General features: G+C 46.3%; 1 protein-coding gene and 1 long non-coding RNA gene across 2 annotated transcripts; one reads left to right on the forward strand and one right to left on the reverse strand.

Moving 5' to 3' along the window:
• The first annotated feature begins 266,399 nt into the window (after positions 1-266,399).
• Positions 266,400-269,606, forward strand: LOC125508995 (uncharacterized). The gene is made up of 2 exons (XR_007283901.2): positions 266,400-267,011; positions 267,189-269,606. It is a non-coding gene; the product is annotated as an uncharacterized LOC125508995 (long non-coding RNA).
• A 7,913-nt stretch (positions 269,607-277,519) lies between these two features.
• On the reverse strand, positions 277,520-280,569 carry LOC147971408 (uncharacterized). Its single transcript, XM_087522773.1, has 5 exons — positions 280,444-280,569; positions 279,838-280,020; positions 279,656-279,724; positions 279,176-279,253; positions 277,520-277,938 (listed from the first exon to the last, which is right to left on the reverse strand). The coding sequence occupies exons 1-5, from the start codon at positions 280,484-280,486 to the stop codon at positions 277,892-277,894; spliced, it is 420 nt and encodes a 139-aa protein (XP_087378899.1). The 5' UTR covers positions 280,487-280,569; the 3' UTR covers positions 277,520-277,891.
• Positions 280,570-288,358: the final 7,789 nt, after the last annotated feature.

Genomic DNA, 288,358 nt, shown 5'->3' on the forward strand with positions numbered 1-288,358 from the left:
ACGTGTTTTGGATTTACAAGAATTTTAAAACCAAGTTTCTCAATGTTCTCGGCCGAGCCACGATGCCCAGATGTTTTAATTTTATTCTCATTTCTTTCATGGGACCTAGAAATTCACCCGAGGACACAAATGTGATTTTTCAACCAACTTTGGTGCACGAGAGCATGTGCTTGTAGTTCAAATTTGACTTATGCACATTAAAGGACCAGAAACTATGACAAACGAACCCGGAATAATTCCAAAATTTAACAGGGCACTAATGTAGTTCTATGTTGCCTTTGTTAAGAAACTCAAGGGGGGGGCAGCGTATATCGTTTCACACTCAAAGGTGGCACGTTCCCTCTTAGAACCACGAGCTTCCAAATCGACCCAATTTTTTACCACAACATGTTAATGCCATGACATGACACCATGCCAAGTTTCGTGATTTCCAGGCGAGTTTTGGATTTACATGAATTTAAAATCAAAGTTTCTCGATGTTCTCGGCCGAGTCATGACGCCCAGATGTTTGAATTTCATTCATATTTCTTCCATGGGACCTAGAAATTCAACCAAGGACACACATGTGATTTTTCAACCCACTTTGGTGCACCGGAGCATGTGCATGCAATTCATATTTAGATTATGCACATTAAAAGTCCAGAAACTCAATTAATGTATAAAAAGGCCAAATGAACCCGAAATAATTCCAAAATTTAACAGGGCATTCATATAGTTCTATGTTGCCTCTGTAAATAAAATCAGCGGGGAGGCAGCGTATATCGTTTCGCACACAAAGGTGACACGTTCCCTCTCGGAACCACGAGGCTTGTTGAGAGAATCTCCGGTTTTGCAAGAGGCTTATACCAAAACTTGTCCCAATTCAGCCAAAAAATATACGTATGAAAACAGGGTTTAGATTATCCCAAACATCTCGCTACCTAGACCAATAATGTACTATGATTTGAATTCAACATAAAATGGATACAAATATTTGAATTGGAGAGCGTATGGTACATGTAGTTCATAGTGAAATATGATTACTGCTATATGTATGTTTTTTGTTATCAAGATAATATTTACATTATTGTATAACTTGAAAACAATCGTATTCAAATAGGGAAAATTGATTCAAATTTAGTCCATATGGTAGACGACAATATATATGATCACATGGTGGAGTAAAATGTTCATATATGATGGAAGATCAATATGTACGACTACATCATTTATAAACCGCAAGGTCACCTAACGATATATTCGAATTCAACATAACGTGGATTCAAAAATTGAAATTCGAGATCATGGCATCTGTAAACATATAAAAAGGGACATTACTCTTTCTTTGGTGGGAATTGATTTGTTTTTTGTTGTTGTTGAGGGAAGTGCGAATCGATTAGGTACTGTGCAGGGTAATCTTGTTCTCCCGATTTTTTTACATTTTTCTTGTAGTTTTTTCAATGGCATCTATAGCAATATAGTAAAAGGGGACATGACTCTCCTGTGTCTTGTATGAATTGTTTTTTTACACGTTAAGTTTGTTCTGCCGAACAAGGAATCCACACCTTGTTATCCCGAAATTTTCAAGCTTGAGTATCTTTTGTCTCACCTTCTTTGAAACTCCCGCTTCTTCAACCCGCGCTGCGCCTTGTTATCCCGAAATTTGGACGCGCGCGAGAACTCCCTCCTCATCCGAAATCGCTCCCGCAGCCCAGACACGTGAAATCCCTCTTCTACCCCTAAGCCGGAAATGAAGCTCCACATCACGGCGTCAAAACCGGTGGGGGTACGCAGGTAACTTACCCTATATTTCGGACAAGCGCGTCCCTAAGCTTGACTCCCCCTCCCCCTTCGCCCCCATTCGTACACCGAGGCCGCCAAAACCCGCGAAACCCCACGCTCCTCCGTCGGCCTCCGGACCGCCGCCCAGTCAGAGACTCTTCCCCGACTACGTCGTCCACCGCAACAGCTCGCCTTCCCTCATCCACCGCACCAGATGAGGATCCGTTATCGATCTCGTCGTCCCACCGGATCAGCCGCCCCGTCCTCCACCTCCAAGGATCTGCCCCGACGTTCGCCTCGTCTATTGCGCCACCTCAATCCCCACAGCACCGTCTTGACCTACCCCATCGGAACCGCATCACCCTCACCAATTCCTCCGATGAAGCCGAGGCCAACTCGGCGCCATCAAGGCGGTTCTGCACTCACCGCTGCATTTTATCTTTTATTCGATCTCACGGGGCTGCCAGTGCTCGATACCGAGCAGACATGGCGTGTCTCCATCGACGGCGCCGTCACTGGGCACATCATCCACGGCGCCTCTCCCCCATGTCGTTGCTTCCTCGGTGGCGACTTCCACAACGACACTAGTTGCAGCTGCTCCGGCTCTCGCTCGCGCTGCGGCTCTGTTCTTGCTGTCGGTCGCGCTGCTGCACTGCTCCTGCTTTCGTTCATGCTGCTCTGCTCTTGCTCTCGCTTGCGCTACTGCTGCTGCTGCACGACCTCCGGCAGCTACAGGAGTTGCTGCTTTAGCACTCGCTCGTGGTGCTACTTCACGACTTGCTCTCTGCTAGTGCGTTCCCTGCTCGAGCGTCTGCTGATTTAGATCACTGCTTCTCTGCTACTAGTGCTCGAATGCCCTAAACATCTATTGCAATGCTCTATTACTAGTTCAATCAGTTTCGACAGTAAAATTCAGTTTTGACTGTGAAGTTTATTTTCTTTAGTTAAGTTCAGAGTGAACAGTACTTACAGCATCTGTCGGAGCGGCCGTGGCGCGGCTGATGCGTTTTACATCTAGCACTTTTTGGTGATGTATTTTACATCATCTATTGGAGATGATATTAGGGTCCCACTTCAGATTAATGTTGTTTGTCCTGTCATGCTTCAGCCTCGTCGCCGTACACCTTAGCGGAGCTGCTCCAACGATGGAACCGTCCATCACAGCGGAGCAGTACCCTCGGCGCCGTTTCCAGAGACCTCAGATCTTCTTCCCCGCCTCCGACAGTCACACCAGCATCATCACCATCCTCCACGTCCAACCCAATGATGCTGAGGTCCACAAGGCTATGCCAAAGAGGTTGTACACTCGTCGCATCACTTTGTTTCTCCATTCCTCTGTTCTTCCAATTCATGTGAGCCAAACACCCAGGTTGACTGAAATCCTATGTTTCCAAATGCTCTGTTTTGCACGTGCATTCCTATCCTATTCCTGTGTTTTTCCTGTCCATGCGTTTATAGAATCATCCAATTCTAAGGAGCCCTTACAGATTTACTTTATTTTTAGATAGGAGTCAAAGAAAACTATGTGTGTTATGTCCTGCTCCTGTCGTGCCATCATCCACCCACCTGAGGTGCACCATCGACAGAAGCGTTCACTGCAGAAGAGATCCCCCTGCAGACTTCCTTTCGCCGCCTCAGATCATCTTCCCCATTGCCGGCAGCCACGCCAACTGCATTACCATCGTCGACTGAGTAGATGAACCTGAGGACTACACAGTTCCGGAGGAGAGGTCACAGTCTTTCATGTTTGCTTACGTTATACATCGGTTATTATTACCTGCTACTTTATCGTTCAATCTTGAGTTTTGAATTGCCCATGGGTCTCATATCGAGCCAACAACAAATAGTATCTGTCTACTATCTGGTTCATCTGGGGTCTTCTATGTGGTTCATGTTGGGTGGGCAACAAACAATACATGATCCATTGTCTATCTTTTTAAACTGAAGCTATAATCTACATGCTATCATTAGTTTTGGATCCATCCACTCGTTTGCTACCATCAATCTTGATTTTTGCATGCACCCCTTAGGCCTTAAAAAATCTAACTATTTTTTTATTATGCATGCCAGCTATTGTACACAATCGTACTGAACATGTAGAGAAAAAGAGAAGACCGCCGCATGCGAATATAATGTCATGCAGACGCCGCTCCATGGTGGGCGAAGTGCCCCCCCCCCTCCTTCATTTCCAGATTATATTCCAGAGGAAGATAACTGTTCAGATGGAGATTCAGAAGGAGCTAACCACGCCTGTTTACCACCTGAGGTGTTTGCTCTAACCTGGCATGCTGATGTTGGTCATATCATGCATATGGCGCCTTGCATTGCTTACATTATACATTTTATATGTCATCAGCTTAGTTTAGATTTGCTTTGTGTGAATGCCACCTGTTTGGTTTCTATATCATACTCCCACCATTCCTAAATATTTGTCCTTTTAGAGATTTCAACAAGTGACTACATACAGAACAAAATGAGTGAATCTACACTCTAAAATATGTCTATATACATCCGTATGTGGTAGTCCATTTGAAATATCTAAAAAGACAAATATTTAGGAACAGAGGGAGTATATGGGAATTATGCAATGCCATCTTGTTTAGCCATGCATCATATACGTGAATCATGCAATGCCATCCTGTTTAGCCAGTTATCGTATATGTCAATTGTATCGTGCCATATTTTTTTCCATAATGTATTCCATTTGTCAACAATGTTTATACATTCATCCACTCTTCCTGTGCATCAGCCATTTGAGTCGGTCATGGGAAAATCTGGAGTGAAAACAAGGTCTTTTGAGCAGTCATTGCTACCTGTCGATGCAGATTTCTTGCTGGTTACAGATAGCTCCTCAGAGGAGGATTCAGAGAGAGATGACCAGTCATATTCCCCCCCCCCCAGAGGTGCATGCTCTAACTTGGCTGGGTTATATTGCTCATATCATGCATATGGTGTCTTGCATTGCCATGCCATCTGCTTATATTATGCTTTGTGTGAATGCCTCATGTTTGCTTTCTATATCAGCTATGTGAATTATGTAATGCCATGTTTGCAGCCAGTTATCATATATGTGAATTATGCACTGCCATGGAGCAGGCATCATATATGTGAATTATCTCGTTCCATCTTTTTTTCATAACGTATTCCATTTGTCGACAATCTGTGTATATTGAACTACTCTTCATGTATATCAGCCATTTGAGCCGGTTATGGAAAAATCTGGAGTGAAAACAAGGTCTTCAGAGCAGGCAATGGTACCTGTTGAAGCATATATCTCGATGGTTACAGGGAGCTCCTCAGAGGAGGATTCAGAGACAGATGACCAGTCCTATATCCCACCTGAGGTGTATGCTCTAAGTTGCAATGTTTATATTTCTCATATGATGCATATGGTGTCTTGCATTGCTTAGTTTAGGCATCATATGCACAATATTGAATTCTATCTGCTTAGTTTAGAGATCATACATACGAGTGCCAGCTGCTTAGTATATGAATCAATTATGTCAATTATATCATGCCATCCTGTATACTTAGACAACATTTATGTGAATTATTTCATCCCAACCTATTTTAGAAATACATCATATAGTTTTGTCATGTCATCCTGTTTAGGTACTCATCATATGTTGAATTATGCCATTATATCATGTTAAGTTATCCATCATATATCTGAAACTGTGTCATGCTATACTATTTAGTTAGGCATCATATATGTGAAATTGTGTCATGCTGTCCTGTTTGGTTAGACAACATATATGTGAATTACCACATCTGTCTATCATACAATGTCTGTACGTTCAATTTCTTTTCTTGTTTATCAGCCATTTGAATTGGAGGGGGTATGGTAGTATCTAAGGGAGCAAAAACCCGTTCTTCACAAAAGAAAGTGCTACATGTCGATGCAGATAGAATCATGGTTGTACTGGCCCACAAACTAGCCCCACCACACATAATCGAGACTCTTCCAGATTGCACACTTACACCGTTAGGCAGAGAACCAGCTACAACCCATCTAACCGCAACCCCAGCGGATAGTAACCCACTTATAGTTGACAAAGCACCATGTCCACCATAGAGTACCCCCACACGAGCAGTTTGTAAAGCTACTGCAGTGCCCAAAGCATGAAGAGCACCACAGCTAACCCAAACTCCATGTTTAAAGCAGAAGAGCAACTGTTCTCAGGTCAGATTCCGTAGCTATGGTCCATACTCCTTTGCTGTTGCATCACTGTAGTTACTCATACCAACTACTTTCGAATTTGAAGGATCCAATTGAAACTCCAGTGGCGCAACAGGTATGTTTTAAACCTATTTCTCTAACTGGATTGTTGTTCTAACTTCTTGCTCTATGTTGATTTCAGTTTAAGTTGTATAAACAGTTATGTTCTCATGTGATGCACATTACAAGTGTTGCCAATGCTGTGTAGTTTCTCACACTTATATTCTGTCTATGCTGTTGTGTCTTAAAAATATATGAGTTGAATTGTCTCTATCTTGATTAGGGAACATAAACTAGAATGATATGGACAATACAGTGACCATAATACATAGATATATGTTTGTTTCATGCCGTTATCCTGTCCACCCTACTACTGAACCGGTTTACCAAAATGAGTTTCGTATACTACAAGCTAAACCTGTGATGTGTCTGCTTGTTTCTCTTGTAGTATGCAAACAGAATATTGGAGAAGAGCACCCCACTATGCAATGGTAGAGAAAGTAATGCAGATAAGGTTCAAGACAGTGAGACAACCCTGTTGGTCTCCAAGAAAGGTGATAAAAACGATCTTGTAGACAGTGAGAAAGCCCCACAGTCCTGCGCTGATGTAGTGTTCAAGTTACTGGCCAGTACCGCTGGCACAAGCTCTTCGAACTTGCTGCCTGAATCACTTTGGCTTCTTCAGTCTCAGCTACAAGCTGAAAGGCATCAGTCAGCTGTGCTACGCAAGAAGCCGAAGGACTGAGGAAGTCCCTGCAGAATTCAGATGCATACTTTCTTGTGCAACAGCAAGCGCTGGAGGATTTAAGCGCCAAACAAGAGAAAGTTAATAAGCTTGCTAAGCATCTTGCCAGCATTATGGGTACCCAGGATATTGTTTCTTGAACTCTTCTGAAGTGGTTTCAGTTCTGGACTTGTTTTGCTGCGGCGTTTATATGCTACTTTGTTCCCTATATTTGCACTGGTGGCGAACTTTGATGCCCAATGGATGTAATATGTGTAATAGCCGTTGTCGGTGTCAAAACTGGTGGATCTCGGGTAGGGGGTCCCGAACAGTGCGTCTAAGGCGGATGATAACATGAGGCTGGGGACACGATGTTTTACCCAGGTTCGGGCCCACTTGATGGAGGTAAAACCCTATGTCCTGCTTGATTATTCTTGATAATATGAGTAGTACAAGAGTTGATCTACCACGAGATCGGAGAGGCTAAACCCTAGAAGCTAGCCTATGGTATGATTGTATCTTGTCCTACGGACTAAAACCCTCCGGTTTATATAAACACCGGAGGGGGCTAGGGTTACACAAGGTTGGTTAGAAAGGAGGAGATATACATATCCGTATTGCCTAGCTTGCCTTCCACGCCAAGTAGAGTCCCATCCGGACACGGGACAAAGTCTTCAATCTTGTATCTTCATAGTCCAACAGTCCGGCCAAAGGATATAGTCTGGCTGTCCCGATACCCCCTAATCCAGGACTCCCTCAGTAGCCCCCGAAACAGGCTTCAATGACGATGAGTCCGGCGCGCAGTGTTGTCTTCGGCATTGCAAGGCGGGTTCTTCTCCAAATTTTGAACGTTTGTTAAGCAGTGTCCGGTCCCATAAATGTTGAACCTCTTGGCTTCCACGCCCAATAAGGGCTATATCCCACGCGTCGAATGAATGCGAGGCGCCAGGGCATTTTTACATTCGCCCCCCTAGCCAGATAAATAAATTGTCTATTAAAGGGATGGGGATTCTTAGATCCAATCCATACCATCCTCCCCTAGTGAGAATCCACTAGAGCGTGCTTCAGAAAAATCCACTCCAACATGGCCGACCTCCGCAGCTCCTCCTCCCGCCCTCGTTTCCCTAAGGTCGGTGATTGGGAGACGTGTTTAGTCCCACACAGTCGATTAGTCGAACTGCAGACCAAGGGATTTCTACCTCCGGCGTATATGATGCCCATCCAAGCCGGGCTCGCCACCTACAATGGCGGGGAGCAAGCGGAGAGCTTCCCAAGCCCCTCTACGGGGGAGCGGGTATGCCTTGTCCCTTATTTATTGAGGGGACTCGGATTTCCGATTCATCCGTTCCTCCGCGGGCTCCTGGAGTTTTACGGCCTCCAACTGCATAATTTCACCCCTGCTTCCATTTTACACATCACCGGCTATGTTTCCCTCTGTGAGTTATTCCTGGGCTGCGAGGCTCATTTCGAGTTGTTGAATATGTTATTTTGCCTCGTCCCTCGCACACAGAAGGCGTCACTTTATCAAGTGGGTGGAGCCGAAATATGGCGCATCGCCGAAACCGGGTATCTGTCCGGTACTCCGAAGAAGACGTCCGAAGACTGGCCTTCGGAATGGTTTTATATGGAGGACGTCCCCCTTCCGGATCCTATTCGGCGGGGTCTTCCTGAGTTCAGCAATGCTCCTCTGAAGAAACGCCGAAGTTGGTGCCCACGGAGCCCCCAGGAGGAAGACAACAGAGAAGCCCTTTACCTGATGAACCGGATTAAAGCACTGGCTCAATCGGGATTGACAGTAATCGAAGTTATGTCAATATGCATAATGCGGGGAGTGCAACCACTTCAATATCGAGGGCACCCCTTGTGGTGTTTTAACAGGGAAGATGACGCCACCCGTTGCGGGCATAAGGGTCCGGACAACGCTGCCTCTTTAGCAAAAATTATGTCCGAATTGTACAAGGGAGAGGAAGAGGAGTTTGTCCGCATCAAGCCACGGGATGGGTTCTCCATGTACAACCCCCCAAGCTGGGTGAGTTGTATCTCCTTACTCCCATTCTTCCCGCATTCTTTGTCGTAGGTACTCACCTTGCCATTTTGCGGCAGGAACTGTGAAAAGCCATAAGGGAGGTCGGCAGCCCATCTCCACAACCAGAGGACCCTGACCGGGCTCATGATGCCAGACTCGAAGAAGATCCGGTCATATTCGTGGAGGTGTTAGACCGGCAGTTCTATCAATTAAGCTGTGATGACGCCATGGTGGCCATTATGGCCGACTATCCCGGACTACTTCCTGTGTCGCATGTAAGAAAAACCAAAAATCCCAACTCCAAAAACTAGGATCCCCTTTTAGACACTTCACCTACCATATACATATGGTGTTTTTACAGGGAAGGCATTCGGGATGCCATGCCGAACCCGCAGCAACTCGCCAACAAGAGGCACCGAGGCCAGGCAGGCCAAAAAGGAAGGCGGTTAGGACGGAGACGCCAGCGCAGAGGTATGACAGAAACCCAGCTCCGTGGTTGTCATCTTTCTTGAAATGTAATGACGTCCATGTTTCTTTAAGATAAAAAACGCTCGTCGGAATATGTCCGGCAAGGCTGCCGATCATGCTTCCACCAGTTGGGCTCCAGGACCGGACATAGAAGCTGAAGCTGACAGCTATCCGCTACACATTCAGAAGTGGAAAGCGCCATGAATCATAGGCGTCATCGGGCGTACTCCGCGACACTTGCTTCTCACCAGAGGCACTTGATGCCTTCAATTCTGGAGAGGCGTACCTCCGTGCTGCTCAAAGTGGTCTAGCTAGAGCCATAGACCAGTACGTAAAGGATGTACGGGTAAGAAAATCTGACGATTATATGTATCAGTAGCCCCTGAGACTTGAAACAGTTAACAGAACTGATTGAAGGATCATCTTATTGTGCAGGTTCTTATAGAGAAGAATAGTCGACTGTCACATGAGCTGAAGGAATGCAAGACCCATCTTCGGGTTGCTGTTGCCGCATTGAAGGAACCTAAAAAGTCCCCAGATGGTAACATTTGTTTCAAAGAATGATAGGTACCATATAGCATGCGGCATGGCTGCAGATCTAATAGTAGATGTTGCAGATAAGTCCGGAGAGAATCCGGAGGAGCAGCACACCGTACGACAGCTAAAGGCTAGCGAACGCGTGCTGACTGAGGTCAGGTGGGAGAAAAACAATCTCCAAGATGCCAATACCAAGCTGAGCATGGAACTGAAGGACGTTCGAGCCCAGCTGGCAGACTCCGAGAAGGAGAATAAGCGGCTTCGACGTGGCATATTTAGTAAGTGCTTGAACGAACCCTTAATAAAGGGGACGGCGAAGAAGCTGGCTAACAGAGTTATGTCTGCAGGTATGCTGATGGGTCGTCCCGCGGAGGAGATGCCCGGGTCTGCGGGTGATCTTCTATCCGAGCTCTCACAACTGCACGAACAAGTTCGGCAGGTGATGCAAGGTATTGCCCAGGCCTTGTGGCCATCCGTCTCCCTGCCAGAAGGCGTTGGAGAGCTTGTGGAGAAGCTCAAGGGAGCACGGCGACGCTTTCGATTATGGAAGATATCTGCCTGCCATCAAGGTGCCAGGGAAGCCTGGGCCATGGTGAAGACGCGGTATACCAAAGCTGACCCAAATCACATGGCCGAGGTCGGACCTGCGGGGCCCGATGGGGAAGAGATCCCCGTTAGCTTAGTCTATGGGAAAGTAGAATTAGCCGCGAAGTATTCCCAACAGGATTGTAGGCTAGACCGCCTGTTGGATGGTATAGAAGAGGAATTTAGTCAGTCTACATGACTATGTAATTAAAATGACATGTATAATGCCTTCTAGCCGGATTGTAGATCATTTGTCATGGCGGACCTTTTCGCTTCAACCTCGGAACCCGATAGTCCGGAGTGTATCTGAATACCCGCTCAATTATATAAAAACCAGGGTATGCGTGGAGACCAGGCGTAGGGGTCATTAGTGCTTGAACAGACAAGTGCCCAACTAGTTATGTTATATTACATGGATAGTGATAAACATCTTCCAGGGAGAATAGTTCCGTTAAGGGTTCCTTTCCCTGGGTACGCATGCCCTAAAATGCATGTCCGGACTGCGAGAGGAAACGCAGGAAAAAACATCTAGGGGCACATATGGAAAATAAATAAATCAAAATCATCTTTTGTTCACCGATCGAATATCTTCTATTATATACTTAAAATAGAAGTAAAAGAAGCCGTCACATTTATCCACATAGATCAAATTATGTGCACCGTCAATATTTGATAACAACGGCTGAGATTTAAAGATATACAAAAGTTACATATAACTATTATGGGGTACAAATAGTTGCCTGACACGCCTGTCATCTAGCACGTCTCCAAACCTCAAAAAGAAAAATCTAGCACATCTCCATCAATGTGTCCGACACAACCACAAACTGGTGAGTGCAAATAAGGCAAGCAAAACTCGACACGGATTAATCAGCAAGGGCCCAGACGCCTGTCATCTAGCATGTCTCCAAACCTCAAAAAGAAAAATCTAGCCATCTCCATCAATGTGTCCGACACAACCACAAACTGGTGAGTGCAAATAAGGCAAGCAAAACTCCACACGGATTAATCAGCAAGGGCCATACGCCTCTGAAAAAAAATCCACATGAACTCTGCCAAGCCAATGACAAATATAAAGGCACTCGACCGGCCACATCCAGCACACGCAGGGCAGCCCAAGATGTAGGATCAATATTTTTTGGAAAATCGAAGTCAGCCGAATCTGCTATGAACCAATGCGCCACCAGCAAAATCGAAGTCTGGCGATTATCTGATGCATCCTGTGATTCAACGACGGAAAAACAAGAAAATTAGCCAAGCTTCAATGTCAGGTTCAGCACGAGTGCCGACAAAGTCAGGATCAACCTTCTGAGTTGTCTCTAACCTGAATCATCAAGGTTAGTAAATACTACTATTACTAAATTCACTTATCAACATAAAATCTTAATAGGTACTTTATCAGTTGTTTCCAACTCCTATTAAACCCCCAAAAATATGGCATACAAGAAGCTTAATTACTTAATGACAATTGTTGATGAGCTTATTATCCTCGATATAATTTTGATGGACAAAAAATGCATTACATGTTACAGATTTCTCTATTTTTTGGACAACAATCCCTAATTATATTTTATTGTTTTGACAGGCCCAACCGAGTTCATGCTACTATCTGTAGAGGTTAAATTATAATTATAATAATTGGTATGGATTAAGTACAATAACAGGTAGATAAAATAAACAATGCTCAGGTATGTCTATACTCTATACTCTATAGTTTGAAATAAGACTCTTATCTATTTAATCTTTCTAAATGTGAAGCAATTAATCTCCAAATTTATTGTGATTGGGTTAATCATCCAAATGAAGCATGTGGAATCAATAATAATAAAAAACTCTTTAGGGGTGATAAAAATAGGAGTTACGTTATGGACAAAGTTTACTTATTTTTTGAATCAGGATTTAATCCGCAGCTAAACTGTCCCTATTGTGACCTTGACGGTGCATAAGTTCAATCCAGTAATGTTACAAGATATTTTGTTATTTGCAGGGAAAATACCTAAGAAATTTACCATTGATTACCAATTCCACCAGAATTATATAGGTCTAGATATAATCGAAGCCCAGGAACTTCTTGGCAGGTATGGAAGAGTATCTTTTATCAGTTATTAGTTATCAACTAATGAATAGTGACTCTGTTTGTTAACCAATATTACTATACTTGACTAACTCCATATGTGTGCAGAAGAAACTTAACAAAAATGATCAAGATAGATAGAACTATGAAAGGAAAACTAGAAGAAGAAGAAAATGTTCTACAAAAGAAGAACATTACAAGAAATTACTAGAATGAGGCACAAAAATCAACCAAATCGGGTATTGTATCAGACTTCTAAGATATGATATGGCAATATCAGCTAGGATGGACCATATTTGATTTATTTACGTCTCTCAACTTCTTCATGTTACTAACTTTGAGTTTTGAGGTTGTTTTTTCAGGATTGCTAACTTTGAACTACCCACAATATATCTGTTACAAGAAGATGGTGGTATATGTCATGTGGTGATCTTGCAAAGCAGGTACAAAGGAAATTGACAAGAGTTGCGGTATATATATATATATAGAAATTGTAACACCTCGGTAAGCATATATTCTACTAATTTGAACAGTAACTTCCCGATTATGTTTACTTTGCAATGAAAAGATGCCAAATTAATTACCGTACAACTACTATAAGCTGCACTTGATTTTATGAGGAGACCGAAAAAAATCTTAATATGTCGGTGTCAAAATTGCAGAGCTCATTGGGTGGGAAGCACAAAAAATATACAAAATTATGTTGAAAGTAAGGCAAACTATTTATGTTTACTAAGATAATAGTAAGAATACTTGATATCCATTAATATAAGGAGGACACTTACCAGATAACAAAGGTCAAATGTTAGCACTATCAAAAACATATTACATTATAATTATTTTAAATACATTCGGACATGCACTTTTGGTGAATTTTATATTCTTGGTAACAACTATTCTAGCCTATGGCCTGTTTCGTTCAAGAAAACCGTGACCGTGAGGAAAAACTGCAATATTATAGGCATCGCCTACAGCATAGGCAAAAAATCCATTGCATGTCGATTAAGATATATGAACCAAATTTTAGTTAATACGTTTAATCCTTCTTGCTTTGTCCTAAATATACATAAAGGTAGTATAACTTGCTAATATATGTTATCAACAAAAAAAGAATACCATTAAACCACCTACAATGGGGAAACTTACATGTCAAGAATAAGCCACTCTCGACGAAGTAGAAATGATGCAAAGTTGTAGCAAATTAATGGGTGAAAGGCGATGGCACTGTTAAATTGTGATCCAAATTCTAGTACCGTGTTGGACTAGACGTAGTACAACTAGTGTGGGCCTTTTGCGTTGGTACCGACGCGTACGAGTACAACTCGTTTACTTGTCCTACAAGGACTCCTATGTGTCGCACCTCAGACGGTCTGTCGTCTCGTGCTTGTAACACTCCTCCTCATAGTGATTGCGCCTTTGTGCGTCCGTGGTTTTCTCCCGCAAGGGTTTCCACGTAAAAATCCATGTCTCTCGTGTCTCGTTTATTCTCGTTATTATCTAAGAAGTGGTATACAGAGCCAAGTTTACAGATACGAGATTTGAGACAAGAGAATTAGGGTTGCGGTCTGTCCGCCGCCCCTGCACGCGATCTGTCAATCCAAGGCAGATCGATTTCTGCTGCCGTTAAAACCGAGACCGACAGGAGTTCCTACGCGAAGCAATCGTCCGTTTCCAGATCAAGTTGAGATTGATCGGTGCAAGCTTCAAGTCCCGAGGCTCCAAAGCAAATCAGCAAGTCACCGAGTTCGGCTGCCTCTCCACGTACGGCTTCAAGTTCCGAGGAGATTACGCGTTGTTGCTGCTACTACTCACGCGTTTTTAATTAATCGCTGGTGCTCCCAGTACTTCCCACGATCGAAGCCAATTTTCATCTACAGAGTACGAGTTGGGTTCTCTTCACGTGAAGACAAGAGCCTGCTAGTTCGGGCTCCTGTGTTTCCAGCTCCAGTCGCTACATCTACACCAGAAAGCTACCAGGTGCTATTCTTCTGGTTCTTTGTCCCGCGAATTAATTCTATCTAGAATTTTTTACTTCCGACTTGTACTACTTTGTGCACAGTTTATCAACTCATGGCATCCATGAAGTACGATTTTCCGCTGCTGGATCGTGACACAAGGTTTACCCTATGGCAAGTCAAGATGCGGGCGTTGTTGGCACAGGCCGACTATGATGTAGCACTGGATAGTTTTGGGAAGAATCGAATTGAGGACTGGACTGCTGAGGAGAAAAGAATTGATTGTAAGGCTTTGTCACAAATTCAACTCCATTTGCATAATAATATTTTGTAGGAAGTTTTGAGCGAGAAAACTGCCGCCGCTCTATGGTTAAAGCTGGAAGGGATTTGCATGACTAAAGATCTCACCAGCAAGATGCATCTGAAGCAAAAATTATTCCTGCACAGGTTACCCGAGGGAGGTAATGTTTTGAATCATATTTCAGAATTTAAGGAGATTATATCCGATCTAGCTGCAATGGAGGTTAAGTATGAAGAGGAAGATACTGCTTTAATGCTACTTTGTTCACTGCCAAGTTCTTATACCAATTTTAGAGACACCATATTATACAGTCGTGATACTCTCACACTTAATGAAGTTTATGAAGATTTGAACTCTAAGGAGAAGATGCAATTAATGGTGCCTCATGATGGTTCGAGTTCATCCCAAGCCGAGGGATTATCTGTTCGTGGCAAGACGAAGGAAAAGAACTCCAATAATGGAAATAGAGGCAAAAGTAAGAACGGCTATAGGGGCCGATCGCAATCCAGAGACAAGAAATATTGCAGGTATTGCAAGAGAGACGGGCATGACATCTCTGAGTGTTTCAAGTTGCAGAACAAGGAAAAGAGGAAAGGTAACAAACAAGGTGAAAATTCTGCTAACATTGCTCATGATGATAGTTCCGATGATGCTCTTGTCGTTACTACTGGATGTGCTGAGACCAATGATGAGTGGGTACTTGACACTGCATGCACTTTTCATATGTGTCCACATAGAGATTGGTTTAATACTTTTGATTCCACTACTTCTGCTGGTTCCGTTTTGGGTTTTGATAATTCACCATGCAAGATTGAAGGCATAGGTTCTATTCGAATCAAGATGTTTGATGGCATAATCAGAACTTTGACAGATGTTCGGTATATTCCGAAGATGAAGAGAAATCTTATTTCTATGAGTGCCCTTGATGCAAAGGGGTACAAATATTCATGTGGAGATAGTGTTTTGAAGGTCACCAAAGGCTCCCTTATTGTGATGAAAGGTGATTTGAGTTCGACCAATGGTCTTTATTACCTTCGAGGTTCTACCGTTTCAGGTAATGCTACTCTAGTTATTTCAAAGAATTCTAATTGTGATGATGCTAACCTTTGGCATATGCGTCTTGGACATATGAGTGAACTTGGTTTAGCAGAGTTAAATAAGAGAGGTCTTCTTGATGGATATGAACCTGATAAATTGAAATTTTGTGAGCATTGTATATTCGGCAAGCACAAGAGGGTGAAGTTCAACACTTCGACTCATATAGCCGAAGATATTCTTGATTATGTGCATTCTGATTTATGGGGACCATCTCACAAGAAGTCATTAGGTGGTGCTAGTTACATGCTGACTATTATTGATGATTATTCAAGAAAAGTTTGGCCTTATTTCTTGAAGCATAAATATGAAGCATTCTCAGCATTTAAGGAGTGGAAGATTATGATTGAAAGACAAATTGAAAAGAAGGTAAAGATACTTCGCACTGATAATGGTATGGAATTCTGTTCTGAACAATTTAAGAATTATTGCAAGTCTGAAGGCATTGTCAGACATTACACCGTTCCTTATACTCCTCAACAAAACGGTGTTGCTGAGTGTATGAACAGGACCATTATTTCCAGAGCCTGTTGCATGTTGTCCAATGCAGGTTTGCATAGGCGTTTTTGGGCTGAGGCCGCTTCCACTGCTTGTTATCTCATTAACCGTTCACCATCTATTTCTCTTAATAAGAAAACTCCAATTGAGGTATGGTCTAGTTCACCTGCTGATTATTCATAGTTGAGAGTTTTTGGTTGCACTGCTTATGCTCATGTTGATAATGGAAAATTGGAGCCTAGGGCTGTTAAGTGCATCTTTCTTGGTTATAAGTCTGGTGTTAAAGGTTTTAAATTATGGAATCCTGAAACCAAGAAGGTTGTATTAGCAGAAATGTTATCTTTAATGAATTTTCTATGTTACATGATGTTTCATCTACTAATGTTCCTGTTGAGAGTGAACATCAGCCTCCTATTCAGTAGCCTACTGTTCAGGTGGAGCATGTTATTGATTCAGGTGATACATCTGGTAATGAAATTGTTGATGCACATGATGAACCCATCATTGATGATGATAATGTCACTCCCACTCCAAATCAGCCTATTGTTCCACCCAGTTGGAATCTCGCACGTGACAGAGTCAAGCAGGGTATTAATAAACCAGACAGGTTAATTGAAGAGTGCAATATTTTTCTTTTGCTTTATCTGTTGCAGAAGAAATTGAAGGTAATGCTGAGCCTTCTTCATATTCCGAGGCTATTATTTCTGGTGATAGTAATAAGTGGATGACTGCTATGCACGATGAGATGGAATCACTGGAAAAGAATGGCACTTGGGATTTAGTAAAATTGCCTAGAGAGAAGAAACCTATTCGTTGCAAGTGGGTTTCAAGAGGAAAGAAGGTGTTTCTCCTAATGATGAGACAAGATATAAAGCAAGGTTAGTTGCTAAAGGTTACAGTCAGATTCCAGGTATTGACTATAACAAAGTCTTTTCTCCTGTTGTGAAGCATATCTCTATTCGCACTTTACTTAGTATTGTTGCCATGCATGATCTTGAGCTTGAACAATTGGATGTTAAAACTGCATTTTTACATGGAGAATTAGAAGAGGATATTTATATGGAACAACCTGAAGGTTTTGTTATTCCTGAAAAAGAAAATCTTGTCTGTAAGTTAAAGAAATCTCTTTATGGATTGAAGCAATCCCCTAGACAGTGGTACAAGAGATTTGACACCTTTATGCTCTCTCAAGGTTTCAAAAGGTCTAACTATGATAGTTGTGTTTATTTGAAAACTGTCAAAGGTTCAACTATTTATTTCTTCCTTTATGTTGATGATATGCTAATTGCTGCAAAGAGTATGTCAGAGATTAATGAACTAAAGAAGCAATTGAGTAATGAATTTGAGATGAAGGATTTGGGTGCAGCAAAGAAAATACTTGGCATGGAAATATCCAGAGATAGACCGTCTGGAAAAGTATATCTAAGTCAGAAGGGATATGTTGATAAAGTTCTTCGTCGTTTTAATATGCATAATGCCAAGCCAGCAAGTACTTCGTTGGCTGCACACTTCAAATTATCATCAGCTTTATGTCCTAAGTCAGATGCAGATATTGAGTACATGTCTAGAGTTCCCTATTCGAGCGCAGTTGGTTCACTCATGTATGCCATGGTTTGTTCTTGTCCGGATTTATCATATGCATTGCGTGTTGTCAGTAGATACATGGCTAATCCTGGAAAAGAGCATTGGAAAGCAGTTCAGTGGATTTTCATATACCTGCGTGGTACTTCTAATGCTTATTTACAGTTTGGGAAAACTGGAGATGGACTTGTTGGTTTTGTTGATTCTGATTTTGCTGGTGATTTGGATAAGAGAAGATCACTCACAGGTTATGTTTTCACCATTGGTGGTTGTGCTGTGAGTTCGAGAGCAACTTTGCAGTCCATTGTGGCATGTTCCACTACTGATGCCGAGTATATGGCTATTTCTGAGGCATGCAAAGAAGCTATCTGGTTGAGAGGTTTGTATTCTGAGCTTTGTGGAGATTCATCTTACCCTACCGTATTTAGTGACAGTCAAAGTGCTATATATCTTACAAAGAATCCAATGTATCATGAGAGAACAAAGCACATTGATGTCAGATTTCATTATATTCGAGATGTTGTTGCTGAAGGCGATTTGAAGGTATGCAAGATAAGTACTCATGATAATCCAACTGATATGATGACAAAGCCAGTTCCGACCAATAAGTTTGAGCTTTGCTCAGGCTTAGTTGGTATTACTCACTAGTCCTATGGACTTTGACGCACAAGGTGTTTATGCTGATTTGGATGGAGTTATTCACTTTCTTCGACTACTGGAGGGAATTTGGCTCAAGGTGGAGATTGTTAAATTGTGATCCAAATTCTAGTACCGTGTTGGACTAGACGTAGTACAACTGGTGTGGGCCTTTTGCGTTGGTACCGACGCGTACGAGTACAACTCGTTTACTTGTCCTACAAGGACTCCTATGTGTTGCCCCTCTTATATACCCCATGTAGTCGCACCTCAGACGGTCTGTCGTCTCATGCTTGTAATAATCCTCCTCAAAGTGATTGCGCCTTCGTGCGTCCGTGGTTTTCTCCCGCAAGGGTTTCCACGTAAAAATCCGTGTCTCTCGTGTCTCGTTTATTCTCGTTATTATCTAACAGGCACCAGCAATGAGGAAGCCCAAAACCCGCCTTTGCCTACAGACTCTTTAACTGAAAAGAGACCAATCACTATATAAAAAATATACATCGGGGCTATACATAGTGGATGGATATAATTGACATACGCTTTGTTGTACGTGTTGGAAATATGCCCTAGAGGCAATAATAAAAGCATTTTAAATATATTTCCTTGTTCATGATAATTGTCTTTATTCATGCTATAATTGTGTTATCCGAAAATCGTAATACATGTGTGAATAACAGACACCAACATGTCCCTAGTAAGCCTCTAGTTGACAAGCTCATTGATCAACAGATAGTCATGGTTTCCTGACTATGGACATTGGATGTCATTGATAACGAGATCACATCATTAGGAGAATGATGTGATGGACAAGACCCAATCCTAAACATAGCTTAAAGATCATATAGTTCGTTTGCTAGAGTTTTTCCAATGTCAAAGTATCTTTTCCTTAGACCATGAGATCGTGTAACTCCCGGATACCGTAGGAGTGCTTTGGGTATACCAAACGTCACAACGTAACTGGGTGACCATAAAGGTAGACTACGGGTATCTCCGAAAGTGTCTGTTGGGTTGACACGGATCAAGACTGGGATTTGTCACTCCGTATGACGGAGAGGTATCACTGGGCCCACTCGGTAATGCATCATCATAATGAGCTCAAAGTGACCAGGTGTCTGGTCACGGGATCATGCATTATGGTACGAGTAAAGTGACTTGCCGGTAACGAGATTGAACGAGGTATTGGGATACCGACGATCGAATCTCGGGCAAGTAACATATCGATTGACAAAGGGAATTGTATACGGGGTTGCTTGAATCCTCGACATCGTGGTTCATCCGATGAGATCATCGTGGAGTATGTGGGAGCCAACATGGGTATCCAGATCCTGCTGTTGGTTATTGACCGGAGAGTCGTCTCGGTCATGTCTACATATCTCCCGAACCCGTAGGGTCTACACACTTAAGGTTCGGTGACGCTAGGGTTGTAGGGATATGTATATGCAGTAACCCGAATGTTGTTCGGAGTCCCGGATGAGATCCCGGACATCACGAGGAGTTCCGGAATGGTCCGGAGGTAAAGAATTATATATAGGAAGTGCTGTTTCAGCCATCGGGACAAGTTTCGGGGTCACCGGTATTGTACCGGGACCACCGAAAGGGTCCCGGGGGTCCACCGGGTGGGTCCACCTGCCCCGGGGGCCACATGGGCTGTAGGGGGGTGCGCCTTGGCCTACATGGGCCAAGGGCACCAGCCCCAAGGGGCCCATGCGCCTAGGGTTTCCAAAGGGGAAGAGTCCCACAAGTGGAAGGCACCCCTAGGTGCCTTGGGGGGGGGGAGGGAAACCTCCCTTGGCCGCCGCCACCCTAGGAGATTGGATCTCCTAGGGCCGGCGCCCCCCCTAGGCCCTCCTATATATAGTGGGGGAAGGAGGGCTTTTTCATCCATGCCTTTGGTTGCCTCCTTCTCCCTCTCCAACACCTCCTCCTCCTCCATAGCGCTTGGCGAAGCCCTGACAGAGTACTGCAGCTCCATCACCACCACGCCGTCGTGCTGCTGCTGGAGCCATCTTCCTCAACCTCTCCTTCCCTCTTGCTGGATCAAGAAGAAGGAGACGTTACGCTGACCGTACGTGTGTTGAACGCGGAGGTGCCGTCCGTTCGGTGCTAGGATCTCCGGTGATTTGGATCACGTCGTGTTCGACTACCTCATCCCCGTTCTTTGAACGCTTCCGCTCGCGATCTACAAAGGTATGTAGATGCATCCGATCACTCGTTGCTAGATGAACTCATAGATGGATCTTGGTGAAACCGTAGGAAAATTTTTGTTTTCTGCAACGTTCCCCAACAATATGAAGCTCCATATAATGGCTACAGATATGTTGAAGAGGCAATAATCAAAGTTGGATAGAATGTAAACTAAAAAATAATGTCAAGCCAAATATCTCTATAATGTATATCCTATTAATGACCGTTAGATGAACAACAAAACAAAGTATGAGGTCATCTCCCAAATTATAATTTAACAGAATAGGTAAATCAACCTTCCCTCTGACTTTATTTAACAGATCAACAAAGTAAATCCACTTACAAAAGTACATATATTGTGCCAAGCAAGAGAAGAATTAAGAGAATAACGGGAGAGTAGGGAGAGATTCATACCTGTCCTTACTGCTCCGCCTTAGACGTGGAATGCTACGGAGAAGATGGTCGTTCAACCCAATGACATGGCTCTCTTTCCCAGAGCCACGAACAGGAGAGCAGAACACTCTTGGAGAACCTAGCAGCAAGCAGCACCTGTCATAATCTCTGGTGGCCTACCCGGCAACCGATCTGCCTCTACAAAGTAGAAATAGTGAGATGCGGCCTTGCTGGTAGGCGACGCAAGATCTGCGGCTCAAACGCACACCTCTGTTACGCCAGACTTGACCTCCAAGAGCATCTCCTTCGTAGCTTTGGTGATGTAGGAGCGTGCCATTCGATTTGGTACAGCCAGCTTGAGGGACTATAATGATAGAGCAGAGAAAGGGGATCTGTTTCTCTTCTCACAAAAGAGATATGGAGACTTCTAGAGATGGAAAGAAAGTTGACCAATGGGCCTATTGTGACCTGGGAGGCGTGAGTGAAAGAAAAAAGGAAATATTGTACAGTACCTATTTTCTTGCAACTTGCATCTACGGTTTAAAAATTGTGTGTCTATTTTTTGAGAGCATGTGTCTGTTTAGTACTACTGAATTTTATAATGGGCTAATGGATTAGGGGCATGGAGTGGAGTAGTGGATGTTATTTTTAAGTATGGATTTGTGAACTTAGGAGTACGGAAACAAAAGATTTCTTTCGAAAATGAAATAACAAGTATATCATCTAGGACTAGGAGCGTAATTACGTAGGTACATCAACTATTGTCGATGATCAATGAAATATGAAAAAAACACGAGCACAAACAAAGAGAACAAACTTCCATTAGAGGGGCTGAGGGAGAGAATGTTTTTGAAACATAGCAGTAAATCAGATAAAATATGCAGCAATGCATTTTATTTATTGTAAAAAATTTAAGCTATTGCAAAACAAATTAGTCACTATTGGAAAGAATCATGAATGGCGTTGGCGTATGGTGATGATCCTCATTGTTTATTTTGACCCAGTGTATTATTTTTATGAGATTATTATGTTATTTGAGGGAATTTTTCTTCTAATAGGGTGCGGGGGTCTAGGAGTAATCTTCAAAAAAAACTAAATTTTGTAATGGAATTGTATATGAGGAAAAAAGGCTAACGTAAAGCTTGTGACTGGGAGTAAGACAACAATTTTTATTTCTCATGATTTGAGGCAATATTATTGATTCTGCATTACCATATATCCATCGTGATGCAAAATAGATATTTATAGGCATGTCACTGTACCAAATAAAACACAACTATAATAATATTATCCAGAAGGTGTATATATAAGAAAACACTAAGTTTATATTTAATATACTGATGAATGAATTTATAAGAAAATTAACACAGATTGATGGAGAGTAGAAGAGGGAAAGCTAGGGACCATTATGAACCATGATTTTACACAATCAATCGCCAACCGTTGAGACATGAAGTGTAATATATTTCAAATGATTGATAAAGCGGTGAATTATATTACAAAATCTTAATACAAATATAACATATAGAAAATCTAGCCGCGCAAATGCGCGGGTCACACTGCTAGTTCCCTCAAGAATGCTAGCTTTCGGCTTCACCCAGTCTGAGGTACACATCCGGCTGACCCGACAGTAACAATCGCAGAGGTGCTCCCCTCATGCCCTAGCCGAATTAACGGGAACGTAGGGCATAAATACAAGAGCCAGGCAACCCAACTTGGCCAAAACTTAAGTCATATCAATGCATATAATGGCGAAGAAAAGGTACATGTGAAAGAATAACACATGTGCTGAGCATGAAGCCCAGATGGATAATTAAGCTTCTGTGTAAGAAGCCCCTAGTTATAATGAGCGCGGTTAGCGCATCTCTAATGTGCAAACGAGGCACAAGCTGGCCCTTGAAGGTCGTGAGAAAGAATAAAAGAAAGAGAGAGAAAAAAGACAGATAATATATATTCAAAAATTGACAGAGGAAGGAGACAAACATAGAGTCCGGCACTAGGCGTAGAATCTTCGGAGCCTGGCCGCGTTCCATGGGTTCGGCTCAAGTCGATTATTCGATGCATCCCGCAGACGGTACTCTCCACCGGTCAGAACTTGGTCAATAATGAAGGGACCTTCCCATTTGGGCTCGATCTTGGACTTTTTCTTCTCCGGCAGGCGTAGAACTAATTCGCCAACGTTATAAGTTTTGGCCCGTACTTCTCTGCTTTGGTATCTGCGAGCCTGTTGTTGATAAAATGCGGAACGGGCTTTTGCCACGTCGCGCTCCTCCTCCAGGGTTTCCAGACTGTCCTGCCGATCGAGCTCGGCTTCTCTTTCTTCGTACATGCGCACACGAGGTGAGTCATGAATTATGTCGCAGGGCAGGACTGCCTCTGCGCCGAGAAGGGTGTATATCCGGTACTACGATTCGGCGTGGTCCGCAGCCCCCAGAGTACGGAGTCGAGCTCCTCTACCCAGTGCGTGTTAGACTCCGTTAAGGACCGCACTAATCTGGGTTTAATGCGGCTCATGATAAGACCATTTGCTCGCTCAACTTGGCCATTGGTTTGTGGGTGATAGACGGAAGCATAATCGAGCTTGATGCCCATGTTGCTGCACCAGAGTTTTACCTTGTCGGCCGTGAAATTCGTGCCGTTATCAGTGATGATGCTGTGAGGGACGCCATAATGGTGTATGACCCCGGATATGAAGTCTATCACGGGTCCGAATTCGGCTGTCTTAACAGGTTTGGCTTCTATCCATTTGGTGAATTTATCCACCATGACCAGTAAGTATTTTTTTTCTTATGGGTTCCCCCTTTAAGGGGTCCAACCATGTCAAGCCCCCAGACCATGAAAGGCGAGGTAATGGTGATTGTTTGGAGGGCGGTGGGTGGCATATGGCTTTGGTTTGCAAAAAGCTGGCAACCGGCGCAGCGTCGGACCAAGTCCTGTGCGTTTGCCCGGGCCGTCGGCCAATAAAAACTTATACGGAAGGCCTTGCTTAGAAGGGCCCGGGCTGCGGCATGGTGGCCGCCAAGTCCGGCGTGAATTTCTGCCAAAAGTTCCCGCCCTCCGGTAGTTCTTTTCTTATATAGCTCTCCCTCGTGGATCCTGTAGGCTTTAGATCGCCGCACTATGCAGCGTGCCTCATTTTGGTCCTCGGGAAGTTCCTGCCTAGTTAGGTAGGCCAAGAATGGTTCTGTCCACGGGGCGATGACGGCCATTATTACATGGGCTGAAGGTGTTATTTCGGTGGCAGAGCCTCCGATTATGTCAGAGTGTTCGGTATCGGGTGTTTTGGCCGGGTCCGGACTGTTGTTACCGGTGTCCCCTTTCCATACCAGCGATGGCTTAAACAACCTCTCCAAAAAGATGTTGGGGGGAACCGCGTCGTGTTTTGTGCCGATGCGGGCGAGGATATCCGCCGCCTGATTGTTTTCCCGAGCCACATGGTGAAATTAAAGCCCCTCGAACCGAGTTGACATATTTAGGGCAGCGTTTCGATAAGCCGCCATTTTTGGATCCTTGGCATCAAAGTCTCCATCTATTTGGGATATTGCGAGGTTTGAATCCCCACGCACCTCCAGCCGTTGAATGCCCATGGAGACTGCCATCCGAAGACCATGCAACAGAGCTTCGTATTCGGCTGCGTTGTTGGAGTCTGTATACAGTATTTGCAGTAAGTACTGAACGGTATGTCCGGTTGGGGACGTCAGGACGACGCCAGCCCCTAGACCAGCCAGCATTTTAGAACCGTCGAAGTGCATGATCCAATTGGAGTATGCGTCGTACTCTTTAGGGAGTTCGGCTTCCGTCCATTCGGCGACAAAGTCGGCCAATACTTGCGATTTAATGGCTCGCCGAGGTTTGTATGTTATGTCGAACGGGAGGAGCTCAATGGCCCATTTGGCAATCTGGCCCGTGGCGTCACGGTTGTTTATAATATCGTTAAGTGGCACTTCCAAGGCTACTGTAATCGAACACACTTGAAAGTAGTGTCGCAGCTTCCGGGATGCCATGAATACCGTATAGGCTATCTTTTGATAATGTGGGTACCGTGATTTGCATGGAGTGAGGATAGTGGATACATAGTATACCGGCTTTTGAAGAGGGAATTTATGTCCGTCAGCTTCTCGTTCGACGACGAGCACTATGCTTACAACTTGATGAGTTCCCACAATGTACAACAGCATTGGTTCACCGATGTTTGGCACAGCCAGGATTGGGTTGGTTGCCAGTATGGCTTTTATTTCTTCCAATCCGGCTGTGGCAGCGTCCGTCCACTCGAAGTGTTCGGTGCGCCGAAGGAGGCAATAAAGGGGTAATGCCTTTTCTCCTAAGCGGGAGATAAAGCGGCTTAGAGCCGCCACACATCCAGTTAGTTTCTGGATTTGTTTGAGGTCCGTTGGGATAGCCAACTGTGACAGAGCTCGGATTTTGGCCGGATTAGCTTCAATCCCTCTACTGGAGACAATGAAGCCCAGGAGCTTTCCTGCTGGTACGCCGAAAACGCATTTTTCTGGATTGAGCTTGATGTCGTATGTTCGGAGGTTGTCGAATGTGATCCTCAAGTCGTCTATCAGAGAGTCGACGTGTTTGGTTTTAACGACCACATCATCTACGTATGCCTCTACTGTTTTGCCGTTCTGTTTCTCCTGACATGTCTGGATCATGCGCTGATATGTTGCGCCGGTGTTTTTGAGCCCAAAAGGCATTGTGTTGAAACAGAAGGGGCCGTATGGTGTTATAAATGCCGTTGCGGCTTGGTTGGACTCCGCCATCTTGATTTGGTGGTAGCCGGAGTATGCGTCGAGGAAACACAATGACTCGTGTCCTGCGGTAGCATCAATAATTTGATCAATGCGGGGGAGGGGGAAGGGATCATTTGGGCAAGCCTTGTTGAGGTCCTTGAAATCGACACATAGGCACTAGGATTTGTCCTTCTTTGGTACCATCACCAGGTTTGCTAGCCAGTCCGGGTGTTTTATTTCTCTAATGAATCCGGCCTCCAATAACTTGGCTAGTTCCTCTCCCATGGCTTGTCTCTTAGGTTCAGAGAAACGCCAAAGAGCCTGCTTGGCCGGCTTGAATCCCTTTAGGATATTGAGGATGTGCTCGGCCAGCCAGCGTGGGATTCCTGGCATGTCTGAGGGGTGCCAGGCGAATATGTCCCAATTTTCACGCAGGAAATCTCGTAGTGCGACGTCCACGGCGGGGTTTAACTGTGCCCCGATGGAGGCTGTTTTGTAGGGTTCGTTGGGTGGACATGGAATTTGACTATTTCATCCGCTGGTTTAAAAGAGGTGGACTTGGATCTCTTGTCAAGTATTACGTCGTCCCTGTCCACCGTGGAGTGTAGCGCATTTAATTCCTCGGCCGAAAGGGCTTCGGATAATGCTTCGAGGGCCAATGCGGCTGTTTTGTTTTCGGCGCGGAGTGCTGTGTCCGGATCACTAGCGAGAGTGATGATTCCGTTGGGCCTGGGCATTTTGAGCTTCATGTACCCATAATGGGGTATGGCTTGCAAGATCGTGAACGCCTCCCATCCTAGAAGGGGGTGATATCCACTACTGAACGGGGCCACTTGGAATGTAATTTCTTTGAACCTATAGTTCTCCAGTGTGCCGAATACCACATCTAGTGTGATTTTCCCAGCACAGCGTGCTTCCCGACTGGGGATGATTCCTCTGAAGGTTGTGCTGCTTTGCTCAATGCGGTTCCAGTCTATTTCCATTTTTAAAGAGTTTCCTCGTAGATGAGGTTTAATCCGCTGCCGCCGTCCATGAGTACTTTGGTGAGTCGAAAGCCATCCACAATTGGACTGAGGACTAGTGCAGCTGGTGCTCGAGCAGTTTGGAATTTAGGTTCGTCACTGGCATTGAAGGTAATAGCCGTGTCACTCCATGGATTCATTGCTGCTACGTGGCAGATTTCGGCGAGGCTGCGGAGTGTTCGCTTGCGCCTATTATTTGATGCGAAGGTTTCAAAAACTGTTAATACCGTATTGTTATCCACGGGATGGTGTTCTGTGGTATTTGGGATGAGAAGATCCTCACCACTTTTGGCCACCTGCCGGAGTATCCAACATGCTCTGAGGCTGTGCGTTGGTATGGTATCCGCTGTGCTATGAATTTTGCAGGGTCCGTTAAGCCATCCCTCCAATACGATTCCATGCCCTGTAGAGGGTTTTGGCTTCTTTGTAATTAGCTCGGGTGTCTTATGATAGTGCACCATTTTACCTCGGACTGGGTGTATATTCGGAGTCAGATTATCCCAAAATTTCTTTTCGGTTTTCCAGGCACTTTCAATCGCACAGTACTTTCGTACTATGCACGCCAAGTCGGCGAAGCGTGATATGTCACGACGACTTACGGCGTTAGGGATTCCCTTGTCCGTGCAGTTATTGCAGAAAAGTGAGACTGCGTCTTCCTCGCGGCAGTCCTTAACCTTGTTCATCACAAGGATGAATCTGGCCCAATAATGATGTACTGTTTCATGGGGCTCTTGCCTGATGTGGGAAAGATCGTTTATGTCTGGGTGGGTGAGTGTTTTTGAGTCCAAACCCCTACCCGATCTGAGACCCAGGGGCTGAGGAGTTTCCGATCTTGGAAGTTCGGATTCCGGGATGTTGCCCGATGAGTCTAGCCCGCTTCCTGACTCTAGGTTTAGGGTTTGGGTGATGTCCTCCCGTAAACGGGTATCCGGCTCGGAGAGCTCAGGAATTCGGACATAGTTAGTCCTCAAGATAGAGGAAGAATCGCCGCATTGTTCCTCCACCACTGCAACATGATGGGTGACCGGTGGAGAGTTAATCTCCCTTTGATCGGGTTTAAGCCCAATGCGATCATAGTCCGTAGCGACTCCCAAGGCGGCGATGCGATCCAGGAGCTCGTTTAGGGAAGAGAGCTCCATTGGATCCATCTGCTCGGCGAATTCCGAGCCGACGTGGAGGTTGTTTTCGATGACCCGACAAGTCATCATCGGTGCAGTAGCCGAACAGGCGGTCATGACGAAACTGCATAGCCGGAGAGTTTGGCCGACAACCAGGGCTCCCCCGGTGGTAATGTTGTTTTTAACAACGAGATGAGGCATCCTTCCTTACGGCGACGTCAGAGAGGAACACTCAATAAAAGCACCAATGTCGGTGTCAAAACCGGCGGATCTCAGGTAGGGGGTCCCGAACTGTGTGTCTAAGGTGGATGATAACAGGGGGCTGGGGACACGATGTTTTACCCAGGTTCGGGCCATCTTGATGGAGGTAAAACCCTATGTCCTTCTTGATTATTCTTGATAATATGAGTAGTACAAGAGTTGATCTACCACGAGATCGGAGAGGCTAAACCCTAGAAGCTAGCCTATGGTATGATTGTATCTTGTCCTATGGACTAAAACCCTCCGGTTTATATAGACACCGCAGGGGGCTAGGGTTACACAAGGTCGGTTACAAAGGAGGAGATATACATATCCGTATTGCCTAGCTTGCCTTCCACGCCAAGTAGAGTCCCATCCGGACACGGGACGAAGTCTTCAATCTTGTATCTTCATAGTCCAACAGTCCGGCCAAAGGATATAGTCCGGCTGTCCGGATACCCCCTAATCCAGGACTCTCTCAGCCGTGATAGCCTAGCATAAGTTGCTTGCTTATTTATTTCCTTGTTGTCTTGTTTATTTGTTTGCTTGTAGTCAGTGCAGTTCTTTTTCCGCGATTTGCTAGTGGCTGCAATAACCTATTTTTTAAAACTAGGCCGCAATAAGCATGGGCTAATATTTACTGTAGTGACACTGGGCCTCCTACGGGCCGTAGAAACAGTGGGACTTCTACGGGCCGTAGAAACAGCAGGCCTTCTACGGGCTGTAGAAACAATGGGCCTTCTACGGGCCGTAGAAGCAATGGGCCTTCTACGGGCCGTATCATCAGTGGGTCTTATACGGGCCGTATGATCGATTGGCCAAACATGGGCCAATAATAGGCCGCATTTTGGCCGTAAACGGGCTAGAGTTGGAATCATCCGTTCATGGGCCGACCATAACGGGCCATCGTTAATAGGCTGTATTTGATGACGCTATGAAAACAGCCCAACGTATTAACGGACCACAAACGGGCCGACTATAACCATGGGCTGAATTTGGACCACAAGCAGAAAATGACAGTAACGGGCCGTAAGTAAACGAATGCTGGAAATGAGCCCAAGAATAAATGGGCTCTGAGAAGGCCGAAAGATAACATGGGCTGGAAACGGCCCAACGGAATAACATGCCGTTAATGGGTATAAAGTGATACACTGTTCATTACGGGCCAGTTTCACCACGGACCGTTAATGGGTGTAAAGTGATACACTGTTCATTACGGGCCAGTTTCACCACGGGCCGTTAATGGGCCAAGAGTTACATTGAGCCTCATATGGGCTGAAAGACGTCATGGGCCATACATGGGCCAGAAGTGAAAACGGGTTGGAATCATATTGGATGGCCCAGATGACGCTACTGGGCCTAATTCGTATAGGGCGTAACGGGCCTTGGGTTAGCGGGCTGTAAATGGGCTATATGCGAACATGCCGTTAACAGGCTTTCCATGGGCCGGCCGCCACATTTTGACCAAGTCAAACGGGCTGGCCTTTTCATAGGAATGGGCCTCTCTTGGGCCATGCCACATGTCGACGTATCATAGGCGCCTTTTGTCCAATGAGTGGATGACATCTGTCCCAACGATGAGCCGACACGTGTTTCCTCCAGCCAATGATGATTTTACACGTGGAAAATCCCCATTGGTCGGTGCTGTTAACGGGTTATCGGATCCAAAACCCGACCCGATAGCTTAACAGCGTTCCGTTACGGTGGATACTGATGACCCACAAGTATAGGGGATCTATCGTAGTCCTTTCGATAAGTAAGAGTGTCGAACCCAACGAGGAGCAGAAGGAAATGCTAAGAGGTTTTCAGCAAGGTATTCTCTGCAAGTACTGAAACAAGTGGTAACAAATAGTTTTGTGATAGGATAGATTGTAACGAGCAACAAGTAACAAAAGTAAGTAAAGTGCAGCAAGATGGCCCAATCCTTTTGTAGCAAAGGACAAGCTGGAACAAACTCTTATAATGGGAAAAGCGCTCCCGAGGACACATGGGAATATCGTCAAGCTAGTTTTCATCACGTTCATATGATTCACGTTCGATACTTTGATAATTTGATATGTGGGTGGACCGGTGCTTGGGTGCTGTTCTTACTTGAACAAGCATCCCACTTATGATTAACCTCTATTGCAAGCATCCGCAACTACAACAAAAGTATTAAGGTAAACCTAACCATAGCATGAAACATATGGATCCAAATCAGCCCCTTATGAAGCAACGCATAAACAAGGGTTTAAGCTCCTGTCACTCTAGCAACCCATCATCTACTTATTACTTCCCAATGCGTTCCTCTAGGCCCAAATAATGGTGAACTGTTATGTAGTCGATGTTCACATAACACCACTAGAGGCTAGACAACATACATCTTATCAAAATATCAAATGAATACCAAATTCACATGACTACTCATAGAAAGACTTCTCCCTTGTCCTCAGGAACGAATGTAATTACTCACAAAGCATATTCATGTTCATAATCAGAGGGGTAATAATATGCACATAGGATCTGAACATATGATCTTCCACCAAATAAACCAACTAGCATCAACTACAAGGAGTAATCAACACTACTAGCAACCTACTAGCACAAATCCCAGACTTTGAGACAAGAATTGGATACAAGAGATGAACTAGGGTTTGGAGATGAGATGGTGCTGGTGAAGATGTTGATGGAGATTGCCCTCTCCCGATGAGAGGAGCGTTGGTGATGACGATGGTGATGATTTCCCCGTCCCGGAGGGAAGTTTCCTCGGTAGAACAGCTCTGCCAGAGCTCTAGATTGGATCCGCCAAGGTTCCGCCTCGTGGCGGCGGAGTCTCGTCCCGAAAAGTTCCTCTTTATTTTTTCTCATCGAAAGACCTCATATAGGAGAAGATGGGCTTCGGAGATCCACCAGGGGGCCCACGAGGTAGGGGGCGCGCCCTAGGGGGGGCGCCCCCCACCCTCGTGAGAAGGGTGTGGGCCCCCTGGCCTTCATCTTTGGCGTGGACTTTTCTTTATTTCTTTTAAGATGTTTCGTGGAGTTTCAGGACTTTTGGAGTTGCGCAGAATAGGTCTCTAATATTTGCTCCTTTTCCAGACCAGAATTCTAGCTGTCGGCATTCTCCCTCTTTATGTAAACCATGTAAAATAAGAGAGAATAGCCATAAGTATTGTGATATAAAGTGAAATAACAGCCCACAATGCGATAAATATCGATATAAAAGCATGATGCAAAATGGATGTATCAGATACCACGTGTCGGTCACCCTTGACGAAAGCACTTCTGTGACACACGATTTATCGTCATGGAAGTGCACACTTCCGTGATGATAATTTTGGTAATGTCATGGAATGCTTCTACGACAGCACATGTATGACAATCATGATTCTGTCATAAAATCGTCATGGGTGTACATGCATGACAAAAAATGCGACCTACTGTGACAAACACGTATCATCACGGAAGTGTATTTTTTGTAGTGTTTAGAGATAGAGGTGTCGATAAAAATAAATTACGGACATCAGGGCATCATGATCATTCTTAGAACAACAACTTATATAATTCTTGTCATATGATTTCTTATGCTAGAGTAATAATTCAATCACAATTTTAAGTATGAATCGTAAACTTCATTGAAAACTAACAAACTATAATCTCAGTCATTGGAGCAATTGCAATTTATCATAACATAGGAAAGAGTCAATGTATAAGAGCTTTTCAGAAAGTCCACATACTCAACTATCATATAGTCTTTCACAATTGCTGACACTCACGCAATACTTACGGGTATGGAGTTTTAGTCGGACACAGAGAAAGATAGGGGCTTATGGTTTTGCCACCCAACGTTTTACCTCAAGGGTAGTGTCAACAATAATAGTTCATGAAAACTCACATCCAATTAGCCATATATACCAGGATCTTTCCAACATACTGTGCTTGCCAAGGATAAAATATAAAAGGATGGGTGAAGATCACCATGACTCGTATGCAATGTAGGAGGTTTTCATGCGCTTTTATGGTTGGATGCACAAAAATCTTAAGGCGAAAGAGCATCACTTTATATTGCCACTTGTGATATGGAACTTTATTATGCAGTCTGTCGCTTTTATTTATTCCATATCACATGATCGTATAAAGCTTATTTCTCCCACACTAATAAGTCATACATATTTAGAGAGCAATTTTTATTGCTTGCACCAATGAAAACTTACTTGGAGGATCTTACTCAATCCATAGGTAGGTATGGTGGACTCTCATGGCAAGACTGGTTTAAGGGTATTTGGAAGCACAAGTAGTATCTCTACTTGGTGTGATGAATTTGGCCAGCATGAGGGGGAATGGCAAGCTCAACCATGTTGGATGATCCATGACAATATAATTTATCTCAGATGTAAGAAAACATAACCCATTACGTTGTCTTCCTTGTCCAACGTCAACTCTTTAGCATGTCATATTTTAATGAGTGCTCACAATCATAAAAGATGTCCAAGATAGTATATTTATATGTGAAGACCTCTCTTTCTTTATTACTTCCTATTAATTGCAACGATGACCAAAACTATGTTTGTCAACTCTCAACAAATTTTATTCATCATACCTTTTCTATGTGAGCTCATTACTCTCCATAAGGTTCACATAATCTCCTTGTTTCTTTTTATTTCTTTCTCTTTTCTTTCTCTTAGGATCATGGAAAAATAATCAAGCCCTTGACTCAACACTAATCTTTATTATATAGCTCACAGACTCGATTACGTAGACGTATTATAAAGCAAAACTCACAACTATATCATACTAAGAACTTTTATTCTACTAGATCAAGATATTACCAAAAGAATCGAACTAAGGAAAACGGTAAAGATAAAAGTGATGGTGATACGATACCGGGGCAGTCCCCCAAGCTTGGCAGTTGCCAAGGGGAGTGCCCATACTAGATACTCAATTCTTCTTTGTTGGTGGAGACGGTGGTGATTTTGTTGATGGCGTAGGCTTGTCGTCCTTCTTCCAAGGCATAGGCTCACCATCATAGAAGGATGAACGATTCTCCGGGATCCTCAAATCTGCAGCTGTCGGTGTCAAAACCGGCGGATCTCGGGTAGGGGGTCCCGAACTGTGCGTCTAGGCCGAATGGTAACAGGAGGCAAGGGACATGACGTTTTACCCAGGTTCGGGCCCTCTCGGTGGAGGTAAAACCCTACGTCCTGCTTGATTAATATTGATGATATGGGTAGTACAAGAGTAGATCTACCACGAGATCTGAGAAGCTAAACCCTAGAAGCTAGCCTATGGTATGATTGTTGTTGTCTATGTTGTCCTACGTACTAAAACCCTCCGGTTTATATAGACACTGGAGAGGGTTAGGGTTACACAAAGTCGGTTACAATGGTAGGAGATCTGCATATCCGTATCGCCAAGCTTGCCTTCCACGCCAAGGAAAGTCCCTTCCGGACACGGGACGAAGTCTTCAATCTTGTATCTTCATAGTCTAGGAGTCCGGCTGAAGGTATAGTCCGGCCATCCGGACACCCCCTAATCCAGGACTCCCTCAGTAGCCCCTGAACCAGGCTTCAATGATGACGAGTCCGGCGCGCAGATTGTCTTCGGCATTGCAAGGCGGGTTCTTCCTCCAAGTACTTCATAGAAGATTTTGAACACAAAGATAGTGTCCGGCTCTGCAAAATAAGTTTCCACATATTGCCATAGAGAGAATAATATTTACACAAATTTAATCTGCTGACGTATTTGCAGTGTGACACACCACGGCCAAGCCTTTATCAGAGTCGTTTTATTATCCCACCTCAGCGCGTCATGCGAGGCGGTCTCCTTGGAACGTCTCGTCGAAGCAGAGATCGTGTCCCCTTATTCCGGGATTCTCATCAATACGGGCGTGGGTAACCCAACCACTTCTAGGACTCCTAGATTATAGGCAAGTCCAAACGAACACGGAGAGGACGCTTGATATTCACCCTCTTTATAAAGGGGACAAGGCTTTTATTTTTCCCTCCCGTGCTCAATCGAATCCTCCCCCCACCTCAAGCTCAAACGCCCGAACTTCAGGTCAGGTGCTCTGAACCTTTAGTCATTTTCGGATCTAGCCTTCAAGGCCGATGGGTGCCTTCCTCGTCATGAAAGAAGACATCAAAAAGTTGAGGGAGGCCAGATATCTGACCGCCGAGATTTTGCATCGGCTGCCTCCCCGAGGGCAGGCCATCCCCACCCCTGAACCCAACGAGAACGTCGTGTTTGTCTCCCACTTCCTCCGAGATCTAGGCCTTGCTCTGGATCCTTTCGTCAGGGGTTTGATGTTTTATTACGGGCTAGACTTCCATGATCTAGCTCCGGACTCCTTTCTTCATATCACGACATTTATTGTCGTGTGCGAGGCCTTCCTCCGGGTTACCCCTCACTTTGGCCTATGGCTCAAGACCTTTGAAGTGAAGCCGAAGATGATCGAGGGGCAACATGCAGCGTGTGGAGGTGCCTCAATACGCAAGATGACGGGAGCTCCGTGGCCCAAAGGTTCCATCCCAGAGGTGTCTGAATTGTGGCAACAGGAGTGGTTCTACATCACGGCTCCTAGAAGTGCCAAGTGGGCGGCCGCCCCTGTTTTCCGCTCGGGCCATCCACCACGACTGATGTCATGGATCAGCAGAGGTCTGAGCTGGGGTCCAGCCAAGGACGTGCCTATACTGCAAAGCCGCATTCGAGATCTCTTCAATGGAGATTTCAGTTTGGTTGTGGTAATACAAGTTATGCTGGTTCGTCAAGTCTAGCCTTGCAAATGCCAGCCTCTTCGCCTATGGGAGTTCAATCCCGAGGGATCGCGTGTCATTCAAAATTTTCTCGGCCTGACACACGAGGAGATGTACAAATCATTCTTCGGACCTCAGGTGGAGTGTCCGGAAATCACCGAGGACGTGGGCCTGAGTAGTAACCGCGCCGCCGAACAGGTAAGGCATCTTCCAGCCGAACATACTATCTCTCCTTTGTTACGAAGTTATTTATGAGAGTTCGCCTTTTGACCAGGATTGGCTAACAAGGGCGAAGTTGATTCGGTGTTCGGCCCCCCTCCCTGAGGGTTTGGAAAATACGGTATTGGAAAAGATGCTCCAGACCGCACCTTGCCCGGAGCCCTTGAAGGAAGATACTGTGGAGGATAATGCGGGCGGACGCGGGCCCCCAAGGCTGCCCATTCTAGCCGAGGGAGCGAGCGTCTCCATGAAGGAAGACGACCAGAAGAGGAAAAGGACTGCGCCCGGTGATTCGGAAGCCGAAGCTTCCAAACGGGAGAAGAAGTCTCCCACAGAGGGTCCTACCTTGGGGGGTGCCGTTGCCGCACAAAGTCCGCGGGGGGATCAATTCTCCCACGAGTCATAAGTGACCCGAAATATTTTAATAGTACAGATATGCCATCTTTTTCTTGAGAAGATAACCACCACATATATTTTTGCAGTTCGGGCCTTAGCCCCTCTCAAATGAGCTCGTCTTCGGGGGATCTTCTTGCAGAGATGATGGAGAGCGAAATGCCTCCTCCGGACTCCTCCACTCCAGAAGCGGGCGACCCTGAAGTGTCGTCGCGGAGGGCCTCTCCGAGTCCGGTGAGGCCAGAAGATAATCCCATTGACCCCTGAAGCTCCCAGTGTCCGGCTCCCGAAGAGAGCAGACAAAAGAGTCCGGCACCGTCTAGTGTGCGATCGGATGTTCTAAGGGAGTTGGTGGGGCGAGCGGCCATTTCAGATGAACACCGTGTGCTTTTGTGAGTCTACTGACAGGCTTTGAGGTACGTAAGAGAATGTATGATAGTCCTGCACATGCTAGGTGTGCCCTGTGTAGACAGTAGCCCCTGAGACTCTGGTTGTGGTCGGAAACAACGACGAACAGAGGATCATATTCCCAGGTAATAACCATACTGCCTCTATGTGCAGGTGATGGAAGCTCCGGTGGCTAGCCGGACTAGCGAATTTGCCCATTTAGAACGGCAGTTGGATGCGGCAGACGCCGACATCGAGCTTGTTAACAAAAGGCTTGACGAGGCATAGGGTAAGTGTCATTATCTGGTAAAGGCCACATAGGAAAAGCAACATGATGCCAGTATCTTTAATATGTTGTGACTGCAGATGGAGCTGCCACTGTTGAAGCCTTGCCGGCAGAACTTGCCCGAGCCAAGGAAGAAGCGAGGTTGGGTAATGCGGCTGCTTTGAAGGCGGCCGAAGAGTTGCAAGCCGAAAAGGCCGCGCATGGCGAGAGCCGAGACAAGATGGCCAAGATGGCCATAGAATTAAAAGCCGTCGTCGACCGTTGACGGGTTCTTGAAAAGGAAAACCAAGCGAAGGCATCGGACCTTGAGAAGGCTGCTGCGACGAGAAAGGACCTCCGTTCTGCTATGAGGGCAAAGAAGGAGGATCTGCGGGAAGCCGGGGATATTGTAGCTGGGAAATCCTTTATGTTGCGGAGGAAGTTCAGAGATCCACGGTATGCCCCTCTGGATCGGCTGTGGAGTTCGGAGGATGTATATATGGATTTGGCGGCGAGCGCTGCCGATGCGGCTAAGTATTTCCAGGGTCAGACGGACCGTGAAGTAGACCAGCTGTTTTGGAGACAATTCCATTCTCCCGAGCGTCCGCTTTCATTGACTGACCAATTAGCCGAATGGGCCGAACTAAATAGGTTGTCCGGACTCTCCATGAGGTCTGTTGTGGATCAGCTATGGCCGGAAAGGTCAGAACCGAACAACTATTTCAGCTTGGTGCAGCAGTTCCTTGACGTGGTGCCACGCATTAATGCAATGAAGAGGTCGGCGTGCATAGAGGGCGCACAGATGGCCTTTGCCCGTGTTAAAGCATACTGGGCGGAGATGGATGCTACCACTGTTGCAGCGCGGGATTCGGCCATAGGTCGAAAGGCTGCTGAGCACTACTTTGAAGAAGTTCTTGAGGGTTCTCGTTTGATAGAGACCCAGTGCTCAAAAAATATTATTTTTGAGTGATATGTAATCTCATTGTAAGCGAAATGCTTTTATAAATTTTTATAAGGCTATTTTTATACTTTTGCCTGAAAGTAATATGATGCCTCCTGGGCGGCCGTTTATGTATACATGTGTATAACCTAAAATATTGCAGCCATCGGCTTCAACCCTCACGCATATAGTGCGGAGGTGCTCGCAAAAACATGCGTTCACACTTAACCCAACGTCTTGGTCCTATTAAGGAGGTGATAGCAGAGCGAGCGAGGCAACCGGACTATAATGCTTTAGCACTTTCACTTAGCCATAGGAGTTTGACAGTGGGGCTACTAGATAGCCCCTGGTGGCTCCGCACTCTCCCGATTCCGGGGTGCGTACATGCCTGGCCGAAAAACGGCCCTTCGTTAAGGCGGAGGAATTCTAACATTCCCACAGGTCATCGAGTGGTTGACCAGTCTCACGCTATATCATGACAGTCAGTTTTCAGCTTTCTCTACTGAGGTGCTCATCCAGATGAACCAAGGCACAATCACAGTAGTTCTCCTGGTGCTACCTTAGCCGGTAAAGCGGAACGTAAGGCACCAAAACACAGGAGCCAGGCAAATCCAACATTTGACCAAAGACAATGATTCGGAGCTGCTGCATATAGGGCCAAACTCGCGACGCCGAACACTCCCTAAGGTATTCGGTCTTTTGTGGTATAAACCGGGCCTAAATAATGGCCTTTGTAAGAAGCCTCTTGTGTCCAGGTACGTGCATTGTTCTGGCATGGCCACATGCCAAGACGTCAGCATCCTTCTCAACGGTGGATATGTATCAACAAGAGACAGTAAAAAAGGTTTAGGCAGGGTCTTAATCTAAAAAGAATCCTTGGAGCGGGTCCCTGCTGCACGTCTGCGCCTGTGTCTCCGTTGTGCCGTATCCTGGACGGGTGTAGCACGATGATCGTCTGTAAAAGAGAGGAAGTTAAGTGAAAAAGTTGTCGTGCAAAAAGATATTTTTTAAAGAAACCATGTATAATTCAAGATGATAAGAAATTTCCACTTGTCTGTGCGCGTTGAGCCCCTTGTATTGACAAATAGGGGTGTGACCACTTATTCGGTATAAATAGCAGCGCCGGATTAGTTGTGTCTGAGGTCTTGACGACCTATTTGGATGCTTTCACTGGTCCGGGCGCCTTTAGTGTGCGGCTGCCAAGGCAGCCTCACTCTCTTTGGCGCGCAGAGATCGCTTGATATTTCCGTGCACTGTAATGATGCCACATGGACCGGGCATCTTGAGTGTGAGGGAGGCGTAGTGTGGTATTGCATTAAAGCGAGCGAAAGCTTTATGTCCGAGCAGTGCTTGATAGCCACTTTGAAATGGAGCGATGTGGAAAGTTAAATGCTCGCGACGGAAGTTATCGGGGGAGCCGAATATAACTTGTAGTAAGAGGGAGCCCGTACAACGAGCCCCTGGGCCTGGCGTTACTCCTTTAAAGGTAGTATTGCTATGGCAAATTTGTGTTGGGTCTAACCCCATCCCGCGGATTGTATCCTGATATATTAGGTTTAGGCTACTGCGGCCGTCCATCAAGACTCGTGTGAAGTGATATCCGCCAATTACTGGGTCTAATACCAGGGCAGCCCATCCTGTGTGTCGGATACTTGCTGAGTAATCGCGATGGTCGAAAGTGATCGGTTGAGACGACCAGTGGCAGGACTTCGCAGTGACAGGCACTTGGGTATATTTTCCTGGGAGTGCCATGTTGTTTTTTCCCTTGATCACGTGTAACACGTTTACTGTTTTGACTTGTGGTGGAAATTTCTTTTGTTCCCCCGTGTCTTGCTTGGGGGCTCATCCTCGTCTTCACTTGGTGTATCCTCCCCCTTGTGTACGGAGTTGAGCTTGCCGGACTGTTTGAAGACCCAACATTCTCTGTGGGTATGATTAGCGGGTTTACCAGGGGTACAATGGATCTGGCATACTTGGTCCAAAATTTTGTTGAGGCTGGACAGTTCATCCCTGGTGCCTTTAGGGGGCGGCTTTTGACCTGGCCGAGAGCTTTTGAATCTGGCATTTACTACCCTGCCCTTCGTGCTGTCTTCTTTATTCCGGCGTTTGTTATTGTTGTTGCGCCATGATTTCCCATTTCCATCTCTAACTTCAGATGTACTGGGGTCGCTGGTGCTGCATCTGGCTAGCCAGCTGTCCTCACCCGCGCAAAAGCGGGTCATGAGGTTTGTTAATGCGGCCATCGTTCTCGGCTTATTTTGGCCGAGGTGTCTGGCGAGCCATTCGTCACGGACGCTATGCTTGAAAGCTGCCAAGGCTTCGGCGTCCGGACAGTCGATGATCTAGTTCTTTTTAGTAAGAAACCTGTTCCAAAGCTTTCGGGCTGACTCTCCGGGCTGTTGAGTTATATGACTCAAATCATCCGCATCCGGAGGTCGGACATAAGTCCCTTGAAAATTTGCCCGAAAGGCGTCTTCGAGCTCTTCCCAACTTCCAATGGAGCTTTCGGGGAGGCCTTTGAGCCAGTGATGAGCTGGCCCTTTGAGCTTGAGGGGTAAGTACTTGATGGCGTGGAGATCATCTCCTTGAGCCATATGGATGTGGAGGATGTAGTCCTCAATCCAGACCCCAGGGTCTGTTGTTCCGTCATATGCCTCTATGTTTACGGGCTTGAATCCCTCTGGAAATTCATGGTCCAGCACCTCATCGGTGAAACATAGGGGGTGTGCGGCACCCTCTGTAGCTGGGTGTACCGCGTTGTTCGGATGTTTGTTGTGTTGCATTGTCTGCTGGGGCGCGCTTGCGTGGTCCATACATGGATCTTGTTGCACCGTCCTTTGGGTGCGAGCCCTCGCATGGGTCGCGTGTTGTATTGTGAGCGGCGTTGTATGCCGCTCTGTGTTGGTAGAGGGGTCGTCTATCCGACCAGGTGGCTGCTTTGATATTTGGTTGCGGGGGGTCTGAGGCCACCTCATCGAATTTTGGTAGCAGCTTCCGCTTTGGGTAGCTCTTGGAGGGGCGATTGTCGCCGTACCTTGCTGCTGTGTTGATTATTTTACTCCATCTGATGTGGAGTGTGTCTTGCGCAGCCTTGAGCCTTTGCTTCTGCTTTTTCAGACTCCTCGCGGTGGCAACAAGCCTTTTACGGGCAGTCTGCTGCTCCAGGTGCCTGTCCGGCGTTGCGTTGTCCGGACCATTATCCTTGATAGGATTTGTTTGTTCGGTTTGATTATCCGGATTGCCGTTGTCCGGTAGCGGTTCGCCCTGCTCCAGCGCTGGGTCTGTGTGATCGCTATTTCTGTCGAGGAGGGATTTGGAGCGGCGCTTGCGTCGCCGCTTTGACTGCTTTTCGAGGGAACAAGCCTTCGGTGCGTCCTTCCGCTCCTCGTCGTCATCTTTTGGTGCGTCCACCATGTATACGTCATATGACGAGGTGGCGTTCTAGGGCCCGATAGGCACTGGTTCTTTATCGTCTCCTTCATCGGCGTCCACACCATCGATGTCTTCGGAGTCGAAGTCGAGCATGTCGGTTAAATCGTCGACAATGGCTACAAAGTGGGTGGTGGGTGGGCTTTGAATTTCTTCATCGTCCGTATCCCAATCTCGCTGACCGTAGTCCGGCCAGGGCTCTCCTGATAAAGAGAGAGACTTTAGTGACTTCATAATATCGCCAAAGGGCGAGTGCTGAAAGGTGTCCGCGGTAGTAAACTCCATGATCGGCGCCCAATCGGATTCGATCGGCAGAGGCGCGAATGGTTCGGAGTCCAGAGAGGAGTCCGGCTCCTTGGAGTCACGAGTCTCGCAGAGTGCGGGGCTGGTGTTCGGCTCGATCGCCGTTGGGATCGCAGCCCCCGAGGCGGCGTCCAACCACCCATCCTCGATCGGCGCAGTTGGATCCGAATTAAGGGTCGAAGCCGATGCGGGTGCGGCCTCCAGGGCACTGTTCGGCGGCAGAGCAAGATCATGCTCGTCGTGACAGTGCGGCACGCTCGGCAGTGGCTCGAATCCATCGAAGATCAAGTCCTCGCGGATGTCAACCGTGTAGTTTAAATTTCCAAATCTGACCTGACGGCCAGGGGCATAGCTTTCGATCTGCTCCAGATGGCCAAGTAAATTGGCCCGCAGTGCGAAGCCACCGAAGACGAAGATCTGTCCGGAGAGGAAGGTCTCACCCTGGACTGCATCGCCATTGATGATCGTAGGAGCCATCAAGCTTGACGGCGACGACACAGAGGAACTCTCAATGAAAACACCAATGTCGGTGTCAAAACCGGCGGATCTCGGGTAGGGGGTCCCGAACTATGCGTCTAGGCCGGATGGTAACAGGAGGCAAGGGACACGAAGTTTTACCCAGGTTCGGGCCCTCTCGATGGAGGTAAAACCCTACATCCTGCTTGATTAATATTGATGATATGGGTAGTACAAGAGTATATCTACCATGAGATCGGAGAGGCTAAACCCTAGAAGCTAGCCTATGGTATGATTGTTGTTGTCTATGTTGTCCTACGGACTAAAACCCTCCGGTTTATATAGACACCGGAGAGGGTTAGGGTTACACAAAGTCGGTTACAATGGTAGGAGATCTACATATCCGTATCGCCAAGCTTGCCTTCCACGCCAAGGAAAGTCCCTTCCGGACACGGGACGAAGTCTTCAATCTTGTATCTTCATAGTCCAGGAGTCCGGCTGAAGGTATAGTCCGGCCATCCGAACACCCCCTAATCCAGGACTCCCTCAGCAGCCAAACTCATCCTTTTGAATCTATATTCATACTCATAGTTTTGGTTTTGCAGGTCATAGATTTGAGCTTGAAGGTGCTCGATTTTCTCGTGAAGCTTGAAGATGGTCTCCCCAATGTTGTCGGCATCCACCTTGTGTTTGTTGGTGAACTCCGCGATCATTATGTGGTTGGAGTTGAGTCCATGCTCCACCATCCCCTGACACTTGAAAATTTGTTGCTCCATTGCTTCGAGCCTCATCTCCATGCTTCCGGTCCCCTTTGGTCCCTCAGCATCATGGATGTGCAGCAACCCATCACGCATCTCAATGGTTTGAGGGTGTCGCTGCACCTCCGCGAGGTAAGGGTTGATGACCTTCTCGAAGAACTTGTCCTTGGGAGCACTTGGAGACGTCATGATAATCTAGATCTGTCAGAAAAATAGCTCGACACAAGAACAGAGGATATTTGCGTGATACAGGAGTCAAAACCTTCGGGAGATTATATAATGAATTTTTACCAACCAAAATACGTGTCGTGTACGAAAACGGAGTCCGGAGAGCACACGAGGTCCCCACGATGTAGGGGGGCGCGCCCAGGGGGTAGGGCGCGCCCTCCACCCTCGTGGAGCCCTCCTGTCCTTCCCGGACTGCTTCTTATTTTTCTATTTTTCTAAATATTCCAAAACGTAGAAATATTTAATCTAAAACTGTTTTGGAGTCGGTTTACTTACCGTACCACATACCTATTCCTTTTCGGAGTCTGAAACATTTTGGAAAGTGTCCCTTATGTATTCCTCCGGGGTTACAGTTTCGATAACATTGGTTTCAACATTTATGGGATTACCTGAGATATAATGTTTGATTCTTTGACCGTTCACTACCTTCGGATTTGTGCCTTCGAAGTTGTTGATTTTTATGGCACCGGAATGATAGACCTCCTCGATAACGTAAGGACCTTCCCATTTAGAGAGAAGTTTTCCTGCAAGAAATCTTAAACGCAAGTTGTATAGCAATACATAGTCACCTACATTAAACTCACGCTTTTGTATTCTTCTGTCATGCCATCTTTTAACTTTTTCTTTAAACAACTTGGCATTTTCATAGGCTTGGGTTCTCCATTCATCAAGTGAGCTAATATCAAATAACCTCTTCTCACCGGCAAGTTTGAAATCATAATTGAGTTCTTTAATAGCCCAATATGCCTTGTGTTCTAGTTCGAGAGGTAAGTGACATGCTTTTCCATAAACCATTTTATATGGAGACATACCCATAGGATTTTTATATGCAGTTCTATGGGCCCATAATGCATCATCAAGTTTCTTGGACCAATTTTTTCTAGATCTATTAACAGTCTTTTGCAAAATTAATTTGAGATCTCTATTACTCAATTCTACTTAACCACTAGACTGTGGGTGATAAGGAGATGCAATTCTATGACTAACATCATATTTAGCAAGCATTTTACGGAAAGCACCATGAATAAAATGTGAACCACCATCAGTCATTAAATATCTAGGGACTCCAAACCTTGGAAAAATAACTTCTTTAAGCATTTTAATAGAAGTGTTATGATCATCACTACTAGTTGGAAAAGCTTCTACCCACTTAATAACGTAATCAACAGCAACTAAAATATGTGTATATCCATTAGAGGAAGGAAAAGGTCCCATATAGTCAAAGCCCCAAACATCAAATGGTTCAATAATGAGTGAATAGTTCAAAGGCATTTCTTGACGTCTACTAATATTAACAATTCTTTGACATTCATCACAAGATAGTACAAACTTACGGGCATCCTTGAAGAGAGTAGGCCAATAAAAACCAGATTGCAATACCTTATGTGCAGTTCTATCTCCAGCATGGTGTCCTCCATAAGCTTCGGAGTGACACTTGCGTAGGATCTGTTCTTGTTCATGCTCAGGTACACAACGTCTAATAACACCATCTACTCCTTCTTTATAAAGATGTGGGTCATCCCAAAAGTAATGCCTCAAATCATAGAAGAACTTTTTCTTTTGCTGGTATGTGAAACTAGGTGGTATAAACTTAGCAACAATGTAATTAGCATAATCATCATACCATGGAACAGTATGAGAAGCATTATGACATTTAATTGCTCATCAGGAAATCTATCATCAATAGGTAGTGGGTCCTCAAGCACATTTTCTAACTTAGACAAGTTGTCTGCAACGGGGTTCTCATCTCCTTTTCTATCAATAATATGCAAATCAAACTCTTGTAGCAAGAGAACCAGGTTTAGCATCTTTCTTTTCCATAAGATATTTAATAGCAACATGATCAGTGTGAATAGTTACTTTAGAATCAACAATATATGGTCTGAACTTATCACAAGCAAATACAACTGCTAAAAATTCTTTTTCAGTAGTAGCATAATTTCTTTGAGCATTTTCTAGGGTTTTACTAGCATATCGAATAACATTTAATTTCTTATCAACTCTTTGCCCTAGAACATCACCTAAAGCATAATCACGAGCATCACACATAATTTCAAAGGGTAAATTCCAATCAGGTTGCTGAACAATAGGTGCAGAGATCAATGCTTTCTTAAGTATTTCAAATGCTTCTACACAATCATCATCAAAAACAAATGGTATATCTTTTTGTAATAAATTAGTTAGAGGCCGAGAAATTTTTGAGAAGTCCTTAATGAACCTCCTATAAAATCCGGCATGACCAAGGAAACTTCTTATACCTTTGATGTCCTTGGGACATGGCATCTTCTCAATAGCATCAACCTTGGCTTTATCAACCTCAATACCTATTTCAGAAACTTTGTGCCCCAAGACAATACCGTCATTAACCATAAAGTGGCACTTTTCCCAATTCAGGACAAGATTAGTTTCTTCACATCTCTGCAAAACTCAATCAAGGTTGCTCAAGCAATCATCAAAAGAAGATCCATAGACGGAGAAATCGTCCATGAAAACCTCACAAATATTTTCACAAAAGTCAGAGAATATAGCCATCATGCATCTTTGAAAGGTAGCAGGTGCATTACATAGACCAAAAGGCATACATCTATAAGCGAAAGTACCAAAAGGGCAACTAAAAGTAGTCTTTGATTGATCTTTGGCTGACACAGGTATTTGAGAGAAACCAGAATAACCATCTACAAAGCAAAAATGTGTATGTTTGGATAATCTTTCTAGCATTTGATCGATAAAAGGTAAGGGGTAATGATCCTTTTTAGTGGCCTTATTTAATTTGCAAAAAACAATTACCATCCTATAACCTATAATAATTCTTTGAGGAATCAATTCATCTTTATCATTAGGAATGACAGTAATACCTCCCTTCTTAGGGACACAATGGACAGGACTTACCCACTGTCTATCAGCAACGGGATAGATTATACCTGCCTCAAGGAGCTTTAGTATTTCCTTTCTTACCACTTCTTTCATTTTAGGATTCAGCCGTCGTTGATGATTGTCGGTGTCAAAACCGGCGGATCTTGGGTAGGGGGTCCCGAACTGTGCGTCTAAGGTGGATGGTAACAGGAGGCAGGGGACACGATGTTTACCTAGGTTTGGGCCCTCTTGATGGAGGTAATACCCTACGTCCTGCTTGATTGTTCTTGATGATATGAGTATTACAAGAGTTGATCTACCACGAGATCGTAGAGGCTAAACCCTAGAAGCTAGCCTATGGTATGATTGTCTGTTGTCCTACGGACTAAACCCTCCGATTTATATAGACACCGGAGGGGGCTAGGGTTACACAAGGTCGGTTACGAGGGAGGAGGTATACACATCCGTATTGCCTAGCTTGCCTTCCACGCCAAGGAGAGTCCCATCCGGACACGGGACGAAGTCTTCAATCTTGTATCTTCATAGTCCCACAGTCCGGCGAAAGGATATAGTCCGTCTGTCCGGAGACCCCCTAATCCAGGACTCCCTCAGTAGCCCCTGAACCAGGCTTCAATGACGATGAGTCCGGCGCGCAGTATTGTCTTCGGCATTGCAAGGCGGGTTCTTCTCCAAATACTACCTGGAAGATTTTTGAACACAAGGATAGTGTCCGGCTATGCAAAAAAAGTTCCACACCCCACCGTAGAGAGAATAATATTTCCACAAATCTAATCTACTGACACGTTTAGCAACATCACATCATGTCGTGGCTCGATCATTATTCGAACCGTTTTCCTCAACCAGCACCGCACATATCACGACGTGGTTTTCTTGACACGTCTAGTCGAAGCAGAGATCGTGTCCCCTTATCACGGGATTCTCATTAATACGGGTACGGGTAACCCAACCGCGCCATCAATTACGGCGCTTGGGGAGTTAGCGATTTTAATAGGTAAGTGGGGAGGCGCATCGCCTCCTCTGCCGTTATAAAGGGACAAAGATTCACCCTTTTGACCCACGCCTTCTTCCTCCTTGCTTACCCATCCTCGCACACTTGAGCTCCAGCGCCCAAGTTCGCGTCTTTCTTCTCAACCACTCCAAGCATGTCCGGAGCGGGAGGCAAGTGGATGGTCTCCTCCATCACGGAGGAGAACATCACAAAGTTACGGGAAGCCGGATATCTGGCTGCGGATATCGCGCACCGGCTACCAGATGCAGGGCAGATCATCCCTATGCCTGAACCCCATGAGAGGGTAGTTTTTCTTACCCACTTCGTCCGCGGACCGGGATTTCCCCTCCACTCGTTCATCCACGGGCTCATGTTCTACTATGGGATGGATTTTCATGATCTGGCCCCCAATTTCATCCTCAACATCTTGGCGTTTATCGTCGTGTGCGAGGCCTTCCTCCGCATCAAGCCCCATTTCGGCCTGTGGCTGAAGACCTTCAATGTCAAATCGAAGGTGGTGGTCGGCCAGCAAGCAGAGTGCGGAGGCGCCATGGTGGGCAAGATGCCTAGCGTCACCTGGCTCGAAGGCTCCGATGTGGAGACCATAAAGGGGTGGCAATCATGGTGGTTCTACATCACCGAGCCGCGCGACACCAACTGGGCGGCGGCACCCAAATTTCGATCCGGAATCCCCACACGGCTCACTTCCTGGAAAGAGAAGGGCCTGTCCTGGGGTTCTTCGGTAGAGCTGACCGGACTCCAGACCTGCATCAGGAATATGATGAGCAAGAAAATCAAGCTTGTCAACGTGGTCCAGGTCATGCTCTTCCGCCGGATTCTCCCGTGTCAACGACGGGCATTCAATTTGTGGGAGTTCGACCCGGCCAAGCACCAGACGCTGCGAGAGCTCTACAACACGACACACAAGGACGTCTGGAGGGTGCTGTTCAAGGGCGCCGAGGTACCTCCTTCCCTCACCGAGGACCATGGACTCAGCGCAAAGCACCACGCCAATCCTATAAGTTTTGATATCTCACAGGGTATTTATTTGCCCTGGTTAAATCATGTGCGGGATCTAAGCTTCCATGTCATTAACAGGACTGGATAAAGACAATAGAGAAGCTCGATTGCCCAGCCCCCCTTCCTGAAGATCTGGCAGATGCTCTCCTAACGGAGATGATGGCTTCAGCACCTTATGAGGTGCCGGCAAAGAAGGCCAAGAAGAAGGCCACGGGTTGTATCGGACTCATCGTCCGATAACTCTGACGCACACTCCTCCCATGAAAATGAGGAGGAGGAGGAGGAGGAGGAAAGTTCTCCCCCTAGCCGGGGGAGACAAGAAAAGGAAGGCCGACCCAACCGGGGAGGCCGAAGGGTCCAAAAAGGGAAGGACCCTCCCTTCGGACTGCTCCACGACAGCCGCCTACAACGGCGATGAGTGGCTACCCAGGGTCAAGCCCCTGGCGAAGTCGTAAGTATTCGGACACCATAGTGATTCATGGTATGTTTTATTGCACTACTTCTCCTCATGCCGAACATGATTATGCAGTCCGTCCCGAGCCCATCTCGACGTATCTTCATCGAGCGGTTCGTTGGACTCGTCGGATATGAACATCGGTTCTCTTCCGACCACCTCCACTCCTTGTCCTACTGAAAACGTCGAGGTGTTGTCTCAACAGGCACCATACCAAGGGGAGGCAGTCCTGGGGGCGCCTCGAGGCGACCTTCCGGACCTTGGGCGCAAAGGGAGCCGGACTCCCATGGGCTCCAGGCTCGGCCCCCAGCCAAACACTGCACTGGAATCTTTGGTGGTTCCGGACTCCAGCGGGCGACCCCCCGTTAAGGGGGGCAAGCCGCCCGTGCTGGTGTCCTCTGTCTATCCAGAGGCACCGGACAACTTGCTGGAAGCGCTTCGCGGCGCTTCCATCGACGAAGAGCACCGCACTATCATGAGTGCGGTGATCGAGAAAGATCAGTCTGCCAAGAACGGACTGACCGAAGCTTGCGCCAGCCTCCTAACAGGCTTTGAGGTAAGCAATGAAGATATAGGAAAATATGCCCGCATGGATACTAGCCCCTGATGCTCTATTCGGCGTTCGGAAAGAAAGGCCGGATAGAGGATCAAATGATAACTCAGGAGTCTAATCAGAAAAAATGTCTATGTGTATGTGCAAGTTTCACTGCTGGCCGCTGCCGCACGTACTGCGGAGGTCCCTGCGCTGAAGCAGGACCTGGAGCGGTCCAAGGATGAGCTCGGCCTTACCAAGAGGCAGCTCGAGGAGAAAAAAGGTAAGCAATACCCTTGTCTATATATTTAAAAAGAAATTAGGGTGTAAAGTAATAGGATCATCATGGATTTGCCAGGGCCACGACCGAAGTGGCAACCCTGAGGAAGGCGCTGTCCGAGGCTGAAGACAAAGCGGCCAAGGAGCGCATTGAACGAAAGAAGCAAGAAGCCCGAGTAGGCGAGGTGAAGCAAGAGCTCGAGGCTCTCGCCAAAAAGCATGAGTCCTTGGAGCTTAACTCTAAGACGCGAGAGTCCGAGCTCGCACAGGCACTTGAAAGCGTCCGGAGCGCCAAGGCTGAAGCACACAAGGCCCTCCAGGAGATTGATGCGGTGAAGAAGATGGCAGCGGGTAAGGCATTCATTATGCAAAGCAAGCAAGTGAAGGAGACTTTCCTTTTTCTTACCCGAGTTCGGAGCTCTCGAGGAGCGTTTGCGGATCTTCCCCACAGTGTACTGGATGCCGCGGAGTTTTACCGAGCTGAGGACGGGAGCTCGACGGAGAAGTTGTTCTAGTCTCAGTATATTGGGACCGAACACCCCATGCCCTTGAGAGAATAGCTGAAGCAGTTGGTCGAGATTCACAAGGCGGCCGAATAAGCCATGAGGGCCCTTATAGTCCGGATGTGGCCTGTCGAGCCCCTATCCGACAGCTACTTCGCTCTGGCAAGGCGGCTCGTTGATGCCTACCCACGGCTTGAAGTCATAAAGCGGTCTGTCTGCATCGAGGGTGTGCGCAGGGCTTTTGCCCAGGCGAAGGTGCACTGGGCGAAGATGGACGCCATTGATGTCTACTACACAACCTTCTTCTTGTAGACATTGTTGGGCCTCCAAGTGCAGAGGTTTGTAGGACAGTAGCAAATTTCCCCCAAGTGGATGACCTAAGGTCTATCAATCCGTAGGAGGCGTAGGATGAAGATGGTCTCTCTCAAGAAACCCTGCAACCAAATAACAAACAGTCTCTTGTGTCCCCTACACACCCAATACAATGGTAAATTGTATAGGTGCACTAGTTCGGCGAAGAGATGGTGATACAAGTGGTATATGGATAGTAGATAATAGTTTTTGTCATCTGAAAATATAAAAACAGCAAGGTAACTATGATAAAAGTGAGCGTAAACGGTATTGCAATGCGTTGAAACAAGGCCTAGGGTTCATACTTTCGCTAGTGTAAGTTCCCTCAACAATGATAACATAATTGGATCACATAACTATCCCTCAACATGCAACAAAGAGTCACTCCAAAGTCACCAATAGTGGAGAACAAACGAAGAGATTATGGTAGGGTACGAAAACACCTCAAAGTTATTCTTTCCTGTCAATCCGTTGGGCTATTCCTATAAGTGTCACAAACAGCGCTAGAGTTAGTACTAGAATAACAACTTAAGCCACAAATCAAAAAAAAACCTAATGTCACCTAGATACTCCAATGTCACTTCAAGTATCCGTGGGTACGATTATACGATATGCATCACACAATCTCAGATTCATCTATTCAACCAACACAAAGGACCTCAAAGAGTGCCCCAAAGTTCTACCAGAGAATCACGACAAAAACGTGTACCAACCCCTATGCATAGGTTCATGGGCAGAACCCACAAGTTGATCACCAAAACATACATCAAGTGAATCACGTGGTATCCCATTGTCACCACAGATACGCACGACAAGACATACATCAAGTGTTCTCAAATTTTTAAAGACTCAATCTGATAAGATTACTTCAAAGGGGAAACTCAATCCATTACAAGAGCGTAGAGGGGGGGAAGAAACATCATAGGATCCAACTATAATAGCAACGCTCGCGATACATCAAGATCGTGCCAAATCAAGAACACGAGAGAAAGAGAGATCAAACACATAGCTACTGGTACATACCCTCAGCCCCGAGGGAAAACTACTCCCTCCTCGTCATGGAGAGCACCGGGATGATGAAGATGGCCACCGGAGAGGGATTGCCCCCTCCGGCAGGGTGCCGGAACGGGTCTAGATTGGCTTTCGGTGGCTACGGAGGCTTCTGGCGGCGGAACTCCCGATCTATTGTGCTCTCGGATGTTTTTAGGGTATATGGAGATATATAGGCGGAACAAGTACGTCAGGGGGGCCACGAGGGTGGAGGGCGTGCCCAGGGGGGTGGGCGCGCCCCCTGCCTCATGGCCTCCTTGTAGATCCCTTGACGTGCACTTCAAGTCTTCTGGGCTTCTTTCCTTCAAAAAATGGGTTCCGTGAAGTTTCAGGTCAATTGGACTCTGTTTGGTTATCCTTTTCTTTGAAACCCTAAAATAAGGTTAAAACAGAAACTGGCACTGGGCTCTGGGTTAATAGGTTAGTCCCAAAAAATGATATAAAAGTGTATAATAAAGCCCATAAACATCCAAAACAGTAGATAATATAGCATGGAGCAATCAAAAATTATAGATACGTCGGAGAAGCTAGCAAGGATGGAAGGGTGAGAGTGCGTATAATCCATGGACTCAACATTAGTCATAAAGAACTCACATACTTATTGCAAAAATCTACAAGTCATCAAAAACCTCGGTACTACACGCATGCTCCTAGGGGGATAGATTCGTAGGAAAAGACCATCGCTCGTCCCCGTCCGCCACTCATAAGGAAGACAATAAAATAACACCTCATGTTTCAAATTTGTTACATAATGTTTACCATATGTGCATGCTACGGGACTTGCAAACTTCAACACAAGCATTTCTCAAATTCACAACTACACAACCTTCTTCTTGTAGACGTTGTTGGGCCTCCAAGTGCAGAGGTTTGTAGGACAGTAGCAAATTTCCCTCAAGTGGATGACCTAAGGATCATCAATCCGTTGGAGGCGTAGGATGAAGATGGTCTCTCTCAAGCAACCCTGCAACCAAATAACAAAGAGTCTCTTGTGTCCCCAACACACCCAATACAATGGTAAATTGTATAGGTGTACTAGTTCGGCGAAGAGATGGTTTTACAAGTGGTATATGGATAGTAGATAATAGTTTTTGTAATATGAAAATATAAAAAAGCAAGGTAACTAATGATAAAAGTGAGCGTAAACGGTATTGCAATGCGTTGAAACAAGGCCTAGGGTTCATACTTTCGCTAGTGTAAGTTCCCTCAACAATGATAACATAATTGGATCACATAACTATCCCTCAACATGCAACAAAGAGTCACTCCAAAGTCACTAATAGCGGAGAGCAAACGAAGAGATTATGGTAGGGTAAGAAACCACCTCAAAGTTATTCTTTCCTATCAATCCGTTGGGCTATTCCTATAAGTGTCACAAACAGCCCTAGAGTTCGTACTAGAATAACACCTTAAGACACAAATCAACCAAAACCCTAATGTCACCTAGATACTCCAATGTCACCTCAAGTATCCGTGGGTATGATTATATGATATGCATCACACAATCTCAGATTCATCTATTCAACCAACACAAAGAGTGCCCGAAAGTTCTACTGGAGAATCACGATGAAAACTTGTGCGAACCCCTATGCAGAGGTTCACGGGCGGAACCTACAAGTTGATCACCAAAACATACATCAAGTGAATCACGTGGTATCCCATTGTCACCACAGATACGCACGGCAAGACATACATCAAGTGTTCTCAAATCTTTAAAGACTCAATCCAATAAGATTACTTCAAAGGGGAAACTCAATCCATTACAAGAGAGTAGAGGGGGGGAAGAAACATCATAGGATCCAACTATAATAGCAAAGCTCGCGATACATCAAGATCGTGCCAAATTAGAACACGAGAGAGAGAGAGAGAGATCAAACACATAGCTACTGGTACATACCCTCAGCCCCGAGGGAAAACTACTCCCTCCTCATCATGGAGAGCACTGGGATGATCAAGATGGCCACCAGAGAGGGATTGCCCCCTCCGGCAGGATGCCGGAACGGGTCTAGATTGGCTTTCGGTGGCTACGGAGGCTTCTGGCGGCGGAACTCCCGATCTATTATGCTCTCAGATGTTTTTAGGGTATATGGAGATATATAGGCGGAACAAGTACGTCAGGGGGGCCACGAGGGGCCCACAAGGGTGGAGGGCGCGCCTAGGGGAGTGGGCGCACCCCCCTGCCTCGTGGCCTCCTCGTAGATCCCCTGACGTGCACTTCAAGTCTTCTGGGCTTCTTTCCTTCCAAAAATGGGTTCCGTGAAGTTTCATGTCAATTGGACTCTATTTGGTTTTCCTTTTCTTCGAAACCCTAAAATAAGGTAAAAACAGAAACTGGCACTGGGCTCTAGGTTAATAGGTTAGTCCCAAAAAATGATATAAAAGTGTATAATAAAGCCCATAAACATCGAAAACAGTAGATAATATAGCATGTAGCAATCAAAAATTATAGATACGTCGAAGACGTATCTGCCGTGAAGCTGGTGAAGGTGGGGCCGCCGGAGGGCAAGGAGCATCGCTGCCCGAAGATGTACTATGAGAGTGTCCTGAAGGGTTCCCGCCTTGTGGCGGATGAGTGTGACAAGGATGTAATTTTTGAATGAACATGCTCATGTGATCTTGTAATATGAAACGAGTTCATTTGTGCCATGCGACGCTTTTTTAATTTAAAATATAACCTTCTGTGCGGTCGTTCATAAAATCTGAGAGTTGGCCATTCGTCGGCTTCTGCCCCCATGTAACTAGTACTGGGGTGTTCGGGATACATCTGAGCACTCTTACCCCAATTTTGGGTCCTTCAAGGGAGGTGTTCAGTGCAATGAACCACGCAATCGGACTATAAGGCTTTATCACTCTCACTTAGCCATAGAAGTCTATAATTTTAAACTTTGGCGAAGCCCCTAGTGTTTGGAAGGCCGAATTTGGGGCGCTATATTCGCCTAAGCCAAACAAGGCCGACTCCTCGACCGAAGCAGAAAAAGTCTTTAAGGACTTGAGACCTCTCGAACAGCGACCAGTCTCTCGCCTTATCATGACAGTAGTTTTCAGCTTTCTCTACTGAGGTGCTCGTCCGGAAGAACCGGGACACAATCACAGTAGTTCTCCCACCGCTACCTTAGCCGATATAGCGGAACATAAGGTACCAAAGCATGGGAGCCAGGCAAACCCAACATTTGATCAAAGACATGATTCAAAGCTGATGCATATAATGCTATAAGTTCGGGGTGCCGCACTATCGAAAGTGTTCGGACTTCTTGCACCGTATTATGGGGTAAACGAAAGCCCCTGGCGTACTGACCGTATCCGAATGTGCGGGTGCGAATTGTCATAAATGGACATATAAGAGAGAGAGAAAGAAAAGCTTAGATAATGCAATGATAGACTAATGATATGCATTGTTATTTAAATAATACATCGAAGCGTACTGGTACAAGTAGTGCAATAAGCAGAAAGTAGGACAATTCGAAATGTCCTGTCCCAGGGCAAGCTGCGCATAGATAGTGAAAAACGGGTATATCAATTATTATTAGAGACCACCTGGGGGTTCCCGTGTTCATCTTAGCTTCTTGCCGCCTTGGTTGTTGCTTCCGGAATGTGTCTAACAATCATACTGCCGAAAAGGGCTTCCAGAGAGTTAGGCCCTGAAAGAGAAAAGAAATGATAAAGGTATATAGCCCCTAGGGCGGTTAAGCCGCATTGCAGGACGTGCCCAGATCGTGCCCCCGCCTATGTCCATGGTATTTTCAGTGCGTAGTTATGTACGCGCGGCACGGATTTCGTCGCTTGACTGGGACTGGGACGGGGGCCGAATTGCTAGGCGAGCTCTGAACGTGCCAGGCGATCCTGTTGCAGCTTGTTCCGGACTCTCTTGAAGGTTTCCGGGGGCTGTAACGCCGAATTAGTGGGCTGCCTTAAAAGGCTGCTTTGTGCTTCTGCTGCAAGGGCCGCAATGTGCTCTTCTGTGTGGAGTGAGCGTTCTGTGTTTCCATTTACCGTTATGACCCCCTAGGTCCTGGCATCTTGAGCTTGAGGTATGCGTAATGCGGAACTGCATTAAATTTTGCAAATGTTGTTCGTCCGTGCAGTGCGTGATAGCCACTGCGAAACGGGACGATATCGAAGATTAACACCTCGCTTCGGAAGTTGTTCGGTGATCCGAAGACCACTTCCAGTGTGATTGAGCCTCTGCAATGGGCCTTTGCACCTGGGATGACGCCTTTAAAGGTGGTTTTGCTGGGTTTGATCCTCGAGGGATCGATACCCATTTTTCGCACTGTATCCTGATAGAGCAGGTTCAAGCTGCTGCCGCCGTCCATAAGGACTCGAGTGAGGTGAAATCCATTGATGATGGGGTCTAGGACCAGTGCGGCAGATCCACCATGACGGATGCTAGTGGGGTGGTCCCTGCGATCAAAGGTGATCAGGCAAGCAGACCATGGGTTGAACTTTGGGGCGACGGGCTCCATCGCATAGACGTCCCTTAGTGCGCGCTTCCGCTCCCTCATGAAAATGTGGGTTGCATATATCATGTTCACCTTCTTCACTTGTGGGGGGAACCCCTTCTGTCCTCTTGTGTTCGGCGGCCGGGGCTCCTCCTCGTCATCACTATGCAGCCCCTTGTCCTTGTTTTTGGTGTTCAACTTGCCGGCCTGCTTGAACACCCAGCATTCTCTGTTGGTGTGATTGGCTGGCTTGTCGGGGGTGCCGTGGATTTGACATGAGCGATCCAGTATGTGATCCAAATTGGACGGAGCCGGAGTACTTCTTTTGAATGGCTTTTTCCGCTGACCGGATCTAGAGCCTCTGAATCCGGCATTGACTGCCATATCTTCTGTGTTATCGCCATTATTGCGGCGCTTTGGTCTGTTACGATGTTGCCTACCGTTGGCATCTTTGGTATCCAAAGTGCCCGGATTCCTCGATGTGTTGTTGCTGCAAGCCAGCCAGCTATCCTCGCCCGCGCAAAAGCGGGTCATGAGTGTTGTGAGGGCTGCCATAGATTTCGGCTTGTCCTGGCCAAGGTGGCGAGCCAGCCATTCGTCACGGATGTTATGCTTGAATGCCGCTAGGGCCTCTGCATCTGGACGGTCGACAATTTGGTTTTTCTTAGTCAGGAACCGTGTCCAGAATTGTCTGGCCGATTCCCCTGGCTGCTGGGTTATATGGCTCAAGTCGTCAGCATCCGGTGGCCGCACGTAGGTGCCCTGGAAGTTGTCCAGGAATGCGTCTTCCAGATCCTCCCAACTGCCTACGGAGTCTGCTGGCAAGCTGTTCAGCCAATGCTGAGCTAGTCCTTTGAGTTTTAGTGGGAGGTACTTGATGGCATGTAGGTCATCGTCGCGAGCCATGTGGATGTGAAGGAGGAAATTCTCAATCAATACAGCGGGATCTGTTATGCCATCGTATGATTCGATATTTACAGGTTTGAAACCCTCCGGGAATTCATGATTCATAACTTCATCAGTGAAGCATAGGGGGTGTGCGGCGCCTCTGTGCCGGGCTATATCCCGACGCAGTTTGTATGATCTTGTCTGCTGTATTCGGCCCGGCCAGATTTACTCTTGGTGTATCCGACACGACGATCATCGTCCCATGTTGGCGTGCGTGCCCGTGACCCGTATATTGACCTTGCAATTTTTGCCTTACCGTCCAATACGTCTCGCAGGTCCCCTGTGTTGCCCCGGGCCTTAGTATTTTTGATTGAGTGGCGGCAGGGTGCTGGCTGAACTTCAGGCTGAAACGTCTCTCTGGCTCGGCCATGTAGTGGCCGGTCAGCCGCATCATACACTTGTGAATGAGGTTTCAATGCTTCCTCCTCGAGGTGAGGTAGCAGCCTGCGTTTTGGGTAACTCTTGGAGGGGCGCTCGAGTTCGTACTCCTCGGCCGCAAGGACTTCGGTCCATCTGTCTGCTAGCAAGTCTTGATCAGCTTGAAGCTGTTGCTGCTTTTTCTTCAGGCTATTTTCCGTGGCCATAAGCCGGCGCTTGAAGCTCTCTTGCTCGACGGGGTCCTCAGGAATGATAAATTCTTCGTCGCCGAGGCTCGCCTCGTCTTCGGAGAGAGGCATGTAATTGTCCTCCTCCAGTTCTCCATCTGCTTCCCGCTCTGGAGGGTTAGCTTGTTCGTCCTCCGACTGTACATCATGCTGGAGGGGATTGTTGTTGTCTTCGGCACTATCCGGAGTGTTATTATCTCCCGTGCCGGTATCACTACTTTTGTTGTGGCGGGACTTAGAGCGGCGCCGCTGACGTTGGTGCTTGGGTTGCTTCTTGGAGGGGTCATCCTCTGTGGTCTCATCGCCATTGCCTTCTTTGGGGGTGTCCACCATGTATATATCATATGCTGAGGTGGCGGTCCAGCGCCCTGTGGGCGGTGGTTCCTGTTCGTCTCCTACATCGTCGTCCATACCATCGAAGTCTTCGGAGTCAAAGTCGAGCATGTCGGTTAAATCGTCGACAGTGGCTACTAAGTGGGTGGTGGGTGGGCAGCGAATTTCTTCGTCGTCCGCATCCCATTCTAGCCGGACATAGTTCGGCCAAGGTTCTCCTGATAGGGAGAGAGACCTTAATGAATTTAGCACATCGCTGAAAGGTGAGTGCTGAAAGATATCCGCGGAGGTGAACTCCATAATCGGCGCCCAATCAGATTCGATGGATGCGGATGCAGGCGGCTCGGAGTCCGTGGCCGGAGAACAATCCAGTGGTTCGGCGACACAGCTCTCGTAAGTGGTGAAGTCAGTATCCGGCTCTATCGCCACTGAGAGTGCGGCCTCCATGGCAGGGTCTATCCCTCCGCTCTCGGATGGCGCGATTTGCTCCGGATTGATGGCCGGAGTAGCTGCAGATGCGATCTCCTGAACATTGTCCGACGACAGAGTTACGTCGTGCTCGTTGTGACTGTGCGGCGCACCTGACACGAGCTCGAATCCATCGAAGATCAAGTCTCTGCGGACGTCGGCGGTGTAGTTAAGTTTTCGAATCTGACCTGATGGCCAGGGGCATAGCTCTCGATCTGCTCCAGATGGCCAAGCGAATTGGCCCGCAGTGCGAAGCCGCCGAATACAAAGATCTGTCCGAGGAGGAAAACCTCACCCTGGACCGCATCGCTAGCGTTGATTGAAGGAGCCATCAAGCCTTATGGTGACGACACAGTGGAACTCTCAATGAAAGCACCAATGTCGGTGTCAAAACCGGCGGATCTTGGGTAGGGGGTCCCGAACTATGTGTCTAAGGCGGATGGTAACATGAGGCAGGGGACACGATGTTTACCCAGGTTCGGGCCCTCTTGATGGAGGTAATACCCTACGTCCTGCTTGATTGTTCTTGATGATATGAGTATTACAAGAGTTGATCTACCACAAGATCGTAGAGGCTAAACCCTAGAAGCTAGCCTATGGTATGATTGTATGTTGTCCTATGGACTAAACCCTCCGGTTTATATAGACACCGGAGGGGGCTAGGGTTACACAAGGTCGGTTACAAGGGAGGAGGTATACACATCCATATTTCCTACCTTGCCTTCCACGCCAAGGAGAGTCTCATCCGGACACGGGACGAAGTCTTCAATCTTGTATCTTCATAGTCCAACAGTCCGGCCAAAGGATATAGTCCGGCTGTCTGGAGACCCCCTAATCCAGGACTCCCTCAATGATCACAAACTGGTTTAGCATCTTCTTCCAAATTAATTTTATGTTGACATAGAGTGGGACTAATTCCCTTAAGATCATCAAGAGTATACCCAATAGCAGCATGGTGCTTCTTCAGAGTTTTCAATAATCTCTCTTCCTCATGCTCTGAAAGATTAGCACTAATAATAACAGGATATATCTTTCTCTCATCAAGATAAGCATATTTAAGAGTATCAGGTAATGGTTTAAGCTCAAACACAGGATCACCCATGGGTGGAGGAGGATCCCCTAGGATTTCAACAGGCAGATTGTGTTTCAGAATAGGTACCTGTTTAAAGAATACTTCATCTATTTCCCTCCTTTCATTCATAAACATATCATTTTCATGGTCTAGCAAATATTGTTCTAAAGGATCACTAGGAGGTACGGCAATAGAAGCAAGACCAATAATTTCATCCTTACTAGGTAATTCTTCTTCACGGTGTTGTCTACTAAATTTAGAGAAATTAAATTCATGAGTCGTATCATCTAAACTGATAGTAACAACATCTCTTTTGCAATCTATGGTAGCATTAACAGTGTTTAAAAAGGGTCTACCAAATATAATGGGACAAAAGCTATCTTGTGGGGAACCAAGAACAAGAAAATCAGCAGGATATTTAGTTTTCCCACACAAGACTTCAACATCTCTAACAATTCCCATTGGTGAAATAGCATATCTATTGGCAAGTTTAATTGTGACATCAATATCTTCTAATTCAACAGGTGCAATATCATGCATGATTTCTCTATATAGGCTAATAGGTATTGCACTAGCACTCGCACCCATATCATATAAGCCTTTATAATAATGATCTCCTATTTTAACAGAAATAACAGGCATGCCTACAACAGGTCTAGGTTTATCTTTCGCACAAGGTTTAGCAATTCTAGCAGTTTCATCACAGAAATAAATGACATGCCCATCAGTATTATCAGACAAGAGATCTTTAACAATAGGAATATCAGGTTCAAATTTAATTTTCTCATGAGGTGTATAAGTTTTAATATTGCTTTTACGAACCACAGTTGAAGCTTTAGCATGATCCTTTATCCTAACAGGGAAAGGTGGTTTCTCAACATAAGAAGTAGGAGCAATTGGATCATTATAAGTGATAGTCTTTTCTTCAACTTTCATAGGTGCAGCTACTTTTACTTCTATGGGAGGATGATATTTAAACCACTTCTCCTTGGGGAGATCAACATAAGTAGAAAAAGATTCATAGAAAGAAGCTACTATCTAAGAGTCAAGTCCATATTTAGTGCTAAATGTACGGAAAGCATCAGTATCCATAAAAGATTTAACACACTCAAAACTCGGTGTCATACCTGACTCCTTACCTTTGTCGAGGTCCCAATCTTCAGAGTTGCCTTTAATTCTTTCCAATAAATCCCATTTGAATTCAATAGTCTTCATTATAAAAGAGCCAGCACAAGAAGTATCAAGCATGGTGCGATTGTTATCAGAAAGCCGAGCATAGAAATTTTGAATAATCATTTTTCTTGAGAGCTCTTGATTGGGGCATGAATATATCATTTTGATTTAAGCCTCCCCCAAGCTTGAGCGATGCTTTCTCCTTCGCAAGGCCAAAAATTATATATATAATTGTGATCATGATGAACAAGATGCATAGGATAAAACTTCTGATGAAATTCCAATTTCAATCGTTTGTAAGTCCAAGACCCCATATCATCACATAGCCTATACCATGTCGATGCATCTCCCTTCAAAGATAAAGGGAAGACCTTCTTCTTAACAACATCCTCGGGTACACCTGCAAGCTTAAATAATCCACAAACTTCATCCACATATATTAGATGCTCATCAGGATGTTTTGTTCCATCTCCTAAAAAGGTATTAGCTAGCAGTTTTTCTATCATACCCGAAGGAATTTCAAAGAAGACATTTTCATTTTCAGTAGATTCAGTAGGTTGAGGAGCAACTCTTTGCTCTACTGGTCGGGGTGAAGATACCCCGAACAAGCCCCTCAGAGGATTACTTTCCATAGTAACAAGTGACAGTAAATTTCAACACACTATATAAATTTTTCCTTACCAAATTCCACCTACCAAAGGTGCTTCACTCCCCGGCAACGACGCCAGAAAAGAGTCTTGATGACCCACAAGTATAGGGGATCTATCATAGTCCTTTCGATAAGTAAGAGTGTCGAACCCAACGAGGAGCAGAAGGAAATGATAAGCGGTTCCAACAAGGTATTCTCTGCAAGTACTGAAACAAGTGGTAACAGATAGTTTTGTGATAGGATAATTTGTAACGAGCAACAAGTAACAAAAGTAAATAAAGTGCAGCAAGGTGGCCCAATCCTTTCTGTAGCAAAGGACAAGCCTGGACAAACTCTTATATAGAGAAAAGTGCTCCCGAGGACACATGGGAATATCATCAAGCTAGTTTTCATCACGCTCATATGATTCGCGTTCGGTACTTTGATAATATGGTATGTGGGTGGACCGGTGCTTGGGTACTATCCTTACTTGGACAAGCATCCCGCTTATTTTTAACCTCTATTGCAAGCATCCGCAACTACAACAAAAGTATTAAGGTAAACCTAACCATAGCATGAAACACATGGATCCAAATCAGCCCCTTACGATGCAACGCATAAACTAGGGTTTAAGCTTCTGTCACTCTAGCAACCCATCATCTACTTATTACTTCCCAATGCCTTCCTCTAGGCCCAAATAATGGTGAAGTGTCATGTAGTCGACGTTCACATAACACCACCAGAGGAGAGACAACATACATCTCATCAAAATATCGAACGAATACCAAATTCACATGACTACTAATAGCAAGACTTCTCCCATGTGCTCAGGAACAAACGTAACTACTCACAAAGCATAAACATGTTCATAATCAGAGGGGTATTAATATGCATATAGGATCTGAACATATGATCTTCCACCAACTAAACCAACTAGCATCAACTACAAGGAGTAATTAACACTACTAGCAACCTACTACTACCAATCCCGGACTTGGAGACAAGAATTGGATACAAGAGATGAACTAGGGTTTTGAGAGAAGATGGTGCTGATGAAGATGTTGATGGAGATTGCCATCTCCCGATGAGAGGAGCGTTGGTGATGACGATGGCGATGATTTCCCCCTCCGGGAGGGAAGTTTCCCTGGTAGAACAGCTCTACCAGAGCCCTAGATTGGATCCGCCAAGGTTCCGCCTCGTGGCGGCGGAGTTTCGTCCGAGAAGATGGCTTCTTTTTTTTCCCATCGAAAGACTTCATATAGCATAAGATGGCCACCGGAGGGCCACCAGGGGGCCCACGAGGTAGGGGGCGCGCCCAGGGGGTAGGGCGCGCCCCCACCCTCGTGGGCAGGGTGTGGCCCCCTGGTGAATCTCTTCCATTGAGTATTTTTTATATATTCTGAAAACATCTTCCGTGAAGTTTCAGGACTTTTGGAGCTGTGCAGAATAGGTCTCTAATATTTGCTCCTTTTCCAGCATAGAATCCCAGCTGCCGGCATTCTCCCTCTTCATGTAAACCTTGTAAAATAAAAGAGAATCGGCATAAGTATTGTGACATAATGTGTAATAACAGCCCATAATGCAATAAATATCGATATAAAAGCATGATGCAAAATGGACGTATCATCATTCTTATCTGTGATAAGCAAAACATTGATGTTTGCAGTGGTCTTTATGAATCACAACATATCGAACGTGCTATCAACATAGTAGGCTTACCTATATGAAAAGGATGACATCACACTCAATGAACAATCATCGGTTTATGAAATTCCCGCTTTTGACCGCCCTAGCCCACCAAAGGTTCCTTTGCTGTGCACTGCATGCGTTGGGTCACTGACATGCAGGCCATGTACCCAAAGAGCCCACACGTCAGTGGAAGAACGGCACGGTATCCTTCGTCAGAGTCAAGGGTGCCACTCGCTGCACGCCTGGCTGAACACGCCTCCTTGCTGCATTCAAACGCTTCCATGAAACCCGCCCATGTGGAAGCCGAGAAACCCACTCTAGACACACGTCTGACATTAAACGCAACGCCAGCTAAGCTCCTCCCGTCCGTCGTCTATTTAATCTCCTATTCAAACAAGGCCAAACGCCGACCAAGAATCGCACACCTCCACCGCTCCCCTATCTCCTCCTTCACCATTTTGTCCACTCTTACAATGGCTTATGAAGAGTAGTTATTCTGCACAAGCCATTTGTCTAGGTTTGTATCTCTCACACACACCCACGTAGGTGGGGGACGTGCACGAAGAGAAGAGGTGCACGCACGGCGCACGTACTCCCGTCTCTTTCCCAACCACACCCGTGCGGGTACACGGTGGAGCTCATTTCTATACGAAAAGGCAGCCCACATGGTAATTTGACCGTGTACTGGTTGTCCACTTGGTGGAGGGAGGATCGTCTACCATGGGTGAACAAACAAATTGCGACTTGACGCGTTATGTTAAAAAAGAGGCAAACCATGTGGGGCCTACCTTAGATGCAAGGCTCTATACACTGGAGTACTTTTGATGTGTCCCGTCAACTCATAGAACAAGTAGAAGCTTGCTTAGTACACCATGTCCCCCACTCACTGGCGCGGTGGCTCGCAGGATGAGGTGAAGCTTGCTTACTAGTAGTAGTACTGTACGCCTTACGCCCGCTCCCTCGCCCACGCGCGCGATGGCTCGCAGGACGAGGAGAAAATTTTACTACTCCCTTCGTTTACTCCTCGTCCCTACTACCTTGGTTAGAGAGATCATCATATTATTTGGAATATATATGTCCTTTAGTACTCCCTCCATTTACTTATACAAGGCCACTATAAAAAATACATTTTGCATCTATACAAGGCCACAAATAGTAATCGAGACAAAAGTTACTACTCCCTCCTTTCTAGTTTATGGCTCAATTTCAAAATCTCTCCAACCAAGGTAGACGGTGAGTGATCGAATTAATTTCGTACTCCTAGTTTGCACAAGTAATTAGTACGCTCGTTTTTCTCAAGAAATTATGTTTACCGAGGCATTAATTAGAACGAATGCATGAATGAACACTAAATTTCCATGAACTTCTACATGCATTGGTGAGTTTTCTCTTGACACTGCTTGCATCGGGTGATCTAGCGCACCTCAAAATCGAACATGTGATGGTACTACTACTAGTAGTAGAACTAAGACTTATAAAACGGAAAAACGAATGTTTTCTAGATGAGCCCTATAAACCCTAGTGGGTACGTACTCCGTAAAATCAGATTTTCCCAACACTAAGTCGCTCAACCTTTATTTGCTTGTTTCCCTTCCTGCCTCCTTGCCCCGAACAGACTATGCCAAACTCCCCTACCAGCCGCGCGGGAAAAGACCCGGCCTCACCTTTTTTAGTCCGGGTTTGTATCGATGGATCACGCGAAGCAGCAAAAACCCAAGCCATGTCTTGTACTCCTCCGTCGACGCTTGCTTTCATGAATTATGTACTTCCCGTCGCCGACATGTGGGACATATAGCAACCGGGTCGATGTGTCAAGAACCAAATAATAGTGCAGTACAGCAGGGGGACGCACCCCAGTTGTACCACCCCAGTAGTAGTAGTAATGAGCAATGAGATGTCAAATCATAATGCCACACCTTCCCAGATGGACAAAGCAACCATTATTTCACACTTCGGTTCGCCATCATCTCAAACCACGTAGTATTGCTTCTGCCTCAAGAGGAACATGCATATCGCCTTGGTACATCATGACACGTGGGACCGCATGACAGGCCATGCTCCCCCGCCGATCGCTCAGTAAAATCACCTCATTTTTACTACTATACTTCCTCTGTATCGGTTTACATGGCATGCACGTCATTCTAGGTTGAGAATTTAATTGGCTATATATGTGATGAACAATATATGTTTAGAAACTACATCCGCTTAATAGTCCAATGATATAATTTTTGTGACATAGTAACTCATATTTAGTTAGTCAAATGGATGACCTAGAACTACGTGCACGCCCTAAAAACTGAGACGCCTACAAAAATAACGAGACAAAGAGGGTAGTTCAATACGTATTTTTGTAGATCAATATAGTCGGGATTCAACAAGGAGCAAAACCAAGTGGTAGGCTGCACCTATCGTGTTGGCATAGCAACTCAAGCAGGGTCAATCCGCACACGAAATGGTGACACACTTAACAGGACCCCTTTGGCCGACATATGGCTCATCCACCATCTTGTTCCACGTGCGATGCACCAAATTACAGCTCGGAGCAGCGGTTGAAATTGCAGGCACCCCGGTCGTAGCGCCGCAGTAGTAGAAAATGAGCGACGAGGGGTCAAATCACAAAGCCCCACCTTTCCTGCATTAAGCTGGACAAACGAAGAAACCATCATTTCACTCTAGGGTGCAAGAGCATAAAGAAAAGAGAAAACCAATGATGCATGCGGCAGCTACCTAGGCACCCTAGGGTAGGGGGTACTACTACGGCGTGCGGGGCCACATCGTAGTAAATGGGAGAGGGATTAAGTTTGAGTCGACGCCTTAAATATGTGTGGGCCGCTTGGTTTTAGGGGAACGAGGTAGCATTTTGGGTTCGGGGACCAGTGGAGATATAGTACGTACAAAAAATTGTGGACATAGGTTTGACCGAAAGGCAATGATGCATGGGCCCTGCATTTTGATATAACTGGGGCCGCGTGAAATTTGCTACTCTACTCAAAACTAGTAAGGTACACATGCATTGAACGCATGAGATTTCAAAACCAAATTATGAATAAATACACACTATAGCATGTAAAGCTTTGAGTCATATATGCATGATGTAGATGTTCGTTTAGTTCTTATAGTTCATCTCATTCAAAATCAATTAGTTTTATAAAAATGTTAAGATTCATGGGGTTGTGCATTGTAAAGCATAAAGTAAAAAACAAATAATGGCAATTCATTTAGAAAAAAATTCAATTATTATACGGAAGATTCTAGAACAAAGGAGAAGTGCTTGTGTTTTGAGGTTTGTGCATTATGCTTAAGTTCAACCATGGAGTCTTCTAAATTGTACATGTGGCAGATCTGGTGGAATGTTGATGATATCCAACGGCTAGTAGTGCTCGGATTTGCCATCTCTGCACTGTCGGATTAGCTTCATCCAGCGACCATCTTTCAAAGTTATTCGCACACTATATAGTTCTTATGCCATAGTTGCATGTCTTGGAAAAAAGCTACTAGTGGGTTGTACTACCTATTTAGGAATAGAAGATGTATACATGGAAGTTGTAGGGAAAGAGGTGACATGGAGTATCTCAATTCCTATGAGTAGGGATTGGAAAAGATATGTCATTTGGTTCACATCGTAGGAACTTTTCTATTGAATCTAGAGATGGCATGTATGTCAATTCCTATGAGGAGGGATTAGAAAGGAGATGTAATTTGGTTCATATCATAGGAACTTTTCTATTGAATATACGCTAATGTTTATTTTCCTTTGAAATTATGGGAGTATAGGAATCCATTCATATGAACCAAGTGGCTCTAAAGCTATAGAAATGATATCATGTTTATTTCCTTTGAAATGTGGAGTATATGAATCTATTCCTATGAACCAATTGGCTCTAAAGGAAAAAATCCTATAAAATCATATCATATAGAGTTCCTATGATATTCCTCCACACCAAAGGATGCTTCAAATTGCTGCGGGTGATATGATGGTCTTTCTTTGCAGATTCCTCCCCCATCTTTATAGTTAATTACCTCTCGAAGATGAATGAAATGATATATACAGGGTATTCTACATGTGCAATTTGGTACACGAAAACTCGGTAAAAAGTTTGCGAGGTTCGAATTTTAAATAAAGCTATATGCACAACATTTTGGAACGGAGGGAGCATACGGCAGTTGCTAACACTCACGTGGAATATTTGTGTGTAGGAGGAGTGGTTGTTCTGTTAAATGACATGGCAAAACTGACACTGTCGGATGCCAATCTAATGGTTCTTACGGCGTCCGTCAAGAAAACGCTTGTGGCGAACGTTTGTCGGATAATGATTTACGGACACATGCATTGCATTGATACGTGCCCCCTCTCTCTCACGCACACGCACCCTCACGAGTCACGATTCTCCCGAGTCCTCTCGCACCCACCGTCTATCTACAGGTAGACATCACACACATATGTGCTCTTCACACCCTACCCTCAGAACTTCTAAAAAACAAAAGACGCCCCACACATTTTATTTTAGCTCACACGTCACACACTTATACTGTTACTCTTGTGGCGAACGTTCTTTGGGCATAGTATATTGTACTCTCACAAAGAGAAGCGGTGCACACACGCACTAGTTCTCTCACACCCACTCATGGGTACAAGTAGGAGCGCATTTTTTTGAAGCTGGTACAACAAAATCACTCCACTATATATATAAGCAGGAGCCTTAGCGCTTGCTTTACTAGGGTTCCTCTCGTTCACTCTCTCATGCTCTCCTTATCTAAGCAAGACATAGGTGGCCACACTCTCTCTCAGCTCACGGCTGGTCACAAAAATCCGGCCGGACAACCTTGACCGGGGCAGGGGTGTAGGTGCATCGTTCATGCTGTCGTCGGCGGCGAGGGAGGAGACCAAGGGCTGCCCGCACGTCCCGATCGGTGGTCGGGCCGTTCTCTCCGAGAGAGCGCCGGCTCGGGAGGGCCTCCGACCCCTTCTTCCTCCCTGCGGTATTGTGGCCAAGATGCGGCCTCCCGGCACCGTCTTAGCCACATGCCGACGACCCTCAGGTATATATTCCTTCGAAACCTGCCTTGCTCTACTGCCCCGGCTCCCCACTTGGCTTCATGTGGATCTTTTTCTACTTTCGTCCGCTGTTCCAAAGCCACCTAGACTTTTACTTTTATTAGAGGTAAAGCTAGTTCATACAGTCGACTCTAAGAGTTGGTTCAAATAGGGAAGAAAGTGGGAAAGTTGTAGCATGAATCTAGGACTTGGTTCTAAGAGGAAACAGGGGTAAGTAATATATACTGGCTACCCAACCGGTCTCTTGGTTGAAATGGCAAAGAAAGCATGGTGGATGGCGAAGGGTGGGGGGAAGTGGACCTATCTCTTGGTTGAAAAAGGAAGGAAAGTGACGGGTGTTGGGGGACAACACAAATGAGAATGAGTAGGTCTAGATTTCATGTGCTCACATAGGAAAATGTCGCCGAGGAGATAAACAATGGGACAAATGCAGACATGTTGCCTGAGTGTTTGCCGCTCTCGGCAACCACATCTGCCTCACCACTTTATGCCCCTGCTGTCCCTATGCCCATATCCCTACCGTTAATGTAAAATCACATGAAGCATTAAGCAATGCCACCTAATGTCATTATAAGTAATGGTCTAGTGCCGTCGATAAATTGAAGCAATGCCACCATCATTTTATGAAGTGCTTCCATCTTGCTTTATTTCCCATGAATTATGTTTTCACAGTTACACTTAAATCTCACACCGCTAACATTGCTTCAATCCAGTGGAACTACACAAATTTGATTGCACATTTACTGACCATGTGCTACTCTCATGACAGTAATACTAATGCTATTGTTCTGCATGTTAATCTAGTGGCAGTGTTGATGTGACGTGATACTACTTACTTAAGGACACTTTCATATTGTCAATCTAGTGCCAATTATAACACAATAGATGTTGTTAATCATACGCCACTACAAATATCTGTCACTGTTCAAATAACCGTATTTCGTATTTGCGCAAACAGGGATGTCTGTCTCCATATCGTTTCGGGATGTTTGTCTCCATATCTTTCTATCCGCGCAGTCAAAAGCACACACCTCAGTTTTAGTAGAACTGCGCAAAATGAGATTGCTATCCCTCCTTGCCGTCGTCTAACCACCTGTCATCGAATTGTCACGGCAGATGTCCTAGTGTGAGGACTTAGTCGCGAGGCCAACGCATATTTGTAGTAGCTTGAGAGGGGTTGAGCGGAATCAAGAGACGCAACACAAGACAAGGATTTAGACAGCTTCGGGCCCCGGGAAACATCATCCGGTAATAACCCTACATGCTATTTGTGGCTACATCTCATTATTCTCATGAGAGAATCGCCGCATAAGCCGGCTCCCCTTTGTGTCTAGCCCTAGATATTGTTTCTTGTTGCTTGTCCTTCTTTGGGGAGCCCTGCCCCTCCTTATATAAGTTGAAGGGGCGGGTTACATGACCAGTCCTAGTAGTATTAGGATTACTCTATACAAGTGGAGTCCTAGTCTTGCTTCCTTTGTAGGAGAACATTCCTTATGTCTTCCTCTTAAGCCGGCCCACCATAACATGAGCCAGCCTTCTGGGCTTTAGGCCTTGTCATCCATCTGAAACACCCGCTGGGTCACCAATGAGTCTTTAGGCTCGTGAGTCGTCACACCAGTGAACCGCCAAACACATGAGTCGCCAATCTTCTGGCGGGTTGCCAATGAAATGCCAAGTCCGGCCGGGTCATACCGTGGGGTATATCCCCGACATTAGCCCCCAGTTTAATTCAGATTTATCCATGTTAAACTAATCTGCAATATAAATAGAAGAACAAATTTGACAGGTTGTGCTCTGGGTTAAATATTCTTGTAAGCCGGCACCTGATCATCCTTAAGTCCTTGACATTTTATCCTGGAAAATCTGGGTCAATAGGTCAGCTTCACAATCCATTTGCTGACATTGGCTCTTGTAAAGAAATATTATAAGAGATAATCCATTTGAGTCGGCCTTCAATGCTCTGATTTGAAAAAATATTGGTCTTGAAATATTCAACTGATATTCAGTCGGCTTAAAGATGTAGATCTTGCCGATTTATGATTGCCAAAATTGTCGGGTTATAAACAAATGATGCCGGGTCATGTAATTGTTGCTGATGCCGGGTTAATCTTATGATGACGCCGGGTCATAAACTTTGCAGATTTCTCTGATAATAATATAATACCCAATTTGCTCAAAATTGAGAATTTGAAGTTATTCCTCCCTTATATGCATATCACCTGTAGCCCCCAAGTGTCGGGTTATCATGCTTGCAGCAACCTCAGACTTGCAATTGCCTTATGCTCATAAAAATTTCAACCAGTGTAGCCCCCAAGGGCCGGGTCATTATGCAATAATGAGCAAGGACTTTGTAAATATGATCATGTAAACTTGAGCAGCAACGTGTAGCCCCCAAGGGCCAGCTCAGTAAGATATTACTGAGCTGGGACTTTGTATATGATTCATTGATAATAACATCATATGATGTAATCTCCACCATGGGGCTTGAACCCACGTCCACAAGGTTAAGAGCTTTGTACTTTACCAACTGAGTAGTGGATCTTTCAATATAATGGATTAAAGCTTGTCTACCTTGAATTTTCAACATGAGCAATTGGTAGCCCCCAAGGGCCGGCTCATTTAGAATGTGATGAGTCGGGTCTTCAATAAGTTGAGCAAAAAATGACTTTGCATTAGCCCCCAAGTGCCATGGTGCATGCTGGCAGTGACATGGGACTTGCATATTCGATGTAATCTCAATTTGAATAATGTAGTCCCCAAGTGCCGGGTCGTAAGCCTGCAGCGACTCGGGACTATTCCTTTCATTATAGAATAAATCATATCCATTGATAAAATAATAGCCATTGCGCTGAAGCGACTTTGAAAACCTCAATCATAATATTAGTTACTGATAACCATAATAAAAATCCAGCCATGTTGGCTATTAAAGATTTGAATAACCCAGTTTGAAAACCTCAATCATTCAATATCATAATGAAAATCCGGCCAAGTTTGGCTATTTAAAGATTCAAATACCTTAGCTGTTGACAAGTAAATCCGGAGTTTTAAATACCCGCCAGCTCTTGGCCGATGGCGACTTAATACGCCTCCATTGTAATCCGGAATTGTTATAACCTGGCTATTTATAGCCTTTGAGAAAATCCAGAATGGATAATCATTTTGAAGCATCAATTTTAATGATGAGCTTGGACTTAAGCATTTATATAAGTCATAGTTCTGCAAATCCTACACAGAGTTTAAACAACATATGCCCTAGCGACTTAACGTCAAAAGCCAGGGCGGGTAACCACCCAAATGTAGCCTTATCCTGTGATATTGAATTTGCACTACCGGTTTATGTGACCTGCACGGTAAGGGTGATAACCCAATCCTTTAGAAGCGAACACTTCCAAATGTATGATGATTGTCATACGCTGGCGACTTATCATCCAAAACCAAGCCGGGGTTAAATTTAAACCACACTTATACTTAGATCTGGACAAAAGCCTCAAGACAAAAACAAAGATTGTTTGCAAAAAACTTAAGGAAAATAGAAAGAAAAATATGAGGCTTCTGATTTGAATATGATCAGTAAACCGGACCAAAGAGGTTAAGCTAGGATTCGAATACGATCATGTAGCCCCCAGTGGCTTTGGCGTTGCGCCGATCAAAAGGGTACCGACAGCTATGTTCTCTTTGGTTCGAATACGACCTATGTTTGAACAGGAAGCCCCCAAATGACCTTGATAGTTTTTTAATGACTCTGATTCGAATACGATCAAAGTCGGACCCAAAAGGGGTTAAGCTATGATTCGAATACAATCAAGAAGCCCCCTAGTGAGTTTGGCATTGTGCCAATCAAGAGGGTACCGACAGCTATGTTCTCTTTGGTTCGAATACAACCTATGTTTGAACAGGAAGCCCCCAAATGACCTATTTGTGAGCTGTGCTCACTGGGTACCTATGTTTGAGTTGTGCTGTGTAACAGACTCTCTTTGGTCCCTTTAACCTGGGTAGTAAGCCCCCAAGTTTATTGTAAGCATGGCGTATAAGCCGGATCAAGAGGGATATTCATAGCTATGCTCAATGAGCAGGAAGCCCCCAAGTGTTCAATAATACGATAAGACAATAAGGCAGGATAACCCATGTTTGAACCGCGCATTATGGCAGCAAATTCTCTTTGGCAACCTTTAATTTTTCCTGAAAACTCGAACTTTGCGAGAGATGATTCTTTTTGAACTGAATCTTTAACCCGAATATTTAAGAGCTTTAGAGCTTTGTGGGAGACATATTTTCCATTGAGCCTGATTTTAAACCAGCTACTGAGAGCTTCCATGCTTTGTGAAAAACATATTTCTCTTGAACCGGATTTTGAACTAGAATCTTCATTTTGGGCCGGAAGTTTTTTGATGGCTTTTAAATTTTCACCAATATGGTGGCAGCCTCTGGGACCAGGTTATCTTTCCCTCCATCATCCTGGGGTTCTTAAATTTGCTGAAACTGGCAAGATTTGCTGAGTCATATCATCGTAGCCCCCGAGACTTAAGACGACTCGAGGAGTTGTCTTGAGATTCTTCGTATTTAATCATCGTAGCAGAAGGTGTATATCATTGGTGTTGATTGCGCGATGTGAATCCACAAAAGGTTGAAGTGACTACGGCGGGTTATAAATGATCTATATGAGCCATGTCAGCAACTCGGCCAATGGTTCCTTCCAACTGGCTATTTGAAGTTTAACCAAACAGTAGTGGTGGCGACTTGTGCGCCAGTCCATTAAGCCATCCAGTGCAGACGGCGGTTGATAGTATATGATAATTTGCCTCCAATTTGTTGAAAGAAAAACTGGGCTACCCGAGCAGTGATTGGCTTTATACTCAATAAACAACTCGTGCAGACAGGTGCGGCCCGGTGTGCTGATGTAGACCAGGCCGCGAGAGACGAACAGCAAAGACGACCGCGGCTTCAGAGGCAGCACAGATAGCTAAGTCGGCCGCGGTGTTATAAGCCGGCGTGGACGGGCGAGTTAGCCACATCATGTTGATGTAAACTGGTCTACAGAATGGCAGCTTGCACATATATTCATCGAGCTTGATGGTATGATCAGATGCTAGTGCATTATAATGGTGGTGCGAGCTATATATCCATGATACAGCCATAGCTTTTGCAATGAACAATTGCTCCTGCATAAATAATATCGCAAGCCGGAGTATTTTGTTCATTTAAAGAATAAAAAATGTATCAATAAAAATTGATTGGACAGATTTCACCTTGGTATGTTAGGCCAAAAAATTTATCCACGAGAGCGGACGGTCGAGTCATCCGTGGTGTTGTAAGCCGGTGCGGTCGTGAGAGACGGCCATGACGTTTGTAAGCCGGCGCGGATAGTGAGTCGGCCGCAGGCGCGGACGGATGTAAACCGAACAGCAGGGGCAGCGATTTGCACGTGTATCCGTCGAGCAGCATGGCACGGAGGAACGCCAGTGCAAAATTATGCTGGCACGCGCTCCATGTCCACGGTATAACAATGCCTTTTGTCATAAATAAATATCCTGATTTGTCCGGATGACGGATGATCCGTTTCAATGCGATCGAGGCGGCTCACGCAGACCGGTGACTCAATATAGACAGCTCAATACGGCAGAGGCGGTTCAACGCGGCCCCGGCGGCTCAACGCAGCCCCGGTGGCTCAATACAGTAGAGGCGGTTCAACGCGGCCGCAACGACTCAACACAACAGAGGCAAAGAACGACAGCTCAGGTCGGCCTGATGTGGACGTCGGGCTGGTGTTGATAACAATGAATAGCAGCAACAACGACTTGGGGAAGCGCAATTATGAAGGCGGGTCGACAGTGGGTCTCAACGGGGACTGGCCACGGCGGCTCAATTGAGGCCTGGCCGGTCTAAAAATGGCCGCTCAGAGCGGCGGCTCACCGTAGAGCAGAGGAAAAAACTTCACTATTTAACTTTGGAAAAACTTCATCATTAATCTTGGGATCCATGTGGTAGTTTGATTCCTTGGTTGATCTTTTAACTACTAGAATTACTATCTGTCAGTCCAGATTGGATCCTTCATCACGTGATCCCCTTTTCTTTATTCCTCCTTAGTCTCACGTGGGAGTGGGTGCCATGTCTCCTTGCAAAATCTTCGGTGGCAATTGATGACAGAAAAAACTAAACTAGAAGCAGGGAACAAATCTGACTAGACCTAAAATTGTACTCCGGTACTTGTGCGTGTACTACTTCAAGGATTGGTAGTACTAGTGCAGAACGACCCGGTTGACTGAGAAATCGCTCCGCCTCAAAATTTTCTTCATGGTCTTCCTTATCCTATCGCAGCGTACGACGGCTCAGGGCGAGGTTGGTGCATGCAAAATCGTCTGAGTCCGTGTTCACGTCTGTGTCCTTTTCCAGGTCGTGGCCGGTTTGAACAAAACGTTCGAGTCGTGTTGAGTTTTTGACTTCTACGTCTGGCTGCACGCGTACGGATCCGACACTAGTGTGGCTTCCCGATGAATAGCAGTACTACTTGATTGATCTTGATGGGAGTAGTTGACATGTCTTTGATCTTCGCTTGGAGTAAACAGTAGCTTTGATTGATGGCCTCTGGACTTGCAGGGTGTCCAAACGGTCTTGGTGATGACTTAAATCTCTTAAACTATGAACCAGAACCGATGAACTCAAAGCTGATGTAGATTCTCTCCAATCGGATCTTCCTCATCTGGAAAATTATGAACTTCTCGATCCCTGGGAAAGAGCCCTCCAAGAACTCAACACCATCGTGCGCAGGCCCCACGGTGCGTGCCAACTGTCGTGGAATTGTCACGGCAGATGTCCTAGTGTGAGGACTTAGTCGCGAGGCCAACGCATCTTTGTAGTAGCTTGAGAGGGGTTGAGGGGAATCGAGAGACACAACACAAGACAAGGATTAGACAGCTTCGGGCCCCGGGAAACATCATCCGGTAATAACCCTACATGTTGTTTGTGGCTACATCTCATTATGCTCATGAGAGAATCGCCGCATAAGCCGGCTCACCCTTTGTTTCTAGCCCTAGATATTGTTTCTTGTTGCTTATCCTTCTTGGGGGAGCCCTGCCCCTCCTTATATAAGTTGAAAGGGTGGGTTACATGACTAGTCCTAGTAGGATTAGGATTACTCTATTACAAGTGGAGTCCTAGTCTTACTTCCTTTGTAGGAGAATATTCCTTATGTCTTCCTCTTAAGCCGGCCCACCATAACATGAGCCGGCCTTCTGGGCCTTGGGCCTTGTCATCCATCTGAAACACCTGCCGGGTCACCAATGAGTCTTCAGGCTCGTGAGTCATCACACCAGTGAACCACCAGACACATGAGTCGCCAATCTTCTGGCGGGTTGCCAATGAAACGCGAAGTCCGGCCGGGTCATATATCCGGCCGGGTCATACCACGGGGTATATCCCCGACACCACCCGTCTTCCAGGTATTCCTACATTGGTAGTTACTAGGTAGAATGGCCAAGGCAATATAAAAGAAGTTGATTCGTACGTTTTACTTCCTAATTGCGGTGTAGGGACGAGGAAAAACAACTGCATCCTAGTCCAGAATGCACTTTCTACCAGTTCATCCATGGACCAAGGACTAGCTGGCACGACTACATGATGGTTTTTTGGACAGGTGCACGGACAAGAGGCATTGTGGTCTGCTTATTTCTGCAAATAGCGGTGCTTAAATTTAGTGGAATGCACAAGAATTTCACCTGGTCAGTACACTACATGGTTCAGTTCAGCATTCCAGCTGAGAACACAATTATAATTGGTTATTCTGGAATGAGAGAACCTAACCCTGGATGGTGGCAACAAGAAAAAACCAGAGTGAACTCCAGGAAATTTAAGCCTGCCGTGAGGCCCTTTGCTCAGAGAAGCCTTGCTTGTTTTTTCCTGAATTGTAAACCTTCTCACAACTTTGTCTTTTGCTGTGAAATAGTATATGTTTTTAATGTTCTATGAATCATTTAGATGTATAAAATTTCTTAACTTATGCTTTTCAAGTTTTTTATGAAGCCGAGTTTAATGTGAGTGTTCCACATGAATGCTGGACTAGCGTGTGAACGTTTGGAATTTACATTGTGGCCTCAGTTAACTGCATGAACCACTGTAACAAGATACATAGTTGCTTATATGTCAGACAACAGATTGTTGATTGTTAGCTGGTCGATAGCCTAATGTTGAGGTGAGCTGAGCCAATGTGCCGTGTTTTGCACAACTGCTTACAAGTAGGGTAGCACCAACAGTGTTTACAAGTACTTATATGTACGTCGGTGCACAGTTCTCGAACGAGTACTCTATTTCATCAAAACACACATTGCTCGTATGATAAACCGTGACAACTTATGTCTTACCATGCCATATTCATGAAAAAACTAGTGAGGACGCATCTGTTTCGGCAACAATTACGATGGTTCTCACATGATTCACGGGCACACAAAAGTAGCAGCAGTTCCCATAGACGGATTCAAACAGAGTACTAGCCCCAGAGGGCTCGATAACAGGCAAGGTTCGGATAATTAGACACAATCCAAACTACTATTAAACACTAGCTGGGGCAACTATTTCATGCCTTGATCTAATTTGGGCTAGACACAAGACGGACCTTGCCATGAACATCATGGAGGATGTCCGGCAGCAACTCAATCCTGGGAACCTTCATGAAGACAACCTTGTGGCCTTGCCACTCATAAACTTGTTTATGGAGGCATGCCACATCATCTTCCTGTGTAAGCTTGACAAGAACAGTATGCCACACAAACGAAGGAGTAGCTTTGAACTTCTTGTGCTTTAGTACACCCTGGACAACACGCCTGACAACAGTGAGGCTGGAATACAACTCTTCATTGGTATAAGCGCAAATGGCTTCCAGGATCCAACAGCCTAAAAACTTTGTTTTCCTAGTGCGTGACATGTACAACCACACAGTGAGTGACATGTACAACCACACAATCCTTGTCTGCATCAGGGCTCTAATTGAAACAGAAACAAATTCTGAATTACTTTCCAGTATAAGAAACACAAGTTATTTAAACCACTATGTATAGCATGGCATCGAAGCTAATAAAATTTTGCATTATTCATCACCACATACTTAGATGAAAAACCACAATCAAGATCGGCAAAGAAGAAAATCACCTTGGGCAGCTCAGTGGGGGGGGACACATCCTCGAAGGGGGAATACTGCTCCTGCAGTGCCACAGGGGCTGTAACCTCAAACGGGGCGTTGACCATCTCAATAGTGGTCGTGAGCGTATCTGGGGTCGGTTCGGTGGCTGCCTCCATCTTCTTGGAGCTCTCTGTCTCATGGGGATCAACCTCCCGCGTCTGCTCCAATATCGGCAGATCTTTGCCAAGTTCTCCTTGGTCCATCATGAAACTGACGAATACTAGGAGACCACTGAAAGGAAAACACAATCGCGATGACAATGAAACAAAAAAGAAAGTGAGGATCGGTTACTGCTTTGCAAAAGTTCTTTTTTTTTCTCTGAACGAAAATATACCAACATCATGGATCCGCTTACCTTCCCTTCATTGGGAGAGCAGAACAGTGGCAGATGCGTGTGTTGCCTTTCTTGAAGACGGTGAGGGAGAAGGGGATTCAGTGAAAAGTGAAATGATGGTTGCTTCGTCCGTCAAACTTAGACTGCGGGGAGGTGGGGTTTTGTGATACGACGGCTCGTTACTGCCACGCTACGACCGGGGTGACTCTCCGCCTACATATTGCCTTCTAATTTGGTGGATGGCATTTGGGCCCGCGCGCTGCATGGCCCGCATGTCGGTGAACAAAGTATAACGACATTTAGTAGAGGGAGACGTTTCGATGACCTAGGAGGAGCCAGAAACGGTATTGTATCCACTGTTCTAGTAGTAATTGTTTTTTTGGGTAGCTGTAGAGTGTCTCCACTGTACTAGTAGTAATTGTTTCCCTGAGCCCAAGACAAAACAGCCCATCCACCCTAGTAAATAGTAAAATCAATTCAAAGTCCATATATTTACTGAATGAGAGGCGCTACCCACACCCAGCACACCGCCCCCCAAAAAACCTGGGTGTTCTTCTTCCTCCTCACTCTCACCCACCTCACGTCAGCTCGCTCCACTCGTACCCCCAAATTCCTCACCTCACTCATACAGAAAACCCAGCTCCCCTTCTTCCTCATTACTACAGAAAGACCCCAGCTCCCCTTCTTCCTCACTACTACAGAAAGACCCCAGCTCCCCTTCTTCTTCACTCGCACTACAACTCGGCTCGTCATTCGTTACTCTGCTCAAATCCGTGAATGCGACGCCCTTGAGGAAAATGGAGTCGGCTGACCCCAGCGCCAAGAAGATGAGGCTCCCGTCAGCAGCGACACCTGTTGTAGATCCCGAAACCGGCAGCGCGGGGAGAAGCGGCGACCCCGCCCCCACTGGATCCCAGGAACCTGTAGAATCTCGGGTGGACCGCATAGCAATCTCCCGGACGTCGTCCTTCTGGAGATAATCTATCTTCTCCCCACCAAGGATTGCTGCCGCACCCAAGTCCTCTCAATTTGGTGGCGCCCTCTGATAACCCACAAGTATAGGGGATCGCAACCGTTTTCGATAAGTAAGAGTGTCGAACCCAACGAGGAGCTAAAGGTAGAACAAATATTCCCTCAAGTTCTATCGACCACCGATACAACTCTATGCACACTTGACGTTTGCTTTACCTAGAACAAGTATGAAACTAGAAGTACTTTGTAGGTGTTGTTGGATAGGTTTGCAAGATAATAAAGAGTACGTAAATAAAATGTAGGGGATGTTTAAATAAAGAAACAATAAAGTAAATATAGCGAGTGTGGAAAAGTGGTGGTAGGAGTTGCGAAATTGCCCCTACGCAATTGACTACTTTACTAGACCGATAGCAAGTATTATGTGCGAGAGGCCACTGCTAGCGTGTCATCCTTGACTTGGAATTCTATGCACTTATGATTGGAACTATTAGCAAGAATCCGCAACTACTAATGTTCATTAAGGTAAAACCCAACCATAGCATTAAGATATATTGGTCCCCCTTCAATCCCATATGCATCAAATTCTATGCTAGGTTGAAGCTTCTGTCACTCTTGCCCTCCAATACATAGTCCTATCAACATACAACTAACCCTAGGGTGTGATCCACGTGCGCAATCATATGATGGGCACCAAAGGACAACAACATAACCACAAGCAAATTAAATCAATCATAGCAATTCATCAACCACCGATAGGACAACGAAAATCTACTCAGACATCATAGGATGGCAACACATCATTGGATAATAATATGAAGCATAAAGCACCATGTTCAAGTAGAGGGTACAGCGGGTTGCGGGAGAGTTGACCGCTGTAGATAGAGGGGGAAGGTGATGGAGATGTTGGTGAAGATGGTGGAGGTGTTGGTGAAGATCTCGGTGATGATGATGGCCCCCGGTGGCACTCCGATGCCACCAGAAGCGAGGGGGAGAGAGCCCCCCTCCTTCTTCTTCCTTGACCTCCTCCCTAGATGGGAGAAGGGTTTCCCCTCTGGTCCATGGCCTCCATGGAACGGAGGGGCGAGAGCCCCTCCGAGATTGGATCTGTCTCTCTGTCTCTCTCTGTTTCTACGTTCTCAAATTCTTCCCTTTCACCGTTTCTTATATTCCCGGAGATCCCTAGCTCCGATTGGGCTGAAATTTTAACGCGATCTCTATCCGGATATTAGCTTTCTTGCAGCAAAAGAATGGCATCAACCACCTTACGGGGTGGCCACAAGGGTCAGGGGCGCGCCTGCCCCCCTGGGGCACGCCCCCCTACCTCGTGGGCCCCTCGAGCATCGTCTCGCGTGGATTTTTCTTCCCAAAAATCATATATATTCCAAAAAAATCTCCGCCAGTTTTTATTCCGTTTGGACTCCGTTTGATATGGATATTCTGCGAAACAAAAAACATGCAAGAAATAGAAACTGGCACTGGGCACTGGATCAATATGTTAGTCCCAAAAATAGTATAAAAAGTTGCCAAAAGTATATGAAAGTTGTAGAATATTGGCATGGAACAATCCAAAATTATAGATACGATGGAGACGTATCAGCATCCCCAAGCTTAATTCCTGCTCGCCCTTGAGTAGGTAAATGATAAAAAAGATAATATTTGATGTGGAAGGCTACCTAGCATAATCTTGATCATGTAATCTAATCATGGCATGAATATTAAGATACGAGTGATTCAAAGCAATAGTCTATCATTTGACATAAAAATAATAATACTTCAAGCCCACTAATAAAGCAATCATGTCTTTTCAAAATAACAAGGCCAAAGAAAGTTATCCCTACAAAATCATATAGTCTGGCTATGCTCCATCTTCACCACACAAAATACTCACATCATGCACAACCCTGATGACAATCCAAGCAATTGTTTCATACTTTTGACGTTCTCAAACCTTTTCAACTTTCACGCAATACATGAGCATGAGCCATGGACATAGCACTACAGGTGGAATAGAATGGTGGTTGGGGAGAAGACAAAAAGGAGAAGATAGTCTCACATCAACTAGGCGTATCAACGGGCTATGGAGATGCCCATCAATAGATATAAATGTGAGTGAGTAGGGATTGCCATGCAACGGATGGACTAGAGCTATAAGTGTATGAAACCTCAAACTGAAACTAAGTGGGTGTGCATCCAACTTGCTTGCTCATGAAGACCTCGAGCGTTTGAGGAAGCCCATCATCGGAATATACAAGCCAAGTTCTATGATGAAAATGCCCACTAGTATATGAAAGTGATAGCTCAAGACTCTCTATATGAAGAACATGGTGCTACTTTGAAGCACAAGTGTGGTACAAGGATAGTAACATTGCCCCTTCTCTCTTTTTCTCTCATTTTTTGGGCGTTCTCCCTTTTTTGGCCATTCTCTTTTTCTTTTTTTTCTTTTTTTTTCTTTTTTATTTTTTCGTCCGGAGTCTCATCCCGACTTGTAGGGGAATCATAGTCTCCATCATCCTTTCCTCACTGGGACAATGCTCTAATAATGATGATCATCACACTTTTATTTACTTACGACTCGATATTACAACTCGATGCTAGAACAAAGATATGACTCTATATGAATGCCTCCGGCGTTGTACCGGGATGTGCAATGATCTAGCATAGCAATGACATCAAAAAACGGACAAGCCATGAAAACATCATGCTAGCTATCTTACGATCATGCAAAGCAATATGACAATGAATGCTCAAGTCATGTATACGATGATGATGGAAGTTGCATGGCAATATATCTCGGAATGGCTATGGAAATGCCATGATAGGTAGGTATGGTGGCTGTTTTGAGGAAGATATAAGGTGGGTTTAAGGTACCGACGAAAGTTGCGCGATACTAGAGAGGCTAACAAGGCCAAAGAAAGTTATCCCTACAAAATCATATAGTCTGGCTATGCTCCATCTTCACCACACAAAATACTCACATCATCCACAACCCTGATGACAATCCAAGCAATTGTTTCATACTTTTGACGTTCTCAAACCTTTTCAACTTTCACGCAATACATGAGCATGAGCCATGGACATAGCACTATAGGTGGAATAGAGTGATGGTTGTGGAGAAGACAAAAAGGAGAAGATAGTCTCACGTCAACTAGGTGTATCAATGGGCTATGGAGATGCCCATCAATAGATATCAATGTGAGTGAGTAGGGATTGCCATGCAACAGATGCACTAGAGCTATAAGTATATGAAAGCTCAAACTGAAACTAAGTGGGTGTGCATCCAACTTGCTTGCTCATGAAGACCTAGGGCATTTGAGGAACCCATCGTTGGAATATACAAGCCAAGTTCTATAATGAAAATTCCCACTAGTATATGAAAGTGATAACTCAAGAGACTCTCTATATGAAGAACATGGTGCTACTTTGAAGCACAAGTGTGGTAAAAGGATAGTAACATTGCCCCTTCTCTCTTTTTCTCTCTTTTTTCTCTCTTTTTTCTTTTCTTTTTACTTTTTTTTGTAGGCTTCTTTGGCCTCTTTTTTTTTTTGGGCTTCTTTGGCCACTTTTATTTTGATAACCTCACATGGGACAATGTTCTAATACTGATGATCATCACACTTTTATTTACTTACAACTCAATATTACAACTCGATATCTAGAACAAAGATATGACTCTATATGAATGCCTCCGGCGGTGTACCGTGATGTGCAATGATCTAGCGTAGCAATGACATCAAAAAAACGGACAAGCCATGAAAACATCATGCTAGCTATCTTACGATCATGCAAAGCAATATGACAATGAATGCTCAAGTCATGTATATGATGATGATGGAAGTTGCATGGCAATATATCTCAGAGTGGCTATGGAAATGCCATGGTAGGTAGGTATGGTGGGTGTTTTGAGGAAGGTATATGTTGGGTTTAAGGTACCAGCGAAAGTTGCGCGATACTAGAGAGGCTAGCAATGGTGGAAGGGTGAGAGTGCGTATAATCCATGGACTCAACATTAGTCATAAAGAACTCACATACTTATTGCAAAAATCTATTAGTCATCGAAACAAAGTACTATGCGCATGCTCCTAGGGGGATAGATTGGTAGGAAAAGACCATCGCTTGTCCCCGACCGCCACTCATAAGGAAGACAATCAGTAAATACCTCATGCTCCGACTTCGTTACATAACGGTTCACCATACGTGCATGCTACGGGAATCACAAACCTCAACACAAGTATTTATACAATCCACAACTACCCACTAGCATGACTCTAATATCACCATCTTTATATCGCAAAACTATTGCAAGGAATCAAACATATCATATTCAGAGATCTACAAGTTTTATGTAGGATTTTATGACTAACCATGTGAATGACCAATTCCTGTCATCTCTCTAAACAGATATAAGTGAAGCAAGAGAGTTTAATTCTTTATAAAAAAGATATGCCCACGCTCTAACAAATATAAGTGAAGCAAAAGAGCATTCTACAAATGGCGGTTGTCTATGTAAAGAGAAACAGGCAATCCAAACTTCAAATGATATAAGTGAAGCACATGAAGCATTCTATAAAGCTATACTCAAAAGATATAAGTGAAGTGCAAAGAGCATTCTATAAATCAACCAAGGACTATCTCATACCAGCATGGTTCATAAAACAAAAATGAAAACTAAATGCAAAAGACGCTCCAAGATTGCACATATCGCATGAACGAAATGAATCCGGAAACATACCGATACTTGTTGAAGAAAGAGGGGATGCCTTCCGGGGCATCCCCAAGCTTAGATGCTTGAGTCTCCTTGAATATTCACTTGGGGTGCCTCGGGCATCCCCAAGCTTGAGATCTTGCCTCTCTTCCTTCTTCTCACATCGAGACCTTCTCGATCATCGAACACTTCATCCACACAAAACTTCAACAGAAAACTCGGTAAGATCCGTTAGTATAATAAAGCAAATCACTACTCTAAGTACTGTTGCAAACCAATTCATATTTTGTTTTTGCATTGTGTCTACTGTAATATAACTTTTTCATGGCTTAATCCATTAATATGAATCGCTAGTTTCATCAAAACAAGCAAACTATGCATCAAAAACAGAATCTGTCTAAAACAGAACAGTCTGTAATAATCTGAACATTCACCATACCTCTGATACTTGAACAATTCTACCAAAATTAGGAAAAATAAAAAATTTGTATAGGAAGACAGTGCAAAAAGAATCAGAACCATTTGACGTTCCAGCTAAAAATGTAAAATCGCGCACTACAGCCAAAGTTTCTGTCTTGGTAAGGGGCGGGGAGTGGGCTTCATTGTAGCCACGCCCCTGCCCCGTCCCCTTCGATGAGGTCACGGTTTGTTGGAGTCGCCGGCCTACTCCCCAAAGACGGCTTCTATGGAAGTCTCCTCTGGGACTCGGCCGTGAGCGGGCAGTCGGCTGCCTTGCCGTAGACTCCCCAGGAGGCGGCTCTTCGCCCTGTGGTCTTGAGGGGCGCAGCCTGCCCCAATGTCTTGAAAGGTTATGGGGCTCGGGTTGGCCTACCCGTGGCCCATTACTCCGACAGTAGTCCCTGAAGCTGGTGAGGCGCTGCGGACGATCGGCCGAGAAGCCTCAGCAGTTTCTCTTTCCGGGTGCTCAACACATGGTCTTGATTGACTTCTGCCGGGCTGACTAGAAGGAGTCGGACTCGCCCAACTCGGACTCACTCAATTCCGACTTGCTCAGTAGTTCGAACATCGTGGCGGGATTTCAAGTGGCGTGCTAGCTAAGCTTCCAGGCCGCCGCCCGTTCTTGGCCTGTCACGCGAGGGCACGTGGCCAGGCCGTCCTGCCAGCCCACGCGCGCGACGGGACAGGCCCGTAGGCGGGGCCCGCCACTACCGCGCCTCGGCGCCCGAGCGGATCCGCTGCGGCCCCGGTGGACGGTTGGGATTCCCGCGAAGTTACTGCGCGTAGTAACTTTACCTGGATCGTGGGGGTCGTGGGGTTGCGGGCGCAGTAAATCCCCATGTCCGCCCCCTCGGCTTCGCAGCCCACGGGGCTATAAGTAGGGGGAAGAGGGGGCACGCGCGCCCCTCCTTCCCACTACCCCTTGCTTTCTTCCTCCTCGAAGCTCCTCGCTCTCCTGCTTCCTCTTCTCTTCTTCGCTCCGCCGCACGCCCAGGATCCGGCGAACGCTGCGGTGACAGCTCGCGATGAGTTCTTCCTCCGCTGCCGCGCCTCCCCCAGTGCGCTCCGGCACCTGGGATGGCTCCGAAGTCCACGAAGACCATATCGTGTTCCTCCGCCGGACCCGTCGGCTTCCCGGCGAAGATCGCGTGCAAGTGTGTCTTGCGCCGGCGGGGGAGATTTCCCCCGCCCCGCAGGAGGGCGAGCGGGTCATCTTCCGCTCGCACTGCCTGCGCGGGCTGGGGCTGCCGGCGAGCAGCTTTTTCCGGTCGTTCATGGTGTTCTACGGCCTCCAGCCGCACCACCTCACCCCCAACACAGTGGTGCTACTGTCCGCCTTCATGGCTTCCTTGGAGTCCTCCCCACCCTCGAGCTCTGGGGGGGAGTTCTTCTTCTCCAAGCTTGGCACCCAGGCTACGGGCGTGCCGGCTCAATGCGGCGCCTTCATTGCCGTGCGAAGGTCAGGAGCCGACAACCCCTTCCCCTCCATCTCGCTGATAAAGTCAGTGAAGATGTGGCAGAGATCCTACTTCTACGTCAGGAACATCGCCACGAGGGGCGACTGGGTCAATCTGCCGGCTTTCGAAGCCGGCCCGCCGGCCAGGAGACTGCCCAACTGGTCATTCCAGGCCAAGTCGCTGATGCCTGCTGGAGTCGGCGCCATCACGCGACTCCGAGTGCTGACGCAGTCAGAGGGTCTGACTAGTCCGGACCTGCTGGCCGCCTTCATCTCGCGTCGGGTCCTCCCACTCCAAGGCCGCCCTCACATGATATGCCAGATGAGCGGGCACCGCGACCCGAGTCGGATGTGCACCAAGGACATGCCTCACGAAGAGGTGGCCTTCATGGTGAACTACCTCTCGGACAGCAGGCTCCTGGAGGACTGGCGATTCGGCAAGGAGCCATACTCCCGCGCCAACCCCCCGCCCGTGGTGAGTTGCCTTTATTTTCTTTCTTTAGATTGTCTTCTTCTTGCCGAGTTTTGTTCTGATCAGTCGGCTTTGGTTAGAATCCCCTTCTTCACCCACCAGCCGGCACCTTGGGGCCGGCCCGTGAGTTCGTCGCCGACCGGGCGGAGAGCGACGTTGACGACCCCGATCTGGGGGCGGCAGCCCAGGAAGACGACGCCGAGGGAGGAGGGACGACAGGAGACTTTAGGCCCTCGGCTACCTTCGCCGACTGGCCTGAAGACGACGCCGAGGGAGGAGTCGCCCCTCGCCATCGGCCAGGAGCCAGCCAGCCGGGCGAGGGCTCTTCTGCCGCATCGGGCGCTCCAAACGGCGGGAAGAAGCGCCGGGCTGTGCCGACTTTGTTCGACAGTCGGCCGAAGAAGCCCAAGGGCTCGGCTGCGGCGACCCGACGGGACGAGGCAGCCGCGAAGGCCATCCGCTTCCGTAAGGAAGTGAAGAAGCCGCCGTTGGTCTCTGCGTAAGTATTCTATCTTCAAAGTTTATTCTTTCTTCGTGTTTTGTCTAAGTCTCTGCTCGCCCCTCTTTCTTCAGGGCTCCCCTCTCTCTTGAGCGGGTCGCCGCCGCCTCCGTCATGGGGTCAGCGGAGACGCCCGCCACCACTCGGCGGATAGACCCCGCTGCCAACCTCCAGGAGGCGATGGAGCGGAATGCGCAGGAGAAGCGCAATGAAGAAGAAGCCCTCCGCTTGGAGAAGGCGGAGGCCGACAAGGCAGAGTCATCCGCTAAGAAAAAACTAGCGGAGGCCGAAGCCGCCGCCGCGGCGAAGCAGCAGACTGAGGAAGCCGCACGCCGCCAGTCGGCCTTGCTTGTTACCCCGCTGAACTCTGCGTCGCCGCCCCCGGAGTTCACGGGGCAGACTGGAGAAGCCGGCGGGGAGAACCTCGTCGAGGAGAGGGAAGGCGGCGAGCCCTCTACTCCGGGCGCGAACGTTCCGCCGCCGCCTCCGCCGCTGTCTGAAGGCGTGCAAGGCGAGCAGCCAGCGGACCCTCCAGTGCCGCCGACCGAAGACGAGGCCGTGGCGAGGCTACTCCTCTAGGTCGGCTCGCCAGCGCGCCGTCGTCTGGAGAAGGCGACTTCGGCACCCCGCCCCCTGGAAGCCGGCACCGCCAGCTCGGCGACTCCAGACGCCGAAGCGACGAGCGCCGCACCTGTTGGGTGGGTGCGAGGAGGCGGCACAGGGCCGCTGAACCGGGCGCTCCTGGACATCCAGGCGAAGCTCCGCGCTGAGGGCGACGCCCTCCAGAGTTGCACCAAGGCGTTCCTAGCATCGCGGGCAGCCGTCCGGGTATGTTTTTTTCTTTGGGCCTTTGTTTTTCTTGTTCCTCTCTATGGGGGCGTGCCAGCGCACCCACTGGGTGTAGTCCCCGAGTTTCGGGCCGGCTGCTGAGCAGGCGGCCCGGAACTCCAATTGATGAACTTCTGGGTACTAACTTTGTCTGAAATGCTTGTTGCAGGATTACCACAACCTCCGCGTCACTGCCTTCAACCGTAATGTTGAAGAGCTGGGCAAGCAGACCGCCGAGTTGGCGGAGAGCCAGAGTAATTCCCCCCCTCTTTTTTTCTTTCTCTGCGGGAGCGTGCTAGCGCACCCGCGGGCTGTAGTCCCCGAGATTCGGGCCAACTGCAGAGCAGTCGGGCTGGATCTCCCCGGCGACCTACTTTATTGACGACTGTTGTCTTTCTTCCTTTCCTTCAGGAGCCAACGCTGCACTTCAACAGCAGCTGAGCAAAGCCAACTCCGCCCTGCTCGCCAAAGGGGAGGAGTGCAGCAGGCTCGCCACAGAGCGCGATCTGCTGGCCACTCAGTTGGCAGAGCAGAAGGAGCTTCTTGCAAAGTCGCAGATGGAGGCGGAGGAGACGGAAACCGCCCTCTTGGCCGAGTTCGCGAGCGAGCGCTCCTCCTAGTCTGACAAGGAGGCGCTGCTATCCTCCGGCTTCCACGAGATTGAAGACATCGTTGATGGTGAGTCTCTTTATTTTCTTTCTTCGAGCTGCCGACTTAGATCGTGCCGACTCCTGGTTTTTGACTTGCTTCTTCGTTTCTTCGTATCTTTTGCAGACTTCTTCCCTGGGCAGCTGCAGGCCGCTATCCAAGCCATCGAGGTCGATCGTGAAAGTCGGAGGGCGGAGGGCGCGGAGATCGCCGCCGATGCCCCCCGAACTCTTGATGAGCACATCTTGAGCATCGAGGCCCACCTCCGGCCGGCACACTAGATGCTGCGCCGGCTTCAGCGCGTCGGTGCCCAAGCGATTTCCGCCCTTTGGCCGGATATGCAGGCTCCGCGCACCCCCAGCCTGACGGCCAACTGGTTGGAGGTCGCGGTTGGTCGCCTCGAGGCCTGGAAGGGCTCTTCGGCCCGGGCTGGAGCGCGTCGGGCCTTGGAGTTCGTCAAGGCATGGTACCCGGGGCTGGATCTAGACCGGTTGGCCACGCTTCAGTCGGAGGCCCAGCCGGAGCTGGCGGCTGCGGAAGACGCCCTCGTCAAGCATGCTACGGCGATCGCCGAGTACACCGACACGAGCATCTTCGTCCCCGAGCGGTCTGAAGACGGCGAGGAGGTACCGCCGGAGTGGTTTGGGATGAACCCAGACTACGGCGAAGACTCGGCGGAGGTGATTGGCTCCAGCGTCGAGGAGGAGGACGAGGCGGAGGCACCAGAAGATGGAGCAGACGGCCAGCCTCAGCCCAACCGCGCCTCCAGCAACGAGCCACGTGCGACCGACCCGACTGCTGCCGGAGGCGATCAAGCCGAGACTAGCCGGCCGACCACCCCGACGCCTGACGCTGGCGCCTCCTTCGACCGCCCGAATCCGTCTGCCGCCTCCTAAGCTGCCGATGTGTCTTTTGTTTTATCTGCTTCACTGGTCTTTGAAGAACTTCTTAATTCGCACAATTCCACCCGCGGGGTGTATTTTGAACCTCTACTCGACAATTCAGCCAAGGGCCTATGTTATATATATATATATATATCGTTTCTTGCTCATTGTTCTTTTGGCTATTTTCCTTTGCCGCTTTCTCTTAGTTGCCTGTCTTGCCAATCGGACAGCCGCTCTGCGGACTGTTGCTGGATCAAGTTCTAGGCTACTTTGGCAAAGCAAGTACTTAGCCGATTTCAAGATTGTTTGAGCAAGTTGGATAGAAAACGACAACCTGACTGTCCGAGAGTCGGTTTGCGAGAAAGGATGGAAGCCGTCTTGAGCTATGTTTTACGCTTTGAGTCCTTAGCCATTTTTCGTGCGAGCACCCATTCTACCTTACCTCTGCCCGCCGTACAGTCGCTCTTCGAGCTGCAGCTTCTGACAGAAGACGGCTTAGGTGTTACACACTACTTGTCCGGCTACAGGAAGCATTTCATAGTGCAAGGCGGAAAGTCCCCGGGCCGACTTGTCGAGCCCAGTGCCAAGCGGCATGACAAAGAGTAACATAATTGTAGGCATAATTTTTATCATACAGACAAAAGAGGGCAGTCCCCGAGCTTGTTTCGGGGGGCCCGAAGTCTTGGTACTTTAATACAAAAGGTAGCGTGGTACATACTACATCAACTGTAAAATCTTCGGAGAAGGTTTGCATTCCATGGCCGCTCTGTCTCCTTGCCGGAGTCGTCCCTCTTGCATGCTCGGGGCTTCTGAGCGTCGATCAGGTAGTAGGAATCGTTGCCTAGTACTTTGCTGATGATGAAAGGGCCTTCCCAAGGCGGCGACAGCTTGTGCTAGCCGGCTGTTCGCTGGATCAGCCGGAGCACAAGGTCGCCTTCTTGGAAAGATCTTGGCCTGACCTTCCTGTTGTGGTATCGGCGCAGGCTCTGCTGGTAGATGCTGGACCGGCTGAGTGCCAACAGCCGGCCCTCTTCCAGCAAATCGACGCCATCTTGTCGTGCTTCTTCTGCTTCCTCCTCGGTGTACATGGTGACTCGTGGGGAGTCAAACTCTATGTCTGTTGGGATGACGGCTTCGGCACCGTAGACGAGGAAGAAGGGCGTGAAGCCGGTTGACTTGTTTGGAGTCGTGTGCAGACTCCATAGGACGGCTGGCAGCTCGTCGAGCCAGCAACCAGCCGAGCGCTCCAGAGGCTCGATCAACCGAGGCTTGATGCCGGACAGGATGAGGCCGTTTGCTCGCTCCACTGGGCCATTTGACTGCGGGTGGGCGACGGACGCTAGGTCCAGTCGGATGCCCTGTGTTGCGCAGAAACGAGCCAAGGCGCCTGTGGCAAAATTTGTGCCATTGTCGGTGATGATGCTGTGTGGTATGCCGTACCGAATTATGATATCGGTGATGAAGGTCACGGCAGTCGGACCGTTCAGTTTCTTAATTGGCTTCACTTCCACCCACTTGGTGAACTTGTCCACTGCGACAAGTAGGCGAGTTAGACCACCTCGTGCTGTCTTGAATGGTCCCACCATGTCTAGACCCCAAACTGCGAAAGGCCAGGCAATGGGGATGGTCTTGAGCACAAAAGCCGGCTGGTGCGGCTTGGAGCTGAACTTCTGGCACCCTTTGCATTTTAGGACCAACTCCTTGGCCTCTTCCAAGGCAGTCGGCAGAAGAAACCATGCCGAAAGGCTTTGGCGATGAGTGCTCTTGAAGCCGCATGGTGGCCGCATTCGCCTTGATGGATGTCTTTGAGAATCGCCTGGCCTTGCTCTGGCTCTACACTATGCTGGTAGACACCAGTGACGCTGCGCCTGACCAGCTTTCTGTTGACTATGGTATAGGCTACCACCCGGCGTTGTACTTGCCGAGCTGAGGTCTCATCAGTTGGTAGCTCTTTGTTCAGCAGGAATTTGAGGATGGGCTGAGCCCATGAGGGTGCTGCTATTTCTTCGACTACCAGAACTGCGTCTTGGACAAGGGCGGCTGGGCTGGGAGGCGGCGGGCTGGAGTCAACAGCCGCTTGCTGGGCTGATGAAGTCCCCAGGCCGACTGGCGCGGTCCTTGGGCCGAGTTCTGGAATCTTCGAGTCCGTCACCGCAGTCCCCGGGCCGGGCTCGACTGTGGCAGCTTTGGAGTCGCCCGCCAAAGTCCCGGTTCTGACTGCCGGAGCTCTAGAGTCGGATCCGCCGTCTTCGGGAGGAGCCGGCACAAAAATGGAGTCTGATTCTAGTGAAGGCTTGATAGACGGCTTGAGGAGGCATTGAAGGGCGACGCCAGACGGTATTGCTTGGCGGGTAGAGCCGATGCATGCCAAGGCGTCTGCTTGGTCGTTGTCGTTTCTTGGCTCATGGAGGAACTAGCACCCTTCGAAATACCCGCTGAGTTGCTGCACGAGGAAACGGTAGCTCGCCATGTTTGCGTCGTCCGCGTCCCAGTCGCCAGATGACTGCTGGACCACTAAGTCCGAGTCACCATAACACAAGATCCTGCGGATGCCAAGTTCTTTGGCAAGCCGGAGCCCGTGAATGAGCGCCTCGTACTCGGCAACGTTGTTGGAGGCGGCAAAATGGATTTGCAGTGCATATTTGAGCTTGTCGCCTTCTGGAGAGGTGAGGACGACGCTGGCTCCTGAGCCGGTGCGCATCTTGGAGCCGTCTAAATGCATCCGCCAATGGGTGGAGTCAGGCGCTGGAGGCCGGTACTGGGTCTCGGCCCAGTCGACGAGGAAGTCGGCCAGTGCTTGTGATTTGATAGCGGTGCGGGGCTGGTAGTAGATGGTATAAGGAGCCAGCTCTATGGCCCACTTGGCCACTCGACCAGAAGCATCTCGGGTACCAATGATCTCGGCAAGTGGAGCTGTGCAGACCACTGTGATTGGATGCTCTTGAAAGTAAGGCTTCAATTTCTTGGCAGCAAAGTGCACGCCATAGCACATCTTCGGGTAGTGGGGGTAGTTCTGCTTGGAGGTCGACAGTACCTCACTCAGGTAATATACTGGTCTCTGGACAGGTAGCGCCTTGCCTTCCTCCTTGCGCTCTACTACAATGATTGTGCTGACTACTCGGCTGGTGGCGGCGATGTACAGGAGCATAGGTTCCTTGGGAGTCGGAGCCGCCAGGATGGGTGGAGTAGTCAGCATCTCCTTCAACTGATGGAAAGCTTCGTCCGCCTTATGGTTCCACTCGAAAAAAGTGGTCTTCTTCATGAGTTGGTATAAGGGGAGAGCTTTCTCGCCTAGCCGACTGATGAATCGGCTGACGGACGCCAAGCAGCCGGTGAACTTCTGCACATCCAGCAGTCGGCTGGGTACCTCCATTCTCTCGATGGCCTTGATTTTTACTGGGTTGCATTCTATGCCGCGTTCAGAGACCAGGAAACCTAGCAACTGGCCGGTTGGTACTCCGAAGACACACTTCTCGGGGTTGAGCTTGATCTGGAACCGGCGCAGGTTCTCAAAGGTCTCCTTGAGGTCTTCCAGCAGTGTTCCTTGCTTTTCCGTCTTCACCACCACGTCGTCCATGTAAACGTGGGCGTTCCTACCGAGCTGCTTGAGGAGGCACTTCTGCATGCAACGCTAAAAGGTGGCGCCGGCATTCCTTAAGCCGAACGTCATGGTGAGGTAGCAGAATGCTCCAAATGGCGTGATGAAGGCGGTCTTCAATCTGTCAGCCGGATTCAGCTTGATCTGGTGATATCCTGAGTATGCATCCAAGAAGCTCAGCAACTCGCATCCGGCTGTGGAGTCTATCACCTGGTCAATTCTTGGTAGAGCAAATGGGTCCTTGCGGTAGGCCTTGTTGAGGCTCGTGTAGTCAATACACATTCTCCATTGCTTGTTCTTCTTTAGCACCAGGACCGGATTTGCCAGCCACTTCGGGAAGAAAACTTCCATAATGAAGTCGGCTGCTAGGAGTCAGGCTATCTCTTCTCCGACAACTCTTCTCTTCTCTTCTGATAAGCGGCACAGGGACTGCCTGACCGTCTTTGCATCAGATCGGATGTGTAACTTGTGCTCGGCGAAATCCGTCGGTACACCTGGCATATCCTTGGGAGACCATGCGAAGATGTCCCGATTCTCACGGAGGAAATCGATGAGCTCGCCTTCCTATTTGCTGTCGAGGTTTGCACCTATGACGGTGTACCTCTCTGGGCGCTCCGGATCCAAGGGTATCTTCTTTGTCTCTTTGGCCGGCTTGAACGAACCTTCAGCTTCCGACTCCTTCGGGTCGGGCGATATCTCCGGCTGCTTGCCGGCCATCGCCACAACTCGCTCAAGGAGTTGCTTCTCGGCTGCAATCACCAGGGACTCGGCCAGCCGACTGCTCTCTGCCGCGCAGGCGGACGACTTCCGGTAGTCGCCGACCACAGTCAGAATTCCCCTGGAACTGGGCATCTTCATCTTGAGGTAGGCGTAGTGGGGTACCGCCATGAACTTGGCCAAGGCGGGCCAGCCAAGTAGCGCATGGTATGGGCTCTCAAGGTCCACTACCTCAAACCAAACAGACTCTCTTCAGAAGTGATCTTTGTCCCTAAAGAGGACGTCAATCAAGATCTTGCCGATTGGTGAGTAGGAAAGCCCAGGAACAATGCCGTGGAACACAGTCCGGCTGTTCTGAAGCTGTCTCTTCTTGATTCCTAACTTCTCCATGGTGTCCTTGTACAGGATATTGATGATGCTGCCCCCATCTATCAGAACTCGCGAGAAACGCGCGGCCCGTTTGTCTGTGGCAAAGGTGGCGTCCAGGACCAAGGCGTAGGAGCCCGGACTCGGCATCACTTCTGGGTGGTCAGCCCTGCTCCAGCTGATGGGCCTCTCAGACCAGTGCATGAACTTTGGCGTCTCTGAGGCTACTGCGTTCACCTCTTGTCGCTGCAGCCGCCTGCTGCGTCGATCATCAGCCACACTGGTGAACACCACGTAGGCTCCATGCTCTTCAGGGTATTCGTCTTGTACTGCGCCGACTGGCCTGACTGCCGGCTGCTGGGGCGGAGGCGGCTGCCCAGCAGGCGGGGGTGGCAGGAGGCCATCTCCCTTGGCGATCCTGGTGAGCCAGTGACACTTCCGGGTGGTGTGATTCGACGGCTTCGCGCCGCTGTGGAACTTGCAAGGTCCATCCAAGGTCTACTCATAGGAGAAGGCCGGCAACCAGTTCGGCTTGCCGCCTTTCTGTCGCTTGGGCGGAGGCTGCTCTTCTGGCTGCTGGGCTTCAACGGTCATGACCTATCGGCTGCTGGAAGCCGGCTACGGGGCCTTGCGCTTGTTGTCGCCCTGCTGTTGTCGCAGGCTTGCGTTTGCCGCCGAAGTTCTTGGAGCCTAAGGAGCTACTTTGCCAGTCGTGCTAATTTGAATTTCTGTCTTCATGGAGGAGTCGGCCGTAGCGTACTTGTCCGCTATGATCAGCAGCTCGTCGAGGGTTTCTGGCTCGTCGCAGAGGAGCTTGTGCTTGAGGAGGGTGCCTTCTCGGCACCCGGCTGTGAAGTACTCGATGGCCAGCACCTCGTGCATGCCCTCGCAGGAGTTCCGAAGCTCAGCACAACGCGTGAGGTAGTCGCGAGTCGACTCATCAGGACCTTGCACGCACAAGGAGAGCTGACGAGGCTTGGGAGGACGCTTGTACGTGCTGGTGAAGTTGCGGACGAATGCTTCAGTGGAGTCGACCCAGCTATTGATGCTGCGGGGCTTTAGGCTGTTCAGCCATGTCCGGGCTGTGCCCTGGAGCATGAGCGGAACGTACTTTACGGCGACACGCTTGTTGCCGTTTGCTATGCTGACAGCCGTGGAGTAGTCGACTAGCCAGTCTTCCAGCTTCACAGAGCCGGTATACTTGGGCGTGTCTCTTGGGAGCCTGAACCCTCTGGGAAAGGGCTCGTCCCAAATGCGGGGCCCGAAACAAGGCGGACCCAGCTCGTCTTCTTCTTCCAGCGCCAGGGACCGGTGAAGTCGGTCGATCCGGTGGCGGGCGTCATTCTCTCCAACTCCCTCTCGGTGGCCAAGGCGGTCACCGAGAGTCAGATGGTCAAGAGGCGGCGGGGAGACTCACCTCTCCTTGCGGGGAGGGGGAGGCGGACAGTCGTCCCGTCGTTCCACTGCTCTCGGGCGGCCGTCTCGGTCGCGCTCTATGGTAATCCGAGTCTGACTGTGGCTGACAGCCGGCTCCTTGTCCTTTCTTCCTCGGGCACCGCCAGTCGGCGTCCGAGACGTCACGCCTTGATCTCGGTGCGGGTCGTCGTTTGGCCGTTGTGGCGCCTCCGTGCGGCAGCCGGCCTCGTTCTGCGTGGCGGCCGCGTCGAGGAGCCGCTGGACTCGCTCCATCATGAGGCGGTGCTCTTCGCCCTCGAAATTGTCCAGCTCATCCGCCGCTGCCTGGGCGGCTCGGATGTTCTCATGCTGGCCAGCTTCTTCGCGCCTTCAACGAGCTGAAGGTGGCGCGCTTCTAACGTCTCCGCATCAGCATCTTCCGGAATGGGCACGGTCAGGTCTTGCAGCGCCGCGCCAAGTGAGTCGGGCGCTCCTCCGCCAGGGAACTCGTCATGATTGATGACTAGCACCTCAGTGACGGTGCTTCCATCACTCTCTGCGTGGGGAGAGGTTCGTCGTAGACCACCACGTTGGTGGGGAACGCGTCGATCGACGCGGTGTCGGAGTCGACCAGCATCGGGTCGGTGGAGCCTACGGACTCCAAGTCTATGGCAGGCTCACCGGAAACATGGAGTTGATCGAGGAGGCCCGTGAGGAGGTTTTCGGGGCCGCCCGCGCCTGCGTCGGACGCAGGTTCGTCGGAGAGGCGGACCTCGCCGACAAGTTCGGCCAAGGAGCTGGCTGCGCAGGCGATCTCAACACCACGCAGCGCGTCGATGTAGAGTTCGCCTGGCGTGCCTGGCTGGCTGCGCTCGCCAGGGAGGAAAAGGGTTCCCGTCCAGACCAGATCTCTGGACGGCGGTGCACCAGGCCCCACGGTGGGCGCCAAATGTCGGGGGTTTGGTGCGACATATGCCAACAGATGGCTTATCATGGTGGGGGCGAGTAGAACGTCGCCGGTGCCTGGAAACGGGATGAGGCGAAGACATGCACGCCGGCGAATCTTACCCAGCTTCGGGGCTCTCCGGGGAGATAATACCCCTACTGCTGCTCTGTGGGGTCTCCGCATGATCACTATGGTCAAGTGTTTACACGGTTGCTCCTTGAGCTGTGTCTGGTGGTAGGAGAGGGCAAGGTTAGCTCCCTCCTCCTATCTGGTATGGTATAGAACTACTGGGATCCCCCTTTTGCATGGGTGCCCTGGGGGGTTTATATAGGCCTACCCCCAGGGGTACAATGGTAATTCGACTGGGCGCGGGCCCAGCCGTCAGTGCCTCCGACCTCCGACTTCTCCGCCGACTGCTGGGGCCCGCCGACTGGTGGGCCCCACCGACTGGTCTGGTACGGAGCCGACAGGCTGCGTCCGCCGCGGGCGGGTCTTGCCGGCTGCCGATTACTGTAGCCGTGCTCCTGATGACGCAAGCTTGGTCAGGGGGTCGTGGCAACAGCCCCGCCGCCTGGCGGGCGATCACTATGGCCACTCCCCATCTCTTCTTGATTAATGGCGTGTGGGCCCCGGGGGAGGGCTCTGCCGACTTCCCCGGGCCGACTCCCGACGGGTCCGACTGGCGGTTCTCCCGCCGTCTCCCGAGGTCTCGCTGACTAGTGGGTCCCGCTGCCGCCAGGCCGTACAGACAAGCCGTCATGGGCGCAGGACCCGGTACAATGGTGCTAATGTCAGGGCCGGCCGGGCAACAGTGCCACGCCGCAGGGAGATCTTCCCAAGTACGGCGTGCTGTAGCCATGCCTGCCCTTGATAAGGGGCGGGGAGTGGGCTTCATTGTAGCCACGCCCCTGCCCCGTCCCCTTCGATGACGTCACGGTTTGTTGGAGTCGCCGGCCGACTCCCCAAAGCCGGCTTCTCTGGAAGTCGCCTCTGGGACTCGGCCGTGAGCGGGCAGTCGGCCGCCTTGCCGTAGACTCCCCAGGAGGCGGCTCCTCGCCCTATGGTCTTGAGGGGCGCAGCCTGCCCCGATGTCTTGAAAGGTTATGGGGCTCGGGTTGGCCTACCCGTGGCCCATTACTCCGATAGGGTGCAATAGCAACAATTTCATGTTTAACATAAGGAACTATAGCAAGTTCATCTCCATAAGCATAATTCATATTGGCATCTTGTCCACAAGCATAGCAAGCATCACCAAAAAGGGATATTTCAAAAGAATCAACAGGATCATAACAATCATCATAGCAATCATCCTCCGGTAAGCACGAAGGGAAATTAAACAATGTATGAGTTGGAGGGTTACTCTCATTAGAAGGTGGGCTCGGGTAACTAATCCTCTCTTCCTCCTTTTGTTCTTCGCTCTCCTCATCATATTTTTCATCCAATGAGCTCACAGTTTCATCAATTTCTTCTTCCATAGACTCCTGCAAAATATTAGTCTCTTCTTAGACAGCGGAGTTGTACTCAATATATGGTTCAACATAGGCATTAGAAGCATAATTATCATAGCAATATTTAAATATGGCAAAAAAATTAGATTTGTAAAGAGTAGCATCATACTTTTCAATCAAAGAAGCAATTTCGTAAGCACCCTTAAAAGCAACAAATTCTTCAATTTGTTGAACATCATAGTAACTATAAACACCCTTAGCATAAGAGGATACGATTCCATTATCATTAAACAAACATTGGTAGGGGAGGTGTTTCTTAGGGTCTTCAGAACAACAAGTATAATCAAATATTTCACATAAATTCCAAGCATAGCATTGCAAACGATGAATTTGATCCAGTAAAGTTTTCCCTTTTTCAGATATTCTATGTCGCACAAAACAAGCATGCTCATCTAAAGATTTGCCCTCAACTAAGCTAGTTGGGTTTCAGCACGAGCACATAGGGATCGAAGATGATCCAAGTAATAAGCTTCAGCAGTGTGATAGATTTTGAGTGGTTCTTCAACCATTGGTTCAGTAGGTACAACTAATTTTTTTGGTATTTTGTGTCTCCTACCCATAGCTAAAGATAGAAAACAACTAAGAACAACAAATAAAAATTACTTAGTGATAAAGCAAACAAGCACGCACGAGAATATTCACCCCACGCTATTGCTCCCCGGCAACGACGCCAGAAAAAGGTCTTGATAACCCACAAGTATAGGGGATCGCTACAGTTTTTGATAAGTAAGAGTGTCGAACCCAACGAGGAGCTAAAGGTAGAACAAATATTCCCTCAAGTTCTATCGACCACCGATACAACTCTACGCACGCTTGACGTTCGCTTTACCTAGAACAAGTATGAAACTAGAAGTACTTTGTAGGTGTTGTTGGATAGGTTTGCAAGAGAATAAAGAGTACGTAAATAAAAGTTAGGGGCTGTTTAGATAAAGAAACAATAAAGTAAATATAGCGAGTGTGGAAAAGTGGTGGTAGGATTTGCGAAATTGCCCCTAAGCAATTGACTACTTTACTAGACCGATAGCAAGTATTATGTGGGAGAGGCCACTGCTAGCATGTCGTCCCTGACTTAGAATTCTATGCACTTATGATTGGAACTATTAGCAAGCATCCGCAACTACTAATGTTCATTAAGGTAAAACCCAACCATAGCATTAAGATATATTGGTCCCCCTTCAATCCCGTATGCATCAAATTCTATGCTAGGTTGGAGCTTCTGTCACTCTTGCCCTCCAATACATAGTCCTATCAACATACAACTAACCCTAGGGTGTGATCCATGCGCGCAATCATATGATGGGCACCAAAGGACAGCAACATAACCACAAACATATTAAATCAATCATAGCAATAATCAACCACCGATAGGACAACGAAAATCTACTCAGACATCATAGGATGGCAACACATCATTGGATAATAATATGAAGCATAAAGCACCATGTTCTAGTAGAGAGTACAGTGGGTTGCGGGAGAGTGGACCGCTGTAGATAGAGGGGGGAATGTGATGGAGATGTTGGTGAAGATGGCAGAGGTGTTGGTGTAGATCGCGGTGATGATGATGGCCCCCGGTGGCACTCCGGTGCCACCGGAAGCGAGGGGGAGAGAGCCCCCCTCCTTCTTCTTCCTTGACCTCCTCCCTAGATGGGAGAAGGGTTTCCCCTCTGGTCCCTGGCCTCCATGGCATGGGAGGGGAGAGAGCCCTTCCGAGATTGGATTTGTCTCTCTGTCTCTCTCTGTTTCTGCGTTCTCAGATTCTTCCCTTTCACCGTTTCTTATATTCCCGGAGATCTGTAACTCCGATTGGGTTGAAATTTTAACACGATCTCTATCCGGATATTAGCTTTCTTTCGGCGAAAGAAGGGCATCAACCGCCTTACGGGGTGGCCACGAGGGTCAGGGGCGCCCCCCTACCTCGTGGGCCCCTCAAGCATCGTCTCGCGTGGATTTTTCTTCCCAAAAATCATATATATTCCAAAACAAATCTCTGTCAGTTTTTATTCCATTTGGACTTCGTTTGATATGGATATTCTGTGAAACAAAAAACATGCAACAAACAGGAACTGGCACTGGGCACTGGATCAATATGTTTGTCCCAAAAATAGTATAAAAAGTTGCCAAAAGTATATGAAAGTTGTAGAATATTGGCATGGAACAATCAAAAATTATAGATACGACGGAGATGTATCACCCTCTATGGCGCGTCGTGCCCCTTAATCTCGACTATCGTCAGCTATCTCTCTTCAATGATTTTGAAATCCTAGAGCCATCATCTCCTCCCACCAGGGCTCCGTTCAAAGCCTCTGCATCCCGTCATGCTACCTGAGCAAGCATACCATGCCCTGCATGATGGATGCCTGGCTGAAATCCCCTGAATTCACAGAACTACAGCTTCTTGAGTTCTACTATTCCCCTGGAAATCACCTACCAGATACAGGACGCCATCTACCTGTGCCCTCAGCACCGATGTCCATCTCGCGGTTTTCCTCCTCTCTCCACACCGCCACCTTTGCACTGTGCGACCTACCAGACAATCTGGTACTAAACCTTCGACTCCCATTTCTCAAGAAACTTTCACTTGTGCGGGTTCGTATATCGTAGGCCTCATTGAACAACATCATCCACTCCAGTTGCCCTGCCCTGGAGTGCTTGGTTCTTGTTTTCACAGTTAGAATCGGTTGTCTCCAAATAAAGTCGCCTAACCTTGTAAGAATTGGAATTTCTTTTGGCAGAAGGTAGCTCATCATCCAAGATGCCCCTTCACTTCAAAGGTTCATCCTTGATTCTAGTTATTCACCGTTGCAAATAACCATCCTCTCTGCGCCTAAACTGGAGACCTTGGGTGTAATACATGATCTCTGTGTTCATTTCAATATGGTGTTTGGCTCCACAGTTCTTCAGGTACTTTATATTATCATCTACACTTGTAACCATAAGCTGCATTTTAAATTTCTGCGCATAAGTTATATTTCATCTTGGAGTACACATTTTTTACTAATATTATCTTCTATGCTCAATGAAGAGCTTCTCCATGGATGGCCTATCAATGGTGCTGGATTCTATCAAGATCTTATATACCCAAATGAATAGTTTTGATCTCAACAAGATTATTGTCTTGCTACAATGCTTTCCATGTCTGGAGAAGTTATATATAAAGGTGATAATTTCACGCACATTGGAAGCCCGCATATAGTGTACTAGAATTAACCGTTTAGTTGTTGCTCTTTCAACACTCTTTTTTAGACCTTAACTGTTTTCAATCTTCATGTCTATTTAGGCAACAGGACGGAGTAAGAAAGTTATAACCAATCGGTGGATTCGTAAGCATCGGGATTTTCTCACTTCTCATGAGATTCGATTGAAGACAATAACGCTAGAATGATATGTAGCCAACCGTGCAAACACTAGATTTGTCACATTCTTCCTGCTGAATGCGAGGTTACTATTGTCCATCAGGCTTAAGTTTATCAGCAGCATGGTTTTGACGGATGGGTATGTGGAAGAGCAAAAAAAGGAGTTTCAGGTGGGAAAAGAGCTTCTGAACCTGTCGAGCTTCTATTTACAACATATTGTGGTCATAATCCACTAAATTTTACGACCCAGGATGTTCATTCTATGGACCTGACCGATCCATTTGACTGTGACTGCCCAAAATAGTGCTGGAGTTAGATGTTGTTGCCCTTTTAAACCTGTTTTTTGTAAACCTGATGAACAATTAACCCTCGTGCTTTTGTATAGTTTGTAAGCTGGAGTTAGATGTTCTTGCCCTTTTCAACTCGGTTGTGACTGTCATATTTTCAACTCAGCCAGTCGTTTAATTTAGAGTGAAATATTGTAACAACTAACAAATCCCAAACAAGGGAAATAACATCACTCTCGCCGGCTGCTTGAGCTCACTATGCATTACAGAAGCCAAGTGATTAGCCCCCACTAGCACCCACAAACTTATTTCGAACTAGCACATCAAATGAGCTGTAAATTTTCATAGGAAAGTCTGCATGACCGTGAAAGATTTGGATTCTGACATTTGGGACCCGTGAGGAAATAGCATATCCAAGGTGGTGTCGACTTACTAGCCACCCAAACCAAACCACCCCGTCGACTCCACCTACTCCCGCCTCCCATGGCTGGCTGCGCCTCCGACGCCCTACCGTATGTACCCTCCAACGTTGGCCAGTCCCTCCCTCTATTCCCCCACACGTCCTGTTATTCTCTGGCGACGGCAGCCCCAACACGCACCCGCACCCGAACCAGTCAACCCTTGTACTCCCCTCTGCTTGCGACTGGACCGACGCATCTTCCACGGCTCCCGTTCGTTCCATCCGAGGCCTCGCCGTCGTCCTCTGCCTTGCGGCCTTGGTTCGCTCGCCATGCGCGGTGCGCTGCCCTCTTGCGTTGTCAACGTCGTCAACAACCGAGAGGAACAAGGAGACGACTGTACATGGAGAGGATGACAGTAGGGACCCACCAGCGTCATGGCAGTATGCAAGCAAGTGCCTCTATATTACAAGCCCAAAAATATGGTTCCTCTTAATGGTTGGACATCTGGGGCTCACGCCATTGTCAACGTAGTCAATAAGCGAGAGAATTACACTATGAGCGGCTGACACCAAGGACCTAGCAGGTCGCGCAGTTTTTTTGAGGAACAAGTAGTTGTTATTTATACTAGTTTTAGCGACGGACCAGGGTAACAACGGGGCTCTGCGGGGTCTGTGGCCCGTCTAGCCAGGGTTTTATTTATGTTTATCACATCATGAGCCCAGTTGTGTTTTTTTCTTGCCGAAAATGGCTAGCCCAGTTCTATTTTTTTAAAAAAATACCCAAACAAGGCCTACATGCTTTATCTGCCCTGCTGGGCTGCAAATCTTTCAAGACAAGGAGAGTTTCATTCGGTTTGCCCAGAAATGGGCTGTACATTTTTAAAACACATCAAACCAGGAATTAGTTTCAATTTTTTTTCATTACATGATTTTAAATTCCATTGATTTTTATGCATGGACAATTATTTGGATTTTATATTTATATAAATTATTTTTCAAAATAGTTTGAATGTGAATCGATATTTCTGGATTAAAAACAGTTGACCGCATCGAAATATGCAAAATTTTGTATACTTTTTAACCATGGCCACAATATGGGGTGTAATGCTAACAAAAAGAAGATGGGCTCCAAAAAATTCTTAAGAATTAGCAAATGGGCTGTACATTATTAGAAATAATGCACACGAGAGCAGTGACTGTTGGATGTCCATCCAACGGCGGTCGTGCTTCTTCAATCTCTGCTCTTCCTGCTCCAGCTGCTCAAACAAGCGCTGGCGGGACTGCGTGCTCCCTTCTCCCGCGGCCATATATGCTTCCGCGCAGGCCTCACCGCCCCACCGTACTCCCATCGCTGGCCTAGCCATCCCTCTACTCACCCACACTTGCTGTTATTCTCCGGGGACGGCAGACAAACCAGTAAACCCACGTACTCCTCCACGTGGGAAACAATTGCCGAGTCTTCCTTGCCTCTGTGTCGTTCCTTCCTAGGCCTCGCCGTCATCCACCGCCCTGGTGCTCTCGGCACGGCCTGGTCAACATGGTCAACGACCGACATTCATCTGAAGTAGATTGTACGTGGAGAGGTTGACAGCTGGGTCCATGGCCACACGCAAGGAAATGCCTCCTTATTACGCGCAAAATAATGATTCCTCCACCTGACATCTAGGACCCACCGAAAGGGCCTCTGTATTTCACGAAAAAATGTTACCGCCGCTGACAGCTCGGACCCACCAGCTATATCTTCGCACGCAAGAAAGTGCCTCCTTTTTACGCACAAAAAATGAATACCCCCCCTTCTAGCTGGGACCCAGTATAGTGGCAGGCTGACTTGTGGGCCTACTAAGTTGACGGGGACGGAGGGCTTTGTCAACTTAGTCAATATGCACGATTCTAGCTCTGGTGACCGTACGATGTCCATCCAACGGTCGTAGTGCTTCTTCAACCTCTGTTCTTCTTGCTCCAGCCGCCCAAACCAATGCCGGTCGTGCCTCGTGCTCCTGCCTCCCCTGGCCGGCTGCGATGCGGCAGAGGCCTCACGAACCCCCTGATACGTCTCCAACGTATCTATAATTTTTGATTGCTCCATGCTATATTATCTACTGTTTTAGACTATATTGGGCTTTATTTTCCACTTTTATATTATTTTTGGGACTAACCTATTAACCGGAGGCCCAGCCCAGAATTGTTGTTTTTTGCCTATTTCAGTGTTTCGAAGAAATGGAATATCAGACGGAGTCCAAACGGAATGAAACCTTCGGAAACGTGATTTTCTCACCGAACGTGATCCAGGAGACTTGGACCCTACGCCAAGGCATCAGAGAGGAGGTCACGAGGGTGGGGGGCGCGCCCCCCCCTAGGGCACGCCCCCTGCCTCGTGGGCCCCTCGGAGCTCCACCGACGTACTCCTTCCTCCTATATATACCTACGTATCCCCAAACGAACAGATACGGAGCCAAAAACTTAATTCCACCGCTGCAACTTTCTGTATCCACGAGATCCCATCTTGGGGCCTATTCCGGAGCTCCGCCGGAAGAGGGCCGTCATCACGGAGGGCTTTTACATCATCATAGCCTCTCCGATAAAGTGTGAGTAGTTTACCTCAGACCTTCGGGTCCATAGTTAGTAGCTAGATGGCTTCTTCTCTCTTTTTGGATCTCAATACAAAGTTCTCCCCCTGTCTTGTGGAGATCTATTCGATGTAATCTTCTTTTTGCGGTGTGTTTGTTGAGACCGATGAATTGTGGGTTTATGATCAAGTCTATCTATGAATAATATTTGAATCTTCTCTGAATTCTTTTATGTATGATTGGTTATCTTTGCAAGTCTATTCGAATTATCCATTTGGTTTGGCCAACTAGATTGGTAGTTCTTGCCATGAGAGAAGTGCTTAGCTTTGGGTTCGATCTTGCGGTGTCCTTTCCCAGTGACAGAAGGGGCAGCAAGGCACGTATTGCATCATTGCCATCGAGAATAACAAGATGGGGTTTATTTCATATTGCATGAATTTATCTCTCTACATCATGTCATCTTGCTTAAGGCGTTACTCTGTTTTTAACTTAATACTCTAGATGCATGCTGGATAGCGGTCGAAGAGTGGAGTAATAGTAGTAGATGCAGCATCGTTTCGGTCTACTTGTCACGGACGTGATGCCTATATACATGATCATGCCTAGATATTCTCATAACTATGCTCAATTCTGTCAATTGCTCAACAGTAATTTGTTCACCCACCGTAGAATACTTATGCTCTTGAGAGAAGCCACTAGTGAAACCTATGGCCCCCGGGTCTATTCTCATCATATCAATCTCCATCACATTAATCTTGCTTTGCTTTTTTACTTTGCCTTTACTTTTTACTTTGCATCTTTATACCAAAAATACCAAAAATATTATATCTATCAGATCTCACTCTCGTAAGTGACCGTGAAGGGATTGACAACCCCTAATCATGTTGGTTGCGAGTAGCTATCGTTTTGTGCAGGTACGAGGGACTTGAGCGTGGCCTCCTACTGGATTGATACCTTGGTTCTCAAAAACTGAGGGAAATACTTACGCTACTCTGCTTCATCATCTCTTCCTCTTCGGGGAAAACCAACGCAAGCTCAAGACGTAGCAAGAAGGATTTCTGGCGGCGTTGCCGGGGAGTCTATGCAAAAAGTCAACATACCAAGTACCCACCACAATCCCTATCTCTCGCTTTACATTATTTGCCATTTGCCTCTCATTTTCCTCTCCCCCCACTTCACCCTTGCCGTTTTATTCGCCCTCTCTCTCTCTCTCTATCCTCCCTCTCTATTTGCCTCTTTTGCCCATTTGCTCTTGTCTGCTCGTGTGCTAGTTTGCTTGTTTGTCGCGATGTCTCAAGATAATACTAAATTGTGTGACTTCACCAATACCAACAACAATGATTTTATTAGCACTCCGATTTCTCCTCTTACCGATGCTGAATCTTGTGAAATCAATACTGCTTTGTTGAATCTTGTTATGAAAGATCAATTCGCCAGCCTTCCTAGTGAAGATGCCGCTACTCATCTGAATAGCTTTGTTGATTTATGTGATATGCAAAAGAAAAAAGATGTCGATAATGATGTCGTTAAATTGAAGCTATTTCCTTTTTCGCTTAGAGATCATGCTAAAGCTTGGTTTTCGTCTTTGCCTAAAAATAGTATTGATTCTTGGAACAAGTGCAAAGATGCTTTCATCTCTAAGTATTTCCCTCCCGCTAAGATCATCTCTCTTAGAAACGATATTATGAACTTTAAGCAACTTGATCATGAACATGTTGCACAAGCTTGGGAGAATGAAATTAATGATACGTAATTGCCCTACTCATGGTTTGAATTTGCGGATGATTATACAAAATTTTTATGCCCGATTGAATTTTGCTTCTAGAAATCTTTTAGATTCGGCCGCGGGAGGCACTTTTATGGAAATCACTTTAGGAGATGCTACTAAACTCCTAGATAATATTATGGTTAATTATTCTCAATGGCATACTGAAATATCTTCTAATAAAAAAGTGCATGCGATAGAAGAAATCAATGTTTTGAGTGGAAAGATGGATGAACTTATGAAATTATTTGCTACTAAGAGTGTTTCTTCTGATCCTAATGATATGCCTTTGTCTACTTTGATTGAGAATAACAATGAATCTATGGATGTGAATTTTGTTGGTAGGAATCATTTTGGTAACAAAGCTTATAGAGGGAACTTTAATCCTAGACCATATCCTAGTAATCCTTCTAATAATTATGGGAATTCCTACAACAACTCTTATGGAAATTATAATAAGATGCCCTCTGAATTTGAGAATAGTGTTAAAGAGTTTATGAATTCACAAAAGAATTTTAATGCTTTGCTTGAAGAGAAATTGCTTAAAGTTGATGATTTGGCTAGGAACGTTGATCGAATTTCTCTTGAGATTGATTCTTTAAAGCTTAGATCTATTCCTCCTAAGCATGATATCAATGAGTCTCTCAAAGCCATGAGAATTTCCATTGATGAGTGCAAGGAAAGAACCGCTAGGATGCGTGCTTCCAAAGATGCCTTTATTAAAGCGTGCTCTTGCAATTCCTATGAAAATCAAGATGAAGATCTAAAAGTTATTGATGTGTCACCTATTAAATCTTTGTTTTGCAATATGAATCTTGATGAAACTGAATATGATCTTCCTTTACCTAGAAGGCGTTCTAAAAATTCGGAGTATTTAGATCTTTATGATGAAGTTGATGAAAGTGGGATTGAAAGAAATAAAAATCTAGATGTTGCTAAACCCACTATATTGGATTTCAAGGAATTTCATTATGAAAGTTTCTCTTTAATTGATTGTATTTCCTTGTTGCAATCCGTGCTAAATTCTCCACATGCTTATAGTCAACATAAAGCCTTCACCGAACATATTGTTGATGCCTTGATGCAATCTTATGAAGAAAAACTTGAGTTGAAAGTTTCTATCCCTAGAAAACTCTATGATGAGTGGGAACCAACTATTAAAATTAAAATTAAAGATCATGAGTTTTATGCTTTGTGTGATTTGGGTGCTAGTGTCTCCACTATCCCCAAAACTTTGTGCGGTTTGCTAGATTTCCGCAATTTTGATGATTGCTCTCTAAACTTGCATCTTGCAGATTCTACTATTAATAAACCTATGGGAAAGATTAATGGTGTTCTTATTGTTGCAAATAGAAATTATGTGCCCATAGATTTCATTGTTCTTGATATAGATTGCAATCCTTCCTTCCCTATTATTCCTGGTAGACCTTTCCTTAGAACGGTTGGTGCGATTATTGATATGAAGGAAGGGAATATTAGATTTCAATTTACATTAAAAAAGGGCATGGAACACTTTCCAAGAAATAAAATAAAATTACCATATCAAACTATCATGAGAGCCACTTATGGATTGCCTACCAAAGATGGCAATACCTAGATCTATCCTCGCTTTTATGCCTAGCTAGGGGCGTTAAATGATAGCGCTTGTTGGGAGGCAACCCAATTTTATTTTTATTCCTTGCTTTTTGATACTGCTTAGTAATAAATAAATTATTTAGACTCAGTTTTGGTTGTGTTTTCATGTTTAATTAGTGTTTGTGCCAAGTAGAACCGTTGGGAAGACTTGGGGAAAGTCTTGTTGAACTTGCTGTAAAAAACAGAAACTTTAGCGCTCACGAGAACTGCTATAATTTTTATTTTAAGAGTTCTATTTAGTTAATTATTTTTTCATATGATTAATATATAAATTAATCACGTCCAGCAATTTATTTTAGAATTTTTGGGCTTCCAGATCTTGCCTAGCTACAGATTACTACAGACTGTTCTGTTTTTGACAGATTCTGTTTCTCGTGTGTTGTTTGCTTATTTTGATGAATCCATGGTTAGTAAAATAGTTTATAATCCATAGAGAAGTTGGAATACAGTAGGTTTAACACCAATATAAATAAAGAATGATTTCATCACAGTACCTTGAAGTGGTCTTTTGTTTTCTTTCGCTAACGGAGCTCACGAGTTTTCTACTTTAAGTTTTGTGTTGTGAAGTTTTCAAGTTTTGGGTGAATTCTTGTGATGGATTATGGAACAAGGAGTGGAAAGAGCCTAAGCTTGGGGATGCCCATGACACCTCCAAGATAATCCAAGGACACCAAAAAGTCAAAGCTTGGGGATGCCCCGGAAGGCATCCCCTCTTTCGTCCACTTCCATCGGTAATTTACTTGGAGCTATATTTTTATTCACCAACATGATATGTGTTTTGCTTGGAGCGTCTTGTATTATTTTTGTCGTTGTGTTTTAGTATGCCACAATAATCCTTGCAGAACAAACCTTTTGAGAGAGCCATACATGAATTAAAATTTGATAGAATACTCTATGTGCTTCACTTATATCTTTTGAGCTAAGTAGTTTTGCTCTATGTGCTTCACTTATATCTTTTGAGCTAAGTAGTTTTACTCTATGTGCTTCACTTATATCTTTTGAGCGTTATAATTTTGCTCTATGTGCTTCACTTAGATCTTTTATAGCACGGTGGTGGATTTGTTTTAAAGAAACAATTGATCTCTCATGCTTCACTTAAATTATTTTGAGAGTCTCTTAATAGCATGGTAATTTGCTTAATAATAATATGCTTGGTATTCAAGATTTGTGAAACATTCTTTTGAGTGTGTTGAATACTAAGAAAAGATTGAAACATGATAATTGTTTTGAGATATGGAGGTGATAATATTAAAGTCATGCTAGTTGAGTAGTTGTGAATTTAAAGAATACTTGTGTTAAAGTTTGTGATTCCCGTAGCATGCACGTATGGTGAACCGTTATGTGATGAAGTCGGAGCATGATTTATTTATTGATTGTCTTCCTTATGAGTGGCGGTCGGGGACGAGCGATGGTCTTTTCCTACCAATCTATCCCCCTAGGAGCATGCGCGTAATACTTTGCTTTGATAACTTCTAGATTTTTGCAATAAGTATATGAGTTCTTTATGACTAATGTTGAGTCCATGGATTATACGCACTCTCACTCTTCCACCTTTGCTAGCCTCTGTAATACCGCGCACCTTTCGCCACTATCATACACCCACCATATACCTTCCTCAAAACATCCACCATACCTACCTATTATGGCATTTCCATAGCCATTCCGAGATATATTGCCATGCAACTTTCCACCGTTCCGTTCATGACACATTCATCTTTGTCATATTGCATATCCCGGTATACCGCCGGAGGCATTCATATAGAGTCATATTTTGTTTTAAGTATCGAGTTGTAATTGTTGAGTTGTAAGAAAAATAAAAGTGTGATGATCATCATTATTAGAGCATTGTCCCAGTGAGGAAAGGATGATGGAGACTATGATTCCCCCATAAGTCGGGATGAGACTCCGGACGAAAAATAAATAAAAGAGGCCAAAGAAGCCCAAATAAAAAGAGGCCATAAAAAAAGAGAAAAGGCCCAAATAAAATGAGGCCATAAAAAAAGAGAAAAGGCCCAAATAAAAAAATGAGAGAAAAAGAGAGAATGGACAATGTTACTATCCTTTTACCACACTTGTGCTTCAAAGTAGCACCATGATCTTCATAGTAGAGAGTCTCTTGTGTTATCACTTCCATATACTAGTGGGAATTTTACATTATAGAACTTGGCTTGTATATTCCAATGATGGGCTTCCTCAAATTGCCCTAGGTCTTCATGAGCAAGCAAGTTGGATGCACACCCACTTAGTTTCTTTTGATGAGATTTCATATACTTCTAGCTCTAGTGCATCCGTTGCATGGAAATCCCTACTCACTCACATTGATATCTATTGATGGGCATCTCCATAGCCCGTTCATACGCCTAGTTGATGTGAGACTATCTTCTCCTTTTTGTCTTCTCCACAACCACCATTCTATTCCACCTATAGTGCTATATCCATGGCTCACGCTCATGTATTGCGTGAAAATTGAAAAAGTTTTGAAAAATTTAGAGTATGAAACAATTGCTTGGCTTGTCATGGGGGTTGTGCATGATTTAAATACTTTGTGTGGTGAAGATAGAGCATAGCCAGACTATATGATTTTGTAGGGATAACTTTCTTTGGCCATGTTATTTTGAGAAGACATAGTTGCTTTGTTAGTATGCTTGAAGTATTATTATTTTTATGTCAATATAAACTTTTTTCTTGAATCTTTCGAATCTGAATATTCATATCACAATTAAGAAGATTTGCATTGAAATTATGCCAAGTAGCACTCCGCATCAAAAATTCTCTTTTTATCATTTACCTACTCGAGGACGAGCAGGAATTAAGCTTGGGGATGCCTGATACGTCTCCAACGTATCTATAATTTTCGATTGCTCCATGCTATATTATCTACTGTTTTGGACTATATTGGGCTTTATTTTCCACTTTTATATTATTTTTGCAACTAACCTATTAACCGGAGGCCCAGCACAGAATTGTTGTTTTTTGCCTATTTCAGTGTTTCGAAGAAACGGAATATCAAACGGAGTCCAAACGGAATGAAACCTTCGGAAACATGATTTTCTCACCGAACGTGATCCAGGAGACTTGGACGCTACACCAAGGCATCAGAGAGGCGGTCATGAGGGTGGGGGGCGCCCCCCTAGGTCGCGCCCCCTGCCTCGTGGGCCCCTCGGAGCTCCACCGACGTACTCCTTCCTCCTATATATACCTACGTACCCCAAACAAACAGATACGGAGCCAAAAACCTAATTCCACCGCCGCAACTTTCTGTATCCATGAGATCCCATCTTGGGGCTTGTTCCGGAGCTCCGCCGGAAGAGGGCCGTCATCACGGAGGGCTTCTACATCATCATAGCCTCTCCGATGAAGTGTGAGTAGTTTACCTCAGACCTTCGGGTCCATAGTTAGTAGCTAGATGGCTTCTTCTCTCTTTTTGGATCTCAATACAAAGTTCTCCCCCTCTCTTGTGGAGATCTATTCGATCTAATCTTCTTTTTGCGGTGTGTTTGTTGAGACCGATGAATTGTGGGTTTATGATCAAGTCTATCTATGACTAATATTTCAATCTTCTCTGAATTCTTTTATGTATGATTGGTTATCTTTGCAAGTCTCTTCAAATTATCCGTTTGGTTTGGCCAACTAGATTGGTAGTTCTTGCCATGGGAGAAGTGCTTAGCTTTGGGTTCGATCTTGCGGTGTCCTTTCCCAGTGACAGAAGGGGCGGCAAGGCACGTATTGCATCATTGCCATCGAGGATAACAAGATGGGGTTTATTTCATATTGCATGAATTTATCTCTCTACATCATGTCATCTTGCTTAAGGCGTTACTCTATCTTTAACTTAATACTCTAGATGCATGCTGGATAGTGGTCGATGAGTGGAGTAACAATAGTAGATGCAGAATCGTTTCGGTCTACTTGTCACGGACGTGATGCCTATATACATGATCATGCCTAGATATTCTCATAACTATGCTCAATTCTGTCAATTGCTCAACAGTAATTTGTTCACCCACCGTAGAATACTTATGCTCTTGAGAGAAGCCACTAGTGAAACCTATGGCCCCCGGGTCTATTCTCATCATATCAATCTCCATCACTTTAATCTTGCTTTGCCTTTTACTTTGCCTTTACTTTTTACTTTGCATATTTATACCAAAAATACCAAAAATATTATATCTATCAGATCTCACTCTCGTAAGTGACCGTGAAGGGATTGACAACCCCTAATCGCGTTGGTTGTGAGTAGCTGTCGTTTTGTGTAGATACGAGGGACTTGAGTGTGGCCTCCTACTGGATTGATACCTTGGTTCTCAAAAACTGAGGGAAATACTTACGCTACTCTGCTGCATCATCCCTTCCTCTTTGGGGAAAACCAACGCAAGCTCAAGACGTAGCATCCCCTACTACTCCCACCACTGGCCAGGCCATCCCTCTACTCACCCACACCCCCTGTTATTCTGCGGCGACGACAGCCTCACACCGCAGCGAACCAGTGAACCCTCATACTCCTCTACGCGTGGGCATCCACTGCCGCGTCTTCCCCAGCTCCGCGTCGTCCCCTTCCTAGGCCTCACCGTCGTCCACCGCCCTGGTGCTTGATACGTCTCCATCATATCAATAATTTTTGATTGTTCCATGCCAATATTCTACAACTTTCATATACTTTCATATACTTTTGGCAACTTTTTATACTATTTTTGGGACTTTCATATCCAGTGCCCAATGCCAGTTCCTGTTTGTTGCATGTTTTTTGTTTCGCAGAATATCCATATTAAACGGAGTCCAAATGGGATAAAAACTGACGGAGATTTTTTTGGAATATATGTGATTTTTGGGAAGAAAAATCCACACGATATGATGCCCGAGGGAGCCACGAGGCAGGGGGCGCGCCCCCCACGGGGGGGGCAGGCGCGCCTCTAACCCTCTTGGCCTCCCCGTAAGGCGGTGGGTCCCTTCTTCCGCCGCAAGAGAGCAAATATCCGGATAGAGATCATGTTAAAATTTCAGCCCACTCGGAGTTACGGATCTTCAGAAATTGAAGAAACGGTGAAAGGGCAGAATCAGGAACGTAGAAACATAGAGAAACAGAGAGACCGATCCAATCTCGGAGGGGCTTTCGCCCCTCCCATGCCATGGAGGCCAAGGACTAGAGGGGAAACCCTTCTCCCATCTAGGGAGGAGGTCAAGGAATAAGAAGAAGAAGGGCCCCCTCTCCCCTTCTCTTCCGGTGGCACCGGAACGCTGCCGTGGCCATCATCATCACCGCAATCTTCACCAACAACCTCACCACTATCATCACCAACTCTTCCCCCCCTATGCATCGGTGTAACCCCTCTTTTACGCGCTGTAATCTCTACTTAAACATGGTGCTCAACGCTATATATTATTTCCCAATGATGTATGGCTATCCTATGATGTTTGAGTAGATTCGTTTTGTCCTATGGGTTAATTGATGATCATGATTGGTTTGAGTTGCATGTTTTATTATTGGTGCTGTCCGATGGTGCTGTCCATGTCGCACAAGCGTGAGGGATTCCCGCTGTAGGGTTTGCAATATGTTCATGACTTGCTTATGGTGGGTGGCGTGAGTGACAGAAGCACAGACCGGAGTAAGTAGGTTGTTTGCGTATGGGATAAAGAGGACTTGATACTTTAATGCTATGGTTGGGTTTTACCTTAATGATCTTTAGTAGTTGCGTATGCTTGCTAGAGTTCCAATCATAAGTGCATATGATCCAAGTAGAGAATGTATGTTAGCTTATGCATCTCCCTCAAATAAAATTGCAATAATGATTATCGGTCTAGTTATCGTTTTCCTAGGGACAAATAACTTTCTCGTAACAAAAAGCTCTCTACTAAAACTAATTTAGTTGTGTCTTTATCTAAACTGCCCCTACTTTTTATTTACATGCTCTTTATTACCATGTGAACCTATCCAACAACACCTACAAAATACATCTAGTTTCATACTTGTTCTGGGTAAAGCGAACGTCAAGCGTGCGTAGAGTTGTATCGGTGGTCGATAGAACTTGAGGGAATATTTGTTCTGCCTTTAGCTCCTCGTTGGGTTTGACACTCTTACTTATCGAAAACTGTTGCGATCCCCTATAGTTGTGGGTTATCAAGACCTTTTTCTGGCGCCGTTACCGGGGAGTCATAGCGTGGGGTGAATATTCTCGTGTGTGCTTGTTTGCTTTATCACTAAGTAATTTTTATTTGCTGTTCTTAGTTGTTTTCTATCTTTAGTTATGGGTAGGAAACGCAAAATACCAAAAAAATTAGTTGTACCTACTGAACCAATGGTTGAACAACCACTCAAAATCTATCACACTCCTGAAGCTTATTACGTGGATCATCTTCGATCCCTATGTGCTCGTGTTGAAACCCCAACTAGCTTAGTTGCGAGCAAATCTTTAGATGAGCATGCTTGTTATGTGCAACACCGTATATTTGAAAAAGGGAAACGTTTACTGGATCAAATTCATCGTTTGCAATGCTATGCTTGGAATTTATGTGAAATATATGATATTACTTGTTGTTCTGAAGACCCTAAGAAACACCTTTCCTACCAATGTTTTTTTAGTGATAATGGAATCGTATCTTCTTATGCTAAGGGTGTTTATAATTACTATGATGTTCAACAAATTGAAGAATTTGTTGCTTTTAAGGGTGCTTATGAAATTGCTTATTTGATTGAAAAGTATGATGCTACTCTTTACAAATCTGAAAAAATTTCCATACTTGAATATTGTTATGAGAATTATGCTTCTAATGCCTATGTTAAACCATATATCGAGGTCTCCTCCGCTGTCCAAGAAGAGACTAATATTTTGCAGGAGTCTATGGAAGAAGAAATTGATGAAACTGTGAACTCATTGGATGAAAAAGATGAGGAGCAGAGCGAAGAACAAAAGGAGGAAGAGCGGATTGAGCACCCGTGCCCACCTTCTAATGAGAGTAACTCTTCAACTCATACATTGTTTAATTTCCCTTCATGCTTACTGAAGGATGATTGCTATGATGATTGTTATGATCCCGTTGATTCTCTTGAAATATCCCTTTTTGATGATGCTTGCTATGCTTGTGGCCAAGATGCCAATATAAATTATGCTCATGGATATGAACTTGCTATAGTTCCTTATGTTAAACATGAAATTGTTGCTATTGCACCCACGCATGATAGTCCTATTATCTTTTTGAATTCTCCTGACTACACTATATCGGAGAAGTTTACCCTTATTAAGGATTATATTGATGGGTTGTGTTTTACTATTACACATGATGATTTTGATGAATATAATATGCATGTTCTTGCTGCTCCTACTTTCAATTATTATGAGAGAGGAACTATATCTCCACCTCTCTATGTTTCTAACATGGTAAAATTGTAAGAAACTGTTTGTACTATGCATTGGCCTTTACTGTGTGTGCATGAATTGTTCTTTTATGACATGCCAATGCATAGGAAGAGAGTTAGACTTCGTTGTTGCGTGATATATGTTACGTTGTGCTCACTACTAAATTACAAATCATTGTTAATTAAAATTGGCTTTGATATACCTTGGGATCCGGGTGGATCCATTACTTGAGCACTATATGCCTAGCCTAATGGCTTTAAAGAAAGCACTGCCAGGGAGACAACCCGGAAGTTATAGAGAGTAATTTATTTCTGTTGTGTGATTTTATAAAGTTTAAAAAATAAAATAATGTGCCAAGGTTTGCCTTTAGAATGTTTTAGATGCTTGTTGGTTTGTGCGGTGCAGGACAGAAACTTTGGCTGTAGTGCGCGATTTTACATTTTTTACTGGAATGTCAAATGGTTCTGATTCTTTTTGCAATGTATTTATATACAAGTTTTTTATTTTTCCTAATTTTGATAGAATTTTTGGAGTACTAGAGGTATGGTGAATGTTCAGATTATTACAGACTGTTCTGTTTTAGAAAGATTCTGTTTTTGATGAAACTATCGATTTATATCAGTGGATTAAGCCATGGAAAAGTTATATTACAGTAGCCACAATGCAAAAACAAAATATGAATTAGTTTTCAACAGTACTTAGAGTATTTATTTGCTTTATTATTCTAACGGATCTTACCGAGTTTTCTGTAAATTATTTGTGTGGATGAAGTGCTCGATGATCGAGAAGGTCTCGATGTGAGAAGAAGGAAGAGAGGCAAGAGCTCAAGATTGGGGATGAATGAGGCACCCCAAGTAAATATTCAAGGAGACTCAAGTGTCTAAGCTTGGGGATGCCCCAGAAGGCATCCCCTCTTTCTTCAACAAGTATCGGTATGTTTTCGGATTCGTTTCATTCATGTGATATGTGCAGATCTTGGAGCGTCTTTTGCATTTAGTTTTCACTTTTATTTTATGCACCATGCTGGTATGAGATAGTACTTGGTTGATTTGTAGAATGCTCATTGTAGTTCACTTATATCTTTTGAGTATGGCTTTATAGAATGCTTCATGTGCTTCACTTATATCATTTGAATTTTGGATTGCCTGTTTCCCTTTACATAGAAAACTGCCATTTGTAGAATGCTCTTTTGCTTCACTTATATTTGTTAGAGCATGGGCATATCTTTTGTAGAAAAAAATTAAACTCTCTTTCTTCACTTATATCTATTTACAGAGACGACATGAATTGGTCATTCACATGGTTAGTCATAAAATCCTACATAAAACTTGTAGATCACTGAATATGATATGTTTGATTCCTTGCAATAGTTTTGCGATATAAAGATGGTGATATTAGAGTCATGCTAGTGGGTAGTTGTGGATTGTAGAAATACTTGTCGGATTTCGGGTTCCGGCAGACCCTTGAGGTTCGAACACTGGTGTGCGCGCGGAGATCTCTCCCCTGCCGATCTACGCCCAATCTCCTCGCGTGATCTAAGCTGGAAGCAACGAACAACACAAGGGACACGAGGTTTATACTGGTTCGGGCCACCGTTGTGGTGTAATAACCTACTCCATTGTGTGGTGCGGTGGATTGCCTCAGGGGCTGATGATGAACAGTACAAGGGAAGAACAGCCTCGCGAGAGGTGTTCTTGAGCTGGTGCGATGAACTGCTAGGGTGAGTTCAGTCGCCTCTCTCTCTCTGCTAGGGTTCTACCAGATCTCTAGCCGTTCCTCTAATCTGTGGTGGCTAGATCTATTTATAGAGGCCCTGGGCCTCTCCCCAAATAACGAGCGGGAAGGGCGCCAACAATTGGCCATTTTGAAGGGGAACATCTAGTACAAGTTATCCTGACCAAAGGTGGTCTTCGGCTGCCAAAAGTACTGGTGATGACGCCGTCTTGGGCTCCACGGTGACCTCCGTCCTGCCGCTCTGCTGGTCTTGGTCTCATTGCACCGGAATGGTAACCTTTGCCTGATGCCTTGGCCTGTGCTTGCCCCCTTTGCACCAAAGGAGAAACAAGGACACTGCGCAGGTGGGCACCCGCCTGGTGCCCGCCTGGTCTCAATCGTCATGGCTTGCGTCACGGGCTCCTCGCAAGGTACCCCTGCCTTGATCCCCCCGCCTCCTCGCGAGCCTGCCTGATGAGGCTGCCTCTGAGGAAGCTTCCGATCGTCCGCCCCGCGAGGCTTGGCCCCTCGCGAGGGTCTTGAGCTTGAGCTGATGAAGGTGGGTCGCGCTGGGCCCCCACTTGAGCCACGCCGCAGGCCGCAGGCAGGCAAGTCTAGTGACCCTCGTTCCCAGAACGCCGACAGTAGCCCCCGGGCCCAAGGCGCGCCCGGGCTAGGCCTAGCAGGAAAGCGAAGGGGCAAGCGCGAAGCGCCGCGGGCCCTAACAGCTTGCGGCCTTGGGTGCCGCGTGGCGATTGATTGGACGTGGGCGACTGCGCTTCCCCACGACGCCTCGGCGACCGCACGACTTGATAAGTCCCTGCATGCAGAGAAACCGATCATGATTACCTGTGATCGTGGTGCTCGGCGGTTGGCCTCCTCCGGCTATAAGTACGGGGCCGCGCGAGCCCCTTCAGCCCGTCCCTTCTTGCTGCTCCTTTTCTTCTTCTTGGCTACTCGCCGTCCCCATGGCCCCAAAGAGGTTCTCGGCCGCGGAGAAAGGAAAGGCCCCCCAGGCAGGGCCTGACTTCCCCCCGACCAAGCGCGGCCGAGGCCGCCCTCGCAAGTATACCACGGTCCCCGTGGTGGCCTCCCGCGGCCATGGAGGCGGTTCCCTGCGCGGTGGTGAGCGCCCGGTTGCCGACGGGGGGGGGGGGCACGCCGTGGGTGTGCGCCCCTAGGCCACGCTTTCGCTCTCCGGACACTACTAGGAAAAGGTCTATAGATGGAAATGACACTAATGACGCACCAGACATATGGTGTGCCATTACTATATACTAATGGCGCACCATCTGTTGGTGCGCCATTAGTGTGGAAGACACTAATGGCGCACCAGGCACACGGTGCGCCACTAGTAACAAAATGTTTTTTTTCATTTTTTCAAACATACTAATGGCGCATCCGGGGAGAGTGCGCCATTAGTAGTTAGAACTACTAATGGTGCACCAGCCATAGAGTGCGCCACTACTGTATTTTTTTTACTTTTTTGCAAAACTACTAATGGCGCACCGTTGCATAGTGCGCCATTACTAGTTTAAACTAGTAATGGCGCACTGTGCCACGGTGCGCCATTAGTATAAAAATTATTTTTTTTACTTTTTTGCAAAACTACTAATGGCGCATGTCTGTGTGGTGCGTCATTAGTATGTTGGGTTACTAATGGCGCATGTCTCTCTGGTGCGCCATTAGTAACCTGGGACCAGCTAGATATTTTTGGACAACCACACCTACACACTCACTTTCCCCACTTCATTCCCCCCACCTCCTTCTCTAAGCTTGTCGGCTACCTCCTCCTCCTCACCTCATCTTGATCGCTATCCCACCTCGCCAGATCCGGTCCCCCTCGCCGCCGAGCACCCCCCGCACCATCTCCCCCGCTCCACCGGCCGCCGCCGCCGACCCCCCGCACCCTCCCCCACTCCACCGCCGCCGACGACCCACCGCACCCTCCCCCGCTCCACCGACCGCCGCCGCTGACCCCCGGCCCGCACCCTCCCCCACTCCACCGTCGCCGATGACCCACCGCACCCTCTCCCCCGCACCCTCCCCGGCCCGCTCCACCGTCACAAATGAATGCAACTAAAATTGCAAACAAAAACAAATTTGATTATATTTTTTCATATTCATAAATATTTTCAAATAACAAATTTGATGATATTTTTTAAAAAATTATTACTTTTTTTATAAAAAATATTACTGTCATCTCGATCGCTATCCCACCTCGCCAGATCCGGTCCCCCTCGCCGCCGAGCACCCCCCCCCCCCCCGCACCATCTCCCCCGCTCCACCGGCCACCACCGCCGACCCCCCACACCCTCCCCCACTCCACCGCCGCCGATGATCCACCGCACCCTCGCCCGCTCCACCGGCCGCCGCCGCCGACCCCCGGCCCGCACCCTCCCCCACTCCACTGTCGCCGACGACCCACCGCACCCTCTCCCCCGCACCCTCCCCGGCCCGCTCCACCGTCACAAATGAATGCAACTAAAATTGCAAAAAAAAACAAATTTGATTATATTTTTTCATATTCATAAATATTTTGAAATAACAAATTTGATGATATTTTTTAAAAAATTATTACTTTTTTATAAAAAATATTACTGTTATGATTTAAACAAGTTTGAACATATTTAAACATAAATAAATATCAAACAACATTTTAAATGCATAAAAACAAAAATTGGGGAGCCTGGGAATCGAACCCAAGACCTCCTAGTGTGTGTTCTTTGTGCTGACCAGTCGAGCTAGTGGGCGTGTTCTAATGGAGTAAGGGTTAGGTGGAATATAACCTGACCAGTCGGGCTAGTAGTTAAAACAAAATTCTAATGGCGCACCAGGGGGAGGTGCGCCATTAGTATCATCGTACTTATGGCGCACTAGGGGGAGGTGCGCCATTGCTAACCCTCCCCCACTCCACCTATTCCCCTCGCACTGTGGCCTCCCTCCCTCGCCAGATCCCCCACTCAACCCCAAACGTATGCCGCCGCCCCCTTGCTCCGCCCCCTCCGTCCGCCGCGCTTGCACGCCGTCGGTGCCGCCGCCGCCGCTGTGGTCTTGCGCTGCCCCAACGCCGCCGCCCTGACCCCCGCGGAACTCCACCCCCGCCGCCCCCGCGCCCCCCGAACGGGATCGGCCGAGCGCGCGCCGCCCGCTCCTCTCCTCTCCTCCTCCCTCCGACAAGCGAGGGCCTCCTCCGGCCCCTGCAGTAGCCGGCGAGCGCGGCCCCGATGCACCTACCCCGCCTGCCCCTGCCGTCCTCCGCCACCGACCCCTGCTCTCCTTCGACCGCGGCGAGCGAGGACCCAGACGAGCTCGGACCCCGACCCCTTCGCCGACCCCGACCCCTCCGGCGACCAGGTACCTCTCCTCCTTCCTACTTTCTCCCTCTCTCCACCATTCCCCATTCCCTCCCTCCCTCCCCTCTCTTCGCCGACCGCTTGCTGCTATGCGCTGCTACTGCGGTTCCTCGCGCGCGAGCAGTCGCGTCCGCCGCAGCTCCGGGCCTCCCGCGGTGGCCTGCTGCCGCTGCTGCCTCCGGTGGCCGCTCGCTGCCTTGCACACCCGCGCACGCACCTAGCCGTGCCGGCCCTGCTTGCCGTCCCGCGCGCGCCCCTGCGCCTGCCTGAGCTGCTTCTGCTGAAGCTCTTGCCCTGCTGCTACGCTAATATTGATGCTGCTTACTATACTGCTAGCTAGCTTTTCAATTTTTACATTGACTAACCTCCTAGACAGACCCTAATCTGTGGTTAAACAACTGGTCAAATGACTGAATAAAATATGAGTAGGTAGTATATGATCAATAGGCAATACTAGCGGATATTAGGCCTTTTTACAGGCAATAATAGTGGGTGATGTACCTGGATATCTGTGGGCGATGCTCAGGTGGTATGTATGATGTCTCCGTTTTTTTTGAGATTGATGTTGCTATCTCACCAGATTATATGTAGTGTGTCATTCTTGCTATGGTCATGTAAGAGAAATGCTTTGCCTTGCTAATTTTACCATGAGATTTGGGGTAATCAGCTAGTTCTGGTCAAAGCAAGTGGTTTTCCTGAGCTATGCCTTGGTTAGAAAATGATGCATGATGGTTTGTTCAGAAGAGGAATAATCCCAGGATAGCACGTATCATGGGGTCAAACCTGGGACCCCTATTGTAATTTGATTTTGATTATTAATTTTTCTATGAGCAGATGAATTACAGTGTTTGTGTTGTAATGAAACTTGAGCTGAAATAGAACTTGACAGCCTGTACAGTGAATATATACAGTCATTGTAATTTTTGGGAGTAATTTTTGGTGTCAAATCACTCAAGCAGTAACTGAATTTTTAAACTGAACTTGACACAATACTATTCAGTTAATTTGCTTGGATAGTAGTATGTATGCTCATCACTTTATGTATGGTGTTATGCCCTATTATCTCTTTTCAGTTGACTAATGAAGCACTAGGCTCATCCATGGTACAAGTTCACCTGTGAACACTTGAAATTAGTCAGGACATCCCGTACTGATAGATGTAAATTGAGTCAAGTAGGCTTTGAAGCACCGGTTTTTCCTGTTTCTAACTCTGAATCTGATATAAACCATACTGTTGGCATAAGTGGTCTTTTGTATATGTGTTGATGCTTTGTTAATATAAAGCTATAGATGATGTTGTACTTGTGATGATGCTACTTGTGATCTTCTGAAATGACCCATTGGCGACTTCATTACGCTTTGATAATGATATTGCAGGTACCCCGAGAGGCCCTTGAGTTTGCCGGAATATCGATTAACTTCCGTTCCGGCAAATTCGGGTACTCCATATGTCCTATTTTCAGCAAAGGTCATGCTGAAATTTTCCGTGAATTTTAGCATGACTTTGCTAAAAATAGGACATATGGGGTACTTGCGACTAATGCATGGGCCGGGGTATCTTAGTACTTAGTTAAGTAGGATCAACTACCCCGCCATTCTTGTTGCATTAAACCATAGGTGGCAATAGAGCCAAGTGATTAGGCCCAACTTAGAATTCTCCTTAGCATTGATAAACCCTAGATGATAAACCCAACATAGGTGGCAATAGAGCCAAGTGATTAGGCCCAACCTAGGGTGCCTCGGCATCGATAAACCCTAAATGATGAAAACTTAACTTGGCTTCTATAGGGTGCCTCGGTGTCGATGAGAACCTAAATGATGTACGCTTAGGCTTTTAGGGTGCCTCGGCGTCGACAAACCCTAAATGATAAAAGCTTAGCTTTTACGATGCCTCGGTGTCGACAAACCCTAAATGATGAGACCATGCTCTTGTTCCTTGACAATAACCAACTTTTTTGACCAAACTTTTTTCCTATTTAGAGCGAAACATGGCCCATAACAATGAGGCCGGCGGTTCGGGCGGCAAGCAATTCTGGGAGCTGTCCCAGGAGTTGGAGGAAGACACCGATCCTGACTACACAACCCCTAGTGGCGTCAGGGATGAAACCACTGATGATGGCGCCGCGGATGCCACCACTAATAATGGCGGCGCACGCACAGATGGCAGCCAACCGAAGAGGCAACGGAAGGACCGGCGCCCGAACGTGCTCGGCACCGTCAGGGGGGAATTTACTGAAGTGAACTCCGACGGGCATCCGACGGCGCCCAAATACGTAGTCAAGGGGTACTCGATTCAGCTCGGGTGCATTTTCCAGAGCACCGCCTCGATCAACACCGAGAACCTAAGGCATAAGGACCAAGGGAATTTGCGCAGCCTCCTCTTCACGAAGCTGCACGTACAATACAAGTTCCCCGCTGAGTTCGCAAACACACGCCTCTCGGGTAATAAAGTGAACGGTGCCGCCCTCATGACGATGAGCACGGCCCTGTCTACTTGGAAAAGCACGGTGAAGGCAATGATTGACAAAGGTGATAGTTATGAGAAGATCAAGGCGAAATATCCTTTGATTAGCGAAGATGACTACAAGGAGTTCAAGATCAAGTGCAAGAGCCCCGCAACCTCCGAATCAAGTCAGTGGGGGAAAGAAATGCGGCAGTTGAACATAGGGGTCCACCAACTCGGTCCCGGTGGTTACAGAGTGGCAGAGCCTGTATGGGACAAGGAGGACGCGGAGCGTGCCGAGCAAGGCCTACCGCCCCGCTTCGAGAAATACAGAGACAAGCAGACCAGGAACTTTCTCAGGGCCCGATACAAGGAGGACCCGGTAACAAAGGAGCTTACCACGGATACGAAGACCAAGGAGCTTGAGCTTGTTCTGGTAAGGAATACACCCCCGCGTAATTAGCTCCATATGGTTGCATTCTAATTAATCCCCAATATTTCTAAATGGTTCATGTTCCTTCCGCAGGACAAAGAAAGCAGTAGCGCGGGGTCGTCTCAGAGCTCCCCTTTCGACACCCCTTTGAATAGGGCATTGAACGTAATGAAAAACAGGGATAAGCTCAATAAGCCGACGTCAGCTGGTCGTGTGGCCAGCAAAGGCTTGTCCACAAAATGGTCGTCATACTATGTCGCTGGTGGGCGAAAGGAGAAAAAGACCAGCTCGAAAAGCCAGTAGCGCGAGGTTGAAGCACTCAAGGCGCAAGTGGCGCGGATTCTGGAGATGGTCCAAGAGCAAGTGCAACAACAATTGGGATTGACGCTCACCGGCATTATGCCTACCTTGATTCATGGGATAACGACGTGGATAGCGGGTGGCCAACAGGGGCCGCCCCCGATTCCCAGCTTCACGGCCAGCAACTCGCACAACGCGCAGGCGGCGCCATTGGTGTCTCCGGCGGCGGCTGTATTGGTGTCTACGGTGGCGGCGCCATTGGTGTCTCCGGTGGCGGCGGTATTGGTGTCTCCGACACCGGCATTGGAGCTTAATGCACCCGGGTGTACGCCGGCCGGCACCTCGCCAGCAAGCGGCCCCTCCATCAGTTGCACGCCCGCCGTTGGCGGTGCCTCGACATTAGCCGAGCTCGACAGCATCACGGTAACTAAGCCTCTCGGCCGAGGACTTCATCTCCTTGCCTTTGACTGGGCATCCTTGACGCCCTACATGTTTTCGCAGGGCGCCGCCGACGTTCCTTGCACTCTCCTGCACTTCGTGGGCGGCGAGTTGGTCGATGTCGCCAAGGGAAGAATCGTTCAACCGGGCAACCCCGTGTTCCATGGCAATCCGATGCCACCCACAATGTATAGGGTTGAAGTGGTTCGGGTGCTGCCAGGCTGCGACGAGCTGTTACCTCTGATTCGACCCGCTGGGGCCGACGAAGAAGATGAGATGACCCTCAGCGCCTGCGTAAGCTGGCCCCTGCTTTGGCCGAAGAGCCAGATTCGTTTGGGGGCGGGGGACACCACCCCACAGACAAGACCGCCAGTCGTTCCGGCGCCAAGCCATGGCAAGAACGCCGCAACGCTACCGGACATGCCGAACATCCCTATGGCACAGGATCCGGACATGCATATGGCATAGGATCCGGACGACGATGACAACGACGATGGTACATTTACCAACATCGATAAGTACTTTGCCGAACATGGGAACAGTGACGATTTCTATGGGCCTCCTTCTCAAGAACCCAAACAAGACGACCGTGATCTAGCTGGTACGGCGGAGAAACCCAATTGCAACAGGCGTCGTTTGGCGTTCAGTTCTCAAGAGACGCCTCCAGCTGCCGCCTTCACCGAGCCTCAGATAGCGGAGGTGCCAAATATTATCAGCCCCAACACGCTCAAGAAGGTGGTCTGTGAGCAGAACTCGGTCCCATTACAGCAGATCAAGAAGAAGGGCCGGAAACGGCAGACTAAAAAGGTCGCCGGTGCGAGCCAGCCGGCACCGAGTATGATCCGTGCTCAGGACGGGCCACCTTCACCTAAGGATATCTCGAGGAGGGTGCATGTGGAGGGTAGGGCGATGCAACCAACAAATATGCTCAATGCTGCAACCGGTGCTATGCGGAGTCTGCACGACAGTGTTCTTTCTTTGGAGAAGCGGCGTCTCAGAGAGAATGATGTGGCATACCCGGTTTTCGTGGCCAAGGTGCCAGAGGGCAAGGGCTTTGTTGATGGCGCCATCGGGGGTACGATCGTCCTGCGTTTTGATGACATCTTTGCTATGTTCAACCTCCATCCGCTGCACTACACCTTCGTTCGGATGTTTTCGCTGAGTATGGAGATGCGGATCATTAGAGACAAGACCCCAGACATCGTGATCGTCGACCCCTTCTACATGCGTGCCAAGCTCTTGAGCAGCGCTGGGGACCGCCAAGTCATGAGTTCACACCTCGAAGACGTCATTCTGGCAAACCCAGATAAGGATAACTTCCTTGTGGCTTACTTTCCCGAGTAAGTCATCCCTTAACCGCCCCGTAACATATGATTTCTTAGATTTCGATCATTCTTTTTTTTTCTGACATTCCGTGTTATGTGCAGTGACACACATTGCACACTCATCCTCTTAAGCCCGAAATATTCCATGGCCACGTATTTCGACCCGAACCGTAACTCCAAGATAGACTACACAAATATCAAGAAAGTTCTTGATGATGTTCTCCCTGGCTACGCCAAATCTGGAGGCACCTTCACCAGGGCAATTCGTAAGTATGGCAGGCACGTGTTCACCCACAATACGACGTTCTGCTGCGTCAAGCAGCCACCTGGCGGTCAAAAGGATGCCTACTACGCCCTCCATCACATGCGGGCTATCGTAAGGGACCATCATCACCTTCTGCTACCAAATAATCTCAAAGATTGGGCCGCGAGCTTGTCGGCAATCCAGGACGCGGACATCAGACAAGAATTCTTTCGCATCCAGTCGGAGTTTGCGGACATCATCCATCAAGATGTCCTTCATACCTCGGGGCAGTTCTTCCTCAGATATCAACCGTCCAACATTGAGATAGATGGAATGCTACAAATGTAGGCTGACAACGCCCGTGATTTCATGACCATCACGACAGACGGCGGCTTCATCCACGCTCCTGTCCATGAGTCGAGTTGAAAGTAGTGATGTGTAGTTCTGAAACATTGATTGGCTCATGTTGTAATTAAACTTTAATGAATTGTATGTCTCTCTGGTTTGGACAGTCATTCAACTTAGATGTAATCGATGCTATTTATTAGTAGGACCATGAATCGTGCTATTAATGTCTTGCTTTTCTCTTCCGATCCTTTTGTTGCATACTTATATATTGCTTATGTATGTATTGTCTGTTGTTTGGCTTGTGCATAGAGATGCCGTCGTATGTCGTGTACAAGGGTAAGGTTCCCGGAGTCTACGACGACTGGGAGGAGTGTCGGAGATAGGTTCACCGTTTCAGCGGAAACAGTTACAAAGGGTACACCACTAGGGCGGAGGCGGAATCTAGATACGCCCGCTATCTAGCGGGAGAGAGGAGGGAGCGTTGGAGGAACCGGATGAAGACCAGTTTCATCGCGATGATGCTCATCGTGATGACCGCATCTCTCTTCTATGTGATGGTAGTTTAGATGATCGGTATCGACTTGTAATGTGAAGACAAACTCGATACTCGCGGTCTCGAGACTTGTAATGTTTTATCTTTGTTCGGCCTTTTGAATTCGGAGACTAATATGATGAATTGTATTCGGAGACTAATCTTCTATTGTATTCGCTGAATCTGCTGTTGCTGTGTGCTACTATCTATATTCTGCCAAATAATATATTTTGTAACCTGTGCAAAAATCAGAAAAGTAAAAAAAATAAAACCTAATATTCATACTAATGGCGCATCACTACAGAGTGCGCCATTAGAATGCCAAAGTATACTAATGGCGCATCACCAAAGACTGCGCCATTAGTATGCCAAGTATACTAATGGCGCATCCATCCGCAGTGCGCCATTAGTGTGCCAAAGCACATGGTTAAATATGGCCCCTGGGAGGCATACTAATGGCGCATGGTGTTATATACTAATGGCGCACTTGGTGGTGCGCCATTAGTAATAAATACTAGCGGCGTGATACTAATGGCGCACCAGTGATGCGCCATTAGTAGGCAAAACTGGTGCGCCATTAGTAGGCCTTTTCCTAGTAGTGGGAGGTGCTGCCGGAGTTCGTCGTGTGGTCGGCAGACCCATCCAGCACCAGGCTCCAGCTCCCCCGTTTCTTTGTAGATGAACTGCCGGCCAGCGCTCGGTGCGGCTTCTGGCTCCAGGCAGACGGCTGCTGCAGCAGGGCCTCCTGGGCTTCGCTGGAGGTCTCCATTTCTGGGAATGGGGCTCTGACACGCAGCTAGCAAACGTTTGCCCGCGCGCGCGGCCTGGGCCGCTGGTGCATCCTGTACTTCAAGTTTGATGGCGATGCCACCCTCTACGTGAGGGTGTTCGGGGAAGATGGTCGCTGTGCCGGGTGCTGCCCTGAAGGCGACGACCGCGGCCGCCTCCCCAGCCCCGGCACTGACCAGGATGAAGATGGCGACTGGTGTACAGGTGGCGGTGCTCGGGGTTCGCTGAGCTTCGGTGACCCCCTCTCATGCAGCAGCTCCTCCAGCGGTGGCCGCGACCAGCCCCCGCGCCGTCGCGCCCGCCTGGGTGAAGGTAGCGGGTCAGCCCGCCGTCGCGCCCCGTTGAAGTGAGAGGAGGGATCCGCCTGAGCCCCAGGAGCAGCTCGAGCCTTCAATGTGGGTTGGCGCAAGACGAATCGCGCCCGTTATGTTTTCTTTCTTATCCTGCACAGAAATAGAAAGTAATGTAGGGCCCTGTGGGGGCGTGTTAGAACTACTGTTGTTTAACCATCGCACTGTTTCCACTATTTCTACGCTGTATTCTGCGCCGCGCACCCATGTGCGGGAACTATTTTAGCTCGGTGGGGCTTGGCGTGGTCCTCGCCTCCCGAGGCCGTGGCCTCGTCGTGCGCTTCGTGCCCTGCAAGGATCAGTAGGAGGGGTAACTTACGGTCTTGGTTGTGGGGGCGATCGGCCCAGGTCCTGCGCTCGTGTCGCGATGCCCGTGGGGCACGGACTGGGAGGGGTGCTCCCACAGAGGACTCGGGTAGGAAAGCTCCAAACGATCGGGGCAGAAAACACTCGCGAGGGCGCCCGCGAACCTCCCTCGCGAGGCTTGTGCAGGAGAAAACGAGGCAAGCGAGCGAGAAAGACAAAGAGTCACAAGTCAGGAACGTCAGCAACTCCAATAAAACTTTAAACGAGAATAAACAAGCCAACTGCAGAAAGCAAATGGGAAAGCCGCGTCCGGCACCTATTCTAGTCTTCGACGTCTTCTCACCGGCGCGGAGCTAAGTGCTGCCACTGGGCATGGGCGGGAGCCCTCGAGGCCCGAGGGCGGCACTCCGGAGACTCCGGGGCGTGTACATCCCCACTCGTTATTACGTGAGAGTGTCACGGGCGGCGAGCTTCATAGGCATTTGCCTTCTTCACAGACACCGGGCCTTTCCCAAAACGCAGCAGCTTCACAGGCATTCGCCTTCTTCACAGGCACCAGGCCTTTCCCAAAACGCAGCAGCTTCATAGGCATTCACCTTCTTCACAGGCACCAGGCCTTTCCCAAAACGCAGCAGCCTCACAGGCATTCGCCTTCTTCACAGGCACCGGGCCTTTCCCAAAACGCAGCAGCTTCACAGGAATTCGCCTTCTTCACGGGCACCGGGTCTTCCCCAAAACGCAGCAGCTTCACAGGCATTCGCCTTCTTCACAGGCACTGGGCCTTTCCTAGGCGCTAGGCCTCGCTCAAGGATAGAACCTCCGAAGATGTTGAATGTTCCACGCGTTCTGGATGGGTACCCCCTCCGGGGTCTCCAAGCGCGCGGAGCCAGGCCTGGAAACATGAACAACCTTGAATGGGCCCTCCCACATGGGAGAGAGCTTGTGCAGCCCCTCCCTGGAGAGAACCCGTCTGAGCACGAGATCCCCTACCTCAAGAGTTCTAGGGCGGATGTTGCGGCAGTGGTATCGTCGCAGTGCCTGTTGGTACCTTGCCGCTCGCAGCGCGGCTTCTCGATGACGTTCCTCCCCCAGCACGGGATCCGTCCCCCGCATGGCGTCCTGCTGCGTCTTGTTGAACGCCAGGACCCGTGAGGAGTGACGCCTGACCTCGTGAGGGAGAACAGCCTCTGCTCCCTAGACGAGGAAGAACGGGGTCTCGCCAGTCGGCTTGGTCGCAGTTGTGCGGATTGACCACAACACGGACTGGAGCTCGTCGTACCAGCCCCTGCCGCAGGCTTCCAGCTTCTTCTTGAAGGTCCTGGCTTTGAGGCCCCTCAGGACCTCCGCGTTGGCCCGCTCGGCCTGGCCGTTGCTCCGGGGGTGTGCTACCGAAGCGTAACATATCTGCGTTCCAAGGTTAGCATAGTACGTTTTGAAGAGATTACTGGTGAACTGCGAACCGTTGTCGGTGATGATGCGATTGCGCACCCCAAAATGGCTCACGAGGCCCTTGATGAATTTGACTGCTGAGCCTGCCGGGATTGTGCGGACGGCTTCCACCTCAGCCCACTTGGTGAATTTGTCCATGGCAACATAGAGGTAGCGATAGCCCCCTAGCGCCCGAGGAAACGGGCCCAGAATGTCCAGCCCCCAAACTGCGAACGTCCATGAGAGGGGTATAGTCTGTAGACCCCCCGCAGGCTGATGGATCTTCTTAGCATGAAATTGGCAGGCCTCGCAAGCCTTCACAATCTCAACGGCGTCATTGAGCATTGTGGGCCAATAGAATCCACTACAGAACGCCTTGCCGACGAGGGTCTGTGACGATGAGTGGTGCCCGCAGTCTCCGCCGTGTATGTCCGCCAGTAGCTCCTTCCCTTACTCTCGGGAGATGCAACGTAGGGACACGTCATTTGGTCGCTTCCTGTAGAGCTCTCCATCCCTCATGCAATAAGCTGTGGCCTGCCGCGCCACACGCTCTGTTTCCTCCTCATTCTCCGGCAGAGTCCCCTGCATCAGGTAGTTCTTGAGCTCCGGGATCCAACACCCTTCCTGAGGCTCTAACGCCAGGAGCAGGCGTGCCCCTGAGGCTGGGCCACAGACCGAGGCTCCTGAGGCAGGCGGCTGTGGGAGCTCCTCCCTTGGTTGCACCGTGCTCGACAGTGACGGCACCGCCGAGGGTTTGAAGAGCCGCTCTTCGAAAATGCCAGGCTCCTGAGGCAGCCGCCTTGATGCCCTCTTGGCAATGTCATCAGCCTCCTGGTTGGTGCCGCGAGGCACATGCTGCAACTCCAGCCCCCAGAACTATTTCTCCATCTTGCGAACCTCAGCGAGGTAGGCTTCCATGTGCTCGTCCTTTGGCTCATATATCTTGTTGGAGAAGTTGACGAGGAGCTGCGAATCACCCTTGATGATGAGGCGCTTCACCCCTAAGGCAATTGCGGCCTTCAAGCCTGCTATTAGGCCTTCGTACTCCGCTATGTTGTTGGAGACCTTTTCTCCGTGCTGGAAGCAAAGTTGTATGGCGTAGTAGAGTTTGTCCTGGGTAGGGGATACGAGCACTGCGCCAGCTCCCGCGCCGTGTCGGGAGAACACCCCATCAAAGTACATGACCCAGCCATCCGATGCTTCACTTCACGGGGAAAGTGATCGGTCTTCGCCTGCCTCGAGACCCGACGCTTCTGCCCATTCCACCACGAAATCCGCAAGTGCGGCTCCCTTGATGACTCTGGTCGTACTGAATTCTAGCTGAAATGTCTGTAGCTTGATGTTCCATTTAGCAACCCTTCCAGCTGAGTTGGGGCTCCTGAGCACTCTTTCCAAGGGGTATGCTGATACGACTTTGATGGGATGTCCTTGGAAGTAGTGGCGCAGCTTGCGTGAGGCCACTAGCAGCGCAAGGAGGAGTTTTCGAGGCATGGGATATCGTGCCCTTGCGTCCCGTAGCACCGTGCTGACGAAGTACACGGGATGCTCGACGAGGTTGAGGGTGCTGGCGCAGCTTGCGTCCTCCAGAGGTCGAGGCGTCTCTTGAGATGACGGGGCTCCCGGTGCTTGGTTGCCTGAAGAGGCCTCTCCTGCTCCGGGTGCGTTCTCCTGCTGCGGCTGTTCCTTTCCGGCTGCGGTTGCGGCCTTCGCGAGGCCCTCCTGGCTCTGCTTTGCTTCAGTTCGGATGGTCGACGCGGCCTTGGCACAACGCTCCTTCCTGACCGCCACAAGGGCTGCGCTAGCGGAGTAGGGGGTGGCCGCAAGGTAGATGTAACACCCTCGATGCGGCTATATCTCCCACGTGTCGAAGCACGACTTAGAGGCATAACCGCATTGAAAGCAATGTCGCAAGTGAGGTAATCTTCGCAAACAATAAAGGGAAAGGATACATAGTTGGCTTACACTCGCCACGTCACACAATGCATAAATATCATTAGATTCATCCAAATACACTCAAGGTCCGACTACGGAACCAAAATGAAGATAAACCCCAAATGCAACATAGTCCCCGATCGCCCCAACTGGGCACCAGTACTGATCATCTGGGAAAGACACATAGTAACGACGAGAGTCTTCATCGAACTCCCACTTGAGCTTGGTCATATCATCTGGAGCGGCATCATCGGTCCCTGCATCTGGTATTGGAAGGAATATGTGAGTCACAGGGACTCAACAATCTCACACCCTCGCGATCAAGACTATTTAAGCTTATAAGAAGAGTAAAGGTTTGATGTGGAGCTGCAGCAAGCGACTAGCATATATGGTGGCTAACATATTCACAAAAGAGAGCGAGAAGAGAAGGCAAAGGTACGAGCGACAAACTATGATCAAGAAGTGATCCTAGAACAACCTACGTCAAGCATTACTCCAACACCGTGTTCACTTCCCGGACTCCGCCGAGAAGAGACCATCACGGTTACACACGCGATTGGTGCATTTTAATTAAGTTAAGTTTCAGGTTATCTACAACCGGACATTAATAAATTCCCATCTGCCCATAACCGCGGGCACGGCTTTCGAAAGTTCAAATCCCTGGAGGGGAGTCCCAACTTAGTCCATCACAAGCTCTCACGGTCAACGAAGGATATTCGTTCTCCCGAGACATTCCGATCAGACTCGGCATCCCGGTTACAAGACATCCTCGACAATGGTAAAACAAGTACAGCAACACCGCCCGAATGTGCCGACAAATCCCAATAGGAGCTGCACATATCTAGTTCTCAGGGCACACTTAGATAGGTCAAGCTACGAGTAAAACCAACCCTCGAGTTTCCCCGAGGTGGCCCCGCAGGCTGCCCATTTCGGACCAACACTCAGAGGAGCACTGGCCCAGGGGGGGTTAAATAAAGATGACCCTTGGGCTCCAGAAACCCAAGGGAAAAAGAGGCTAAGTGGAAAATGGTAAAACCAAGGTTGGACATTGCTGGAGGAGTTTTATTCAAGGCGAACTGTCAAGGGGTTCCCATTATAACCCAACCGTGTAAGGAACGCAAAAATCCGGGAACATAACACCGATATGACAGAAACTAGGGCGGCAAGAGTGGAACAAAACACCAGTCATAAGGCCGAGCCTTCCACCCTTTACCGAGTATATAGGTGCATTAAGATAAAGAAGATAATATGGTGATATCCCAACAATAAACAAGTTCCAACAAGGAACGATCTCCAATCTTCACCTGCAACTAGCAACGCTATAAGAGGGGCTGAGCAAAGCGGTAACATAGCCAAACAATGGTTTTCTAGGACAAGGTGGGTTAGAGGTTTGACATGGCAATTTGGGAGGCATGATAAGCAAGTGGTAGGTATCGCAGCATAGGCATAGCAAAAGAGCGAGCATCTAGCAAGCAAAGATAGAAGTGATTTCGAGGGTATGGTCATCTTGCCTGCAAAGTTCTCAGAGTTGCCTTGATCCTCGTAAGCGTACTCAACGGGCTCCTCGTTCACGTACTCATCTACCGGCTCTACCCAAGCAAGAACAACAAGCAAAAAGAAACACAATCAACCACGTGCAATGCTCAAGCAACATGATGCAAACATAGTATGAAAAGCGGAATGCGATATGTGATGCATATGCATGATTTGGAAAGGAATGATTGAACCTGGCCTCAACTTGGAAATCCAAGAGTACCACTGGAAAGAGGAGTTGATTTCGGTGGAAATTGATATAAAGATCACCGGAATCGGATGCACGGTTTGAAAATGGCAAACAAAACAAATATGGCACCGGTCTGCGATCAATAGCACGAGACCATCTAAATGCATTAAGATAAATAAGTACTGCACTCAAACATAACAACAAAATACATGGGAGGGATCCACTCATGATGCTTGACAAAAGATGAACACTGAGCTACCGCTAAATCACTCATTAACAGGTTCAAACAAGCATGGGAAAAGGGCAAAAGATAACAGGTTACAGACTTGGTGAAAATAACATCAAGTCAAGAATTTAACATCAGGAAGCCATGTTTAGAGCGCGATAACTACATGCTACAGGAACATAACATGGCAAAGAAAGGCATGGCATGAAGCAACTCAAATCATACAACAAAAGTCCCTTACTGACCATAAGCCAAAAGGGCATAGAAAATATGATTACACCCATGCAAACATAGCAAGTTTTATAAACAGATTCAGACTTGAGTGAAATTCAAGGACATGACAAAAACAGATTCAACATGGCATCTTTACAAGCTTGATTAACTCACTACAAGGCATGTGCTGGCATGGAACAAGTTCTAGCATGAAGTATACATGAAAATGAAGCTAACCAGGTGCTAAATAACCTCATAGCAAGATTGCATGAATAAACACATAAAAGACAAAACAGCAACATGATGAAAAGGGACAGGTTCATGAACTTGCTCAAATGCAGAAACTAAGGCCACCACTGGATTCATTGGATTTTTCTACCCCGAAAACATATATAATATGTTGGGGTTGCAGTAGAAAAATCATCACAAGTGCAATAAGTTAAAAACTGCCCTAAATGGAATATCACAGAAATGGCATTTTCCTTGTTTGGAAACGTCCAGAAATGGGCTTGCCCGAAATGGATAGATTCCATATGCGAGAAACAGAATATTCGCTGGGAATAAAAAAGAAAAGAAAAACAAGGGGCTATGGGAGGATGACAGGTGGGCCCCTGATGTCATAGAGACAACTGTTAATTCCCAACAGAGGGAATAAAAAGGGGGCGTCTGAGATTCGAACCCAGGCCAGCTTTGACGAGCTACAAGGCGACGGCTTGCAATGCAGAGCAGCAGCGGGCCTGCGGGAAGTGCAAGGGAGTGCGGGTTTAGTGGCGCGCTTGCAAACGCTCGAGCAGGAGCAGACGAGCTCGCGGAACGCAAGCCGCGTGTGCGTGGACGAGAGCTGGCTGAGGCAATGCACGAACTTGCCGTGCTGCCATGGTGCCTGTGGCATGCGGGCTGCGTGCATGCGGGCAAGTACACACAACAAAAACTACAGACTTCACCAGAGCACTCAAACGTTTGCAACCTCCAAACTGGCACTCAAACGTTTGCAGGGAGAAACAATATCCATTGATTTGCCCAAATGAGAAGAAACAAATTCATTCTTGGAAAAAAATGGCTTTGACATGAAACAATGCGATGCACCAGTATCAAAAAGTACTTTTGCAGGAACATTGTTAACAGGAAGGTTATCCATGATGACATCTGACAAGTCCTCTGCCTGAGCTGCGTTCAACTAGTTGAACTTGGCATGCTTGGGGTTATGCTTGACCACTACGGTGCTGGCAGATCTCACAGGAGGAGGAGGAGGGAGACGCCTCTGATTGAAGCATTTGTTGGCATAGTGACCCTTCTGCTCACACTTGTTGCACGTGACCTCCGAGAGCGGACGATGATACGGAGCACTTGATCTTGGAGCTTGAGACGAAGTCTTGTTCTGAAAGCCAGGGTTGGGTGGGTAGGAAGATCCATTGCCACCTTTGCTCTTCTACTGATAAGGCTGACGGAACGGAGGAGGAGGCAGCCAATACTTTTGCTGCTTAGAAGCCACTTGAGTTGAGGAAGAAGGAGTCGCATCTCTGACTCGCTTCTTGGAAGCATCGCACTTGAGTTGAGCAGCCTCTTGTTTCAGTGCCATGTTGTAGAACTCATCGTACTTCTTCGGCTCAAAAAGGACGAGAGCTAGTTGCAGATCTTCTCTGAGGCCACCCCTGAACTGATAAATCATGCTCTTCTCGCCAGGGACGTCTTGCTTGGCGAAACGAGCGAGCTTCTGGAACATGATGTTATACTGGTAAACAGACAAGCTGCCTTGCTTCAAGTTGCGGAATTCCTCACGCTTGCTTTCAACAACACTCTGAGGAATGTGATGAGCTTTGAAGCCTTGACGGAATTCATCCCACGTAATCACACGGCCTCCTCTGGAATCTTTGTATTGCTGAAACCATTCTGCAGCTTGGTCTTTGAGTTGGAAGGAGGCAAACTTGACAAAGTTCTCAGGCCTGACGTTACTGCACTCGAAATGCTTGCATATATCCACGAGCCAATCATCAGCGTCTGAGGCCTCGACACAGTTGTTGAAGGTCTTTAGCTGGTTAGCAAGGAACTGGTTGAGTGTAGCAAACTGATTCTGATTGTTGCCATGGCCTTGGTTGCGCTCTTGCAGAATTTGCATGATCAACTGCGTGTTTGCATTGGTAGCGGCCATCACAGCTTGCCATGCCTCCGGAGGTGGAGGTGGTGGTGGCGGATCCTGATTCTGATTCTGACCCTTAGCAGGAGCCATCTTGAAGAGGGTGACATCCGTTAGCATCTTGACAGACAAATATTCAAGCTGAATCAAATGGATAGAAATTGCAACTTATAGTCTTCACATCCGAACAAAATGAACGAATGCATTCCAATTGAAATGGTCACATTTCCATAAATTGAGAAGCCACTTAGATATAGGTAGAAGAATAAAACAACAAGGTACAGACATGAACAAATACTTGGTGAGGATTACCCAATCCCAAACCAAATATCCGCGGAAGAAGAACTAGAGCTACAAGAATTCCCACCTGTGAAACTCCCGAACCTTTCCGGTTATGCAATCAGGTGTTGGGGATATAGGGGAAGCATAATATCTCACCCAAAGCTAGCAAATCCTACATCCAGCTGTATCCATCCTTCAACACATAACCAAGAAAAACTTCCGCCCCAGTACTGGGTGGCGTCATCTCACCAACAAGTGCATAAAAGAGATTTTTGATATTGGCGAAACTCAGGTATTCCAGAATCTCAATGATAAAATTGTGACGACAACACCTCGGAGCTCAACTCCCCGGGACACTACCACAACCCCTAAATGTCAGGAGGCAGCAAGAACAATGTTCTCATCACAAAACCATCGGAACGATTCCAAGATACCCGTGTGATCCTAAATTTTTTTAGCGAAATTTGAGAAAAGAAGAGTCAAAACTCTACGTCAGGATGCCTCACCAGAGCGACGAAGGGACTGAGGAGTAAACAGAAGTCCTACTCTCCGATATATATAATCCTAAATGACTCAAAACATTTTTCTAGACTCAACAACACCAACGATTCGATCAAGCAGGGGGGCTCCGAAGGTCGGGGAAGGCTCTGATTACCAACTTGTAACGCCCTCGATGCGGCTATATCTCCCACGTGTAAAAGCACGACTTAGAGGCATAACCACATTGAAAGCAATGTCGCAAGTGAGGTAATCTTCGCAAACAACCCAGGTAATACAATAAAGGGAAAGGATACATAGTTGGCTTACACTCGCCACGTCACACAATGCATAAATATCATTAGATTCATCCAAATACACTCAAGGTCCGACTACGGAACCAAAATGAAGATAAGACCCAAATGCAACATAGTCCCCGATCGCCCCAACTGGGCACCACTACTGATCATCTGGGAAAGACACATAGTAACGACGAGAGTCTTCATCGAACTCCCACTTGAGCTCGGTCATATCATCTGGAGCGGCATCATCGGTCCCTGCATCTGGTTTTGGAAGGAATCTGTGAGTCATGGGGACTCAGCAATCTCACACCCTCGCGATCAAGACTATTTAAGCTTATAGGAAGGGTAAAGGTTTGATGTGGAGCTCCAGCAAGCGACTAGCATATGCGGTGGCTAACATATTCACAAAAGAGAGCGAGAAGAGAAGGAAAAGGCACGAGTGACAAACTATGATCAAGAAGTGATCCTAGAACAACCTACATCAAGCATTACTCCAACACCGTGTTCACTTCCCGAACTCCGCCGAGAAGAGAGCATCACAGTTACACACGCGATTGGTGCATTTTAATTAAGTTAAGTTTTAGGTTATCTACAACCGGACATTAACAAATTCCCATCTGCCCATAACCGCGGGCACCGGCTTTCAAAAGTTCAAATCCCTGCAGGGGAGTCCCAACTTAGCCCATCACAAGCTCTCACGGTCAACGAAGGATATTCCTTCTCCCGAGACATTCCGATCAGACTCGGCATCCCGGTTACAAGACATCCTCGACAATGGTAAAACAAGTCCAGCAACACCGCCCGAATGTGCCGACAAATCCCGATAGGAGCTGCACATATCTCGTTCTCAGGGCACACTCAGATAGGTCAAGCTACGAGTAAAACCAACCCTCGAGTTTCCCCGAGGTGGCCCCGCAGGCTGCCCATTTCGGACCAACACTCAGAGGAGCACTGGCCCAGGGGGGTTTAAATAAAGATGACCCTTGGGCTCCGGAAACCCAAGGGAAAAAGAGGCTAGGTGGCATATGGTCAAACCAAGGTTGGGCATTGCTGGAGGAGTTTTATTCAAGGCGAACTGTCAAGGGGTTCCCATTATAACCGAACCGTGTAAGGAACGCAAAAATCCGGGAACATAACACCGATATGATGGAAACTAGGGCGGCAAGAGTGGAACAAAACACCAGGCATAAGGCCGAGCCTTCCACCCTTTACCAAGTATATATGTGCATTAAGATAAAGAAGATAATATGGTGATATCCCAACAATAAACAAGTTCCAACAAGGAACGATCTCCAATCTTCACCTGCAACTAGCAACGCTATAAGAGGGGCTGAGCAAAGCGGTAACATAGCCAAACAACGGTTTGCTAGGACAAGGTCGGTTAGAGGTTTGACATGGCAATTTGGGAGGAATGATAAGCAAGTGGTAGGTATCGTAGCATAGGCATAGCAAAAGAGCGAGCATCTAGCAAGCAAAGATAGAAGTGATTTCGAGGGTATGGTCATCTTGCCTGCAAAGTTCTCAGAGTTGCCTTGATCCTCGTAAGCGTGCTCAACGGGCTCCTCGTTCACGTACTCGTCTCCCGGCTCTACCCAAGCAAGAACAACAAGCAAAAATGAACACAATCAACCACGTGCAATGCTCAAGCAACATGATGCAAACATAGTATGAAAAGCGGGATGCGATATGTGATGCATATGCATGATTTTGAAAGGAATGATTGAACCTGGCCTCAACTTGGAAATCCAAGAGTGCCACTGGAAAGAGGAGTTGATTTCGGTGGAAATTGATATAAAGATCACCGGAATCGGATGCACGGTTTGGAAATGGCAAACAAAACAAATATGGCACCGGTCTGCGATCAACAGCACGAGACCATCTAAATGCATTAAGATAAATAAGCTAATGCACTCAAACATAACAAAAAAAATACATGGAAGGGATCCACTCATGATGCTTGACAAAAGATGAACACTGAGCTACAGCTAAATCACTCATTAACAGGTTCAAACAAGCATGACAAAAGTGCAAAAGATAACAGGTTACAGACTTGGTGAAAATAACATCAAGTCAGGAATTTAACATCAGGAAGCCATGTTTAGAGCACAATAACTACATGCTACAGGAACATAACATGGCAAAGCAAGGCATGGCATGAAGCTACTCAAAGCATACAACAAAGTCCCTTACTGACCATAAGCCAAAAGGGCACAGAAAATATGATTACACCCATGCAAACATAGCAAGTTTTCTAAACAGATTCAGACTTAGTGAAATTCCACGACATGACAAAAACAGATTCAACATGGCATCTTTACAAGCTTGATTAACTCACTACAAGGCATGTGATGGCATGGAACAAGTTCTAGCATGAACTATACATGAAAATGAAGCTAACCAGGTGCTAAACAACCTCATAGCAAGATTGCATGAATAAACACATAAAAGACAGAACAACAACATGATGAAAAAGGACAGGTTCATGAACTTGCTAAAATGCAGAAACTAAGGCCACCACTGGATTCATTGGATTTTTCTACCCCAAAAACATATATAATATGTTGGGGTTGCAATAGAAAAATCATCACAAGTGCAATAAGTTAAAAACTGCCCTAAATGGAATATCACAGAAATGGCATTTTCCTTGTTTGGAAACGTCCAGAAATGGACTTGCCCGAAATGGATAGGTTCCATATGCCAGAAACAGAATATTCGCTGGGAATAAAAAAGAAAAGAAAAATAAGGGGCTATGGGAGGATGACAGGTGGGCTCCGGATGTCATAGAGACAACTGTTTATTCCCAACAGAGGGAATAAAAAGGGGGCGTCTGGATTCAAACCCGGGTCACCTGAGTAAGAGCCTGCGTGGTGAACCACTGCGCTAAGGAGGGCCTGTGTGTAAGGGGAGGGGCGCCTGGTTCATTTTGAACCAAAGCCAGAAGGTCGAGCCTTTGGCCGTGGCAACACAGAAATCACCGGCGCCAGCTTTGACGAGCTACAAGGCGACGGCTTGCAATGCAGAGCAGCAGCGGGCCTGCGGGAAGTGCAAGGGAGTGCGGGTGTAGTGGCGCGCTTGCAAACGCTCGAGCAGGAGTAGACGAGCTCGCGGAATGCAAGCCGCGTGTGCGTGGACGAGAGTAGGCAGAGGCAATGCACGAACTTGCCATGCTGCCATGGTGGCTGTGGCATGCGGGCTGCGTGCATGCGGGCAAGTACACACAAAAAAACTACAGAGTTCGCCGGAGCACCAGGAGCACAGCAAAGACACGGATCGATCGAGTCCTACGGGGTCCTATATGCCATGCAAAGAAAAGGGAGAGGTAGGCACGTTACCCAGCTCACCCAAAGACATGATGGGGTCGACGGAGACGAGCCGTAGACGACGCGATGGAGCTCTAAACTTGGTGGGGCTGCTGTCCGTGAAGCAGGGGAGGAAGAGGATGACGGGGAGGTAGATCTAGGGGCCGTGGCGTCGCGTGCGTGCAGGCAGGGGACGGAGAGGTACTTGACGGCCCTCTCCACGGCAGCAGGCAGGTCGGAGACGACGTGGACGGCTACCCCGAGCTCGAGCTCTTGCTCGCTCGGGTCATGGCGGGCAGGGCGACAGCGAGGCGCGTGGAGACCTGCCTGGCGGTGGCGAGGGCGATAGACGGACGGAGGTGAACTAGGGGAACTAGGGCTAGGTCTAGGACGTGCTTTAAAGGTTCCTAGGGCGCCGGGCGGCCGTCGAATCACCCGGCGCGCCGACGTGGCTCCTATGGATGAGCTGCCGTACAGGGAGACGAGGCTCCTGTTGCTAGCGAGCTGGATGGCTGCGCTGGCTGGGCTGGCCGGTTGGAGGGAAAAAGGGCCCAGGTAAGGAGAGGTAAGTCTCCCACCTCTTTCTTTCTAAAACCTGTTTATCAAAATACCTAGCTGAAGAAAAGAAAAGGCTAGGGGGCTAGGAGAGGAGCTTTGCAGATATAAAAAAATGCCCTCCAGCTCCTGGAATTATGCTCCATTTGATAAAATTGAGTTGGGCTTTTTTTGGAGGTATAAAAATAAAACAAGTTTGAATATAATTCAAACTTGAGGCATTTTTGAACCTAACCAAAACAATTTAGATGGAGCTGAAATTTGGCAGAGAGGTAAGTAACATGGTGATAGAATATTGAGGCAAAGTTGAACATTAATGGAGGAGGGTAAAATGGCACTTGCAAAAGGAAGGAAAGAGAAGGAGAGGTGGTGATGCATGGATCACACACAGAACATGCAACAACATATCATGCATGCATATCATGGAGAAAATGCAAGTTGACATGAGCACAACACAACATTGATATGCACATGATGCAAACATATGATGGCTAAAAGGAATATGACAAGAAATACAAATGCAATATGACAAGGTAAGCATGGAAATGAAATGAGTAGAACAACATAACAAAACAAAATGAGACCACAAGATGGAACCCCGAATGGAATTGGATGCAGATCAACATGGATATATTGCCAAATATGGAAGTTTTACATCTGGGGTATTACAACTCTCCACCACCACAAGAGGATCTCGTCCCGAGATTTAGGACTGAAAGAACTCCGGATATTTGGAACGGAGGTGATCCTCGCGCTCCCAGGTGGCTTCGCGGTCGGAATGATGTGACCACTTGACTTTGAGGAATTTGATAGACTTGTTGCGAGTCTTGAGCTCAGTTTCTTCAAGAATAGCAACGGGGTGCTCACGATAAGACATGTCTTCTTGGAGATCAATGTCTTCAAAGTTGACGGTGCGGTCAGGAGTTTTGAAGCAGTTGTGGAGCTGAGAGACATGAAACACGTCGTGCACGTTTGCAAAGTTGGAGGGAAGCTCAAGTTGATAGGTGAGATCGCCTCTCTTGCTGTCGATCTTGAAAGAACCCACGTATCTAGGGGCAAGCTTCCCTTTGATACCGAAGCGACGAGTACCTTTCATAGGAGAGACGCGGAGGTAGACATGGTCTCCGATCTCGAAAGCCAAGTCAGGATGTCTGCTATCATAGTAACTCTTCTGGCGCGATTGTGCGGCTTTGAGATTATCAAGAATGACTTTGCACATCTCTTCTGCCTCTGTGATCAAGTCATTGCCAAGAAGTTGACGTTCACCAGTCTCTGACCAGTTAAGAGGACTACGGCACTTCCTGGCAGAGAGAATTTCAAATGGGGCCTTGCCCGAACTCGCTTGGAAGCTGTTGTTGTAGGAGAACTCGGCATATGGAAGACAATCTTCCCACTTCATACCGAAATAGATGACGCAAGCCCTGAGCATATCTTCGAGAATTTGATTGACTCGCTCGACTTGGCCACTAGTTTGAGGATGAAAAGCTGTGCTGGAACGGATGTTGGTGCCCATGGCCTTCTGAAAAGAATCCCAGAACTTAGAGGTAAAGATGATGCCACGATCTGAAGATATCAGCTGCGGAATGCCGTGCAGAGAGACAATCCGGGAGGTATATAGCTCTGCCAATTGAGCTGTTGTGATAGATTCTTTGATAGGAAGAAAATGAGCCACTTTAGTGAGTTTGTCGATGACAACAAAGATAGCATCATTGCCACGCTTGGACTTTGGAAATCCAGTCACGATGTCCATCTCAATGTGGTCAAACTTCCATTCTGGAATGGCAAGAGGTTGGAGGAGACCAGCTGGTCGTTGGTGTTCTGCCTTCACTCTTCTGCAGACATCACATTCATTCACGAACTGAGCAATCTCGCGCTTCATTTGAGTCCACCAATACGACTGCTTGAGGTCATGTTACATCTTTGTACTTCCAGGATGGATAGAGAGGAGTGAATTGTGAGCCTCGTTCATAATGACTTTACGAAGATCACTTTAGGCACAACAATGCGATCCTCGAAGAATAGAGTATCCTTGTCATCAAGACGATAGCACTTGTACTTGGGTTGACTCTTGGCAATCCCAATCTTGACCTTCTTCACCATAGCATCAAGCAGTTGAGCCTCGCGAATCTGATCTTCCAAAGTAGGAGAGACTTGGAGGTTGGCGAGGAAACCTTGAGGAACAACTTGCAGATTGAGTTTGCGGAAAGCTTCACAAAGCTCAGGTTGGTAAGGCTTGAGAATCAAACTGTTGCAGTAAGCCTTCCTGATCAATGCGTCAGCAATTACATTGGCCTTGCCTGGAGTATATTCGATACTCGGATTATACTCTTGAATCATTTCGACCCAACGAGTCTGCCTGAGGTTGAGATTAGGCTGAGTGAAGATGTAATTGAGACTCTTATGATCAGTGAAGATGTCCACTTTTCTTCCCAATAAGAGATGTCTCCAAGTTAAAAGAGCATGCACAACTGCCGCCAACTCGAGGTCATGAGTGGGGTAGTTCTTTTCGTTGGGCTTCAACTGGCGAGAGGTATAAGCCACAACTTTCTTCTCTTGCATCAACACTGCACCAAGACCTCGAAGGGAAGCATCACAGAAGACCTCAAACGGTTTGGATTCATCAGGAGGAGTCAGAACTGGAGCAGTGACTAACTTCTCTTTTAGGGTGTTGAAAGTGATGTCACATTCAGGAGACCAGACATACTTCACGTGCTTCTGGACAAGGTTGGAAAGAGGCTTCGCGATCTTAGAGAAGTTCTCAACGAACCTTCTACAATAGCTTGCGAGACCAAGGAAGCTGCGGAGTTGCTTCACGTTCTGAGGTGGTTCCCAATTCACAATTGCAGACATCTTCTCAGGATTAACCGCTATGCCCTTGGCAGAGATGATATGTCCAAGGTAGAGAACCTCATCGAGCCAAAACTCGCACTTTGAAAACTTGGCATAGAACTGATGTTCTCTGAGCTTATCCAAAACCAAACGCAAGTGCTTGGCATGATACTCCTTGTTCTTGGAAAAGACCAAAATGTCATCGAGGTAGACCAAGACGAAGTCATTTGTGTATGCGTTGAAGATGAAATTCATCATGCGAGAGAAAGTTGGCGGAGCGTTGACGAGGCAGAAAGACATGACAGTGTATTCATATGAACCATAGCTTGTTCTAAAAGCTGTCTTAGGGATATATTCTTCACGAATGCGGATCTGATGATAGCCCATACAGAGATCAAGCTTGGAGAATACTTGAGCACCTTTGAGTTGTTCAAACAGCTCGTTGATGTTGGGAAGTGGGTACTTGTTCTTTATAGTCTTCTTGTTCAATGGACGGTTGTCGACACAAAGTCGGTCCGTTCCATCCTTCTTCTTCACAAAAAGAACTCCACAACCCAACGGAGAAGAACTTGGTCGGATGAGACCCATTCGCTCTTGAATATCGAGTTGCTTCTTCAGCTCCTTCAACTCTTCAGGTCCAAGTTTGTAAGGACATTTGCACACAGGTTCCGTGCCAGGCTCAAGATTGATGACGAATTCAACTGGCCGGTGCGGAGGCATTCCTGGAAGCTCTTCTGGAAAGACATCTTGATATTCGCAAACGACTAGAATTTGAGAGATGGCATCCAGCTCACCCTTCTCATTGAGAAAAACAGACGGATGGTATCATCACGAGCGGCAAAGACAATTACATCCTCAGACGAATGAGTCAATTGAATCTGCCTGGCAGCACAATCAAGCTTAGCCTTGTGCTTAGAAAGCCAGTCCATTCCAAGAATAAGATCAATATCCGAGTTACCAAGGACCATTGGGGAAGAAAGAAACTTATAGTCTCCCAACGTGATAGTAACATCTGCAACCTCCAAACTGGCACTCAAACGTTTGCAGGGAGAAACAATATCCATTGATTTGCCCAAATGAGAAGAAACAAATTCATTCTTGGAAAAAAATGGCTTTGACATGAAACAATGCGATGCACCAGTATCAAAAAGTACTTTTGCAGGAACATTGTTAACAGGAAGGTTATCCATGATGACATCTGACAAGTCCTCTGCCTGAGCTGCGTTCAACTAGTTGAACTTGGCATGCTTGGGGTTATGCTTGACCACTACGGTGCTGGCAGATCTCACAGGAGGAGGAGGAGGGAGACGCCTCTGATTGAAGCATTTGTTGGCATAGTGACCCTTCTGCTCACACTTGTTGCACGTGACCTCCGAGAGCGGACGATGATACGGAGCACTTGATCTTGGAGCTTGAGACGAAGTCTTGTTCTGAAAGCCAGGGTTGGGTGGGTAGGAAGATCCATTGCCACCTTTGCTCTTCTACTGATAAGGCTGACGGAACGGAGGAGGAGGCAGCCAATACTTTTGCTGCTTAGAAGCCACTTGAGTTGAGGAAGAAGGAGTCGCATCTCTGACTCGCTTCTTGGAAGCATCGCACTTGAGTTGAGCAGCCTCTTGTTTCAGTGCCATGTTGTAGAACTCATCGTACTTCTTCGGCTCAAAAAGGACGAGAGCTAGTTGCAGATCTTCTCTGAGGCCACCCCTGAACTGATAAATCATGCTCTTCTCGCCAGGGACGTCTTGCTTGGCGAAACGAGCGAGCTTCTGGAACATGATGTTATACTGGTAAACAGACAAGCTGCCTTGCTTCAAGTTGCGGAATTCCTCACGCTTGCTTTCAACAACACTCTGAGGAATGTGATGAGCTTTGAAGCCTTGACGGAATTCATCCCACGTAATCACACGGCCTCCTCTGGAATCTTTGTATTGCTGAAACCATTCTGCAGCTTGGTCTTTGAGTTGGAAGGAGGCAAACTTGACAAAGTTCTCAGGCCTGACGTTACTGCACTCGAAATGCTTGCATATATCCACGAGCCAATCATCAGCGTCTGAGGCCTCGACACAGTTGTTGAAGGTCTTTAGCTGGTTAGCAAGGAACTGGTTGAGTGTAGCAAACTGATTCTGATTGTTTCCATGGCCTTGGTTGCGCTCTTGCAGAATTTGCATGATCAACTGCGTGTTTGCATTGGTAGCGGCCATCACAGCTTGCCATGCCTCCGGAGGTGGAGGTGGTGGTGGCGGATCCTGATTCTGATTCTGACCCTTAGCAGGAGCCATCCTGAAGAGGGTGACATCCGTTAGCATCTTGACAGACAAATATTCAAGCTGAATCAAATGGATAGAAATTGCAACTTATAGTCTTCACATCCGAACAAAATGAACGAATGCATTCCAATTGAAATGGTCACATTTCCATAAATTGAGAAGCCACTTAGATATAGGTAGAAGAATAAAACAACAAGGTACAGACATGAACAAATACTTGGTGAGGATTACCCAATCCCAAACCAAATATCCGCGGAAGAAGAACTAGAGCTACAAGAATTCCCACCTGTGAAACTCCCGAACCTTTCCGGTTATGCAATCAGGTGTTGGGGATATAGGGGAAGCATAATATCTCACCCAAAGCTAGCAAATCCTACATCCAGCTGTATCCATCCTTCAACACATAACCAAGAAAAACTTCCGCCCCAGTACTGGGTGGCGTCATCTCACCAACAAGTGCATAAAAGAGATTTTTGATATTGGCGAAACTCAGGTATTCCAGAATCTCAATGATAAAATTGTGACGACAACACCTCGGAGCTCAACTCCCCGGGACACTACCACAACCCCTAAATGTCAGGAGGCAGCAAGAACAATGTTCTCATCACAAAACCATCGGAACGATTCCAAGATACCCGTGTGATCCTAAATTTTTTTAGCGAAATTTGAGAAAAGAAGAGTCAAAACTCTACGTCAGGATGCCTCACCAGAGCGACGAAGGGACTGAGGAGTAAACAGAAGTCCTACTCTCCGATATATATAATCCTAAATGACTCAAAACATTTTTCTAGACTCAACAACACCAACGATTCGATCAAGCAGGGGGGCTCCGAAGGTCGGGGAAGGCTCTGATTACCAACTTGTAACGCCCTCGATGCGGCTATATCTCCCACGTGTAAAAGCACGACTTAGAGGCATAACCACATTGAAAGCAATGTCGCAAGTGAGGTAATCTTCGCAAACAACCCAGGTAATACAATAAAGGGAAAGGATACATAGTTGGCTTACACTCGCCACGTCACACAATGCATAAATATCATTAGATTCATCCAAATACACTCAAGGTCCGACTACGGAACCAAAATGAAGATAAGACCCAAATGCAACATAGTCCCCGATCGCCCCAACTGGGCACCACTACTGATCATCTGGGAAAGACACATAGTAACGACGAGAGTCTTCATCGAACTCCCACTTGAGCTCGGTCATATCATCTGGAGCGGCATCATCGGTCCCTGCATCTGGTTTTGGAAGGAATCTGTGAGTCATGGGGACTCAGCAATCTCACACCCTCGCGATCAAGACTATTTAAGCTTATAGGAAGGGTAAAGGTTTGATGTGGAGCTCCAGCAAGCGACTAGCATATGCGGTGGCTAACATATTCACAAAAGAGAGCGAGAAGAGAAGGAAAAGGCACGAGTGACAAACTATGATCAAGAAGTGATCCTAGAACAACCTACATCAAGCATTACTCCAACACCGTGTTCACTTCCCGAACTCCGCGGAGAAGAGAGCATCACAGTTACACACGCGATTGGTGCATTTTAATTAAGTTAAGTTTTAGGTTATCTACAACCGGACATTAACAAATTCCCATCTGCCCATAACCGCGGGCACCGGCTTTCAAAAGTTCAAATCCCTGCAGGGGAGTCCCAACTTAGCCCATCACAAGCTCTCACGGTCAACGAAGGATATTCCTTCTCCCGAGACATTCCGATCAGACTCGGCATCCCGGTTACAAGACATCCTCGACAATGGTAAAACAAGTCCAGCAACACCGCCCGAATGTGCCGACAAATCCCGATAGGAGCTGCACATATCTCGTTCTCAGGGCACACTCAGATAGGTCAAGCTACGAGTAAAACCAACCCTCGAGTTTCCCCGAGGTGGCCCCGCAGGCTGCCCATTTCGGACCAACACTCAGAGGAGCACTGGCCCAGGGGGGTTTAAATAAAGATGACCCTTGGGCTCCGGAAACCCAAGGGAAAAAGAGGCTAGGTGGCATATGGTCAAACCAAGGTTGGGCATTGCTGGAGGAGTTTTATTCAAGGCGAACTGTCAAGGGGTTCCCATTATAACCGAACCGTGTAAGGAACGCAAAAATCCGGGAACATAACACCGATATGATGGAAACTAGGGCGGCAAGAGTGGAACAAAACACCAGGCATAAGGCCGAGCCTTCCACCCTTTACCAAGTATATATGTGCATTAAGATAAAGAAGATAATATGGTGATATCCCAACAATAAACAAGTTCCAACAAGGAACGATCTCCAATCTTCACCTGCAACTAGCAACGCTATAAGAGGGGCTGAGCAAAGCGGTAACATAGCCAAACAACGGTTTGCTAGGACAAGGTCGGTTAGAGGTTTGACATGGCAATTTGGGAGGAATGATAAGCAAGTGGTAGGTATCGTAGCATAGGCATAGCAAAAGAGCGAGCATCTAGCAAGCAAAGATAGAAGTGATTTCGAGGGTATGGTCATCTTGCCTGCAAAGTTCTCAGAGTTGCCTTGATCCTCGTAAGCGTGCTCAACGGGCTCCTCGTTCACGTACTCGTCTCCCGGCTCTACCCAAGCAAGAACAACAAGCAAAAATGAACACAATCAACCACGTGCAATGCTCAAGCAACATGATGCAAACATAGTATGAAAAGCGGGATGCGATATGTGATGCATATGCATGATTTTGAAAGGAATGATTGAACCTGGCCTCAACTTGGAAATCCAAGAGTGCCACTGGAAAGAGGAGTTGATTTCGGTGGAAATTGATATAAAGATCACCGGAATCGGATGCACGGTTTGGAAATGGCAAACAAAACAAATATGGCACCGGTCTGCGATCAACAGCACGAGACCATCTAAATGCATTAAGATAAATAAGCTAATGCACTCAAACATAACAAAAAAAATACATGGAAGGGATCCACTCATGATGCTTGACAAAAGATGAACACTGAGCTACAGCTAAATCACTCATTAACAGGTTCAAACAAGCATGACAAAAGTGCAAAAGATAACAGGTTACAGACTTGGTGAAAATAACATCAAGTCAGGAATTTAACATCAGGAAGCCATGTTTAGAGCACAATAACTACATGCTACAGGAACATAACATGGCAAAGCAAGGCATGGCATGAAGCTACTCAAAGCATACAACAAAGTCCCTTACTGACCATAAGCCAAAAGGGCACAGAAAATATGATTACACCCATGCAAACATAGCAAGTTTTCTAAACAGATTCAGACTTAGTGAAATTCCACGACATGACAAAAACAGATTCAACATGGCATCTTTACAAGCTTGATTAACTCACTACAAGGCATGTGATGGCATGGAACAAGTTCTAGCATGAACTATACATGAAAATGAAGCTAACCAGGTGCTAAACAACCTCATAGCAAGATTGCATGAATAAACACATAAAAGACAGAACAACAACATGATGAAAAAGGACAGGTTCATGAACTTGCTAAAATGCAGAAACTAAGGCCACCACTGGATTCATTGGATTTTTCTACCCCAAAAACATATATAATATGTTGGGGTTGCAATAGAAAAATCATCACAAGTGCAATAAGTTAAAAACTGCCCTAAATGGAATATCACAGAAATGGCATTTTCCTTGTTTGGAAACGTCCAGAAATGGACTTGCCCGAAATGGATAGGTTCCATATGCCAGAAACAGAATATTCGCTGGGAATAAAAAAGAAAAGAAAAATAAGGGGCTATGGGAGGATGACAGGTGGGCTCCGGATGTCATAGAGACAACTGTTTATTCCCAACAGAGGGAATAAAAAGGGGGCGTCTGGATTCAAACCCGGGTCACCTGAGTAAGAGCCTGCGTGGTGAACCACTGCGCTAAGGAGGGCCTGTGTGTAAGGGGAGGGGCGCCTGGTTCATTTTGAACCAAAGCCAGAAGGTCGAGCCTTTGGCCGTGGCAACACAGAAATCACCGGCGCCAGCTTTGACGAGCTACAAGGCGACGGCTTGCAATGCAGAGCAGCAGCGGGCCTGCGGGAAGTGCAAGGGAGTGCGGGTGTAGTGGCGCGCTTGCAAACGCTCGAGCAGGAGTAGACGAGCTCGCGGAATGCAAGCCGCGTGTGCGTGGACGAGAGTAGGCAGAGGCAATGCACGAACTTGCCATGCTGCCATGGTGGCTGTGGCATGCGGGCTGCGTGCATGCGGGCAAGTACACACAAAAAAAACTACAGAGTTCGCCGGAGCACCAGGAGCACAGCAAAGACACGGATCGATCGAGTCCTACGGGGTCCTATATGCCATGCAAAGAAAAGGGAGAGGTAGGCACGTTACCCAGCTCACCCAAAGACATGATGGGGTCGACGGAGACGAGCCGTAGACGACGCGATGGAGCTCTAAACTTGGTGGGGCTGCTGTCCGTGAAGCAGGGGAGGAAGAGGACGACGGGGAGGTAGATCCAAGGGCCGTGGCGTCGCGTGCGTGCAGGCAGGGGACGGAGGGTACTTGACGGCCCTCTCCACGGCAGCAGGCGGGTCGGAGATGACGTGGACGGCTACCCCGAGCTCGAGCTCTTGCTCGCTCGGGTCATGGAGGGCAGGGCGACGGCGAGGCGCGTGGAGACCTACCTGGCGGCGGCGAGGGCGAGAGAGGGATGGAGGTGAACTAGGGGAACTAGGGCTAGGTCTAGGACATGCTTTAAAGGTTCCTATGGCGTCGGACGGCTGTCAAATCACCCAGCGCGCCGATGTGGCTCCTGTGGAAGAGCTGCCGTACAGGGAGACGAGGCTCCTGTTGCTAGCGGGTTGGATGGCTGCGCTGGCTGGGCTGGCCGGTTGGAGGGAAAAAGGGCCCAAGTAAGGAGATAAGTCTCCCACCTCTTTCTTTCTAAAATTTGTTTATCTAAATACCCAGCTGAAGAAAAGAAAAGGCCAGGGGGCTAGGAGAGGAGCTTTGCAGATATAAAAAAATGCCCTCCAGCTCCTGGAATTATGCTCTATTTGATAAAATTGAGTTGGGAAGTTTTTAGAGGTATAAAAATAAAACAAGTTTGAATATAATTCAAACTTGAGGCATTTTTGAACCTAACCAAAACAATTTAGATGGAGCTGAAATTTGGCAGAGAGGTAAGTAACATGGTGATAGAATATTGAGGCAAAGTTGAACATTAATGGAGGAGGGTAAAATGGCACTTGCAAAAGGAAGGAAAGAGAAGGAGAGGTGGTGATGCATGGAGGTGGTGATGCATGGATCACACATAGAACATGCAACAACATATCATGCATGCATATCATGGAGAAAATGCAAGTTGACATGAGCACAACACAACATTGATATGCACATGATGCAAACATATGATGGCTAAAATGAATATGACAAGAAATACAAATGCAATATGACAAGGTAAGCATGGCAATGAAATGAGTAGAACAACATAACAAAACAAAATGAGACCACAAGATGGAACCCCGAATGGAATAGGATGGAGATTAACATGGATATATTGCCAAATATGGAAGTTTTACATCTGGGGTGTTACAACTCTCCACCACCACAAGAGGATCTTGTCCCGAGATTTAGGACTGAAAGAACTCCGGATATTCGGAACGGAAGTGATCCTCGCGCTCCCAGGTGGCTTCACGGTCGGAATGATGTGACCACTTTACTTTGAGGAATTTGATAGACTTGTTGCGAGTCTTGCGCTCAGTTTCTTCAAGAATAGCAATGGGGTGCTCACGATAAGACATGAATTCTTGGAGATCAATGTCTTCAAAGTTGACGGTGCGGTCAGGAGTCTTGAAGCACTTGCGGAGCTAAGAGACATGAAACACGTCGTGCATGTTTGCAAAGTTGGAGGGAAGCTCAAGTTGATAGGCGAGATCGCCTCTCTTGCTGAGAATCTTGAAAGGACCCACGTATCTAGGGGCAAGCTTCCCTTTGATACTGAAGTGACGAGTACCTTTCATAGGAGAGACGTGGAGGTAGACATGGTCTCCAATCTCGAAAGCCAAGTCACGATGTCTGCCATCATAGTAACTCTTCTGGCGCGATTGCGCGGCTTTGAGATTATCACGAATGACTTTGCACATCTCTTCTGCCTCTGTGATCAAGTCATTGCCAAGAAGTTGACGTTCACCAGTCTCTGACAAGTTAAGAGGAGTACGACACTTCATGCCATACAGAATTTCAAATGGGGCCTTGCCCGAACTCGCTTGGAAGTTGTTGTTGTAGGAGAACTCGGCATATGGAAGACAATCTTCCCACTTCATACTGAAAGAGATGACGCAAGCCCTAAGCATATCTTCGAGAATTTGATTGACTCGCTCGACTTGGCCACTTGTTTGAGGATGAAAAGCTGTGTTGAAACGGATGTTGGTGCCCATGGCCTTCTGAAAAGAATCCCAGAACTTAGAGGTAAAGATGATGCCACGATCTGAAGATATCAACTGCGGAATGCCATGTAGAGAGACAATCCGGGAGGTATATAGCTCTGCCAATTGAGCTGTTGTGATAGATTCTTTGATAGGAAGAAAATGAGCCACTTTACTGAGTTTGTCGATGACAACGAAGATAGCATCATTGCCACGCTTGGACTTTGGAAATCCAGTCATGAAGTCCATCTCAATGTGGTCAAACTTCCATTCTGGAATGGCAAGAGGTTGGAGGAGACCAGCTGGTTGTTGGTGTTCTGCCTTCACTCTTCTGCAGACATCACATTCATTCACGAACTGAGCAATCTCGCGCTTCATTTGAGTCCACCAATACGACTGCTTGAGGTCATGGTACATCTTTGTACTTCTAGGATGGATAGAGAGGAGTGAATTGTGAGCCTCGTTCATAATGACTTTACGAAGATCACCTTTAGGCACAACAATGTGATCCTCGAAGAATAGAGTATCCTTGTCATCAAGACGATAGCACTTGTACTTGGGTTGACTCTTGGCAATCCCAATCTTGACCTTCTTCACCATAGCATCAAGAAGTTGAGCCTCGCAAATCTGATCTTCCAAAGTAGGAGAGACTTGGAGGTTGGCGAGGAAACCTTGAGGAAAAACTTGCCGATTGAGTTTGCGGAAAGCTTCAGAAAGCTCGGGTTGGTAAGGCTTGAGAATCAAACTATTGCAGTAAGCCTTCCTGCTCAATGCGTCAGCAATTACATTGGCCTTGCCTGGAGTATATTCGATACTTGATTATACTCTTGAATCATTTTGACCCAACGAGTCTGCCTGAGGTTGAGATTAGGCTGAGTGAAGATGTACTTGAGACTCTTATGATGAGTGAAGATGTCCAATTTTCTTCCCAATAAGAGATGTCTCCAAGTTAAAAGAGCATGCACAACTACCGCCAACTCGAGGTCATGAGTGGGGTAGTTCTTTTCGTTGGGCTTCAACTGGCGAGAGGTATAAGCCACAACTTTCTTCTCTTGCATCAACACTGCACCAAGACCTTGAAGGGAAGCATCACAGAAGACCTCAAATGGTTTGGATTCATCAGGAGGAGTCAGAACTGGAGCAGTGACTAACTTCTCTTTTAGGGTGTTGAAAGTGATGTCACATTCAGGAGACCAGACATACTTCACGTGCTTCTGGAGAAGGTTGGAAAGAGGCTTCGCGATCTTAGAGAAGTTCTCAACGAACCTTCTACAATAGCTTGCGAGACCAAGGAAGATGCGGAGTTGCTTCACGTTCTGAGGTGGTTCCCAATTCACAATTGCAGACATCTTCTCAGGATTAACCGCTATGCCCTTGGCAGAGATGATATGTCCAAGGTAGAGAACCTCATCGAGCCAAAACTCGCACTTTGAAAACTTGGCATAGAACTGATGTTCTCTGAGCTTATCCAAAACCAAACGCAAGTGCTTGGCATGATACTCCTTGTTCTTGGAAAAGACCAAAATGTCATCGAGGTAGACCAAGACGAAGTCATTTGTGTATGCGTTGAAGATGAAATTCATCATGCGAGAGAAAGTTGGCGGAGCGTTGACGAGGCAGAAAGACATGACAGTGTATTCATATGAACCATAGCTTGTTCTAAAAGCTGTCTTAGGGATATCTTCTTCACGAATGCGGATCTGATGATAGCCCATACAGAGATCAAGCTTGGAGAATACCTGAGCACCTTTGAGTTGTTCAAACAGCTCGTTGATGTTGGGAAGTGGGTACTTGTTCTTTATAGTCTTCTTGTTCAATGGACGGTTGTCGACACAAAGTCGGTCCGTTCCATCCTTCTTCTTCACAAAAAGAACTCCACAACCCAACGGAGAAGAACTTGGTCGGATGAGACCCATTCGCTCTTGAATATCGAGTTGCTTCTTCAGCTCCTTCAACTCTTCAGGTCCAAGTTTGTAAGGACATTTGCACACAGGTTCCGTGCCAGGCTCAAGATTGATGACGAATTCAACTGGCCGGTGCGGAGGCATTCCTGGAAGCTCTTCTGGAAAGACATCTTGATATTCGCAAACTACTAGAATTTGAGAGATGGCATCCAGCTCACCCTTCTCATTGAGAAAAACAGACGGATGGTATCATCACGAGCGGCAAAGACAATTACATCCTCAGACGAATGAGTCAATTGAATCTGCCTGGCAGCACAATCAAGCTTAGCCTTGTGCTTAGAAAGCCAGTCCATTCCAAGAATAAGATCAATATCCGAGTTACCAAGGACCATTGGGGAAGAAAGAAACTTATAGTCTCCCAACGTGATAGTAACATCTGCAACCTCCAAACTGGCACTCAAACGTTTGCAGGGAGAAACAATATCCATTGATTTGCCCAAATGAGAAGAAACAAATTCATTCTTGGAAAAAAATTGCTTTGACATGAAACAAAGCGATGCACCAGTATCAAAAAGTACTTTTGCAGGAACATCGTTAACAGGAAGGTTATCCATGATGACATCTGACGAGTCCTCTGCCTGAGCTGCGTTCAACAAGTTGACCTTGGCGTGCTTGGGGTTATGCTTGACCACTACTGTGCTGGCAGATCTCACAGGAGGAGGAGGAGGGACACGCCTCTGATTGAAGCATTTGTTGGCATAGTGACCCTTCTGCTGACACTTGTTGCACGTGACCTCCGAGAGCGGACGGTGATACGGAGCACTTGATCTTGGAGCTTGAGACAAAGTCTTGTTCTGAAAGCCAGGGTTGGGTGGGTGGGAAGATCCATTGCCACCTTTGCTCTTCTGCTGATAAGGTTGACGGAACGGAGGAGGAGGCAGCCAATACTTTTGCTGCTTAGAAGCCACTTGATTTGAGGAAGAAGGAGTCGCATCTCTGACTCGCTTCTTGGAAGCATCGCACTTGAGTTGAGCAGCCTCTTGTTTCAGTGCCATATTGTAGAACTCATCGTACTTCTTCGGCTCAAAAAGGACGAGTGCTAGTTGGAGATCTTCTTTGAGGCCACCCCTGAACTGATAAATCATGCTCTTCTCGTGAGGGACGTCTTGCTTGGCTAAACGAGCGAGCTTCTGGAACATGATGTTATACTGGTAAAAAGACAAGCTGCCTTGCTTCAGGTTGCGGAATTCCTCACGCTTGCTTTCAACAACACTCTAAGGAATGTGATGAGCTTTGAAGTCTTGACGGAATTCATCCCCGGTAATCATACGGCCTCCTCTGGAATCTTTGTATTGATGAAACCATTCTGCAGCTTGGTCTTTGAGTTGGAAGGAGGCAAACTTGACAAAGTCCTCAGGCCTGACATTACTGCACTCGAAATTCTTGCATATATCGACGAGCCAATCATCAGTGTCTGAGGCCTCGACACAGTTGCTGAAGGTCTTTGGCTGGTTAGCAAGGAACTGGTTGAGTGTAGCAAACTGATTCTGATTGTTGCCATGGCCTTGATTGCACTATTGCAGAATTTGCATGATTATCTGCGTGTTTGCATTGGTAGCAGCCATCACAGCTTGCCATGCCTCCGGAGGTGGAGGTGGTGGTGGCGGATCCTGATTCTGATTCTGACCCTTAGCAAGAGCCATCCTGAAGAGGGTGACATCCGTTAGCATCTTGACAGACAAATATTCAAGCTGAATCAAATGGATAGAAATTGCAACTTATAGTCTTCACATCTGAACAAAATGAACGAATGCATTCCAATTGAAATGGTCACATTTCCATAAATTGAGAAGCCACTTAGATAGAGGTAGAAGAATAAAACAACAAGGTACGGACATGAACAAATACTTGGTGAGGATTACCCAATCCCAAACCAGATATCCGCGGAAGAAGAACTAGAGCTACAAGAATTCTCACCTATGAAACTCCCGAACCTTTCCGGTTATGCAATCAGGTGTTGGGGATACAGGGGAAGCATAATATCTCACCCAAAGCTAGCAAATCCTACATCCAGTTGTATCCATCCTTCAACACATAACCAAGAAAAACTTCGGAAATCATTTACCTCAACCTTCGAAAAGCATCCGTTATACAAGTTATGGAAATACTCCCGAACTCCCGCCCCAGTACTGGGTGGCGTCGAGGTTATCTCACCAACAACTGCATAAAAGGGATTTTCGATGTCGGCGAAACTCAGGTATTCCAGAATCTCAATGATAAAATTGTGACGACAACACCTCGGAGCTCAACTCCCCGGGACACTGCCACAACCCCTAAATGTCAGGAGGCACCAAGATAAATGTTCTCATCACAAAACCATCGGAACGATTCCAAGATACCTGCGTGATCCTAAATTTTTTTTAGTGAAATTTGAGAAGAGAAGAGTCAAAACTCTACGTCAGGATGCCTCACCAGAGAGATGAAGGGACTGAGGAGTAAACAGAAGTCCTACTCTCCGATATATATAATCCTAAATGACTCAAAACATTTTTCTAGACTCAACAACGCCAACGATTCGATCAAGAAGGGGGGCTCCTAAGGTCGGGGAAGGCTCTGATTACCAACTTGTAATGCCCTCGATGCGGCTATATCTCCCACGTGTCGAAGTATGACTTAGAGGCATAACCGCATTGAAAGCAATGTCGCAAGTGAGGCAATCTTTGCAAACGACCCATGTAATACAATAAAGGGAAAGGATACATAGTTGGCTTACACTCGCCACGTCACACAATGCATAAATATCATTACATTCATCCAAATACACTCAAGGTCCGACTACGGAACCAAAATGAAGATAAACCCCAAATGCAACATAGTCCCCGATCGCCCCAACTGGGCACCACTACTGATCATCTGGGAAAGACACATAGTAACGACGAGAATCTTCATCGAACTCCCACTTCAGCTCGGTCATATCATATGGAGCGGCATCATCGGTCCCTGCATCTGGTTTTGGAAGGAATCTGTGAGTCACGGGGACTTAGCAATCTCACACCCTCGCGATCAAGACTATTTAAGCTTATAGGAAGGGTAAAGTTTTGATGTGGAGCTGCAGCAAGCGACTAGCATATACGGTGGCTAACATATTCACAAAAGAGAGCGAGAAGAGAAGGCAAAGGCACGAGCGACAAACTATGATCAAGAAGTGATCCTAGAACAACGTACGTCAAGCATTACTCCAACACCGTTTTCACTTCCTGGACTCCGCCGAGAAGAGACCATCATGGTTACACACGCGATTGGTGCATTTTAATTAAGTTAAGTTTTAGGTTACCTACAACCGGACATTAACAAATTCCCATCTGCCCATAACCGCGGGCATGGCTTTCAAAAGTTCAAATCCCTGTAGGGAGTCCCAACTTAGCCCATCACAAGCTCTCATGGTCAACGAAGGATATTCCTTCTCCCGAGACATTCCGATCAGACTCGGCATCCCGGTTACAAGACATCCTCGACAATGGTAAAACAAGTCCAGAAACACCGCCCGAATGTGCCGACAAATCCCAATAGGAGCTGCACATATCTCGTTCTCAGGGCACACTCAGATAGGTCAAGATACGAGTAAAACAAACCCTCGAGTTTCCCCGAGGTGGCCCTACAGGCTGCCCATTTGGGACCAACACTCAGAGGAGCACTGGCCCAGGGGGGTTTAAATAAAGATGACTCATGGGCTTCGGAAACCCAAGGGAAAAAGAGGCTAGGTGGCATATGGTCAAACCAAGGTTGGGCATTGCTGGAGGAGTTTTATTCAAGGCGAACTGTCAAGGGGTTCCCATTATAACCGAACCGTGTAAGGAACGCAAAAATCCGGGAACATAACACCGATATGATGGAAACTAGGGCGGCAAGAGTGGAACAAAACACCAGGCATAAGGCCGAGCCTTCCACCCTTTACCAAGTATATATGTGCATTAAGATAAATAAGATAATATGGTGATATCCCAACAATAAACAAGTTCCAACAAGGAACGATCTCCAATCTTCACATGCAACTAGCAACGCTATAAGAGGGGCTGAGCAAAGCGGTAACATAGCCAAACAACGGTTTTCTAGGACAAGGTGGGTTAGAGGTTTGACATGGCAATTTGGGAGGCATGATAAGCAAGTGGTAGGTATCGCAGCATAGGCATAGCAAAAGAGCGAGCATCTAGCAAGCAAAGATAGAAGTGATTTCGAGGGTATGGTCATCTTGCCTGCAAAGTTCTCAGAGTTGCCTTGATCCTCGTAAGCGTACTCAACGGGCTCCTCGTTCACGTACTCGTCTCCCGGCTCTACCCAAGCAAGAACAACAAGCAAAAAGAAACACAATCAACCACGTGCAATGCTCAAGCAACATGATGCAAACATAGTATGAAAATCGGGATGCGATATGTGATGCATATGCATGATTTGGAAAGGAATGATTGAACCTGGCCTCAACTTGGAAATCCAAGAGTGCCACTAGAAAGAGGAGTTGATTTCGGTGGAAATTGATATAAAGATCACCGGAATCGGATGCACGGTTTGAAAATGGCAAACAAAACAAATATGGCACCGGTCTGCGATCAATAGCACGAGACCATCTAAATGCATTAAGATAAATAAGTACTGCACTCAAACATAACAACAAAATACATGGGAGGGATCCACTCATGATGCTTGACAAAAGATGAACACTGAGCTACCGCTAAATCACTCATTAACAGGTTCAAACAAGCATGGGAAAAGGGCAAAAGATAACAGGTTACAGACTTGGTGAAAATAACATCAAGTTAAGAATTTAACATCAGGAAGCCATGTTTAGAGCGCGATAACTACATGCTACAGGAACATAACATGGCAAAGAAAGGCATGGCATGAAGAAACTCAAAGCATACAACAAAAGTGCCTTACTGACCATAAGCCAAAAGGGCACAGAAAATATGATTACACCCATGCAAACATAGCAAGTTTTATAAACAGATTCAGACTTGAGTGAAATTCCAGGACATGACAAAAACAGATTCAACATGGCATCTTTACAAGCTTGATTAACTCACTACAAGGCATTTGATGGCATGGAACAAGTTCTAGCATGAAGTATACATGAAAATGAAGCTAACCAGGTGCTAAATAACCTCATAGCAAGATTGCATGAATAAACACATAAAAGACAAAACAGCAACATGATGAAAAGGGACAGGTTCATGAACTTGCTCAAATGCAGAAACTAAGGCCACCACTGGATTCATTGGATTTTTCTACCCCGAAAACATATATAATATGTTGGGGTTGCAGTAGAAAAATCATCACAAGTGCAATAAGTTAAAAACTGCCCTAAATGGAATATGACAGAAATGGCATTTTCCTTGTTTGAAAACGTCCAGAAATGGACTCGCCTGAAATGGATAGATTCCATATGCAAGAAACAGAATATTCGCTGGGAATAAAAAAGAAAAGAAAAACAAGGGGCTACGGGAGGATGACAGGTGGGCCCCTGATGTCATAGAGACAACTGTTAATTCCCAACAGAGGGAATAAAAAGGGAGCGTCTGGGATTCGAACCCGGGTCACCTGAGTAAGAGCCTGCTTGGTGAACCACTGCACTAAGGAAGGCCTGTGTGAAAGGGGACTGGCGCCTGGTTCGTTTTGAACCAAAGCCAGAAGGTCGAGCCTTTGGCCGTGGCAACACAGAGATCACCGGCGCCAGCGTTGACGAGCTACAAGGCGACGGCTTGCGATGCAGAGCAGCAGCGGGCCTGCGGGAAGTGCAAGGGAGAGCGGGTGTAGTGGCGTGCTTGCAAACGCTCGAGCAGGAGCAGACAAGCTCGCGGAAGGCAAGCCACGTGTGCGTGGACGAGAGCAGGCAGAGGCAATGCACAAACTTGCCGTGCTGCCATGGTGGGTGTGGCATGTGGGCTGCGTGCATGCGGGCAAGTAGACACAACAAAAACTATAGACTTCGCTAGAGCACCAGGAGCACAGCAAAGACACGGATCGATCGAGTCCTACGGGGTCCTATATGCCATGGAAAGAAAAGGGAGAGGTAGGCGTGTTACCCAGCTCACACAAAGACACGATGGGGTCGACGGAGACGAGCCGTAGATGACACGATGGAGCTCTGAACTTGGTGGGGCTGCTCTCCGTGAACAGGGGAGGAAGAGGATGATGGAGAGGTAGATCCAGGGGCCTTGGCATCGCGTGCGTGCAGGCAGGGGACGGAGAGGTACTTGACGGCCCTCTCCACGGCAGCAGGCGGTCGGAGACGACGTGGACGGCTACCCCGAGCTCGAGATCTTGCTCGCTCGGGTCATGGCGGGCAGGGCGACGACGAGGCGCGTGGAGACCTACCTGGCGGCGGCGAGGGCGAGAGAGGGACGGAGGTGAACTAGGGGAACTAGGGCTAGGTCTAGGACATGATTTAAAGGTTCCTAGGGCGTCGGACGACCGTCAAATCACCCGGCGCGCCGACGTGGCTCCTGTGGATGAGCTGCCGTACAGGGAGATGAGGCTCCTATTGCTAGGGGGCTGGATGGCTGTGCTGGCTGGGCTGGCCGGTTGGAGGGAAAAAGGGCCCAAGTAAGGAGAGGTAAGTCTCCCACCTCTTTCTTTCTAAAATCTGTTTATCTAAATACCCAGCTGAAGAAAAGAAAAGGCCAGGGGCTAGGAGAGGAGCTTTGCAGATATAAAAAAATGCCCTCCAGCTCCTGGAATTATGCTCTATTTGATAAAATTGAGTTGGGCATTTTTTAGAGGTATAAAAATAAAACAAGTTTGAATATAATTCAAACTTGAGGCATTTTTGAACCTAACCAAAACAATTTAGATGGAGCTGAAATTTGGCAGAGAGGTAAGTAACATGGTGATAGAATATTGAGGCAAAGTTGAACATTAATGGAGGAGGGTAAAATGGCACTTGCAAAAGGAAGGAAAGAGAAGGTGAGGTGGTGATGCATGGATCACACATAGAACATGCAACAACATATCATGCATGCATATCATGGAGAAAATGCAAGTTGACATGAGCACAACACAACATTGATATGCACATGATGCAAACATATGATGGCTAAAAGGAATATGACAAGAAATAAAAATGCAATATGACAAGGTAAGCATGGCAATGAAATGAGTAGAACAACATAACAAAACAAAATGAGACCACAAGATGGAACCCCGAATGGAATTGGATGGAGATCAACATGGATATATTGCGAAATATGGAAGTTTTACATCTGGGGTGTTACAGTAGAGCACTAGGGGCTCCCGAGGACGCGGAGCTACCATCACTGGTGGACTGGTAAGGTAACTCTTGAGGTCTTGGAATGCCTTGTCGGCCTCTTCAGTCCATTCGAAGGGGCCCTTTTTCTTCATCAGCTTGAAGAAGGGCAGCGCTCGTTCCCCCAGCATGGAGATGAAGCGCCCCAGCGCAGTCACAGGCCCGGTGAGCTTCTGCATTTCTCTGAGGGTCCTCGGCGGGCTCATGTATTCGACTGCCTTGACTTTCTCCGGGTTGGCCTCGATGCCCTTGTGGGATACGAGGAAACCCAGGAGCTTGCCCGAGGGAATTCCAAATACGCACTTCTCTAGGTTGAGCCGTAGGTCCACTTCGTTGAGGCTTGCAAAGGTTTCTTCCAGGTCCTGTATCAGGGTTTTTGCCTCACGAGACGTCACCACAATGTCATCGACGTAAGCTTCAGCGTTCCTCCCGAGCTGCCGGCCTAAGGCGATGTGCATCAGCCGCTGAAAGGTCACGCCTGCGTTGTGCAACCCAAACGGCATGCACGTATAGCAGTACAGTCCACACGGGGTCAGCAAAGCCGTCTTCTCCATGTCTTCTACCACCATCTTGATCTGGTGATAGCCCGAGAAGGCATCTAGGAAGCACAATAGGTCACACTCTGCGGTGGATTCAACTATCTGGTCAATGCGGGGGAGTGGAAATGGATCCTGCGGGCAGGCCTTGTTGAGGTTGGTGAAGTCGACGCACATGCGCTCCTTTCCTCCCTTTTTTGGCACGACGACCGGATTAGCCAGCCAATCAGGGTAGCGGACCTCGCGGATAACTCCTGCCACCTCTAGCTTCCTGGTCTCTTAAACGATGAAAGCCTGTTTCTCAGTAGACTGCCGCCTTGCCTTCTGCTTCACGGGGCGCACATTGGGGCACACGTTGAGGTGATGCTCAATCACTTCCCTTGGGACCCCTGCCAACTAATCAGGTTCCCACGCGAACACCTTCTTGTTCGCACACAAGAACCTGATCAGGGCCTTCTCCTGCTCGGGCTCGAGGTTGGCCCCTATGGTGAAGGTGGCGCCAGTGGACCCGTCCTCGTCGACTGGTACCTGCTTGGTTTCTGCCTTGTCTTGGGTGAACAACTGCTTCTTTTTAGCCGGCGCAGCCCCCTTCGGCTCAAGGGCGCCGGTGCTAGTGGACTGCGCCACCGCGATCACCCTGAAAACAAGCTGGAGCATCTGCAACGCATCCCTTGTGTCTCCTGACACGGTGAGGACGCTGCTGCTCCCAGGCATCTTCATGAGGTTGTACGCTGAGTGAGTTGCTGCCATGAACCGAGCCAAGGCCGGATAGCTGAGGATGGCATTGTAGGGGAGGCCAATGGGGGCGATGTCGAAGTCGATCAGCTCCGTGCGGAAGTTGTCGCAGGTACTGAAGGTCACTGGGAGGCGGATCTGTCCCAAGGAGGCGGTGGAACCGGCTCCGACGCCCGAGAAGGGCCTGCTGGGTTGGAGCCGCTCTAGCGGCACGTGGAGGAGGCTGAAGGCCTGCACCGAGAGCACGTTGAGGCCGGCACCACCGTCGATGAGGGTCCTGGTGATGGCCACTTGGCAGATGGTGGGGGTGCACAGCATCGGGAGCGCGCCCGAACCAATGGGGTTGAAGGGGCGGTCCTCCGAGTCGAAGGTTAGATCGGCCTCGGGCGCCACCCAGCCCGGGGGGGCTTGGAGGCGCTTGGAGGCGGTGCTGATCCAGCGGGTGAACGGCTTGACGTGATGGCTCGAGGGTGGTGCCTGGGAGCCACCTAGGAGAGCTGCGACGACGGGCGGCGCCGGTGCGGCGAAACGGGCGAGGAAGAGGCCGTGCGGCTCCTCCCAGGAGGTGACAGAGGCCGTCGGCAGGTGGAGGAGCCACGCGCGCGGGACACCGGTGAGGGCCATGGGTAACCAGTTGGCCATCACCCGGTCGTCACCCCCGGCTCCGAGGACGGCCTCCTCGTACGCCGGCAGGAAAATCATCGGGTCCGTCGCGCCATCGTAGCGCGGCGACGTCTCGGGCCTGAACTTGCGCGGCCACTGCACCTGTCGCAAGGCGGGGGCCAAGGCCCGGAGCCCCCTGGCCCCAGTGTTGGCATCCGTTGCTGGAGCGGGCGGCGCGTTGTCCTCCATGAGGGCGGGATGCGATGTCGGGGGAGAGTGGGTCGTCAGGAGGGAGGACTCCGGCGCACCCCTACCTGGCGCGCCAAATGTTGGATTTTGGGTTCTGGCAGACCCTTGAGGTTCGAACACTAGGGTGCGCGCGGAGATCTCTCCCCTGCCGATCTACGCCCAAGCTCCTCGCGTGATCTAAGCTGGAAGCAACGAACAACACAAGGGACATGAGGTTTATACTGGTTCGGGCCACCATTGTGGTGCAATACCCTACTCCAGTGTGTGGTGTGGTGGATTGCCTCAGGGGCTGATGATGAACAGTACAAGGGAAGAACAGCCTCGCGAGAGGTGTTCTTGAGCTGGTGCGATCAACTTCTAGGGTGAGTTCAGTCGCCTCTCTCTCTGCTAGGGTTCTACCAGATCTCTAGCCGTCCCTCTACTCTGTGGTGGCTATCTCTATTTATAGAGGCCATGGGCCTCTCCCCAAATAACGAGCGGGAAGGGCGCCAACAATTGGCCATTTTGAAGGGGAACATCTAGTACAAGTTATCCTGACCAAAGGTGGTATTCGGCTGCCAAAAGTACTGGTGATGACGCCGTCTTGGGCTCCACGGTGACCTCCGTCCTGCCGCTCTGCTAGTCTTAGTCTCGCTGCACCTGAATGGTAACCTTTGTCCGATGCCTTGGCCTGTGCTTGCCCCTTTGCACCAAAGGGGAAACAAGGACACTGCGCAGGCCGGCACCCGCCTGGCGCCCGCCTGGTCTCGATCGTCATGGCTTGCGTCACGGGCTCCTCGCGAGCTACCCCTGCCTTGATCTCTCCGCCTCCTCACGAGCCTGACTAATGAGGCTGCCTCTGAGGAAGCTTCCGGTCGTCCGCCCCGCGAGGCTTGGCCCCTCGCGAGGGTCTTGAGCTTGAGCTGATGAAGGTGGGCCGCGCTGGTCCCCCACTTGAGCCACACCGCAGGCCGCAGGCAGGTAAGTATGGGGACCCCCATTCCCAGAACGCCGACAATACTTGTGTTGAAGTTTGTGATTCCCGTAGCATGCACGTATGGTGAACCGTTATGTGATGAAGTCGGAGCATGATTTATTTATTGATTGTCTTCCTTATGAGTGGCGGTCGGTGACGAGCGATGGTCTTTTCCTACCAATCTATCCCCCTAGGAGCATGCGCGTAGTACTTTGTTTCGATGACTAATAGATTTTTTCAATAAGTATGTGAGTTCTTTATGACTAATGTTGAGTCCATGGATTCTACGCACTCTCACCCTTCCACCATTGCTAGCCTCTCTAGTATCGCGCAACTTTTGTCGGTACCTTAAACCCACCTTATATCTTCCTAAAAACAGCCACCATACCTACCTATCAAGGCATTTCCATAGCCATTCCGAGATATATTGCCATGCAACTTCCATCATCATCATATACATGACTTGAGCATTCATTGTCATATTGCTTTGCATGATCGTAAGATAGCTAGCATGATGTTTTCATGGCTTGTCCGTTTTTTGATGTCATTGCTACGCTAGATCATTGCACATCCCGGTACACCGCCGGAGGCATTCATATAGAGTCATATCTTTGTTCTAGCATCGATTTGTAATATTGAGTCTTAAGTAAATAAAAGTGTGATGATCATCATTATTAGAGCATTGTCCCAGTGAGGAAAGGATGATGGAGACTATGATTCCCCTACAAGTCAGGATGAGACTCCGGACAAAAAAATAAAAAAGAAAAAAAGAAAAAGAGAATGGCCAAAAAAGGGAGAACGCCCAAAAAATGAGAGAAAAAGAGAGAAGGGGCAATGTTACTATCCTTGTACCACACTTGTGCTTCAAAGTAGCACCATGTTCTTCATATAGAGAGTCTTGAGTTATCACTTTCATATACTAGTGGGCATTTTCATCATAGAACTTGGCTTGTATATTCCGATGATGGGCTTCCTCAAACGCCCGAGGTCTTCATGAGCAAGCAAGTTGGATGCACACCCACTTAGTTTCAGTTTGAGGTTTCATACACTTATAGCTCTAGTCCATCCGTTGCATGGCAATCCCTAATCACTCACATTTATATCTATTGATGGGCATCTCCATAGCCCGTTGATACGCCTAGTTGATGTGAGACTATCTTCTCCTTTTTGTCTTCTCCCCAACCACCATTCTATTCCACCTGTAGTGCTATGTCCATGGCTCATGCTCATGTATTGCGTGAAAGTTGAAAAGGTTTGAGAACGTCAAAAGTATGAAACAATTTCTTGGCTTGTCATCGGGGTTGTGCATGATGTGAATAATTTGTGTGGTGAAGATGGAGCATAGCCAGACTATATGATTTTGTAGGGATAACTTTCTTTGGCCATGTTATTTTGAAAAGACGTGATTGCTTTATTAGTAGGCTTGAAGTATTATTGTTTTTATGTCAAATGATAGACTATTGCTTTGAATCACTCGTGTCTTAATATTCATGCCATGATTAGATATGTGATCAAGATTATGCTAGGTAGCATTCCACATCAAAAATTATCATTTTTATCATTTACCTACTCGAGGACGAGCAGGAATTAAGCTTAGGGATGCTGATACGTCTCCATCGTATCTATAATTTTTGATTGTTCCATGCCAATATTGTACAACTTTCATATACTTTTGGCAACTTTTTATACTATTTTTCGGACTAACATATTGATCCAGTGCCTAGTGCCAGTTCCTGTTTGTTGCATGTTTTTTGTTTCGCAGAATGTCCATATCAAACGAAGTCCAAACGGGATAAAAACTGATGGAGATTTTTTTGGAATATATGTGATTTTTGGGAAGAAAAATCCACACGAGACGATGCCCGAGGGGGCCACGAGGCAGGGGGCACGCCCCTGACCCTCGTGGCCACCCCGTAAGGTGGTTGGTGCCCTTCTTTCACTGCAGGAAAGCTAATATCTGGATAGAGATCGTGTTAAAATTTCAGCCCAATCGGAGTTACGGATCTCCGGGGATTTAAGAAACGGTGAAAGGGCAGAATCAGGAACGCAGAAACAGAGAGACAGATCCAATCTCGGAGAGGCTTTCGCCCCTCCCATGCCATGGAGGCCAAGGAACAGAGGGGAAACCCTTATCCCATCTAGGGAGGAGGTCAAGGAAGAAGAAGAAGGGCCCCCCTCTCCCCTTATCTTCCGGTGGCGCCGGAACGCTGTCGTGGCCATCATCATCACCACAATGTTCACCAACAACTTCACCGCCATCATCACCAACTCTTCCCCCCTCTATGCAGCGGTGTAACCCCTCTTTTACCCGCTGTAATCTCTACTTAAACATGGTGCTCAATGCTATATATAATTTTCCAATGATGTATGGCTATCCTATGATGTTTGAGTAGATTCGTTTTGTCCTATGGGTTAATTGATGATCGTGATTGGTTTGAGTTGCATGTTTTATTATTGGTGCTGTCCTATGGTGCTCTCCGTGTCACGCAAGCGTGAGGGATTCCTGTTGTAGGGTTTGCAATATGTTCATGATTTTCTTATGGTGGGTGGCGTTAGTGACAGAAGCACAGACCCGAGTAAGTAGGTTGTTTGCGTATGGGATAAAGAGGACTTGATACTTTAATGCTATGGATGGGTTTTACCTTAATGATCTTTAGTAGTTGCGGATGCTTTCTAGAGTTCCAATCATAAGTGCATATGATCCAAGTAGAGAAAGTATGTTAGCTTATGCCTCTCCCTCAAATAAAATTGCAATAATGGTTATCGGTCTAGTTATCGTTTGCCTAGGGACAAATAACTTTCTCGTAACAAAAAGCTCTCTACTAAAACTAATTTAGTTGTGTCTTTATCTAAACTGCCCCTACTTTTTATTTACATGCTCTTTATTACCTTGCAAACCTATCCAACAACACCTACAAAATACTTCTAGTTTCATACTTGTTCTAGGTAAAGCGAACATCAAGCGTGCGTAGAGTTGTATCGGTGGTCGATAGAACTTGAGGGAATATTTGTTCTGCCTTTAGCTCCTCGTGGGTTCGACACTCTTACTTATCGAAAACGGTTGCGATTCCCTATACTTGTGGGTTATCAGTGCTCTCGGCGCGGCGTGGTCAATGTGGTCAAGGAATGGCTTCCATCAGACGTGGACTGTACGTGGAGAGGTTGACAGCTGGGTCCACGACCGCAGCTAGGAAGTGCCTCCTTATTACGCGGAAAATAATGATTCCTCCACCTGACAGCAGGGACGCACCGGACGGTCCATCGTATTTTGTGAAAAAACGTCCCCCCTGACTGCTAGGACCCACCAGACGGGCCACCGTATTTTGCGAAAAAACATCCCCCCCCCCCCGCTCCCAGCTCGGACCCACCGGAAGTGCCTCCTTATTACGCAGAAAAAATTTAATACTCCCCCTTCTAGCTGGGACCCACCTTGGTGGGAGGCTGACTTGTGGGCCTACTAAGTTGACGGGGATGGAGGGCTTTGTCAACTTAGTCAATATGAACGATTCTAGCTCCAGTGACCGTACGATGTCCATCCAACGGCCGTAGTGCTTCTTCAACCTGTGGTCTTCTTGCTCCAGCCGCCCAAACCAGTGCCGGTCATGGCGCATGCTCCTGCCTCCCATGGCCGGCTGTGATGCCGCGGAGGCCTTAGCGCCCCCTACTACTCCCACCGCTGGCCAGGCCATCCCTCTACTCACCCACACCCCCTATTATTCTGCGGCGACGGCAGCCTCACACCGCAGCCGAACCAGTGAACCCTCATACTCCTCTATGCATGGGCATCCACTGCCGTGTATTCCCTGGCTCCGCGTTGTCCCCTTCCTAGGCCTCGCCATCGTCCACTGCCCTGGTGCTCTCGGTGCGGCGTGGTCAACATGGTCAAGGAACGGCTTCCATCGGACATGGACTGTACGTGGAGAGGCTGACAGTTGGGTCCACGGCCGCAGCAAGGGAGTGCCTCCTTATTACGCGGAAAATAATGATTCCTCCACCTGACAGCAGGGACCCACCGGACAGGCAAACGTATTTTGCGGAAAAAAACGTTTCCCCCTGATTGTTGGGACCTACCAGCTACATCTTTGCACGCAAGGAAGTGCGTCCAGGCAAAAAAAACAATTTGCCCCCTGACTACTGGGACCCACCAACTACATCTTCGCACGCAAGGAAGTGCCTGACAATCGGGACCCACCTGGTCGAAGCACACGTAGCGTTGTCATTCTAGTCGCGAACGTGTACGTACATACTGGTCGATGTAGAGGCGCGCACGTGTCGTAGTAGAGGCGCGCACATAACATGTACACATACGTATAGCGGCCAGTGTGCAAGAAAGAAAATACGGCCACATACGTACATATGGGCGGGGTCTCGAACGCCTACTCGCACATACATACGGTCAGGGCTCGTGTACATGGCTGGGTCAGAATGGAGAAACTGCGTCGTCGTCGTGTTCATGGGGAGGCAATGGAATGCGTTGTGTTCATCGGGAGGCAACGGAACGCGTGGGAGCCAACCGGCTTCGATGGAACAACTGATGGAAACGAGGCCTGGCATACCGCACAACGGAGGAAACGACCTTGTGTTCGACCGGCCATGTTCGAAACGGGATCCTGTTCATCGGGAGGGGTCTGGCGTACCATAAAACGGAGGAAACGGACCTCCTACAGTCGAAATGGGGTCCTGTTCATCGGGAGGGGTGTGGTGTACCGCAAAACGGAGGAAACAGACTTGTGTTCGAGCGCTACGGTCGAAATGGGGTCCTATTCATTGGGAGGGGTGTGGCGTACTGCAAAACGGGACTCCACGGGATACTATTCATCTCCACCGTCGACCCCCTCCAGCCTCCACGGGCTACTGTTCATCCACCGTCGACCTCCTCAAGCCTCCACCTGCGACTGTTCATCCATGGGCTCGTGTTCATCCAACCTCCACCGTGCGCTACTCCACCGGCTACTGTTCAACCAGCCCTCTCCACGGGCTCCTGTTCAACCACCCCTCCACGGGCTACTGTTCATCCAGCCCTCCACTGTCTACTTTTCATACAGCCCTCCACGGGGTGGTCCTATTCATCCAGCCCTCCACGAGGTCCTGTTCACCCAGCCCTAACCGGCTCGATCGATCAGGGTCCTGCTCATCCAGAGGCAACACCACGGGGTCCTGTTCATCCACCCCCACTCAGAACTGTTCATCCAAACCCCCCGGCAATGATCACTATTCATCTAGAGGCAACATCGATCGGCTTCAGTTAGCAGCAGTAGCGAAGGAATCGCTCGATCGGGTTCAGTTAACAGCCATCGATCGATCGCTCGGGTTCAGTAATGCGTAGTCTGCAGTGCAATCGCTCAGGTTTAGTAGGCGAACGCCTCGCTTGGGTTCAGTTAGAGCCCAACCCCGCGCACCCACGTGCGTGCGTGTACGAGAGAACTGCACATCACTCGTCCTCGACCACCCACCGTAACCAGGAACACCCCGATATTTTCCTCGCACTCACTTCTACCATGGTTTTTTCCATCATGGACGGCCCAAAGAATGTCATGCAGCTGCGTCTCCAGCCCACCCAGGACGAAAAGCCCATTTTCTGTCATGATTTTTTGTCATAGAAGTAGGAGCCCACCACATCTATGATGATACCGGGTTTTGTCACAATTATCATCATAGAAGTGTCATAAGTATGGCAGAAAAAAATTTCGTTCGGCCCAAAATGTCACGGATGTGTCTTTTTTTTGTAGTGTATGTTGAAAGATGATAGTAGCAATGATGCGGACTGGGTCCGTGATCTGAGGATTATCCTCATTGTTGCATAGAAGAATTATGTACTTGATGCACCGCTAGGTGACTGACCTATTGAAGGAGCAGATGCAGACGTTATGAACGTTTGGCAAAGCTCGGTATGATGACTACTTGATATTTTAGTGCACCATGCTTTACGGCTTAGAACCGGGACTTCAAAAACGTTTTGAATACCAGAGAGCATATAAGATGTTCCAAGAGCTGAAAATTGTATTTCAGACTCATGCCCGAGTCGAGAGGTATGAGACCTCTGACAAGTGTTTTGCCTACAAGATGGAGGAGAATAGCTCAACCAGTGAGCATGTGCTCAGAATGTCTGAGTACTACAATCGCTTAAATCAAGTGGGAGTTAATCTTCCAGATAAAAAAGTGATTGACAGAGTTCTCTAGTCACTATCGCCAAGTTACTAGAACTTCGTGATGAATTATAATATGTAAGGGATGACGAAAACGATTCCCGAGCTCTTCGCGATGCTGAAATCAGCAAAGGTAGAAATCAAGAAAAGCATCAAGTGTTGATGGTTGACAAGACCACTAGTTTCAAGTAAAAGGGCAAGGGAAAGAAAGGGAACTTCAAGAAGAATGGCAAGCAAGTTCCCACTCCCATGAAGAAGCCCAAAGCTAGACCCAAGCCTGAAACTAAGTGCTTCTATTGCAAAGGAAATGGTCACTAGAAATGGAACTGCCCTAGATACTTGGCGGATAAGAAGGATGGCAAAGTGAACAAAGGTATATTTGATATACATGTTATTGATGTGTATTTTACTACTGTTTATAGCAACCCCTCAGTATTTGATATTGGTTCAATTGCTAAGAGTAGTAACTCGAAACGGGAGTTGCAAAATAAATAGAGACTAGTTAAGGGCGAAGTGATGATGTCAGTTGGAAATGATTCCAAGGTTGATAAGATCACCATCGCACACTCCCTTTACCTTCGGGATTAGTGTTGAACCTAAAATAAATGTTATTTGGTGTTTGCGTTGAGCATAATATTATTGGATCATGTTTATTGCAATACGGTTATTCATTTAAGACAAAGAATAATTGTTATTCTGTTTACATGAATAAAACCTTCTAAGGTCATACACCCAAGGTGGATGGTTTGTTGAATCTCGATCGTAGTGATACACATATTCATAATATTGAAGCCAAAAGATGCAAAGTTAATAATGATAGTGCAACTTATATGTGACACTGTCATTTAGGTCATATTGGTGTAAAGCGCATGAAGAAACTCCATGTTGATGGGCTTTTGGAATCACTTGGTTATGAATCATTTGATGCTTGCGAACCATGCCTCGTGGGCAAGATGACTAAAACTCCGTTCTCTGGAACAATGGAGCAAGCAACTGACTTATTGGACATAATACATACTGATGTATGCAGTCCGATGAGTGTTGAGGCTCGCGGCGGGTATCGTTATTTTCTGACCTTCACAGATGATTTGAGCAGATATGGGTATATCTACTTGATGAAACATAAGTCTGAAACATTTGAAAAGTTCAAAGAATTTCAGAGTGAAGTAGAAAATCATCGTAACAAGAAAATAAAGTTTCTGTGATCTGATCGTGTAGAAGAATATTTGAGTTACGAGTTTGGTCTTCATTTGAAACAATGCGGAATAGTTTCGCAACTAACGCCGCCTGGAACACCACAGCGTAATGGTGTGTCCGAACGTCAAAACCGTACTTTATTACATATGGTATGATCTATGATGTCTCTTACTAATATATCACTATCGTTTTGGGGTTATGCATTAGAGACAGCTGCATTCACGTTAAATAGGGCACCATCTAAATCCGTTGAGACGACACCATATGAAATGTGGTTTAGCAAGAAACCTAAGCTATCGTTTCTTAAAGTTTGGGGCTATGATGCTTATGTGAAAAAGTTTCAACCTGATAAGCTCGAACCCAAATCGGAGAAATGTGTCTTCATAGTATACCCAAAGGAAACTGTTGGGTACACCTTCTATCACAGATCCGAAGGCAAGATATTCATTGCTAAGAATGGATCCTTTCTAGAGAAGAAGTTTCTCTCGAAAGAAGTGAGTGGGAGGAATGTAGAACTTGATGGGGTAATTGTACCTTCTCCCAAATTGGAAAGTAGTTCATCACATAAATCAGTTCCAGTGATTCCTACACCAATTAGTGAGGAAGCTAGTGATGATGATCATGAAATTCAGATCAAGTTACTACCGAACCTCGTAGGTCAGCCAGAGTACGTTACGCACCAGAGTGGTACGGTAATCCTGTTCTGGAAGTAATGTTACTAGACCATGACGAACCTATGAACTATGAGGAAGCGATGATGAGCCCAGATTCCGCAAAATGGCTTGAGGCCATGAAATCTGAGATGGGATCCATGTATGAGAACAAAGTATGGACTTTGATTGACTTGCCCGATGATCGGTTAGTCACTGAGAATAAATGGATCTTCAAGAGGAAGACGGACGCTGATAGTAGTGTTACTATCTACAAAGCTCGAATTGTCGCAAAATGTTTCCGACAAGATCAAGGTGTTGACTATGATGAGATTTTCTCACTTGTAGCGATGCTTAAGTCTGTCCAAATCATGTTAGCAAATTGCCACATTTTATGAAATCTGGTAAATGGATGCCAAAACTACATTCCTTAATGGATTTCTTAAAGAAGAGTTGTATATGATGCAACCAGAAGGTTTTGTCGATCCTAAAGGTGCTAACAAAAATGTGCAAGCTCCAGCGATCCATCTATGGACTGGTGCAAGCATCTCGGAGTTGGAATATACGCTTTGATGAGTTGATCAAAGCATATGGTTTTATACAGACTTGCGGTGAAGCCTGTATTTACAAGAAAGTGAGTGGGAGCACTACAACATTTCTGATAAGTATATGTGATTGACATATTGTTGATCGAAAATAATGTAGAATTTTCTGGAAAGCATAAAGGAGTGTTCGAAAAGAGTTTTTCAAAGACAGACCTCGATGAAGCTACTTACACATTGAGCATCAATATCTATAGAGATAGATTAATATGCTTGATAAGTTTTTTCAATGAGTACATACCTTGACAAGATTTTGAAGTGGTTCAAAATGGAACAGTCAAAGAAGGAGTTCTTGCCTGTGTTGCAAGGTGTAAAGTTGAGTAAAGACTCAAAACCCGACCACAACAGGAAATAGAAAGAGAATGAAAAGTCATTCTCTATGCCTTAGTCATAGGTTCTATAAAGTAGGCTATGTTGTTTACCAGTCCTATTGTATACCTTAGCATGATTCTGGCAAGGGAGTACAATAGTGATCTAGGAGTAGATCACTGGACAGCGGTCAAAATTATCCTTAGAGGACTAAGGAAATATTTCTCGGTTATGGGGGTGTTAAAAAGAGTTGGTCGTAAAGAGTTACGTCGATGCAAGCTTTTTACATCGATCTAGATGACTTTATGTCTCGATCTGGATACATATTGAAAATGGGAGCAATTAGCTAAAATAGCTACGTGCAGAGCATTGTAGACATAGAAATTTGCGAAATACATACGGATCTAAATGCTGCAGACCCGTAGACTAAACTTCTCTCACAAGCAAAACATGATCACTCTTTGGGTATTAATCACATAGCGATGTGAACTAGATTATTGACTCTAGTAAACCCTTTGAGTATTAGTCACCTGAAGATGTGAACTAATCACATAAAGATGTGAACTATTGGTGTGAAATCACATGAAAATGTGAACTAGATTATTGACTCTAGTGCAAGTGGGAGACTGAAGGAAATATGCCCTAGAGCAATAATAAAGTTGTTATTTATAGTTCCTTATATCATGATAAATGTTTATTATTCATGCTAGAATTGTATTAACCAGAAACTTAGTACATGTGTGAATACATAGACAAACAGAGTGTCACTAGTTTGCCTCTACTTGACTAGCTCGTTGAATCAATGATGGTTATGTTTCCTAACCATAGAGATGAGTTGTTATTTGATTAACAGGATCACATCATTAGAGAATGATGTGATTGACTTGACCCATCCATTAGCTTAGCACGATGATCGTTTAGTTTGTTTCTATTGCTTTCTCCATAACTATACATGTTCCTATGAGTATGAGATCATGCAACTCCCGAATACCGGAGGAATACTTTGTGTGCTACCAAACGTCACAACGTAACTGGGTGGTTATAAAGGTGCTCTATAGGTGTCTCCGATGGTGTTTGTTGAGTTGGCATGGATCAAGATTGGGATTTATCACTCCGATTGTTGGAGAGGTATCTCTGGGCCCTCTAGGTAATGCACATCACTATAAGCCTTGCAAGCATTGTGACTAATGAGTTAGTTGAGGGATGGTGCATTACAGAACGAGTAAAGAGACTCGCCGATAACGAGATTGAACTAGGTATTGAGATACCGACGATCGAATCTCGGGCAAGTAACATATCGATGAGAAAGGGAACAACGTATACTGTTATACGGTTTGACCGATAAAGATCTTCATAGAATATGTAGGAGCCAATATGAGCATCCAGGTTCTGCTATTGGTTATTGACCAGAGATGAGTCTCGGTCATGTCTACATAAGTTCTCGAACCCGTAGGGTCCGCACGCTTAACGTTCGGTGACGGTCGGTAATATGAGTTTATGTGTTTTGATGTACCAAAGGTAGTTCGGAGTCCCGTATGAGATCGGGGACATGACGAGGAGTCTTGAAATGGTCGAGACATAAAGATCGATATATTGGAAGGCTATATTTAAACATCAGAAAGGTTCTGAGTGATTCGAGTATTTTCAGAGTACCGGGGAGTTACGGGAATTCACCGGGAGAAGTATTGGGCCTTATTGGGCCATACGGGAATAGAGGAGGCAGGACAAAGGGAAGGAGGCGCGCACCCCCCTTGGGTCCGAATTGTACTAGGGGAAAGGGGGCGGCGCCCCCCCCCCTTGCCCTTTCCTACTCCCTCTCTCTTTCCTTCTTTCTTCTCTCCTACTCCGGAAAGGAAAAGGGGAATCCTACTAGGACTTGGGAGTCCTAGTAGGACTCCCCACACTTGGCGTCTTTGCGTGCTCCCTCCAGGGACAACCTCCTCCTCCCTCCTTTATATACGGGGGCACCCCATGGACACACAAGTTGACTAGTTGATCTTTTAGCCATGTGCGGTGCCCCCTCCACCATAATCCACCTCTGTCATATCGTAGCGGTGCTTAAGAGAAGCCCTGCGTCGGTAGCATCATCATCACCGTCATCACGCCATCGTGCTGATGGAACTCTCCCATCGGAGTTTGTGGGATGTCACCAAGCTGAACGTGTGCTAAACTCGGAGGTGCCGTACGTTCGGTACTTGGATTGGTCGGATCATGAAGACGTACGACTACATCAACCGCGTTCTCACAACACTTCCGCTTACAGTCTACAAGGGTACGTACACAATACTCTCCCATCTCATTGCTATGCATCACCATGATCTTCCGTGTGCGTAGGATTTTTTTTTGAAATTACTGCGTTCCCCAACATAAGAGTGCCGATGCGACTTATGAGAGATGTGTGCAAAATTGCCTTCATGATCAAGTTGGGCGCAATTCTCATGCTTATGTGGATGACATTGTGGTGAAATCCAGAGAGAAAGAGACATTGATAGATGATTTGAAGGAAACCTTTGATAATCTCCGGGTTTATAAAATGATGCTTAACCCAGCAAAGTGTGTTTTTGGTGTGCCGATAGGCAAGCTCTTGGGCTTTGGTGTCTAACAGGGGCATTGAAGCTAATCTAGAGAAGATCAAAGCCATCACTTCTCTGGCTAAACCGGCATGTGTCAATGATGTGCAACGTCTGCCGGTCGTATTGCGGCATTAAGCCGGTTCATAAGCCGGTTGGGAGAGAATGCCATCCCTCTGTATCAGATGATGAAAAAGACAGATAATTTTTTCTGGAGTGATGGCGCTACCGCATTTGAGGACTTGAAGAAACAGCTGGCTGAGCCGCCCGTGCTTGCTGCCCCTGTTGATAAAGAGCCTTTGTTGTTATATGTGGCTGCTAATAGCTAGGCTGTCGGTGTAGCCATTATGGAAGAAAGGAAGGAGGCAGGCAAGGAATATCCGGTTCAAAGGCCGGTTTACTACATCAACGAGGTGCTTATTGAGTCCAAGCAGAGATATCCGCACTGGCAGAAGCTTGTATATGGGGTGTTCATGGCCAGTCGGAAGCTTAAGCAATATTTTCTGGGTCATCCCATCACTATGGTTAGTTCTGCTCCTTTAGGGGACATTATTCAGAACAGAGAAGCCACAGGTCGGGTAGCCAAGTGGGCCATTGAGTTTGGTCCTCATGGTTTGAAATATATGCCTCGCACGGCTATCAAGTCTCAGGCACTGGTGGATTTCATCAATGACTGGACAGAGCTGCAGATGCCAGAGGAAAAGCCAGATAACACATATTGGACTATTCACTTTGATGGGTCCAGGCAATTGGAGGGCTCGGGGGCTGAAGTTGTGCTCGCTTCCCCTCGAGGTGATAAATTTTGTCATGTTCTCTGTTTGATGTTCCCTTGCACTAACAATGCAGCTGAGTATGAGGCCTTGCTCCACGGTCTTTGGATGGCTAAGGAGATGAACTTAAGCCGGGTTAGGTGCTTTGGCGACTCAGATTTGGTGGCTCAGCAAGTCTCTAGTACTTGGGATTCCAAGGATCCACCCATGGCGGCTTATCGACGAGAGGTGGACGTTATTGCTGGTCACTTCAAGGGTTATCAAGTTGAGCATGTTGATCGGAGGAAAAATGAAGCGGCGGATGCTTTAAGCCAGTTGGGTTCTCAACGTAAACCGGTGCCGCCTAATGTATTTCTTGACGTTTTGCATTGTTGGGGAACATAGTAATTTCAAAAAAATTCCTACGCACACGCAAGAACATGGTGATGCATAGCAACGAGAGGGGAGAGTGTCGTCCATGTACCCTCGTAGACCGTAAGCGGAAGCATTATGAGAACGCGGTTGATGTAGTTGTACGTCTTCACGATCCGAACGATCCATGTACCGAACATACGGCACCTCCGAGTTTAGCACACGTTCAGCACGGTGACATCCCACGAACTCCGATCCAGCAGAGCTTCGAGGGAGAGTTCCGTCAGCACGACGGCGTGATGATGGTGATGATGATGCTACCAACGCAGGGCTTCGCCTAAGCACCGCTACGATATGACTGAGGTGGATTATGGTGGAGGGGGGCACCGCACACGGCTAAAAGATCAACTGATTAACTTGTGTGTTCTAGGGTTGCTGTCGGTGTCAAAACCGGCGGACCAGGCTTTCAATGATGATGAGTCCGGCGCGCAGTATTGTCTTCGGCATTGCAAGGCGGGTTCCTTCTCTGAATACATCACAGAAGAATTTGAATACGAGGATAGTGTCCGACCCTGCAAAATAAGTTCCACATACCACCGTAGAGCGAATAATATTTTCGCAAATCCAATTTGCTGACTTGTTTTGGCAGCATGACATTATGTCATGGCCCGGTGATTATTCGAACCATTTTTCTTCAACCAGCTCCACACATAATGCGAGGCGGTTTCTTGACACGTCTTGTCAAAGCAGAGATCTTGTTCCCCCAATTATGGGATTCTCATTAATGCGGTCGTGGGTAACCCAACCGTGTCTAGGACTCCTAGATTATAGGCAAGTCCCAAACGGCTACGGAGAGGACGCTTGATATTCACCCTCTTTATAAAGGGACAAGGTTTTCGCTTTTTCCCTCTCATGCTCAATCGAACCCCTCCCTCGCCTCGAGTTCTAACACCCGAAGCCCAGGTCAGGTGCTCCGGATCTTCAATCATGTCCGGATCCAGCCTTCAAGGCCGATGGATGCCCTCCTCCGTCATGGAAGAGGATATCAAGAAGTTGAGGGAGGCCATATACCTGAGGGCAGGTCGTCCCTACTCCCAAACCCAACGAGAACGTCGTGTTCGTCTCCCACTTCCTCCGAGGCCTAGGCCTCACTCTGGATCCCTTCGTCAGGGGTTTGATATTCTATTACGGGCTAGATTTCCACGATCTAGATCCGGACTCCTTTCTCCACATATCGACATTTATTGTCGTGTGTGAGGCCTTCCTCCGCATTACCCCTCACTTCGGTATGTGCCTCAAGACCTTTGAAGTGAAGCCGAAGATGATCGAGGGGCAACATGCAACGTGCGGAGGCGTGTCAATAGGCAAGATAGCAGGAGCTCTGTGGCCGAAAGGTTCCTTTCTAGAGGTGTCCGAATTATGGCAACGGGAGTGGTTTTACGTCACGGCTCCCAGAAGTGCCAAGTGGGCGGCTGTCCCCGCTTTCCCTCGTCCCCCCACCACAACTGATGTCATGGATTAGCAGAGGTCTAAGCTGGGGTCCTGCCAAGGACTTGCCTATACTGCAAAGCCGCATTCAAGATCTCTTCGAGGGAGATTTTAATTTGGTTGTGGTAATGCAAGTTATGTTGGTTCGTCGTGTCCAGCCTTGCAAATGCCGGCCCCTTCGCTTGTGGGAGTTCAACCCAGAAGGATTGCGTGCCATTCAAAGTTTCCTCGGCCTGACGCACGAGGAGCTGTACAAGTCATTCTTCGGACCTCAAATAGAGTGTCCGGATACTACCGAGGACGTGGGCCTGAGCAGTAACCGCGCCGCCGAACAAGTAAGAAATCCTCTAGCCGAACACAACATCTTTTATTCATCATGAAGTTATTTCTGAGAGATCGCTCTTTGACTAGGACTGGCTAACAAAGGCGAAGATGATTCGGTGTTTGGCCCCCCTCCCTGAGGGTTTGGAAAATCCGGTATTGGAAAAGATGCTCGAGCTCGCACCTTGCCCGGAGCCCTCGAAGGAAGATACTGGGGGGAATAATATGGGAGAAAGTGGGCCCCCATCGCTGCCAGTTCCAGCCGAGGGAATGAGTGCCTCCATGAAGGAGGATAACCGGGGGAGGAAGAGGACTGCTTCTGAGGATCCAGAAGCTGAGGCCTCCAAACGGGAGAAGAAGTCTCCAATAGAGGGTCCTGCCTCGGGGGGTGCTCTTGCCGCACAAAGTCCGCGGGGGGATCAGCCCTCCAACGAGTCGTAAGTGATCCAAAAAAATACTTTAATAATGAAGGTATACTATCTTTCTTCTGAGAAAATAACCGCCACATATATCTTGCAGTTCGGGTCTTAGCCCTTCTCAGCTGAGCTCGTCTTCGGGGGATCTTCTTCCGGAGATGATGGAGAGCGAAATGCCTCCCCCGGACTCCTCCGCTCAAGAAGCGGGCGACCCCGAAGTGTCATCACGGAAGGCCTCTTCGGATCCGGTGAGGCCAGAAGATAATCCCATAGACCCCCGAAGTCCCCAGCGTCCGGCTCTTGAAGAGAGCGAACAAAAGAGTCCGACACCGTCTGGTATGCGGTCGGACGTTCTGAGGGAGCTGTTGGGGCCCGCGGCCATCTCAGAAGAACATTGTACGCTAATGGGTACGGTGATGGAAAGAATTTTGTCCGCCGAAAGCGGATTACATGAAGCCTTTATGAGTCTACTGACAGGCTTTGAGGTACGTGAGATAATATGTGATAGTACCGCACATGTTAGGTGTGCCCTATGTAGATACTAGCCCCTGAGACTCTGGTTGTCGTCGAGAACGGCGGCGAACAGAGGATCATAGTCCCAAGCAATAACTAGATTGCCTTTATGTACAGGTGGTGGAAGCTCCGGTGGCTAGCCGGACTAGTGAGTTTGCCGAATTAAAATGGCAACTGGATGCTGCAGACGCCGACATCGAGCATGTTAGCAAGCGGCTTGCTGAATCACAGGGTAAGTAATGTTTTCTGGTGAATGTCACACAATAAGAGCAGCATGATGCCAGTATCTTTAATATGTTGTGACTGCAGACGGAGCTGTCACCGTGGAGACCCTTCGGGCGGAGCTCGCCTGAGCCAAGGAACAAGCGAGGATTAGTAATGCGGCTGCTTTGAAGGCGGCCGAAGAGGTGAAAGCTGAGAAGGCCGCACATTGCGAGAGCCAAGAGAAGATGACCAAGATGGTCGTAGAATTAAAAGGCACTGCCGACCGTTGCCGGCTCCTTGAAAAAGAAAACCAAGCGAAGGCAACGGACCTTGAGAAGGCCACGATGGCGGACAAAGACACCCGCTCTGCTATGAGAGCGAAGAAGGAGGAGTTGCAGGAAGCCGGGGATATTGCGGCTGGGAAGCCCTTCATGCTACGGAGGAAGCTCGGAGATCCACGGTATGCCCCTCTAGATCGGTTGTGGAGTTCGGCAGATGCGTATATGGACTTGGCGGCGAGCGCTGCCGATGCGGCCAAATACTTCCAAGGTCAAACAGCTCGTGAAGTGGACAAGTTGTTCTGGTCGCAATTCAATGTTCCAGAGCGTCCGCTTCCATTGACTGATCAGCTAGCCGAATGGGCCGAACTAAATAGGTTGTCCGGACTCGCCATGAGGTCTGTCGTGGATCAGCTATGGCCGAAAAGCCAAAGCCGAACAGCTATTTCAGCTTAGTGCAGCAGTTCCTTGGTGTGGTGCCGTGCATTAATGCGATGAAGAGGTCGGCGTGCATAGAAGGCTCACGGATGGCCCTTGCCCGTGTTAAAGCATACTGGGCGGAGATGGACGCTACCACGTTGCGGCACAGGGTTCGGCCATAGGCCGAGTGGCTGCCGAGCACTATTTCGAGGAGGTTCTCGAGGGTGCTCGTTTGATAGAGGCCCAGTGCTCGAAGAATATTATGTTTGAGTGATATGTATTCCCATTGTAAACACAATGTTTTTATGAAATTTATTAAGGTTGTGTTTATACTTTTGCCTGAAAGTAATATGATGCCTCCTGTGCGGCCGTTTATGTATACATGTGTATAACCTGAAAGATTGCAGTCGTCGGCTTCAGCCGCCACGCATATAATGCGGAGGTGCTCGCAAAAAATGCGTGTTCACACTTAACCCAATGTCTTGGTCCTATTAAGGAGGTGATAGCGCAGCGAACGAGGCAACCGGACTATAATGCTTTAACACTTCCACTTAGCCATAGGAGTTTGACAATGGGGCTACTAGATAGCCCCTGGTGGCTCCGCACTCTCCCGATCTCGGGGTGCGTACATGCCTGGCCGGAAAATGGCCCTTCGTTAAGGCGGAGGAATTCTAACATTCCGATAGGTCATCGAGTGGTTGACCAGTCTCACGCTATATCATGACAGTCAGTTTTCGGCTTTCTCTACTGAGGTGCTCGTACGGATGAACCAGGGCACAATCGCAGTAGTTCTCCCGGTGCTGCCTTAGCCGATAAAGCGGAACGTAAGGCACCAAAACACAGGAGCTGGGAAAACCCAACATTTGACCAAAGACAATGATTCGGAGCTGATGCATATAAGGCCAAACTCGCGACGCCGAACACTCCCTAAGGTATTCGGTCTTTATGGTATAAACCGGGCCTAAATAGTGCCCTTTGTAAGAAGCCCCTTGTGTCCAGGTACGTGCATTATTCTGACGTGGCCACATGCCAAGATGTCAGCATCCTTCTCAATTGTACTGAGAATTCGAGGGATGTGTATCAAAAAGAGACAGTAAAAAAGGTTTACGCAGGGTCTTAATCTAAAAAGAATCCTTGGAGCGGGTCCCTGCTGCACGTCTGCGCATGTGTCTCCGTTGTGCCGTATCCTGGACGGGTGTAGCACGATGATCGTCTATAAAAGAGAGGAACTTAGGTAAAAAAGTTGTCGTGCAAAAAGATAGTTTTTAAAGAAACCATGTATATCTAGAAATGAGTAGAAATTGCCACTTGTCTGCGCGCGTTGAGCCCCTTGTATTTGTAATAGGGGTGTGGCCATCAATCCAGTACAAATTACATATAGCAGTGACGGACTCGTCTAACCGCGTCCGTGGTCTTGACGACCTATCAAATGCTTTAGTTAGTGAGGCTGTTTTTAGTGTGCGGCTGCCAAGGCAGTCGCATTCTCTTCGGCGCGCAAAGATCGCTTAATACTTCCATTCACTGTAATGATGCCACGTGGACCGGGCATCTTGAGCGTGAGGGAAGCGTAATGCGGTATTGCATTAAAGCGAGCAAAAGCTTCGCGTCCAAGTAGTGCTTGATAACCGCATTGGAACGGAGCAATGTGGAAGGTTAAATGTTCGCTACGGGAGTTATCGGGGAAGCCGAATATAACCTTTAGTAGCAGGGAGCCCGTGCAGTGAGCCCCTGGGCCTGGCGTTACTCCTTTAAAGGTAGTGTTGATATGGAAAATTTTCGTTGGGTCTATCCCCATTTCGCTGATTGTATCCTGGTATATAAGGTTTAAACTGCTGCCACCGTCCATCAGGACTCGTGCAAAGTGGTATCCATCAATTATTGGGTCTAATACCAGGGGAGCCCATCCTGCCCGCCGGATACTTGCTGAGTAATCACGATGGTCGAAAGTGACCGGTTGAGACGACTAGTGGCAGGGTTTCGCGGTGATAGGCCCTTGGGCATATTTATCTGGGAGGGCCGCTATGCTTCCCTTGATCACGTGTAATACGTTGACTGTTTTGACTTCTGATGGAAACTTCCTTTTTTTCCCAGTGTCTTGCTTGAGAGGCTCATCGTCATCTTCGCTTGGTGTATCCTCCCCCTTGTGTACGGCGTTGAGCTTGCCGGACTGCTTGAAGACCCAACATTCTCTGTGGGTATGATTAGCGGGTTTACCAGGGGTGCTATGGATCTGACATACTTGGTCCAGAATTTTGTTCAGGATGGACAGTTCATCTCTGGCGCCTTTAGAGGGCGGCTTTTGCTGACCTGGCCGAGAGCTTCGGAATCTGGCGTGTACCGCCGTGCTCTTCGGGCTGTCTTCTTTATTCCGACGCTTATTATTTTTGTTGCGTCGTGATTTCCCGTTTTCATCTCTAACTTCGGATGTGCTTGGGTCACTGGTGCTGCATCTAGCTAGCCAGCTGTCCTCACCCGCGCAAAAGCGGGTCATGAGGCTTGATAATGCTACCATTGTTCTCGGCTTTTCTTGGCCGAGGTGTCTGGCAAGCCATTCGTCGCGGACGCTATGCTTAAAAGCTGCCAAGGCTTCGGTGTCCGGGCAGTCAACTATTTGGTTCTTCTTAGTAAGAAACCTATTCCAAAGCTTTCAGGCTGACTCTCTGGGCTGTTGAGTTATATGACTGAAATCGTCCGCATCCGGGGGTCGGACATAAGTCCCTTGAAAATTTGCCTGAAAAGCGTCTTCGAGCTCTCCCAGCTTCCAATGGAGTTTTCGGGGAGGCTTTTAAGCCAGTGCCGAGCTGGCCCTTTGAGCTTGAGGGGTAAGTACTTGATGGCGTGGAGATCATCTCCTCGAGCCATATGGATATGGAGGATATAGTCCTCAATCCAGACCCCAGGGGTTTGAATCCCTCTGGAAATTCATGGTCCAGCACCTCATCGGTGAAACATAGGGGGTGTGCGGCACCCCTGTATCTGGGTGTACCACGTTGTTATGATGTTTGTTGTGTTACATCATATGCTGGGGTGCGCTTGCGTGGTCCATAGATGGATCTGGTTGCGCCGTCCTTTTGGTGCGGGCCCTCGTGTGGATCACGTATTGGCTTGTGAGTGGCGTTGTTTGGCGCTCCATGTTGGCCGTGAGGTTGCCTATCCGGCCAGGTGGCCGTTTTGATTTTTGGTTGTGGGGGATCTAGGGCCTCCTCATCGAATTCGGGTAGCAACTTCCGCTTCGGGTAGCTCTTGGTGGGGCGATTACTACCATACTTCGTTGCTGTGTTGAGTACTTTACTCCATCTGATTTGGAGTGTGTCCTGCGCAGCCTTGAGCCTTTGCTTCTGCTTTTTCAGACTCCTCGCGGTGGCAACAAGCCTTTGACGGGCATTCTACTGCTCCAGGTGCCTGTCCGGCGTTATGTCGTCCGGACTATTATCTTTGACAGAATTGGTTTGTTCGGTTTGATTCTCCCTGCTCCAATGTTGGGTCTGTATGATCGTTATTTCTGACGAGGCGGGATTTGGGGTGGCGCTTACGCCGCCGCTTTGACTGCTTCTCGAGGGGACAAGCCTTCGTTGCGTCCTTCCGTTCCTCGTCATCGTCTTATTTTGGTGTGTCCACCATATATACGTCATATGATGAGGTGGAGGTCCAGCGCCCTGTGGGCGGTGGTTCCTCTTCGCCTCCCGCATCATCGTCCATACCGTCGATGTCTTCGGAGTCGAAGTCGAGCATGTCGGTTGAGTCATCGACAGTGGCTACTAAGTGGGTGGTGGGTGGGCCTCGAATTTCTTCGTCGTCCGCGTCCCAGTCCTGCCGGGCATAGTTCGGCCAGGATTCTCCTGAAAAGGAGAGAGACCTTAATGAGTTCAGTATGTCGCCAAAGGGCGAGTGCCGAAAAATATCCGCGAAGGTAAACTCCATGATCGGCGCCCAATTGGATTCGATAGGAACGGGCTCATGCGGTTCAGGGTCCGTGGCCGGAGAAGGATCCGGCAGTTTAACAACACGGCTCTCGTGCAAGGCAAGGTCTATGTTCGGCTCGATCACCGCTGAGGGTGAGGACTCTGTGGCGGGGTCCATTCACCCGTCCGCGGAAGGCGCAACTGGCTCCGAATTGAGGGTCGGAGCGGCTGCCGGTGCGATCTCCTTAACACTGTCCGATGGGAGAGCTAAGTCATGCTCATCGTGACCGCGTGGCGCACAAGGAAGAGGCTCGAATCCGTCGAAGATCAAATCTCCACGGATATCGGCTGTGTAGTTTAAGCTTCCAAACCTGACCTGGTGGCCAGGGGCGTAACTTTCCATCTGCTCCAGATGGCCAAGCGAATTGGCCGCAGTGCAAAGCCGCCGAACACGAAGATCTGTCCGGGGAGAAAAATCTCACCCTGGACCGCATCGCTATCGATGGTAGTAGGAGCCATCAAGCGTAACGGCGACGACATAGAGGAACTCTCAATGTAAGCACCAATGTTGGTGTCAAAACCGGTGGATCTCGAGTAGGGGGTCCCGAACTGTGCGTCTAGGCCGGATGGTAACAGGAGGCAGGGGACACAATGTTTTACCCAGGTTCGGGCCCACTTGATGGAGGTAAAACCCTACGTCCTGCTTGATTAATATTGATGATATGGGTAGTACAAGAGTAGATCTACCACGAGATCGGAGAGGCTAAACCCTAGAAGCTAGCCTATGGTATGATTGTATGTTGTGGTTGTTGTCCCCTACAGACTAAAACCCTCCGGTTTATATAGACACCGGAGAGGGTTAGGGTTACACAAGGTCGGTTACAAAGGAGGAGATATCCATATCCATATTGCCTAGCTTGCCTTCCACGCCAAGTAGAGTCCTATCCGGACACGAGACGAAGTCTTCAATCTTGTATCTTCATAGTCTAACAGTCCGGCCAAAGGATATAGTCCGGCTGTCCGGAGACCCCCTAATCCAGGACTCCCTCAGTTGCCCCCTCCCCATGTATACAAAGGAGGGAGGGGAGGCTGGCCGGCCTCTCCAGGCGCGCCAAGGGGGTAGGAATCCTCCTCCTAGTAGGAGTAGGATTCCTCCTTTCCTAGTCCTACTAGGAGGGGGAGGAAGAAGAAGGGGAGGAGAAGGAAAGAGGGGGCACGGCCTCTCCCCTAGTCCAATTCGGACTAGGCCCATGAGGGGCGCGCGGCCAGCCCTCGTGGCTCTCCTATTTTTCCCTTAAAGCCCACTAAGGCCCATAGGTACTCCCGTATTCCCGTAACTCCCCCGGTACTTCGAAAAATACCCGGATCACTCGGAACCTTTCCGATGTTCGAATATAGCTTTCCAATATATCGATCTTTACGGCTTGATCATTTCGAGACTCCTCGTCATGTCCGTGATCTCATCCGGGACTCCGAACAACCTTCGGTACATCAAATCACATAAACTCATAATACCAATCATCACCGAACGTTAAGCATGCAGACCATACGGGTTCGAGAACTATGTAGACATGACCGAGACATGTCTCCGGTCAATAACCAATAGCGGAACCTGGATGCTTATATTGGCTCCTACATATTCTACGAAGATTTTTATCGGTCAAACCGCATAACGGTATACGTTGTTCCCTTTGTCATTGGTATGTTACTTGCCTGAGATTCGATCATCAGTATCTCAATACCTAGTTCAATCTCGATATCGGCAAGTCTCTTTACTCATTCCATAATGCTACATCCCATAACTAACTCATTAGCTACATTTCTTGCAAGGCTTATAGTGATGTACATTACCAAGAGGGCCCAGAGATACCTCTCCGACAATCGGAGTGAAAAATCCTAATCTTGATCCATGCCAACTCAAAAAACACCATCGGAGACACCTGTAGAGCACCGTTATAATCACCCAGTTACGTTGTGACATTTGGTAGCACACAAAGTGTTCCTCCGGTATTCGGGAGTTGCATGATCTCATACTCATAGGAACATGTATAGTTATGGAGAAAGCAATAGCAACAAACTAAATGATCATCGTGCTAAGCTAACGGATGGGTCAAGTCAATCACATCATTCTCTAATGATGTGATCCCGTTAATCAAATGACAACTCATGTCTATGGTTAGGAAACATAACCATCATTGATTCAACGAGCTAGTCAAGTAGAGGAAAACTAGTGACACTCTGTTTGTCTATGTATTCACACATGTACTAAGTTTACGGTCAATACAATTCTAGCATGAATAATAAACATTTATCTATCTACTACCCCTATAAAAGCATGAGAGGGCCGAGAACCAAATGATCTCATCCATCAAATCATATGATCTAATGGTCTAAATTATCTACTATCTATCTACTACCCCTATAAAAGCATGAGAGGGCGGAGAACCAAATGATCTCGTCCATCAAATCATATGATCTGATGGTCTAAATTACTCCAACATATGAAATGCGTTTTACACTTTAATTACCCACCTTGCCACTCCTAAATACCTCCGCCTCTTTGTGAGAAAAGCTACTAGCCCGATCTCGTGCACGTCTCAACTGCGTTTAGCGCAAAACTTATCCCGCGCCGCGCACCACTTCATCCTTGCACGTTCGCATGCACAGGAGCGCTCGATCCCCAATCTCCCTCCTCTCCTCTCCTCTCCCTGCATCCCCGGTGCCCCACTGCCCGTCGCCGCCTTCGCCGCCTTCTCTGGTGCCCACATTGACGTCCCTCGCATGCTCATCCGCCCCGCATGTTGTCCCTAGCTGCTGGCCCTGACTGGCCCGCCCGCAAACTCGCGACTAACCTCCTCACCGTCGCTCGCTTTCGGCCCTGCCGCCCCTCTTTCTTACAGCTCGCCTGGCCCGCCTGCACGACCCACGCCACGCCCATAGGAGCCTCTCGCACGAAGTTGACCCTCTGCCTGCGTCACCCATACAAAATCTCTCACACCCGGCGCTCGCACTAGACCAAGATGAGGATGAAGTCCAGAAGCGGCCTGCGTAAGGACGGGAACAAAAGTGTGTTCATCACGGACCCGACGGTAATACACTTATGCTTCCTCTCTTCAATCAACATTTTTTAGTTTAGCGGTTTTTTGAGAAGGATCCATTATACATATTCTAAAGTGTGGGAGATGGAATCGAAGAACAATATATCAATATCAGCTGATCTCATTCTTTTTCATATTACAATGTGATAAATGCAGCAATTTTCAGATAAAGGGAGAATTAAGCCTACTTAAATTCAGAGATAGCAAGGCATCAACTACTTAATGTGGGAGATGGGATTGAAGAACAATCTCTTTGCACCGTGCTGGCCCCAATCTTTTTATTAGTAATGTTGTTTCCCCATTGATTCGGTTAACTGGATTCTAGGTATACTAATTCCTGTAGCTTGTATTTTACATAAACAGGTTTCTCCCAGTCGCTGATAACATTGGTGCATTTGAAGCGAACCAGCCGTGTACTCACGGTGACAGTAGGGCTAGCAGGGCACGCCGCGGAAGACAGCAGCGGAAGGCCATCAACTGGTTGTACCGGTGCAGCAAGGCACAACAGCAGGCGGCCAAGATTGCATGGGCAATCAGGGTAACTGGAACAGGCCGATGGGCAGCTCGTCAGGTGCTAGCTTTGCGTCTATCTCTACTTATAATTTTTAATTTCAACTGTGGTATCTATTCATTACAGATCAACAAATATATGAATTGATTTGATTTGTGGCAATATCATCGAAGGTTAATTTCTGCAATACGTTAAGGAATATAATGGAGATGATAGTCTTTTCTCTAAGATAGATGATGGTGATGATATGATGAGATTCTCATAGTAATATTCATATATGTGAATTTCACACTTGATTGTTTTATTTATGCTACTTCTGGTAATTATGAATCTAATTCTACTGATTTTTGGTAAATTATATACATGTAGATTGCCGTATTACATTTGTGGTTTTAAAAAAATCTTATTGCCCCACACTAATGTAAACTCTTAGATCCGACACTTACACCTGAGATAAAAAAAAGATATATGACGCCTTGATAACCCACTAGTATAGGGGATCGCAACAGTTTTCGACGGTAGAGTATTCAACCCAAATTTATTGATTCAACACAAGGGGAGCCAAAGAATATTCTCAAGTATTAGCAGCTGAGTTGTCAATTCAACCACACCTGGAAACTTAATATTTGCAGCAAAGTGTTTAGTAGCAAAGTATTATGATAGTAGTGGTAACGGTAGCAAAAGGTAATGATAGGAAAAGTAATGTTTTTGGTATTTTGTAGTGATGATAGCAATAGCAACGTAAAAGTAAATAAGCGAAGAACAATATATGGAAAGCTCGTAGGCAATGGATCGGTGATAGAGAATTATGTCGGATGCGGTTCATCATGTAACCGTCATAACCTAGGGTGACACAGAACTAGCTCCAATTCATCAATGCAATGTAGGCATGTATTCCGAATATAGTCATACGTGCTTATGGAAAAGAACTTGCATGACATCTTCTGTCCAACCCTCCCGTGGCAGCGGGGTCCTAGCAGAAACTAAGGGATATTAAGGCCTCCTTTTAATAGAGTACCGGACCAAAGCATTAACACATAGTGAATACATGAACTCCTCAAACTACGGTCATCACCGGTAAGTATCCCAATTATTGTCACTTCGGGGTTAACAGATCATAACACATAATAGGTGACTATAGACTTGCAAGATAGGATCAAGAACTCTCATATATTGATGAAAACATAATAGGTTCAGATCTGAAATCATGGCACTCGGGCCATAGTGACAAGCATTAAGCATAGCAAAGTCATAGCAACATCAATCTCAGAACATAGTGGATACTAGGGATCAAACCCTAACAAAACTAAGTCGATTACATGATAAATCTCATCCAACCCATCACCGTCCAGCAAGCCTACGATGGAATTACTCACGCACGGCGGTGAGCATCATGAAATTGGTGATGGAGGATGGTTGATGATGATGGCGACGGATTCCCCTCTCCGGAGCCCTGAACGGACTCCAGATCAGCCCTCCTGAGAGGTTTTAGGGCTTGGCGGCGGCTCTGTATCGTAAAACGCGATAAATCCTTCTCTCTGATTTTTTCTCCCCGAAAGCAAATATATAGAGTTGGAGTTGAGGTTGGAGGAGCTCCAGGGGGCCCACGAGGTAGGGGGCACGCCCTAGGGGGCAGGCGCGCCCCCACCCTCGTGGCTAGCGTGTGGGGCCCTGGTCTTCATCTTTTGCAAGGATTTTTTATTATTTCTGAAAAGTCATTCCGTGAAGTTTCAGGTCATTCTGAGAACTTTTGTTTCTGCACATAAATAACACCATGGTAATTCTACTAAAAATAGCGGTAGTCCCAGTTAGTTCCATTCAAATCATGCAAGTTAGAGTCCAAAACAAGGGCAAAAGTGTTTAAAAAGTAGATACGACGGAGATGTATCAACTCCCGCAAGCTTAAACCTTTGCTTGTCCTCAAGCAATTCAGTTGACAAACTGAAAGTGATAAATAAAAACTTTTACAAACTCTTTTTGCTCTTGTTGTTGTAAATATGTAAAGCCAGCATTCAAGTTTTCAGCAAAGATTATGAACTAACCATATTCACAATAACGCATATATAGGTCTCATGTTTACTCATATCAATAGCATAATCAACTAGTGAGCAATAATAATAAATCTCGGATGACAACACTTTCTTAAAACAATCATAATATGATATAACAAGATGGTATCTCGCAAGCCCTTTCCGAGACCGCAAAACATAAATGCAGAGCACCTTTAAAGATCAAGGACTGACTAGACATTGTAATTCATGGTAAAAGAGATCCAGTCAAGTCATACTCAATGTAAACTAACAGTAATGAATGCAAATGACAGTGGTGCTCTCCAACTAGCGCTTTTTAATAAGAGGATGATGACTCAACATGAAAGTAAATAGATAGGCCCTTCACAGAGGGAAGCAGGGATTTGTAGAGGTGCCGGAGCTCGGTTTTGAAATAGAGGTGAATAATATTTTGAGCGGTATACTTTCATTGTCAACATAACAACCAAGAGATGGAGATATCTTCCATGCTACACACATTATAGGCGGTTCCCAAACAGAATGGTAAAGTTTATACTCCCCCTCCACCAACAAGCATCAATCCATGGCTTGCTCGAAACAACGAGTGCCTCCAACTAACAAGAGTCCCAGGGGGACTTTTGTTTGCAATTATTTTGATTTGATTTGCATAAATCATGGGACTAGGCATCCCGGTGACCAGCAACTTTCTCATGAGTGAGGAGCAGAGTCCACTCCTCTTGAGAATAACCCGCCTAACATGGAAGATACGGACAGCCCTAGTTGATACATGAGCTATTCGAGCATACAAAACAGGATATTTATTTGAAGGTTTAGAGTTTGGCACATACAAATTTACTTGGAATGGCAGGTAGATACCGTATATAGGTAGGTATGGTGGACTCATATGGAATAACTTTGGGGTTTATGGAGTGGGATGCACAAGCAGTATTCCCGCTTAGTATAGGTGAAGGCTAGCAAAAGACTGGGAAGCGACCAGCTAGAGAGCGACAACAATCATGAAAATGCATTAAAATTAATCAACACCGAATGCAAGCATGAGTAGGATATAATCCACCATGAACATAAATATCGTGAAGGCTATGTTGATTTTGTTTCAACAACATGCGTGAACATGTGCCAAGTCAAGTCACTTAAATCTTTCAGAGGAGGATACTACCCTATCATACCACATCACAACCATTTTAATAGCATGTTGGCACGCAAGGTAAACCATTATAAGCCCCTAGCCAATCAAGCATGTCACAAGAAACTATGATCTCTAGTTGTCATTGCAAACATGTTTATTCATAATAGGATGAATCAGGAACGATGAACTAATCATATTTACAAAAACAAGAGAGGTCAAGTTCATACCAGCTTTTCTCATCTCACTCAGTCCATCATATATCATCATAATTGCCTTTCACTTGTACGACCGAACGATGTGGATAATAATAATAGTGCATGTGCATTGGACTAAGCTGGAATCTGCAAGAATTCAATTCAAGAGAGAAGACAAGGTGATATGGACTCTTTTGTCAAATCAACAATAATGCATATAAGAGCCACTTCAACAATTTAATCATGGTCTTCTCCTATCGACCCCAAAGAATATAAAAGAAATAAAACTATTTACACAGGAAAGCTCCTAACAAGTAAAAGAAGAACATGAAATCTTTTTGGGTTTTCTTTTTAGTTAATACTACAAGCATGGAAATTAAACTAATTAAAAGCTACAACTATTTTTTGGTTTTTCTTAAGGTTTTATTAAGCACACAAGAAGAAAGCATAAAAAGGGAAATAAACTAGCATGGATGATACAATGAAAAAGCATGAGCACTGACATCTAGCAATGAGTGTGTGAACATGAATGTAATGTCGGTGGGAAATACGTACTCCCCCAAGCTTAGGCTTTTGGCCTAAGTTTGTCTATGGCCACGATTGGCCTGGCAGATATCCATAGTAATAGTTGGGCTCGTACCGAGGTGCAGCGGCTATCGCCTCCTGAGCTGCAGCATGGCGACGAGCGGCCTCCGCCCTCCTCTCGTACTCATCTGCCTCCTCTCTGGTAATAACATATCTTCCTTTTGCCTTATAATCAAAGAAGGCAGGAGCAGGGAGAGTAATACGGACAGCACGGCGTCTGTCAAAGATTAAGCGATACTGGAGAGGTGATTCATTCCTCTCGACAAACTGGTGGGGAACCATAGCCTCATAATCCAAATAAGCAGGACGCAACTCAATATCATCTTCACGTATGGCTATACCAAGAAAATTAGCTATGCGGGTTGCATAAATTCCACCAAAGAAATCTCCATTAAATCTATTAAGATGCAACCTACGTGCAACAATGGCTCCCAAATTATAAGATTTATCTCCTAACACAGCACTCCTAAGAATACTGAGGTCGGGGACACACATGTGACATGCCTCATCTTTACCATTAATGCATCTACCTATGAAGAGAGCAAAATAATGTATAGCAGGAAAGTGAATGCTCGCTATGGTAGCTTGTGTTATATCTCTAGATTCCCCCACAGTTATACTAGTAAGAAAATCTCTAAATTCAGATTTGCGAGGTTCCCTGACACTACCCCATTGTGGAAGTTTGCAAGTAGTGGTAAAATCCTCTAAGTCCATAGTGTAAGAATTTTCATAAAGATCAAACATGACAGTTGGAGAATTACGTGAAGATGAAAATTCAAACCTCCTCACAAAGGAACTAGTGAGATAGTGATACTAGCGGCACTTTTCTTCCTCGAAGGTCACAAGATCAGCGTTATGCAAATATGCGCTAAATTCTTCCTTAATTCCTGCTCGATCCATAAAGTTTTCCGAAGGCCATTCACAAGGACGCACTTGAGCGTCTCTTGGTGGCTCATCATCAGCATCACGCATTGCAAGCCGGGGCTCTTGTTTCCTTGAAGAGCCACCTTGGTACATTTTCCTAAACATATTTCTTCCTCTGAAAAATTTCTGAAATTTTTAGTAACTTCAAATAAAAGTGAACCAAACTCAATAAGATTGATAGCAACTACTCCTACAAGTGCCTAGAGCCTATATCATGCATCAAAACTACTATTGACCATATAAATTTGACATGCAAGCTCAAGAACAGGGTCACCTAAGCAGCAAAAATTTGCAATGACTAAAGCACTAGAACAAAAACTAATTGGACCAATGGAGCAGTCACATACCAAGGAACAATCTCCCCAAACAGTTTTGTGAGAGGTGCTTTGAGCAAGGAGATCGAAAATCGCAGCAAAATGACCTAGAACTCATGCTTGAGCTGGATATTCGTGTTTGCGGGAGGAAGAAGAAGTGTGTGGGTGCAGGAATAAGTGGAGGAGGGCCACTGTCACACCCTCGATGCGACTATAGCTCCCACGTGTCGAGGCACGACTTAGGGACATAATCGCATTGAAGGCATGTGTCGCAAGTTAGGTAATCTTCACAACATCCCATGGAATATGATAATAAAAAGGGAGATAACATAGTTGGCTTACACTCGCCACGTCAATCAAGTACATTAATAACATTACATCATCCAAACACTCATGGCCCGACTACGGCGCCAAAATAAAAGAGAACCCAACATGCGACAATGGTCCCAATCACCCCCAACTGGGCACCACTACTGATCATCGGGAAAGGAAACATAGTAACGTTGAGAGTCTTCGTCGAACTCCCACTTGAGCTCATACGCGTCTCCTGGAGCGGAATCATCAGGCCCTGCATCTGGTGTAATAGTAATCTGTGAGCCATAGGGACTCAGCAATCTCGCACCCTCGCGATCAAGACTATTTAAGCTTATAGGTAAGGTAAGGTAAATATGTGGAGCTGCAGCAAGCGACTAGCAAATATAGTGGCTAACTTATTCGCAAAAGAGAGCGAGAAGAGAAGGAAAAGCACGAGCGAGAAACTAGAGAGCAACCTACGCAAACATTACTCCAACACCGTGTCCACTTCCCAGACTCCGCTGAGAAGAGGCCATCACGGTAACACACTCGGTTGATTCATTTTAATTAAGTTAAGGTTCAAGTCATCTACAACCGGACATTAACAAATTCCCATCTGCCCATAACCGCGGGCACGGCTTTCGAAAGTTCAAATCCCTGCAGGGGAGTCCCAACTTAGCCCATGACAAGCTCTCATGGTCAACGAAGGAATAGACCTCCTCCCAAGACGTTCTGATCAGACTCGGTATCACGGTAATTCAAGACACTTCGACAGGTTAAAACAAGACCAGCAACACCGCCCGAATGTGCCGACAAATCGCGATAGGAGCTGCACATATCTCTTTCTCAGGGCACACTCAGATGAGCGCTCCATACAACTAAAACCAAACCTCGAGTTTCCCCGAGGGGGCGCTGCACAGGACTCTAGTTTGGACCAACACTCAGAGGAGCACTGGCCCGGGGGGGTTTAAAATAAGATGACTCGCGGGCTCCGGAAACCCGAGGGAAAAAGAGGCTAGGTGGCAAATGGTAAGACCAAGGTTGGGCATTGCTGGAAAAGCTTTAATCAAGGCGAACTATCAAGGGGTTCCCATTATAACCCAACCGCGTAAGGAACGCAAAATCCGGGAACATAACACCGATATGACGGAAACTAGGGCGGCAAGAGTGGAACAAAACACTAGGCGAGAGGCCGAGCCTTCCACCCTTTACCAAGTATATAGATGCATTAAGATAACAAGATAATATAATGATAACCCAACAAGTAAATAAATGTTCCAACGAGGAACGGCCTCCAATCTTCACCTGCAACTAGCAACGCTATAAGAGGGGCTGAGCAAAGCGGTAACATAGCCAATCAACGGTTTGCTAGGACAATGGTGGGTTAGAGGTTTGACATGGCGATTTGGGAGGCTTGCAAGCAAATGGTAGGCATCGTAGCATTGGCATAGCAAAAGAGCGAGCAAACTAGCATAGCAAAGATAGTAGTGATTTCGAGGGTATGATCATCTTGCCTGCACAGTTGTCAGAGTTGACTGGATCCTCGAAAGCAAACTCAACGGGCTCCTCGTTAGCGAACTCGTCTCCCGGCTCTACCCAAACAAGACAAACAAGCAACAAGGATACAATCAACCATGTGCAAGACCAAGCAATATGATGAAATGATGATATGCCATGCGGAATGCGATGCGGGATGCAAAATGCAAGATATGACAGGAAATGCATGAACCTGGCCTCAACTTGGAAAACCAAGTGTGCCACTGGAAAGATGAGATGAAATCGCTTGAAAACGATATAAAGAACGCCGGAAATGGCAAGAGTTGGAGTACAAATAGGGAAAGTTACATCCGGGGTGTTACAGCCACCATGGGCCCACGAGGCAAGGGGCGCGCCCTCCACTCTCGTGGCCAGGTGGATGCCCCCCGTGCTGTGTTCTCGGTGCCAAATATTCTCAAATATTCCAGAAAAAATCATATTTAAATTTCAGGGCATTTGGAGAACTTTTATTTTCAGGGTATTTTTATATTGCATGGATAATTTAGATAACAGACGGAAAATACTTATTTTTATTTTATTTAATATAAATAACAGAAAGTAAAAGGAGGGTACAGATGGTTGTGCCTTCTAGTTTCATCCATCTCATGCTCATCAAAAGGAATCCACTAACAAGGTTGATCAAGTCTTGTTAACGAACTCATTCCGAATAACATGGAACCGGAGGAATTTCGAATAACGCTATGTTGCCTCAACGGGGATATGCACATCCCCAACAATAAGAATATCATATTTCTTCTTGACAGTAGGAAGAGGAAATTCAAAACCTCCAAAAATAATCGATGGAATTTTTCCAATAGAATTGATACTATGAACTTGAGGTTGTTTCCTCGGAAAGTGTACCGTATGCTCATTACCATTAACATGAAAAGTGACATTGCCTTTAGTGCAATCAATAACAGCCCCTGCAGTATTCAAAAAGGGTCTTCCAAGACTAATAGACATACTATCGTCCTCGGGGATATCAAGAAAAACAAAGTCCGTTAAAATAGTAACGTTAGCAACTACAACAGGCACATCCTCACAAATACCGACAGGTATAGCAGTTGATTTATCAGCCATTTGTAAAGATATTTTAGTAGGTGTCAACTTATTCAAATCAAGTCTACGATATAAATAGAGAGGCATAACACTAACACCGGCTCCAAGATCACATAGAGCAGTTTTATCATAGTTTCTTTTAATGGAGCATGGTATAGTGGGTACTCCTGGATCTCCAAGTTTCTTTGGTATTCCACCCTTAAAAGTATAATTAGCAAGCATGGTGGAAATCTCAGCTTCCGGTATCTTTCTTTTATTAGTAACAATGTCTTTCATATACTTAGCATAAGGATTCATTTTAAGCATATCAGTTAATCGCATACGCAAAAAGATAGGTCTAATCATTTCAGCAAAACGCTCAAAATCCTCATCATTCTTTTTCTTGGATGGCTTGGGAGGAAAAGGCATGGGTTTCTGAACCCAAGGCTCTCTTTCCTTTCCGTGTTTCCTAGCAACAAAGTCTCTCTTATCATAACATTGATTCTTTGATTGTGGGTTATCAAGATCAACAGCAGGTTCAATTTCTATATCATTATCATTGCTAGGTTGAGTATCAACATAAACATTATCATTAACATTATCACTAGTTTCAGGTTCATTACCAGATTGTGTTTCAGCATCAGAAATAGAAATATCATTCGGATTCTCAGGTGTTTCAGCAATAGGTTCACTAGAAGCATGCAAAGTCCTATCAATTTTCTTTTTCTTTCTTTTAGAAGGACTAGGTGCATCTATATTATTTCTCTGAGAATCTTGCTCAATTCTCTTAGGGTGGCCTTTAGGATACATAGGTTCCTGAGTCATTTTACCACCAATAGTCATAACTCTGACATCATTATCATTATTCTTACTATTCAATTCATTGAGAAAATCATTTTGAGCCTTAAGTACTTGTTCTACTTGATTGGTAACCATAGAAGCATGTTTACTAATAAGTTTAAGTTCACCTTTGACATTAGCCATATAATCACCCAAGTGTTCAAGCATATTTGAATTGTATTTCAATTGTCTACCAAAATAAGCATTGAAGTCTTCTTGCTTAACCATAAAATTATCAAACTCATCTAAACATGGGCTAGCAAACTTAGTAAATGGGATTTCAGCTTTATCTATGTACAGAGAGAATTTACCTTCACTACCTGTGTCGGGTTATCAAGACCATGTATTTCTTCAATAGGTAATGGATTAAGATCATGTGTTTCTTCAACAGACGGTAAATTAAGACCGTGTATTTCTTCAATAGGAGGTAAATTCTTAACATCTTCTGCTTTAATACCCTTTTCTTTCATAGATTTCTTTGCCTCTTGCATATCTTCAAGACTGAAAAATAAAATACCCCTCTTCTTCGGAGTTGGTTTAGGAGTAGGCTCGTGAGCTGGCTCAGGAAGTGTCCAATTATTTTCATTTGTCAACATATTATTAAATAGAATTTCAGCTTCATCCGGTGTTCTTTCCCTGAAAACAGAACCAGCACAACTATCCAGGTAATCTCTGGAAGCATCGGTTAGTCCATTATAAAAGATATCAAATATTTCATTTTTCTTAAGAGGATGATCAGGCAAAGCATTAACTAACTTGAGAAGCCTCCCCAAAGCTTGTGGGAGACTCTCTTCTTCAATTTGCACAAAATAATATATATATATATATATCCCTCAAAGCAGCTTGTTTCTTATGAGCAGGGAAATATTTAGCAGAGAAGTAATAAATCATATCCTGGGGACTATGCACACAACCAGGATCCAAAAAATTAAACCATATCTTAGCATCACCCTTTAATGAGAACAGAAATATTTTAAGGATATAAAAGTAATGAGTTCTCTCATCATTAGTGAACAGGGTAGCTATATCATTTAATTTAGTAAGATGTGCCATGATAGTTTCAGATTCATAGACATGGAAAGGATCAGATTTCAACCAAAGTAATTATATCAGGATCAACAGAGAATTCATAATCCTTATCAGTAACACAGATAGGTGAAGTAGCAAAAGCAGGGTCAAGTTTCATTCTAGCATTAAGAGATTGTTGCTTCCATTTAGCTAATAACCTCTTGAGTTCATATCTATCTTTGCAAGCTAAAATAGCTAGAGCAGCTTCTTTTTCAAAAACATAACCCTCAGGAATAACAGGTGATTCATATTCATTAGAGGGAGAGTCTTCATCATCACTTTCATCAATATTATCAGATTCAATATTTTCATTCTCTCTAACCCTAGCAAGTTGTTCATCAAGAAATTCACCAAGTGGCACAGTAGTATCAAGCATAGAAGTAGTTTCATCATAAGTATCATGCATAGCAGAAGTGGCATCATCAATAACATGTGACATATCAGAACGAATAGCAGAAGCAGGTTTAGGTGTCGCAAGCTTACTCAAAAAAGAAGGTGAATCAAGTGCAGAGCTAGATGGTAGTTCCTTACCTCCCCTCATAGTTGAGGGATAAATCTTGGTTTTTGGATCTCTAAAGTTCTTCATAATGATAAGCATATATAAATCCCAAGTGTCTCAAAGAATAGAGCTATGCTCCTCGGCAGCGGCGCCAGAAAATAGTCTTGATAACCCACAAGTATAGGGGATCGCAATAGTTTTCGAGGGTAGAGTATTTAACCCAAATTTATTGATTTGACACAAGGGGAGCCAAAGAATATTCTCAAGTATTAGCAGCTGAGTTGTCAATTCAACCACACCTAGAAACATAATATCTGCAGCAAAGTGTTTAGTAGCAAAGTAATCTGATAGTAATGGTAACGGTAGCAAAAGGTAATGATAGCAAAAGTAATGTTTTTGGTATTTTGTAGTGATGATAGCAATAGCAACGGAAAAATAAATAAGCGAAGAAAAATATATGGAAAGCTCGTAGGCAATGGATCGGTGATATAGAATTATGCCAGATGCGGTTCATCATGTAACAGTCATAACCTAGGGTGACATAGAACTAGCTCCAATTCATCAATGTAATGTAGGCATGTATTCCGAATATAGTCATACGTGCTTATGGAAAAGAACTTGCATGGCATCTTTTGTCCTACCCTCCCGTGGCAGCGGGGTCCTAGCGGAAACTAAGGGATATTAAGGCCCCCTTTTAATAGATTACCGGACCAAAGCATTAACACATAGTGAATACATGAACTCCTCAAACTATGGTTATCACCGGTAAGTATCCCGATTATTGTCACTTCGGGGTTAACGGATCATAACACATAATAGGTGAGTATAGACTTGCAAGATAGGATTAAGAACTCTCATATATTGATGAAAGCATAATAGGTTCAGATCTGAAATCATGGCACTCGGGCCCTAGTGACAAGCATTAAGCATAGCAAAGTCATAGCAACATCTATCTCTGAACATAGTGGATACTAGGGATCAAACCCTAACAAAACTAACTCGATTACATGATAAATCTCATCCAACCCATCACCGTCCAGCAAGCCTACGATGGAATTACTCACGCACGGCGGTGAGCATCATGAAATTGGTGATGGAGGATGGTTGATGATGACGATGGCGATGGATTCCCCTCTCCGGAGCCCAGAACGGACTCCAGATCAGCCCTCCCGAGAGGTTTTAGGGCTTGGCAGCGGCTCCGTATCGTAAAACGTGATGGATCCTTCTGTCTGATTTTTTCTCCCCGAAAGCAAATATATAGAGTTGGAGTTGAGGTCGGAGGAGCTCCAGGGGGCCACGAGGTAGGGGGGCACGCCCCCCACCCTCGTGGCTAGGGTGTGGGCCCCTGGTCTTCATCTTTTGCAAGGATTTTTTTATTATTTCCGAAAAGACATTCTGCGAAGTTTCAGGTCATTCCGAGAACTTTTGTTTCTTCACATAAATAACACCATGGTAATTCTGCTGAAAACAGCGTCAGTCCGGGTTAGTTCCATTCAAATCATGCAAGTTAGAGTCCAAAACAAGGGCAAAAGTGTTTGGAAAAGTAGATACGACGGAGGCGTATCACGCCTTACCTTCCTCCATTGCCATTCACGCAGTTTCCACGCTGCTAGTGACTCCGGTGCGATTGCCCTCGACGCGGTGTCCGTCCTGCTCTAACTCGGGTGCCTCTGCCATGCCCTACATTGTATTATATTTTCTACTAGCACATATGCACGTGCATTGCAATGAGAGAGAAAATAGTACTCCCTCCGTTCCTAAATGTAAGTCTTTTTAGAGATTTCACTACGGACTACATACAGAGTAAAATGAGTGAATCTACACTCTAAAACATGTCTATATACATCCGTATGTAGTCCATAGTGGAATCTCGAAGAAGACTTATATTTAGGAACGGAGGGAGTATGTATTTAAAGTTAGTGATAATTATATGTGCAAGAAAAAACCCTGTGTGCACATGGAAAAACAACATTTAGCTTCTCTGTTTCACCGGGTGTGTAGTAATCAATCCGCCATTTTTCCATTCTTTGATCGAGTGCATTTAAGAGTTTTGTTATGTCATCATACGCGACAGAAGGCCCATGAATTATTCAATCTACTTTTCCTTTCAATTGAGGAAATTTTAAGATATGAAGTTTCTGTATATTGTAGGAAACATAAACCATTTTTTAAATCTGAACAGTTTTTTGAAAATTATGTACACTTTCAGAAAAACAAGAATAAAATTAGAAATATGAACATCTTTTAAAATTCAAAAAAAAATTATTGAAAATGCAATTTTTTTTACAAAAACATGAACATTTTTTGAATTTGTGAATATTTTTTAGAATGGGAACATGTGTTGAAAATTCATATTTTTTTCAAAAATGTGTATCTTCTAATATTTTTTTGAATTGTGAAAGTTTCACAAAAACAAGCAAATTTGGAGCATTTCTAAAATGCCATTTTCTTTTTAGAAATCTTGAACAATTTTGAAAAAGAATAAAGGTTTTTGAAAAGGTGGGAAACTTTTTTCAAGTTCCAGATATTTTTTAAATAGCAACAAAATTTTGGAATTCCAAACATTTTGTATAATTTGATTTTGTGAAATTCTGAATATTTTTGAGAATTTTGAATATATGAAATAAATTATATACGAAAAATAAACTTGAAAGGGAAAAAGTGGTAGGGGAAGGAGAATAAAAATAGAAGTAAACCGCAAAAAGAAAAGAAAAATGGGACAACCCATTATTGGTTGTCCTGTGAGAAGCTTCGACTATTTGTCGCCTTGCGCGGAAAATAGAATTTTCCCAGCTGCGTGAGCAGAAAAATAAGTGGACTGGCTTTGTTGGGCCACAGAATGCAGCCCACGTATGAAATTCTGGAAAAACCTTTTTTATTCAACCAACACATAGAACCTCAAAGAGTGCCCCAAAGTTTCTACCAGAGAATCATGACGAAAACGTGTGCCAATCCCTATGCATAGGTTCATGGGCGGAACCCGCAAGTTGATCACCAAAACATACATCAAGTGAATCACGTGGTATCCCATTGTCACCATAGATACGCACGGCAAGACATACATCAAGTGTTCTCAAATCTTTAGAGACTCAATCCGATAAGATAACTTCGAAGGGGAAACTCAATCCATTACAAGAGAGTAGAGGGGGGAAGAAACATCATATGATCCAAATATAATAGCAAAGCTCGCGATACATCAAGATCGTATCACCTCAAGAACACGAGAGAGAGAGAGATCAAACACATAGCTAGTGGTACATACCCTCAGCTCCGAGGGAGAACTACTCCCTCCTCGTCATGGAGAGCACTGGGATGATGAAGATGTCCACCGGAGAGGGATTGCCCCCTCCGGTAGGGTGCCGGAACGGGTCTAGATTGGTTTTCGGTGGCTATGGAAGCTTCTGGCGGCGGAAATCCCGATCTATTGTGCTCCCCGATCGTTTTAGGGTATATGGAGATATATAGGAGGAAGAGGTACATCAAGGGAGCCACGAGGGTGGAGGGCGCGCCCCCCAGCCTCGTGGTTTCCTCGTTGCTTCCCTTACGTGGATTCCAAGTCTCCCGGGTTGCTTTCCTTCCAAAAATAAGTTCCGTGAAGTTTCAGGTCAATTGGACTCCGTTTGATTTTCCTTTTCTACGATACTCTAAAACAAGGAAAAAAACAAAAACTGGCACTGGGCTCTAGGTTAATAGGTTAGTCCCAAAAATAATATAAAAGTGTATAATAAAGCCCATAAACATCCAAAGTTGATAATATAATAGCATGGAACAATCAAAAATTATAGATACGTCGGAGACGTATCAGCATCCCCAAGCTTAATTCCTGCTCATCCTCGAGTAGGTAAATGATAAAAACAGAATTTTTGATGTGGAATGCTACCTAACATATTTATCCATGTAATCTTCTTTATTGAAGCAAGAATATTCAAATCCATAAGATTCAAGACAAAAGTTCATATTGACATAAAAATAATAATACTTCAAGCATACTAACTAAGCAATCATGTCTTCCCAAAATAACATGGCGAAAGAAAGTTCATCCCTACAAAATCATATAGTTTGGTCATGCTCCATTTTCATCAGACAAGAATGCTCTCATCATGCACAACCCCGATGACAAGCCAAGCAATTGTTTCATACTTTAGTAATCTCAAACTCATAAACCTTGACGCAATACATGAGCGCGAGCCATGGACATAACACTATGGGTGGAATAGAATATAATGAGGGGGTTATGTGGAGAAGACAAAAAAGAGAAAGTCTCACATCAACGCAGCTAATTAATGGGCTACGGAGATGCCCATCAATTGATGTCAATGCAAGGAGTAGGGATTGCCATGCAACGGATGCACTAGAGCTATAAATGTATGAAAGCTCAACAAAAGAAACTAAGTGGGTGTGCATCCAACTTGCTTGCTCACGAAGACCTATGGCACTTGAGGAGGCCCATTGTTGGAATATACAAGCCAAGTTCTATAATGAAAAATTCCCACTAGTAAATGAAAGTGACAAAACAAGAGACTCTCTATCATGAGGATTATGGTGCTACTTTGAAGCACAAGTGTGGAAAAAGGATAGTAGCATTGTCCCTTTCATTTTTTTTATTTTTTTATTTTTTTATTTGGCCTTTTTTGGCCTTTCTTTTTTTATTTGGCCTTTCTTTTTTATGGACTTCCTCTTTTTGGGGAACAATGCTCTATTAATGATGATCATCACACTTCTATTTACTTACAACTCAAGAATGACAACTCGATACTTAGAACAAGATATGACTCTATATGAATGCCTCTGGCGGTGTACCGGGAATGCAATGAATCAAGAGCGACATGTATGAAAAATTATGAGAGGTGGCTTTGCCACAAATACGATGTCAACTACATGATCATGCAAAGCAATATGACAATGATGAAGCGTGTCATAATAAACGGAACGGTGGAAAGTTGCATGGCAATATATCTCAGAATGGCTATGGAAATGCCATAATAGGTAGGTATGGTGGCTGTTTTGAGGAAGATATAAGGAGGTTTATGTGTGAAAGAGCGTATCATATCACGGGGTTTGGATGCACCGGCGAAGTTTGCACCAACTCTCAATGTGAGAAAGGGCAATGCACGGTACCGAAGAGGCTAGCAATGATGGAAGGGTGAGAGTGCGTATAATCCATGGACTCAACATTAGTCATAAAGAACTCACATACTTATTGCAAAAATCTACAAGTCATCAAAAACCAAGCACTACACGCATGCTCCTAGGGGGATAGATTGGTAGGAAAAGACCATGGCTCGTCCCCGACCGCCACTCATAAGGAGGACAATCAAATAACACCTTATGTTTCAAATTTGTTACATAACATTTACCATACGTGCATGCTACGGGACTTGCAAACTTCAACACAAGCATTTCTCAAGTTCACAACTACTCAACTAGCATGACTTTGATACTATTACCTCCATATCTCAAAACAATCATCAAGTATCAAACTTCTCTTAGCATTTAATGCACTTATATGAAAGTTTTTATTATACCCATCTTTGATGCCCATCATATTAGGACTAGTTTCATAACCACAGCAAACTACCATGATGTTCTAAAGACTCTCAAAATAATATAAGTGAAGCATGAGAGATCAATTATTTCTTCAAAATAAAACCACCACCGTGCTCTAAAAATATATAAGTGAAGCACTAGAGCAACAACAAACTACTCCAAAAGATATAAGTGAAGATCAATGAGTAGTCGAATAATTATGCAACTATGTGAAGACTCTCTATCATTTAAGAATTTCAGATCTTGGTATTTTATTCAAACAGCAAGCATCACTAAATAAAATAAAATTACGCTCCAAGAAAAACATATATCATGTGCCGAATAAAAATATAGCTCCAAGTAAAGTTACCGATGAACGAAGACGAAAGAGGGGATGCCTTCCAGGGCATCCCAAAGCTTAGGCTCTTGGTTGTCCTTGAATATTACCTTGGGGTGCCTTGGGAATCCCCAAGCTTAGGCTCTTTCCGCTCCTTATTCCATAGTCCATCGAATCTTTACCCAAAACATGAAAACTTCACAACACAAAACTTAACAGAAAACTCATAAGCTCCGTTAGCGAAAGAAAAAAAAACCACTTCAAGGTACTGTAATGAACTCATTATTTATTTATATTGGTGTTAAACCTACTGTATTCCAACTTCTCTATGGTTTATAAACTCTTTTACTAGCCATAGATTCATCAAAATAAGCAAATAACATACGAAAAACAGAATCTGTCAAAAACAGAACAGTCTGTAGTAATATGAATCAAACGTATACTTCTTGAACTCATAAAATTCTCAAATAAATTGCTGGACGTGAGGCATTTATCTATTAATCATATTCAAAAAGAATTAACTAAATAGCACTCTCCAATAAAAAATGGCAGCAATTCTTGTGAGTGCTAAAGTTTCTGTTTTTTACAGCATGATCAACAAGACTTTCCCCAAGTCTTCCCAACGGTTCTACTTGGCAAAAACATAAAAACTCAATCAAAACAGAGGCTAGATAAATTATCTATTACTAAACAGGAACAAAAATAAAATTGGGTTGCCTCCCAACAAGCGCTATCGTTTAACGCCCCTAGCTAGGCATGATGATTTCAATGATGCTCACATAAAATATATGAATTGTAACATAAAGGGAGCATCATGAAGAATATGACTAGAACATTTAAGTCTAACCCACTTCCTATGCATAGGGATTTTGTGAGCAAACAACTTGTGGGAACAAGAATCAACTTGCATAGGAAGGTAAAACAAGCATAACTACAAAACTTTAAGCACATAGAGAGGAAACTTGATATTATTGCAATTCCTACAAGCATATATTCCTCCCTCATAATAATTTTCAGTAGCATGATGAATGAATTCAACAATATAACCAGCACCTAAAGCATTCTTTTCATGATCTACAAGCATAGAAATTTTATTACTCTCCACACAAGCAAAATTCTTCTCGTGAATAATAGTGGGAGCAAACTCAACAAAATAATTATCATGTGAGGCATAATCCAATTGAAAATTAAAATCATGATGACAAGTTTCATGGATATCACTATTCTTTCTAGCATACAAGTCATCACAATAATCATCATAGATAGCAACTTTGTTCTCATAATCAATTGGAACCTCTTCCAAAATAGTGGATCATCACAAAATAAAGTCATGACCTCTCCAAATCCACTTTCATCAATATAATCATCATAAATACGAGGCATGCTTTCATCATAATAAATTTGCTCATCAAATCTTGGGGGACAAACAATATCATCTTCATCAAACATAGCTTCCCCAAGCTTGTGGCTTTGCATATCATTAGCATCATGGATATTCAAGGAATTCATACTAACAACATTGCAATAATGCTCATCATTCAAATATTTAGTGCCAAACATTTTAATGCATTCTTCCTCTAACACTTTGGCACAATTTTCCTTTCCATCATACTCACGAAAGATATTAAAAAGATGAAGCGTACGAGGCAAACTTAATTCCATTTTTTTGTAATTTTCTTTTATAAACTAAACTAGTGAGAAAACAAGAAACTAAAAGACTCGATTGCAAGATCTAAAGATATACCTTCAAGCGCTAACCTCCCCGGCAACGGCGGCAGAAAAGAGCTTGATGTCTACTACACAACCTTCTTCTTGTAGACGTTGTTGCGCCTCCAAGTGCAGAGGTTTGTAGGACAGTAGCAAATTTCCCTCAAGTGGATGACCTAAGGTTTATCAATCCGTAGGAGGCGTAGGATGAAGATGGTCTCTCTCAAGCAACCCTACAACCAAATAACAAAGAGTCTCTTGTGTCCCCAACACACCCAATACAATGGTAAATTGTATAGGTGCACTAGTTCAGCGAAGAGATGGTGATACAAGTGCAATATGGATAGTAGATAAAGGTTTTTGTAATCTGGAATTATAAAAATAGCAAGGTAACTAAGGATAAAGTGAGCATAAACGGTATTGCAATGATAGGAAACAAGGCCTAGGGTTCATACTTTCACTAGTGCTAGTCCTCTCAACAATAATATCATAATTGGATCACATAACTATCCCTCAACATGCAACAAAGAGTCACTCCAAAGTCACTAATAGCGGAGAACAAACGAAGAGATTATGGTAGGGTACGAAACCACCTCAAAGTTATTCTTTCCAATCAATCCGTTGGGCTATTCATATAAGTGTCACAAACAGCCCTAGAGTTCGTACTAGAATAACACATTAAGACACAAATCAACCAAAACCCTAATGTCACCTAGATACTCCAATGGGTATGATTATACAATATGCATCACACAATCTCAGATTCATCTATTCAACCAACACATAGAACCTCAAAGAGTGCCCCAAAGTTTCTACCAGAGAATCACGACGAAAACGTGTGCCAACCCCTATGCATCGGTTCATGGGCGAAACCCGCAAGTTGATCACCAAAACATACATCAAATGAATCACGTGGTATCCCATTGTCACCACAGATACGCATGGCAAGACATACATGAAGTGTTCTCAAATCTTTAAAGACTAAATCCGATAAGATAACTTCGAAGGGGAAACTCAATCCATTACAAGAGAGTAGAGGGGGGAAGAAACATCATAGGATCCAAATATAATAGCAAAGCTCGCGATACATCAAGATCGTATCACCTCAAGAACACGGGGGAGAGAGAGAGAGAAAGATCAAACACATAGCTACTGGTACATACCCTCAGCCCCGAGGGAGAACTACTCCCTCCTCATCATGGAGAGCACCGGGATGATGAAGATGTCCACCGGAGAGGGATTGCCCCCTCCGGCAGGGTGCCGGAATGGGTCTAGATTGGTTTTCGGTGGCTACGGAGGCTTCTGGCGGTGGAACTCCCGATCTATTGTGCTCCCTGATTGTTTTAGGGTATATGGAGATATATAGGAGGAAGAGGTACGTCAGGGGAGCCACAAGGGCCCCATGAGGGTGAAGGGCGCGCCCAGGGGGGTGGGCGCGCCCCCTACCTCGTGGCTTCCTTGTTGCTTCCCTTACGTGGACTCCAAGTCTCCCGGGTTGCTTTCCTTCCAAAAATAAGTTCCGTGAAGTCTCAGGTCAATTGGACTCCATTTGATTTTCCTTTCTGAGATACTCTAAAACAAGGAAGAAAAAAACTGGCACTGGGCTCTAGGTTAATAGGTTAGTCCCAAAAATAATATAAAAGTGTATAATAAAGCCCATAAACATCCAAAGTTGATAATATAATAGCATGGAACAATCAAAAATTATAGATACATTGGAGACGTATCAGGCATCCCCAAGCTTGGGCTTTTAGGTGTACTTAGATTATCTTGGGGTGCCATGGGAATCCCCAAGCTTAGACTCTTGCCACTCCTTGTTCCATAATCCATCAAATCTTTCGCCCAAAACTTGAAAACTTCACAACACAAAACTTAAAGTAGAAAATCTCGTGAGCTCCGTTAGCGAAAGAAAACAAAATACCACTTCAAGGTACTGTAATGAACTCACTCTTTATTTATATTGGTGTTAAACATACTGTATTCCAACTTCTCTATGGTTTATAAACTATTTTACTAACCATAGATTCATCAAAATAAGCAAACAACACACGAAAAACAGAATTTGTAAAAAACAGAACAGTCTGTAGTAATCTGTAGCTAACGCAAGTTCTGGAACCCCAAAAATAATAAAATAAATTGCTGGACGTGAGGAATTTATCTATTAATCATCTTAAAAAAATAATTAACTAAATATCATTTTCAAAATAAAAATGGCAGCAATTCTCGTGAGCGCTAAAGTTTCTGTTTTTTACAGCAAGATTAAAGAGACTTTCCCCAAGTCTTCCCAACGGTTCTACTTGGCACAAACACTAATTAAACACAAAAAACTCAACCAAAACATGGCTAGATAAATTATTTATTACTAAAAAGGAGCAAAAATCAAGGAATAAAAATAAAATTGGGTTGCCTCCCAACAAGCGCTATCGTTTAACGCCCCTAGCTAGGCATAAAAGCAAGGATAGGTTTAGGTATCTGTAGTTGGTAATTCTTGAATGAGACATCTATCGCCCTTAAAGAGTTTATTTCCTTTTATCAATTGTAAAACTTCTAGGCACAAAATTGAAACAATCATTAGTAGCAAACGGTTCCTTAATGATAGCAATAAGATTGGGATGAATACTTATAGATTTGAGATCCGCAGTTTCCTTGCTAGAGGATTCACCCTTATTTTTAGGAACATACATAAGCTTGGAAATTTTAGTTGGAGGACTTGGAGTATTCTTTACGGAAGAAAAGGCGGTTCCCAAGTTGGTAATGATACCCTCAAGTTTATCGATTCTAGTGGAATCCTGATTTATTCTTTCATTAACTATGGGTTCCTTCTCATTAATATTTTTCAAAGTGACTCCTACTTTAGATCCATATTGAGTAATTTGGTTATGGACCTTTTTATCCAAATTTTCAATTAACTCTACGGTAGCAACCTTATTTTCAATAATTTCAAGTTTTTGCAATACATGCTCCAAAGTAAACATAGTTCCATTAACCAAAAGAGGGGGTGAGCCAAACAAATCTACCATAGCATTACAGGAATCAAAGGTGTGGCTACCCAAGAAATTCCCTCCAGTAATGGTATCAAGGACATATCTGTGCCAAGGAGTAGCGCCTACACAAAAATTGCAGAGAAGAATGGAAGTAGATTGCTTTTTGGTAGATCTATTTTGAGCATTGCAAATTCTGTACCAAGCGTCTTTTATATTTTCTCCTTCCCTTTGCTTAAAATTAAGAACTTCATTTTCGGGAGACAACGGAGAAGATATGGGACTAGCCATAATGACAAGCAAGCAATCCAACACACAAGCAAACAAGAGACAGGCAAAAGGAGGCAAATAGAGAAAGTGAAGGAGGATGTAGAGAGAGGACGAATAAAACGGCAAGGGTGAAGTGGGGGAGAGGAAAACGAGAGGCAAATGGCAAATAATGTAATGCGGGAGATAAGGGTTTGTGATGGGTACTTGGTATGTTGACTTTTGCGTAGACTCCCTGGCAATGTCGCCAGAAATCCTTCTTGCTACCTCTTGAGCACTGCGTTGGTTTTCCCTTGAAGCGGAAAGGGTGATGCAGCAAAGTAGTGTAAGTATCTCCCTCAGTTTTTGAGAACCAAGGTATCAATCCAGTAGGAGGACACGCACGAGTCCCTCGCACCTACACAAACAAATAAACTCCTCGCAACCAACGCAATAAAGGGGTTGTCAATCCCTTCACGGTCACTTACGAGAGTGAGATCTGATAGATATGATAAGATAATATTTTTGGTATTTTTATGATAAAGAGAAATAAAGATGCAAAGTAAAATAAAAGGCAAAATAAATAACTAAGTATTGAAAGATTAATATGATGGAGAATAGACCCAGGGGCCATAGGTTTCACTAGTGGCTTCTCTCGAGAGCATAAGTATTACGGTGGGTATACAAATTACTGTTGAGCAATTGATAGAATTGAGCATAGTTATGAGAATATCTAGGTGTGATCATGTATATAGGCATCACGTTCAAGACAAGTAGACCGACTCCTGCCTGCATCTACTACTATTACTCCACACATCGACCGCTATCCAGCATGCATCTAGAGTATTAAGTTCAAGAGAACAGAGTAACGCTTTAAGCAAGATGACATGGTGTAGAGGGATAAACTCATGCAATATGAAATAAACCCCATCTTGTTATCCTCGATGGCAACAATACAATATGTGCCTTGCTGCCCCAACTGTCACTGGGAAAGGACACCGAAAGATTGAACCCAAAGCTAAGCACTTCTCCCATTGCAAGAAAGATCAATCTAGTAGGCCAAACCAAACTAATAATTAGAAGAGACTTGCAAAGATAACCAATCATACACTACTAGGAAAAGGCCTACTAGTGGCGCACCAGTTTTGCCTACTAATGGCGCACTACTGGTGCGCCACTAGTACCACGCCACTAGTATTTTTTACTAATGGCGCACCACGCTGTGCGCCATTAGTATAGACCACCATGCGCCATTAGTATGCCTCTCAGGGGGGCATATTTACCCACGTGCTTTGGCATACTAATGGCGCACTGTGGGGTGATGCGCCATTAGTATCCTTTGGCATACTAATGGCGCACACTGTGTAGTAATGCGCCATTAGTATCCTTTGGCATACTAATGGCGCACTTTGGGGTGATGTGCCATTAGTATGAATATTAGGTTTATTTTTTTTACTTTTCTGATTTTTGCACAGGTTACAAAATATATTATTGGACAGAATATAGACAGCAGCACACAACAATAGCAGATTCATCGAATACAATAGAAGATTAGTCTTCGAATACAATTCATCATATTAGTCTCCTAATTCAAAAGACCGAACAAAGATAAAACATTACAAGTCTCGAGACCGCGAGTAGCGAGTTTGTCTTTACATTACAAGTCGATATCGATCATCTAAACTACCATCACATAGAAGAGAGCTGCGGTCATCACGATGAGCATCATCGCGATGAAACTGGTCTTCATCCGGTTCCTCCAACGCTCCCTCCTCTCTCCCGCTAGATAGCGGGCGTATCTAGATTCCGCCTCCGCCCTAGTGGTGTACCCTTTGTAACTGTTACCGCTGAAACGGTGAACCTGTCTCCGACACTCCTCCTAGTCGTCATAGACTCCGGGAACCTTATCCTTGTACACGACATACGACGGCATCTCTATGCACAAGCCAAACAACAGACAATACATAAGCAATATATAAGTATGCAACAAAAGGATTGGAAGAGAAAAGCAAGACATTAATAGCACGATTCATGGTCCTACTAATAAGTAGCATCGATTACATCTAAGTTGAACGACTGTCCAAACCAAAGAGACATACAATTCATTGAAGTTTAATTACAACATGAGCCAATCAATGTTTCAGAACTACACATAGCATCACTACTTTCGACTCGACTCATGGGACCGGAGCGTGGATGAAGCCGCCGTCTGTCGTGATGGTCATGAAATCGCGGGCGTTGTCAGCCTGCATTTGTAGCGTTGTGTCTATCTCACTGTTGGATGGTTGATATCTAAGGTAGAACTGCCCCAAGGTATGAAGGACATCTTGATGGATGATTTCTGCTAACTCCGACTGGATGCGAAAGAATTCTTGTCTGATGTCCGCGTCCTGGATTGCCGACAAGCTCGCGGCCCAATCTTTGAGATTATCTGGTAGCAGAAGGTGATGATGGTCCCGTACGATCGCCCGCATGTGATGGAGGGTGTAGTAGGCATCCTTCTGACCGCCAGGCGGCTGCTTGACGCAGCAGAACTTAGTATTGTGGGCGAACACGTGCCTGCCGTACCTACGAACTGGCCTGGTGAAGGTGCCTCCAGATTTGGCGTAGCCGGGGAGAACATCATCAAGAACTTTCTTGATATTTGTGTAGTCTATCTTGGAGTCACGGTTCGGGTCGAAATACGTGGCCATGGAATATTTCGGGCTTAAGAGGATGAGTGTGCAATGTGTGTCACTTCACAAAACACGGAATGTTAGAAAGAAGAAAGAACGATCAAAATCTAAGAAATCATTGGTTTCGGGGCGGTTAAGGGATCACTTACTCGGGAAAGTAAGACACAAGGAAGTTATCCTTATCTGGGTTTGCCAGAATGACGCCTTCGAGGTGTGAACTCGCGACTTGGCGGTCCCCAGCGCTGCCCCCAAGAGCTTGGCATGCTTGTAGAAGGGGTCGACTATCACGATGCCCGGGGTCTTGTCTCTAATGATCCACATCTCCATACTCAGCGGAATAGCCGAACGAAGGTGTAGTGCAGCGGATGAAGGTTAAACATAGCAAAGATGTCATCAAACCGCAGGACGATCGTACCCCCAATGGCGCCATCCACAAAGCCCTTGCCCTTTGGCACCTTGGCCATGAAAACCGGGTATGCCACATCATTCTCTCTGAGACGCCGCTTCTCCAAAGAAAGAACACTGTCATGCAGACTCCCCATAGCACCGGTTGCAGCATTGAGCATATTTGTTGGTAGCATCGCCCTACCTGCCACATGCACCCTCCTCGAGATATCCTTAGGTGAAGGTGGCCCGTCCTGAGCATGGATCATACTCGGTGCCGGCTGGCTCGCACCAGCGCCCTTTTTAGCCTTTCGTTTCCGTCCCTTCTTCTTGATCTGCTGTAATGGGACCGAGTTCTGCTCACAGACCGCCTTCTTGAGCGTGTTGGGGCTGATAATATTTGGCACCTCAGCTATCTGAGGCTCGGTGAAGGCGGCAGCTGGAGGCGTCTCCTGAGAACTGAATGCCAGACGATGCCTGTTGCAATTGGGTTTCTCCGCCGTACCAGCTAGATCGCGGTCGTCTTGGTTGGGTTCTTGAGAAGGAGGCCCGCAGAACTCGTCACCGTACCCATGTTTGGCAAAGTACTTATCAACGTTGGTAAATGTACCGTCGTCGTCCGGATCCTGTGCCATATGCATGTCTGGATCCTGTGCCATAGGGATGTCCGGCATGTCCGATAGCATTGCGGCGTTCTTGCCATGGCTTGGCACCGGCGCGACTGGCGGTCTTGTCTGTGTGGTGGTGTCCCCCGCCCCCAAACGAATCAGGCTCTTCGGCCAAAGCAGGGGCCAGCTTACGCAGGCGCTGAGGGTCATCTCTTCTTCTTCGTCGGCCCCAGCAGGTTGAATCGGAGGTAACAGCTCGTCGCAGCCTGGCAGCACCCGAACCACTTCAACCCTATACACTATGGGTGGCATCGGATTACCGTGGAACACGGGGTTGCCCGGTTGAACGATTCTGCCCTTGGCGACATCGACCAACTCACCGCCCACGAAGTGCAGGAGAGTGCAAGGAACGTCGGCGACGCCTTGCGAAAACATGTAGGGCGTCAGGGATGCCCAGTCAAAGGCAAGGAGATGAAGTCATCGGCCGAGAGGCTTAGTTACCGTGATGCCGTCGAGCTCGGCTAATGTCGAGGCACCACCAACGGCGGGCGTGCAACTGACGGAGGGGCCGCTTGCTGGTGAGGTGCCGGCCGGCGTACACCCGGGTGCATTAAGCTCCAATGCCCGCGCCGGCACCGGAGACACGAATACCGCCTCCGTCGAAGACACCAATGGCGCCGCCGGAGACACCAATGGCGCCGCCTGCGCATTGTGCGAGTTGCTGGCCGTGAAGCTAGGAACCGGGGGAGGCCCCTGTTGGCCGCCCGCAATCCATGTCGTCAGCCGATGAATCAACGTAGGCACCATGGCGTTGAGCGTCATTCCCAGTTGTTGCAATTGCTGTTGGACAATCTCTGAAATCCGCGCCACTTGTGCCTTGAGTGCTTCAACCTCGTGCGATTGGCTTTCCGAGCTGGTCTTTTTCTCCTTTCGCCCACCAGCGGTATAGTATGACGACCATTTTGTGGACAAGCCTTTGCCGGCCACACGACCAGCTGACATCGGCTTACTGAGCTTATCCTTGTTTTTCATTACGTTCAACGCCCTATTTAAAGGGGTGTCGAAAGGGGAGCTCTGAGACGACCCCGCGCTACTGCTTTCATTGTCTTGTGGAAGGAACGTGAACCATTTAGAAATATTGGGGATTAATTAGAATGCAACCATATGGAGCTAATTACGCGGGGGTGTATTCCTTACGAGAACAAGCTCAAGCGCCTTGGTCTTCGGATCCGTGGTAAGCTCCTTTGTTACCGGGTCCTCCTTCTACCGGGCCCTGAGAAAGTTCCTGGTCTGCTTGTCACGGTATTTCTCGAAGCGGGGCGGTAGGCCTTGCTCGGCATGCTCCGCGTCCTCCTTGTCCCATATAGGCTCCGCCACTCTGCAACTGCTGGGACCGAGTTGGTGGACCCCTAAGTTCAACTTCCGCATTTCTTTCCCCCACTGACTTGATCCGGAGGTTGCGCTGCTCTCGCACTTGATCTTGAACTCCTTGTAGTCATCTTCGCTCATCAAAGGATATTTCTCCTTGATCTTCTCATAACTATCACCTTTTTCAATCATTGCCTTCGCCGTGCTTTTCCAAGTAGACAGGGCCGTGCTCATCCTCGTGAGGGCGGCACCGTTCACTTTATTCCCTGAGAGGCGTGTGTTTGCAAACTCAGCGGGGAACTTGTATCGTTCGTGCAGCTTCGTGAAGAGGAGGCTGCACAAATTCCCTCGGTCCTTATGCCTTAGGTTCTCGGTGTTGATCGAGACGGTGCTCCGGAGAATGCACCCGAGCTGAACCGAGTACCCCTTGACTACGTGTTTGGGCGCCGTCGGATGCCCGTCGGAGTTCACTTCAGTAAATTCCTCCCTGACGGTGCCGAGCACGCTCAGGCGCTGGTCCTTCCATTGCCTCTTCAGTTGGCTGCCATCTGTGCGTGCGCCGCCATCATCAGTGGTGGCATCCGCGGCGCCATCATCAGTGGTGTCATCCCCGATGGCACTAGGGGTTGTGTAGTCAGGATCGGTGTCTTCCGCGGCGTCCTCATAGCGGTGAGGTTCTTCCTCCAACTCCTGGGACAGCTCCCAGAATTGCTTGCCGCCCGAACCGCCGGCCTCATCGTTGTGGGCCATGTTTCGCTCTAAATAGGAAAAAAGTTTGGTCAAAAAGTTGGTTATTGTCAAGGAACAAGATCATGGTCTCATCATTTAGGGTTTTTCGACACCGAGGCATCCTAAAAGCTAAGCTTTTATCATTTAGGGTTTGTTGACACCGAGGCACCCTAAAAGCCTAAGCGTACATCATTTAGGTTCTCATCGACACCGAGGCACCCTATAGAAGCCAAGTTAAGTTTTCATCATTTAGGGTTTATCGATGCCGAGGCACCCTAGGTTGGCCTAATCACTTGGCACTAATCACTTGGCTCTATTGCTACCTATGTTGGGTTTATCATCTAGGGTTTATCGATGCTAAGGAGAATTCTAAGTTGGGCCTAATCACTTGGCTCTATTGCCACCTATGGTTTAATGCAGCAAGAATGGTGGGGCAGTTGATCCTACTTAACTAAGTACTAAGATACCCCGGCCCATGCATTAGTCGCAAGTACCCCATAAAACCGGCGGATCTCGGGTAGGGGGTCCCGAACTGTGCGTCTAGGCCGGATGGTAACAGGAGGCAGGGGACACGAAGTTTTACCCAGGTTCGGGCCCTCTCGATGGAGGTAAAACCCTACGTCCTGCTTGATTAATATTGATGGTATGGGTATTACAAGAGTTGATCTACCACGAGATCAGAGAGGCTAAACCCTAGAAGCTAGCCTATGGTATGATTGTTGATGTGTATGTTGTCCTACGGACTAAAACCCTCCGGTTTATATAGACACTGGATAGGGTTAGGGTGACATAGAGTCGGTTACAATGGTAGGAGATCTGAACATCCGTATCGCCAAGCTTGCCTTCCATGCCAAGGAAAGTCCCTTCCGGACACGGGACGGAGTCTTCAATCTTGTATCTTCATAGTCCAGGAGTCCGGCTTGAAGGTATAGTTCGGCTATCCGAACACCCCCTAATCCAGGACTCTCTCAGTAGCCCCCGAACCAGGCTTCAATGATGATGAGTCCGGTGCGCAGATTGTCTTCGGCATTGCAAGGCGGGTTCTCCTCCAAATTCTGTGTACCTGTTCGAATAAAGTCCGGTTTCTTGTAGATGTTGCGCTCCTTGGCTCCTACGCCCAATAATGGCCGTTTTCCACGTGTTAAACGAATATGAAAAGTCTGAGTGTTTTTACGTTCACACCCCTAGCCGTGTGAATGAGTTGCCCTTTTTAAGGGGACGAGGATTTAGATCCAATCCACACCTTCTCCCCTCCATGAGTGTTCATCGGAGCGCATCCGACAAAGTCCATTCCACCATGGCCAGCCGCCGCAACTCCTCCTCTCGTCCTTCTAGCCCTAAGCCTGGATATTGGGAGAGATGTTCTACTCCGCACAGCGAGCTAGTGACGCTTCAGACCAAAGGATTTCTCCCCCCGGCCTATATGGTCCCGATCCGAGCCGGTCTCGCCATCTACAACGGCTGAGAGCAAGCAGAGAATGCCCCTAATCCATCTAAAGGAGAGCGGGTGTGCCTTGTTCCTTACTTAATAAGGGGGCTAGGATTTCCCATCCACCCGTTTCTCCGGGGGTTGCTGGAGTTCTACGGCCTCCAGCTACATCATCTCACGCATGCCTCAGTATTGCATATCGCGGGCTTTGTAGCCCTCTGCGAGCTGTTCTTGGGTATTGAAGCTCATTTCAGACTGTGGAAGGAGCTATTTTGCCTCGTGCCCCATTCCAGGAAAGGGTCAATGTATCAAGTGGGCGGAGCCGAAGTATGGCGCATCGCCGGGACCGGATATCTGTTCGGAACCCCAAAGAAGGCGTCCGAAGACTGGCCTTCGGAATGGTTCTATATAGAAGACGTCCCGCTGTCGTATCCTGTCCGGATCGGCCTCCCAGAGTTCGATAGTGCTCCTTTAAAAAAGCGCCTAAGCTGGCGTCCATGGAGCCCTCAAAGGGAAAGCGACAGGGACATCGTTTATCTCATGGGCCGAATAATATTGTTGGCCCATTCCGAACTAACCATGATCGGAGTTATGGCCGAATGCATCATGCGGGGGGTGCAGCCGCTTCAGTACAGAAGCCACCCCATGTGGGATTTCAACGGGGAGGACGACGCCACCCGCTACGGCCGTAAAGGGCCAGATTCAGTTGCCGCTCTATTAAAGATCTTCTCCACTTTGTACAAGGGAGAAGAGGAGGAATTTCTCCGCGTCAACCCACATGGTGGATTCTCTATGCACAATCCCCCAAGCTGGGTAAGTGGTCGCATTTACTTGCTCATCCATTTAGTGTTCCCATTGTTAAATACTTAGTCTGATGACTTCAACGCAGGAACTGTGCTGGGCCATAAAGGACATAAGTAGCCCGCCTCCACAACCTGAGGACTCGGGACGGTCTCTCGACCCGGCCTCTCAGGAGGATCCGGACATATCTATGGAGTTGATTGATGGAGTGCTCCATCAATTGAGCGAGGACAGCGCCTTGGTGGCCATTACAGCTAATTACCCATGGTTAATCCGAACACCCCAGGTACCTGATACCGAAGTCCTTGTACCCCGGACAGGGGTCCGTCCACGCGTGTTTAATTTCCTGATTGGAACCGAACTTTGCAGGGGAGGTTTCTGAGGCAGAAGGCCGAACCTGCGGTGACAAACCAACCAGGGGCCGAAGGGCCCCATGGGCAGAAAAGAGGTGCAGTCCGGACCGAGGCGTAAACGCAAAGGTATGGCGCGCCCCTTTATCCCAGTCGTTATACCTTCGAGGCACACTTGACACTCGTGCCCTTTTCAGGACGAAGAGACCTCGCCGGGCTATATCCGGAGAGGCTGCTAATCGCGCCTCCACTAGCCAGGCTCCAAGGCCTGGTCCGGGGGCGGAAGCGAATGCAAGGCGTGTGCCAGACGTTCCTCCGACGGAAGATGCGGACGGGTTATCTGCCACCAACTCAGAGGTGGAAAGTGCCATGAACCACGGGCGTCGCCGGACAATTATTCATGACGCTTGCTTCTCCCAAGAGGCATTAGATGCCTTCAATTTGGGAGATGCACACCTCCGTGCCGCTCAAAATGGTCTAGCCAGAGCCACGGAGCAATATGTAAAAGACATACGGGTAGGAAAATTTTGATAAATATATATGTAGCAGTAGCCCCCGAGACTGGAAACAGTTAGATAACTGGTTTAACGATCATTTGAAATGCAGGTTCTTACAGAAAAGAATTCCCTACTGACCCAGGAGCTGGAAGAGTGCAAAGCCCAACTAGAGGCCGCACTAGCCGCGGCAGGGGAGCCTAAGGAGACCCCCTCTGGTAATATTCATTTCGAAAGATAAGTATGTGGTGAAGCACGGCTTGTGTGTGAATCTGACAAATAAAATTGCAGATGGCGCCGGATTGAATCCGGCAAGGCAACACCTCGAACGCCAACTAAAGGCTGGTGAGAGGGTGTTGTTAAAGGTGATGGGGGAGAAGAACGTTCTCCAAGATGCCAACACCCGGCTGGGCGTCGAGCTAAAAGATGTTCGTGCCCAGCTGTCAGACTCCGTGAAGGAGAATCAGCGGCTTCGGCGCGGCATATTTAGTAAGTGCTTGAACGAACCTTTTAAAAGAAAGTTCGGCGGTGCCGTTGATTAATAGAGCAATATTCGTAGGTATGTTAACAGGTCGTCCTGCAGAGGAGATGCCCGGTTCTACAGGTGACCTTCTTCCCGAGCTCTTGCAATTGCTCGATTGAGTTCGGTAGGCGATGCGAGGCGTCGCCCAAGTCCTGTGGCCATCCATCTCCACACCCGAAGGTCTTGGAGAGCTTGCGGAGAAGCTGAGGGGAGCACGGCGGCGATTCCAGTTGTGGAAGATATCAGCCTGCCGTCAAGGCGCTAGGGAGGCCTGGGCCATGGTGAAGACACGATATTCACAGGCCGACCCCAACCATATGGCCGAGGTTGGTCCTGTAGGGCCCGATGGGAAGGAGATCCCTGTGAGCTTAGTATACGGCCAAGTAGAGTTGGCCGCAAAGTATTCCCAGCAGGACTGTAAATTGGACAACCTGTTAGATGGTATTGAAGAGGAGTACAGTCAGTCAAAATGACTATGTAATTTTAATTGACATTTATAATGCCTTCTAGCCGGATTGTAGATCATTTGTCATGGCTGACCTTTTCGCTTCAGCCTCGGGACCTGACGGTCCGGAGTGTGTCCGAATTCCCATGCGGTTATATAGGAACCGGGGAATGCATGGAGACCAGGCGTAGGGGTCATTGTGGCGTGAACAGACAAGTGCCCGACTAGTTATGTTATATTACATGGTTAGTAGGAAACATCTTCCAGGGAGAATAGTTCCGTTAGGGGTTCCTTTCCCTGGGAGGCATGCCCTAAAGTGCATGTCCATGCTGTGAAGAGAAATGCAGAAAAAACATCTGGGGGCACGTGGAAAAAATAAAAAAGATCATCTTTAGCTCACCGACCGAATATTCCCTTAAGAATGCTAGCTTTCGGCTTCACCCAGTCTGAGGTACACGTCCGGCTGACCCGGCAGTAACAATCGCAGAGGTGCTCCCTTTACCGCCTAGCCGAACAATCGGGAACGTAGGGGTAAGCACAGGAGTCAGGAAACCCAGCTTGGCCAAAACTTAAGTCATATCGATGCATATAGTGGTGAATAAAAGGTACATGCAGAAGTTTGACACATGTGTTGGGCGTGAAGGCCGTAGAAGTAAGCTTCTGTTGAAAGAAGCCCCCAGGTTTGCTGAGCGCGGATAGCGCGTCACTTTGTGAGCCTCTAAAGGCTATAAGAGGGGAAGAGAGAGAGAAGGAGAGAAATGTAAGACAGAAGGTATATATAAAAAATGGACAGAGTAAGGAGACAAACACGGGATCCGGCGCTAGGCATAGAATCTTCGGAGGCAGGCGGCTTTCCATGGGTTCGGCTCGAGTCGGTTATCCGATGCACTTCGCAGGTGGTACGCACCACCAGTCAGGACTTGGTCGATGATGAAGGGACCTTCCCACTTGGGCTTGAGTTTGTCCTTTTTCTTGTCCGGCAGGCGTAGAACTAGTTCACCAACATTGTAATTTTTGGCCCGTACTTCTCTGCTTTGGTATCTTCGAGCCTGCTGTTGATAAAATGCGGAACGGGCCTTTGCCACGTCACGCTCCTCCTCTAATGTGTCCAAACTGTCCTGCCGATCGAGCTCGGCTTCCCTTTCTTCGTACATGCGCACTCGAGGTGAGTCATGAATTATGTCCCAAGGCAAAACTGCCTCAGCGCCGTACACCATGAAGAATGGTGTGTATCCGGTGGTGCGATTCGGCGTGGTCCGCAGCCCCCAGAGTACGGAGTCGAGCTCCTCTACCCGGTGCGTGTTAGATTCCTTGAGGGACCACACTAACATGGGTTTGATGCCGCTCATGATAAGACCATTTGCACGTTCGACCTGGCCGTTGGTTTGTGGGTGATAGACGGAAGCATAATCGAGCTTGATGCCCATGTTTTTGCACCAGAGTTTTACCTCGTCGGCCGTGAAGTTCTTGTCGTTATCAGTGATGATGTTGTGGGGGATGCCATAACGGTGTACAACCCCGGATATAAAGTCTATCACAGGTCCGGATTCGGCCGTCTTAACAGGCTTGGCTTCTGTCCATTTGGTGAACTTATCCACCATGACCAGTAAGTATTTGTGCTTGTGGGTTCCGCCTTTAAGAGGTCCAACCATGTCAAGCCCCCAGACCGCGAAAGGCCAAGTGATGGGGATGGTTTGGAGGGCAGTAGGTGGCATATGGCTTTGGTTTGCAAAGAGCTGGCAACTGGTGCATTTTTGGACTAAGTCTTGGGCATCTACCTGAGCCGTCGGCCAATAAAAGCCTGTACGGAAGGCCTTTCTTACAAGGGACCGAGCTGCAGCGTGATGACCACCGAGTCCGGCATGAATTTCAGCCAGGAGGTTCTGCCCTTCCTCTTCGGAGATGCACCTTTGAAGGACTCCGGTAGTGCTTTTCTTATAAAGCTCTCCTTCATGGACTTTGTAGGCTTTGGATCGCCGCACTATGCAGCGTGCCTCATTTTGGTCCTCGGGGAGTTCCTGCCTAGTAAGGTAGGTGAGGAATGGTTCTGTCCACGGGGCGATGACGACCATTATTACGTGGGCTGAGGGTGTTATTTCATTGGCAGAGCTGCCGATTGTGTCAGAATGTTCGATGTCGGGCAGTGCGGTTGGGTCCGGGCTGTTGTTGTGCGGCTCCCCTTCCCATACTACGGATGGCTTGAACAACCTTTCCAAGAAGATGTTGGGGGGGACTACATCGCGTTTTGCGCCGATGCGTGCCAGGACATCTGCCGCCTGATTATTTTCCCGGGCTATGTGGTGAAATTCAAGCCCTTCGAACCGAGATGACATTTTTAGGACGGTGTTATGGTAAGCTGCCATCTTTGGATCTTTGGCGTCGAAGTCTCCATTTATTTGGGATATTGCGAGGTTCGAGTCCCCGCGCACCTCTAGGCGTTGAATGCCCATGGATACTGCCATCCGGAGACCATGTAAAAGGGCCTCGTATTCGGCTGCATTGTTGGAGTCTGTGTAGATAATCTGTAGTATGTATTGAACCGTGTCTCCTATGGGGGACGTCAAAACGACGCCAGCCCCCATTCCGGCCAACATCTTGGAGCCATCAAAATGCATGATCCAATTTGAATATGTGCCGTACTCTTTAGGGAGTTCGGCCTCCGTCCATTCTGCAACGAAATCGGCCAAAACTTGTGACTTGATGGCTCGTCGTGGCTTATAAGTTATGTCGAATGGGAGGAGCTCGATGGCCCATTTTGCGATTCGGCACATTGCGTCACGGTTGTTAATAATGTCATTAAGTGGTACTTCCGAGGCTACTGTTATTGAACACTCCTGGAAGTAGTGTCGTAGCTTCCGGGATGCCATGAATACCGCGTACGCAATCTTTTGATAATGCTGGTACCGTGATTTGTAGGGAGTGAGGATAGTGGACACATAATAGACAGGCCTTTGAAGGGGGAATTTGTGTCCGTCCGCTTCTCGTTCGACGACGAGCACTACGCTTACAACCTGATGTGTTGCTGCGATGTACAATAGCATTGGTTCGCCGGTATTTGGCACGGCCAGGACTGGGTTTGTTGCCAGTATGGCTTTTATTTCGTCGAGTCTGGCTGTGGCTGCATCCGTCCATTTGAAGTGTTCGGTGCGCCGAAGGAGGCGGTAAAGGGGGAGGGCCTTTTCTCCCAGGCAGGAGATAAAGCGGCTTAGAGCCGCCACACATCCGGTTAACTTTTGTATTTGTTTGAGGTCCTTTGGGATATCCAATTGCGATAGAGCTCGGATCTTGGCTGGATTTGCTTCAATTCCTCTACTGGATACAATGAAGCCCAAGAGCTTTCCGGCTGGGACACCGAAAACGCATTTTTCCGGGTTGAGCTTGATGTCGTATGTTCGGAGATTATCGAATGTGAGCCTCAAGTCGTCTACTAGAGATTCAACATGTCTTGTTTTGACGACCACATCATCTACGTATGCCTCCACTGTTTTACCGATTTGGCTTGCCAGACATGTCTGAATCATGCGCTGATATGTTGCGCCGACGTTTTTGAGCCCGAAGGGCATCGTGTTGAAGCAGAATGGCCCGTATGGTGTGATAAATGCCGTTGCGGCTTGGTCTGATTCTGCCATCTTGATTTGATGGTAGCCAGAATATGCGTCGAGGAATCACAACGAATCGTGTCCTGTGGTGGCATCGATAATTTGATCAATGCGGGGGAGAGGGAAGGGATCCTTTGGGCAAGCCTTGTTGAGGTCTTTAAAATCGACACACAGGTGCCAGGATTTGTCCTTCTTTGGTACCATCACCAGGTTTGCTAGCCAGTCCGGATGTTTTATATCTCTGATGAATCCGGCTTCCAATAGCTTTGCTAGCTCCTCTCCCATAGCCTGTCTCTTAGGTTCGGAAAAACGCCGAAGAGCCTGTTTGACAGGTTTGAATCCTGTTTGGATATTTAAGCTGTGCTCGGCCAGCCTGCATGGGATTCCTGGCATGTCCGAAGGATGCCAGGCAAAAATGTCCCAGTTCTCCCGTAGGAACTCTCGCAATGCGGCATCGACATCAGGGTTTAACTATGCCCCGATGGAAGCTGTTTTGTTGGGGGTCCATTGGATGGACTTGGAATTTGACTATTTCATCCGCTGGTTTAAAGAAGGTGGACTTGGATCTTTTGTTGAGTACCACGTCGTCCCTATTCACGGTAGAGCACAGCGCAGTCAGTTCCTCGGCTGCTAGGGCTTCGGATAGTGCCTCGAGGGCCAGTGCGGCTGTCTTGTTTTCGGTGCGGAGTGCTACATCCGGATCACTAGCGAGAGTGACGATCCCGTTAGGCCCGGGCATCTTGAGCTTCATGTACCCGTAATGGGTTATTGCTTGGAAGATTGTGAATGCTTCCCGCCCTAGCAAAGCGTGATAACCACTGCTGAACGGGGCGACGTGGAACGTGACTTCTTCGGACCTGTAATTGTCCGGCGTGCCGAACACCACATCCAGTGTGATTTTTCCTGTACAGTGCGCTTCCCGACTGGGGATTATTCCTCTAAAGGTTGTGCTGCTTCGCATGATGTGGTTCCAGTCTATATCCATTTTTTGGAGGGTTTCCTCATAGATGAGGTTCAATCCGCTGCCGCTGTCCATGAGTACCTTGGTGAGACGAAAGCCGTCCACTATTGGACTGAGGACCAATGCGGCTGGTGCTCGGGCTGTTCGGAATTTAGGTTCATCACTGGCGTTGAAGGTAATGGCCGTGTCACTCCACGGGTTTACTGTTGCTACTTGGTAGACTTCGGCAAGGCTGCGGAGTGTCCTTTTTCGCATATTATTTGATGCGAAGGTCTCGAAGACTGTTAGTACCGTATTGGAGTCTATGGGGTGGCTTTCTGTGGTCTCCGTGATTAGGAGGTTCTCGTCGATCTTGGCCACCTGCCAGAGTATCCAACATGCTCTAAGGCTGTGAGTTGGTGTGGCGTCCTCTGTGCTATGAATTTTACAGGGTCCATTAAGCCATCCTTCTAGTACGGTTCCATGCCCTGTAGAGGGTTTTTGCTTTTTGGTGTTTGGCCCGGGTGTCTGGCGATGATGCACCCTCTTGTTTCGGACTGGGCTTGCATTAAGGGCCGGATTGTCCCAAAATTTTGTTTCGGTTTTCCGGGCGCTTTCCATCGCACAGTACTTTCGTACTATGGATGCTAAGTCAGCGAAGCGTGTAATATCACGGTGACTTATGACGTTGAGTATTCCCTTGTCCGTGCAATTACTGCAGAAGGATAGAATTGCGTCTTCCTCACAGCAGCCCTTTATCCTGTGCATAACCAGGAGGAATTTGGCCCAGTAATGATGTACTGTTTCGTTGGGCTCTTGCCTGATTTGGGATAGATCGCTAATGTTCGGGTGGGTGGGTGGAATTAAACCCGAAGCCTTACCCCTTCTGAGGCTCAGAGGCCGAGGAATTTCCGAACTCGAAAATTTGGATTCCTGGATGTCGTCCAATGAATCCAGTCCGTCGCCTGATTCTAGGTTCAGGTCTTGAGTGATATCCTCCCCTCCGCGGACATCCGACTTGGAGGGATCGGGAATCCGGACGTAGCGAGTCCTTAGGATAGATGAAGGGTCGCCGCACTGTCCCTCTACCATGGCAACGTGGTGGGTGGCTTGGGGAGAGTTAATCTTTCTGAGATCGGTTTTAGGCCCAATCTGCTCGTAATCCGTAGCGACTCCTAGGGCGGCGAAGCGATCCAAGAGCTCATTTATGGAGGAAAGCTCTATTGGATCTAACTGCTCGGCAAGTTCCGAGTTGACATGAAGATTGTTTTCGATGGCTCGAGAGGTCATCGTCGGTGTAGAAGCCGAACAGGTGGTCATAAGAAAACCACCTAGCTGGAGGGTTTGGCCGACAGCCAAAGCTCCCTTAGCAACGGTGCCGTCTTTAAAGACAGGGCGAGGCATCCTTCCTGATGGCGACGACACAGAGGAACTCTCAATGAAAGCACCAATGTCGGTGTCAAAACCGGCGGATCTCGGGTAGGGGGTCTCGAACTGTGCGTCTAGGCCGGATGGTAACAGGAGGCAGGGGACACGAAGTTTTACCCAGGTTCGGGCCCTCTCGATGGAGGTAAAACCCTACGTCCTGCTTGATTAATATTGATGGTATGGGTATTACAAGAGTTGATCTACCACGAGATCAGAGAGGCTAAACCCTAGAAGCTAGCCTATGGTATGATTGTTGATGTGTATGTTGTCCTACGGACTAAAACCCTTCGGTTTATATATGCACCAGATAGGGTTAGGGTTACATAGAGTCGGTTACAATGGTAGGAGATCTGAACATCCGTATCGCCAAGCTTACCTTCCACGCCAAGGAAAGTCCCTTCCGGACACGGGACGGAGTCTTCAATCTTGTATCTTCATAGTCCAGGAGTCCGGCTTGAAGGTATAGTCCGGCTATCCGAACACCCCCTAATCCAGGACTCCCTCATACCCCATATGTCCCATTTTTAGCAAAGTCATGCTAAAATTCACGGAAAATTTCAGCATGACCTTTGCTGAAAATAGGACATATGGAGTACCCGAATTTGCCGGAACGGAAGTTAATCGACATTCCGGCAAACTCAAGGGCCTCTCGGGGTACAGCAGCAGCATCACAAGTTGACAAAATTCCCAAGTAGTACAGCAGCAGCATCACAAGTAGTACCAATGAACATATAGTCCAGCAAGTTGAAAAAGCTGAAGTTCTCAGCATGAAGAATCACACAACACAGCACCTACATTATGATGATACATTTGGAGATTGCACATACAGTTTTCACATAAGCATAATTGTTCTGGAGATTGCACATACAGTTTTTGACATCACATACAGTTTTCTTTACTGCTCCCAAATGAAATGACACTTTGACATGGCTGCAATTTCCAGTGTCTACTTATCTGCAATTTTTCAGTGTCTGCTTAGGAGAAATAGGTTTCAAACTTCAGCTTGCTTTGTATAAGGAGACTAAAAAACTATCTAAGGAGTTCTTCAAGTTCAAGTTACAGCCTGCATGACATTTTCCTACACAATGCTTGTTGTAAATAATTACTTAAAGTAAACACTTTTTTTATCTTAGCTTACTTACAACAGAATGCCTATCTTTCTGGTTTTCCAATTCCTTTTGTTTCATTTTCAACATTGCTCTATTTGTAATTAATAGCACTGTTCAAGAAATCTGTATATGCAATCTACAAAGATCCCCCTCCTGACTTTTAGACTGATTTTCCATCAAAATTGAAAATAGTTACACTAAGTTTCAAAATAAAAAATACACTTCTCAGTTTTACAAACTGAAAATTACTCTAAAACTGAAACTTTAACTGACTTTTAGACTGAATTTTTACTCCAAGAGTTTTTATATTCAGATCACTTTAACTGAATTTTACATTGAGTTTTAGATTGAATTTTAAACTTTCTTGCAATATAACCTTGCCGTACACTTTATATTCAGATCAGGAGCCAAGCTCTAAAATTGAATTTTTAACTGAATTTTTATAACTGCATCTATTTCAATTTCCAGATAAAGTTTATATTCAGATCAGGAGACTAACTTTTAAACTGACTTTATATTCAGTTTCAGGTAAGGACATAAGAGAATCTACAGCGAGGGGCCGCCGACGCGGTGAGCACGAGCCCGCAGGCACAAACGGCGACTAAACAAGGAGAAAAGCCGGGGAATCGATGGAGACGCTCAAAGCGGAGCTGGGGAAGGAGACGGCGAGGCCGAGGGTGGTCGGGGCAGCGTGGATCGACGTCGAGAAGCAGTGGTCGGTGATGAGGAAGAAGAGGTCGATGCGCTCGATCCTTGATGACCCGGCTCCAATCCGTGGACGTAGGCGATGAAGGTGATGATGGTGTTGCTCCTGGCGCAGCTCCTAGGAACGACGACGGAGGACGGGGCGGTCGGTGGCCGCGGTGACGCGCGGCGGCCGCACTCGGGGTGGAGGGAAGGAGCGGGGCAGGCCGTCGGCGGCGAGGACCGAGAGGGTGATTGAGGAGTGGAGGGAAGGAGCGGGGCAGGCCGTCGGCGGCGAGGACCGAGATGGCGAGGCGGGGCGCAGGGGTCGTCGGGCGACTAGGGGGGAATGAATCTGGCGAGGAGGGAGTGAATCTGGCGAGGGAGGGACGAAGGGATCGGGCGACTAGGGGGAAGATTACTAATGGCGCACCCCCTGACGGTGCGCCATTAGTATGTTTTTTTATAGTAATGGCGCACCCCCGAGACGGTGCGCCATTACTATTGTTTTTTTAGATAGCAATGGCGCACCAGCCAGCCGTGCGCCATAAGTAAGATTTTTTTATTATTATTTTATTGCATCTAATAATTTAATAGAAAATGAATATGAATATGAAACAGTAATAATTTTTTATAAAAACAGTAATAATTTTAAAAAAATATCATCAGATTTGTTATTTGAAAATATTTATGAATATAAAAAAATATCATCAAATTTGTTATTTGAAAATATAATCAAATTTTTTTTTGAAAATATAATCAAATTTGTTTTTTTGGATTTTTAGTTGCATTCATTTGTGACGGTGGAGCGGGGGAGGGTGCGGGGGGTGCTCGGTGGCGAGGGGGATCTTTCAAGGGGGATCTGGCGAGGGGGGATAACGATCAAGATGGAGGGGGATCGAGATCGAGTGTACTCATGAATATTCAATATTTTTTCATGAATTCAAAAAGTGCCCATGAAATTTAAAAATATTCATGATAGTTCAAAAAGTGCCCATGAAATACAATCGAGAAATGAAGACTACAATTTAAATACAATCGATCTTATCTTGCTAGCTATCTGTTCACAATCTTCTTGCCCTTCTTTTTCGCAAATGGAGTTCTTCTGTGGAACGGACGTCCTTTAGGTAGGGTGGTCCTGCTTCTTCTTGTGGTGTATGCTGCTACTTCATCGTCGTCGTCATGTTCGATCTTCGGGTCGCCGTACTTGTCGAAGTCTTGCTCATTGGCTACTCCATCCATTCCGATGATCTTCCTTTTGCCTCTCCTCATGACAACACGACTGGGCTTTGACGGGTCGGTAATGAAGAAGCATTGGTCCACTTAGGAAGCCAGTACCCATGGCTCATTTTTCGCGGTGACGTTTGCGCCCGCGGTCTTGGATTTGCCTTCGAGTATAACCATGGTGGTGAAATACCGGTCTTCTTTTAGGACGCTCTTGGCCCATCTGACACGGAACATCGGGACCTTCTCTCCAGCGTAGCTCAGCTCCCAGATCTCCTCGATCCTTCTGTAGTATCTATCCTTATCGTTACCGGTGTAGGATTCCATCGTTACCCCGAAGTTCTGATAACCATCGCTCTTCATGTCCTTGTCCTCGGTGTAGAATGTGTAGCCGTTGATATCGTACGCCTCATAGGTCATCAGGTTGTGCTCAGCGCCCTGTGACAAGGCGAATATGAGTTGTTCTTCCGCGGAAGAATCCTCATGTAAAGGGTACGACAGAAGCTTCTGCTTGAACCAGCGCGTGAAACATGAGTTGTGCTCTTCGATTATATCTCCGTCCGTCCTCTGTTGGCCTCGGTCATTGTACGTCTTCTCAATAAAGGTTTTGTGCTCTACCACCCAAGGATCGACCACGTCTATGTGTTGTATCGCGACTAGGTTTGCTCTTTCAAAGTCGGCGAGTCAACCCTCGAAGTCGACATGCATTTCGCGGCGACCCTCATGGTGACCCCATCCAGCGAGCCTGCCGAGGTGCCTGTTGACGGGCAGACCAACGGGGTTCTCGATGCCTAGATAATTCGTGCAGTAGGAGATGCACTCTTCAGTCAGAAAGCCCCTGGCTATACTTCCCTCTGGACGTGACATGTTGTGAACGTATCATTTGATGACACCATTCATCCTTTCGAACGGCATCATGCTGTGCAGGAACGTCGGCCCGAGTTGGATGATATCCTCCACGATATGGACCAGCAGATGCACCATAACATCGAAGAATGCGGGCGGGAAGTACATCTCAAGCTCGCATAGTATCACCACGATCTCTTCCTGTAGCCTTCTGAGTTGCCTCACGCCAACCGACTTCCGAGAGATGACGTCAAAAAAGTTGCATAGACCAAATAGCGTTTCATGGACGTGCGCATCCATGATCCCATGGATTGCAACTGGAAGTATCTGCGTCATCAGCACGTGATAGTCATGAGACTTCATCCCGCTGAACTTCTGCTTCGCTGGGTCTAGGTATCTGCTTATCTTCCCCGCGTAACCGTAAGGAAGTTTTACTCCTACGAGGCAAGTGAAAAACTGCTCGATCTCCTCCTGACTTAGAGTGAAGCACGCGGGAGGGTAGTCATTTCCGGTCTTGTTGGCCTTTTTGCCTTTGCGACGACTTTATGTGTCCTGCTTCGCCTCATCATCATCATTATCATCATCATCATTAGCGTGAAGCTCCTGCCTGATGTCCATTGATTTCAAGTCTGCCCTTGCTTTCGGCCCATCTTTGGTCCTCTCTGGCATGTTGAGTAGGGTACCAAGCAGACTCTCGCACACGTTCTTCGTGATATGCATGACATCAAGACTGTGAGGCACACGGTGGATCTTCCAGTACGGCAAGTCCTAGAAAACAGACCTCGTTTTCCATACCTTCAGCAGCGGCTCTGGCGCCTTTCGCTTCTTTCCCGGCTCTGGCGCCTTTTGCTTCTTTCCCGGTAGTGGGCAATCTTTCCAATTTTTCAACAGCTCATCTATTTCCTCGCCGCTCCTCGTACGCGGGCGTCTTCGGGGTTCGGTTTCACCATCGAACAGATCCTTGCATTTCCTCCACGGGTCATCGTCGCGAAGCCACCTTCGATGTCCCATGAACACAATTTTAGAAGACCCGGGATCTCTATCTAGCTGGCGATACATTGTGTCATCCATGCACCTGACGCATCCAGAAAATCCGTGGACCACCTGCCCCGCGAGATATTCGTAACCGAGATAGTCATGCACCATCGTGAGCAGTGCGGCTCTCATAAGGAAATATTCTTTCTCTACGGCGTCCCACGTATAGGCTGGCGTTTTCGACAGCGTGTCTACCTCCTCTTTCAGCAGCCCCAGATACAGATTGATGTCGTTCCCTGGTTGTTTCGGCCCTTCAATTAGCATACTCATGTGAATGTACTTCCTCTTCATGCACAACCACAGGGGGAGGTTGTACATCCACACAAACACAGGCCAGGTGCTATGTGTGCTTCTTTGGCTGCCAAACGGATTGACTCCATTGGTGCTCGCGCCCAGCACGATGTTCCTTGGATCGTTCCCAAATTCTGGGTCCTCAAAGTTCAACGCTTGCCACTGGCTCGCATCCTTAGGGTGACTCAGCATCTTGTCTTTTTTATTTATCTCCGGATCATTTCCGTCATCTTCCCGCTTCTTCTCCTCCCTATCCGCGTGCCAACGCAGGAGCTTTGCTACCTTAGGGTCCGCGAAATACTGCTGCAGACGAGGAGTGATCGGAAAGTACCACACCACTTTTCGAGGAGCTTTCTTCCTCTTCTTGTATCGAGTGACGCTACACACCGAACATATGGTAGACTCTGCCTGCTCGTCCCGATAAATGATGCAATTGTTCATGCACACATGGTATTTCACGTGCGGTAAATCCAGAGGACACACGATTTTCTTCGCCTCCTCGAAACTGGTAGGGCACTTGTTCCCCTTGGGAAGACGTTCGTGCCAGAATGACATGTTCTCGTCGAAGCATGCGTCGGTCATTTTGTGTTTTACCTTCATCTCCAGAGACATGAGCGTTACTTTCAGGCGGGTATCCTCGGGCCTGCATCCTTCATACAATGGAGTAACCGCGTCTATCTCAAGTTGATCCAGCTTGGCTTTCTCTCGGGCAGCAGCTCTTGCGTTATCCGTCTGCTTGAGAAGCAGCTCTTGAATATGAGGGTCCTGCACCCAGCCTCCATCGTTGTCTGCTCCGACATCTTCATCTTCATGATCATGCCCTTCGTCTTGATCTTCCTCATCATCATGTCCGGCATCTTCTACATGATGACTGTGTACAGCATCATCGTCGTGATCATGTCCTAGAGATTCTTCGTCTTCTCGCCCGCCCGAGCCGCGGTGGTTGTCTTGCTGCCCTTCCTCATTTCTTGCCCGGCCACCATGGACGACTTCATTGTCATCTTCATCACCTTGCCACCGATAGCCATCCATGAAACCACACAAGAGCAGGTGGTCCCGCACCTGCCCAGAATCCGGGTCCGCAATAAGGCTCTTCAGCTTGCATCTTTGACACGGACATCTTATCTCCGTCTCGTTCTTTTGAAGCATCTCGGCCTTCGTGGAGCTCAAAAACCTATTCACGATGCCTTTGGTCATCGTGCGGACCATGGTCGCCTGCGGGGTAGAGCAAAATGATATTTTAGAACCAAGAAAAAAAATTGGCATGACTTTCCCTAAAAATAGGACCAAAAAGAATGCATAGTGCCAAAATTCTCGCTGAAACGGAAATGAATCAACATTCCAGCAAAATATTGGCAACTATCGCATTTCAAATACCGGTACCTGCAAACACAACCATATATGCAACACCACAAACATACATAGATCTAGCTAGGCCACAAAAAGTGCATGTGCACATTATTGGAGCGAGCTAGGGAGAAAAAAGTAGATCTACAACATAAAGATAGCTTTCCCCTTACTAACCTATCAAAAAAAAGTAATTTAACCACTTAATTTTGATGAATCTATGGTGCAAATGAGGTGAGGAGGAGGAGGCAGCCGACAAGCTTGGAGAAGGAGGTGGAGGGAATGAAGTGGGGAAAGTGAGTGTGTAGGTGTGGCTGTCCAAAATATCTAGCTGGTCCCAGGTTACTAATGGTGCACCACCCACACATGCGCCATTAGTAACCCAACACACTAATGGCGCACCACCCACACATGCGCCATTAGTAACCCAACACACTAATGGTGCACCTGCTGGCCATGCGCCATTAGTAGTTTTGCAAAAAAATAAAAAATAATATATATATATATACTAATGGCGCACCATTGCGTAGTGCGCCATTACTAGTTTAAACTAGTAATGGCGCACTATGCCACGGTGCGCCATTAGTAGTTTTGCAAAAAAAAGAATGAAAAAAATACAGTACTGGCGCACTATGTGGCTGGTGCGCCCTTACTAGTTAGAACTAGTAATGGCGCACTTTGCCTGGATGCGCCATTAGTATGTTTGGAAAAATGAAAAAAAAATTGTCACTAGTGGCGCACCGTGTGTCTGGTGCGCCATTAGTGTCTTCCACACTAATGGCGCATCAGCACATGGTGTGCCATTAGTATATAGTAGTGGCACACCACTTGTCTGGTGCGCCATTAGTGTCAATTTCATCTATAGCCCTTTTCCTAGTAGTGATACATAAAAGAATTCAGAGAAGATTCAAATATTGTTCATAGATAAACTTGATCATAAACCCACAATTCATCGATCTCAACAAACACACCGCAAAAGAAGATTACATCGAATAGATCTCCACAAGAGAGGGGGAGAACTTTGTATTGAGATCCAAAAAGAGAGAAGAAGCCATCTAGCTAATAACTATGGACCCGAAGGTCTGAAGTAAACTACTCACACTTCATCGGAGAGGCTATGGTGTTGATGTAGAATCCCTCCGTGATCGATGCCCCCTCCGGCGGAGCTCCAGAAAAGGCCCCAAGATGGGATCTCGTGGATACAGAAAGTTACGGCGGTGGAATTATGGTTTTGGCTCCGTATCTGGTAGTTTGGGGGTACGTAGGTATATATAGGAGGAAGAAGTATGTCGGTGGAGCAACGTGGGCCCCACGAGGGTGGAGGGCGCGCCTGGGGGGGTAGGCGCCCCCCCCCCTACCTCGTGCCTTCCTGGTTCATGTCTTGACATAGGGTCCAAGTCCTCTGGATCATGTTCGTTCCGAAAATCACGTTCCCGAAGTTTTCATTCCGTTTGGACTCCGTTTGATATTCTTTTTCTGCGAAAACCTTAAATAGGCAAAAAACAGCAATTCTGGGCTGCGCCTCCGGTTAATAGGTTAGTCCCAAAAATAATATAAAAGTGTATAATAAAGCCCAATAATGTCCAAAACAGGATATAATATAGCATGGAACAATCAAAATTATAAATACGTTGGAGACGTATCACGCCACGGTTTTTTGGTCCTTTCGGGGTGATGCAGCGGCCGGAGTTGAGGTTGGAGACGAAGGTCGACGACGGTGGGGTTCATGCAGGCTGGTGCGTCATGAGGAGGAAGAAAGCGAGAAGGAGAAGGATAAGAATGAAAGATGACTTCGTGGCCCTATTTATAGGCTAGGAAGTACAAATGGCAGGCGCGGGAATCGAGGAACAGTAAAATGGATATGTGTCGGGACGGGCGCCTCGATTTTCGGAGGGTTACTAAAGAAAGATATTTATTAAGATTGGGACTCTGTGTAGCATTAATCACAGGTGACGTCATGGTGGGTTATCACAATTTTTGGAGACGACGTCATGGCGGGTTACAATATTTCACAGTAAGAGGAGGAAGGATTTTTTTAAGTCTTGAAGATTGACGTGAACAAGTTCAAATCAACCTGGGGCCTAATGTTGGGGATATAACTATCATGTATGACCCGCCCAGGAGGGGCTGGGTCATCCCTATGGCGGTTCATCTCAATGAAGCCCAAGAGCATATTAACAATGGCGGTTCATAGATAGGCTTAATAGAGGGCCCAAACCCGAAGGCGGCTTAAGGCCCACCAATATAAAATGCCATGTACATAAACTTGTATGGTAAGGCATGTAAGAAAGGTCACCGAGCCGGATACATTGTATAAGCCAGCCGGGACTCTGTAGGCCGCAGGGCGTTAACCCGTGTATATAAGGAGACGACCCAGCGGTGGCTTAGGACAAGAAACAACAGATCGAGAGTCGGGTCAAGCGTATTCGCTCCCTGTTCATTGAAACCCTAGCAATACCACCTCCAACTGGATTAGGCTTTTACCTTCACCGTAAGGGGCCGAATCAGTATAAACTCCTCGTGTCCTTTGTCCTGATTAACCCCTTTAAGCTAACCTCATCGCGATGGCTCCACGACTAAGTCCTCACACTAGGACATCTGCCGTGACAATTCCATGACACCCCTGATACTATAAATTCACATTATTCCAGAAAAAATAAAGGAGAAAGAATTATCGCAATCCATGAGATGGAGCCGCCGCCAAGCCCCGTTCTTCCTCGGGAGGGCAGATCTGGAGTCCGTTTGGGGCTCCGAAGAGGGGGATCTTCAATCTTCGTCATCACCAACCTATCTCCATCGCCAATTCCATGATGCTCCCCATCGGGAGTGAGTAATTCCTTCATAGTCGCTGGTCAGTGAGGAGTTGGATGAGATTCATCATGTAATCGAGTTAGTTTTGTTAGGGACTGATCCCTAGTATCCACTATGTTCTTAGATTTATGTTGCTATGACTTTGCCATACTTAATGCTTGTCATTTGGGCCCGAGTGCCATGATTTTAGATCTGAACCGTTTATGAATTCATCATTATATCCATGTTTTAGATCCGATCTTGCAAGTTATAGTCACCTACTACGGTTATGATCCGGCAACCCCAGAGTGACAACAACCGGGCCCACTCCCGGTGATGACTGTAGTTTGAGGAGTTCATGTATTCACTATGTGTTAATGCTTTGTTCTGGTTCTCTATTAAAAGGAGGACTTAATATCCCTTAGTTTCCAATATGGACCCTGCTACAACGGGAGGGTAGGACAAAATATGTCATGCAAGTTCTTTTAATAAAGCACATATGACTATTTACGGAATACATGCCTACATTATATTGATGAACTGGAGCTAGTGCCGTATCGCCCTAGGTTATAACTGTCACATGATGAATATCATCCAACAAGTAGTCGATCCAATGCTTACGAATTTATCCTTATTGATCTTTTTGCATTACTATTGCTATCATAACTGTTACACTTGCTACAAATTACTGCTATCACTGTTACTGTTACCGTTACTGTCACTACTATCAAAACTATCAAACTACTTTGCTACTGATCATATTGCTGCAGATAATTAATCTCTAGGTGTGGTTGAATTGACAACTCAGCTGCTAATACCTTCAAATATTCTTTGGCTCCCCTTGTGTCGAATCTATAAATTTGGGTTGAATACTCTACCCTCGAAAACTGTTGCGATCCCCTATACTTGTGGGTTATCAAGACCTTTTTCTGGCGCCGTTGCCGGGGAGCATAGCTATATTTGTTGAGTCACTTGGGAGTATTATCATATTATCATTATGAAGAATCTGAAGGATCCAAAGACTAAGATTTATCCCTCCAAGAAAAGGGGAGGTAAGGGACTACCATCCAGTTTTGCTTTAGATTCACCTTATGTTATGAGTAAATTTGCAACACCACCACATGCTATAAATTCTGATATGTCTCAAGTTATTGATGATGCTACTTCTAATATGAATGATGCTTATGATGATGCTAGTACCTTGCTTGATAAAGACTAGCACATATGCCCGTGCGTTGCAACGGGAGATTTTTTTTTTTGCGAGAAGCAACGAAAAAGGTAATAGATTTGTCATCATTAAAATGGTCTCCACAATTTTTCATCACAAAAAGGTAATATTATTTTGCACTTGTGAACATTTAAGTAAAATAAAAATATATTAAAATATGGAACATTTATAAAACAGTAATCTTTATAAAAAAAACTCAAAGAATTTTTGAAAAAACACAAACATTTCTTAAAAATGAGAAATTTCAAAACCGGAATAGTTTTAAAAATATTCATACAATTTTCAAATCAAGAAATTGTTTGTTGAATTATTACCATTTTTTGAATATTTGAAAAAAATTGAAATTCTAAATATTTTTGTAAATTTTTAATTGAAAAAAGATAAAAATAAAGAAGGTAAATAGAAAAAAGGAATATAAAATAGAAATAGGAAGGAACGGAAAAAAACAGAACACCCAAAAAGGGGAAACGGGGCGCCCAGTCTTATGCGCCCTATGGACAGCTTCCGCTATTTATCGCTCTATGCGCGAAATAAGGTCTTCCCAACTGCTTGGGCAATGGTAAGTGGGCTGGATTAGTTGGGCCGATGCGTGCGTGGCCCAATTACGGAATACTGGACAAACAATTTTTCTTTTCTAGCGGATAGACGCAGAAAAGTTTAGTACCACCTCGGATAGAAAAAAATAAATTCTTTTCGACGCTGAACGGATGAAAAAATTGGAGAAACACACCTTGCTTTATTAGTAGGTATAGATGATGTGCCACTTGGTGAATTTCTTGATAGACAAATTGCTAGAGTAATACAACATGATGTTGTTGAATCTGATGATGAGCTTGAAACTGAAACTCCTGAAACACCTGCTAGAACTAGCCTTCCTAGATATGAATTGCCTAAGGTACCGGAAGGTTATGTTATGAGTGAAGAAGCAACTAGAGATATTCTTGCTTGTAATGACAGAGATGATCTAGAGAAATTACTACAAAAGTATAAAGAAAAATCTCTGAATGCTAGAATGAAATGTGATCCTAAGTTTGCTACTTCACCTATCTGTATTGCTGATAAGGATTATGAATTCTCTGTCGACCCAGAGTTAATTACATTGGTTGAATCTGATCCTTTCCATGGTTATGAAACTGAAATTGTTGTGTCACATCTTACTAAGTTGAATGACATAGCCACCCTTTTTACTCATGATGAGAAAACTCGTTATTACTTTATTCTCAAATTATTTCCTTTCTCATTAAAAGGTGATGCTAAAGCTTGGTACAATACGCTTGTTCCTGGTTGTGTGTCTAGTCCCCAGGATATGGTTTATTACTTCTCTGAAAAATATTTTCCTGCTCATATGAAACAAGCTGCCTTACAGGAAATATTTAACTTTGTGCAAACTAAAGAAGAGAGTCTCCCACAAGCTTGGAGGAGGCTTTGTCAATTACTTAATGCTTTGCCTGATCATCCTCTTAAGAAAAATGAAATACTTGATATCTTCTATAATGGACTAATCGATGCTTCTAGGGACTTCCTAGATAGTTGTGTTGGTTGTGTTTTCAGGGAATGAACTATTGCTCAAGCTGAAGAATTATTGAATAACATATTGAAAAATTATGATGATTGGACTATTCCTGAAGCACCGCCAAAACCCACTCCGAAGAAGAGGGGTATATTATATCTCAGTGCCGAAGATATGCAAGAGGCAAAGAAATCTATGAAGGAAAAATGTATTAAAGCTGAGGATGTTAAAATTTTACCTCCTATTGAAGAAATACATGGGCTTAATACACCACCACTGCCTAAGGTGGTAGAGGTAAATTATCTTATGAAGTTTAATGATAATGATAATCCTCACAATATGCATCCTAGTCAATGCCTTTATGAGTTTGAAAACTACATTAGGAAACAAGATCACTTCAATGCAAATGTTATGAAACAATTGAAATACAATTCTTATATGATTGCTCGCTTGAGTGACTTGTTATTTAGAATATCAAATGATGTTAGAGGTGTTGGAAAACATGCTTCTATGGTTCAAACTCAACTAGAACAAGTTGCTAAATCTCAAAGAGAATTACTTGATGAAATGAATCATAATATGCATGACTTTGTTGTTAGAGTTGCAACTAGAGGAGGTAAAATGACTCAGGATCCACTTTATCCTGAGGAACACCCTAAAAGAATTGAACAAAATTCACAAAGAGCTAACACTAGTGCACCTAGTCCTTCTAGGAAGAAAAAGAAAAATGATAGGACTTTGCACACTCCTAGTGAACCTGAAATAGAAAAGCCTCCTGATAATGAAAATGAAACTTTTATCTCTGATGCTAAAACCCAATCTGGTAATGAACACTCACCTAATGACAATGAAAAAGATAATGATGAGGTTCATGAAGACTCTCAACCAACCAATGAGAAAGAACCAGAGAATGATGTTGAGATAGAACCACCTGTTGATCTTGATAGCCCACAAGCTAAAAATAAAAAATATGAGAAAAGAGACTTCATTGCTAGAAACACATGGTAAATAAACAGAACCATGGGTTCAAAAACCTATGCCTTTTCCACCCAAGTCAACTAAAAATAATGATGATGAAGAATTTGAACGCTTTGGTGAAATGATGAGGCCAGTATTTTTGCATACTCGCTTGACTGATATCTTGAAAATGCCTCCTTATGCAAAGTATATGAAAGAGATCATCACAAATAAGAGAAAAATACCGGAAGTTGAAATCTCCACTATGCTTGCTAATTATACTTGTAAAGATGGAGTACCTAAAAATCCTGGAGATCCGGGAATACCAACTATACCATGCTCTATCAAAAAGGATTATGTGAAAACTGCTTTGTGTGATTTACGAGCTTGAGGGAGTCCTGGATTAGGGGGTGTTGGGATGGCCGGACTATACCTTTAGCCGGACTCCTAGACTATGAAGATACAAGATTGAAGACTTCGTCCCGTGTCCGGAAGGGACTTTCCTTGGCGTGGAAGGCAAGCTTGGCGATACGGATATGCAGATCTCCTACCATTGTAACCGACTTTGTGTAACCCTAACCCTCTCCGGTGTCTATATAAACTGGAGGGTTTTAGTCCGTAGGACAACATACACAACAACAATCATACCATAGGCTAGCTTCTAGGCTTTAGCCTCTCCGATCTCGTGGTAGATCTACTCTTGTACTACCCATATCATCAATATTAATCAAGCAGGGCGTAGGGTTTTACCTCCATCGAGAGGGCCCGAACCTGGGTAAACTTCGTGTCCCTTGCCTCCTGTTACCATCCGGCCTAGACGCACAGTTCGGGACCCCCTACCCGAGATCCGCCGGTTTTGACACCGACATTGGTGCTTTCATTGAGAGTTCCTCTGTGTCATCGCCGTCAGGCTTGATGGCTCCTACGATCATCAATGGCGATGCAGTCCAGGGTGAGACCTTCCTCCCCGGACAGATCTTCGTCTTCGGCGGCTTCGCACTGCAGGCCATTCACTTGGCCATCGTGAGCAGATCGAAAGCTATGCCCCTGGCCGTCAGGTCGGATTTGGAAGCTTAAACTACACGGCTGACATCCGCGGGGACTTGATCTTCGACGGATTCGAGCCACTGCCGAGCGCGCCGCACTGTCACGACGAGTATGATCTAGCTCTGCCGCCGAACAGTGCCCTGGAGGCCGCACTCGCATCGGCTTCGACCCTTAATTCGGAGCCAACTGCGCCAATCGAGGATGGGTGGTTGGACGCCGCCTCGGGGGCTGCGATCCCAACGGTGATCGAGCCGAACACCAGCCCCACACTCTGCGAGACTCGTGACTCCAAGGAGCCGGAATCCTCTCCGGACTCCAAACCCTCCGCGCCTCTGCCGATCGAATCCGATTGGGCGCCGATCATGGAGTTTACTGCCGCAGACATCTTTCAGCACTCGCCTTTTGGCGATATTCTGAAGACACTGAAGTCTCTCTCTTTATCAAGAGAGCCCTGGCCGGACTATGGTCAGCAAGGTTGGGAATCGGACGATGAAGAAATTCAAAGCCCACCCACCACCCACTTTGTAGCCACTGTCGACGACTTAACCGACATACTCGACTTCGACTCCGAAGACATCGACGGTATGGACGCCGATGAAGGAGACGATGAAGAACCAGCGCCTATCAGGCCCTAGAAAGCCACCTCGTCATATGACATATACATGGTGGATACCCCCAAAGAAGGAGATGGCGATGGAACAGTGGAGGATGACCCCTCCAAGAAACAGCCTAAGCGTCGGTGTCAGCGGCGCCGCTCAAATCCCGCCAAAACAAATACGTTCCAGCACGGGAGATAATAATACTCCGGAAAGTGCCGAAGAAAACCCCCTCCAGCAAGATTTAGCACAGGAGGATGGAGAAACCAGCCCTCATGAGAGAGCGGCAGACAGAGAGGTCGAGGATGATAATTATATGCCTCCCTCCGAAGACGAGGCAAGCCTCGACGATGACGAATTCGTCGTGCCAGAGAATCCCGTCGAGCAAGAGCGTTTTCAACGCAGGCTTATGGCCACGGCAAGAAGCCTCAAGAAAAAACAGCAACAGCTTAGAGCTGACCAAGATTTGCTAGTCAACAGATGGACTGAAGTCCTTGTGGCCGAAGAGCATAAACTCGAACGCCCCTCCAAGAACTACACAAAGCGCAGCTTGCTACCCCGATTAGAGGAGGAAGCACTTGATGCGGCCGACCGGCCACCTCGTGGCCGCGACAGAGAGGCCTCTCGGCCCTCCACTCAAGCCGCACCCCGTACCAAGGCACGGGAATATGCGCCGGACTTACGAGATATGTTGGAGGACAAGGCAAGGCAAATAAGATCGATCTACGGATCGCGTGGGCGCCCCACGGCTCGAGACGGTAACCGTCACGCCGGCCACAAATTCGGTAGGGCCGAACACAGTAGACAAAGCTCATTGGAGCTATGTTGTGATATAGCCCAGTACAGAGGCGCCGCACACCCACTATGCTTCACAGACGAAATAATGGATCATCAAATCCCCGAGGGTTTCAAACCCGTAAACATCGAATCATATGATGGCACAACAGATCCTGCGGTATGGATCGAGGATTATCTCCTTCATATCCACATGGCCCGCGGCGATGATTTCCACGCCCTCAAATACCTCCCACTCAAGCTTAAAGGACCAGCTCGGCATTGGCTTAACAGCTTGCCAACAAGATCAATCAGTTATTGGGAGGACCTCGAAGCCGCATTCCTCGACAATTTCCAAGGCACTTATGTGCGACCCCCAGACGCCGATGACCTAAGTCACGTAATTCAGCAGCCAGAGGAATTGGCCAGGCAATTCTGGACACGGTTCCTAACAAAGAAAAATCAAATAGTCGATTGTCCAGACGCTAAGGCCCTAGCAGCCTTCAAGTACAATATCCGTGACGAGTGGCTTGCCCGGCACCTTGGACAGGAAAAGCCGAAGTCTATGGCAGCACTCACGACACTCATGACCCGCTTTTGCACGGGAGAAGACAGCTGGCTTGCTCGTAGCAACAATATGACCAAGAACCCTGGTAATTCGGATACCAGGGACAGTAGTGGCAGGTCGGGTCGCAACAAGCAGAAGCGCCGCATTAACGGCGACAATACCGAGGATACGGCAGTTAATGCCGGATTTAGAGGCTCTAAATCTGGTCAGCCGAAAAAGCCATTCAAAAGGAATCCTAGGGGCCCTTCCAGTTTGGACCGAATACTCGACCGCTTATGCCAGATACATGGCACCCCCGAAAAGCCGGCCAATCACACCAACAGGGATTGTTGGGTGTTCAAGCAGGCAGGCAAGTTAAATGCCGAAAATGAAGACAAGGGGCTGCATAGCGATAACGACGAGGAGCCCCGGCCGCCGAACAACAGTGGACAGAAGGGTTTTCCCCCACAAGTGCGGACAGTGAACATGATATACGCAACCCACGTCCCCAAAAGGGAGCGGAAGCGCGCGTTAAGGGACGTATACGCGGTAGAGCCAGTCGCCCCAAAGTTCAACCCATGGTCCTCCTGCCCGATCACCTTTGATCGAAGGGACCATCCCACTAGCATCCGTCATGGAGGATTCGCCGCATGGTTCTAGACCCAATTATTGACGGATTTCATCTCACTAGAGTCCTTATGGATGGCGGCAGCAGCCTGAACCTGCTTTACCAGGATACAGTGCGGAAAATGGGCATAGATCCCTCGAGGATTAAGCCCACCAAAACGACCTTTAAAGGCGTAATACCAGGTGTAGAGGCCAACTGTACAGGCTCAGTCACACTTGAAGTGGTCTTCGGATCTCCGGATAATTTCCGAAGCGAGGAGTTAATCTTCGACATAGTCCCATTCCGCAGTGGCTATCACGCACTGCTCGGGCGAACCGCATTCGCCAAGTTCAATGCAGTACCGCACTACGCATACCTTAAGCTCAAAATGTCAAGCCCTAGAGGAGTAATTACGGTTAGTGGAAACACCGAACGCTCCCTCCGAACGGAGGAGCACACGGTGGCCCTTGCAGCAAAAGTACAAAGCAGCCTCTCCAGGCAGTTCTCCAGTCCGGCCATTAAACGACCGGACACCGTCAAGCGCGCCCAGAGTAACCTACAACAAGACCACCTGGCACGACCCGAGCAGGCGTAGCAATGCGGCCCCAACCCCGGCCCTTGCAAAAATGTGATACCAGTACTTCACGTACATAATTACGCTCTAGAAATACCATGGGTACAGGGGGAGGGGCACCATCATGGCACGCCCGAAACACGGCTTAAACCGCACCAGGGGCTGCCGATTTTTTAATTTTCTCTTACTTTCAGGACTCCACTCTTCGGAAGGCCTGTTTGGCAGTTCAATTGCCGCACAAACGATGCAAGAACCAGGGAAGCAGACAAGCCACGCCACATTGCGGAACTCCCAGGTGGTCTCTATCACGAGCAGTATACCTGTTTCGCATACTATTCCGCAGCTTGCCCCTGGAACGGACATGTTACATAGTCCAACCTTTTGCTTATCGCATTATTTGTATCGTTCTACTTTGATCGCAGCCCTCTTTAATAAATAATGCAGAGCTTTTGTCTATTTTTGCATTACTCTTTTTTAATATATGTTCCTTAACGACATGTTGCATCCGTACACTTTGATACGACCAAAATACGCCAGGGGCTTTAGTACCCCTCAATATGGTGTGAGAAGTCTGAACACTTTCACAAGTGCGACACCCCGAACTTATAGCATTATATGCATCGGCTCTGAATCATGTCTTGGGTCAATAGTTGGGTTTGCCCGGCTCCTATGTTTTGGTGCCTTACGTTCCGCTATATCGGCTAAGGTAGCACTAGGAGAACCACTACGATTGTGCCCCAGTTGAGCTGGGTCGAGCACCTCAGTGGAGAAAGCTAAAACTGACTGTCATGATGAAGCGAGAGCTGGTCGCTGTTCGAGAGGTTTTTCGAGTCCCTAAAGACTTATGCCGCTTAGAGCGAGGAGCCGGCTCTGTCCGGCCAAGGCGTGGATAGCGCCCCGAACTCAGTCTTCCGAATACCAGGGGCTTCACTGAAATTTAAAATTATAGAATTCTATGGCTAAGTGTTCACACATTATAGTCTGATTGCCTTGTTCGTTGGGCTGAGCGCCTCCCTCGAAGGACCCAAACATGGGAAAAAGAGCGCTCGGGTTTATCCCCGAACACCCCAGCACTAGCGGCACGGGGACAGAAGCCGACGACTTGTCATCTCTCAGAATTGATAAACAGCCACACAGAAGGTAATATTTTAAATTCCAACAGCATTGCTTAGCGCATATGAACGAGTTTTCAGCGCACAGGACAAAACGAGCAAGTTTCACTCAAAAATTACATCCCTAGAACATTCATCCGCCACAAGGCAGGCACCCTTCAGAGCATCCTTATAATAATTCTCGGGCTTGCGATGCTCTTTCCCCGGCGGTGGCCCGTCCTTCACAAGCTTCTCAGCATCCAGCTTACCCCAGTGCACCTTAGCACGGGCAAGGGCCCTACAGGCACCTTCAATGCAGACGGAGCACTTGATGACTTCGAGCCTTGGACAGGCCTCCACCAGCCGCCGCACCAGCCCGAAATAGCTCCCAGGCAGAGCCCCTCTAGGCCACAGCCGAACTATGAGGCCCTTCATGGCCTGTCCGGCCGCCTTGTGGAGCTCGACCAGTTGCTTCAGCTGGTCACTCAGGGGCATGGGGTGTCCGGCCTCGGCATACTGAGACCAGAACACCTTCTCTGTTGAGCTGCCCTCCTCAGCTCGATAGAATGCGGTGGCATCAGACACACTCCGGGGAAGATCTGCGAACGCTCCTGGAGAGCTCCGGATTCGGGTAAGTAACAAGTAACTCACGTTTATGTGTTTGCTTTGCATAAAGAATGCCTTACCCGCCGCTATCTTCTTCACCTCATCCAACTCCTGGAGGGTCTTCTGGGATTCGGCCTTGGCAGACTTGGCATTTTCAATAGCCACCGCGAGCTCGGACGCTCGCGTCTTTGAGTCAAGCTCCAAACTCTCATGTTTTTCCATGAGAGCCTGGAGCTCTTGCCGTACCTTGCCAACCTCGGCCTCATACTTCTCCTGCTCGGTGCGCTCCATGGCCGCCCTCTTCTCGGCCTCGACCAGCGCTTGCTTAAGGGTCGCCACCTCAGACGTGGCCCCAACAATAGCCACGATAATCCTGTCATTTTTTGCAATTGCACCTTTTTATATATATTTAAACAAGGTATTTCTTACCTTCCTTGTCCTCGAGCTTCTTCTTGGCACGCCCCAGCTCTGGCTCGGACCGCTCGAGGTTCTGCTTTAGCATGTCCACTTCCGCAGTCAGTGCGGCGGACGCAAGCAGAGAAGCCTGCATACGCATATTGACTCCTTTTTGTTAGACTCCTGCGAATTTTATTTGATCCTCTATTCGGCTTTTCTTCTCGAACGCCAAACAGAGCATGAGGGGCTACTGTCTATGCGGTAATATTATTTACACATTCTTTACTCACCTCAAAGCCTGTTAAAAGGCTAGTACAAGCTTCAGTCAGTCCGCTCTTGGCGGACTGAACCGTCTGGACCACCGCACTCAAATGGTGCGGTGCTCCTTGTCGATGGAGGCGCCTTGGAGCGCCTCCAATAGATTGTCCGGCGCCTCCAGTTGGACAGGGGTCACCGGCACGGTGGGCTTGCTCCTCTTGGAAGGAGGTCCCCCGCCGGACTCTGGAACCTTTGAAGGTTCCGGAGCGGTGTCCGGCCTAGAGCCGGACTTGGAGCCCTGGGGGGGTTTCATCCCGTTTACTCCTGGAGTCCGGGAGGTCGCCTTGCGGCACCTCCAGGACCACCTCCTCCTGGCTTGGAACCTGTTGGGACAACACTTCGGTGTCGTCCGTAGGGCGGGGGGAGGAAGCCGTCGGAAGCGAGTTCACATCCGACGAGTCCAGTGAGCCGCTCGATGACGCGTCGAGCTGGTCTTTGGGTGGGCTGCATAAACATATTCGACATAAGGGAAAGATGCGCAATAAACGAATACTATGAATTACTCTGGTATCCGGATACTTACGATTTTGCCAGGGGCTTGGCCCTGGGCGGCCACTCCTCTCCGCCGTCGTCGGCGTCGGTGGAGTAGTCCGGAGGAAGGGTTTTCCCCTTCTTGGACCCTCCGGCCTCCCCAGAGAGGGCGGCCTTCCTTTTCTTCTCTCCTCCCGCTGGAGGGGGAGAGGTCTCTTCTTCTTCCTCCTCGTCTTCACGGGAGGAATGCGCCTCGGAACCGTTGCATGATGGATTCGACACCTACGGGCACCGGGCACTCTTTCGAGTCCCCGTGGCCTTTTTCGCGGCCTTCTTCTCCGGCACCACATAGGGTGCCGGAACCAGCAGCTTCGCCAAGCGAGCGTCCGCTGGGCCTTCGGGCAAAGGAGTCGGACAGTTGATCTGTCCGGACGTCACCTGCCAATCCTGTCAAAGGTAAGGGAGCTTAGATCCCGCATGGAGTCAAACTATGAAAAACTGATACCCTATAAAAGGAAAAAAATAGCTTACTGCATGAGCGTGACGCTGCATACTGAATCTGCGATCCTCGGTAGCGGATGCGGGGGCCTCGGCGCCCTTGAAAAGCACCTTCCAGGCATCTTCGTACGTCATGTCGAAGAGCCTGCTCAGAGTTTGGTGCCGCGCCGGGTCGAACTCCCACAGGTTGAAAGCCCGTTGTTGACACGGGAGGACCAGGCGGATGAGCATAACCTGGACTACGTTGACAAGTTTGAGCTTCTTGTCCACCAGGGTTTGGACACATGTTTGGAGTCCGGTCAGCTCTCCTTTTTTACCCCACGACAGGCCCATCTCCTTCCAGGAGGTGAGCCGCGTAGGGGGTCCGGATCGAAACTCGGGGGCTGCGACCCATTCGGGGTCGCGCGGCTCGTAGATGTAAAACCACCCCGATTGCCACCCCTTCAGGGTCTCCACAAAGGAGCCCTCGAGCCATAAGACGTTGGCCATCTTGCCCACCATGGCGCCTCCGCACTCCGCCTGGTTGCCGCGCACCACCTTTGGCTTGACATTGAAAGTCTTGAGCCATAAGCCGAAATGGGGGCGGATGCGGAGGAAAGCCTCGCGCACGACGATAAACGCCGAGATGTTGAGGACAAAGTTCGGGGCCAGATCGTGGAAATCCAGGCCATAGTAGAACATGAGCCCCCGGACAAATGGGTGAAGAGGGAAGCCCAGTCCGCAGAGGAAATGGGGGAGGAACACCACCCTCTCATGGGGCCTAGGGGTGGGGATGAGCTGCCCCTTTTTGGGAAGCCGGTACGTAATGTCATTAGACAAGTATCCGGCCTTCCTTAGTTTTTTGATGTGTCCCTCCGTGACGGAGGAGACCATCCACTTGCCTCCCGCTCCGTACATGGCTGGAGAAGGTTGAGGTGGGGAGTGCGGACTTGGGCGCTAGAGCACGAGTGCGCGAGAATGGATAAGCAAGGGAGGAAGAAGGCGTAGGTGAAAAGGTGGATCCTTATCCCCTTATATGGGTGGACACAACCACGTGTCCCCACCAGCCTGGTAAAACTCGCTTATCTCCAAGCGCCATAATCAATGGCGCGGTTGGGTTACCCACGCCCGTATTGATGAGAATCCTGGAATAAGGGGACACGATCTCTGCTTTAACAAGATGTGCCAAGGAAACCGCCTCGCATTACGCGCTGAGGTGGGATAATGAAACGACTCAGATAAAGGCTTGGCCGTGGTGTGTCACACTACGGAATACGTCAACAGATTAGATTTGTGTAAATATTATTCTCTCTATGGCAATATGTGGAAACTTATTTTGCAGAGCCGGACACTATCTTTGTGTTCAAAATCTTCTATGAAGTACTTGGAGGAGGAACCCGCCTTGCAATGCCGAAGACAATCTGCGCGCCGGACTCGTCGTCATTGAAGCCTGGTTCAGGGGCTACTGAGGGAGTCCTGGATTAGGGGGTGTCCGGATGGCCGGACTATACCTTCAGCCGGACTCCTGGACTATGAAGATACAAGATTGAAGACTTCGTCCCGTGTCCGAAAGGGACTTTCCTTGGCGTGGAAGGCAAGCTTGGAGATACGGATATGCAGATCTCCTACCATTGTAACCGACTTTGTGTAACCCTAACCCTCTCCGGTGTCTATATAAACCGGAGGGTTTTAGTCCGTAGGACAACATACACAACAACAATCATACCATAGGCTAGCTTCTAGGGTTTAGCCTCTCCGATCTCGTGGTAGATCTACTCTTGTACTACCCATATCATCAATATTAATCAAGCGGGACATAGGGTTTTACCTCCATCGAGAGGGCCCGAACCTGGGTAAAACTTCGTGTCCCTTGCCTCCTGTTACCATCCGGCCTAGACGCACAGTTCGGGACCCCCTACCCGAGATCCGTCGGTTTTGACACCGACAAAGCTGGTGTTAGTGTTATGCCTTTCTCTTTATATAAAATACTTGACTTGAATAAACTCACACCTACTGAAATATCTTTGCAAATGGCTAACAAATCAACTGCCATACCTATCGGTATCTGTGAGGATGTGCCCGTTGTTGTTGCTAATGTTACTATTTTGACTGACTTTGTTATATTTGAGATGCCCGAGGACGGCAACATGTTGATTATCCTTGGTAGACCCTTCTTGAATACCGCAGGGGTTGTTATTGATTGCAAGAAAAGCAAGGTCACTTTTCATATTAATGGTAATGAGCATACGGTGCACTTTCTGAAGAAACAATTCCAAGTGAATGGTATTAATGTTATTGAAAAATCTCCGACAATCACTATTGGAAGTTTTCAAATACCAGAGGGGGGTGCACCAGGTGGGCACAACCCACCTGGGGGCGCCAGCACCCCCTGGCGTGCCCTGAGGGGTTGTGGTACCCACGTGGGCCCCTCACTTATCTCTTCGTCCCACATTGTCACCTACCTCCAGAATAAAATCACTCTCCCTCTCTCCCGAGTTCTTGCTCATTTTGCTGCCAATTTCGATCTCTTTGCTCGAAGCTCCATTTCCGAAACTGTTTCGGGAGATTGTTGCTTGGTATGTGACTCCATCATTTGTCCAATTAGTTTTTGTTTTAGTGGATTATACTTTGAATAATTAGCTACTCTTGGTGCTGCTGTAGATGTGCTTGCATGTTGAATTCTTAGTGTTCTAAGTTGTTTGAATGCTTGTTATGGCCTCTATGTATCCCTATGAGTAGTTGCTATCAATCTTACAAAGTTTTGTTGACAAATTTTTGTCACTCCAAAATTTTTATTTTCAGAAAATTGTACACGAACATGAATATCTTCAGGAAATACGGCTCAAAGAGGAACTCCAAGGGTGTTGTTGGGGAGTCTTCTGACAATGACCTTCACCCTTGGAGGTTGGCAGAGGTACGGCCGTGCGAATAGCCACACATCTCGTTCCTGCAAGAAGCTGGGATTCATGATGAGTTCATGCAATTCATTGCCAATGCCGGTCTCACCGACTTCATCGCAGATGAGTGTGACCAGCACAAAATCCTCACAAATATGTTTGTTCAAATCTTTAATTTCTTGCCTAGAAATAATCCTCCTGAAGTGAGCTTTGATCTATATGCTGAAAATCATCAGATACCACTCATTGAATTTTGTGACATATGCTTGATCCCTTTTGACGGGAGCCTGCCCGGACCTAGGCCGGCTGAGTTTGAGGATTTCTGTTGCACTTTGACAGTGGGTGATGAGAGGAGAGTGTCAGCCATCACTGCCGGTGGTTTACATTTTCCTGTAGTTTTTTACTTTGCATATTTCATTACCAAATGCTTGCTTGCTAGGGAGAAGGTGGGTGCACTTAGTTCACTAGACCTTACTGTTTTACGCCGTGCCATTGAGGGCGACAACACGTATAGCTTGGGGGCTATCATGGCTCGTCACCTGCACCTTAACAAATCTCATGGCAAAATACATGGTGGGATTTATGCTACTCATTTGGCGGCTCACTTCGAGGTTGAGATACGCCCTCATGATTTCCCTCTTACCACAGTTTACCTAGAACGTGCAGCAATGGATCACCATCACTTTCTTGCACATGATCATCCTGACATTGCCATTCCTTATAACTTGGTCAATAACATTGACACTTGTGATGTTATCCCCTTGCCTGCACCTACTTTGTTTGAGTCTGTTGCCAGAGGCGGATACCGGATTATGCCTGCAGACATCCTCGCGTACTCGAACACTCACGCTGCTGTAGAGGCTGCACAGGTACCTCCATAGTGGGATCAGTGGATGCCCGCTCCTCAGCAGTGGGATGAGTGGATGCCTGGTCGTCAGGATCCATACTACCCTCCAGGCTACCGATTCACTACCAAGTTAGGCCAAAAGCCTAAGCTTAGGGGAGTATGTGTTCTCACGGACTTTATATTCATGTTCACATATCATTCCATTTGTCGGTGTTCATACCTTTACATTGTATCATCCATGCTTAGATTTATTTTCTTGCTTTCTTCTTGTGTGTTTGAACAACTTCAGAAAAAACCAAAAAAATTAGTTGTAGTAATTTACTTTCTATGCATGCTCAGTAGTAGCACTAAAAACAAAACCCAAAAAGATATCCTTGTTCTTCTTTTGCTTGTTGGGAGCTTTCCCGTGTAAATAGTTTTTCTCGTTTTTGTTTTTCCTTTATTTTCTTGCTTAAGAAAACCAAAAACTCCAAAAATATTTCAGTGTGTTTCTCTGAATTTCTTTTCTTTTCGAGTTGTATCGAGGACAATACCACGATGAAAATGTTGAGTGGCTCTCACATGAATAACTATTGAACTAATAAGAGCCCATTTTACCTTGTCTTCTCCTGTTGAATAAAATGTTTTTGCAGATTCCAGCTTAGTCCATGGCACTCTTGTACTATTATTATTTTCATATCATTCGGGCGTGTAAGTGAAAGGTAATAATGACGATATTCAATGAACTGGCCATGGCAAAAGGAAACTGGTATGAACTCGACTTGTCTTGTCTGTGTAAATATGTTTAACCTAGTTCCCATGCTTCAGCCCGTTATGATTGAACATGTTTGCAATGACAATTAGAGATTATAGTTTCTCATGCCATGCATAAGTAGCTGGGAGTGGATAATGATTTATCTTGGATATCAACATAGCATTAAAATGATTGTGATGTAGTATGATGATATGGTATCCTCTTGTGAATGTTCGAGTGGCTTGACTTGGTACATGTTCATGCATGTAGTTGAATCAAAACCAACATAGCCTCTATAATGTTTATGTTCATGGTGTTCATATCCTACTCATGCTAGTGTCCAATGTTACTTACGCATAATGCATGGTTATGATCATTGTTGCTCTCTAGCTAACCGCTTCCCGATCTTAAATTGCTAGCCTTTGCCTGTACTAAGTGGGGATTCTGCTTGTAACTCAAAAACCTTGAACCCAAAGTTATTCCAGATGAGTCCACCATACCTACCTATATACGGTATTACCCTGCCGTCCTAAGTAAATTTGCATGTGCCACCTCTAAAAACTTCTAAAAAAATTATCCGTTTTGTGTGCCTGGATCATTCATGGAATGACGGGAGGTGGTCGATATCTTCCATGCTAAGCATGTTATCATCAGGTCGAGTGTTTATTCACTCGCCATCGCACGAGGAAATGGGCGGTAATAGGGATGCCCAGTCCCAAACTGCAAAATACTAAAAAGAGTTCATCTCTTACATAATCAAACAAAAACTCCCAATGGAGTTAAAACCTTTACTTTCCGCCTGGGGACCGCCACTAGCGTGCTTAGCACAAAAGATGTTGATAACTGATGGTCGTGAAGTGAATAAGAAGGGTGCATGTCTCAAAATATCATTTATCTTTGTTTTAAAAATTGAGCTTTGGCACCTCTGCAAATCACTGCTTCCCTCTGCGAAGGGACTTTCTATTTACTTTTATGTTGTTTCATCACCTTCTATAAACAAGCGCCAGAAACTGAGTAGAGCATAGCGGTCATGATTTATGCATTGTGTATAGCTAATGTTGGGTGCATCATGACTGGATCTTTTCTACCATGAATTACAATGTTTAGTCGTTGCTTGAACTTCGGAGGTGCTCTGCATTTATGTTTTGGGGTCTCAGAAAGGGATAGCGAGATACCATTATTGTCATATTATATCATGGTTGTTTTTACAACGTGTTATTGTTGGAGATATCTTATTATTGCTCGCTTGCTGATTATGTCATTGATATGAATCATTATAATCTTTAAGAGTTATTGTTGACATGGTTAGTTATAATGTTGGCTGAAAACCTGGTTGTTGTTTAAGCTTATTTATGCAAACAAGAGCAAAAGAGTTCGTAAAGTTTTTCTTTCTCACTTTCAGTTTATCAACTGAATTGCTTGAGGACAAGCAAAGGTTTAAGCTTGGGGTTGTTGATACGTCTCCAACATATCTACTTTTTCTCACGTTTGTCCTCTTGTTTTAGACTCTAATTTGCATGATTTGGATGAAACTAACCCCGGACTGACGTTGTTTTCAGCAGAACTACCACGGTGTTGTTTTTGTGCAAAAATAAAAGTTCTTGGAATGGAACAAAACTTTTTGAGGATTTTTTATACCAATAATAAGAATTTCTGGAGCCAAGACCCACCGGAGTGGGGCCCCTGGGTGGGCACAACCCACCAGGGCGCGCCCCTCTCTTGGCACGCCCAGGTGGGTTGTACCCACTTGGTGGCCCCACTGATGACCCCCCTGATACTATAAATTCACATTATTCCAGAAAAAAATAAAGGAGAAAGAATTATCGCGATCCACGAGACGGAGCCGCCAGCAAGCCCTGTTCTTCCTAGGGAGGGCAGATCTGGAGTCCGTTTGGGGCTCCAGAGAGGGGGATCTTCGATCTTCGTCATCACCAACCTATCTCCATTGCCAACTCCATGATGCTCCCTGCTACCTCTTAAGCATGCGTTGGTTTTCCCTTGAAGAGGAAAGGGTGATGCAGCAAAGTAGCATAAGTATTTCCCTCAGTTTTGAGAACCAAGGTATCAATCCAGTAGGAGACAATGCACAAGTCACCTAGTACCTACACAAACAATCAAGAACCTTGCAACCAACGCGATAAAGGAGTTGTCAATCCCTTCATGGCCACTCGCAAAAGTGAGATCTAATAAAGATAGTAAAGTAAATATTTTTGGTGTTTTTGTTGTATAGATTGGAAAGTAAAGATTGCAAAATAGTAAACGAGATGCGTTGTAAATAAAAGAGATGCAATATAATAAGAAAGAGACCCGGGGGCCATAGGTTTCACTAGTGGCTTCTCTCAAAATAGCATGTATTACAGTGGGTGAACAAATTACTGCCGAGCACACTACTAGGAAAAGGGATATAGATGGAAATGACACTAATGGCGCACCAGGCACACGGTGCGCCACTAGTAACAAAATGTTTTTTTCATTTTTTCAAACATACTAATGGCGCATCCGGGCAGAGTGCGCCATTAGTAGTTAGAACTACTAATGGCGCACCATCCATAGAGTGCGCCACTACTGTATTTTTTTACTTTTTTGCAAAACTACTAATGGCGCACCGTTGCATAGTGCGCCATTACTAGTTTAAACTAGTAATGGTGCACTGTGCCACGGTGCGCCATTAGTATAAAAATAATAAAAACATTCTAATAAAAATAATAATAATAACATTCTAATGGCGCACCGCCCGGGGGTGCGCCATTAGTAATCTTCCCCCTAGCTACAACTCGCCCGACCCCTTCGTCCTTCCCTCTCGCCAGATCCAGTCCCCCCCCCCCCCCCCCCCCGCGCACTGCCCCGACCCACGATGCCGCCGCCCCTACGTGCGTCGCCGCCCCCGCGCCCCCCACCACTGCAGCTCCGCTATCGCCGACGCCTCCGCGACCTCGCCGTCGCCGACAGCCTGAAGGAAATATGCCCTAGAGGCAATAATGAAGTTATTATTTATTTCCTTATAATCATGATAAATGTTTATTATTCATGCTAGAATTGTATTAACCGGAAACATAATACATGTGTGAATACATAGACAAACAAAGTGTCACTAGTATGCCTCTACTTGACTAGCTCGTTAATCAAAGATGGTTATGTTTCCTAACCATGAACAATGAGTTGTTATTTGATTAACGGGATCACATCATTAAGAGAATGATCTGATTGACATGACCCATTCCATTAGCTTAGCACCCGATCGTTTAGTATGTTGCTATTGCTTTCTTCATGACTTATACATGTTCCTATGACTATGAGATTATGCAACTCCCGTTTGCCGGAGGAACACTTTGGGTGCTACCAAACGTCACAACGTAACTGGGTGATTATAAAGGAGCATTACAGGTGTCTCCAAAGGTAGATGTTGGGTTGGCGTATTTCGAGATTAGGATTTGTCACTCCGATTGTCGGAGAGGTATCTCTGGGCCCTCTCGGTAATGCACATCACTTAAAGCCTTGCAAGCATTGCAACTAGATGAGTTAGTTGCGGGATGATGTATTACAGAACGAGTAAAGAGACTTGCCGGTAACGATATTGAACTAGGTATTGGAATACCGACGATCGAATCTCGGGCAAGTAACATACCGATGACAAAGGGAACAACGTATGTTGTTATGCGGTCTGACCGATAAAGATCTTCGTAGAATATGTAGGAGCCAATATGGGCATCCAGGTCCCGCTATTGGTTATTGACCGGAGACGTGTCTCGGTCATGTCTACATTGTTCTCGAACCCGTAGGGTCCGCACGCTTAAGGTTTCGATGACAATTATATTATGAGTTTATGCATTTTGATATACCGAAGGTTGTTCGGAGTCCCAGATGTGATCACGGACATGATGAGGAGTCTCAAAATGGTCGAGACATAAAGATTGATATATTGGAAGCCTATGTTTGGATATCGGAAGAGTTCCGGGTGAAATCGGGATTTTACCGGAGTACCGGGAGGTTACCGGAACCCCCCGGGAACCATATGGGCCTTGATGGGCCTTAGTGGAAAGGAGAAAGGGGCAGCCCAAGGTGGCCGCGCGCCTCCCCCCTTCCCCTAGTCCTATTAGGACTAGGAGAGGTGGCCGGCCCCCCTCTCTCTCTTTCCCCCCTCAAGGAGTCCTATTCCAACTAGGATTGGGGGGGGGGAATCCTACTCCCAGAGGGAGTAGGACTCTCCTGGCGCGCCACACCTTGGCCGGCCAGCCTCCCCCCTCTAGTCCTTTATATACTGAGGCAAAGGCACCCTAGAACACACAAGTTGATCCACGTGATCTATTCCTTAGCCGTGTGCGGTGCCCCCTGCCACCATAGTCCTCGATAATACTGTAGCGGAGTTTAGGCGAAGCCCTGCTGCTGTAGTGCATCAAGATCGTCACCACGCCGTCATGCTGACAGAACTCTTCCCCGACACTTTGTTGGATCGGAGTCCGGGGATCGTCATCGAGCTGAATGTGTGCTCGAACTCGGAGGTGCCGTAGTTTCGGTGCTTGATTGGTTGGATCGTGAAGACGTACGACTACTTCCTCTACGTTGTGTCATCGCTTCCGCAGTCGGTCTGCGTGGGTATGTAGACAACACTCTCCCCTCTCGTTGCTATGCATCACATGATCTTGCGTGTGCGTAGGAAATTTTTTGAAATTACTACGAAACCCAACAGTGGCATCCGAGCCTAGGTTATTTATGTTGATGTTATATGCACGAGTAGAACACAAGTGAGTTGTGGGCGATATAAGTCATACTGCCTACCAGCATGTCATACTTTGGTTCAGCGGCATTGTTGGACGAGACGACCCGGACCAACCTTACGCGTACGCTTACGCGAGACCGGTTCCCCCGAAGTGCTTTGCACATAGGTGGCTTGCGGGCGACTGTCTCTCCAACTTTAGTTGAACCGAGTATGGCTACGCCCGGTCCTTGCGAAGGTTAAAACGGAGTCTATTTGACAAACTATCGTTGTGGTTTTGATGCGTAGGTGATATTGGTTCTTGCTTAAGCCCGTAGCAGCCACGTAAAACTTGCAACAACAAAGTAGAGGACGTCTAACTTGTTTTTGCAGGGCATGTTGTGATGTGATATGGTCAAGACATGATGCTGAATTTTATTATATGAGATGATCATGTTTTGTAACCGAGTTATCGGCAACTGGCAGGAGCCATATGGTTGTCGCTTTATTGTATGAAATGAAATCGCGATGTAATGCTTTACTTTATTACTAGGCGGTAGTGATAGTCGTGGAAGCATAAGCTTGGCGAGACGACAACGATGCTACGATGGAGATCAAGGTGTCACGCCAGTGACGATGGTGATCACGACGGTGCTTCGGAGATGGAGATCACAAGCACAAGATGATGATGGCCATATCATATCACTTATATTGATTGCATGTGATGTTTATCCTTTTTATGCATCTTATCTTGCTTTGATTGACGGTAGCATTATAAGATGATCTCTCACTAAATTATCAAGAAGTGTTCTCCCTGAGTATGCACCGTTGTGAAAGTTCTTCGTGCTGAGACACCACGTGATGATCGGGTGTGATAGGTTTTACGTCCAAATACAACGGGTGCAAAACAGTTGCACACGCGGAATACTCAGGTTATACTTGACGAGCCAAGCATATACAGATATGGCCTCGGGACACGGAGACCGAAAGGTCGAGCGTGAATCATATAGTAGATATGATCAACATAACGATGTTCACCATTGAAAACTACTCCATCTCACGTGATGATCGGTTATGGTTTAGTTGATTTGGATCACGTAATCACTTAGAGGATTAGAGGGATGTCTATCTAAGTGGGAGTTCTTTAATTAACTTGATTAACTGAACTTAAATTTATCATGAAACTTAGTACCTGATTAGTATCTTGCTTGTTTATGTTTGATTGTAGATAGATGGCTCGTGCTGTTGTTCCGTTGAATTTTAATGCGTTCCTTGAGAAAGCAAAGTTGAAAGATGATGGTAGCAATTACACGGATTGGGTCCGTAACTTGAGGATTATCCTCATTGCTGCACAGAAGAATTACGTCCTGGAAGCACCGCTGGGTGCCAGGCCTACTGCAGGAGCAACGACGGATGTTATGAACGTCTGGCAGAGCAAAGCTGATGACTACTCGATAGTTCAGTGTGCATGCTTTACGGCTTAGAATCGGGACTTCAACGACGCTTTGAACGTCATGGAGCATATGAGATGTTTCAGGAGTTGAAGTTAATATTTCAAGCAAATGCCCGGATTGAGAGATATGAAGTCTCCAATAAGTTCTATAGCTGCAAGATGGAGGAGAACAGTTCTGTCAGTGAGCATATACTCAAAATGTCTGGGTATAATAATCACTTGATTCAATTGGGAGTTAATCTTCCAGATGATTGCGTCACTGACAGAATTCTTCAATCACTGCCACCAAGCTACAAGAGCTTCGTGATGAACTATAATATGCAAGGGATGAACAAGACTATTCCCGAGCTCTTCGCGATGCTGAAAGCTGCGGAGGTAGAAATCAAGAAGGAGCATCAAGTGTTGATGGTCAACAAGACCACTAGTTTCAAGAAAAAGGGCAAAGGGAAGAAGAAGGGGAACTTCAAAAAAGAGCGGCAAGCAAGTTGCTACTCAAGAGAAGAAACCCAAACCTGGACCTAAGCCTGAAACTGAGTGCTTCTATTGCAAGCAGACTAGTCACTGGAAGCGGAACTGCCCAAGTATTTGACGGATAAGAAGGATGGCAAGGTGAACAAAGGTATATGTGATATACATGTTATTGATGTGTACCTTACTAATGCTCGCAGTAGCACCTGGGTATTTGATACTGGTTCTGTTGCTAATATTTGCAACTCGAAACAGGGACTACGGATTAAGCGAAGATTGGTTAAGGACGAGGTGACGATGCGCGTGGGAAACGGTTCCAAAGTCGATGTGATCGCAGTCGGCATGCTACCTCTACATCTACCTTCGGGATTAGTATTAGACCTAAATAATTGTTATTTGGTGCCAGCGTTAAGCATGAACATTATATCTGGATCTTGTTTGATGCGAGACGGTTATTCATTTAAATCAGGGAATAATGGTTGTTCTATTTATATGAGTAATATCTTTTATGGTCATGCACCCTTGAAGAGTGGTCTATTCTTGTTGGATCTCGATAGTAGTAACACACATATTCATAATGTTGAAGCCAAAAGATGCAGAGTTGATAATGATAGTGCGACTTATTTGTGGCACTGCCGTTTAGGTCATATCGGTGTAAAGCGCATGAAGAAACTCCATTCTGATGGACTTTTGGAACCACTTGATTATGAATCACTTGGTACTTGTGAACCGTGCCTCATAGGCAAGATGACCAAAATGCCGTTCTCCGGAACTATGGAGAGAGCAACAGATTTGTTGGAAATCATACATACAGATGTATGTGGTCCAATGAATATTGAGGCTCGTGGTGGATATCGTTATTTTCTCACCTTCACAGATGATTTAAGCAGATATGGGTATATCTACTTAATGAAACATAAGTCTGAAACATTTGAAAAGTTCAAAGAATTTCAGAGTGAAGTTGAAAATCATCGTAACAAGAAAATAAAGTTTCTGCGATCCGATCGTGGAGGAGAATATTTGAGTTACGAGTTTGGTGTACATTTGAAAAATTATGGAATAGTTTCGCAACTCACGCCACCCGGAACACCTCAGCGTAATGGTGTGTCCGAACGTCGTAATCGTACTTTACTGGATATGGTGCGATCTATGATGTCTCTTGCTGATTTACCGCTATCGTTTTGGGGATACGCTCTAGAGACGGCCGCATTCACGTTAAATAGGGCACCATCAAAATCCGTTGAGACGACGCCTTATGAACTGTGGTTTGGCAAGAAACCAAAGTTGTCGTTTCTAAAAGTTTGGGGCTGCAATGCTTATGTGAAAAAGCTTCAACCTGATAAGCTCGAACCCAAATCGGAGAAATGTGTCTTCATAGGATATCCAAAGGAAACTATTGGATACACCTTCTATCACAGATCCGAAGGCAAGACTTTTGTTGCTAAATTCGGAAACTTTCTGGAGAAGGAGTTTCTCTCGAAAGAAGTGAGTGGGAGGAAAGTAGAACTTGACGAGGTAACTGTACCTACTCCCTTATTGGAAAGTAGTACATCACAGAAAACTGTTTCTATGACACCTACACCAGTTAGTGAGGAAGCTAATGATGATGATCATGAAAATTCAGAACAAGATACTACTGAACCTCGTAGATCAACCAGAGTAAGATCCGCACCAGAGTGGTACAGTAATCCCGTTCTGGAAGTCATGCTACTAGATCATGATGAACCTACGAACTATGAAGAAGCGATGGTGAGCCCAGATTCCGCAAAGTGGCTTGAAGCCATGAAATCTGAGATGGGATCCATGTATGAGAACAAAGTGGACTTTGGTTGACTTGCCCGTTGATCGGCAAGCAATTGAGAATAAATGGATCTTCAAGAAGAAGACTGACGCTGACGGAAATATTACTGTCAACAAAGCTCGACTTGTCGCGAAAGGTTTTCGGCAAGTTCAAGGGATTGACTACGATGAGACCTTCTCACCCGTAGCGATGCTTAAGTCTGTCTGAATCATGTTAGCAATTGCCACATTATATGATTATGAAATTTGCCAGATGGATGTCAAAACTGCATTCCTGAATGGATTTCTGGAAGAAGAGTTGTATATGATGCAACCAGAAGGTTTTATCGATCCAAAGGGAGCTAACAAAGTGTGCAAGCTCCAGCGATCCATTTATGGACTGGTGCAAGCCTCTCGGAGTTGGAATAAACGTTTTGATAGTGTGATCAAAGCATTTGGTTTTATACAGACTTTTGGAGAAGCCTGTATTTACAAGAAAGTGAGTGGGAGCTCTGTAATATAGAATTTTTGGATAGCATAAAAGGATACTTGAATAAGAGTTTTTCAATGAAAGACCTCGGTGAAGCTTCTTACATATTAGGCATTAAGATCTATAGAGATAGATCAAGACGCTTAATTGGACTTTCGCAAACAACATACCTTGACAAAATTTTGAAGAAGTTCAAAATGGATCAAGCAAAGAAAGGATTCTTGCCTGTGTTACAAGGTGTGAAATTGAGTAAGACTCAATGCCCAACCACTGCAGAAGATAGAGAGAATATGAAAGATGTTCCCTATGCATCAGCAATAGGATCTATCATGTATGCAATGCTGTGTACCAGACCTGATGTGTGCCTTGCTATAAGTCTAGCAGGGAGGTACCAAAGTAATCCAGGAGTGGATCACTGGACAGTGGTCAAGAACATCCTGAAATACCTGAAAAGGACTAAGGATATGCTTCTCGTATATGGAGGTGACAAAGAGCTCGTCATAAAAGGTTACGTTGATGCAAGCTTTGACACTGATCCGGACGATTCTAAATCGCAAACCGGATATGTGTTTACATTAAACGGTGGAGCTGTCAGTTGGTGCAGTTCTAAAAAAAGCGTCGTAGCGGGATCTACATGTGAAGCGGAGTACATAGCTGCTTCGGAAGCAGCGAAAGAAGGAGTCTGGATGAAGGAGTTCATATCCGATCTAGGTGTCATACCTAGTGCATCGGGTCCAATGAAAATCTTTTGTGACAATACTGGTGCAATTGCCTTGGCAAAGGAATCCAGATTTCACAAGAGAACCAAGCACATCAAGAGACGCTTCAATTCCATCCGGGATCTAGTCCAGGTGGGAGACATAGAGATTTGCAAGATACATACGGATCTGAATGTTGCAGACCCATTGACTAAGCCTCTTCCACGAGCAAAACATGATCAGCACCAAGGCTCCATGGGTGTTAGAATCATTACAGTGTAATCTAGATTATTGACTCTAGTGCAAGTGGGAGACTGAAGGAAATATGCCCTAGAGGCAATAATAAAGTTATTATTTATTTCCTTATAATCATGATAAATGTTTATTATTCATGCTAGAATTGTATTAACCGGAAACATAATACATGTGTGAATACATAGACAAACAAAGTGTCACTAGTATGCCTCTACTTGACTAGCTCGTTAATCAAAGATGGTTATGTTTCCTAACCATGAACAATGAGTTGTTATTTGATTAACGGGATCACATCATTAAGAGAATGATCTGATTGACATGACCCATTCCATTAGCTTAGCACCCGATCGTTTAGTATGTTGCTATTGCTTTCTTCATGACTTATACATGTTCCTATGACTATGAGATTATGCAACTCCCGTTTGCCGGAGGAACACTTTGGGTGCTACCAAACGTCACAACGTAACTGGGTGATTATAAAGGAGCATTACAGGTGTCTCCAAAGGTAGATGTTGGGTTGGCGTATTTCGAGATTAGGATTTGTCACTCCGATTGTCGGAGAGGTATCTCTGGGCCCTCTTGGTAATGCACATCACTTAAAGCCTTGCAAGCATTGCAACTAGATGAGTTAGTTGCGGGATGATGTATTACAGAACGAGTAAAGAGACTTGCCGGTAACGAGATTGAACTAGGTATTGGAATACCGACGATCGAATCTCGGGCAAGTAACATACCGATGACAAAGGGAACAACGTATGTTGTTATGCGGTCTGACCGATAAAGATCTTCGTAGAATATGTAGGAGCCAATATGGGCATCCAGGTCCCGCTATTGGTTATTGACCGGAGATGTGTCTCGGTCATGTCTACATTGTTCTCGAACCCGTAGGGTCCGTACGCTTAAGGTTTCGATGACAGTTATATTATGAGTTTATGCATTTTGATATACCGAAGGTTGTTCGGAGTCCCGGATGTGATCACGAACATGACGAGGAGTCTCGAAATGGTCGAGACATAAAGATTGATATATTGGAAGCCTATGTTTGGATATCGGAAGAGTTCCGGGTGAAATCGGGATTTTACCGGAGTACCGGGAGGTTACCGGAACCCCCCGGGAACCATATGGGCCTTGATGGGCCTTAGTGGAAAGGAGAAAGGGGCAGCCCAAGGTGGCCGCGCGCCTCCCCCCTTCCCCTAGTCCTATTAGGACTAGGAGAGGTGGCCGGCCCCCCTCTCTCTCTTTCCCCCCCTCAAGGAGTCCTATTCCAACTAGGATTGGGGGGGGGAATCCTACTCCCAGAGGGAGTAGGACTCTCCTGGCGCGCCACACCTTGGCCGGCCAGCCTCCCCCCTCTAGTCCTTTATATACTGAGGCAAAGGCACCCTAGAACACACAAGTTGATCCACGTGATCTATTCCTTAGCCGTGTGCGGTGCCCCCTGCCACCATAGTCCTCGATAATACTGTAGCGGAGTTTAGGCGAAGCCCTACTGCTATAGTGCATCAAGATCGTCACCACGCCGTCATGCTGACGGAACTCTTCCCCGACACTTTGCTGGATCGGAGTCCGGGGATCGTCATCGAGCTGAACGTGTGCTCGAACTCGGAGGTGCCGTAGTTTCGGTGCTTGATCGGTTGGATCGTGAAGACGTACGACTACTTCCTCTACGTTGTGTCATCGCTTCCGCAGTCGGTCTGCGTGGGTACGTAGACAACACTCTCCCCTCTCGTTGCTATGCATCACATGATCTTGCGTCTGCGTAGGAATTTTTTTGAAATTACTACGAAACCCAACACAGCCTCCCCGCGTCGGTTCCTCGCCGTCTTCCTCTTCGACTACGAGGACCCGGACGAGCTCGGACGCCTCGAGCCATCCCTTCGACGCCACCGCCGCCGCCGACCCCGACCCCAACCCCGACCCCGACCCCTCCGGCGACCGGCCGTGCCCGCCAGGTACCTCTCCTCTTTCCTCCTTCCTCCCTCTCCACCCTTCCTCCCCATTCCATCCCTCCCTCCCCTCGATCGTGTCTTGTGTCTCAACACTTCAGGTTTGTGCACTAGGTTTAGACATACAATAATGCCTAGGTTCAATTAGGTTCAGTAGTGCCATTTGTTCATAGGTTCAATTAGGTTCAATTAGGTTTGTGCACTAGGTTTAGACAGACAGTAATGCCTAGGTTCAATTAGGTTTAGATAGACAGACAGTAATGACTGTGTTCCTAGGTTTAGACAGACAATGTCTTTCATGCCATTTGTTCAACATGAGACAGCATTTGTCATTTGCCACATGTTCAGTTCAGTAGAGATGCAATGCTAGTAATTCGTTCCTTTTCTTCTAAAATTGACATATGGAAGTAATCTGTTAATCTGAATTTTGTTACTGATTATGACATGCGATTTGTGCACTGTAGTTTGTTAATCTGGACAACTCAGTAGCTAATGCATTCAGTTAACCAAAGTTTAGTTCTTGTGTATTGTAATTTGTTAATCTGTTACTCCATTTGTTACCGAATTTTTCTCTTGGGGTTTAGTAGTGAGATAGAACATGCATGGTCCATCATTTAGTTGGAGTATTGCCTAGGTTCAATTAGGTTCAGTAGTGCCACTAGGTTTAATATCGTTGCTCCTGTGCTATACTTTGACAACCTGGAGTGCATTAGGGAGTAGTAGCCAATTAGGTTCAGCAGTTAATTGATGGTTTGATACATGATACATTTCATGCACAGGGTGCTAGAGCTGCACTTAACTTGCTAAAATCATCCCCTTGTTCTTACTGGTTATAGAAATTCATTGCTTGTCCTATGTTTTCTGTCAGGGTATTGTTCAAGAAGCTTGCTTGAGTTTGTGTCCTTTAATTTGTAAATCTGCAGTTCTAGCCACATTTAGGATAAGTTGTTGTATATACTGTCATAAATTTCAACAATAACAGGGCATCAACAGTGCTACTCTAGTATCTAGTTGGGGAGGGACAAATGGACAGGGAATTACTTGTGATGCCTCTGAATTACTTGTGATCACATTGAGAAAGACTTGTAAAGATGATGATCATCTTTTACAGAAAACAATTTCTGTAAACACGTCAGTAACTTTGCTAGTTTGCTGGGTTTTGTCTCCGACCATCGTGTCGTGATGAATTTGCAGGTACCCCAAGAGGCCCTTGAGTTTGCTGGAATGTCGATTAACTTCTGTTCTGGCAAATTCGGGTACTCCATATGTCCTATTTTCAGCAATGGTCATGCTGAAATTTTCCGTGAATTTTAGCATGACTTTGCTAAAAATAGGACATATGGGGTACTTGTGACTAATGCATGGGTCGGGGTATCTTAGTACTTAATTAAGTAGGATCAACTACCCCTTTATTCTTGTTGCATTAAACCATAGGTTTTAGGGTGCCTCGGTGTCGATAAGAACCTAAATGATGAAAGCTTAGGCTTTTAGGGTGCCTCGGCATCGACAAACCCTAAATGATAAAACCTTGGCTTTTAGGGTGCCTCGGTGTCGATAAGAACCTAAATGATGAAAGCTTAAGCTTTTAGGGTGCCTCAGCGTCGACAAACCCTAAATGATAAAAGCTTAGCTTTTAGGATGCCTCGGTGTCGACAAACCCTAAATGATGTAGTTTTGAATTATGAGCGTAGGATAATGGAGAGTCAGGGTCTTTATTGTTTTATGCTATTTTAGCTTAAATAGGGTATTTAGGTCCTGCCTAATACTGATAATCATGTGCTAAGAACAATTAAGTAGGGTTGGTTCGATGACTATCAAGATGATGATCGTATGACTTGTTATTAATAACGAGTAGAAGTTTTATGATGATGATTAGTAGGACTTGTTAGGATTAGTATTACTTCTGACAAACTCGATACTCGCGGTCTCGAGACTTGTAATGTTTTATCTTTGTTCGGTCTTTTGAATTCGGAGACTAATATGATGAATTGTATTCGGAGACTAATCTTCTATTGTATTCGATGAATCTGCTATTGCTGTGTGCTACTGTCTATATTCTATCAAATAATATATTTTGTAACCTATGCAAAAATCAGAAAAGTAAAAAAAAACCTAATATTCATACTAATGGCGCATCACTACAGAGTGCGCCATTAGTATGCCAAAGTATACTAATGGCGCATCGCCAAACAGTGCGCCATTAGTATGCCAAGTATACTAATGGCGCATCTATGGCGCATCCATCCGCAGTGCGCCATTAGTGTGCCAAAGCACATGGTTAAATATGGCCCCTGGGAGGCATACTAATGGCGCATGGTGTTATATACTAATGGCGCACTGGGTGGTGCGCCATTAGTATACCAGATACTAATGGCACACCAATGGTGCGCCATTAGTAATAAATACTAGTGGCGTGATACTAATGGCACACCAGTGATGCGCCATTAGTAGGCCTTTTCCTAGTAGTGGCAATTGATATAAGAGCGCATAGTTATGAAGATATCTAAGGCAATGATCATGAATATAGGCATCACGTCCATGTCAAGTAGATCGAAATGATTCTGCATCTACTACTATTACTCCACACATCAACCGCTATCCAGCAAGCATCTATAGTATTAAGTTCATAAGAACAGAGTAATGCATTAAGCAAGATGACATGATGTAGAGGGATAAACTCAAGAAATATGATATAAACCCCATCTTTTTATCCTCGATGGCAACAATACAATACGTGACCTGCTGCCCCTACTGTCATTGGAAAAGGACACCGCAAGATTGAACCCAAAGCTAAGCACTTCTCCCATTGCAAGAAAGATCAATCTAGTAGGCCAAACTAAACCGATAATTCGAAGAGACTTGCGAAGATATCAAATCATGCATATAAGAATTCAGAGAAGAACCAAATAATATTCATAGATAATCTTATTCATAAACCCACAATTGATCAGATCTTGGCAAACACACCGCAAAAGAGTATTACATCGAATAGATCTCCAAGAACATCGAGGAGAACTTTGTATTGAGAATCAAAGAGAGAGAAGAAGCCATCTAGCTAATAACTATGGACCCAAAGGTCTGCGGTAAACTACTCACGCTTCATCGGAGAGGCAATGGTGTTGATGTATAAGCCCTCCGTGATCGATTCCCCCTCTGGCAGATCGCTGGAAAAGGCCCCAAGATGGGATCTCATAGGTACAGAATGTTGCGGCGGTGGAAAAGTGGTTTCGTGGCTCTCTGCGATCGATCTAGGGTATAAGAGTATATATAGGTGAAATAAGTACGTCGGTGGAGCTACGAGGGGCCCACGAGGGTGGGGGCGCGCCTACCCCCTGGGCGCGCCCTCCTGCCTCGTGGCCACCTCGTGGAGTTCCTGACTTCGACTCCAAGTCTTCTGGATTGCTTTCGGTCCAAGAAAGATCATCATGAAGGTTTCATTCCGTTTGGACTCCGTTTGGTATTTCTTTTCTGTGAAACTCTAAAATAGGCAAAAAAAACAGAAACTGGCACTGGGCCTCCGGTTAATTGGTTAGTCGCAAAATAATATAAAAGAGCATATTAAAGCCCATTAAACATCCAAAACAGATAATATAATAGTATGGAACAATAAAAAATTATAGATACGTTGGAGACGTATCAAACATCCCCAAGCTTAATTCCTTCTTGTCCTCGAGTAGGTAAATGATAAAAACAGAATTTTTGATGTGGAATGCTACCTAACATAATTATAAATGTAATTTCTTTATTGTGGCATGAATGTTCAGATCCAAAAGATTCAAGACAAAAGTTTAATATTGACATAAAAATAATAATACTTCAAGCATACTAACAAAGTAATCATGTCTTCTCAAAATAACATGGCCAAAGAAAGTTCATCCCTTCAAAATCATATAGTTTGGCTATGCTCCATCTTCGTCACACAAAATATTCAGATCATGCACAACCCCGATGACAAGCCAAGCAATTGTTTTATACTTTAGTATTCTCAAACTTTTTCAACTTTCACGCAATACATGAGCGTGAGCCATGGCCATAGCACTATAGGGGGAATAGAATGGTGGTTGTGGAGAAGACCAAAAGGAGGAAGATGGTCTCACATCAACTAGGCATATTAATGGGCTATGGAGATGCCCATCAATAGATATCAATGTGAGTGAGTAGGGATTGCCATGCTACGGAGGCACTAGAGCTATAAATGTATGAAAGCTCAACAAAAGAAACTAACACTACAAAAAAGACACATCCGTAACATTTTGGGCCGAACAAATTTTTTCTGTCATACTTATGACACTTCTATGACGACAATTGTGACAAAACCCGATATCATCATAGATGTGGTGGGGTCCTATTTCTATGACAAAAAATCATGACAGCAAATGGGCTTTTCGTCCTGGGCGGGCCGGAGATGCAGTTGCATGACATTCTTTGGGCAGTCCATGACGGAAAAAACCATGGTAGAAGCGAGGGCGAGGAAAATATCGGGGTGTTCCCGGTTACGGTGGATGGTCGGGGGTCGAGCGATGCGCGTTTCTCTTGTACGTACGCGCGTGTGTGCGAGGCGTTGGGCTCTAACTAAACCCGAGCGAGGCGTTGGGCTCTAACTGAACCCGAGCGATTGCACTACAGGCTACGCGTTACTGAACCCGAGCGATCGATCGACCCCTTGCTGTTAATTGAACTCGAGTGATTCCTTCACTACTGTTACTAACTGAAGCAGGTTGATGCTGCCTCTGGATGAATAGTGAGCATTGTTGGGGGGGGGTTGGATGAACAGTTCCTGGTGGGGGGTTGGATGAACAGGAACCCGTGGTAGTAGAGGCCATTGCCGCTGGATGAACAGGACCCCGAGCGATCGAGCCGGTGGATGAACATGACCCCGTGGAGGGCTGGACGAACATGACCCCCCTGGAGGGCTGGTTGAACAGTAGCCCGGTGGAGGGCTGGTTGAACAGTAGCCGGTGGAGGGCTGGATGAACAGTAGCCGATGGAGGGGTGGTTGAACAGGACCCCATGGAGAGGGCTGGTTGAATAGTAGCCGGTGGAGGAGCGTGCGGTGGAGGCTGGATGAACATGAGCCCGTGGATGAACAGTCGCAGGTGGAGGCTGGAGGAGGTCGACGGTGGATGAACAGTAGCCCGTGGAGGCAGTCGACGGTTGATGAACAGTAGCCCATGGAGGCAGTCGACGGTGAAGATGAACAATATCCCGTGGAGTCCCGTTTTGTGGTATGCCACACCCCTCCCGATGAATAGGACCCTATTTCGACCGTAGCGCTCCAACACAAGTCTATTTCCTCCGTTTTGCGGTACGCCACACCCCTCCCTATCAACAGGACCCCATTTCGACCGTAGGAGGTCCAAGAGAAGTCTGTTTCCTCCGTTTTGCGGTACGCTAGACCCCTCCCGATGAATAGGTTCCCGTTCGACGGTGGCCGGTCGAACACAAGGCTGTTTCCTCCGTTCTCCGGTTCGCCAGGCCTCGTTTCCATCGGCTGTTCCGTCCAAGCCGGTTGGCTCCCGATGAACAACACGCGTTTCGTTGCCTCCCGATGAACACGACGCTTTCCGTTGCCTCCCCATGAACACGACGACGACGCAGTTTCTCCGTTCCGACCCAGTCATATACAGGAGCCCTGACCGTACGTATGCGCGAGTAGGCGTTCGAGACCCCGCCCGTATATACGTACGTGGCCGTATTTACTTTCTTGCACCCTGGCCGTTGTACGTATGTGTACATGCTACATGCGCGCCTCTAGTATGACACGTGCGCGCCTCTACCACGACACGTGCGCGCCTCTACATCGAACAGTATGTACGTACACGTTCGCGACCAGAATGACAATGCTACGTACGCTTTGACCAGGTGTGTCCCGACTGTTAGGCACTTTCTTACGTGTGAAGATGTCGCTGGTGGGTCCCAGCAATCATGGGGGTGAATCATTTTTTTGCCCGTAATATGGACACACTTCCTTGCGTGCGAAAATGTAGCTGGTGGGTTCCAGCAGTCAGGGGGGAAACGTTTTTTTCGGGAAATACGGTGGCCCATCCGGTGGGTCCCTGCTGTCAGATGAAGGAATCATTATTTTCTACGTAATAAGGAGGCACTTCCTTGCTGCAGCCGTGGACCCAACTGTCAACCTCTCCATGTACAGTACTCTTCTGATGGAAGTTGGTCGTTGACCATATTGACCACGCCGCGCTGAGAGCATTATGGCGGTGGACGACGGCGAGGCCTAGGAAGGGGACGACACAGAGCCGGAGAAGACGCAGCAGTGGAAACCCACGCGGACAGGAGTACAAGGGTTCACTTGTTCGGCTGTGGTGTGAGCCTGCCGTCACCGCAGGGCCTGGCCAGCTGTGGGAGCAGTAGGGGGTGGTGAGGCCTCCACGGTAGCACAGCCGGCCACGGGAGGCAAGAGCAGGCGGCACGACCGGCGCTGCTTTGGGCGGCTGGAGCAATAAGACCAGAGGTTGAAGAAGCACTACGGCCGTTGGATAGACATCGTACGGTCACTGGAGCTAGAATCATTCATATTGACTAAGTTGACATAGCCCTCCGTCTCCGTCAACTTAATAGGCCCATAAGTTAGCCTCCCATTATGTTGGGTCCCAGCTAGGAGGGAGAGTATTCATTTTTTGTGCGTAATAAAGAGGCATTTACTCGCGTGCGAAGATACACCACACCACAAAACTTGATTGGGGATAATTAACTGTCGAAAGAAATAGTAGAATAAGGGCAAACTGTCTGCCGAGAATCTAGTTACTGCTGGCAGAGGTACTTAAAAGGCGGAAACACTGCCGGAAGAACTTTAGTTTTTTTTTTTAGAAGAACCGGGAGAACTTTAGTAGTAGCAAGGACACATGCACTGCCGAAAATATTGTCCACATTTTAGGTCATCAAATCTGCCGGCATAACTAAATCACGGCCCACTGTCGGCCGGGCTATCCATGGAGCGAGACCAAAAATAATTGGGCCCATACGCGCGCTGGCACGGGAGAAAACGCGATAGACTTTTTTTTTTGCTCAAAAATAGTTATAGCCGCCGCCCAATGCTTGCCCAAATCGAACCCTCTAGAGTCCAGACCCATCCTCCTCCTCCTCCGCCGCCGCCACCGCAGCCGCCGACAAGAGCCCCTCTGTCCTCGACAGCGCCCTCCACCGCCGACCCCCTCCGCCGACCTGGTGACCCCCACTGAGATCGATGCCGCCGGTGCGTCGAGATCGGCCTCGCCTCCGTCCACACGGATCTGGTGTACGTGGTCAACGTCGTCTCGCTCCCTGCGGCACCACCCTAGGACAGGTCGACGGCGCCTGTGCGTTGAGGTCGACGTCGCCTTGATCCCCAGCACGAGATCCGGCGACGAACTCCGGGCCTCTTGTCTCAAGTTAGCCGTGCCACCCCACGCCATCGCGCTGCTCTTCTCCGCGACCCTCCACGCGGACGAGCGCTATCGGGCTCCCCACCATGTCTCTTACCACACCGACGGCGACCGCGGTGCCTGCTCCCCACTACGCTAGTACAACATGTTGCTCAGATCTGTCATGGTGAAACGCGATGCAGGTATGCTTTTCCTTACAAAGGTTGTGAAACTCTTCTTTTCTGATGGATGAGAACTCACGAGATATTGCCGATTTATCTTCTCATTGCTGTAGATTTTCCCTCCCTTCCACCGAATTACTACTGGGCTCCAAGTCTTTCTCATTGCTGCCTCTGTATTTTGCTTCCAAATTGTTGCAGGTGCTATCAGTGAAAGGATTGGGGACTGGTTCTAGCAGTGGTAGGTTTGTTCCAGGAATTCATAATGCTCATGATTTGCCACACTCATGGCACTTACTACTTAAAATGTTTCTCCATTTAATCAAGCAAGAATAGTTCTTCGAAACATTTTATCGTTTTAATCTTCAGACATCTTGGTAGGAAGCAGCATGGAATGTTTGCAGTTTTAGTTTAGATTGTACATAAAGGCCTCTAGATATGTTCTCTGTCAGTCAAAACTTCTAAAATGATCTATGCACCATGGCAGTGGATACTTCTAAATGACTGCAACATGTTCTAGTAAGTCTTATTAGTATAGGACGTTCAATAATCTTTCGGTGCTAAACAAGTGGATGCTACAACTTAATACTAAATCAGTAAAACACTTTGGGAGTACTACATGGACAAAAAGGTATTTGTATTGTGCTGTTTATCCCCATTGGTTGATCGATGTGAGATCATCTAGTTCAACTGTCATCACACACATATACTACTACATGGAAGAAAACAACTAGCTAGAGAACTTGTTTACGCCCCCTTTCATTTTGCTGCAAGACAGACTGAAAGTGGACCACTCTTCTAGAGTTTAAATGGTACTCCCTCTGTCCCATAATGTAAGTATTGTCAAAAAACGTCTTACATTATGAGACGGAGGTAGTATAATATGTTGGTTTTCTACGGTTCCTTTATCTCCAATCTAGTTTTTACTCAATATAAGTTACTATTTCATAAGAATAACATGAAGCACTGATTCTTATATGTTCCATGTATTATGACATGACAAGTAGTCACTAGCAGCTAAGCAAAGGCTACAACATGCTCGGAGGAGAAGTTTGAATGGAGGCAGGGAATACACTTTTTTCTGTGAATGCAGAGAATACACTTTGTAAGGCATATATCCAACCTGAACTTCTTGTACTCTGTTGAGCCCTTGGGTCTTGTGAACCCGTATTCATGTGCCGTATAGAATACTTGCACGTGCAACTCCCTAAGAAACCAAAACAATTTGATGTTTCCTGTGAGGTGGTAAAGAAAATTAACCACACACTTAAAAAACAACATGTGTGTACTAGTAGTATCGCGTACATGCTGGAGCTACTAGATTAGTACGTACCCCCTCCGTTCCTAAATATTTGTCTTTCTAGAGATTTCAACAAGTGACTACATACAGAGCAAAATAAGTGAATCTACACTTTAAAATATGTCTATATACATCCGTATGTTATAGTCCATTTGAAATCTCTAAAAAGACAAATATTTAGGAACGGAGGGAGTACATGGTTGTTAAGATGAGGCTGCATGCATCACTTAAAAAAAGAGATGATTAGTACGTACTTGTAGCAAGCATCCCAGCTAGCTAGCTACTTACATTTTAATCTGCATCCATTTTAGTCCATTTTAGTCTGCATCCATTTTAGGTCATTTTAGTAAACAACAAAATCAGGTGAAATGAGAATATGGAGGAGAAATGAAATAGCCTACATCCATTTTAATCCAATAGCAATTTTGCCAAAGGTGACCATGGCAAACATTTTATCCTGTTAATTACAAGCACATTATTTGAACGAGCGCTTTTATTGTTGGTGGCTTATTTTTATGCCCAACAAGTTGGGTGCTTTTCTTAATGGGTAGGTCATAACCTCAACCTTCAGGTTACTATAAACAAGTTTGGAACGACAGAAATATCTGATTTGTTACTATTACTAGAATGAAACGCGTTGTGTACAACTGTACATCAGTCTGATTCAAATCCTTTTCATCTCCAATGAATGAGCTTTGTACAACATCAGCCTTGATTTAGACTCCACGTACTGAATAGGTTCATTGCGTTCGTTGCTTCCGCCAATGCCCAATAGCAAGGGAAATGAACAAGGCCTTAGAACACTTGCCCTTATATGATGTAAAGATTACATTTTTATTGGGCCATCTTGTCCTTCAAGTACTAGTAGCATGTTTATGTTACAACAGCTTTATTGTGCTATGAGAGCTCTGTTTTGAATTTCTGGTCTGTGCGGGTTTGCCAAAGATACACTGGGTGATCTACAAGCTTCTGAAGGTTTGGATGATCTACAAGTTAAGGCTTGGATCACCTACAAGCTGTTGAATGTTTGCAAGACCTACAATTAAGTTGGTGGAGTGGTTATGTAATGTACCTTGTTTGTTGAACCTGGTGACATTGGCACGTGCTGCTCATTTTGGTGGTTGTTTTGGCACATAAGCCACTGTATGCTCTTTTTGGTTGGGTGACGCACCTAGAAACATATGTACTTCTCCCTTTGTGGCACCACTTCATTTTTTACTGTGTGGCACACCTAGAAACATATATGTGCTCCTTTTGTGGCACAACCTGTATATATATGGTTGTCATGTTTCTTAAATGAAGTTTAAGGTTTTTGATGAGGCCTATATGTTGCTTTGAAGTGTATGCATAAATTGTGTGATCTGGCCTGAGTGCTTGAACATAATGAATGTGTATTACATTAGGGCTTCCTATAACACTTTGGTAGTGAAATCAGAGTAGTGGCATAATAACTACCGGGTAGACATGCTTTTGCAGGCAATAGAGCTGCCGGCGATTGTAGTTTCATGTGCCCTGACCAATCTGCCGGGAGAAGTGGACTGCCGGTAAATACATGGGCTAAGGCAAAAAAACTGCCGGGACAAGCAATCCCCGGTAGCCATTCTTGTGGCAGAGCTGTCAGCGGTGGGAACGTTCGTGAAATATAGAGGTCTTTTCGATGGGTCCCAGATGTCAGGTGGAGGAATTATTATTTTACGCGTAATAAGGAGGCATTTCCTTGCGTGCGGCTGTGGACCCAACTGTCAGCCTCTCCACGTACAGTTCACTTTAGATGCATGTCGTTAACCATGTTGACCACGCCGCGTCGAGAGCACCAGGGCGGTGGACGACGACGAGGCCTAGGAAGGGAACGACACGGAGCTAGGGAAGACTCGACAGTTGTTTCCCACACGGAGGGTAGTACGAGGGTTTACTGGTTTGTTTGCCGTCGCCGGAGAATAACAACAGGTGTGGGTGAGTAGAGGGATGGCTAAGCGATGGGAGTACGGTGGGGCGGTGAGACCTGCGCGGCAGCACAGCCGGCAGCGGAAGGAGGGAGCAGGCAGTCCCATCGGCGCTTGTTTGAGTGGCTGGACCAGAAAGAGCAGAGATTTTAGAAGCACGACGGCTGTTGGATGGACATCCAACAGTCACTGCTTGTGTGTCAGCCTTTTTTTAGGAAAGCCTCAAATCTGTGGAAAACAGCATATAGCCCATCTGTCATTATTTCTAATAATTTACAGCCCATTTGCTAATTCTTAAGGTTTTTCTAGAGCCCATATTCTTTTTGTTAGCATTACAGCCCATATTGTGGCCAGGGTTAAAAAATTATATGAACTTTTGCATATTTTGATGCGGTCCGAACTGTTTTTAATCCCGAAATTTCAAGTCACATTCAAACTGATTCTAAAAATAAATGTATATCAATATAAAATCTAACAAATTGTTCACGCATAAAAATCAATGCAATTTAAAATCTTGAAATGAAAAATAAATAAATTTGAAAGTAATTGTCGATTTGATGTGTTTTAAAAATGTATATCCCATTTCTCATTCCTGATAGGCTATTTTCCCGGCCAGCTGAATGAAGCTCTCCTCGTCTTGAAAGATTTACAGCCCAATAGGCATGACAAAGTGACTTGACAAATCACAAAAAAACTGGGCTAGCCATTTTTAGAAAAAAAAACTACTGGGCTGGTCTGTGGTAAACATAAAAGAAATGGCTGTTTAGACAGGCCAGAGTGCCCCGCACAGCCCAGTTGACACCCTGCTTCCGTCTCAAAAACAAATTAGATAAACTAGTCGCCAACCCGTGCATTCGCACGGGCTAGCATGCAATACAACTTTCTACGGTATGGGAATCTACAATAGTTTTTGTGCAATGGCTTGTGTCCTATAAAAGAACTACAAATGTACAGACAAACTAAATTTACAACTATTTAGTAATTACAAAAGATGACAATATGAAAAGGTCGCATGCATTTGAAGTATAATCATTACATAACTTTTGAAATATAATCTTCAACAATATAATATTGGCTACATACAGTTTTTGCATAATGCATGAAATTATGATAATGTTATCAACGGTTACTTTCCATAATGCAAACAGTAAATTGCAAATTTACTATGTATTTAAATATAACATATAGAAACATTTCTCGCTATTTTTGCTCAGATTTCTAATGTAAACGCCTGGACACAAATTTCTATTTTCATGGGAGACTTATCTTGTTCCATGTTTATTTTGACAGGTCTACACCCATATTTTAGTTATATTTTAAAATACTGAGGCTAATTAAGTTCACATTTGTACTTTTTATAGTATTAGAATTGTGAAAGCAAACATTTGATAGGTTGAAGTGGTGTGTCGTTACATATTAACTTCTGTCTTGTCCGTCAAGTCTTAAAATAATCTAGTTAGTTTTTTTCTTACACTTTTTTTTGATTTATCATTAATACTAAACATAAATAATTTTGAACCGGTATGTCTAGCTGGTGTTCTGAGATGGTTAAGTTAAACAATCTTTCTCACAAAAGCAGTCAAATATAGTAATACACAATATACATTCGACATAATTCAATGAGATCGCACAATATTCTGTTGGAAAATAAACTCCACATTGTTCTTTTCACCATGACAGATCCCACAATATTCTTCAATATAGAACATTGTATTTTTTAGATCAGTGGTACTATCACTTGTTTTTGTATATTGAATATTGCACATTTGATAAGAGAAAATGAATTTTTAGTTGTATTTTATGCCAATCACTCAAATTTCTAAATTTTGTAGTTGTAAAAGAAAGTTACAGAATAAAATAAACATTCTCTCACTTTGTATATTTATCCACAAAAATGATACAAATAGTCCTTAAATATAGAATATACCATTATAAATAAGAATAGGGCCTTTTATATTTGCATGATCTAAAAAGAGCATGGTCAACAATAAAAAATCATAAGTAGGAATGGCATACCATAGAAAATCGAAATGTGTTGTGTACAACTGTAACACCCTCGATGCGACTATAGCTCCTACGTGTCGAGGCACGACTTACATACATAATCGCATTGAAGGCATATGTCGCAAGTAAGTTAATCTTTACACATCCCATGTAATATAATAATAAAGGGGAGAGAACACAGTTGGCTTACAATCGCCACGTCAATCAAGATACATAAATAATATTACATCATTCAAAACACTCATGGCCCGACTACGGCGTCAAAATAAAAGATAACCCAACATGCGACATGGTCCCGATCACCCCCAGCAGGGCACCACTACTGATCATCAGGAAAGGAAACATAATAACGTTGAGAGTCCTCGTCGAACTCCCACTTGAGCTTGAGCGCGTCACCTGGAGCGGAATTATCAGGCCCTGCATCTGGTGTAATAGTAATCTGTGAGCCATAGGGACTCAGCAATCTCGCACCCTCGCGATCAAGACTATTTAAGCTTATAGGTAAGGCAAGGTAAATATAAATGGAGCAGCAGCAAGCGACTAGCATATATGGTGGCTAACCTGTTCGCAAAAGAGAGCGAGAAGAGGAGGCAAAGCGCGAGCGAGAAACTAGAGAACAACCTGCGCAAGCATTACTCCAACACCGTGTCCACTTCCCGGACTCCGCCGAGAAGAGGCCATCACGGTAACACACTCAGTTGATTCATTTTAGTTAAATTAAGGTTCAAGTTATCTATAACCGGACATTAACAAATTCCCATCTGCCCATAACCGCGGGCATGGCTTTCGAAAGTTCAAATCCCTGCAGGAGAGTCCCAACTTTGCCCATGACAAGCTCTCACGGTCAACGAAGGAATAGACCTCCTCCCAAGACGTTCCGATCAGACTCGGTATCTCGGTTCTTCAAGACAACTCCGACAATGGTAAAACAAGTCCAGCAACACCACCCGCTGTGCCGACAAATACCGATAGGAGGTGCACATATCTCGTTCTCAGGGCACACCGGATAAGCTAAGCGTACGGGAGCCAACGTAACCCAAGTTGCCAAGGGACGGCCCCGCACGGTGCTCTAGGTTGGACCAACACTCAGAGGAGCACTGGCCCGGGGGGTATAAATAAGATGACCCTTGAGTCCGCGAAACCCAAGGGAAAAGGCTAGGTGGCAAATGGTAAAACCAAGGTTGGGCATTGCTGGAGGAGTTTTATTCAAGGCAGACTGTCAAGGGGTTCCCATTATAACCCAACCGCGTAAGGAACACAAAAATTCGGGAACATAACACCGATATGACGGAAACTAGGGCGGCAAGAGTGGAACAAAACACTAGGCGAGAGGCCGAGCCTTCCACCCTTTACCAAGTATATAGATGCATTAAGATAACAAGATAATATAATGATATCCCAACAAGTAAATAAATGTTCCAACAAGGAACGGCCTCCAATCTTCACCTGCAACTAGCAACGCTATAAGAGGGGCTGAGCAAAGCGGTAATATAGACAATCAACGGTTTGCTAGGACAAGGTGGGTTAGAGGTTTGATATGACAATTTGGGAGGATTGAAAGCAAGTGGTAGGCATCGTAGAATTGGCATAGCAAAAGAGCGAGCAATCTAGCATAGCAAAGATAGTAGTGATTTCGAGGGTATGATCATCTTGCCTGCAAAGTTGTCAGAGTTGACTGGATCCTCGAAAGCAAACTCAACGGGCTCCTCGTTAGCGAACTCGTCTCCCGGCTCTACCCAAACAAGACAAACAAGCAACAAGGACACAATCAACCACGTGCAAGGATCAAACAATATGATGCAAAGATGATATGCTATGCGGGATGCGATGCGGGATGCATATGCAAGATGTGACAAGGAATGCATGACCCTGGCCTCAACTTGAGAATCCAAGTGTGCCACTGGAAAGATAAGATAAAATCGCTTGAAAACGATATAAAGAACGCCGGAATCGGAGTTACGGTTTGGAAATGGCAAGCGATTCAAATATGACACCGGTCTGCGATTTACAGCAAGTAGCCATCTAAATGCAATGAGATGAACATGCTACAGCACCCAAACATGACAACAAAATACATGGCAGGGATGCATTCAAGATGCTTAACAAAAGTCTAGCACTGAGCTACGGCCAATTCATCCATTAACAGGTTTAAACAAGCATGGCAAAAATGCATATGACAAACAGATCTCAAACTTAGTGAAATTAACACTTGTCTGGAATTTCAGATCAGGTAGCACTCTTCGGAGCAACAAAACTACATGCTACAGGACCTGAACATGGCAAAGCAAAGCATGGAATGGAGCTACTCAAAGAGCTTAACAAAAGTCCCTTAGTGACCTTGAGCCAAAAGGGATCAGAAAATACAATTGCAAGCATGTGAACATGGCAAAAACATAATCAGTTCTCAGACTTGGTGAAAACTGGAGCATGCTGAAAACAGATATCAAGTAGGCATGTTTACGAGCTCGATGCACTCACTACGGAGCAAGTCATGACAAACTAAGCATACACCCATCAAGAATACACAAAATACAAGCTAGACATGGCAAGAACAATAGCATAGCATGCACGGATCAACTACAACATCATCGGCAAAATTGCAAACAAGTTGACAATCTGCCCAGATGCACAAAGTAGCAAAAGTAGAGCTTGATTGCCTCAAGTTAGGGTGCTCCATAAATGCAAACAAAGACATGGATGGATAGAGCACTACAATATTAACAAAACATCCTTACTGATCATCCTCAAAAGAGGCAAGGATCACCCGGAAACAACAAGAACATATGGCCATATGAAATAAACAGCTCAAGGACTTAGTGGAAATGCTAAGTCCCTGAAATCAGCACTACCAAGTGCCTCACTTAGCAAGCTTGTGCTAGTCACCACACACATCATAAAAATACATGAGTTGCACCCCTGAAAAGATGGCAAAACCCTTAACAAAACATATATAGAGCTCATGGGCATATCATGCACACAATAATCATGGCAAAAATGACAAATATGCAAATGGAGTAGCAGATCTGACAATTATCTCAAGTAGCCCTCTTCTAACAGCATTTCGGGAATCAAGATGAGCTCGAATGAAAATGATGCAATGGAATGAAATGATGTACTCTCTGAGACGAACATTTTGATATGCTATATGCCAAAAACGGAGTTACGGATGCGGAGTTATAGCATGATGAAGATGGGCACATGGATTAGGGTTTCGGGAGAAAGTCAACCCTCAAACGGATCTAGATCCAGATCCGGACGGTGCGGAAACCGAGGATCAACGGGGAACTCGCCGGAGCTGCGTGAGACGGCGTCCGGACTTGGCGCGGCGCACGCCGGCGCGGGAGGAAGACGGCGGGGCGGCGGACGTCGCCGGCGAGGCTGGAGGCGGGCGGCGCTCGTGGTTGGGCGGCGGAGGTCGCCGGGGCCGCCGGGCGGCGAGTCCGCCGGCGTGGAGGAGCGCGGTGGCGGGAGGCAATGGCGGCGCGGCGGGCGTAGGCGTCCTGGGCGGCGCGCGAGCAAGGAGACGAAGGCGGCGCGGGCGAGCTCCTCTGGCCCGTGCGCGGGCGCGGGCGGGCCGGCCACGGGCCGTGGCGGGCTCCGGCGGCGGTGGAAGTCGGCAGCCACTCAGGCAGTGCCACGTCGCGGCGGTGGGAGACCTCCGGACATGTCCGTCGGTGGCGAAAGTGTCCGTCGGCGCGCGATGAGGGTGGATCTAGGGTTTTTGACCAGGGGGATCCGGATTTCGGGGAAGGGGTCTATATATAGGCATAGAGGGAGCTAGGAGAGTCCAAATGAGGTGCGGTTTTCGGCCACGCGATCATGATCGAATGCTCTAGATGATGGAGCAGGTTTAGGTTGGTTTTGGGCCAAATTGGAGGGGTGTTGGGCTGCAACACACACGAGGCCTTTTCGGTCCCTCGGTTAACCGTTGGAGTATCAAACGAAGTCCAAACGATACGAAACTTGACAGGCGGTCTACTGGTAGTAAACCAAGGCCGCTTGGCAAGTCTCGGACCAATCCAGAAATTTTTAATCCCCACACACGAAAGAAAGCTAGAAAAGACCACCGGAGGAGAACGAAGCGCCGGAATGCAAAACGGACAACGGGGAAAATGCTCGAATGCATGAGATGAACACGTATGCAAATGCAATGCACATGATGACATGATATGAGATGCATGACAACGATAACAACACACGGAGACAAAAACCCGAACCCGAGAAAAATAAAATAACTTAACGCCGGAAACGGCAAGACTTGGAGTACAAATTGGGAAAGTTACATCCGGGGTGTTACAACAACCACATTGACCCAACATACCATCAGAACCTAAAGGATTTGAGATATCAGGACTAATTCAAAAGGGAATGTATTTCTGTGAATAAGTAATGGATACGTCTGACTGACCATAAACTGAATAGGCACAAACTATATATCTTAAGATAGCATGCTGACATTATTTATATTGTTTAGGTTTCCACTATATGAAGGACAGAAATTAATAATCAAAAAACCATTTACTATATTTTTTGCGCAAAAAAACCATTTACTATATGGCTAGTCACTTTAAATGGTGGAAACAATGGATGGGAAATAGTAACAGACATTTATTGAGGATACCATTGGATAAATATAGAAACATATGAGAGATCGGATCACATTTTGTTATCCTACAATCTGCAAAACCATTTGAAACATAAGATGTCACCTTTAAGAATTGTAATTGTAGACAATTCGGTGAATCAAAGAGGCCTTATATTAGAGGCTAGTTAGAGAGGCGCTCTTTTATTTATTTTTCTTTCTTTCCTTTTTTCCTCCCCATTTGTAACATACTATTATTTTAATGAAAATATACCGTAGAACTATTGTTCTACGGTTTGCGGCTAAAAAAGGCCCGTTTTTGTAAAAACATTTAGATGGATGAACCAATAATTTAGTAGACGCTCTAAACAGGAGCTCCAAGTTATTTTATTCATGGATCAAGCATATCCTATCCCATATAAAGTGGTACTTGTCTGAGAGATACTATCAAGGTCCCTGACAACACTATCTATTAATATGACTCATCTTACTTACCTTGAGAGTTGCTGGGAATTAAGGCCACAGATTTTGTTTTTGCTCACCTTACATACCATTATGGTAACACAGAATTAACGACAGAATCTCCTTTCTGATACTTCACCAAATGTCTGCGACATAAGATGTTAAACTGGATGCTACAGAACTAATCAAAACATATCACAAAGAATCGAAAACTTAATGCACAACACACACTTACTTATGGATCAGACATGATATAGTGTCTATCATCACCTGCATGCATCCGTATTTATACAAACTATTGGGATGCTATATTACAGAAATTTGTTCAGCTATTTTCATTCAGGCACTGGAATTGAATATCTCATATTAAGTTATTAACTCTTTTTGCTACAGCTGCATGTGCATGCCTATTATTGTACAAATATATCTTCCAGCAACCATGTTAGGCCTTATTATAGCTCTTGCGTTGTACACCTGTCATTATCTTAAGAATCCACCTATTGTTGAAAGACAGTCTGCTTTCATGTCACTCTAAACTAATCATGTTTTACTTCGCTGCTTTTCCCTTTATTGGACACCATCTTCTCCATGTATTTCGTAAATATGCTTGTTCCTAGGCTTCCTTCATCAGCATATACACCATGTGCGCATCCTCAAATGCTACAGAAACATCCGATGCAGGTGATGTTAATACGTAGATTTTAGAAACATCCTGCCTGGGGATTTTAAATTGAGGAAAACACATCAAATATTAGCATCAGGCTAGCAATCAACCAACATGGATATTCAGAGTCGCTGTTAGGTTAGATGTCTGGTGTCTAAGACCCCTTTGCCTAAACATGACACATGGTGCCATCTGGGTAGCTCTACTGGGTCATAGTTTTGCCGAGTGCAGAAAATGGCAAAACTATGGTGCCACGTGGCATGGTCATTGACTCATCATTCGGTCTGTGTCATTTGTTTACCGAGTTACCCTTGTTCTGCACTGAGCGAAGTTTTTTGCAGTTGTCTACTTAGTGCCTGTAGAAAAGAACCCGACAAAATAAACATTATCGGCAGACGTCCAATATAGTCATGTTTTCCTAGTGCTGCCATGTTTTTTTTGGCCTTTGCCGAGTGCATTTGGCACTCAGAAAAATTGGGAATTCCAGTAGTGAGCATGTCCAGTGTCCTAATATATATTGTACATGCATAGAAATAAAAAAGACTTTGTAAATATACTTTAAAAATTACTCTTCGCAACATGTGCGGGCCAAATTGTATATATTATATCAACCGGATTTTGTTCAAATCTCTATTGATTGATAGAATTGTGAAGACCATTAAAATTTTATATCTATACATGAGTAGCAAAACAAATCTTCACTATCTCAAGAAAATGAGCTCAAAAGTGAATTGGTTATCCAACGTAAAGGGAAAATGTGTATTAGAGGACCAAAAGAGGGAACAAATAGTTTTGAAAAGCCATAAGTTTTGACGTACATGTATTAAATCCAACAACTCAGCAGCCTTGTTATAATCATTTCTGAATTTATAAAGTTAGAAGAAATAAAATCGATAAGCTAAGAAATTATGCAGTTGGGAGTGCATTTATAGAAGTCTGAATTATGTGAATAATATAATGGCTGAAAGTAGCAGGAGCAACAGTGTTACATATCTCGGGGAAGTTCTTTTAACAATCTCAAAGGACAATTGGCGCAAAATAACCATAGGTATCTAGCCTCGTTGGCGAATTGGTCAAGAAATTAAGAAGACAAACTGAACATACACATGTTTTAGTTGAGCGAAATGTGTGGAAAATATGATGAAATAACTTGTTTAAGTGAACATCATCAGATCAAGTGTATAATGGCGGGTAGGGGTGAGTGCATGCTATAGAAAATGAAACGCTACATACATGTACTCTTAAGAGCATCCATGTTGGACTGTCTTCCATAGGTAATTGATAGAATTATGCTCCAGTGTACCTGCATGTCTGTGCATAGCATAAATGTGAATTTTGAAGTGCATTGTTCAATAAGTGGAACTTAAAAATCAGAAGATACTTTATGTTGGAGCATCATATGGTTTTTATGGTGTTTCCAAATCAAGTGCCACAACTTTCAGACTGCAATTCCATTTGTGATTCATGGCAGGAATTAGATGGCATTTAGCAAAATGTGCACATGTGAAAAAGGGAAGACCCAATCGGACCTGAATTCATCTAGTGATAATAAATATATGAAATCTGGAAGATAGTAATGATGGGTTATGTCAGCCGTAGAAGCAGACCTGCAATTATTCTGATTTGAAGGAAAAACATCAAACACATGCTATCCAATTTCTAACTTAGTAATAAGATAAAACAAAACAGAGATGGTGTCATTTGGAAAATTACCAGTCATTGGCTTCAAACTGCAGTCAGTGCATCTACTCCTTGGATCCATAAACCATCGTGGCCTAGAAACTTTGAGAAAATTAATACTACAATTCAGCTGGAGCACACAATCAGAATGTTATATGTCTAACATAGCATGATTCTTTTAGTTGTTTTCGACAAATCATAGTGTTCATGCTTACCCTGCTGTTGTGCTGAGTGGATGGTCAATGTCTTTGCGAGATAATTGTTCTTCAATATTACCTTCCCTCCATGGAACAACATGGTCAACATCCAACATTTGCGACGGCACCAACCACAACAGGAGCTCCGTCCTTCTCCATATCCCCCACCCCCTGCCCATCTTGGTTGAGGGATTGAGAAAACTATGATTGGGGAAGCGAAATCACAGCAGAGAGTCAATGATAGGGTCAATTAGTGAGAAAATAGAGATCCACCCGTATTGGAAGGACTGGAGTTGTAGTTGGACGTGTCTTTTTCTACATATAAGGTACATGTTTCTTTTCTGTGCGCTACAAAAAGATTTTTTTGTTTTTTTTGAGGGATCGAGAACACTGATTTTATTTTGCCATGGCAATCATCAGCTTCAAGAAGACACACGATAAAGGAGATTGAATCCCTAGACAACACTATTAAAGGGCACGATGAAAACAACTGAATCTGAACTGGCAAAAAGAAATTCAAAACAAATTAGTGTGAGGACTGAGAAGAGAAACCTGAAAAGAATTGAATCCAGACCGGCAAAAAGAAATTGAAAATAAATCAGTGCAAGGACTGAGAATACGAACCTGATCTAGATGAGGAAAATAATTTTACTATAATAAGCTCCATGAGCGCAGGAGATGCATGCCCTAAATTCCTTGCTACAATTTGGGAGAGACACGATCTGTTTCCATGTGGAGATGAGCGCAGAATCCATGCCCTAACGTCCTTGCTGCAAATTTGCAATTGGGAGAGACACAGATCTGCTTGTGGAGAGGAAGAGAGATGAGAGTTTGAGGGAGAGAGAGAGACATGAGAGATTGAGAGTGGGATCGATGACCAACTTCGTTGTTCAATCTAAGAGAGACCTGGATCTCTTTTCCATGAGAGTATGAACAGAGACGTGAGAGATTGAGAGAGATAATATGGCTGCTTTAGATTTTTTTACCGGGAAAGGAAGAATCGGTGGATGTACGGCTGCTAATTTTTAATTAACATGAGAATTAATAGGTGTCTTTTTTTCCCCGGAGAGCAATAGATAGATTAGATCTACACCGTAATAACTCGGTCCCATCAGATTAACGGCTCCTAATTACTGATTAACGTGGGAATTTGTAGGAAGTCTAGGATTAGTATAAGTATAGATATAGATATAGATATAGATGTAGATAGATAGATGCCACTCCAATTATGGCGATTCATAAAAATGCCACTAAAATTTCCAAACTTTGAAAAATGCCACTGCAATTTTTGGACACTTTGAAAAATGCCACTCCAGACTTCGAAAAATGCATAGGAAATGGCATGAAATGGCATTTTTCAAAGTTTGGACATTGCAGTGGCATTTCTCGGAATCACTAGATTTGGAGTGGCATTTATCAAATTAACCCAAAACAAAAATAATTGGGTGAGCTGTTGGGTCCCTGGTGTCAGCCGCTCGTTGTGCAATTCTCTCGTTTATTGACTACGTTGACAATGGCATGAGACCCAGATGTCAGAAATCCATTAGGAGGAGCCATTTTTTATTGGCTTGAAATAAGGAGGCACTTGCTTGCGTACTGCCAAGAGCTTGGTGGGTGCCTGCTGTCATCCTCTCCACATACGATCATCTCCTGATTGTGTACGCGTCAACCTGGTAGGCCCACAAGGCAGCTTCTAAACCCGTGGAGGACAAATACAACCCATTTAAAAAAATAACAGCCCATTCCATACGTTCAAATGGAAAGTTCAACATTCAGAGCAAAGTAACAGGTCTGATCCAGATATAGAGTACTAAACTTGCACGTTGACAACCATCATAGCCAAGTTAACTATCTACTCCCACTAATACTCTAGTAGTGTACAAGTACTAACTCACTCTTAGCTAACTAGACGATGCCAACCGCCATCTGCGGTACACACTAAACGCCGACACTGGCGTCCTCTGCCTCGCCTCGGACTTGCCAGAGGTGTGATAGGGCGCGTTGCTCGCGCGCGTTGGCCCTTTCCATGCCGGCGTGGTCCACCGAAGCTTCGACTTCTAAGCGGGAAACCCACTTGACGAGCTTGTAGTAAAATTCGGCGTCGCGAACGCGTGCGTGCCCGACAGCCTCCGGGGCTATTTGCCGGGCGCCGGCCTCCACGTAGTCAGCCCAGTTGCGGGCACTCTGCTCGCGACTTAGTGCGTCGGTGCGCTGCTGCTCCATGTCCCGCTGGCGGTGCAAATCGGCGATACGCTGCTCCTCCGCCAGGCTGTCGCGCTCCAACAACTCCTCATACTCCGCATTGCCATCTAAAGACTGATAGAATGCCTCCTCCCTCCGTCTGCCTTCCGGTGAAAAACCAAACACTAGTTTCGGCGGTGACCGCCTCCAGCGTCGCCTATCGCGGATGGGCGGGGGCATGGCGGACGTGGCGAGAGCGAGGATAAGTGGCGAGCGACGTCGGGCCGGTGGGGGCTTATGAGGATAGGGCGAGTTGGGTGATGGTTCCACCGGAGAAGCCCGGGAAACAATAATTATAGGCGGAAGGTAGACGAACCAGCATGTCACGGGAAACGCGGCGGTCATCACGGTCATCGGAATTCAATGCATAAGCAGGCATGGCTTAGCGCGCCAACTTGTCGTGGAAAACTAGAAAAACTGAAATTATGACTGTGCCGTCCCGTCCCGTCCCGTCAGTGGTGCGTCCCGTCCGTGCTGGGTCGCATGCCGGCATGACGGTCAAACGAGTGCACTTGAATCATTCAGATGAGGTACTCCCTCCTTGTCAAAAATAATTCCACCACTCATTATCTACCTTGGTTGGTGATTTTTGAATTAAGAACCGAAAGGAGGTAGTACGTGCATGATCCGCTATTTATTCGTGTAGGATCGAGTAGGTCGTTTTTTGAATTGAGCCCTGCAAACCGGAAAGGAGGTAGTACGTGCGTGATCTGGTATTTATCCGTGTAGGATCGAGTAGGTCGGATAGTGTACATGTAGGATCTAGTAGGTCGGATGTTGTACGTGTACGATCGCATTAGCTGATGAACGTTCGCTGGCAGATAGGGCATTTGCGAATGTTTTTGCTGGCAGTTTCTTCAGATTCGCATGGCATTTTCTTCAGAGCACCTTGTCATTTTCTTCAGAGGTAGGCATTTTTATTCAAAAAACTGCCACTTTGGATCTTGCGTCACAACTAAAACTGCCAGAAGCGCATTAGTAGGCTAGCTAGTGATCGATCAGTAACTTGTAAACACTGAGTGAACAAAAATAAGGAACTGTTAGTAACTTGTAAACACTGAGAACACATAAATAAGGATCATGCTGTTCACAGCAGTAAGAGCCGATCCGTTCGAAATGTTCACACGAGACTCACAGGCATGGCATTGTAATATGTTCACATTAGTAGCTCAAATTCAAAACCAACTAGTACGATTCCCATACATAAGATTAACATGTTAATGCATCTCAATGATTCACAGATCATATACAAATATGTAGCTCCAAAACCAAAGATCTAGAAAAAACATCTGTTCTTCCTACTAACATGGATGCTTCTCTTGGCCAACATTCAGTATAGAGTGAAAGACAAATTTGTTTGTGAAGTCTACAATTCCTCTTGCAAACGTAACTAGTTTCACCAACAACTGGAACCATGAGAATGAACCACACATGATGGAGGAATATCCACTGCAATATGATTTGGTCTTCTCTCGATCACACGGTGAGACTATTTTCGGAATACAAACTTTAACTTAGGAAAAATGATGCCCATTGTATAATCATACCAAAGCAATGAAGCACCTAGTGTTGGCCAATAAATAGTATAGTACTACTTTTCTACAGGCCATGAAGTGACTATCCAATCTTTTTGTGTCTATTTTCAAATGGCACTGCATGTAGTGACTATACTATTCTCTTGTGCAGTTCAACCAAAATTGTGGTCACTTTGTTTGTTTGCCAAATAGCAACCGGCAAACATCTCTGCCTGCACAAATATCAAGCAGCTAGTAAATATATACCCCACCTTGTATTTTTGGTTTAAACACGTCTCTTCCGCTTAGCATCTGTCATGTTTTGCACTGGACAATTTGATACAGTCATGTTTTGCCCTGGACAATTTCATGTTGAATTGATTTGCTGGTTAAGAGCAGAAATATAGCGCCTATTCTTCATCAGACCAAGGATATCCATGTTTGCAGTGATGGAAGAGGTGAAATCGATACAACCGAAATTGAGCATCCAATCATTGAATCCTGTCCTGCACCTCCAATGTAGGTCTACCCTGCCAATAAATTCACATGCAAACCACTAGTATTACTATCTAATGACAGTACAAAAAGAGTAGCAAGATAGTAGCAAACCATGTACCTTTGTAATGAACAACTCATAGTGCCACCAATTGGACATAAAGGTTTGGAAGAAAACATGCTCCTAATGTTGAACCATCTGGACTTTTTGTGTAGTTCCACTAAAATTGAGCATCCCTGTTTGCATAGATATTGAAAGTGTGATTACAATAGAAGTGGCACTAGTTGAAGCACATACTCACAAATATAAGCATTCCAATTTCTTAATGGGAAAAGGTAGCAAGACTGTTTCTAACCACCTGTTTGAAGGAATAAATAAGGCAACAGTGGCTGATGTCAGGAAGGCATACATAATTTTTTATTAAAAATTGAGCCATTCCCGACCTTTCCTCTTCTTTTAAGCATATTTTGTGCAGTGCAACTAAAATAAAATGCCATCACCGCCTTGACAATTCAGTGACACTGTACAAAAGGAAATGACTTAACATTACATCGTGATGTCATATATGTAGTCGACAGGCATTAGAGACAAACATACAGACCTCCTCCGATAACATAATGAACATTAAATTTAACGAAAGTGTGACTAGCTTTACCGGGATAATTTGAGTGAACTCTACACCCTCTGTTCCTTAATATATGATGTTTTCGCAGTTCAATTTAAAGTACCAAAATGTCTAGTATTTAGAAAAATAGGTAGTAGTTTTCTTGAGCACATATCTGGGAAACCTTGCAACACTTTATATATGTCTATACGCTAATGCAACACCATTCGAATAGTACAAATATACACTAATCCAGTGGCTAGTGCAATAGTAGAGTAGCTATTTTATTACAAAGTACAGTACAATGGTTTTACTGAATAGATTTCCATAAGCTCTAGCACTGGAAGATTTCTATAAGAATTAACAATACAAAATGTAAAGGTAACAAGTTTCAGCAATGGTATACTAGCTGCGCAAGAGCATTAAACCAAATAGAAAAGTCTGAAGGTAACTAGCATTATTAACTTATTAGTAAACATGCTTCTATGGTTACCACTCAAGTAGAACAAGTACTTAAGGCTCAGAATGATTTGCTCAATGAATTGAATAATAAGAAAAATGATAATGCTGTTAGAGTCATGAATAGAGGGGGTAAAATGACTCAGAAACCTTTGTATCCTGAGGGCCACCCTAAGAGAATTGAGCAAGATTCTCAGAGAACTAATTTTGATGCACCTAGTTCTTCAAAAAGGAAGAAGAAGAAAAATGATAGAACTTTGCATGCTTCTAGTGAACCTGTTGTTGACACACCTGAGAATCCCAATGATATTTCTATTTCTGATGTTGAAACAGAATCTGGTAATGAACATGAACCTAGTAATAATATTAATGATGATGTTCATGTTGATGCTCAACCTAGCAATGATAATGATGTAGAGATTGAACCTACTGTTGATCTTGATAACCCACAATCAAAGAATCAACGTTATGATAAGAGAGACTTTGTTGCTATTAAGCACGGTACAGAAAGAGAACCATGGGTTCAGAAACCCATGCCTTTTCCTCCTAAACCATCCAAGAAAAAAGATGATGAGGATTTTGAGCGCTTTGCTGAAATGATTACACCTATCTTTTTGCGTATGCGTTTGATTGATATGCTTAAAATTGAACCCTTGTGCTAAGTACATGAATGATATTGTTACTAATAAAAGAAAGATACCGGAAGCTGAAATTTCCACCATGCTTGCTAATTACACTTTTAAGGGTGGAATACCAAAGAAACTTGGAGATCCAGGAGTACCAACTATACCATGCTCCATTAAAAGAAACTATGTTAAAACTGCTTTATGTGATCTCGGAGCCGGTGTTAGTGTTATGCCTCTCTCTTTATACCGTAGACTTGATTTGAATAAGTTGACTCCTACTGAAATATCTTTGCAAATGGCTGATAAATCAACTGCTATACCTGTCGGTATTTGTGAGGATGTGCCTGTTGTGGTTGCAAACGTTACTATTTTAATGGATTTTGTTATTCTTGATATTCCCGAGGACGATAGTATGTCGATTATCCTTGGTAGACCCTTTTTGAATACTGCAGGGGCTGTTATTGATTGCAACAAAGGCAATGTCACTTTTCATGTTAATGGTAATGAGCATACGGTACACTTTCCAAGGAAACAACCTCAAGTCCACAGTATCAATTCTATTGGAAAAATTTCAACAATTACTATTGGAGGTTTTGAATTTCCTCTTCCTACTGTCAAGAAGAAATATGATATTCTTATTGTTGCGGACGTGCACATCCCCGTTGATGTAACCTAGTGTTATTCGAAATTTCTCCGGTTTCATGCGATTCGAAATGAGTTTGTTAACAAGACTTGATCAACCTTGTTAGTGGATTCCTTTTGATGAGCATGAGATGGATGAAGTTAGAAAGCACAACCTTCTGTACCCTATTTTTACTTTCTGTTATTTATATTAAATAAAGCAAAAACAGTATTTTCTGTCTGTTTTCTGAATTATCCTTGCATTAAAAAATACCCCAAAAATAAAAGTTCTCCAAATGCCCTAAAAATGAAATATGATTTTTTCCAGAATATTTAAGAATTATTGGCACTGAGAACACACTAGGGGGACCCACCATGTGCCCACAAGGGTGGAGGGTGCGCCCAGCCCCTGGGCGCGCCCCTGCCTCGTGGACCCCACATGGGTCCCCTCCACTTATTCTTGCACCCACACACTTCGTCTTCCTCCAGAAAAAAATCACCCACCAGCTCAAACCCGAGTTCTAGCTCATCTTGCTGCCATTTTCGATCTCCTTGCTCAAAGCTCCATTCACAAAACTGCTTTGGAGGATTGTTCTACGATATGTGACTCCTCCAATGGTCCAATTAGTTTTTGTTCTAGTGCTTTATTTATTGTAAATTTTTGCTGCTTAGGTGACCCTGTTCTTGAGCTTGCATGTCAAATTTATGTGGTCAAAAATAGTTCTCATGCATGATATAGCTTCTAAGCACTTGCTGGAGTAGTTTCTATCAATTATGTTGAGTTTGGTTCACTTCTATTTTAGGTTACTAAATTTTCAGAAATTTTCAGAAAAAGATGAAGAGATTTTTGAGGGGCTCATCGAGCCGAAGCTCGAAGGATAAGCAAAATGAAGAGAATAAGAAGCCCAAGTATAATCTCCCTCGTACTGTAGAGGTTCGGCCGTGTGAATGGCCTTGTGATGAGTTCTTAAGAGAAGCCGGGATTTATGAAGATTTTTATTATTTGGCTGAGAATGCAGGCCTCACCGACTTCCTCCACGACCAGCGTGAACAGTATCTCCTACTCACCAATATTTTTGTGCAAAATTTTCATTTCCATGCTAGGAGATCGCCACCTTCGGTGGAATTTTATTTATATGATGAGCATAAGGAGATGTCACTTTATGATTTTTGCCGGGTTTGTAGGATACCCTTTGAGGGCAGCATAGAGGAACCACATCATAATGATGCGGAGGGATTTATTGATATAATTGTTGTAGGGGAAACGAGGAAAGTTTTTGATGCAAGAATCACTAGCATACATTTTCCTGTTCTACGTTACTTTGCAATATTTGCTAGTAGATGCTTAATTGGTCGTGGGAACTGTGGAAATCTTAGTGCCCCTGATATTGTTATTTTGCACCATGCTTTGTTTCATGATACCACTTTCAGTTTAGGCGCTATTGTGGCTAAACAGTTAAATCCGAACCGTACAAAGGGTCCCGTCTTGGGAGGCATCTTCGCCTCGCGCCTTGCTGCACACTTTAACATACCTATTAGGCATTATGAGAAAGAGGAAAAGTTGCTGCTTCATATTTTTCTAGATTACAAGAGCATGGTAGCATATGATTTTATTGTTAAGAATAAGAAGAAGATGCTTAATTATAGACTGATATTTAATAAGAATCACTTTGAGACTATTACCTTGCCTGCTCCCTCTTTGTTCAACATATTTTCTGGCACGTACCTTGTTTTGCTGGAGGCCATTCAGGCATACCAGAGCCTGACATCAGCTCCAGAGTCAGAGCCACTATCTGATCCTCACCGTTAGTCTGTTTATCAGTGGGATCCGGAGGAGATCGCCAACCAGCGGCACCCCGAAGACCCTCCTCAGTACGCCGGAGAGGGCAGTTTTGATCTGTGTCCATAGACCAACTTAGGCTAAAAGCCTAATCTTGGGGGTGTACATATTTCTCACCGACATTACATTCATGTTCAC

Source organism: Triticum urartu, chromosome 5A, assembly GCF_056163025.1.
Source record: "Triticum urartu cultivar PI428250 chromosome 5A, HENAU_Tu73, whole genome shotgun sequence".
In the NCBI taxonomy this organism is placed as follows: Eukaryota; Viridiplantae; Streptophyta; class Magnoliopsida; order Poales; family Poaceae; genus Triticum; species Triticum urartu.

Bases quoted from the DNA above. Each gene is read 5' to 3' on its own strand.
- LOC147971408 (XM_087522773.1), bottom strand. From the start codon at position 280,486: ATGGAGCTTATTATAGTAAAATTATTTTCCTCATCTAGATCAG. The intron at 280,021-280,443 runs GTTCGTATTCTC...CCCCAATCATAG, and splicing joins ATTTTCCTCATCTAGATCAG to TTTTCTCAATCCCTCAACCA. The intron at 277,939-279,175 runs GTATGTAGCGTT...ATGTTTCTGTAG, and splicing joins GGATGCTCTTAAGAGTACAT to CATTTGAGGATGCGCACATG.